The sequence below is a fragment of the Castor canadensis genome, chromosome 1, assembly GCF_047511655.1.
Source record: "Castor canadensis chromosome 1, mCasCan1.hap1v2, whole genome shotgun sequence".
NCBI lineage: Eukaryota > Metazoa > Chordata > Mammalia > Rodentia > Castoridae > Castor > Castor canadensis.
Genome location: NC_133386.1, coordinates 203,991,279 through 204,228,809, shown reverse-complemented (window position 1 = coordinate 204,228,809; position 237,531 = coordinate 203,991,279). Strand labels below are relative to the sequence as shown.

Below are 237,531 nucleotides of genomic sequence, written 5' to 3'. Positions count from 1 at the left end.
GGAGTTGATTTGCAGGGGGCGCTGAGGCCTGAGGGGTGGGAAGGCCCGAGGTCAGATTTGTCTCCTAGTTCAGGGCTCCTCTCACCTCTGCCAGGGCCAGGGAGATTTCCCCCAGTCCCCACCCCCGCCTGGGACCCTCTGTTCCCCTCATGGGCGGAGGGCCAGGCCCATTTGTCACACCTGCTTCAGCCGGTCCACCTGCTGGCGATTGCCTTGGAGGATCAGATAGAAAGACCCTCATTGTTTCCATCTTCAGCCTCTCTGGGGGGAGGGGGAGGGGAGGCTGGAACTGAGCTATGGGGTCACGTGGATTTATTCATTCATTCCTTTGCTCATTCAGACCTAAGAGCATCTCACTGCCTTCACTTGCAGACAGGCTGCTCAGCCCACCCGTGAAGTGCCTTAAGCAAAACATGTCCTATTACTGGGCCTCAATGCCCTCAGCTGTAAAATGGGGTTGATCCTGCCTCATAGGGCTGCCGTGTGTGACTGGAGCTGGGCATCGTGGTGCATGCCTGTACTCCTAGCACTCGGGAGGCTGAGGCAGGAGAATTTTGAGTTCAGGCAAGCTTAGGCTACAGAGCCAGGCCCTGCTTCAAAACACCAAAAAAAAAAGAGGGAGAAGGAGGGAGGAAAAAAAGTGTTTCTAGGAAGTACCTGATAGGTACCTGGTACACAACAGGTGCTCAATATGTGTGGATGGGTCCTGCCCCTTTCCCTGGTCTCCTGAGGAAGGGGATGTCTTGGACTTTGTCCTGGAGGCCCTGGACCTGCTCCTGGAGGTCAGTGTGACCTTCCCAGATGCGAAGAAGCCACAGGGCTGGGACATAGTCTGCACTCAGTGAGCAGCAGCAACACAGGTTCACTCCCTCAGCACCTTGCTAGGCTACCTACTGTGCGCCCGGCCCTTCGCACAGATTCTCATGCAATTCTTGGGTACTATCCATGTCCTACCGCCAAGAGGACAGGCCCAGAGAGGGGTGGTGACTGGCCAGGACACAAGGGGACTCATCTAGCCAGGCCTGAACCAGGCCGCAGCATTTCTGGGGTGCGGGAGTCCTGGAGTAGGAGCGCTAGATCTTTGGCCTGGGTGACCCCTCTTTCCCAGGATCTCAGTCTCAGCCGACAGCTGCAGCCACATTTTCTGGGCCAGTGCTGGGCAGGGTCCTTGGCTTACCTTGGCTCAGGGACCTCAAGGTCATTGTCTCCACTGAGTTTAATTACAGAATTGTTGCTCACAGCATCAGTGCCAGGGTCGTGGTGTCACATCAATGGAGCATCTGCCTGACATGCTGCTACATTGGAGCCCATATGGGGAGACATTTCCAGGCGTTCCAGGTGTTCCAACTGGGAGCCATATTTATTCACGCCCGCTTGCTCTTCTGTGAGGAAATTCATTGTCAAAATCAGAACAACAAAGGAACCCTTATAGAGAAAATTATTTGGACAGAGTGAGGAGGTCCAGCTGCTCATTACTGGGTGTCACTGTGAGCTGTCACAGCCTGGCTGTAGGTCGCAGGGGTCACTGGCCTGCAGGTCACACTGGGTGTTTATCTGGGTGACCCCATGGAGCTTTTCTGGTAGCCTCAGGTGTCCTGATGGCAGCTTCACAAGTCACATGAGAGCCGCCTTCTGGAAAGAGGAGGTGTCTCAGTCACGCCGCAGGGTTTTTTGAGCAGAGTCACCGAACATAGGGAGTTGGATAAAAGAGCTAGCAGAGACCAGTCAGCTGGGGATGGCACCAACAGCAAGGCCACCACCCCCAGGGCTGGAGAGACAAAGGGAGACCCAAGAGTCAGGGTCCCCCAGGGAAATCTTGAATCATGGTGAGCCACTCTTCAGATGCTGGGACCATGAAGGAGTCAAACCTTCCTTAAATGCCTCCAAAGTCCCACAATGGGGTGGGGACAATAGGATGGCTGTTGCCTTCTGCTAGCTCCTCAGACACCAAATCCAGAGCCAAAGGGTGAAAAACCCTGATGCCTAGAAGCTCTTGACCCCAAAGCCACCTCCCCACTGCCCCACAGATAGGTGTTCTTCCTGACCCACCATGTTCCCCAGATTAGTGGGTTTCAGGATGCACAGCATGTCTCTGTGTGTGACCATAACGGAACTGCCCCTTACTAAACCTGGACATATGTACCTGTCATCTCTTCCCTCCCCCACCCCCATTCCTCCCTCCTTCCCTCCCTCCTCCTTCCTTCCTTCCTTTTCTCCCTTCCTTACCTCCCTCCCTCCCTCTCTTCCTCCCTCCCTCCCTTCCTTCCTCCCTCCCTCCCTTCCTTCCTTTCTTACTTTCTTCCCTTCCTCCCACCTTCCCTCCCTCCCTCCCTCACTCCCTTCCTTCCTTCCTCCTTCCCTTCCTTCCTGTTTTTTTTGAGACAGGGTCTTGCTATGCATCCCAGGCTGATCTTGAAATCACTATATAGCCCAGGCTGACCTTGAACTCACAATCCTTTTGTTGCCGCCTCCCAAGTGCAGGGATTCCAGGCATGCCTCACCACACCTGGCTTGTACTTGTAATCTTTGTCAGTGTTTTTATTTAAAAAATGAAAGGAATTCATTTTAATATAGCAATTTAAAATTAAAAGTGATAAACAGACCATAGAGGGTGTCCACAAGTAACAAGGGTTTTAAATTTAAAAATTCTGAGATCAGGGCTGTGGCAGCATGGCTCAAGTGGTAGAGCACCTGCCTAGTAAGCACAAGGTCCTTAGTTCAAATCCCAGTACCACCAATAAATAAGTAAACAGATAACTACATAGGTCAGCCTGGGGTGCACAGTAAATCTGGGACCTTGAACTTTAGGGTAACATCACTTGTAGGCATGTGTCCATGCATTGCTGGTGATTTATATCACCAGATTTTGAGTAAAGCAAATGACCCTCCATAAGGTAGATGGGCCTTATCCAATTTGAAGGCCTTCATAGAAAAAAGGACCAAAAGAGTCAGGTGTGGTGGCTCATACCTGCAATCCCAGCTACTCAGGAGGTGGAGGTAGGAGGATACAAGTCCAAGACCAGTCTAGATAAAAGCTTAAGACCCTATCTGAAAAAAATCTAAAGCAAAAGGGTTGGAGGTATGGCACAACTGGTAGAATGCTTGCCTAACCTGCACAAGGCCCTGCGTTCAAATCCCAGGACCACAAAAAAATGGCCAAGAAGGAATTCTGCCTTTGGACACCCTCCAGACTGTAATCCTAACTCCTCACTGGGGGTCCAGGCTGCAGATTTGGGCCTTGCTAGCCTCCACAATTGCACAGGCAAGTTCCTTAAAATTAATCTGATTTACCACGTTCCCTAGATTAGCGGGTCTCAGGAGCAATGCATGTGAAACCACTAATGAAATGTCCTACTCTTCTGTTTCTCTGGGGACTCTGCCAGATACAGGGTCCTTTGTGGTGAGACATGCAAACCCCAGGGTTTCTGGGATTCCCCGAGTATCCGATGTTCAGCAAGCCCCCCTCCCCCCAGAGCTTCACCCTTCAGGTGGCCTTGGACCCGGGTTTGGGTTTCTGCCCTTCCAGTACCCTGCTTCCTCTACAGAAAGGTCATGAGTCCTACTCCATGAGATCTGGGATCTCACAGAGCACCCCTGTGCTCAGAGCATGGGAACACGTGACGGTCTCGAAACACACGCACTTTTCCTCTGGCTCACCCAGTGAAGCAGCCACCATTTGTGGCCCTGGCTCCACGTGCAGAGTCTAGGAGCTTCTTGGCCTCTGTGGAAGTCACTCTATGTCCCCTCTTCTACTCTGGCACTCTTGTGGACCTGCCTGCTGCCCTCTAGCCTGTCCCCTCACCCAAAACTCAGTGGGCAGAATCCTTTATGCTTCTCGCCATTCTGGAGGTGAGGGGATAACAGGGTGTGTGTAGGGAGGGGAGGCTTCCAAAGCTGATGCCCAAAGCTGATCCTCCCAGAGGATCCTGGCCCAACAGTTTCCTTCCTGGTATGAACCTGAACATATTCAATGATCGTATTTGGGAAGGTCATAAGTGTATTCAGGAAGTAAAGGAAAGTAAGGGCTTAACAGGTAAAACGGAGGATTGCATAAATTGCTTTAAAATAATAACCCTTGGTTGCTAGGGATCAATGGCGTCTACCCAAGGTTGAATAGGTGATGGCCAGGCAGATGTCTTCGTGCAAGGTTACATTTGCAGAGGGGCATATACAACAGCTTTATCATAGTGGTGTGTGCGTGTGCGCGTGTGTGTGCGTGCGCGCCCCTTTGTGGCCTCAGGCTCTGTTTTGTCAGGGTTTGCCAATGTGCGTGTATACACACACTATCTATGGCATGGCACAGTGTGTGACATCTATTAACTTGTCCATCCACCCCGTCACTTATTGACCACTTAGTATGCACCTCAACAATCCTCTCTGCATGAGGGATACAGGGCAAGCAATACACCTTATTCTGAGAGCTGGGGGTGGGGGGCACTCCAACCAGAAGGCAGGCAGGGGAACTGGATATTTCCAAAAGTTTCCCAGATGGCTCTATCCAGGTGGACAGCCAGGCTGGCGAGGGTTTCCTGGGCTCAGGGTGGCACAGGAGGCTCTGGACCCTTCAGCGGTAGTGGGTTCACAACGTCAGTGCTGTGTGCCACCATCTTGGCTTCCCAAGTGACCCTCCCAAGCTCCCATGCGTAGATGGCAAACAGAAGCTGGAGCGGGTGTGGGAGGCTGGCTCTGTGGAGTCTGTGGTGGGAGGTGTGGCCAGCGGGTGCCCTGTAAACATGGAGTGGGGTGTTGGTCGTGGAGCTGGGGGGGGTGACAAAGACGACACTGAGGGGGCTTTGTATCAACTCAGTAATTCTGCCTTAGCCCTGGGGAGTAGTGCCCAGTGTCCCCTCTTGTAGGTGAGGAAACAGGAGGCAGAGAGGAAAGTGGAACTCGTTCGTAAAGTTAGTCAGGAAGCGGCTGAGCGCACATCGCAGAGGCGGCACACGGACACCGTGCACGCGTTGGACACGCACACGTACGCGCGTCCGGGGGAGGCGCCCGCGGGGCGGGGCGGGGCGGGGCGGGGCGGGGCGGTCCCGGAGCGGGGCGGTCCCCGCGTGAGGAAGTCCCGGCCGGCTGCAGGGTGGCCGCGCCGCGAGTCCTCCATCGGGGTCTGGCCATGGAGGCAGAGCCGCCGCTGTACCCGGTGGCGGGGGCCGCAGGGCCGCAGGGCGATGAGGACGGGTTCGGGGCCCCCGACGGGCCCGACGCCCCGGTGAGCGGGAACCGGGATCGCGAGGGGGCCGGGTGTCCCCGCGGAGCGAGGGCGGGCGGGGATCGGGGCGGCTGGCCCCGGGGGTGGCGAGCGGGTGCGAGTGCGTGCGTGTCCACCGCAGCTGGACGAGCTGGTGGGCGCGTACCCCAACTACAACGAGGAGGAGGAGGAGCGCCGCTACTACCGCCGCAAGCGCCTCGGCGTCCTCAAGAACGTGCTGGCGGCCAGCGCGGGCGGCACGCTCACCTATGGCGTCTACCTGGGTACCGCCGGGAGGGACGGGCGACGCGCGGGCCCTGGCTGTCCCCGCGCCCGGGCCGGGAAAGAGAAACCTTGCGGCAGCCGGCCTCGTTCCCCTTTCACTTCCCGCCCTCGAGGCTGCAGCTGCAGCGGCCACCCCCCCCCTTCCATGGGGAAGGGAGGTGGGGGGATGCGGTAGACAGTGTCACCAGGTCCCAGCCTGAGCCTTCATGGGGATGGGTGGGGGTGGGCGCCCCGCTCCCCTGTCCTGAGGGACGCTGCAGTGGGTGACTTCTCCCTGTGAGGCTTGCGTCCTGCCTCTAGCTTGGTTGCACCCAGAGCCGGGCCGCTCCCTCCATGGCGCCCATGTCCCCAGGCCTCCTGCAAATGCAGCTGATCCTGCACTATGATGAGACCTACCGCGAGGTGAAGTACGGAAACATGGGACTGCCCGACATCGACAGCAAGATGCTCACGGGTATCAACGCGACTCCCATCGCCGCCCTGCTCTACACGCCTGTGCTCATCAGGTGCTAGCGGTGGGCCCCCAGGGCAGGGCTCTCACCTAACCTCCCGAGGATGCTGTCCTGGTGTTTTCAGGGGCGGAGGAGATTGCTGGGGAAGGACCTTGCCCTGCCTGGGAAAGTGAGAGTGAACAGGAGAAACCGGGTAGGGAGAGAAAAGGAAAGCTTGGGTCCCTGGCACACTTGGTTCCAAGCAAGAGACTCACACAGGCTCCTGTGCCCCATGACATCCTCCTGGTGGCCTCCCTGGCAGCCCAGACCCACTGTGACCTTCTGGGTTGGGACTCTGGAGCCCTGGGAGGGAATCTATCAGCCAGCAAAACCCAAGCAGCCACTCCTGGCCCAATCACTGTTGACCGGTGGTGTCCAGGGGTAATTTCTCACAGAAAGACACATGGCCGGGCAGGTTCTCAGGTGAAAGTGTCCACTCTAGACCTGCACCTCAGGACACTGGTCTGGACTCATAACCAGTGCAAAAATTCCCTCCCTCCTCCACATCCTCCTCCCTGATGGGATCCAGAGACTGGGGGACAAATTGGATGGGTTTTAGTTCCCACGATTTTTTTTTTTTTTTTTTTTTTGTGGTACTGGGGCTTCAACTCAGGGCCTACACCTTGAGCCACTCCACCAGCCTTATTTTTGTGAAGGGTTTTCTCGAGATAGGGTCTCACAAACTATTTGCCTGGGCTGGCTTTGAACCGAGATCCTTCTGATCTCTGCCTCCTGAGTAGCTAGGGTTACAGGTGTGAGCCACCAGCACCCGGCTTGTTCCTGCAATTTTTAAAAAATTTTCTTTATCATAGCTGCACATACAGCATTACATCATTATAACTAAAATCAGAAAAAAGAACTCCCCTAAGCCCTTCAGCAAAGGGACTTGATACACACATGTGGGTCAAGTCCATGCCTTTGCTCAGGAGCCATGTGTGCAAGGCTCACTTCTGCTTTCTTTCTTCTTTGCGGTGGATGTATCTTAGCTTCTTCTACAGTCTTTATGGTTAGACATTTTGTCAGGGTCACACCTTTAGCAGAGATGGGGGCACTGAACCAGGGCACCAAGTTGTCACTGCTTGTCTTTGCTTGCCACTCTTTGCTTCTTTTTATTTATCTAAACTTAAATTTTTTTTTTTTTTTGAGATGAAGTCTTACTATGTTGCCTAGGCTGGTCTCAAATTTCTGGGCTCATACCATTCTCCCACCTCAGTCTCCTGAATAGTTGGGACTACAGGTGTGAACCACTGTGCCTGGCTTTCCTTCCTTTTTAAAATTTAAAAAATGGGGCTGGTTCAGTGGTAGAGCACTTGCCTGAAATATTCAAGGCCCTGGGCTCCATCCTTACCAAAACCAAAAATATAAAGTTAAATTAAAAATAATTTTTTTTCCCTAGGATAATGGTGACCCACAAGCTCATGGCTGCCAAAACCACCAGGTTGCTTTTCCAAGGGTTCTGCCATTTGCATGACCACTGGCTATATGAGTCAGTATTTAAACCACATCCCCACCAGCAATGAATGAGCACTGGCAATTTTGCTTTTTTGCTCCATTGAAATGTGCGGTGCAATTTTTGTGACCTACCCTCCCCCAAATAGACCACAGGAGGCTGCCTACCTATTATTATATGACAAAATAAGGATAATAGAAGAACCAGGGCCCTGCAACAGAAGAGAAAGTATCAAAAAGCCAGTGCTGTTTAAGTTTCAAGTTTCCTAGAAGTCAAGAGAGAAAGGATCTAATGAGCACAGACACAGAACACCCAAAGATGCCAGGAGTGGTTTTTAGCCTGATTGGCCTCTAGGGTGTGATTGGTTCTTAATCCAGTCACTCATCAAGCCCCTTCCATTGTCACTTTGACTTGTTCCCAGACCCAGAGTAGTCAAGCCCCTTGGATGTGACCCTGGGCCCTTCAGTCACAGCACATAAGCTTGGAAGGAGATAAGCTTGGAGAGCCCGAGAGCCCAGGAGAGGAGTGAGGGCTGGGTGTGCCCCTGGTCAGTGACCTGTGGATTGGGCTTATGCCATGTTACAGTTGTGGAAAGTGAGGCCACTCAGTCAGTCTGCATCTCTGAATTGTATCTTCAGGCTCTCGTTCCCCGCCAGGACTCTCCCCAGTTCATACAGCCTTGGGATCTGGGAGCTGGGGTTGTAGCCAAGGCTGTCCGGTGGGCCTGTGGTGCCAGCATCCCTCCCACTGCTGCAGGTTTTTTGGCACCAAATGGATGATGTTCCTGGCTGTGGGTGTCTATGCCCTCTTTGTCTCCACCAACTACTGGGAGCGTTACTACACACTTGTGCCCTCTGCTGTGGCCCTGGGCCTGGCCATTGTGCCTCTTTGGGCCTCCCTGGGTAACTACATCACTAGGTAAGCCTAGTGGGCAGCAGGGTGGGAGGGTGGAGACCTGGTTGGGCCTCTGCTGCATTGCTAACCTCAGCTAGGGGACTTTGGGCCTCAGTTTTCCCACTGGGGTGGGCCAAGCCGTAGCTCTGGGTGCAGGAAGTTAGGAGTAGCAGAGGTGGACTGGGGAGAGCCTTCACTCCTCTGGTCCAGGATGGCACAGAAGTACTACGAGTATTCCCACTACAAGGAGCAGGATGAGCACGGGCCTCAGCAGCGCCCGCCACGGGGTTCGCACGCTCCCTATCTCCTGGTCTTCCAAGTCATCTTCTATAGCTTCTTCCATGTGAGTGCCAGGTGGGACATTGGGGTGGGGGTGTGCTCCAGCCCCACCTTCCTTTCCTGAGCCAATCACCTCTAGCCATCTCCCTGTCTACAGTGTTGCCCAGGAGGACCTCTCCTCACCTTGGGCATCCCCCCACACACCAGGCTGTCCCTAGAGATGGGAGGGCTCTTTGCCTCGGTCTCCTGCCTGACTCCATCTCTGAGTCTGGCCACAACTGCTCTCCTGTCCACAGTTGAGCTTCGCCTGTGCCCAGCTACCTATGATTTACTTCCTGAACTCCTACCTGTATGACCTGAACCACACGCTGTACAACGTGCAGAGCTGCGGTCAGTCCTCATTGGGGGCGGGGGGTCTCCAAACCTGCTTCTCTACCGCATTCAGGCATCCAGCAGACACTGGGCCCTCACTCACAGGGTTCAGTGCTGCATGCAAATCCAGCCTCCCGTGGCTCTAGTGGGAAAGGACCAGGGCCCAGGAGTACATAGCTAGACATCAGCATGGTGGTGGGGGGTGGGTAGGCACATGCGGGAGGTGCCATCTGGGTTCAGACTGCCCTGAGATCACCTTGGGGACAGGCATGCAGTCAGAGCTCAGTCGATACAGAGTGAGTATATGGAGGTGGGAGCTGGACTGGTCGTCCAGAGTCCCAGCCTGGGGCAATAGGGCTGGAAGGCAGAAGAGTGGCTTCTCTTCCCAGGCACCATGCAGCCCCTGTGGCTCTAACCTTCAAAACTATTCTCCAAAAGAACCCTCCTTTGCTGGCACTGTCCTCACCTGCCCCCTCCATTGCTGCATTTCTTTATGGTTGGGTTGTCAGTCCTACTCCCCACCTCATGACACTCCATCCATCCTTCCCAGGCACTGAAAGCCACGGCATCCTGAACGGCTTCAACAAGACGGTTCTGCGGACCCTACCGCGGAGCAGAAACCTCATTGTGGTGGAGAGCGTGCTCATGGCGGTGGCCTTCCTAGCCATGCTGCTGGTGCGGCCCGGACTTGGGTCGGGGGTGAGGGGGGTGGGCAGGGAGGGAGGCAGAGGCTGTGAGGTTGAGCGTGACGCAATCGGGAGCAAAGGGTACGTCCCGGTGAGCGGCCAGCAGCCTGGAGGGGTGGCCAGGGCAGGGTTGCGGCCTCGGAGTGGGCTCCAGGTTGGACGTTGTCTGAGACAGGAGTCAGGGCTGAGTTCAGGAAGCGTGGCTGATGCCTGTGGACCAAACTGGACTTGGGATTCCGGCAGACCACGGGAAGGGAGACCAAGAGAAGATGGGCCCTCGAGGCCTGGTGTGACCTGTAAGGGGACCAGAGACCCGACCCAGGGTTGTGGGTTGGAAGGTGTGGCTTAAACTCGTGGGCGGTGGAAGAAGGCAGAGCTAAAGTGCTGGGGGTGAGATCAGGGAAGGTGGCTGAGTTCAGGTCTAGGTGTGTGAGAGTGTGGAGGTGTGGCCTTGGGCCGAGAGGCAGCTAAGGGCACCGCGGAGAAGCAAAGCCCAGGCCTGTGGGTGTGTCTTGGGCGGGGCCTTGGGCTGAAGCTAAGCCTGGGGGCGGGGCCTTGAGCTACGACTGTGGGTGTGTCCGGGGGCGGGGCTTTGGGCTGTGGGTGTGTCTGGCGGGGCCTCTGGCTGAGCGTGGGTGTGTCTGGGGGCGGGGCTTCTGGCTGAGCGTGAGTGTGTCTGGGGGCGGGGCCTCTGGCGGAGCGTGTGGGTGTATCTGGGGGCGGGGCCTCTGGCGGAGCGTGTGGGTGTGTCTGGGGCGGGGCTTCTGGCTGAGCGTGGGTGTATCTGGGGGCGGGGCCTCTGGCGGAGCGTGTGGGTGTGTCTGGGGGCGGGGCCTCTGGCGGAGCGTGTGGCTGTGTCTGGGGGCGGGGCCTCTGGCGGAGCGTGTGGGTGTGTCTGGGGGCGGGGTCTCGGGCTGAGTTGCCGCTGAAGCCCGGGGGCGGAGTCCCTGTACCTGGCTGGTCAGCCCTGCATAGCGCTTGTCCTCAGGTGCTGGGCCTGTGCGGTGCGGCTTACCGACCCACGGAGGAGATCGACCTGCGCAGTGTGGGCTGGGGCAACATCTTCCAGCTGCCTTTCAAGCACGTGCGTGACTTCCGCCTGCGCCACCTCGTGCCCTTCTTTATCTACAGCGGCTTTGAGGTGCTGTTTGCCTGCACTGGTCTCGCCCTGGTAAGTACAGCCTGCATAGGGTTGCCAGTAAGACAGGACTTCCAGTTAAATCTGAATTTTAGATAGACAGAAAATACCCTTTAAGCGAACGTATGACTAGTACAAGTATGTACCAAATATTTCCCTCCCCCTTTCCGCTCTTGTCCCCATTGCCTTTTATCCCAGGCAAGTCATTTTAACCTCTCTGACGTCGAAAGCATTCAGTTTCACGTGGGCTATAGCCCTTAGGGTCTGGGGACATACTCCAAGGCTTATTAACATTGTCTTCTCCCCCTCTTCCTACCAGCCTTGGAGGGAGTTAGCACCCACCTGGTCCAGAGACAGCGAGGTGTGACCTAAAGTGACACCTCGTGGGAAGACCAGGCCATCTGATCTCTGGTGCTCTCCTTCTGTCTCCTCAGGGCTATGGCGTGTGCTCAGTGGGGCTGGAGCGGCTGGCTTACCTCCTCATAGCTTACGGCCTGGGTGCCTCTGCAGCCTCCATCCTGGGTCTGCTGGGGCTGTGGCTGCCACGTTCAGTGCCCCTGGTGGCTGGGGCAGGGTTGCACCTGCTGCTCACCCTCAGCCTCTTTTTCTGGGCCCCTGCACCTCGGGTCCTGCAGCACAGCTGGATCCTCTATGTAGCAGCTGCCCTCTGGGGTGTAGGCAGTGCCCTCAACAAAACCGGACTCAGCAGTGAGTACAGCCATGAGCACTGGGGTGCCTGGGAGGGGCCTGTGGCCTACTCTGGGTGGCTGGGGCATTGGCATCTCAGGGACAAAAATGGGATCCCATGGGCACCGGGTGATCTGTCATGGGGTTCTTGGGTCTGGTATAGAAAGGTGGGGATGTCTATAGACAGTCCAGGAGTGAAAGGAAGTCTCATGGGCTCTGTAGGGACGGATGGCTTCCCCACTTGGGAAGAATATATGAGAATTCCATGCTGTGGACATTTCCCGTATGTCCACAGGGCAGGTGTTGGATCCTATGGACACTGAGGGGGGTTGTTGTGGGATCTTGTGGATTAGATGGGGTGAGTTAGGGCTCTGTGCACAGTCCTTAGGGACAGTGTGAAAACACACGAGGGACACCTTTTTTAGGAGATAGGACATAGTTTCTATGACACTGGGAGCAGATGTGGGGGGTCTGTCCCAGGGATGGGCAAAACAGCAGGTGGCCTTGTCCATACCCTAGTGTATAGGTACATATTTTTCCCCCTCCCCTTTTTGGTGGGAAAAAAAGTGCACTTGCTAAGCAGGCACTTTACTACTTAAGCCACACCTCCAGTTCATTTTGCTTGAGTTATTTTGAAGATGGGATCTCATGAAATTCTTGTCTGGGCTGGCCTCCAACCACGATCCTCCTGATCTCAGCCTCCCAAGTAGGGAGTGAGCCACTAGCACCCAGCTGGGCCCTTTTCCTTTTCTTGTGCAGTACCGGGGGATTGAATAGGCAAGTGCTCTAACACTGAGCTACACTCTTGGACCCAGATCCAGGCTTTTTTGTGGAGAGGAGCCAGAAACAGGCATGAAGCCTCCACCCAGTCTGCCCAGCACCAGAGTCTAGGCCCTAAGTGTGGGCTGCTGGGCTGAGGCACTGGAGAGAAAGCCTAGTTGCAGAAGGCAGGGATGGGCCAGGGTTCAGCGTGTGATGCTTACAGTACTCAGGAAGACATGGGCCATAACATGCAGTTGATACACATCTACAATGGGCTATCCAGATGGCCACTGGCCTGTTAGTTTTGAATGTCACCCCTGGGCCCCAGGACATTATTGCTCATGTCCTGAGCCTGGCAAAGGTGTTGATAGCAAGTGGCTCCCACAGCCTGCCAGGTGCTGTGTGGGCTTTCTCACATTTGAATTTCCCAACTCAATGTATAACAGGTGTAAGCTCATTTCACAGCTGGGAAACAAAACTGGGGAATCAAGTAACCTGCACAGATCTCCCACAGAGTCAACATTTGGCAATTTTTTTTTTGGCAGCACTGGGACTTGAACTCAGGGTCTTACACTTGCTAAGCTGGTGCTCTACCACTTGAGCCACTCTGTCAGCCTCAGAGCCGACATTTGAATTCCCACCACTCTCCGAGACCTTCGTCCTGAGCACTCAAATCTGAGAACTCCCTTTCAGGGAGTCAGGACAGGACATACCTAAACATAGAGCTCGCTTCTTCTGAGGCCACAGGTGTCCTAAGTGGAGGCTTACCTGCATCTGCACTGAGGGCTCACCTGGGCAAGTGTGGTAACCAGGATTTCCACTAGGAGGCAGACAAAGACCAGTGTACTGCACTGCTTGGGCCCTCTAGGGTCCTGGGATGGGACCAGTACCGGGTCTAATAGAGCTGTAGGTGCCCCAGGTCCCAGGTGACACCTGCCCCTTGCCTGCCCTGTCCCGGCCCCCTGCAGCACTCCTAGGAATCCTATATGAAGACAAGGAGAGGCAGGACTTCATCTTCACCATCTACCACTGGTGGCAGGCCGTGGCCATCTTTGCTGTGTACCTGGGTTCCAGCCTGCCCATGAAGGTGAGGCTAGGTGGGGATTGGGGAGACCCATGCCCACCAGGCAACAAATACTTTCTGAGCACCCTGGCTTCACATCCTCCTAAAAGACTCCATGTCCCAAGGGCCAGGCCTTGGGCCAAGAACCCAGGAGGTAACTGCCTTCCCTCCTGCTAGCCTTGGTTTACCCACCTCTGAAGGGATCCATAGTTCACTCTTTCCTTGTGGGTGCATCTCAGATGCCCTGTGGGTTGTTTGTTCACTCTTTTCCAGCTGCTGGCCTGGATTCACAGGACAGGGGGCTCTTCTCTTGTTTTTGGTTTTGTTTTCTGTGGTGTTAAGGCTGGAACAGGACCTTGCTAGGCAAGTGCTCCACCACTGAGCCACTCCTCCAACCCAGGCCACTCCCCAACCATGGCAGGTCCTCACTAACACTTTATTTATTTTGGTGGGACTGGGGTTTGAACTTAGGATTTTATGCTTGCAAAGCAGGTGAGGTGCTCTACTGCTTGAGCCACACCTCCATCCATTTTGCTCTGGTTATTTTGGAGACGGGTCTCATGAACTATTTTCCTAGTCTGGCCTTGAACCATGATCCTCCTGATCTCAGCCTCCCAAGTAGCGAAGATTGCAGGTGTGAGACACAGGCACCCAACCTAACATTTTTAAGAAATGAAATAGAAAATAGCAGAGAATGCACATGCAAAACTAGCTAGTTAGCATGCACAGCTGTTTCTGACTGTAGGCTAAGGATTTCACCTCTGAAGCATTTATCACCTCCCCAGGGTTTAAATCTAAGCTGTGGTCCAGAGCCAGGCCTGTTTGCAGACCTGATCTTCGCCTTCACCCTAAGAGGCAAAGGAGCTAACAGTCTCTCCTCTTATGGTTAGGGAAACAGCCCCCAGGTCTAAATGACTGTAAGGGGCTGTGCTGGGATTTGAGCCCTAGAGGGACTGGGGGAATTGAGGGCGAGGAGGTGAAGAGGCTCCTGGAAAGGATAAGGATCCAGAAGAGGTGGTGTGGGGTGCAAATCTGAATGGGAATGGGCAAGGAAGGTGCAGAGCCTGCGGGTCCCCTCATCCCTGCCCTTGTGCTCAGGCGAAGCTGGTGGTGTTGATGGTGACTCTGGTGGCGGCGGCGGTCTCGTACCTGTGGATGGAGCAGAAGTTACGGCAGGGGGTGGCCCCTCGCCAGCCACGCATTCCACGGCCACAGCACAAAGTGCGTGGCTACCGCTACCTGGAAGAGGACAACTCGGACGAGAGCGATGCGGAGGGCGAGCGTCCCGGAGGCCGGGGGGACTGCGCGGAGGAGGCGCCACCCGCGGGACCTTGCCCGGGCCCAGAGCCAGCCGGCCCCTGCCGCAGGCCCTGCCCCTACGAACAAGCACAGGGCGGTGACGGGCCGGAGGAGCAGTGAGGGACCCCCCCATCCAGAGGCCGGCCTGCTTCCCTGCTTGCTGGCCATCTGCAGGAAGGACCCTGTGTCCCCTCCTCTTTGTTCGGGAACGCCCCTCTCAGAGACCAGGGTCACCTAGAACTCCGCAGCCCCCTCCGCGGAGAGGTGGAGCTCCATCCAGGACCCCTGCCCTTGCCCAAGGCCCAAACCCGGACAGAGACGACCCCTCCCTGCTCACCACACCCGCAGGGCCACCTCGGCCCTCTCGGTATGGCACCTACCGCTTATGATGCGGGGGGCCTTTGGCGCTTAGCACTTCCTACCCCCAGGACCCACCCAAAGGCACAACTTTTTATAGAAAATGAGCAATAAAGAGAGTTTTGTATTGTCCTGACTGGGAAGTCTCGGGCCCTGGGGGAGAAAGGGGTCGGGAAGCTCCTGGGGTGCGTCCCCGCTGACCCGCACTTGGGGCGCTGCGGTGGGAAGGCTTCACACCTCAGAACCTCTGGGTGTAGGGGTGCGGAGGGTGGAGGCCCGCCCCTCCCAGGTCGCACTCCAGGAGACAGGTCGCTGGAGCAGGTGATAAGGGGGGGTCCCCAGGGTCCCCCCCTTCAGGTAGCCTGAGCCCCCAGCCCTCCAGCTCAGCCCTTTCTGTCTCCTCTAGTATGTCTGCCCACAGCACTTCAGGGGATGCCTTCCAGGCAGGGTCCACTTCTGAGTCACTGGGGGTCACCTGTGCCTGTGTGGACCTGGGAAATAACAGTTGTTTCAGCCCAGATAAACCTGGTCACTGACCTGCCAGGCTACAGCCTCAGCTAACATTCCCAAGGGCTGAGGGAAGGACCCCTTTCTCCCTGCCCCACTTCCACCTACAGGGAGACTAAAACCCCACTGTTAAGAGCCCTGCATGGTTAGGTGCATCTCCACAGGCCCTCTGCTGGGGCCACCCACTCTCATTCTCACAGTCCCTTGCCCCTGGCTGAAGGGCAGAACTCTTGTCCCTTCCTGGATCAAGGCTCCCTTCTCTACTTCTCTCCTCTCTGCCCCTTCCCCCTCACTTTCACTTGAACCTCTATAGTGGTCCCTGGAGCCAGGCTCTGTGACCTTGCAAGGAATCAGTCCACCTGAGTCACAGGTTCCTTCTCTGAAGACTGTATGTCATGTTAGATCCTCAGCACGGTGACTCGGTGACTCAAGGTCTTCAGGCCCTGTTAGAAACTCCCAAGTGTGCAGCAGGAGATTTTAAGTTTTCTAAATTTGGGGATGGAGAAAGCAGCCTGCCTCACACTCAATGACAAGAAGACCCAGCAACAGTCACAGGGTGTGACAGCAGGCTCAGTGAGGCACTTGCACTCTGCCCTGTTTTTCAGGAGGAAATGCTGTCTGGAGGCAGGTGTGGTGACAGCCTCCTGGCAGGGTTCCAGCCACTCCAGCTAAAGATGGGGAACCAGGCCCTGGGCAATGAGCATCTGAACCAGGATGGACAGGTACTAATGGAAGGGTGTGCCAACCCCCCTCTGCCCACCCGCCGCGGGCTCACCAGGCAAACTGTGGGGAGGAGATGTCTGCCATCCTCACGGTTCAAAGTCATTTCTACACTGTGCTAAAGGCCAAAGGCTAAGGTGTGGGACTGACCTCAAGTGGCCCAGGCACACAGAGCAGCATGGAGAATGGTTTCCAGCGACCCCTTCTCTTACCAACACTTTTGCACGAGAACCCCATAGGCCACCTGGCTGCTGCAGGCACTTGGATAAGACCCACACACTCGCTTGTGACAGGCAACACCTAGGACAGTCACCAGCTGACACAACAGGCAACCCGTGTTTGTACAGTGATAGGCCCCACACCACAGGAAATATTCATGTGCAGAGCAGGTCCCAGGTCATAGCAGCAAGCCCAGCAGGCTGGCCCTTCCGAGCGGAGCTAACTGAACCATGAGGGCAGAATGAATAGTCCCAAAGCAGTCCCCAGGTGTCACTCCCCTGTCTCTGTCACTCCTGGACCCTGACTGAAAGGTGAGACTGTGGTAGCCTCTGCCCTGGGCACCACTGTTGCGTCAATGTCAATCAACTTGGTCAGTGTGCACTGTGGAGATCTAAAAACTGTGTGAGCCCATGAAACTCCAGTCTAAGATTTCAACTCTTTCCATTTTTCAAGAAGAGGGAAGATCACTTGAAAAAGGGTCTTCTTCCAAACGCCTAGAAACAAATTCCCTTTTAAACACATAGCTGAGCACTCAAGAAAATAAGCTAGCTCTCCTGGGCCAACAGGGAAGAGGGAACTGAAAACAAGGGTGGGGGAAAAAGGGGGGCTGCTGCTGCAGTTGCTGGGGAGTAGCTGCCTGGCCTTGAGTTTACAGCTGAAGGTTGACGGCCCTTACCAGGCAAGAGTCGGTGTTAAGACCACGCATAAAGTTGGATCACAGAAAAGCGCTTGTTCTTTCTTTTTCTTTTTGGGGTGCTGGGGATTCTTTTTGTGGTGTTACACAAGTGCTCCACCATGAGTTACACCCCGAGTCTTAAAAAAGAAAAAAACTTAAGCCAGACGCCAGTGGCTCATGCCTGTAATCTAGCTACTCAGGAGGCAGAGATCCGGAGGATTATGGTTCAAAGCCAGCCCGGGCAAATAGTTCACAAGACCCTATGTTAAAAAAAAAAAAAATCACAAATAAAGAGAACTGGTGGAATGGCTCAAGATGCAGACCCCGAGTTAAAACCCTGGTACCCAAAAAAAAAAAAAGAAATATTGGTACTTCAACCATAGTGAGTTAAACTCTACCAACACCAGAATGAACATGGAAGAGGATTTTTGAGCCCCAGCTTGGCCTACACTCTGTGGCCTTGTGAGGCCCTGAGTAGACAGCTGACTATACGGTGCTGGACTCCTGGCCATATCACCTGTGCAACAATAAATGGGGATTGCTTAAGTTTCTGAATTGGGATATTTTTAAACACAGAAATAGAAAGTTAAGCTAATGTCAAAGTCATGAGATGTCACTGCTGAGAGTGAGTTAGGAAAGATTTCATCACACTCTTTTTCACTAGTCTGCTAGTGAAACTGACTGCCACTTTGTGAGCTGTCCTGTGTCAAAGTCCATGTGGCAGGAAACTGAAAAATAACAAAAGCAAAAAGGGTGGGGGAGGGCACTTGACTCAAGTGACAAAGCATCGGCCTGGCAAGCTCAAAGCCCTGAGTTCAAACCCCAGTTCCACCTCAAAAGAAAACAGAGCAGATTTCCAAGAAATTGTTTAACTAGGTTTTAGTGAATTTGAAAACAGTAAGGTACGGCCATACCACCCTGAACGCGCCCGATCTCGTCTGAAAACAGTAAGGTGTCAGCTCAAAAATCCAAATAGCCCTGGCAAATGGGATTGGAAATTAATGAGCACCAATGGCATCCATGGAAAGAGCGTGACCAGTGCATACCCGGAAGGCCTGTCTGCACAATCTGAGTGCTGGCTGCATTGTGCAAGATGCTGGGTGCCCAGGGCACTGAGTGCACATGTTCTGTGCCTGTTCGGGAGTGGAAGTGAATTTTGGATGAGAGAAGGAGCTATTGAAAGATGCTCAGAACAGAACACGAGAGCAAGGCCTGTGGCAAAGCCTTATCCCGTGGCCAAGTGAACAGAATTGTTATTTTTGCAATGCTTGGAATTAGAGGCTTTTATGTTAATTAGGCTCACGCTTGCTAGGCAGGAGTTCTCCACCTGAGTCACACCCCCTGCCCTTTTTGCTTTAGTTTTTTTTCAGGTAGGTTCTAGTTTTTGCCCAAGCTGGCCTGGTCTGTGATCCTCCTACTTAACACCTACTTCATAGTTAAGAACCAGGCAGACACCATCATGCTCAGCTTTTTTTTGTTGTTGAGATAGAAATCTTGCTAACATTTTGCCCAGGCTGGCCTTGAACCTCAGTCCTCCCAATCTTTGCCTCCCAAGTAATTGGGATTACAAGCTTGCCTAATGACACCCAGCCTCTATTGTGGCTTAATGTAAGCCAAAATGAACCACTGCAGAAAACAATCACTGGACTATTGAATCCCTTCTTTGGGAGGTTTTATAGATGTGGTTCTATTCTGGTAACTTAGTTGACTCTGTGCAGGTGAGAGAAAATTTCTAGAGCCCAGTTGGTGAGGGTGTCATTAGGGCCTTGATATCATTCTGGGTAACCTGTTGTATCTGGCCAGGCTCTCAGATATAAAGCCAGCCATTCTCCTTCCCCTTTTTAATGTGACCTTGTGATAAACTGGTTTTTTGTTTTTTCTTTTTGAGGCAGGGTCTCACTGTGTTGCCCAGGTAGGCCTAGAATCAAGCGAATCTCCTGCTTCAGCTTCCCAAGTAGCTGTGACTATAGGTGTGCACTTTTGTACCCAGTAATAAACTGAATTTTACCCTAAATATTTTTATTTGGAAGGACTGGATTTGAGTCATAACAATTGTTTTCTTTACCTAAGTGATTTTTACCTTTACCTTTTTCTTTTCTCCCTCCCTTTCTTCCTTCCTTTCTTTTTTTGGGGGGATGGTCCTGGGAATTTGAACTCAAGGCTTTACACTTTCTAGCAGGCACTCTATCATTTGAGCCACATCCCTGGCCCCTTTTTTGCTTTAGTTTTTGTGTGTGTGTGTTTGGGGGGTACTGGGGCTTGAACTCAGGGCCTTCACTTTGAGCCACTCCACCAGCCCTTTTTTGTGATTTTTTTTTTTTTTTTTTTTTTAGATAGGATCTCTCAGTTTCCCCAGGGCTGGCTTTGAACTGCCATCCTCCTGATCTCTGCCTTGTGAGTAGCTAGGATTACAGGCGTGAGCCACGGTGCCCAGCAGAAAGTGTCCTTTTCTACTAAGCCTTACCGTCCCTTTCACTGCATTTCCATGTCTTGCCTGAATCCCCTTGCTGGACACCAGGACGGGGGTAAATAGCCGTGTGGCCTTTCCAGTCACAACCTCTACATCCCAACTTTTTCCTCACAGTTGCTGGAAAGGGGAGAGGAGAGGCAGTAAGGGGAGGGAAGGAAGTGCCCCTCTTTAGTTATTTTTGTCTTCATTTTTTTGAGACAGGATCTTACTAATGTAGCTCTGGCTTACTCGGAACTCACTGTGTAACCCAGGCTCACCTAGAACTCATGATCCTCCTGTCCCAGCCTCCCAAGCACTGGGATTACAGGTGTGTGCCACCATGCCTGGCTCCCTCCTTAGTTGTTAGTTCTATGCATCAAACTGACATGAAGCATGTAATGTGAGCTTTAGCTTGCAAAAAAAAAGTAATCTGTCAGTCCAAAAAGAACTATATGAGTTACCCCCAAGAGGTCCAGGTCTATTTCAATGTTCAAAAGAATAAAAAGGAGACACACACCCTGCGGGATGAAGACCCCACTCAGCACAAAGCCTCCTTCCCTGCTCTTCCTTTCCCTTCCTGTAAAAGCCCTTTGTGTCCCCGAGCTCCCTTAAGATGAAGCTTTGAGGTCACTAGCCTCTCCATCTTCTTTGGGGCCAGACCTTAATAAAACTGATTCCTTTCCACCAGCTCTTGGGTCCCGAGTATTGGCTTTTGCGTGGCAGGCAACCTGGACTTCTTCGTAGAGACTCAGAGTCATGCAGAGCACCTGGACCGCAGCTGTGAAGGACTAGTACTGTAGGATGCAGCCTGGCTGTAGCCAGACTCCTGACCCAGAGAGTGTTCAATGGCAGTTGCATCAGCCCACTCACCTTTGGTGCAAGTAGTTACACAACACCAAACTAACACAGATGTTGGCACCTGGATATGGGCTGCTGCCATAACAAATGACAAAGTGACTTTCAAATGGAAACGAAGAGGCCAGGTGTGCGGCTCACACTGGCAGTCCCAGCACTGGGGAAGTGGAAGCAGGAAGTTTGTGAGTTCTAGGCCAGCCTGGCTATATGATGAGACCCTGCCTCAAAAAAAGAAAAAACAAAAAGAAAAAACGGAAGGAAGGACAGGCTTCTGGGAGTGAAAGAAAGTAGGGCCATCCAGGCCGTGCTGCATGTGCACCGTGAACTTGGACATCTTTAGAAGGGCATTTCTGACAGAGTGCCAATGGTGGTGCCTGGTTTCTTCTTGCTACTTAGAGTAAAATGCAAGAAGAGAGATGACTTATTAAATAACAGCGTCAGGGCTTCATGGTATTAACAGTTACAGATAGCAAAGGATGCTTAAATTAAGAAATGGCTTTTGAGCACCATCAGGAAAAAATGGGGTTCAAGAGATGACATCCAAGTTGTAACCTTTAAACCATTGCCAAGGTGTCAGAAGGGCCTGCAGCCATCTGCAGGCAGCCTCAGTGTGATTACGGGTTGCCTCACAGATAATCCCATGGACCCTGGACCTTCGCATCGGCACCCAGGTAGAAAAGGGCTCACTTCAAAAAGATTTGTGGGTGTAATTTTCATCCCATGAGTTAACCCCAATGAGATATGCTGAATTCCCACAAAGCTTTTGAGAGAAGTTACCAGTTTGAACTGAAATGACACAGACAATACAAAGAGAAAAGTGGACACTAGGTCTCTCATTCCATCCTGGGTACAAGTAGGCCAGAAAGCTATTCAGCTGTGGCAAATACAGGGTGTTTTTTATAAAAAGAGAAGGATGGCTCAGAGGACAGAACCAAAACCCAGAGAGCAGAGTCCAGAACCAGAGGTCTAATCAAAGGACTTCCATGGTGTCCCTGGCTGGATTTCAGAATGGCTTTGGACCAGTGAGTCCAGTTGTCTCTCGTTCCTCCCTCTTGAACAGGAATGCCTGTCACAGTTAATGAGTACCGAGGTTATAAGGTCAGCTCAAGGCTCAAAGAGATGACCCATTTCTAAGCTTGCTCACATGGTTGCTGGCAGCACTCAGTTCCTCACCGGCTGTTGGGTCTTGGGCCTTGGTTCCCCACCAGGCCGGAGCTGGCCAGAGGTCACTTTTAGCTCTCTGCCACATTGCCTTTCCATAGACAAGGTGGTAGCTGGCTTCATCAGAGCACAGCAGCAAGAAGAAACAGAAAGACTATGAGTAACATGGAGTCACAGACTTTAATTGATTGATTTATTGATTGAGTGATTTGTGGTACTGGGGTTTGAACTCAGGGAGTACACCTTGAACCACTCCACCAGCCTTTTTTTTTGTGATGGTTTTTTTTGAGATTGGGTCTCTTGAAATATTTGCCGAGGGCTGGCTTCAAACTGCAATCCTCCTGATCTCTGCTTCCAAGTAGCTAGGATTACAGGCATGAGCGCCCAGTGCCCGGCTTAGTTTAGCTTATTTTTTTGAGACAGCATCTTGCTATGCTCCCCAAGCTTTTTTTTTTTTTTAACCTGTGATCCTCCCACCTCACCCTCCTGAGCGCTGGGATTCCAGACGTACACTACCACAGCGGAGAAGTCTCTTGTTTTTGTGGAAGTGAACCATTATCAGATTGAGGTTAGAATTCACCGGCACATAGTGCAGACATAACAACTGCAACTGCCACCACCTAGTTTGTTACCAAAGCACTGGTCCCCATTAAGCAATCCCCCCCATTCTTTCTCCCCATCCCTCCCTACTCCCAGGCAACTGTCCGTCTGCTTTTTGTCACCATGATTGCCCTACGCTAAATATGTTATATAAAAGGGCTCATATAATGTGTGACCTTCTGTGACTGGCTACTTTGTCTAGCATAATATTTTCAAGGTCCAAGATTTGCAGCATGAATCAGCACTTTATCAGTATTTTTAAATGGACTATTTTTAGCCAGGCACCGGTGGCTCATGCCTGTAATCCTAGCTACTCAGGAGGCAGAGATCCGGAGGATCGTGGTTCAAATATTCATGAGACCCTATCTTGGAAAAACCCATCATGAAAAAGGGCTGCTGGAGTGGTTCAAGGTGTAGGCCCTGAGTTCAAACCCCAGCACCATAAAAATAAAATAAATGTACTACTTTTTATGGCTGCTTTAGATTCACAGTAAAACTTCATTCCTTTTTATGGCTAACCAAAATTCCATTTAATGGGTATAGTGCATTTTTTTTACCCATTGCATTGGTGATACACATTTGGGGGTTCTCCACATTTGGTGTGAGCATTCGTGTGCAAATGAGGCAGGACAGATAGGTGAGGAGGCAGGGAAATTATATTATCTTATTAAATATTTAAAGGGCCAAACTCAGATATTGGAACAAGGAAGTAAAAAGCCAGAGCAGCTAGGCCCTCCCATCTCCTTTTCAAGAACAGAGAGAAAAGGGGCTGCCTGCACCTGCCTTCCTCTTGGAGATGTCCGCGAGCTGCCAGGATCCTTGGATGAGTAGAGGGACAGACAGAATGAAAGGCATGTCTGGCAAAGGGAAGTCCTAAAGCTCACCCAGTATCCTTGTGTTTGCAGTAGACCTAGATCTCATCTCCACCCATCGTTGGCACCAGGAATTGTTGTCTAATGACTGCAGTTGGTGGACTTAACTTGATGTGTCTTTCCCCAGCTCAGAGCATGCAGAAACTGAGTTTGTCCCCCATTCCTGCACTTCTAGCAGGAGGTGCTTTTTTGCTGCCTTTAAATTTGTCACTACTTCTATCTGTTAAACTAAAATAAATCCTTGCCTGATCTTTCATCCTGTGCGACATCTTGAACTCCTTTTCACATGTGGATCTCAAGTACCTGTGATTTTGCATGGAAACTAGGAAGCTGTGGGAACCCCCTCATCCCAACTCCGGTAACAACTGTTTTCAATTCTTCTGGGTATGCACCTAGAATTAGAGTTATTGTGTCACATGGTAATTTTATGGGGGTTTTTCTCTATGCTTAGCCACCAAAGCAGGCACACAATTGTACATTTCCATCACAGCGTACGAGGGTTCCATTGCGTTCCATGGCTTCCACAAGCTCACCAACACTTTTTTTTTCCTTCAAATTTTATCCATCTTAGTGGGTGTGAAACAGCATCTCATTGTGGTGCTTTTTTTTTGATGAGGTACTGGGGTTTGAACACAGGGCCTCACGCTCGCTAGGCAGGCGCTCTACTGTTTGAGCCATGCCTCTACTCCTTTTGCTGTTAGTTTTTCCAATAGGATCTTGCACTAACTTTGCTACAGCTAGCTTTGGACCATGGTCTTCCTACCTCCTTCTCCTAGCTGAGAGCACAGGCGTGCTTTTTTTTTTTTTTTTTCTTGTGGTACTGGAGTTTGAACCCAGGGCTCCCCACTTACAAGGCAGGAGCTCGACCACTTGAGCCACACTCCAGCTTCTTCCTTTCTGCTTTATTTTTTGCATAGAGTCTCACTTTCATGCCCAGGTCAGCTGGAACTGTGATCCTCCAATTTATGCCTCCCTTGTAGCTAAGATTACAGGTATGGACCAGCACACTCAGCCCAGAAAAATACTTCTTTATTTTATTTTGATTTATTTATTTATTTTTGCAGTACTGGGGTTTAAACTCAGGGCCTCACACTTGCTAGGCAGGTATTCCTACCATTTCAGCCACTCCACCAGCCCCTACCCCTTCTTTTTTTCTGATGGGTTTTTATGAGATAGGGTCTTGACAACTATTTGCCTTTGAACTGCGAACCTCCTGACCTCAGCCTCCTGAGTTGTTAGGATTATAGGAGTGAGCCACCAGTGTCCAGTTCAGAAAAGTACTTCTTAAACATGGTTTAAAAAGCACAAATCTCAAAAATCTGACTATATAATATCCTCCAACTAAAGACCACAGGGAGCACACTAACCTTTGAGCAAGTTGGGTTGTTGTTCACTGTGTGGGGGAGGATGCAGTCCATGGGGAACCTTGGGGTGTGTCAATGAGGAGTTAGTAGAGGCTTACAGCATTTGTGTTCCTGCAGGGGATTGGGGAGGGTTTAAGGAAACAGGGCATTGCTGTGGATTAGGCACCATCAGAACTGGAAGCATATCTGATTGGACCTCAGTAAGTGTCTAGGATGCTAACACTGCTGGAGGGGCAATAACAGCAGTCACAGTTGGCAGTACACAGTGTTCTGCGTCACAGTGGGGTGACCACGGCTCACAATAGCCAAGTATGTGTCTTATTAATAACTAGAAGAGGCACTCAGTGGCTCCAGACAAGGAACGACAAGGAGACAGCAATGTTAACTCCCTGATTTGATCAGTATGTGCCATATTCATGTATTGAAATGTCACCCTTACTGCACAAATAAGCACAATTACTAAGTGTCACTAGAATTTTAAAAAATGTTTAAGAGCAAGTATGAACTGCCCTGATTCGATCATTACCACTGTGTACATGTGGCAAATTGTGACCCCTCACCCCATGAGCGTGTACAACGGTTTAAAAAGAAGTGACGGTTACTCATATTAGCCAGGATGGAAGAACACTTAGTCTATGAGAACACACATATAAGAATCCTTACAAATAATAAGAGACAGAAGAATAATACAACAGGAAAATTGAGCAAAACACTGAGCCAATAAGAAGCTTGAGATGACTGACCTCAATAGTAATTGGTGAGATGTAAATTAAAGGATTGCGAGATACCTTTTTCTCCTCCTCCTATGAGTTCCTGGGGACACGGTAACAAACATCTATAAACTTGGGGTTTAAGACAATGCAAGTTTCTTCCCTCACACTTCTGGAGGCCAGAGGTCTGAAATCAAGGCATGGGGGGCCAGGTTCCCTCCAAAGGCTCTGGAAGGATCCATCGCTCACTTCTTTCTGCTTATGGGGCTCCAAGTGTTCCTAGCTTGTGCTTTGTATGTCTGCAACCTCATCTTCACCTACTTTGTCCTCGTCTGTCTCAAATCTCTCTTCCTTTATCTTTGAGACACTTATCACTACACTGAGGACCGGCCTGGACAATCCAGCATGACATCATTTCAAAACTTTTATTTTGTTCCCTTTGCAAAGACCCTTTCCTCCCAATAAGGTCACAGTCACAGATTCCAGGGGTCAGGACACAGGCACGCCTTTCTGGAGTACATATCTAACTCAGTGCACTTATAAAAAAAGTAGAAATGCCAGGCGCCTGTAACCCTAGCTACTCAGTAGGCAGAGATCAGGAGGGTCACAGTTCAAGGCCAGCCCAGGCAAAGACTTCATGAGAGCCCCATCTCCAAAATAACCAGGACAAAATGGACTGGAGGTATAGCTCACACAGTAGAGCATCTACTTTGCAAGTAGGAAGCCCTGAGTTCAAACCCCAGTCCCACCAAAAATAAAAATGAAAAAACACGAACCAAATAAACAATAAACCAATGGGTCACTTCCAAATACCATCACATTGGGGTTTAGGGCTTCAACATAGGGATGCAGGGGACACAATTCAGCCCATAGCCACCTGTTAGTTCTCACTGGGGGGGGGGGTCATAGCCAAACCTCAGCCAGAGCTGACTGCGCCCTGACATAACCTGCCACTGACCTCCCCAACCCCCAGGTAGTGGTTACTTCATGGAGAACATGAATGAAACCCCCCAGGGGAGAGCCACCTCACCCTCCCTCCCCACTCTGCAAGTCCTGCCTGTGTCTACACACTCAACCTACCACAACCTAGCATGACCCTCGGGTTTGTCCCCATCAGTGCCCAGACACACCCCGGACCACTCCGCCAGCCATCACACCACTGCCTGTGTCCATTTAGTCACAGAAGGCCTTGGAAGAGTCGTGGAGGTCAGTGACTCTCCGCCCCCGAAGAGATGGTGCCTTCCAGGGGACATCTGACAGTATCTGGAAATACGGTCCCTTCCCCGCTGACACCTCTCTCCAAACAGGACTCGGGGTTCTCCTCCTACAGCACAGAGCCTGTACCTCAGAAAGCAGCTTCCCTCCACCCACCCTTAGCTTCAGCGGAAACCTGAACAGCGCCCCCCGCCAGTGCTCCCTCTCCTTGACCCCCAATCCCAGCCCCGAGTCCAGGATAACCCTTGAGTTCTCCCAGGAAGGCTCTCTGCATGGGCCCGCGCCCACCCTCTGAACAGCCAACGCGCTTACCAGGGGCCATTCTCTGGCCTGGACAGACCCAGTGGGCTCCCCCATCTCCCTGCCCCTGCTTTCTGCTGGCCCCAGCAAGGTCATTCAAATGAGGTACTCAGATGGTGCCACCTGCTTGAGACCCCCTATGGCTTCCCTTTGTCATAAGGATAGAATTCCACTGCCTTGTCCCACGGACAAGGTTCTCCTGGCCTGTCCCCTACCGTATCCCGGCTTACTACAGGGCAGCCATACTGGCTTCCTCTTTCCCAAGGACCTTTGCTCTTAGCACGGGCCCTGTTCCCACAACTCTCTTCCTGCACCTGCAAGTGTCTGTTTCATTATCACCCCAAGGAACTCAGCTCAGAGCCTGCCTCAGCCTGTCTAGCTCCATTGCCAAGATGTGACCATCTTGTCTGGTTGTCACCTCCCCTCTGCACTGGGCACTCTGAGGAAGAGATAGGACCACTTAGCAGGTGCTTAGTGGATATTCGTGGACATCTGAATCCAAGGCTTTTGCTCCTAACCTCTGCGACCTGTGAACATGACTTTGTGTAGAAAAAGGGTGCTTGCAGGCATGATGAAGGTAAGGATCCTGACGAGATGGTCATTCATTCACAAGGGTCCTCGGAAAGAGAGGTGGGACACTAGTGGGGTGCCCAAATGTGCTCCCAGATGTAGTTTTGGTGACTGACTCGCCTTACTAGATCCTGCACTGCTCAGTTGCTCATTTCACTCCCATTTCCCCATGCACTTGGAATTCAAGATTAAAACTCCTCTGCCCCAAACTGTTATCTCACTGACCACAGGAACCAGGAAATTTTCAATCAGCAATACTGGCACTAGTATGGAAGCCTGGCACCAGTGAATCAAGAGGTACCTGTACTCAGGGATCCTAGACTTTCCTTTAAAAACCCTAAATTCCTCCCTGAAGGTGAGAAGTCAGCCTTCTGCTGTCCTCTTTTGCCTGTGAATCAATAAATGTTGCTTTCCTTTTCTTCAAAAATCCTGCTTTGTTATTTGGCGTTGGCGCCAAGTTCAGGGACTGAATTTTGGTAAGAGGAGTAGATGAGCCCTAAGATGAAGGCCACGTGCAGATGGAGGCAGAGATAAGAGTGATGTGGATACAAGCCAAGGGTGTCTGGGCAGCCACCTGGAAAAAGCAGGAAGGGCACCCCTGATCCCCACCCCTGCAACTTTCAGAGGGAGCAGGGCCCTGCCAACACCTTGGTTGTGGACTTCCATCTTCAGGATTGCGAGAGAATAAATTTGTTTTCAAGCCATGTCATTTGTGATCATTTGTTACAGCAGCCATGGGAAAACAATACAAAGGACAGGAATCGTTTTCTTGTGATGATTTTATTTTATATGTTAACAACTGATGGCTATGAGGTTGGTCAATATTTTATTTTATTTTATTTTACAGGCTATGCAGGCTTCTTGATTCAGTTTTCTTTAAAATACAGCTTTGCTGAGCTAGGATTCACAGACATGCAACCCACCTGTTGGAGGCCCAGCTCCACGCTGGGGAGCTCCTCGGTGGCTATGCCCCATCTGCTGCTCTTAGATGGGTCTGGTCAGCCCTGTGTCTCTCTGGCCTAGTCACTTAGTGGGCTCACATTGGAATTTACATCTGAAGCCACCAGAGGTTTGTTGTAGGCTGTGGTTTTCAATGGCGTAGTCCCAGTCACAGTCAAGTGTTGTCCCAGACATCCAGCTAGGCCCCTGGCTTGCATACTGTGCCAAGAAACTCTCTACAGCCTTCAGTGAGGAGGTGTTCTTAGTGTCTGGCTTAAGGAGGGAGAGAATAGGGTTAGGCCACCAGCGATGGACAGTGGCAGGGCCTGAGATCAGTCATCTTCCCAGAATGCAGAAAGTGCTCAATAAATACTCATGGAAATATTAGTAACCACCCTCATGGCAGCACTGGTTTTGTGTCAGGAGTTGTGATCCTCCTGTTCTCTCCTCACGAGATTCTCTGGAAACTCATGACATTACATGCTATTGTAACTTCAAACAGGTTCAGAGAGATTAAGCAGCTCTCCTGCAGTCACACAGTAATCAGGAGAATAAACAAACAAATGATGTTCTACCCAGGACACAGCCCCTTGCCCACAGCCTCTCAGCCCCTCCTCTGCCTCAAGTACGCCAAATGGTCACATGAACGTGAGAATGAAGGAGCCACAGTTGCTAATCTGGACAGGGACACCCTGACTGTGGTGGGGGACAGACATAAGGACTTAGTGCAGGGGCCTCCTTCTTCTGGAACACCCGCCTTCCAGAACTTTTCTTTTTGCCAGGTAAGTCCCTGCCAGCCGTTCCTGCAGGTACAGGCCCACAAAGCAAGCTAGCACATCCTGCCCGACCTGTTTCAGGCCAGCTATGCCAGGGAGACATTGGGAAAGGGGTAAGCCTGAGAACCGGGAGGCAGCGCCCCACCCAGCTGTCAGGTTGCCCCGGGCGGCATCACTCCATTGCCAGGCGTGGGCAAGGAAGTCTAGTGGGGTCTTGGAGCCACCTGGGAGGAGTGGCAGAGGCAGACGCAGGAGCGAGACGGAGGAGCAGAGTCCACATCTAGACGCGTAATGTCAGCCAAGGGTCCAGGCTCGGAGCCTACACTGGGGTACGTGGGGCTGCAGGGGCCAGGGGCAGAGAGGCCTTAGGACAACAGGCCCTGGGAGGGGGCCAGAGGTTGGGGTCACAGGAGAGGGGCAGGGCCAGCAGTCCAGGGGGCGAGACCACCAAGGGGCCTGGGACTGCAATGCAGCAGCCAGATGTGGGGGCTCAAGAGAGAGGCATGGCTTTGTCCTGCCCTGTCTGTGCTGCATGGCCTCAGATCGGTTGTCCTTCTGTGGCTCTCCTCCTTGTGACAGACAGCCTCCTGGGAAGCACCCTGGAAGCCAGGGGTGGGGACAGCCCAGATCCTCTCTGGAGTACCCGGGGCTAGGGGAGAAGGCAGCTCTGTTGGACAGATGAGAATGTGGCAGGGCTGTGATCAGGGAGTCAGGAAAGAGGGAACTTCCTGGGAGGTGAGGCCAATGCTGAGTCTCTGGTTTCACGTTTAAAAAGCCACATTCCCTGTTCATTGCTGGTTCTAAAAGTAGGATGTTCTCGAAGAAAGTCTGGAGGGTGTAGAAAGATGAGGAGGTAATAAAGTACTCCAGGCACAGGTGGGAGTGGGAGGGATGTGGGCCCTCAAGGGCCAGTACTGGACCCCTCGTTCAGCAGCTGTGAGGGGGCTGCTCAGCTGGCCTCTGTGCCTCAGTTGCCACATTCTTACAATGGGTGCTAATAGCACCCGAAAGGCTTAAATGAGATGATGAGGGCAAAGCACTCGCTGCTTTGTGCCAGCTTTGCCTTCTTTCCAGCCTTTGTGCCACAGTGTATTTTTTGCCCTTGGAATAAGGCACAGCCCTCTGTGTGACAGTTCCCATCAGGCTGTCAACTGGCCCAGCTGCATCTTGTTTCTGAAACTCTGCCCCACCAGGTCTTTGCACATGCTGGTCCCTCATCCAGAATCCCCACCGTCTGTCCGAGAGGCCCCTCTTGCATCTTCACTGCAGGTAGAGCTCCAGCCGGCCTCTGGAAGGAGCCTGCAGCACATTGGCCCTCTGTAATGAAAATTACTCGTGTACTGTGTGACTGACGTTTCAGTCAGTCAGTGACAGTAACAGTAACCCAATGAGATTATAGTATAGCTGAGTGCGTGTGTGTTTGGTGGGGGGGCTCTACTATCTGGCGTTGGAGAAGTACATTCTTTGATGCTCAGATGGGACCAAGTTGCCAAATGGCTCGTTTCTTGGAATGTATTTTATCATTAGGCAACACCAGAAGGGTCTGGTGTGGTTATCAGTGTGGTTCGGGTCCAGCCAGGGCCTGTGGGATAAATATCCAGCAGTCCTTAGCCAGCCCCACTCCCCCCAGCTCCACCAGCCCTGAGTGTCACTCACCTTCAGGGGTGGAGGAGGCAAAATCGCATGTTGTACGAGAGACAGAAACCAGCATTCCAGTCTTCCCCCCTCACCCCGACTCCCCAATCTGGGGATGCTCTGTGGCTTCATCCCCTGTCTGTCTTTTCATCTGTCAGGCAGACGCTGCTGGTCCTGGATTATTTCACCAGGTGTACACAGGGGTTCCCTGTGCCCCTGCATCACTGAGGAAAGACGTGACTATGCTGAGGCCAGGGTTCTGGGATGGACATCAGTAGATCATAGCCCATCCCAGACTCTGAGGTATTCAGCTCCATGAAGACACTAGGGAGCTGTGGAAGAAATTAGAGCAGGACTGATGTGACCAGGAGCTATTGAGCACCAGGCAGGGATGCTGGTGGGGGCTGCTGTTGGCACTCCAGGCAGGAGTCTGGGGCAGAGCCTTGGAACCTGGGGCCTGGGAATGCTGAAGGCCAACTGTGCCAGCTCCCAGATTGGGGGAGGAGACTACAATCAAGCAGCCCCACCAGGCCCAGCTGCTTCTTGGGCACGGGTCTACGTGGGGCCACCGCAACCCTGGTTGCGGGAAAGGTGGGCCTGGGTTCCCATCTAGCAAAGAGGGGAAGTGAGCTTCTTTGGGGGCAGACTTCACTGACACCTACCGTGTCCTCCTTCAGGTGACTGTGGAGGCCCCATGCCAGGAATGATGGTCATGCCATGATGGGGAAGGGGGTGTTTCTGGAACACGTCTAGCATCAGTTCCTGCCTCCCTGCATCCCCAGCTGGGACAGCTCCCCCAAGCCAGGCACTGGCTGCTCAACTTGCCCCTTGCACCCGAGAAGAGTGGTCATGACAGTCAGTGCACCAGGCTCTGTCCATAAGGACACTAACCACAGAGGACTGTGTCCACAGAGGTCGCAGTCCACAGTGGATGCTGAGGCTTCATTGACTCAAATGGTGACCTGCTGAGGCCCTGGGAGAGCTGTGTGCTAATGGGAGCACGGCCTCCAGGGCACCTGGTGGGGATTATTCCTGCTCACCAGTGTGGCTCTGAGGCAGGGCTCTTGGGAATGGCCGTGGTGCATGTGGCTTAAGTCCAAGGAAAATTCTCACACCCCCATAGACACACAGACACATCAAAGACACAAGGACACAAAGATGTCCACATAGACACACCCACAGACACCCACAGACACTCATGCACACACACACACACACACAGGTGCTCATACACACACAGGTGCTCATGCACGCACAGCTGCACACACACAAAAGCAGGCACCTGTACATTCAGATGCTCTCAGAAACACAGGATCCATGTAACATTTGCACCTGGCCCCACTGGGGCTTCTACAGGACCCAGGGTGGCTGGAGGGCATCCCCGAAAAACATGGGGACAACCCTGGCCACCCGGCTCACGCTGTCCTGTCCGGCAGGATGGACCCCGTCGAGGACACACTGCGGCGGCTGCGGGAGGCCTTCAACGCGGGGCGGACGAGGCCGGCCGAGTTCCGGGTTGAGCAGCTGAAGGGCCTGAGCCGCTTCCTGCAGGACAACAGGCAGCTGCTGAAGGACGCACTGGCCCAGGACCTGCACAAGGTGAGGGTAGAAAGGTCCAGCCTTGGGGCTGCTGCATCCTTCCTAGGTAGGGCTGCATCCTCTGTAGCATCCTTTTCCCCTAAGGAGGAGGGTCTTGACATCTGATCTGACCAGCTGTGTGCCCAACTTTTTCCTGTTTATTCAACAGATCCTTCCCTGGTATGTAGTGTGTGACAGGCACAGTGTGACACTGACTCAGAAACACACACAGCCACCCTGTGAGGCAGGTTTGATTGCTGTTGCCAGTTTATCAAGGGGGAAACAGAAGCACTCGTGTAAAGTCACTGGCCCGAGGTCAAAAGGCCAGGCAATGACAGACCATAGAATTGGAGCCCAGGTAGCCAGAGTTCAGAGTCTGGGCAACCAGCCTGTGTGCAGTTCCCACAGGACCACCATGCTGTCCTCTGATCATCTTCATATGCTTGTGGGGACACCCTCATGCCCTCCCTCAACAGACTCCTCAGCTTGGTCATGACTTTGAACTCCCCCACACCGCCTCCCCCACAGTCGGCCTTCGAATCAGAAATCTCCGAGCTCTTGCTGTGCCAGAACGAGGTGGACCTGGCCCTCAAGAGCCTGCAGGCCTGGATGAAAGACGAACCTGCGGGCAACAACTTGGTGAGCCCTGGTGGTGGGAGGGGGAGGGGGACTGGGCACGGGGCAGCCCTGGCCTGGACTCTTCCTGACCCTGAGACCAGGGAAAGCCAGTCTTCCCACTTAGGACGCCCTCTCCCAGGGAGCTGAGGACCCGGGCATACAGGTAGGGGCGTGGGGTTGGGGTGGTCTTCAACAGCGTCTCACTATCAGTCCTATGCCCCAGATTACACAGCTGGACTCGACCTTCATCCGGAAAGAGCCCTATGGCCTGGTGCTCATCATTGCCCCCTGGAACTACCCCGTGAACCTCATTCTGGTGCCCTTGGTGGGGGCCATCGCGGCAGGTGAATACAGAGTCCTGGTTCCCTGAACTCCCAGCCTACATCCCTTCCCGCAAGGACCTCCAGAGTCCTACGGGTGAGGACAGCGTCCCCTGAACCACTTCCCTCTCTGTCCTGCAGGGAACTGCGTGGTGCTGAAACCATCAGAAATAAGCAAGAGCACAGAGAAAGTGCTAGTCACACTGCTGCCACAATACCTGGACAAGGTGCGGAGGGCCCTGTCAATTAGCACCTGGCATTCTCACACCCCTGTCCCTACCACTGGGGAGGTTCCACTGTCCCCTGGCCTACCCCCTGAGTTGCCTGTCCCTCCTCGCAGAGCTGCTTTGCTGTGGTGCTGGGTGGGCCCCAAGAGACTGGACAGCTGCTGAAACACAAATTTGACTATATCTTCTTCACAGGTAAGGGCAGCCCTGGCCAGGATCTTAGGGACAGAGGACAGCAGAGAACATAGTGGAAAGGCAATGGAGGGGGCTACATTCAAGGGCAGGGATCAAATTGAAGCCAGAGTTGTCCCAATCAGCTGGGGCAGGCTGGCCAGGCCCCCTGGGAATCTCAGAGATTGGATCCTAGGGTGACCACAGTGAAGACAGACCCCTCTAGGTGGAGCAGGCCAACACTTGGACTGTGGAAAGAGATGCAGCCAAAGTCAGGCGTTTGGACCATCTGACCAAGGGCAAGTGAGGATGGGCTCTACGGGTCATGTCTCAGAAAGCCCTTGGGTAGGCAAGATCGCCATGGGTTCCACTACCAAGCACCTCACACCTGCTACCCTGGAGCTGGGCAGCAAGAACCCGTTATGTGGATGACAGCTGTGACCCCCAGACCATGGCTAATCCCGTGGCCTGGTTCCACTACTTTAACACCTGCCTTTCTGAGTCCCTTGGGGACTCTTGGGGACTGTTCTAGGTGGGGATGAACAGGGTCCCAGATTACATGGTGGCAGAGTGGCAAGGAGAGGTCAGGAAGGACTGGCTCTAGCTGACTCCACCGCCTGTTAAGGGAGGAGCAGGGCCCCCAGGTGAGGCCATCACCTGGACAGGATGACTGAAGAGCCACTCTAGTAACCTTCCATGCCCCCAGGAAGCCCTCATGTAGGCAAGATCGTCATGACCGCAGCCACCAAGCACCTCACACCTGTCACCCTGGAGCTGGGCGGCAAGAACCCATGCTATGTGGATGACAACTGTGACCCCCAGACTGTGGCCAACCGTGTGGCCTTCTTCCGCTATTTCAACACCGGCCAGACCTGCGTGGCCCCCGATTACATCCTGTGCAGCCCTGAGATGCAGGAGCGGCTGCTGCCCGCCCTGCAGAGCGCCATCACCCGTTTCTATGGAGACGACCCCCAGAGCTCCCCCAACCTGGGCCGCATCATCAACCAGAAACATTTCAAGCGACTCCAGGGACTGCTGGGCTGTGGCCGCGTGGCCATCGGTGGCCAGAGCGATGAGAGCGACCGCTACATCGGTGAGCTCCCTTCTTGCCTTTCACAGCCCATCTGGGCTGAGCCCCTTCTTGCCGAGGGGCCCTGGCCGGGTCCGTGACTCCCAGTGTCACGATTCCAGAGCACAAACGCTCCACGTCACTGTGGTTCTGAGCCAGTGATGCCTGGATTCTACACGCTGGTCCGGCTGAGGTCAGACCCCAGGTGGTTTAAAATTGTCCCACCTCTGCTGTCCCTTGAGGCCAGGACCCCAGACCCTCAGATCCTGAGTCCAGATTCCAGGAGGTCAGACCCCGGAACTCCTGGCCTGGAACCTGGGTCCTGGCCCTGTCAGAGCTCCTGCCCGCGGCATCCTGGCTACAGCTTGGGAACTGAGCTGTCCCCTGTGCCCACAGCGCCCACGGTGCTGGTGGACGTGCAGGAGACGGAACCAGTGATGCAGGAGGAGATTTTCGGGCCCATCCTGCCCCTGGTGACCGTGAGGAGCCTGGACGAGGCCATTGACTTCATCAACCGGCGGGAGAAGCCGCTGGCCCTGTACGCCTTCTCCAACTGCAGCCAGGTGGGCCTGCGAGGCTGGTGGTGACAGGGGTTGAAACTGGTGTGAAGTGGTCACATCCCCTGGGTGGGGTGGGGGTACTTAAGAGCAGCAGATGCTTTAAGGATGACTGACCCAAGCCACAGCATGCTGTACAAAGACACCTGGTAGAGGTGTCTTAAGCAGAGTCAACCCTGCCAGGCGTGTGGCTGGCCAGCTGTCTGTAACAGTCTGGCAGCCTCTACTTTCAGGGACAGGTGTGCTAGGAGTCCTGTTCCCCATGGTGAGCAGAGCCCCAGATGAGGTTGGGGGACAGCACAGGCCAGGTTGGTCACCATGGGACCTCCGTGCATTCCTACAATGTCCTAACCCTAACCCTGCCTCAGGGTCCCTGGGCTGCTGTTTGGTCCTAACTACCAGTGTCTTCCCTAACCATCCCTGAAAGCCGTCCAGTGCCCCCTAGTGGGCGCTCAGATGACATGATGAGAAGCAGAGGGAGAGCTGGGCAAGGCATGCAGATTCAGGAGCCCCTCTGCTCCTCAGTGGGGAGGTTGGGGCTCCAGCCCTTGTCCCAGACTACAGGAGCCCACCACCCTGCTGCTCTCCACCTCCCCCAGGTAGTGAACCAGGTGCTGGAGCGCACCAGCAGTGGCACCTTTGCAGGCAACGAAGGCTTCATCTACCTGACTTTACCATCCCTGCCACTGGGGGGAGTTGGTGAGTCCCTGCTCTCCCCCACCACTCAATCCACCACCCCAGGAAGGTTGGCTTGGTACCCCAGACCAGCAAGTGCTCAACTTTTTTTCTTTTTTTTTTTTTGGCTGTCCTAGAGTTTGAACTCAGAGCTTTGCACTTGCTAGATAAAAGCTCTACCACATGAGCTAAGTCCCCAGTCCTTTTAACTCTGGTTATTTTTGAGATAGGGTCTCACATTTATGCCCAGGCTGGCCTGGGCTGCGATCCTTCTTTTTTTTTTTTTTTTTTTTTGAGGGGGAATACTAAAGTTTGAACACAGGGCTTTACACTTGCTAGGCAAGTGCTCCACCTCTTGAGGCATGCCTCCAGTCCCATGATCCTCCTATTTATGCTCCCCATGTAGCTGGGATGACAGACCTGCCCCTTCATGCTCATTTCTTAATTGGTTGACATGAGTTCTTGAGAACTTTTTGCCTGGGATGGCCTTGAACTGTGAGCCTCCCAATCTCCAGAGTAGCTAGGGTTATAGATGTAAACCCCCTCATCCTTTGTCCAGTTCCTCTCAAGGCCTCTGTTTCCCTATCTGTAAAATGGTTCTTAGAATGGCTTGGCCCTTGCTGAGCTCCCTGCAAGCTGTGGGCTTCTGGCCCAACAGTGACTGCTCCTGGGTATGCAAAGGGGGATGGGGTGCAGGCTCAGACCCTCACTCTATTTGTCCATGCAGGCAACAGCGGGATGGGCAGGTACCACGGCAAGTTCTCCTTTGACACCTTCTCTCATCACCGCTCCTGTCTGCTCACCTACTCAGGCCTGGAGAAGTTAAAAGAAATCCGGTACCCACCCTATACTCCCTGGAGACAGCAGCTGATAAGCTGGGCCATGGGCTCCCAGAGCTGCACCATTCTGTGAATTCCCTGCAGCCTCCAACACCCACCCCAACTCCTCCATCCTGCTTCCCGTGGCTGCCCAGACCCTGAACTGTTGCTCACCTACTCGATGGTCCCCAAAAGGCAGGCGTCCAACCCAGAATGCAAAGATCCCACCCCTGGGGCCTTTTTGAGTAGACCTCCAGCTAGGAAGGACCTTTGGGTGGCTGTTCTAGTCCTTTTCCACACCAATTCCTCTCTGCAGGATTCTGACCTCTACTTAAATGGATCTGGTGACAGAGAGCCTTTCTCCCCAAGGTTGGGCAGATTTTGCAGCTAAATGGGGCTCCTTTTGCCAGATCTACAAATAGAACCTCCTCCAAACACCGCAATTGCCGCTCTACCTGAAGGATGGGTACGTCTGACCCGAAGTGATCTGATCTTGAACCTTGATCTGACTAATTGTTGGTAGATGCCTGAAGTATGTCGTCTATGAGGATTTGAACACTGTGTGAGAATCAGTACCAATGAGTGCATGGTTGGTTAATCATGTCTGCATGTGTGGGCCACAACCCAGAAGGTCAGGGCCAGCAGAATATCTGGTGACTTCATCTGACATATTAAAACTGAGGTCTGGGGCCCAGACTTGGATGCACTGAGTTCACATGGAAAAGCAGGAATGGACCTGAGGGATGGTGGGATTTACCAATAAATGTGGGGAACGGGTGGACGGCACGTCTACTCCCCTGGGACCAGCCTTCTGCTCCTTCGCCAGTCCTTACCCTAAGAGCCACTTGTTTCAGTGAGCTCCTTACCCCTGAGATCCATGGGAAAACTGAGTTAGTGGGAATTAAAGGAAGAATGGACTTCCAACTCCCTGGGGGGAATTGTTGAGATACATGGTGGACTCAGAGGGATGCTTAACGGGACTTGCTGATGAATAAAGATACAGAAGTGAGGATGGATGGGTCCTGGTAGCTGGTTTGAGATTGGTCCCAGGGTCCCAGGGGAATCAGGGGTCATATTCAGCCAGCAAAGCTGGCTGTAGTCATTGGCCACAGTCCAGAGTGGACAGTGAGAAAAATGACAACAGGGGTGAGTCCCCCTCTTGCCAGACCTCAGGACACCAAGCTGGAAGGAGTAGGCAAGGTGGCCCTGGGGTGGGAAATGGAGGGACAGGCTGCAGTGAGAGTGTGGAAAAGCAGAGAGGGCAGGGGACTTCAGACCTGGTGTGTAAACGGGCTTTGGGACACCAGATCTCGCTGTGGGGAAGGTACTAGAAGAGACATCTGAGTGGTGACAAGGGCAGCAGTCCCCTTGCCTTAGCACCCATCCTAGAGCTGATGCAGCCATGACAAAGATGGAGGTACTCGTGTCAAGCAGCACAGAGATCCAACTCTTGCCTGATATCATTCAGGAGACGGAGGGTGGGGAGTCCGTTTCTTGCAGCTCTGCACGTGGACCTTGGAGCCCCTTGTGAACAAATGCCACTCCCCTTGTGCCCGAGTGCCATGGACTGAAATCCGGCTCCCCCACAGCCAACAAAGGGTCTGTTCACTAGACAGATCAGGGGAAGTTGAAATAGGGTGTGGCTTGCTGAGGCATCCACAGTACCCAGATAAAGCAGGCACTCTCTGGCACCCTGGATGCCTGTGAATGAATCAATGACGCAGGTGTGCGGTATGTGTGAGGGACAGTGAGAGACAGCACTGTCTTGTCTTGCCACCTTGTCTTCCTGATCCTTCTCCTCAGCCAAGCCATAAGAGCTCTGAGGAAGGGGCCAAGCCATCCCCACCTCGGCATCCTCAAGACACGGTCCTGAGAATTAGCGATGCTGGTGGACTGTCAAAGCCTGACTTCGAGGGCTCCTAATCCAGCCCACCCAGCCACCTCAACATGCTCACATTAAACTCCCATCAGTGGACCCCTCTACCCCAGGCCAGTCCTTTCCCCATCTGCCACCCCACCCTCCAAGGACCTTTCCAGATGCCCCAATCATCAGCCCATTCTGTACCCTTCATCTACCTGCATAGGAGGCATGTCTTGAATCTCGTTACTTCTCACCCAAGGCAGGGCCATTGTCACCTGCCTGGACCCTGCCACATTCCCATTGGTCTGACCTGACTCATTCCTCGGGGCTGGCTTCCACACAGCGGCCAGAGTGCCCCTGAAGAAACACAGAACTGTTGAGCACCCCCCAACCCCTCAGCAGCCCCCGTAGACCAAACACACACCCTATACAACAGCCCCACAGTCTTCCCTGAGCTGGCTTTTGATGTGTTCGTGTGAGCTTCTGTCCTGGGGAGGAAGTCGGGTGAGCAGCTGTGCACACACTTGTATCTGGGTTGTGACTTTGGGAGTCACCGACAGGTAGATGGGGTGTCATTTGAGAGGGAGTGGACAGAGGTGGGACCCAGGACTGAGCCTCGGGCCTCCTGCAGCTAGAAGCTATCTAGAGACCCCAGTGGAGGAGTCTAACTGCTACTGCTTCTCTTAAGGACCTGGAGCTGTTGGGACCTTGACCAAGACAGCACCAAGGGCCTTGTGGTGTGAAAGACTGGCTGGAAGAGTGAGTCAGGGCCTTAGCAGCAGGGTGGACAGACAGGCAGGGCTCCAAAGCCACCGGGTCAGTGGCCCTCGGAAAGGGCTCCCAGACCACAAGGCCCTCCTGGATCAAGCACTATAAACTCATGGGTTGGTTGTGGCTCTGGGACTCAGTTTCCCTAACTGGAGCAAATTGATACCTACATTGGATCCATTGATACCCACGGTGCCACCGTCCTCACCCTCACTCATCCTGGGGTGCTCTGCGTGCACCCATTTTCCAGGCCAGATCTGCCCCTTGCTGTCTGCTCCTCATAGTTGCTCCAGGCTGGAAAAGGACCTCCCCACCATTTCCCACTTAGGAACTGAGGCCCAGAGAGGCCCCTGACTGTCTCCAGGTCACACAGCATGTCAGGGATAGGTAAGAGATAAAATCAGGGAGGCCACTCTCCCTGCTGGGGCTAAATTGTGTAGCTCAGCAGGCCTGCTTCCAGATTTTCCTTTCTGCTGTGCCTGGACACGCATTTGCACACACACACACACACACACACACACACACACACACACACTCTGCCTGGACTGGGGGACTGCTGTTTCTGAGGGCTTCTGCATCGGCTCCTAGCCCCCCTTCTAGTCTATAAACCCACAGATATGAGAAAGCTGGACCCCAGTCAAAGGAAGTGAAGCATTCCCTACCCTTCCCTCGCTAGAGTTGGGGATTCAGACCTCCTGGCAGGAAGTGCCCTGGTCCCCAGTCCCCACCAAAACAGCCAGGTTTGCTGAACAGGTCCTTTCTTCCCAAGGGGCCGTGCATGAGTCAATAGGACCCCAGCAGCCTGTGTGAGCCTTCAGAATGAAGATGAAGGCTTCAGACTCATACAGCAGGCCTGGAGACTCCTGGTTAGTGCAGAGTAGGGTCTGAGAGGGAGGCAGACAGGCTTGCCTGTAGGGGGACAGCCTTGCCAATTTACTCCAGCTCCTAGAGCCTCAGTCGGTTGCCCTCCAGGGCTCTTGCTAATGAAGGGTCCAGAGACCGTCAGCATGGGCCTCTTTCCTCCCTCTGCAGAGACCCCAGCCCCCAGAAAGGGGTGTCCCCTACAGGAAGCTTTTAAGAGCCTTTGGTGCCCAGCTTCACCCTCCACTCACCCCTCAGGCTACCCTCCAAGGAACAGTTGCCCTGATGGGGGCATGGTCCCACAAACCCCAGGAGGCCCTAGGGAGGAGGAAGGCAGGAAAGTGGAGAGCACCCCAGGCCACACGAATTTAGTGTGATCCAAGAGGATTTGAGGAAGACTAGCACAGAGGGGCCAGGACACCAGACCCTCCAGGCTGGCTCACCAAACTTTAAGGTCCCCACCCCTGGCATACAGTATGCAATGGGTAACCAGACCATTCACGGTTCAGTGGGTGGACCCTGCCTCTGTTCTCAGTGACCTCTGGACCCTCGTTGGCTCCTGCCAGCGGATAGCTGAACCCAGTGGGAGGGCCAGCCCCAAGGGTGGATGCAGAATTCACTTTTCTCTTTCTCGAGTCCCCCTGAAGAGACAGCAGGGACAGGAAGGGGTCAGATTGGATACTCTGGCTCTGCCTCCAACACTCAGGGTGCCCTTAGGTGTCTGCCTGAGTCTCGGTTTCCATATATATACAGTGGGTCCAAGGCAGGATAGATAAGGGGAAAGGAGGGATGGGAAGCAGGAGCCAGGAATTCCTAGTTAAACTTCATATTAGTAACAGTCTGATTTAAAACACATAGGCACTACTTTCTTTGCTGTAAGCTTCACCAACACCCCACCCCCTCCACTGAGCTATAACCTACAGTAAAAAAGTCAGCTTTCTCCCTCTGCCCTGGCCTGCAGGCCCACACGGTTACTGTGGTCACTATGCTCTGGGAACTGAGTAAGGATTACCTGAAAGAAAGACTCTGATCCAGTGACTCCTGTGATAAGAGACTTGGTTGCAAAGAAAGAAAAACTTATCTTAAGGCAGGATACCAGCTCAAAAGAAGCATCTGATGAAACCCCTCCTTTTATAAAAGGGTTGCTCAAGAAAAACAGACATTCACAACACAGTGACCCAAATTTACTAAATTGTCCAGACTTAGTATCTCTGGGTCCAACTGATAGTGTCAAAGCAGTGTAACAGCAGGAATGACTGGATGTACCAGGTGTCCAAAACAAAGGGAGCACTTATCCTAATGAAACCGGAGTCTTCTTGTGCGATCGGGGTCTGCTGTGTGGTGGCTAGGGTGCATGGATCGCATATGACTAACTTACTTTTTTCTTTGTGTGGCTCTCGGGACCATTCCTGCCTTTGTTCCCTACAGTCAGATATGGGCTCTTTGCTCTTTGTGGAATATTAACCTGAAGAAAAACAGCATATGCCCCTGAGTGCTGCTTACACAGGTCCCTTCCTTTCTGGAAATGAAGCTCAAGGGCTCCCTGCCCAACTGCCTAAAGTTAATACCACCTCCTGCACTCACTAAGGCAATTTAAACCAAGCCCCAGCTCACTTTTTCCCCACAGATCCCCTGATGTTAGAGCACTCAGTGCACCTCTCATCAGGTGTGCCCAAACAGGTGGTAGGAGCCCGCCTCTCCCTAGGGCACTGGGACAGAACACTGATAAACACTATTGAGTCACTGCTAATAATAAGCCTTTGTTGTAAGCCCCATTTTGAGAGTTTATTTTTCCTTTAAACGTGCTGGGATGTTGGGGGCTTGTGGACAGCTGCTAGACCCTTTCCTGGGGTCAGCTGCCTTGAGCAAAGGACTCCCAGCCAGATGGCCATATTGCCTTCATATCAGCCCTGGGCACTTTGAAACCAAATCAGTTCCAGAGGGAACTGCCCAGCAAGCAGCTTACACTGGACTTTTTTTTTTTTTTTTGCTGCCACAAGCCTTGGCAAGCTCTAGATAACCCTCTGGCCATTTCCACCCAGGCCAGAGGGGGAGCACTTCCTGATGGCCCAGCAGAAGACCTGTGACTGGTACAAATACAAGTCTTCAATGCCATTACTAGTGATGGAGACTGTGCTGTGACTAGTATGAACACAGACCTTCATTTGCATAAGGAATGCCATGACTGGTGATGGAGACTGCGCCATAATTGTGTAAACACAGGTCTTCATTTATATGAGGGGATTTCCATGACTGGTGTAGACATCCTTGTCACTTCCCCTCTGGCTACATAAGCAGGCTGTTCAGCTTGCTTTGTGAGCAGCCTGGAGACCTGGCCCTGGTATGGCAGCAGCAGGTGCAATAAAGACCTCTCCAGTGCTCTACCTTGCCTACACTTGATTCTTGTCATTAGTAGAGAGACCAAGTTGGTAACAGGAAGAAAAGGAGCCAGGCTACTTGGAAGGTTGAGATGGGGGGGGGGGCGACGATTTTGGTTCATTTGAGGCCAGCCCAGACAAATAGTTTGCAAGACCCCACCTCCAAAATAACCAGAGCAAAATGGAGTGGAGGTGTAATAGCTCAAGCTGTAGAGTGCAAGTGTGAGGCCATGGGTTCAAATCCCAGTCCCACCAAAAAGAAAGAAAGAAAAGAAAAGAAGGAGCATCAGAGACGCAAGGAAACCAGGAGGGCAGCTGAGGCTATCCTGGCAGAAATTAGCAGCAGAGCCTCTCCTGTGACAATAGTGGCTCTCAGCATAAGCACCGTTAGCCAATTGAAGCTGATCAGGCTCCTGGTGGCAGAGGAAGTTGTGGCAAAAGTGGCAGCAGAGTGGTTCCCATGATGGGATGGCACGTCAGCAGGAGCAGCATCAGTACAGCCCACCTGTAGCAGTGAGAACAGAACTAACATCAGTGACCATTGGCCTGCAATGATGGTAAACAGCACAGGAGCAGTGGCAGTGGTGGTGACAGTGACCAGAGTTGAAGCTGTTACATTTGCTTGTCACTACATGAGCTGATACTGCTGACTGGAACTGGGCTGCAAGAGAAGTAACTCATACCCCACTTCAGGTGGTCAGCATCCTGGGCTCCAACCCCATCCCTCCAGGCAGCCCAGTGCAGCTCCAGCTGTCAAAGAGCCTCCACCTGACCTAGGGTTGTTACACTAGAGAGTGCCACTTGCACTACTTACTAGAATTACAAATAGCCACCAAGGGCCCAGAATAACTGGAGGAGCTTCTCCTGCCCCCCCATCCCCACCCCATGTCTACACCAGAAGGACCCCAGCCAGCTGGTTTGTGGCAGATGGACATTGTGGAGACTGAGGTAGTAGAGGGAAGGGGACCTTCTCATCCAGGTGACCAACCCACTGCTGACCCACCTCTCAATCGCCCTAAGAAAGGGGCCTGTCCAGGAGGATTCAGCCCTTGGCGACCCAGGGGCTCCTGGGCTGGACTCCAGGCTCTGTCCACCCATGGCTAGGCACCTGTGCAGTGAACCACTGGTATTTGGCAGTGAGAAAAGCCAAAGCCTTTCATGGGACGGTCATTGTCCCAGGTCAAGGAATTTTCCAATGCCATGTGCAGCTCCCCAGCAGGAGTCCTTAGTGGTCCTGGGAGGTGGGGACAGAGGGTAAGAACAAGAGCCTGCCTGCAGCACCTGGACCATTAGATGGTGGCAGCATGGGGTGGATCTTGGCAAGGGGGGAGACCCCAGCACTGTGACCTTTGGCTGCATGGACCTCAGCCCGTTCCCCCCATCCCCGCCCTCTGCTCTCTGCCAACTCGGCACAAACACTTCCTGCTGAGGGCTCTCCAGGCCCATAAATACTGCCAGCCTAGGAAGCTGACACTATAGCCCCTGGTCCAGGCAGGTAAGATCCCACGCCAGCTCAGAGGAGCACACAGAGGGACAGGAGGACATAGGGGTCACAGAACCCAGACAGTCCACAGCTAACTGGTGCAACACTCTTCACTCCTTGTGCTGGACCTTGGCTTTCCTTCTGGAAAATGGAAGCACAGTCCTTCTCTTAGGAGAATGTGCCTGGGTGAGTCCCTGCCTCTGAAGGTCTGGACCCCTCTTCTCAGTACAGGAGAAAGAAACTTCCCCCAGAAGGAGAAAGAAAACCAGCTCCTTAAAGAAAGGCGGGAAGGGCAACGCTCACTCAGGAAGGTTCCAGAGAAGGGTTCAGGTACCATGTGGGACAAAGTTTAGGCCAGGGGTACCTTGATCTGGGCCTCCAGGGGTGTGGGACACAGTTGGTGCCACCATCCAACTTGACAAGCAGCCACCCTGCCAGCTTGGACTCCTGGGTTCCAGGGAGCTCACAGACACCACCCTGGCTCTGGGTACTGCTTCTGTGCCAGGTCTTCTGTGTGTGTCCATCTGCCAGGTACCACAGGCCTCACTGGAATGTACTCATCACCTATGTCCCAGAAGCCTCTGCGCCGTGTGGTTGTGACTGGGGGCACCCACGGCAATGAGATGTCTGGTGTCTACCTGGTCCAGCACTGGCTACAGGACCCAAGGGAGCTACAGAGACCCAGCTTCTCTGCCATGCCTGTCCTGGCCAACCCTGAAGCTGTAGCTACCTGTTGTCGCTACATTGACTATGACCTCAACCGCGCCTTCACCAGCACCATACTCAAGTGAGTGCCAGTTCACCCAGCCCATAGCAGGTGCTGTATCTTCACCAAAAGCCTCCCCTTTGCTCTCACTAACCTCTGCCCCTTAGAGAAATCCACATCAATGTCACCACCTCCAGGAAGCCCTTTCTGACTGCAAGCTGGACCAGGGGCCCTCTGGGTATCCCAGATCCAGAGCTTCCTTCAGATCAGCCTCACAGGCCAGGTTTACCTGTCCTGTGCCCCAACTACTGTTCATGCCTCTTTATCATGGGTGTTCACTGAGCCCCAGGCCAGGCTCTGGCCAGCTGGAGTGAGAGACTGGAAAATAAGACCAAGGTATAGTCTCAGCTTATTGGGACACAGAGGAAGAAACCAGCAGGCAAATGCAGGTGTGTAGGGTTACATAAAGCATCCAAACTGAGCTGGTGCGGATGGCTCACACCAGTAATCCTAGCTACTCAGGAGGCAGAGATCAGGAGGATTGCAATTCAAAGCCAGCCCCAGGCAAATAGTTCATGAGACCCTATCTCCAAAATACCCAACACACATACAAAAAGGTTGGTGGAGTGGCTCAAGTGGTAGAGCACTTGCTTGCAAGCAGGAAGCCCTGAGTTCAAACCCCAGTACCACCAAAAAAAAAAGGATCCAACCTGGCCAAGAGCAGTCAGGGAGGAGGTGGGTGCCTCAGCCAAGCCCCAAAAGATGAGTAGAAGTTAGCCAGGTGAGACAAGGAGAGAAGGGATTTCCAGTGCAAAGGCCTGACAGTGAGACCAGCATGGTGTCTGGGAAGTGTGTCTGGAATGACAGCAGGCAGGCAGGGTTGAGCTCAGGGCTGGGACCTTATGGGGAAGTGGGGAGCCAATGACCACGGTGCACAGAGCAGGCACAGCCACACGAGCTGAAGGAAGGGCCTCTCGCCAGCAGTGTGAGGCTGACCCTCCTACATTTAAACTACTGGAGACCCATTGACACACTGGGGGCTGGTGTCCCTTGTTCCTACCCCCACAGTTCCAAGGCCACCCCGGATGATCCATATGAGGTGAGAAGAGCCCGAGAGCTGAACCAGCTGGTGGGGCCCAAATCTTCAGACCAGGCCTTCGACTTTCTCCTCGACCTGCACAACACCACGGCCAACATGGGCGCCTGCCTCATCTTGGAAAGCTCCTATAGCATCTTTACCCTGCACTTGTGCCACTACCTAAAGGTGGCCGGGGTTCCCTGACACAGTTCCCAGAGGGTGGAGAGAGGAGTAGGGGAGGGGCAATGGCAGTGCTACCTCTGCCTGGCCTTCTGGAATTCCCATTAGAGAGGGGGCCAGAGTGGATGGCAACCTGGGCTTCCTGCACACTTCTCTTCCCTGCCTCAGTTTCCCCTTTAAAGTAGGCCTGGAGCACTGACCTGCCTGCCTCACCCGCAGCTGCAGAATCCTGACCTGTCCTGCTGCGTCTTTCAGTACCTGTTTTCCAGGAAGGAGTCTTTGGGCTTGGACTCAGTGGCCAAGAATGGACTGAGTGGGCCAAGAGCTCTGGAGAAGTGGGCGGGGCCAGCAGGGAAGAGGGGAGGGGCCGGATGAGGGGTGGGGTCGGGGGCGGAGTTAGGGGAGGGGCCTCCCAGAGAGCGGGTGGCAGGTGGGGAGGTTCTGAGGCCTGGTGCCCGCAACCCCCTGGAATGCCAGCTTGACCCTTCCCCTCCCTGTCCCCAGCCCTGGAGCTGGGCCCCCAGCCTCAGGGGGTGCTGCGGGCCGACATTTACTCCCAGATGAGAGCCCTGGTGATCTCTGCCATGGACTTTATCGAACTCTTCAACCAGGGTGAGACCCCGCAATGTTTGTGGGAAACAGGTCCAGAGGTGAGAGCTGGCACCAAGGAACTGGGAGTGAGGCACAGGCTCTGACACCCAGTCTCCGCCACAGGCACGGCCTTTCCTGCCTTTGACATGGAAATATACAAGACCTTGGACAGGGTAAACTTTCCCCTCACGGAGGATGGGGCCCTGGCTGGCACCATACATCCCCAGCTACAGGTTGGTGTTGGGTGGGGAAGTCTGAGGATACAAATTTGGGGGTGTCAGGTAAAACGGGCCCAGAGGGAGGGAAAAAGCCTCCCGCAGGGCTCCCAGCAAAATCAGGATCGGGAGCAGGACAGGAGGCTGGCTGCAGTCCCCAACTCCGCCCCTGCTGTCTTCCCTGGAGCCCCCTTACTCAGGCCTGGCACTGGGGACCACAGAGGTGCCTGTGGAGGGACTCCTCAACAGTGGCTGCCCAGGAAAAAGACCTTTCTCCCTAGTCCAGGGCAAAGGTCACAACCCCAGTAACCTTGACCTTGGCTCTTCCCAGGACCAAGACTTGGAGCCACTGAAGCCTGGTGCGCCCATCTTCAAATTATTCAATGGTGAGGACGTGCTCTATGAGGGAGACTCCACTGTTTTCCCCTTGTTCATTAATGAGGCTGCCTATTATGAGAAGCACTTGGCCTTCATGAAGTCTGAGAAAATCACGATCTCTGTGCCCGCCTTGTCTGCGCTGACCTCTGCCTCCACCCTGGCTCTTTAACCCAAGGCCCACCTCCCCTGCCGCAGCTCCCCATCTGAACAGTGGGTCCTGAGGCACAGTTCCGAGCCAGGATCCCTTTGCCTTCTCTGTGCACCATGTTCCTTGCCAGGCCCCAACCTCAGGTCTCAGTTTCCCATGCTATAAAATGGAAAATGCCCAGGGAGCCATGCTTCCTGTCCTTTGTCTCACGTGGCCTCTCTCTGATTAGGGAAGTGGATGGAAGAAGGGAGGGCTGAGCACAGGATCCAGGACAGGTTTGGCCTTTACATGCTGTGTGTTCAGTTGTCCACATGTGCCTGGGGGAAGATCCCACAGTATGGAGGAGGAACTAGAGAGGGGCTTCCAGAATAGCCCACAACCCAGAGAGGCCCCCAGTCACCCTACAGTCCTAGGCCAGAGGGTGAGTGTGGGGAGAGCAGAGACATGTAACCATGTATGTGCACACACATGTGCTCTTTGGGTTGTGTGTGTGTGTGTGTGTGTTTTCCCAAGTGCATCTTGGGCGTTCTAGATGGATCTGTATGCAGTTGGGCACATGGCCCAGATGTGCATTTCCAGGTGGCGTTACAGGTGGCGGCATAGGGGGAGTCAGGCTGGGGGGAAGGGTACACCCAGGACAGCTGTCCAGCTGTGGAGGTACTGGGAGAAGGCACCTTGGGGTGGGGCAGAGAGAAGTCCTAATAGGAAAGCTGAGGTTCCCTACAGCACCTCAAGACCTCTGCCACCACAGATCCCCCATGCTGGTGTCAGGGAGGGAGCCAGCAGGGGGCCCACTGCTGGGATCCCCTCAGTCTACAGCAGCACAAGGATGGAAAAATGGGGTCTGGCTGGAGCCCTACCTCCTCCTGCCCACACCCCCCTGAAATGAATCCCGCTCAGGCTTGGCTGGGCAGGCGGGGATGCTGGAGCCATCACTCTGTCTTCTTGTAGCCTTACTCCCTGGGCCTCTGCAGCCCCCACCTGGCCCATTCATCTCCCTGCGGCCAAGGCTGCCACACTGCCTCCTGGTATTGAGCGGTGAGATGAGAAGGTGTGAAGAAAACAGGGGCACCAGGGACAGGCTGGCAGGCAAGATGGATGAGGGGGCAGGGGGCCAGGAGGTGCCTCCGGCAGGAAGGGCAGGCTAACCAGGGTGGGAATGTACGTGCAGGAAGGTATGCTTGTGGGGTGTGTGTATGTGTGTGTGTGTGTGTGCGTGCGTGTGTGTGTGTGTGTGTCTGTGCACACCCTGTGTCTGTGTGGTGATTCTGTGTATACAGGAGATCAGATGTGTGCACCCCCCATGGTGGCCAGTCAATGGGCATGTGTGCTGGTGTATCAGTGTGCTCGTGTGGGTGTGGAGTTTTTTCCCCATCATCACACGGTTCAAAGGTGTGCACACACATGTCAGAAGCTAACAAAACCCCATGTGCGCTCTGCTCCTGGGAGTCATCTAGGATAGAGGAGCCCCCCCAAGTCTCCATCTCTCCTTTTCCCCATCTACCACACTGGGACAGGGTAGTATGGCCACACTTGACTGGTGACTGCTAGGACCCTCCATCTTGCACAGAGCACCCCTCATCTTGCCTGACCTCAAGCCCCAGAGTTGACGGCAGCACCATTCACACATCTGTGTGGGGGTCTGAAGGCACATGCCTTCCCTGCCCTCTAACTCTTCTTGCGGGGTCATACACACTGTCTCGAAACCCAACAACAACCAGTTCTGCAGGTGCAGGGGACTGAGCCAGTTGGCATCCCTGAGGGGCAGGTCTGAGGTCACACTAAGAGAGAAGCAGACCCTCCCCCTTAGCTCCTGCTCCTGCATGCCCCTGCCAGGAATCGTAGTCTCTATCAACCTGACATGCTGGCAGTAGACTCTGGGGGAATGCCTGGGGTTTTCCCTCTTGGGGTGGACTATAAACTAGGAGTCCAGCCAGGTGACCCACTCTGGGCCACTTGGCACAGACCCACTGGACAAAATGCACCCTCAGTCAAAGGACTGGCGCTGTCCTAGGGCAAACCCACTCCTCTGTCTTCCCGAATGGCGATGATGCTTCTGAGCCAAGACAGGTGGGGGAGGCCCAGAGAAGGTACTCACTCAGGCTGAGAAGGCACCTACCCAACTGTCTCTGAGGCAGGCCAACCCAAGTGTCTCCATTCACACCCTGATGAGGACCCCAGGGAAACCATGACCCTAGGGCACTGCCCCTGGCTCCAGACACAGAGAGCTTACTGCTCCAGACCAGGCAGGACCATCCCAGGCAGAAAGACTATGTACTGAGGTCAGTTAGGGAAACTGAGGCACAGGGACTTCCAGTGACCTTCTTGTATTGTCCAGCTCGTGGGGCTAAGCTGTCAGAGGACCGGAACTTCATCCCACCCAGTCTGGGGGTTCTTATGTGCCACACTCTCTGCTGCAGTCCCCTTATATTTCCTGCTTAAAGACCTCCCCTCACTGCCCTATAGCAGGCCAGGGGTCTGGGACCTGGAAGAGGGGGGAGTGCCGCCTCTGCCATTCAGCCCTCAGCTGCTGCTCCACTGTGGCCTCCCAATCTCCCCGAGGCCCCAGCCCCTCCAGCCAGCCAGGCCTGGGCCCCTGTGGACACACCAGCCTGTCTGCAAGATGGGCACCCCACCCCCACCTGCGCCTGGGCCCATTGATCAGGAATGGCTGGGGGGCTCTTAGCAGGGGAAGGGAGGGAGTTGGGGAGGGAGGACTGGGAGAGGACAGAGGGGGATTTGCAACGTCAGAACCTTCCCACCTGCCCCCTTCCTGAATGTGCCCGCCCCTGGAGCTGGACAAGCCCAGCTGGTGACCCAAACCCAGACACTATAGTCAGAAGGTGGCTTGGAAGAGCCCACACACACCCCAGATCCAGAGCCTTGCCCACGGAGACTAGGTGCTCAGCTTTGGGGGAGAACCTTAGCCAGGGGATGTGGACAGAGAGATATCCAGGAGGGGACAATCCTGCAGACGCTGGTGACCGTGCGTGCCCAAGAGCTGAGCCGTGGTGCTGAGTGGACTCACGATCAGGAGCGGCTGCGCATCCCTCCCTGCAGAGGGGGCACCTTGGGTGGCGGCTGCAACCTAGTCCCAGCTTTGAGGGTTTCTCCAGGAGCCAGGCATCCAGCCGTCCCCATGGCAGGTATGGTATGGGCATGGGAGGTGGCCTCATGGGTGAGCTCAGGCTCTAGGGTGAGTGGGGCAGGACAGGGACCAGGGCCTGGGTAAGAAGGTGGGAAGGGGGTGGATTCCTGAATACCCAGGCTGCGTCTTGGGTCCCACTGTACAGGGCTGATGGATGGACTCACAGCCTCTGAGGTGCAGTTATGGGGGTTAAGAGAGGCAGAGGGACCCAGCCACTTCTGGGAGATGAGAGCCTCTTCAGGCATGTATGACTTTGTGCCTGTCCCTTGTCCTCTCTGGGTAGCAGTCACTTGAGCATCAGTAGGGGCTGGACAAGGGACCTCTAACCTGGCTTCTAGAGTGACAGAGCAGAGGGTGGACTCTCCCCACCCCCCAGAGTTCCTATAACAGCAATACATGGACTAGAAAGAGCAGGGGCTGAGCTTCTAGAAGACCTGAGGCCAGTGACCACCTACAAAGTCCCAGATGCAGGGAGGCCAGAGTCCTTATCTCTTGGGACCCGTCTCCCCTGCCCCTGGGGACTGGTGAGGTCTCCCCACCCTGCAGGCAGCTGATTAAGGGGCAGATGCCCCTCTGATGAGCTGGCCCTAGGTAGTGGAGGAAATCAGCCCATCCAACCCTTCTGTCCCAGGCTCCTCACACTGGCGTCACCCCTCCCTCTCAGAGACCCTCCACCCTCCAGACTACAGCAAACCCAGGGGCCTTAGGGAAGAACCAGTCCTCATGGTGGGTCTCAGGGCTACTGGAGACATGGCGGAGCCCTGGGCCCCACACACGCTACAGGTTCCCACCAAGTGCCCGCCCCAGCGTTAGGGGCCTCCCTGGGATTCTTCCTTCACTCATCCGTCCATCTGTCCAACACCCAGCATTCCCCGCTGCTCAGGGGATCCCATGATCTTTCCATTGAGCATGTATCCCACAGACACTTGCCCGGGGACTGCTGGGAATGGAAACCTTGTCCCCTGACTCCTGGACCCCATGGCTATGGTTCCACCAGGTCCTCAGCCTTTTGTGGGGCTGCTACAAAGTTATCACTATGGTTTTCAGAGTTCTTTTCCATTTTAAAATTTTTAGTTGTAAATCACATTTAGCATAAATTATACCATTTTAACTGTTTTTTTTTTTTTTTGATACTGGGGTTTGAACTCAGGGTCTTGCATTTGCTAATCAGGCAAAGCCTTCCACTTGAGACACGCCCCCAGTTCATTTTTAACCATTGGACATTAGGTATAAAAGTTAGTACAGTCACATCCTGGGACACTCATCAACACCATCCTTCTCCAGAATCTTCTTGCATCTTGCAAAACTGAAACCATGCCCCGCTAAACCACGCCTCTATTCCTCTCCCAGCCCCGGCAACCACCATTCTACTTTCTGCTTCTATAGATTTGACCTCCCTAGGTACCGCTCATGAGTCCCAAGGTACAGCATTCATTTGTCCTTTTCTGCCTGGCTTATTTCTCTTAGCAAAATGTCCTCAGGGTTCCTTCATGTTTCAGCAAGTGTCAGAATGTCCTGCCTTTTGAAGAGTAAATAATATTCCATTGTGTATCTACTCCACATTTTACCTATGCACTTGTCTGTCAGTGAGCACTTATATTGCTTTGTACATTTTAGTTATTGCAAATAATGCCATGAACATGGGTGTAAAATATCTTTGTTTAGGATCCTGCTTTCAATTCTTGCTGGGTCATCTTGTAATTCTGTTTTGAGGATCTGCCAAACTGTTTCCATAGCTGCTGCACATTTTCCCTTCCCACCCACAGTACACAAGTGTTCCAGTTTCTCCCCATCCTCACCAGGGCTTTTCTGATCTCTGGTTTTCTTTCTTTTTTTTTTTTTCTCATACCCTCGTAATGGATATGAATGATATTTTATTGAGGTTAGCATTATTTTTTTAAATTGAGGGGTGACGATGGCCAAGCTTTTGGCCATTGCTTGTATTGCTGATGGAAAGACCCATGTCTGTAGGGAAAATGAGAGAAGAGCACAAGGGTTAGAATGGGTTTCCAGCGGCAGGATCTGGGCAGGTTTCAGGGTCTGGGTTGATGATTACTGTGGACTGGGGTCTCCCCTCAACCCTGCTCTATTTCAGCAGCCTCAGGTGGTGGTGGGGTCTCCTCAGAGCTTGGAAAGACCCCACCCTCTCCCTGAAACCTCACTTATAACAAACAGTTGTCACTTATGAAAGGCCTACTGTGCACCAGGCCTGTGTCGTTACCAATCCTCACACTAGTCCTATCGGGAGGATCTTAAGAACCCCTGTAACAGATGGGGAAACTGAGGCTCCAGGAAGTGAAACGATTTACCTAAGACCATAGTTGACTCAAAAATTCCTTGCTGAGGCCAGGCATGGTGGCTCACGCCTGTAATCCCAGCTCCTCAGGAGGTAGAGATAGGAGGATTGAGACCCCATCTCAACAAATAAGCTAGGTGTGGTGTTGTGTGCCTGTGATTCTAATTACATACATAGAATCACGGTCCAAGGCTGGCCCCAGGAAAAAATTCGAAACCCTGTCTGAAATGAACTAAACCATTAAAGGGCTGGGGTGTGGCTCAAGTGGTAGAGCACTTGCCTAGCAAGCTCAAGGCCCACAGTTCAAACCCCAGTACCGCCAAAAAAAAAAAAAAAAAGAAAAAAAGATGGGCCCTGTCTCCACCCTCCAGAAGTTTGCTGGGAAAAACTTTTTAAGTGGACATGGACCTCACAGAGTGATGCTGCCTGAGGGACAATGGGAGCACAGGCCTGCTGGGCAGGCAGGGATTCCTGGTGGAAGCAGCACATGGGTGCCTCATGCAGGGTGATGACTGGCTGGGTGATAAGCATGGGTGGGTGAGGCAACTGGGGCCCACACTTTCATCTTCTCTCCCCAGCGTTCCTGTCTGCTGGCCTCAGTGTACCTGCACCCTCGGAGACCTACTCCCTGCCCGTGCCCAGCTCCAGCTGGGAGCCCCAGCTGCAGACACCGTTCCCGTCAGGACTCTGCACCACCTCAGCAGAGGCCCAAGCTGTGGCCGAGCCCACTGGACAGGGCCCCAAGAACCCACGTGTGTCCGGCGTGACAGTTCAACTGGAGATGAAGCCTCTGTGGGAAGAATTCAACCAGCTGGGCACTGAGATGATTGTGACCAAGGCAGGCAGGTGTGGCCCTGGGCAGTGGAGCAGGGCGTGGGCCAGGTCCGGGGCCAGCGCAGATTGCTGAGAGCCTCTTCCCTCTTGCAGGAGAATGTTCCCCACCTTCCAGGTGAAGATTCTGGGCTTGGACACGCTGGCTGACTACGCCCTGCTCATGGACTTCATCCCACTGGATGACAAGAGATACAGGTCTGGGGCAGGCCAGGGGAGCAGGCTCACACCTGGGGTGCTGAGACCAGGAACTGGACCTCCCACTTCCAGGGCAATGCCAGGGAGGTCCATTCTGGGGCAATAACCTGATGGCAGGAGGGAGCCCAGCTTAGGCAAAAGGCTAGCCTGTGGCAGGCAGGGTGGTCTAGCTCAAGACAAGCCAGGTGCAGTCACAGGGAACCCAGGGCCCAACCAACGGTGTTCTCTCAGCCTCATTTTGCCATCTAAAAGATGCCCACCATGGGGCTGGGATGGAGCATGCATGAGTCCCTGACTTTGATCTCCAGCACCAAAACAAAAAACCCCAAAAGATGTGTACCAGACCAGTGATCAGTGATGGGTCAGTTGCAGCCTCTTCACCCACCAGCCTTGGTCAGGCTTGGCTCTGGGTGGGAGCAGCCCTGACACCTTCCTCTGCTTCCCAGGTATGCCTTCCACAGCTCGGCCTGGCTGGTAGCAGGCAAGGCTGACCCTGCTACACCTGGCCGTGTGCACTTCCACCCAGACTCACCGGCCAAGGGCGCCCAGTGGATGCGTCAGATCGTGTCCTTTGACAAGCTCAAGCTGACCAACAACTTGCTGGATGACAATGGCCACGTGAGTCCCCAGGCCACAGTGGGAGATGGACCAACCAGGCATAGGGGCCTGGACCTGACTCTGCTGAAGCCTGGAGCCAGGCCTGCAGTGCCCAATGGTCTTGGTGCCTGCTGCTGACAGCCAAGGCTGTGGGGGAGGTGGTGAACTCACTAAGCTGGGGGTTAGATAACACAAAGCACTGACCAGGTTGTGGGGAAGAGGGTTGTGGGCAGGATAAAGTTCCAGCAGATACGGTCCTCACTAGGGAGAGGATAAGTGTATGGAGTGTCTAGCACAGGCCGGGTCTGTCACAGTGCTGGAAAACAGTGCTGCTGACACTTCATGAAACAAACATCTCTGCCTGGTGGGGCTGGAGACAGATGGCAAAATAGGAATCCAGCAAACACTGGTATGTGGTCACAGACAGTGATAAATGGCAAGGAAAGGAACCAGGGAAGGGGCAGAGATGGACCCAATGAAGCCATATTTGAACAGAGATCAGAAAGAAGTGGATAGTGCATATGAGAGAGCCAGGGGACAGAAAGTGCAAAGGCCCTGAGGCCAGAGTGTGGGGTGAGTCAGGGGAACTACAAGGAGTCCTCATGTGGTTAGAGTGGAGCAAGGAGAGGATGGCGAAGAAGAAAGCCATGGCCAGGGCTGCTGGACGACACTGGCTTTTCCTCACGGTGGGGTGGGAGCCCAGGAGGGTCTGGAGCAGGAACTATGTGATGTGTCTTGCCAGGACTGCTGTGAGGAGAACAGGCAGAGGGCAGAGGGGTGAGCTGGAGGCAGCAGTAGCTGAGGACTCAGGTGAAAGATATGACTGGTGACTGGCTGGGTGGCAGTGAGGCAGTGGGTAGGACAGGTGGTCAGATTCTGGATAGGTTCTGGGAAGTATGGTGGTGTCTACATCCCCAGGAGCTCCAGCAATGGTAACGGTGGTGACACCGACAAATGACAGGATAGGTAAAGCTACGGGTGGGCTGTGGGGTGAGAACACAAGGATGCTCAGACTCAAGTTCAGCCCTGCTCTGCCATTCATGAGAGCGGAGGTGGGGGCTGGGGGCGTAGCCTGAGTGGAAGAGTGCCTGCCCAGCAAGCGCAAGGTCCTGAATGCAATCTCTGGAACCGCCAAAAAATACAAAAAGGAAGTCAGAGGAGGCGGGCTCAGGGGGGTCTCCTGACACGGGAGAAGGGCTTCAGGCTCAGGGAGGGTGCACTGTGGCCTCCCTCAACTGCTGCCCACCACTCCACACCCCGCCCCCAGATAATCCTCAACTCCATGCACCGCTACCAGCCCCGTTTCCACGTGGTCTTCGTGGACCCTCGCAAGGACAGCGCTCGCTACGCCCAGGAGAACTTCAAGTCCTTCGTCTTCGCGGAGACCCAGTTCACGGCTGTGACGGCCTATCAGAACCACCGGGTGGGTTGGTCAAGTTCACAGTGGCCAGTTGCCAGCCCATCTCACACGGATGGACATCCCCACAGGCTCTGGAGTTCCTGGGATAAGGGGACTGCTGACAGAGGGCTCAAGGGGGACAGGATGACTGAGTCTGCACCCCACAGACCTCGATGCCTCAGGTCAGTCCATAACTGCACTTTCTCTTCTGTAGATCACCCAGCTGAAAATCGCCAGCAACCCTTTTGCCAAGGGTTTTAGAGAGAGTGACCTGGACTCCTGGTACGGTCTGGCCCCTGCTGTCTACCGCTGCCCTAACCCCAGCCCTGCACCCTACCCCAGGCAGTTTCTAAGGCCTCCACTCTTGATGTTGTTTCAAGGTCACGCCCTCTGACTTGCCCTAGGGTCCCACCACCTGGCTGACCATGGTCTCAGGCCAGGGCTCCTCCCCTTGACCCCAGCCCCCATTCCTGCTTGCCCCATCTTCAGGCCGGTGGCCTCACGGCCCCTGCTCAGCATCCCAGCCCGAAGTCGCAGCAGTCTGGCTCCCTGCCTGCTGAGGGGCTCCACCAAGCGGGAGAAAGGTAAGGCCCAAGCCCAAATACAGAGGGTAGGGCTTCAGGGCCTCCAGGAAGGGGCTTCAGCCTGCTCAGCAAATCCACTGGGCATCTGTGGACACAAGGAGGCAGAGATTCCTACGACAAAAGGAGGCTCAGAACAGGGACGAGGTGTGAGAACAGAGGTTGCGTTGCCAGGTGAGCTTCCTGGAGGAGGTGGCTCCAGAGCCACCAGGAAGGACCAGGAAGGGTTTGAACAAATGGCAGGGGGACCAGGCAGAGAGAGGAAGCAAGAGTGAAGGCTCAGACAGGCCAAGACGAGACAACTTGGGATAGGAGGGGCAGGAAGGCATGGGGCAGCCTGGGATGGGGACTGAGGATGTAAGAACAAGCCTAGGGTTCACTCAGATCATTCCCTCTCAGACCCCAACAAAGCTTCAGCCTCCACCTCCAAGACCCCTGCCCGGCTCCATCATCAGCTGTTACCCTCTCCTGAAGCCCTGCTGGCCCCAGCCACCTACAGGCCCCTCACTTACCAGGGCCTTTACCCTGGAGCCCCAAGCCCTCTTGGAATTCCACGGGGCCGACCCACACCATACCCCCTCCCCAGCATCCGTGGTGATGGGGATCAGGGAGGCCTGACTCTCCCAGCTGGGCTGGGGCTCCTGTCCCCCACTGCCACATGCCTGGGACCTAGCCAGGACTCTCAGTGATGTCGGACGTGCTGTGGAAGACCTCCTACCCTGGACCCCTCACCCAGAATAGGAATCAGCCTCTGCCCCGACTCCTTCAGCCTCACCCCTACAGAGATCCCCTCTCACAAGGTCAACAGGCCAGCTGGTCCTTAAGAGGAAAGCTACCTGCTCTGTCCAGCAAGGCCAGGGCCATGCCAGGCTTGAAACCAGGCCTCCCACCTCCCACCCCAGCAACTGTGAATCCTACCCTGGGGTGGCTCCTCCAAACCTCGCTTCACCTGTCTCTTCCCCACCCCCAACATTAAACCATTTGGCATGGGTAGTCAGAGCACCTTCTGTCCTGGGGAAAGGGAGGGGTCCAAGAACTCCCAAAATCGACGGTAGGAGTAGGCATCCCAAAAGCTGGGTCAGGTGGCACCTCCATCCCCAAGAGCACACAGTGACGGTTTCCGTGGTGACGCCAGCCAAATGACAGAGCTGCACTTAACTCTGTGAAGGAGGCTGGGGTTCCGGTTCCCTGCTTTGTGAGCCCATCCATATGAGGGCCGAAAGTGCGGCTGAGAGGCGCGGACCCTGCTCAGTCACACAGCAAAGCACAGGGAACGGACAGCACCTGCCATTCCACCTTTAAGTTCTGTGCACGAGGCTGGCCGTCTGGTCCTCGAGGGGCCAGGATTCGGTGAAGGTTGCAGAACCACGGTTAGGAAGTGACCACAGAGGCCAGAGGAAGGGAAGCAGAGACTTGGGGATCCCATCAAGACCTCAGGAGGAGGGAAGAGCCCGGGCGCCCTGTGGCTGGACAGGTCTCAGGGAATAAGACTGCAGGCGGCGCGTGCCGCCCGGTCCTCGGCCCCCTGTAGACGGCGCCCCGGGGATCCGACTTGGCACATTCCGGAGCTCTTCCTGTGAGCCCCTCCAGGGAGGAACGGGCACCCAACCGGCAGACCCTGAACAGCCATGCACCCCAACTCCACAGCCCCGCGGTCAGGAGGACCCAGGCAGGCCATCCAGGTGTTCAGGCAAAACACTCCAGACTGCCAGCCGCGTTCTAGGGCCCTTCCTCGAAAGCCACGCCCCTAGCGGGCAGCTCCCCACCGGAAACCCAGTCTGTCTAACGACGCCCCTTCCGGAAACGCCCCCACGAGTTGGCCGCAAGGTCACGCCCCCATCCCGTGTTGTGAAGATTCAGCCTCAGACCACGCCCCTAACACAACCCTATTGCCTCTAAGGCCCCGCCCCCTGCCGTAATTCACTGTATCGCCGGCTTCCGGCTCCCGCGCAGGCCCCTCCCCGCCGCCCTCCGGCCCCGCCCAGTTCCGCCAGAGGCCCCGCCCTGCAGCAGCCCCTTTGCTTGCCCACGGGGCGGGGCGTCTCGGGCCGGCTTCTGTTTCGTCCGCCTGGGGGCGACAGACCCTGGCGCCAGCGCGCTGCCCTGCCTTCCTCGCCGGCCGGCGCCTTTCTGGTCCCTGCTGCCCGAGACATGCCGCCGGACTGCCTGTCCGCGGAGAGCGAGCGGCGCTGCCGGCGGCTGCTGGCAGAGTCCACCGCCCGGCTCCGCGCGCGGCCCGCGGCGGCCGCGGTGCTCGTGCCGCTGTGCCTAGTGCGCGGGGTTCCCGCGCTGCTCTACACCCTGCGCTCCAGCCGCTTGGCCGGGAGGCACAAGGGCGACGTCAGGTACAGCGGCCGGGAACTCCCCTCCGCGGGAGGCCCCAGGGAGGCAGGGACCAGGGGCAAGGCAAGCAGCCTCTCAGAGCCTCGGGTTCCGCTTCTGTGAAATGGGTCTGGGAAGAACCCGTTCGCCCGCGGCTGCGGCGAGGACTCAGCGACCCTTGTCCTTCCGCGCCGGCTCACCTCTCCGGGTGGCGTCCCGGCGCTCGCCACCTCGGACTAACCCTTCTCTCTGAACTTTTACCTTTCCAAAAAGGCATGGCTCCGCTCCCTACCGGCTTCTGCGGAGAATAGAGTCGGGTCCCGGAGCCCAGGACGGACGCTGGGCAGGGCTGCTCCCCTCCCACCTTGGCTCCTCCCCCAGAGAGAACTGAGGACACCCTGGGTCAATGTCATACCCCTGGGACACCATAGGCAGAACTGGGGTGTCTGAGCCCCAAGATCTTACCTCTGCTGCCAGATCCTTATGTCCTGTCCAGCACCTCCCACAGTCTCTCTCCCTTTCCCTTATTGCCCCCGGAGGTAAATGTTCTCCTGAGGTCCTGTGACTTGTCAGGCCTCATAGAAGCAGAAGCAAAGGACGCTTAAGTAGGTCACTAGCCTTTTACCACTGCTTATCACTCTATCTATCCACGACCCCAAGAGCCCAGGGACCAGACTCCCTGTACCCATTCAGTTTCCCAGGTGGCAAGTGTGACCCCACAGACCAGGACGTGGTACACACGGCTTTGCGGGAGACCCGGGAGGAGCTGGGCCTGATGGTGCCTGAGGATCAGGTGTGGGGTGTCCTGCAGCCTGTGCATGACCAGGTGAGTCATGGCACCCTAACCCCATCACTCACTCTGTGCCTGCCCTGGGCTGGGACTCCAGGAACAAAGAGAGTGTCACAGACTCCTGCAGTCTTAGAGTTTGGAGGAGTGACCTGGCAGCTGCCTATTCCCTCACAGCACCTGGGGGAGACAGGAGGCTCTGGAGCTGTGGTGACTGTGGCCCTGGCGTGAAGGGATGAGCCAAGGGTCAGGGAAGGCTTCACAAGGCGGGCAGGCATGGACTCTGGACTTGAATGACAAGTGGGTGAGTTTAGGGTAGTATAGGGGAAGGAAAAAAGCTCTAAGCAAAAACAACAGTTTGCTTAGAGGTGTGAACAACAGGTCTAGTGCATTTGGGGCGCTGAGCCAGGCCCTAAAGGCTGATTCACGAATTAGGCCAAGGGCAAGGGCTGGTGGGCCTGCCATGACTACTGAAGGCCTCTGGATCTCATGGTCTTCCTCTCAGACTCCCCATCTCACAGCCCACCAAGTCTGTGCCTCCCCTGACTGCCCACCCTGCTCTCACCCTAGAGAAAGACCACCGTGGTACCAGTGCTTGCCAACGTGGGCCCACTGGATCTACAGAGCCTCAGGCCCAGCCCCGAGGAGGTGAATGTGGGGGAGGGGGACACCCAGGGACTGGGTTGCCCCACTGAGAGAGGACACAGTGGCTGGTCCACAGTCCATCCTCTCTCTGCTTTCTGCCCATAGGTGGATGAGGTGTTTGTGCTGTCTCTGGATCACTTGCTGCAGACACAGAACCAGGGCTATACTCACTTCTGCCAGGATGGCCACTTCAGATACACACTACCGGTCTTCCTGCATGGACCACACCGGGTCTGGGGGCTCACAGCTGTTATAACCCAGTTCACCCTGCAGCTGCTGGCTCCTGGCACCTACCAGTCCTACCTTGTCAGTCCTAAGCTACCGAGTGGCTGAGACCTGGCCCTACACAGGCCCTGCCAAGCTACTCTGGGACTGAATAAAATCTTTGACAACTCTGGGCTTTAATATCTTCCATGTGGAGGCCCTGACCTAGGGCCACCCCTGAGGCCTCTGGCTGGGGCTCCACCATCCAGTTACACATTCCACACAACAGGGGCATTTCCTGTGTGCCAGTCATTTCGTTTCACCCTCAACAGCTCTGCCTCCATGCTCTCCCTGCCTGGTGAGATTGGAATTCAAGGTGGGAAAATTCCTTGCTCAAGAGTTTAAACTGGGGCTCTCTGACTGGAACCCAGACTTGTTGCTGTTAGGCTGTACGTATCTCAGCCTGAATCTCCCATTCTCTCTTCTGTTCCTGGCTTGACCCTGTGTTGGGCTTTGGGACTCAAGCCAAGAATATAGTGCATCCACCCCTGCTGTTACCACAACAACACACACAACTTCTGCTGTGTTCCAGGTGCTGTGGGGGAGGAGGCACAACTGTGGACCTGCTAGATGCTGCCCTGCTCTCTGGAGGAGTGGGTGTTCAGTCTGGAGGAGACCTTAAACCAGGTCACACTGAGAATGACTGTACATTAATCAATCACAGCAGTGGAATTATATATCAATCATGTAGACCCACAACGTGACAGAGTCTGGGAGAGGTTGAGGGCTGCTGGGTGGGTGTGGCAGGGGAGAGATGTTCTGACCTTGACAGGGTGATATGGGCAGACTTCTTGGGCAGTATCAGCCAGGTCAATGGTGGAAAACACTAACTTTTCCTAAGGAAGAGTGGTAATCACTCCAGCAATAACTAGCTTCAGGCATGGCTGGATCCAGGAGCTTTGGGGGTCTCCCTTTCTCTTTTCACTGTGCTGGCCCCACTCTTAGGGGGTTGTCTGTAGTCCAGAGATGCTAGAGATGAGAAGAGGACAACAACTCTAGGATGGCACACACCAGCATCCCATCAAAAAGTAAACTGCTTCTTTTTCCCAGCCAGTCTAACTCGGAATTGTACTTCATTAGCCCGCCTTGGTCACGGGTCCTTTCTGGATTCCATCACATGGCCTGCTGGATTTAGAATACATTGAATGACAGGGCCTGGGACAGGCAACAAAAGTAAAAATAGACCAATGGGATTGCATCAAACTAAAAAAACCCTGCACAGCAAAGGAGACAACAGTAAAGAGACAGCCACAGGTGGGGAGAAATAGTTGTTAAATCCTCATCTGATAAAGAGCTAATATCCATATCATGATTCGATAGCAAGAAAGCAAATAGCCCAATTTTAAAAACAGGCAAAGGACCTAAACAGACATTTCTCAAAAGAAGACATACAATGGCCAACAGAAATGAGAGAAAAGAAATGGTCATTAAGGAAATGCACAGCAGAACCACAGTGAGTTGTCACCTCACACCTGTTAGAATGGCTATTCCCAAAAAAATGAAAGAGGGCTGGGAATGTAGCTCAGTGTTAGAGCATTTGCCCAGCATGCACCAGGCCCTGAGTTCTATTTCCATTTCTAGCACACACACACACACACAAAAAGTCCTTACCTATTATCAGTGGGGATATAAATTCCATGTCTAAGAACATATCCAAAGGAATGTCGATGTGACATCTGCACACCATGGTCACTGAAGAAGTATTCTTAACATCCAAGATAGGGAGTCGACTTGTCTATCAACTGATAAACAGGTAAAGAAAATGTGAGATATATAGTTATATAGATAGATAAATAGATATGGAATATTATTAAGCCTTTAAAAAGAAGGGAATTTAGCCAAGTGTGGTGGTACACACCAGCAATCCCAGCACTTGGGAAGCTAAGGCAACAGTGAGACCTTGTTTCAAAAAAAAGAAAATTCTGTAATTTGCAACATAGCTGAAGCTGGAGGATATTATGCTAAGTGAAATAAGCCAGGCACAGAAAGACATACAGCACAAACTCACTTTTATGTGAAATCTGGGAAAGTTAAACTCATAGAAGCAGAGGCAGTAGTTACCAGAGGCTGCAGAGGGGAATGGGAAGGGGAGGTGTTGGTTAGTGGAGGGAGGAGCTTTAGTGACCTGGGCACAGTGCAGCCACCATAGTTAATGCATTGTTATAAGACTCAATTGTAGAGCCAGGGCACTGGTGGCTCACACCTGTAATCCTAGCTACTCAGGAGGCAGCCGCAGGGAAATGGTTCTTGAGATCCTATCTGGAAAATACCTTACACAAAAATAGGGCTGGCAGAGTGACTCAAGTGGTAGAGTGCCTGCCTGGCAAGCTCAAAAGTTGATTTTAAGTGTTCTTATCTCCCAAATATGATGTCATCAAAGTGATGGATATGTTCCCTAGCTTGATTGAGTCTTTATACAACGTAAGCTTATCTGTGAGGTACAATGGGATGTTTTGATATATCCACAATTATTATTTCTCAAAAGTTAAAAAATAACCATGGAGAAGAGGGAAGAGGATGGCAGTCTTTTAAAGTTAGTCCCTTGCAGAGGACCCAAGGCTGACAGGAATCTGGACAGAAGGTGCTGGGTGCTGCATAGGCAATGCCTGGTGTGGAGGGGGCTCAAAGGAAAGAAGGACAAGGTGGAGATGAGGCAAGGGTGAGGTCCCATACAGACCACTACACACTTCCTGGTAAGATGACAAGGGGCCCTGCCTCAAGGATGGGTTAGGATTGTATTCCAAGCTGGGAGGGGCGGGGAGTGTTGAGGTGGTCTTGAGCTGGCTTCCTCCTCCCCTACACCAGCTCCTCCTCCCAGCACAAGCCCGGCATCCCACTTCTCAGTGGCTGCCCCATCCCACTCCCCCATTCCCACGCGCTCTTCCTCCCCACTTTCCCTCCCTCCACACTCTCCACTCAACTCCTACCCTTCTCACCTACCTCCTCCTTCCCATGTGTCCCCCACTTCTCAGACACCCACGCCCCCCTTTTGTCACCTCTGGCCCTCCAGCCTCCTCACCTGGGAGCAGGACCACATGACAGTGGTAAAAATAACTCCCTTTTGACAATGTGTGAAGGGAGGGGCAGCGAGAGGAGGGCAAGCTGAGCCCCAGCACTAGGGAAGGACCCCTGGGGTTGACAGCCCCTCCCCCTGCCAGGTCACACTCTTGCTCACATGGGTCACTTCAGTCACAGTTTCTGTCGCCCCGGCGCCCGCCCGGCTGCAGCGACCAGAACTGGTATCCATTTGTCAGAGGACGCAAAGGGTAAGGAGACAGGTGGCTGTTTCCGCTCCAAGCCCTCCTGGCTGGAGCCCCCCAGCTCTGCCCCCCTTGACCCCAGGACCCTGCGCCCTGTGCTAGGACCTCTAGGAGGCTTCGGGATGCCTCTGCGTTCTGTGTGCAGGGTCGGGTGCGATCCCCACGCCCCGAGTCTGCGGGAGAGTCTCTGAGCCCCGCCCCCATGTCCGAGCCCCCATGGCGGGCACAGCGCCTGCGGGCGGGCGGCGGGCGCAGCGGGTGAGCATGCAGGAGCACATGGCCATCGACGTGAGCCCGGGTCCCATCCGGCCCATCCGCCTCATTTCCGACTACTTCCCGCACTTCTACCCCTTTGCCGAGCCCGTGCTGCGCACCCCGGACCCGCGCCCTGCCCTGGTCCCTGCCATCCGCTCCTCACCCCAGCTACAGCCCGACCCAGACCCAGAGGGAGACTCGGACGACAGCAGTGAGTAGGGGAGGGGAAGAGGGACACCCCCTAGGATGAAGTCTGGGATGTCCCTGGCATCCACCTTGGAGAGGCCATGCAGGAGGCACCTGCCATGGGGTACAGGTGAGTGGAAGTGAGGACTGACCCTGCCTGCCACCTGCCCTTAGCTGCCCTGGGCACCCTGGAGTTCACGCTTCTCTTTGACGCAGAGAACAGTGCTCTGCACTGCACAGCCCATTGTGCCAAGGTGAGGATGGGGGCGAGGGGAAGCTGAGATAGGGAGCAGAACCACAGGTTTACCCTTTATCCACTGTCTCTTCCCAGGGCCTCAAGCCACCAACCTCAGGTTCTGTGGACACCTATGTTAAAGCCAATTTGCTGCCAGAGTCCAGCAAGGTGAGGGGGAGACCTAGGTCTTTAGATGGTAGGTCCAGCCTGGGGCATTCACCTGGCCCTGCTTTGCCCCTACCCAAAGGACTAGATCCCAGTTGCTGCGATCAAGGAGGCGGGGGTGGGGGGGCAGGTGGATGGCCTGACCCATCTTCTGGTTCCCAGGCTAGCCAGCTCCGGACACGCACAGTTCGGGGCACCAGGGGACCCATCTGGGAGGAGACACTCACCTATCATGGCTTCACCGGCCAGGACGCTGGGCACAAGACCCTGAGGTGAGGATCCAGCTGGGCTACCAGGAAGGCAGGGCGGGCAGATGGGGCTTGTGTGGCTAGGTTTGACTGGGGCGGCCACCAGGCTATGTGTGTGTGAGGACCCACGGCTACGACGACGGCGGAGGGCACTCCCTCTGGGGGAGCTGCGGGTGCCCCTGAGGAAGCTGGCGCCCAACCGAGCCAGGAGCTTCAACATCTGCCTGGAGAAGCGGAGGCCGGTGAGTGGGGTTGGAGCACACGGTGGGGCTGCAGAGCCAGGTACAGAGAGGGGAGGAGACAAGCAGGGACCTGGCAGTGTCAGCCAAGGTGACCAGGTTCTCTGCCCTTTCAGACCAAGAGGCCAAAGAGCCTAGACACAGCCCGCGGAATGTCCTTGTATGAGGAGGTGGGTAGGACAGCTGAACCCGGCAGGGGTAGGGTGAGTGGGCCTGGGCAGCCCAAGCTTAAGAGAGTCAGGCAGGGTGATAGGTGGGCTGAGCTGGGGCCCAGGTGGCTTGGAGGAATTTGAGGCCAGCTCTCTCACAAGCTATGCGAGTTCTCAAAGCCCCAGGAGGCAGCCAGGGCCTCATGGCTGGGCAGGGTAAGGATGACTCTCTGGGCAGCCTGGCAGAGGTGGGGGGCCCTGGGACACCTCAGGAGCACTGCAGGTAGTGGGATTTGATTGTGGCCCAGGCTGAAGGGCTGGGCTTCCTGGCTGCTGGGTCTATCCCTGGGATCAATGTGGGTACCAATGCTGGGGCTGGTTGTCCTAGACAGGACCTTGTCAGGATGCAGTGAAGATGACTTCAGGGCTTTTCCAACCCCACCTGAAACCAAAAACCTGACCAGAATACCCATGGCCCATCAGGGGAGGGCCCCTCTGAGGCTGAGAGCAGGCTCTCCACTGCCCCTCTGCAAACAAAGGGCTGGTGCCCTGCCCCCTGGTGGAGCCACAGTTGTTGCAGCTGCTGCTAAACTAAGCCCAGGCAGATAAGGCTGCAAGGAGGTGGTGGACATCACTGATCATCTGGCAATGCGCACCTGTCCCAGGTGTACAGCAGCTGCTGTGCTGCTGAGAACTGCCTGCCGTAAGGTAGTTTGTATCTCTGGTTGAATTCTACACTGCATATGGGAGATGAAGCACACATTTCCTGAGCATCCTCTGAGACAAGGGGTCCCCAGGGCAGTGGGGGATGAGAGTGGGTTTTGCAGTTTGAGACCTGTTTCTCCTGGGTGGAGAGAAGCCCCCCCAGGGCTGCTGCCACAGTGAAGGGCTGGCTCTGGCAGAGAGTAGTTAGGAGCACATGCTGGAGGCCAGGCAGGAAGCCCTGGCATGTTCATGGCACTCAGAGCCCATCAGTTCCCTTCCTCCCCATGACAATGACATACTGGAGGGCTGGTCAGCAAGCCCATGCCCTTGTCAGGCCCTGGCGAGTTCAGCTGACCCCTAAAATCCCTTCCAGGACATAGGACAAGTGCCCATAGGGGAGACGAGATCAGAATTCAGCATTGGCCTGACTTCTCTTCAGCTGTCAGCTCTCATAGCCAGGACCGTGGCCACTGCTGCGGGTGGGCTCTGTGCTGGGTAGAGAATGACAGCCTGCACCTACAGGAGGTGGAGACAGTGCCTGGGGAGGAGCGTGGACGCATCCTGCTGTCCCTGTGCTACAGCTCCCAGCGTGGAGGCCTGCTGGTAGGCGTGCTGCGCTGTGCCCACCTGGCCCCCATGGATGCTAATGGCTACTCAGACCCCTTTGTCCGCCTGTGAGTGCACATGGGTGGGCAGGAAGGGGAAGGCGGTGGTTCCTCTCCAGGGCCACCCCCAAACCTTCCCATCTCCCCCACCAGTTTCCTGCACCCAAACTCGGGTAAGAAGTCTAAATATAAGACCAGTGTTCGGAGGAAGACCCTGAACCCTGAGTTCAATGAGGTGAGCCAGGGTGGGGCAGGTTCCAGCCAAGCCTAGCCTTTACCTGCTGAGCCATGCCCTGGTCTGACCCTCCCTCCTCCTTCCTGCTCCCTTCCCTACAGGAATTCTTCTATGCAGGCCCAAGGGAGGAGCTGGCCCAGAAGGTACTGCTGGTGTCTGTGTGGGATTACGACCTGGGCACAGCTGATGACTTCATCGGTGAGTGGGAATGTGGAGTGCTGGGGGTGCCCCACTGTGCCCGTTGGCTCCTGACCCATGCTGTCCTGTAGGTGGAGTACAGCTGAGCGGCCAGGCAAGTGGAGAATGCCTGCGCCACTGGCATGAGTGCCTGGGCCGCAGTGACCGCCGGCTGGAACTGTGGCACCCACTGGATGGCACGCCCCCCTATCTTGGTGACTAGCCAGCGCAAGACCCTGCTTGTGACCCCGCCTCACAGCAACCATCACATCTGACAGAGCTGCAAGGAGCTCCAGGGCTGCCTCACCTGCTGTACCCATTCCTGCCCTCCACTCTTCATAGTCACCCCCATCCCAAATCATGAAGCCAAAATAAACATTTGCTTCTGATCATGGGACCCCCTTCTCTGCCAACACCTTACAGGGCAGACTGGGCTGTGTTCTCTTGTCTCCCACCTTCCAGAGGCCTGAACTGGGCCAGACCCAGCCCTCGCAGTCTGGTCCACCCCGAGGTGGGAAGGTGGTGAGAGGGCATAACCCTCTCCAGGAGCAAGTTTCCTGAGAAGTGAGCAGGGGGTGGCAGGGTGAAGAGCGAAGTTATCGACAAGCTGTGATGGAAGAGTGGGCGGCACTTGCTTTATTGCCCACCATTGTAGATCGGGATGCAAGGCAGCAGGCCAGGGTTTGGGACTCAGGAAGCTGCCTGCCGGGCCTGGTGCTGCTGGGCGAATCGCTGCATCCGATCCTCGAGCTCTGGCCGGAAGTGCCGGATCAGACCCTGGATGGGGGAGGAGGCACCCTGTGAAGTTAGGTTCAAAAGTGTCCCGATGCCCTGGGCTCTCAGTGCCACCCACCCCAGTGCCACACAGCTAGGCGGAGAGTGTACCTGCACAGGCCAGGCAGCCCCATCACCCAGAGCACAAATGGTGTGGCCCTCTATCTGCTTGCTGATCTCCCACAAGGAGTCGATCTCAGCTGGCCGAGCATCCCCCTTCACAAAGCGGGCCATCACCTTGTTCATCCAGTCCACGCCTGCAGCCAAAGCAGAAAGAGGGGCCTACTGGTCTCCCCTGCCAGGGAGTGGGATGGTACTAGAGAGTGCAGGCCACATGGGGGTGGAGGCAACCCCAACCAACCCAATGCTCACCCTCGCGGCATGGGGTGCACTGGCCACAGCTCTCGTGCTTGTAGAACTCAATGAGGCGGGCGATAGCTTTCACAATGTCTGTCTGGGAAACAAGGGCGGTAAGCAGGTGCCTGGGCCTCAGATCTCCAGCAGCACCTGCTTCTGGGATCCAGCTGCCCTGGGCCCCCACATCAGCCAAATCTAGGGTATTCTCCTCTGGATCAGCCTTGCTCCCCACCTCCCCCCCCAAAGACATCTTAGGCTGCAGGAACTGGGAGCCAAGAGAGGCCCAGGAAGGGAGACAGCAACCAGGTTTGCATGAAGAGGAGGGGGTGGGACTCAAGGGCTGCCCTTACCGAGCGGTCCATGACAATCACCGCAGCGGTGCCCAGGCCCGTCTGTGCTTGCACCAGTGCATCAAAGTCCATCAGCACAGTCTCACACACAGACTTGGGGATCAGTGGGGTGGATGAGCCGCCAGGGATCACAGCAAGGAGGTTGTCCCAGCCACCTGTGACACCCCCTGGGGCCCCAAGTCAGTCCCCAAAAGGATGGATGATCAGGGCTGAGGCTGGTACACCAGCCTAGTGGTAAGCCAGGACCTTTGTCAGCCCGAGGTTCTAGCCTGGCTCTTGAGGCTCCCCTGCCACTTTCCACCCCCACCTGGCTGCCCTTGGCCTCACCAGCATGCTTCTCAATCAGCTCCTTCAGGGGCACAGACATCTCTTCCTCTACAGTACAAGGGTAGTTGACGTGGCCAGAGATGTTGAATAGTTTGGTACCCGAATTGCGTTCTCGGCCAAAGCTGGCAAACCAAGAGCCCCCCCGACGGCAGATGGTGGGGGACACAGCCACTGTCTCTACATTGGCCACGGTTGTGGGGCACCCAAACACTCCTGGAGGGAAATGAAAAAAAAGACTAGGGGATGCCAGGGAGTACAGGCAGGTTTCCTGAAGCAGAGTCTGTTTTAGGTTTTGCTACCGTGGCAGAAAGAACCTACTCTTTCACTCACTTATCACTCACTTATCACTACTGCCACCAGCTGGACCTCAGCTGTTTGCCATCACATCTCTAGCTCCCAGAATGGGCACTGCAAAGGCAGAGCAGAGCCCAGAGGGGCTCAGGTGTCTGATGTGGAGCTGGGGCAAGTTGAGGAACTGCAGGTGGTCTGGACTTTGTTACCACCCTTTTCTCTCCATTTGGCCCCCTGTCCACAAAACACTCAGAAATACCACAAAAACCACCCAGGGGGCATGTGGCCAGAACCAGGATTTCACAAGACCCATCCAAGACAAGATGCAGGGTCAGGTAAAGGGTCTTACCCACGTCCGCGGGGAAGGGGGGCTTCAGGCGAGGCTTGCCCTGCTTGCCCTCGATGGACTCGATGAGCGCAGTCTCCTCTCCACAAATGTAGGCCCCAGCTCCACGCACCACGAACACATCAAAATCGTAGCCAGAACCACAGGCATTCTTGCCAATCAGACCTGCCTCATAGGCCTCTCGGATGGCCACCTGCAGGACAAGGTATGAGTTCTCTAGCCCACCCCTCCTCAAGAGTCAGCCTGAAATTCCAGGGCCATGAGTTCTTAAAGGCTTCCTAAGTTGAAGTGCTGAAGCATAAAGGAAGACCCCAGAGATGGAGGCTTCAAGGCCAGGTTGTTTGGGATGCATGCAGGAGTGGCCACCCCTACTTCCCTCAGCTAGACCCCACAGACTAGCGCTACTTGACAACAGCTGTGCCAGGGGATGGAGCAGGAGAGATGGGAGTGCACACTGTGTCAGTGCCCTCCCCAGCCCACCTGCAGATTGGAGGCCTCATTGTAGAATTCCCCACGGATGTAGATGTAGGCAGCACGGGCACCCATGGCCCTGCCCCCCACCAGGCAGCCTTCAACCAGCTTGTGAGGATCGTGGCGCATGATCTCCCGGTCCTTGCAGGTGCCTGGCTCCCCCTCATCAGCGTTCACCACCAGATACTTGGGCCTGTGAAGGCCCGCAGGTCAGTCAGGCTGCACAGGCCCACAAGGACTAAGCCCTCAACCATATGCCATCCCTGCTCTACACAGGGAGGCTTCAACCATGCCTCTTCCAATAGTCAATTCCTCTCTGCCCTCCCAACATGTTCCCTGGGGCTCTGTTTGCTTGCCATCAATGATAGGGAGCCCAATGCCTATTCCATCTTTGGGCAGGGATGACCACAACAAAGGTCTCTGTTCTGCTCAGTCCCAATGTCTCTCTCCCTGGGTTTTCCCTTGAAAGCCAAATTCTGCTCGTGATCACACAAGCCGTCCTCAACCTCCACATCTCTAGGGCTAAAAGGAGGTAAAGCAGTTTGTATTATTTGTTCTCTGGGTGCCAAAGTATGGCCTGAAAACTAAACAAATTCCAGCATGATGTCGTAATACCCATGTGTAGAAAAGAAACTTGAAGTTTAAAAAGGTCAGATTTCTCAAAGCTCTACTGGAAGGCAGAGTTGGGATTTGAAAACTAAGAATCAAAAATTGATTCTGCTACACCTGGAGTCCCCAAGGATCCAGAGATGACTTAAGTCCTATTCACTTATGGTCTGGGGACATTTTCTCACCTCATTTGTGTAACAGTTTCCTTAATGTGCCCTAGACATGAAACAGCTTTGGCCACCAACCCAGGCATCAAGCTAGGATGAACAAAGGATTGTCATCTGCTCTGCCCCTGACTGATTTAAGAACAACACCAACAATGAGGTGTCTCTGTCCATTGCCAGGGAGTTGTGCTACCGTTTCTATGTAAACAGTGTCAAAGCCCAGGCAAGAACCAGCTATCCCTAGATCTCTCCTGCAACCCTATCTCATCTTCCCCGACACACCTGCCATCTGAGGGCTTGTTCATGAAGCTCCACTTGAGACCAGTGGGGAAACCAGCACCTCCGCGACCTCGCAAGCCTGATGTCTTGATCTCACCCAGGATCCAGTCCGGCCCCTTCAGCAAGATCTCCTTTGTCTTGTACCAGTCACCTCGACTCTGAGCACCTTTCAGCCTGGACAGAGTGAGGAAGGCAGTGAAGGAGAGCCCTGGTAAGATACCCAGCAAGCTAAGGGCACTCACTGCCTCACCTCCAGTCATGACGGCCATACAGGTTGGTGAAGATCCGGTCTTCATCCTTCAGTGAGCCAAATGAGGTTTTCTTGGGTGCTGTCTGAGGAGACAATGGGTTAGGAGGCCCTGAGAGCTTGGGTCAGAAGCTACATATTCTTGGGGTTCTCTGCTTAGGAAGGGCTAGACCAGAGAGAGAGCAGAAGCCTAAGCCCCAAACTCTTTGAAGCATCATAGGGACCACTACCACTTACTCAAGTACTTCCTGTTTAGCAGGTACACGGCTAACCATTTTGTCCCCAAATCTCAATTCATCCTCACAACAGTCCTGAGATAGGAATGACTTCCTGCATTTTACAGAGAAGGAAACTGAGCTCAGAGCAAAAGGAACTGATAGAAGGTCACACAGTCAAAAGAAGATTTATTTGTCTGGCTCTCAGAATGGACCAACACTTGACTAGGGCAGGGGGCTTTATCTTACTAAACCTACTAAAGAGGCAAAATGTATTTGCTGATGGAAGAGAAGTACGTCACTGGGGCTGGGACACGAAGGGGGTGCAGGGGGACCTCTTGGGATAAAATCAAGAGGTGGGGACTGGGACTCCCAGTGACCTAGTGGAGAGGACCTGACTTCCACTCCCGTATACTTAAAAGCGCTTCTCTGGCACTACAGGGAGCAGAGCACTGGAGGGGGAGGCAGGAGGTACTCATGCCTCTCCAAAGCTGCTTTCCGCATCTGCAAAACGGACCAGGGCACTTCCCAACCTGCCAAACTTCCCGCTAGGCCGAGGGGCTGTTAAATAAGGGAAGCCAGGGAGTCGGACGGGAGCGTTAGCTTCCCATTTGGGATCATTCCCCTTCTACAACCAGGCCAGAGCGGCAGCCTTCCTGCCGGGCTTGGGGACAAGGGGAGCACTCTGCAGAAAGCACTAGAGACCAGAGGAACAGCTCGTGGCGGCGAGACCCGGCCCGCGGACACCCCAGACCCAAGCCAGGCCGAGCCTCACCGAGTCGCCACTGAAACGCACAGATACCCGCACGGGGAGCGACCCGCCGAGCAGCCGCCGTGCCGCCAGCATCGCGGGGCCCAGGCCGGTCACCTCCCACTGTCACCTTCACGGCTCTGAGCTAAGAAACCGGTGCGACAGAGACGCTAGGCGGCGCACAGGAAAAGCGTCACGCGCCCGGGAGCGGGCGGTGCGCCCAGCAAGCCACACGCCTCTAGGCCCCGCCTACTATGGGGGCGGGCACATAGACCGGAAGTTGCCTGTTGCTGGGGCTTCTGGAAGTTGTAGTCGCTCCTGCCAGGGCCCGCCCTCCTCCGGCAGCGGGTTAGTATTTGCTAACAGGCTACCCCAACCTGCGTTAGCTCCCTTATCAGCCCGCTACGCTTCTCCCCGGCCTTCCTGCGCTCATCTTTAAACCCCCTAGTAAAACTTGCATGTGGCCTTCTGCTGGGTTTTGGTGTGTTCCACTCCCAACAGGTTCTGCGTTAAGGGTGCACCTGCTGTGTGCACGAGTTGGCGGGGAGGCGGGTTACAGCCCCATCCTTAAGACCCAGCTGTACTTATGCTGTTCCAATCCGAGCCCTGCCAGACGTGAGCTCCCCGCGGGCATCCGAGTGCCTCAAAGCTGGCGGACTCCGAGTTCTTGGCGTTGGTCTTCCCAAAGTGGGTGGTCTGACAGTGAGACCAGAGACGGTGAGTGGGCGGCACATCCTAGCCCACACCTTCTCGGGGGGGTCCAGCCCTTGACGCTCCTGCTCAAATTCCTGGCATGGTCCCTACTGTCCTAGGAATCGGGCCCTGGATTGGCATTTAATGGCTCCAACACCCCTTCCTCTGCCAGGTCGTCACACCCACTGCTGTGACACCCCAGGACCCTCCTGGCCTCATTAGGCTTTAGGGCTTTGACACTGTATCCCCTTCATCCTGTTTTCTCCTCTGTTCTCTTTTGTTTCAGAAAGTCTTGGGAGTCTGATGAGCTCTCTCTCCTCTTGTTCAGCTCTCGGAAGTGCCTTGGGTTAGGGACCTTGCTCTAGTCCTGGTTGTAAGTGTCCTTTTGTCTTCTGTCCCCAGCTCAGGCTTCCAGTCCCGGTGGGAAGAACTGTCTCTGTTCTCCTGGGCTGTAATCGTCCTTTATCTCTAGAAATGTGCTTTTATTTTTATTTATGTTTTTGAGACAAAGTCTTGTTATGTAGCCCAGGCTGGCCTCGAACTTGAAATCTTCCTGTCTCAGCCTTCCTAGTGTTGGATTTACTGGCACGAACCACCACCACCCGACTTAGAAATACACTCATTTGCCCCAGTTTTCTCATGTATTTCCCACAGCAATCCTGGATGGGGTTAAATCAGTGTTCACCTGTAATCCTCAGAAGGTGGAAGCAGGAGGATCTCGAGTTCAAGGCCAGCCTGAGCTACACGATGAGTTCCACGCAACCTGGGCTACATAGTGAGAATCTGTCTCAACAAAACGAAAAAGAAAAAAGAGAACATTGGAGTTCAGCCTCTTGAGCCCTGTGGTTTATGGGCAGGAAGCTACTGGACTTGAATCCAGGCCTCCCTTTCTACCTAGAGTGCTCTGCACACTCCAAACCCACAGCACAACTGATAAGTTTGTGATATCACTGGACCAAAAGAGGCACCAGGAGCATCCGAAGTCTGGCTGAAGTTTCACAGATGGGTAGGGCAGTGCCAGCCCTAAACCCCCGTCTTGGAGGCAGGGATAGAGATTACCCAGACAGAACTAGGGATTGCATAGCTAATCTGGGGCTCAGACATGAGTCTATGGGTCCCTCCCTTTGGGGTGGAAGAAGTGGGGAAGGATGGAGCCAGAAGGTGGATTCTTTCTCTCTCTCTCTCTCTCTCTAACTGGGTCAAGAGGACTCAGGCTGTAGGGGGAAGCAGCTGGGGTCAGGAGACACTAGGCCTGGGAGTGATGGGAAATGGATAAGGGCAGGATCCCCCTGCTTATCCAGTGCCAGGCTGGGTACCAAGCACTTGCCTTATGTTATCCCCTTAATCCTTCTACAACCTGGGGTGTAGGAACAATGAGTCCCTGTTTGTAGAATAGCCAAGTGGCCTGCAGCAGCCAGACCTCCATATCAGGCCTCCTGTAATCTGACCATAATCCCCCTCTGTCCTCACCCACCTAGAGCATCTGTTTGTCAGGCTCCCCAAGTAAAGAAGTAGGGCCACTCTGGTGTCACATTCTAGCAGTCTCTGAGGTTTTCTAGGACCTGGCTGTTACCTCTTTTTCAGCATCTATCTTATCTTGTGTCCCTGTCCCTGGATCTGCCTCCCCCACCAGCCTCTAGGCCAGAGGCCAGAAAACACTGAGGATACCTTCAGGTCCCAAAGCCACTGGACCCTTCAGTTATGCCTCCCAGGTGTTTATTCCATAAGGCTTTGCCTCATGGCTGTGGCCCTTCATCTGTCACCTGGAATTTATAAAACCTTCCTAGTGCTCCCAGCCTGCCTCTTGACCACTTTGATTCCTTCTCTGCAAACATGGAACCAGCAGAAATAGTGCAAATCTCAGACCCATTTTGCCCCTCTGCTGCCTAAAATCCATCATGGCTCCCCATGGCCTCAGGACACAATTTAAGGCTCCTTAAGTTGGCATTCAAATCTTCAGTCAACTCCTGTTGCTCCACCCACACAAGCCAGGTGCAACAGGGATCAGCCTCCCTCCCCTCTAGGCCCCTTCCTCCTGCTTTTCCTGAGGAGCCGTGTGGATGTCACTCTGCCCCCAGGAAGCTTTCGTCAACCACCCAGACCTGCCATCTTGAGTAACTTACTGTCACAGCCCTGGTGACTAGAGCATCGTAACATCTCTTTCCTCAGATGCCAGCCCAGAGCCTGCCGGAGATGCTTATTCAATACTGTAACTGATTCTTATACTTGAAAAATGAAAGGTATATATTATTTTTCTTTATTGGAAATATAAGGCCAAGCATGGTGGAACACGCCTGAAATTCCAACTATAAGGGAAGCATGGGTAGAAGGATGGAGGGCCAAGGCAAAAACATCAGACTCTATCCGAAAAATAAGGGAAGCACAGGATGGGGGGGCGTGGCTCAAGTGGCAGAGCACATGCCTCCCATGCAATCCCAGTACAAGGAAGGGAGGGAAGGAGGGAGGGAGGGAGGAAGGAAGGAGAAAGAAATTTAAGAATTAAAGAAAAAAGTGGTAACACATTTTTACCACCCAGACCTAATTTGTCATTTTTGCTTGTTTGCACTTATTTTCTGAATGATTTAAAAACACTTCATAGTAATGTATGAATAACTGATCCTTATAAATTTAGAGTATCGGGAGCCAGCATGGTGGCTGAGCACAAAGCCAAGTTGTCCAAGAAACAGCTAGGAGAGGAAGAGAAGAAGACCATTAGTGAGGAGCTCAAAGAGAAAGAGTTTCATAATAGAAGACCTTCTCCCCCTTCCCCTTTTCCCCCTTCCCCTTCTCTCCATTCCCCTTCCCCTTTCCCTTTCCCCTCTCTTCCTCCTCCTCCCCCCCCCTCATTCTGGGGATTGAACTCAGAGTCTCAGGCACACTGGGCAAACACTCTGCCATTTGAACTAATTCCCCAGCCCCAGAGTTTCATGTTCTGTAAAGATCTTCCCTATGAGTCAGCACTGTGGTTCATGCCTATAATCCTTGCCATGGGGGCAAAAGGGGGAAGTTTTCTAGACCCTAGCTCAATAAGTAATCCCAGCATGGTGGTGGGTTCCTTTGATCCCAGTTATTTGGGAGGTGTTGGTAGGAGGATCGCCATCTGAGGCCAGCCCCTGGCAAAAAGCCTAAGACTGTATCTGAAAAGTAACTAAAGCAAAAAGGGCTAGAAAGAAAGAAAGGAAGGAAGAGAAGGAGGGTGTGAGTGAGTGTGTGTGTGTGTGTGTGTGTGTGGAGAGAGAGAGAGAGAGAGAGAGAGAGAGAGAGGAGAGGCGAGAGAGGAGAGGGAACGAGGAAAGCTTATTTTGGAACTTATCCTGATGGTATTCCTATAGTTGTTAACACTGTAATTTTTTTAATGTAGAATCCTGGAAACAGATTGTTTTTGAAACAGATGTGTGATAGATAACTGCATCCTTTCCTGTGTTCATTGGTAGTGGAACTTTAGCCCTGAATCTTGAAATGCACATAGGCATAGGATTGCTTCCTAAAGAATTTTTGACCTCATTTTTTTTTTTTTTGTAGTACTACAGTTTGAACTCAGGGCCTCTGCTTGCCAGGTAGCTACTCTACCACTTGAGCCACTCCACCTGCCCTGTTTTGTGTTAGGTATTTTTGAAATAGGGTCTCTTGAACTATTTGCCCTGGCTGGCTTCAAACCATGATGCTCCTGATCTCTGCCTCCTGGGTAGCTAGGATTACAGTCGTGAGCCACTGGCAGCTGACTATTTTGTGTGTGGAGGGGTGGTACTGGGGTTTGAACTCAGGGCCTCATGATTGCTAGGTAGGTTCCCTACCAGTTGAGCCATTCCACCAATTTTTATAAAAAAAATAGAAGAAAAAATATATGTATAGTTTTTATAAAACAAAAACATATATAAACTATATGTGTATATATATATATATATATATATATATATATATATATGTTATTTAACATAAGGTCTGCAGTTATGTCTGGGGTTGCCTGGATTGTAACCCTCCCAGTTATGTTTCCTGCGATGATAGGCATGCACCACCATACCCAGATTTTTATTGGTTGAGATGGCTTCTCATGAACTTTTTGCATGGGGCTAGCCTCAAACCAAGATCCTCCCTATCTCCACCTCTGGAGTAGCTAGGATTAGAGGTGTGAGCCACAAAGGCTGGCTTTGATTTTCTTTTTAATCTGTGACTAATTATCTCAATCGTTTTTCTGATTTGTTGAACTATTGTTAACCTAAAGGGGAGGCAGTGTGAGGCTGCTGAGAGCAAAGATTGAAGCCAGTCAGGATTAAATCCTAGACTCTACTATTGACCAGTTGTGTGGCATTGAGCAAGTTCCTTGACCTCTCTGTGCCTCAAGGTGTAGTTGCAATGATGAAATGTTTTCATTTGTAAAGCTTTAGACTAAGACTTGGCACATGGCTGTGCTGTGTAAATGTTTACTGTTCTCATTTTACTATTCTGGGGAAAAAAGCCTTTTGTCCTGATATAACAGTCTTTCATTTTACTGCTAGATCTGTTTTATTTAGCTTTTACATCAACGCTCACATGTAAAGTGGTTTTGTTTCAATGTTATGTTAATCTGTTAACCATGACTCTCTTGATCTCTGCCTCTCCAGTAGCTAGGATCACAGGCATGAGCACTGCACCCAGCTTGTTTGTTTTGGAGACAGAGTCTCACTAGGTAGTTCAGGGTAGTCTGGAATCGTTGTGTAGCCCAGGCTGGCCTCAAAGTTGCAATCCTCTTGTCTTAGCCTTTTGAATGCTATGATTACAGATGTGTGACACCACATCTGGCTTGGCTTCCATCTTTTTCTATTTATTGGAAGCATTTGCTGAGGGCAAAAACTGTCCATTTCTTGAAGTGTGACTATTGTAAGCTAAGGCCACCTGGAGCTGGAACTACTGCTGCCACTATTTTTGTTTTGTTTTGTGATACTGGGGTTTGAACTCAGGGCCTTACACTTGCTCGGCAAGTGCTCTATCACCCAAACCACTCCACCAGCTCTATATTGTGTTGGGTACTTTGTGTGTGTGATACTGGGGTTTGAACTCAGGGCCTTCACCTTGAGCCACTTCACCAGCCATTTTTTTGTGATGAGTTTTTTCAAGATAGGGTCTTATGAACTATTTTGCCCAGGCTGGCTTCAAACCGAGATCCTCCTGATCGCTAACTCATGAGTAGCTAGGATTACAGGTGTGAGCCACCGGAGCCCAGCTCATGTTGGGTATTTTTGAAATAGGGTCTCGCTCTTTGTCCAGGTTGACCTCAAAACAAGATCCTCATGATCTCTGTTTACCTAGTAGCTATGATTATAGGCGTGAGCCATTGGCACTCAACCTGACCACTGTTTTCATCTCTCTTGTGATAGTTTGTCTATTTGCTTTGAGCCAGGTTTGACCAGAAGATTTTAAAGAACATTTTATTGTTTCAATATTCTTTTTAATATAAAATATTTCTCTGGGCCAGGAATGGTGGTGTACACCTGTAATCCTAGCACTCAGTAGGCCGAGGCAGAAAGATTTCAAGCTACAGGGCATCCTAGACTACATAGTAAGACCCTGTCTTAGTAACCCCAAATAAATAAATAAAATAGAAATATTTCTCTGCCTCTTTTAATGATTTTGCCTTGAGGAGTCAATGTTCTCTGACACTAATAACACTATGCACACTCTCTTTTAGTTAGTATTTGGTAGGCTTTTTTCAACCTCTTTATTTATAATAATTTCTCTTATTTTATAAGTATCTCTTAAAAACATCTAACTAAATTTCATTTGTTTTATTGTAATTTAATCAGTGTCTACCTTTTAATTTTTTTTGGTGCTGTTAGGAATCCTCCCCATCTTTCAAAAAGAGTTTGAGCCATTTATATTTATTGTTATTGCCACTGGCAAGCATGAAGCCCTGAGTTTAAATCCCAGCCCCCCCCCAAAAATAAGTAAATAAAAGGGTGCAATTGGTCCTCAACACCCAAAGATACGGGTTCTAGGACCCCCTGAGGGTACCACGTCCACGATGCTCACCTCCTCATGTCACCTGGTGCAGTATTTGTGTACATCCTCCTGTATGCTCTGCTCATCTCTAGACGGCCTATGATGCCTAACTATGAATGCTATGTGCAGTTAGTGCACTGCTTGCCCCAAATTCGTCCCCATGTCCTCCAGGTACCCCACCAGCCATGACCAACTGACTTTAACCCCTCAAGTCTCAATTTATGGAAAGAAAAATTCAGGAGATTTTCAGTTCAAAACAGCAGAGTACAGCTTGAAGTCCACTCTGTCCTTCTCACACACACCTGAACCAGAGAAGACAAAGACATTTGAATAATGAACACTCGGTCACACCGATGAGACTTGAAGTAAGCCTCTCTCCAAGGAGGAAAACAGGAAGAAACCTCCTGCCAGCAACAGGCCTGCACCCAGCCCCGGGTGTTCAGTCAGCTGTGACCCCGTCGTCCAGCTGTGGTCCAGTGTCCCTCTTTGACTTATGCTGCTCTGACACACTGAGTGTCGCCTGCATTTCCATCAGGTGAGGTCTCAGGAACAGGTCCTAGTACAAGGCCTTTAGGCCACTTCTCCTGCCACTTCCCCACAGCAGAGCTGGGCTCAGACACCCAGCACATCATGTTCCCTCTGCCCATCCTCCAGTCGTCCCTGATGCCCTGCCCACACCCTCTTGTCCCTCACACAAAAGCTCTGGTCTTCGTTTTCACCCACTGTAGTCCTTGATGGCTATTTGAGATGACAGACACCAAGACCAGCTACACACCCTTCCACTAATCCCAAGCTGTTAGATACACGAACCGCACCTTCCCCACTCCTCCAGGATCCAGTTTTTAGAAATGCCAGGCCCCGCCTTACAAATCAGCAAAAAGAAGAGAAAAACCCTGTGGAGCCTTTGTCGTCAGGCACTGGTTGGACTGCTCACCTGTTATTATATTTTCTTCCTCCTGTGACCGCTTCGTACCTTGCAAAGACAATGTCCTCCCATGATGAAAACCTCAGAGCCTCAAAGAACAAATGCACTGAGTCATGAGGCCCTGGCCGTATTTGTGGCTTCCTTTTTCCATTATGTGTTCCATGTCCCCTGTCCCTAGTCAGTGCCTCAGATGCTCAGGAGCTTTACTGGTACAGTGACTTAGTAGTATAAAGATTTCATGGTGGCTTATATCTGTAATCTCAGCAACTTGGGAGGCAGAGATCAGGAGGATCACAGTTTGAGGCCAACCTCAGCAAAATGTTAACAAAATTCCAGGAGGACGTGCCTCAAGTACCTGAGTGCATGTCTAGCAAGCACAGGGCCCTGAATTCAAACCTAGTGCCACCAAAAAAGTTTAAAAATCTAAAACTAGATCAAACAAAAATGCCACTTATTTTGGTTGCCAGGTGTGGTGGCTCATACCTGTAATCCCAGCTACTTGTGAGTTGGGGATCAGGAGGATTGCAGTTGGAGGTCAACCAAGGCAAAAAAGTTAGTGAGACTACATCTCAACCAATAAGTCTGCGTGGTGTGTGCACCTGTCATCCCATCTAGGAAGAAGGCCATAGGTAGGAGAATTGAGGGCTGAAGCTGACCTCCAGGCAAAAACTCAAGACCTTACTTGAAAAATAAGTAAAGCAAAAAAAAAAGGTCTGGGGGCAGGGTTCAAGTGGTAGAGAGCCTGTCTAGCAAGTGTGAGGCCATGAGTTAGAACCACAGTACCAGCAAAAAAAAAAAAAAAAAAAGTCATGGGTTTCCAAACTAATCTATAAACTCATTACAAATTCTGACCAAAGTCCCATCAGGGCTTTTGATGGACTAAAATTTGATACTAAGATGTATATGGCACTTACAAAGAACCAAGAATGGCCAAGCCTTTTTTATTTTTATTCTTTGGTACTAGGGCTTGAACTCAGGGCCTCACAATTGCTAGGCAGGTATCCTACCACTTAAGCCACTCCACCAGCCCTTTTTTGTGATGGGTTTTTTCAAGACAGGGTCTCGTGAACTATTTGCACCGACCAGCTTCAAACCATGATCTTCCTGACCTCTGCCTCCTGAGTATCTAGGATTACAGGTGTGCCAACAGCACCCAGCTTTATTCTTGTGGTGCTAGAGATTGAACCCAGAGCCTCAGGCACACTAGGCAAGCTACAACTCCAGTCCTGGCCAAGTCACTTCTGAAGAACAAGATGGAGTGCACAGGCCACCCTGCCAGAGAACAGCACTCACTCTACAGCTATATTCACCAAGACAGGTAGGCCAGTGAGGCTGATGGCAGTGCTTCTTTATCAGAATTAGGCAGATGCTCAGCAGTTTGGCTTTGTTTTCTTCTTTGGAGACTTTTTTTTTTTAGGTGGGGACTGGGGTTTGAACTCAGGGCTTCATGCTTGCAAGCAGACACTCTACCACTTGAGCCACACCTCCAGTGTGGTTTTTGCTCTGGTTATTTTGGAGATGGGATCTCACAAACTATTTGCCCAGGCTATCCTTGAACCTGGATCCTCCCCATCTCAGTCTCCCAAGTAGCTAGGATTACAGGCATGAGCCACTGATGCCTGGCTGTTGGAAGCCATTTTAAGAATCATTTTATAAATGTACAGGCATTAGGGTGTTTTTGTCTCCTGGTTTTGTTAGTTTTAGTTTCATTGCTTTATAATGAAAGATTGCTGTCTGTACTATTTTTCTCTCCGGAATGTTCTAAAACTTCTCTTGGAGGCGTGATATATGGTTTCCGTAGGGAATGTTCCAAGAGCAATTGAAAGGATGACATCTTCGGTGTTTGCTCTTGCAGAGTTTGAAGTCTGTGTTTAGAGCTGCCAAGGCCCTCTCTCCTCACGTGAGAGAGGTTTGTGAATGTCGGTTATGTAATTCTGTAGAGGTTCGTGACTGTAATTCTTTCACATTTTCCTGCTTTTGTGAGAGATAGAGGTGTGTTTTTCATTTCCATGGTCTTTGTGGCTTTGGGAGACGTCTGACAGATCAGTGGTAACAGTAACACCGACTCCACCACTGAAAACCACAGGGTGAAAATATTTTCTTTGAGTTGATTGTCTCTCTGATGATCTGATGAATAGCAGTGATCAGTGGTCACTGTACAAGGGAAATCCTCAGTTGTGACCGAGTTAAATTCTTTCATTTCTGGGTCCCGTTTAAACAACTCATCCCCAGCCTAAGTCCATTCATAAGGACTTGTTCTTTAATTTTCATTCTCTGTTACATCTTTTTGTTCTCTTTCACTCGTAGGTGAGTCCACTGCAGGCTTTCCCAGCCTTGACTCTGTGTATGGACATTTGAGGTCAGAGAATTCCTCGTTGTGAGTAGCTGTCTTGTGCAGGATATTCAGCAGCCTCCCAGGTGCCAGCACCAGCCACAGTTGTGGCAACAAAGATGCCTCCAGTCATCGTCAAATACCCTCTGGGGAACAAAGTTGCCCCTAGTCAAGAACCACGGATCTATTTGGAGTTTATTCATATGGTGTGAGGTAAGGACCAGATAACTTCCTTAATACAATGGACCTATTTTATTAACATTGTCTATTACATACCTCTTCTTTTAAAACTTACAGTAATGTACTGCTTAATGATGTTTGGTCAACAACAGACAGCATATATGACAACGGTCCCACAGACTGTACATCATAGCCATTTTAGTTTTTATGTAAGCACATTCTAGGATGTCTGCACAATGATGAAATCACCTAACGGTGTGTTTCTCAGAAAGCATATCAGTTGTTAAGTGATGCATGACTGTATTTATGAAGGCACTGCTATTACCTCCTGAGTTCCTGCACAGGCATGGATTTGTTGTTTGTGGTAGAGGCTGTCTAGATATCACAGACTTCTTTCTTCTTCTTGGGCTAGAGCTGAACTGTGTTTCTCAGGCACCTGGCATCCAAGTGGGGTAGAAGTGAAGTGTGTCACTTTCAGACCTGCGTATTTGGAAGCAAGTGTGTCTTCACCTCTTTCCTCTCTCCCTCCCTCCCTCCCCCTTTCCAAGAACACCTTGAAGGGTATGATCTGAACTCAATTAGGCAGTTCTCACTAGGGTCTCACATAGCTAATCAAATGACAGCTACCTGGAGGACTTCTTCCTCACCTGGCTGGCAACTGGCACTGGGCTGTGTGAACAACTGAAGACCAGAAAAGTTAAGGTTCATCCACTTTGCCTGGCCAGTGTTCTCTCCTCCTCTTCTCTCTCTCTTCCTCTCCTTTCTCCCTGTGGCAGCCTCAGAGTACCAGGTAGTCATTTTACACAGAATCTGAAAATGAGTGTCACAGAGAAACTGCAAAGTGGGGCTATCTTTTCTAACTTAGCCTGGGAGGCTTCATTGCATCACTTCCACTACATAGCACTTCAGTTGCATCGTGGTCACCGAGTCTGCCACACCCTCCTTCCACAGGGAAAAAAAAGTCCACCCCTGCCTTCCACAGGAAAGCACAGAGATGCTGGAAAGTCCAAGTACTGTGGACATGTTTTTAAATCACTCTGAAGAAATCTGACACATTCCCAACTCATGCCCTTGTGGCCTGTGACCTGTCTTTCTGTCTAGAAGGCTGCAGGGTCTTCATTTTATTGCTGGGGGCTCTGAAATTTCATTCTATGCTTTTGTATCAAACTTGGGTCCGTCTGTGAGCACCGTGTGCCTTTCACTCTGAAAGCTGTGCTCTTCTTCCTGGGAAACTGTGTTGTATTATTCATTTGACCATTTGCTTCCTAGTATTTGATTTTCTGCCCCTCCCCTCCCCTCTCCGTTTTTCTTCTTTCCATGCTTTCTGTTCTGTTTTTACATCAACTTTTTTCAACTTTTATCTCCTAAAATTTCTATCACATTTTAATTCCCAAGAACTTCCCTCCCCCAGCCCCCGAATGTTCTTTTTAATAGCTTCCCTTTTTTATATTTTGGATGCAATATCTTTTTTTCTTTTAATCTCTCCGAAGGTAGTGATTAATGTTCATTTGAATTTTTTTTTTTTGCGTGTGTGCAGCCTGCATGGTCTCTATCTTCTCTAAGTGCTTTTTTCCTCCCTGCTTATTATTCTCTCATTTTAGAAAGTCCTCTCGAATATCTGACAGTTGTTTGCTGTCGCATTGGGAGTACATAGGAAAGCTAAGATCTGCGGGAGACTGGCTAGAAACTCTAGAGCAGGCTTGCGGTGTCCGCACGGGGTCGCTAGATTGCACCCCCCCCTTGTCAGTTTCCTTCTCGCGAGAGGCCTCCTGCTCGCGCGCTGGGGGGGGGGGGAGTCTTCTGGGCCTGACTGCGCATGCGCATGAGGGCGGGGCCGGGGCTCAAGCCTGCTGCAGGCTTCCAGGGCTGCTCGGTGCTCTGCCCCTGCCTCGCGCCTCACAGGTGTGAGCAAATGAATGACGTTTGATGCCAACGAGTTTACTATGTGGCAATAGATGCCCGAAAACCATTGGCTAGGCTGGGTGGGCCAGGGAAGGGGGACACAGAAACAACCCCTTGGTAGGTTCATAGGGGCCACGATTGTTTGGAATCCTTTTCTAAAGCAGGGCCCTCTAGGCCAGCATTCCTACGGATGTGTGTTTGTGTGTATGGACCACTCCCAAACCCTCCTTTAACCCTTTCCCGACAACCCTAACGCCCATCTCCCAGTTTCGCCTCTTCCGAGTTCACTGGCCTCTGCTGGGTACTGTGGATGCTGACTTTGGACTTCTCACTTTGGCTCCCGGCAAGGGGGGCAGTAAGCGATGCCACTCAAAGGTCAGCCCTCAGTTTCTTTCTGTGAGGTCTTTCAGCGCTGCCCTTCTCGGCTGGGGCCAGCCTGCTGTCCTGTGTAGAGCCCTGGAAAGTTCAGGTCTTGGGCTGTCATCCCCTGGTCTGGTCACGGGGGACTGACACTAAGGTGTGGCAGATGAAGACGCACTGTGGCCTGAGTCCCCCAGGTTCCCAGATCCTGAGGACATGCTCAGGCAGGTGTCACTGTTGTCACCTGCCTGAAGGCAGTACTGCTGGCTCTCCATGTTTGTGTCTTTGTGTTCCAGTGTGCCAGTCATGGTGCTGTTCTGCCCCCACAGCACCGGAAATCAAGTGTCTAGTGTCCCCATAGTCCAGAGACCAGGCAGGGGCTGTTCCTCCCATGGACAGTCCATGGCTCCTGTGTTCTCACCCAAGCTAAAATGCCTGTGAAAAAGGCCATATGAGTTGGTGTGCCTGGGGTCATGTGTCTCCAGAGAAAAGAGACAGGAAAACACAAATGGACAATGGCCAGACCATATGTGAAAATAGAACTCAGGCCTGCAACCCTCGGCAAGCAGCCCAAGACACCAACCCCTTATCCACCACAGCCAGTCCTCTGAAAATCACATTAGGACTATCCTGGAAGCTTCCCTGATTTTTATTAGATTTTTAGATTCCAGCTTTTTAAAAATTTTCCCCTTTTACACACAACAAAATAGAAGAAATATAGAATTCAAACTGTATTCACAAAAAATTGCAGAGAGGAATTGTTTACAACAAAGAAACATGTAAAATTAAGGTAGTTATCATAGATACATTAAAAAACCAAATCAAACATACAGTATAATTGGCACCACTGTGTACAACAATATTGAAGGCAAGGAAACAGCAACTTTTCTTGGGCCCCAGGGCAGTCATGGTCTCCAATGAGAACCTGCAGTCACCGAAATACAGCCAGCATTACCACAAAATGACACTTACTCCTGAAGGCTTTTCCTGGAGTAACAAATTCAGTAGGTTATTTTATTTTGTACTACAATGAATCTTGACTGCACATAGGAAGACAAGGTCAAAGACATTCACCTTAGCCTACTGTGTACTTACAGTCAGCTGAAAATCTGAAATGCTAACAATTCTAAATACAATCTTTTAGAAGTATGCGACTCAAAATTCTTCAAGGATCAACTAACTTGAAGTAGGGAACAAGAGCTCCAAGCCTGTCAGATTCTCCCACATGGGACAAAGGATCCATGTTTCCTAGAAACTGCTAAGTTTTGCACAATAGAGAAAACTACACATGCCAGGGCATGGAATTAGTTTCATTTTATTCCATGGGAATTCTTCTGTGGTCACAAAGCAGAAAGAGGAATGAATCTTAGTTGGTCTCTCCATCAGAAGTAATAAACAGTCTCCACATTCTCGAAGCCAGGCTGTTTTTTAAGCAGACTGGGAATGGATACAACCAACTTCCTGTAGCCACAGACCACCACCTTGTATGTAGCAACCACCTCAAACAGTTATCCAAAGCCACTGTTAACTGTATTATTATAAAGGAAGTTGTCAAAAGTAAAATTCCAATTAACCCTGGGTGAGAAAAATCAAAACAAGTTGTCCAGTTAAGGCCAATTGATGAGAATGCATCCGGGCACACTTGACCTGAAGACGGCATGCACAAAGATCACGTGGCAAGTATGAATTTCTGTTAACTAAGAGCTGAGGGAGGGAGGGGGAGCAAGGAGCTGGGTAACGCTGGAGCATCCAGGTAGCACAGTAGCAACTGTTCCCCGGCAGTGGGTACTCCTTTAACCTCACTGAATCGAGCAGCTGCAGTATGCATTTTCCTTCTCTTTCTGTGTGGGAAGCATGTTCATTTCTGTCTTGACTGTACTTCAAAATGATTTCTTCCTTCCTTCCTCTCTCCCTCCCTTCCTTCCTTCCCCTCCCAAGCAAACCTAAGAAAGAGAAATGATCATGGATCTCTCTGTCTCTGTCTCTGTGTTTCTGTCTCTCTCTCTGTCTCTGTCTCTGTCTCTCTCTCACTCGCTCGCTCGCTCGCTCTCTCCCTCTCCCTCCCTCCTTTTTGAGCCGTACTGAGGTTGAACTCAAGGCTCTTCCCACCTGTATCTAAGATGACAAGGATGTGCCACCCCATCCAGATTTTTTTTTTTTTTCTATTGAGATGGGGTCTCTCGAACTTTTTGCCTGGGCTCACCTGGAACTGCAACTGCAGTCCTTCTGATCTCAGCCTCCCAAGTAGCTAGGATTACAGGTGTGAGCCACTGGCACATGGCTTTTCTTACCTTAGCAAAAGAGGTGTTGCCACCAGTTACAGCTGCACGTGGAGTTTTTATTAGATTGCTGCAAATTTCATGGAATCTTTACTGTTGTTCAGTGGTCCATTTACTGGAGCCAAAATTCTAGGTGCTAGAATGGGAACAAGGTAATCAGTCAAGCACAAAAACCTAACAAAACAGGAAAGAACACACACACACACACACACACACACACACACACACACACACACACACACACAAAACGGACAGTACAGATGGAGTTAGATAATGGATGATCAGAAACTCCAAGAAGGCTGGTGCAGTGGCTCAAGTGGTAGAGTGCCTGCCTAGCAAGCATGAAGCCCTGAGTTCAAACCCCAGTACCACCAAAAAAAAAAAAGAAAGAAAGAAGGAGGCCACACCACAGGGTGGGCAGATGGACACCACTTCTACATTTGCAGTTTCTGCAGCCAGCAGGTTGATTGGTACTGTGATCAACTCCCTCCACCGTGGTCCCCAAGGGGCAGTTTCAGCAGCCCTCCAACTCAGCTGCCCCATTACCTGTGCTGCAACCAGCTTTCACAAGTTTTTGTCTCACCTCTTGCAACTTAGGACCAACTGACTAGTGAAAGGCATGTACGTGCACGTGATGACTGCTTCTCATTACCCCCCTCCAGGTCCCTCCTGTCCCATCCTCGCCTCCACCAGGACACACTGAGCCTTCCCTTATGTTCACTCTGAAGCTATCTCATTCCGCTGTCTGCCTTTGAGTCTCTGCCAAATGCAAGTGACAGTGGCCGACTATGTGACATAGCCTCTATGTACTCTCATTTGTTTGTTTTGTTGTTGTTATTAGTTTGTTTTTGGAAGCACTGGGGTTTGAACTCAGGGCTCCATGGTTGCTAAGCAGGTGCTCTACCACTTGAGCTACTCTGCCAGCCCTAATTGGTCTTTTTATATACTTCAGAAGGGCAGATAGACATAGTTACTATGAGGGAACCGACGATATTTTCAGAGGAAAAATAAGGAAGCTATTGTTGGAAGGAGTTGGATGACAGATCAAAGTCCTTAGTAGTCAATGGGTGTGGGGATCTTTGGGATGTAGCAGCCAACGTGTATAACTGCAATATGCTTCTTGGATCACACATTAGTCCATTTTCCATTGCTATAACAAAATACCTGAGGCTGGGAAATTTGTAAAAAAAAAAAAGGGTAAATTTTTGCCTCCCTTAGTTTCTGGCAACAAGCAGGAAGCAAGAGTCCCATTCTGGGATACTGTTTGTGTGGCTTAGTGATCCTGAGGCATCTGACCAAGGCCAGCAGAAAGCCAGAAATCTCAGCACATCACACTCCCAGAGCTCTGGTTCTGGAATCTGGTGGGAGAATGGGAAAACCCTCTCCTTGTCTCCTTCCCCTTGTAAATCCGTATTGGCAGGAGAAAACATTGGGTGAACTCCATCTTTGTCATGATAACTCTTCTTACTATTGGTCCCTCTTCTCACAGAGATGGTCGTTGTTTTCCTTTGTGTCTGTCTTCTGTGTCATTGTCCTATGCGTCTGTGACTCGAGGCCCTCTCACAGACGGGAGGCTACAGTTCTTGCCATGCCTTGTGACTATAGACAAACTTTGCTGTGAGTCCTCCATTAAATAAATACAAACGAGTTTCTATTCATTCATTCATTCATTCATTCATTCTTGAGGATCAAACCCCAGGCCTTGTGCAAGCTGGGTTTCTTCATCTTTTTTTTTTTTTTGGTGGGAATGGAATTTTGAACTCAGGACTTTGCAGGCACTCTACCACTTATGCCACACTTCCAGTCCATTTTGCTCTGGTAATTTTGAAGATGGGGTCTCACAAGCTATTTGCCTGGGCTGGCCTTAAACTTTGACCCTCCCAATCTCAGCCTCCCAAGTGGCTAGGATTACAGGTGTGAGTCACTGAGGCCAGCTCTATTCGTCTTACTTCACATCCTGAGACCTTAGCTCCCAGCCAGGGAGACTCAAGTATTGGCGAGCGTCAGGTACCAGCTGAAGAGGCCAGGAATCCAAGAGGCAAAGTGACCAGCACAGCATTCTCTGTCTGACTGTGCCAACTCTCCAGAGCTGGCAGAGTAGCAGGCCCCAGTCGGAAGGGGCCTTTCTCATCCCAGCCTTAACTATCTTGTTGGTACTGAGAGCCCCCATCCTAGATAGCCCACCTGCTGGAGGATTAGCTGGTCTGAGCCTAGAAGTGCCTCGGGCTCCGTGGGAGACCCAGACACCACCCACAAACACTGTCCTTACCTCCTGTCACAGTGAGACCTTTATTTTCTTGTGCCACCTTTGGGAGTGAACTCTTGGGATCTGGGGGTCAGTATCTTCTTTTTTTTTTTGTGGTACTGGGGTTTGAACTCAGGGCCTCATGCTTGCTAGGCAGATGCTTTACCACTTGGGCCACTCCACCCTTTTTCGTGATAGGTTTTTTTGAGATAAGATTCGAAAACTATGTGCCCTGGTGGGCTTCGAACCATGATCCTCCTGATGTCTGATTCCCAAGTAGCTAGGATCACAGGTGTGGGAGTGGGGTGCTGTATCTTCTGCACCCACTTTGGAGATACCTTTTGCATCCAGTGTGAAGATCTACTCCAATACTGGAAAGTTACCTCCTGGTCTCTCTCTGACAAGGCCTATTGTGATTGGCTGTGTCAGCTGTCAGTTTCAGGTTGTCACAGTTTCACTTACTGGCTGCATTAGCTTTGTAGGAATTTTCGTAGGAATACACAGTGTCAGAGCTTCCCACTTTCCTCCTCCTCCATTCCCTCCGTCTGCCCCCGACCTGCTTCAAAGGTATCCAGGTTGGAACTTTTTACTCACCCAAGTTCATAAGACTTACACGATGAAGGCCATCTATGAACAGGTCCCACTGACCATCCCTCCATCATCTCACCCCATGTGACACTTAAGATCCAGCTACTATCCCCTCCCTGAGAGTGGAGAGCCTACCATGCCCTCTGTAACTGCTTTGAAACTCTGGACACAGCCTGGAAGCCATGCAGGACCATTTCGGTAACCCTGGGAACAACCCAGAGGTTTCCAGGGATACTTAGTATTCCCCTCCCTGAAACATGTCGGGGGGATGTTGGGGGTGGAGCCCAGGGCCGTAGCATGCAGTCAAGCACTGGATCACTGAGTGACACCCCTAGCCCTCTGTATCACTGAAGTCAAACTCTCTGCCCACTGTAAAGTCATCAGAATCTGTGAACTCAGCATGGCACACTGGATGAAGGAAAGTTGTCACTGCCTGCATTTACTCCAGATAAGAGTTTGGAGTCTGATTCTTGTCCTCCCTTTTCAATGGTCAAAACCATCCTGCTCTACTGCTAGAGGCTGACCACGTGGCCCAGAGTCATGTGTGGGAAACTTCACCCCCCATACACAGTAGTGGGATTTGGGGCCCAATGGGAGGTGCTGAGATCCAGAGGGTTCCATCCTCATGATTAGCATCACCTTAAATGGGTTCACGCCATCCTGCTCTTCTGCTACGTGATGACACAAAGTCCTCCTCCACAGCGGTAACATGGTGCCATCTTGGAAGCAGAGACCAAGCTTGCTGGTGCCTTAACCTGGACTCCCATCCTCCAGAACTATGAGAAATAAATTTATACCCTTTGTAGATTACCCGGCCCAGCACCAGGTATTCTGCCATAGTAACAGGAAGTGGACTAAGGCACAATCACTGCTGCTCCCCTGCTATGGTTTGGAGATGGTCTGAGTGTGACCCCAGAAGGCCATGTGTCAAAAGCTTGGTACTCAGTGTGCTGAGGGGTGGTTGGACCTTTCAAAAATGGGGCTTAATGACCCAATAAAGTCATTGGGGGTGCTACCCTCAAAGGGATTAGTGGACTCTTGGGGTGAGTAACTTCCAGAGAGAGCAGGTTATTATATAAAGCCCCCGAGCCCCTTGCTTCCTGTCTCGTCATTTGACTGCTTTCTTCCTCTTGCACGTATTGCTACCGTGTTGTGATGCAGCCGGGAGGGCTCTCACCAGAGGCTGAACAGGTGAAGCTACCCACTCTTTCTCTAAATAAGCTTTTTAACTTTGTAAAGTATCCAGCCTCAGCTATCATGTTATAGCAATAGAAAACGGACCAATATGGTTCAGTGCAGCATCTACTAAGGAGACTGACACTATGTCTCTAGGAAATGAGTGACAAGGCTGCCTAGATATGTGTCGGGTTGTGACCAGCACTTGAAGTGATGGATGAAGGATTACTTGAACACAGGAATCTGTGCAAGAGGAGCTAAGGGGAACTAGCTCAAGACCAGCTCCCTGCATCAGCATGCCTCATGGCTTTTATTGAGTACAGCAAGTGGTTAAAAAATATTTTTACAAGCAATCAATCATATTGTTGGTGTCAGCAGGAAAGGCATGTAGCATAACAGATAAGAATTAGAACGAGAGGAACAGGAACTACAATTACCCTTAAGCAAAGGTTCAGAGGTCAAGGAATAGGCATGTCTTATTGAGATCAAACATTGAATGGATGTCTTCATCCATCTTGGAGGAGGTGCCTTCACTTTCATCCTCCTTTTTACGATCTCTTTAGCCATGTCTGAACCCCAACAGAAATGCAGCCTTAAAAAAAAAATGCTGGGTTCTGGTGGCTCACACCTATAATCCTAGCTATTTGGGAAGCTGAGATCAGGAGGATCACAGTTTGAGAAAAGTTTGAGGGACCCCATCTCTAAAATAACCAGAACAAACTAGACTGAAGGTTAGGCTTAAGTGGCAGAGTGATTGCTTTGCAAGTGCTAAGCCCTGAGTTCAAACCCCAGTCCCACCAAAAGCACACAAACAAACCAAACCAAACTTTTCTTATGAGTCAGGTACAGTGGTGCAAAACTGTAATCCCAGGACTCAGCAGAAAGAAGGAAACAGGAGAATCGAAATTTCAAGGCAGAGCAAGATCCTGTCTCAAAAAACAAAACAAGCAACAATAACAATTCTTTTTTTCCCATCCAGTTATAATTTGCTATAAGCTTTATAAACTTATAAACCTGTTTTTATCTCTGGCTGACAGAACCGATTATCAGACAAACATCTCATGATCTAGAAAACATGAGTGGATACAAACAGGGGCTGCAGATGACTGTGGGTGGCTCACACACCGGGCCAAGGGGACTTCTGGTGGCCCCTTCCTTTGGCCCTTTTGGCTTGCATTACCTCTCACTGGATGGATCATCTGTGCAGATAGGAGGTAGATAAGGAGCCAAAAGACAACTGGCCCTGCCCTGGCATCCACAGAACTTCTGGTCAAATTATTTCCCAGTGTGCTTTTATATATATCACCAAATTTCTGAAAGAGACCAACATGTCTGAGGACCTCCCCCTGTGCCCCAGGGGAACTCCAAATGGACCTCCTCCATTTGCCTCCACCTGTGGCCTCTTGCCATGCTGGTTTATGTGGGTAGACTGAAGGTTGATGTCATAACACTGGTAACAAAATAACTGACTGTATTCCTCATCTTGCATTCCTTTATGGATTGAATCAGATGAAGGAACTCACTTTACAGCAGAAATAATCCCCTTGCTTGCAAAGACTCTGGAATGCTCATTAAAATTCAAACCCATTGTGAAATTTCAGTGGAACATAAAAATTTAGATGTAAAGGCCAGGCCTGGTGGTACACCCCTGTAATTCCAGAGGCAGAGATGGGAGGATTTGTGTTTTGAGGCCAGCATGGGCAGCAACAAAAAAGTTAGTGAGGCCCTATCTCAAAAAAAAAGGGCGGGGGGGCATGGTGGTACATTTCTATAATCCCTGCTGCTCGGGAGGCAGAGGCCAAGGCCATCAATACTTCACCTTCCATGCCGGCCAAATGATAAACGTGGGCTCCTTTGTTCATAAGGTGACGCCACATAGCGTACTAGATGTGACATTATAAAATGCCACTGTGTGTCACCGTTCTACATTTTTCTCGTTATTGATATCCTTTCCCCAGTGATGGGACAGGAGTTCAATGTCACCACCCAAACAGCGAGCCTCTCAAAGCGCTCACGCTGATAGGCCAACAAGGAAGGGCTCTGCAGCCATTGGTAGAGAGCCCACTTCTATGCAAATTGCCCCAAGCCAGCAAACAGCGTCTAATCTGCATGTTTTAAAGGGCAAGATGGACACTGTCCATCAGGTAAGAAAGGCTCAGTCCCCCGACTGACTGACTGACTGACCGGCCTACGCCCAGAGATGGGAGACTGGTTTAACCATGATGGGGAAACATTTTGTTTTCTCCTATTTATTCAATATCATGCTAATATTTGCTTTTCTTTTTCTTCCTCTGCAGCTGCTTAGCTGCTTCCTCTCCCCACAGCTACCAACTCAGATTTTAATATGTGAAATTTCTAGGGAGGTTTTGGATGGGAGAAATGAGGGTGCTTTGGATGTGCCACCCAAAACATGCCACTCTGACTTTTGGGCTAAGAACACTTGAAAAACAACAGGTACAATATCACTCTGACCTTTTTCCTTAAAAGCAGCTGATGAAATTCCCTTGTGAAAGATACTGCTATGGTTTCAAAGCAGTTTGTCACCATCAAAACTCAGGCTCAAGCCAGGAATCGGTGGCTCACTCTTGTAATCCTAGCTACTCAGAAGGCAGAGATCAGGAGGATCTTGGTTCGAAGCCAGCCCAGGCAAATAGACCATAAGACCCTATTTCGAAAAAAACCCTTCACAAAAAAGAGCTGGTGGAGTGGTTCAAGGTGAAGGCCCTGAGTTCAAATCCCAGTACCACAAAACAAACAAACAAAAAAACCAACTCAGGCTCAGAAGGGCACCAGCAGCTCACGCCTATAATACTAGCTACTCAGGAGGTAGAGATCAGGAAGATAACAATTTGAGGCCAGCCTGGGTAAATACTTTGAAAGACCTTATCTCGAAGATACCCAACACAAAATAGGGCTGTTGGAGTGACTCAAGTGGTAGAGCAACTGTCTAGCAAGTGTGAAGCCCCGAGTTCAAAACCCCAGTACTTCCAAAACAAACAAACAAACAAAAACCCCCAACTCATGCTCAACTTTACCTGCCAACATAACGGAGCGGAGGTAGCAGGGTCCTTAAGAAGTGTTGTGGTGGAGGTGGAAATTTCTCGAGGGACTGATGCTTCTCTTATGGGGATGACTTAGTCATCACTGGGACTCCTTTTCTGTTTAGCACACAGATTTCCTTTCTCATGGGAACTGCTTGCCCTCTTGCCATGAGGTCTTTCACAGAAGCTAAGCAGAGTCCAGTGCCATGTTTGTTCTTGGACTTTAGGACTATGAGTCAAAATAAATCTCTTCCCTTTATAAATTACCTAGTCTCAAGTGTTCTCTTACAGCAACAGAAAACAGACCAAGACAGAGGACAATGCTGTTCTTATTACCAAGGAACGAATACAACAGCTGAGGGAAATCTGTACAAACCTTCTTAATCTTTCCCACATCTTCCTAATCACTCTTTGTTATTGTTTGTTTGTTTTGCAGTACTGGGATTTGAACTCAGGGCTTCATGCTTGCTATGTGGGTTCTCTACCACTTGAGCCACTCTACCAGCCCTTTTTGTGTTGGGTATTTTGGAGATAGGGGTGGCTTTGAACCATCATCCTTTTGATCTCTGCCTCCTGAGTAGTTAGGATTACAGGCATGAGCCACCAGCTCCCAGATCCCTCATCACTTTTGGACTGGGTTAAATACCCGAGCCGAAGCCCCTTGGCCTGTCACATTTTCAGTTTCCCTAATCTCTGTCTCAGTGTACAGGTGTTCAACACCTGTGTCTTTATACCAGGTAAAATTTGCATTAAATAAATTTGAATGCTTTTTCCCCTTTCATTGGGGGGGCAGTTCTGGGTTTTGAACTCAGGGCCTCACACTTGCTAGGCAGGCACTCTACCACTTGAGCCACTCCCCGGCCCTTTTTGCTTTAGTTATTTTTCGAATAGGGTCTCTTGGAACTGTGATCCTATTTACACCTCCCTCTTAGCTAGGATGACAAATACTATGCCCAGCTTATTGCCTGGTCCGGCTTTGAACCTCAGTCATCCCAATCTCCATCTCCTGAGTAGCTGGGATTATAGACATGAGCCACTGTGCTCAGCCAGCTGATCTATCTTAATGGGATTTTCGGAACCCAAAAAAGCCCTAAAAGGATGGAGGTAAAGCATTGCCTCCCATATAGTACCTCACTGGTTCTGCTTCTCTGGAGAACACCAATACACCAGCATTGCTTGTGTGCCTAGGATGCACCAAAGTTCATGTTACCAAGCAGCCAGAACACCTTCTGAACAGGAGGGTGACCCTCCACCAGCCACTCTGGGGTCAGAACTCCTAAAAGTCCAAGGATGGGGAACCTCTGTCACGCCTGTCATCCCAGAGTCCTTTCAGCTCCCCTGGCCTAGAGCCGGTCACTCTGGCCAGCTGGGACTACAAAACACTTTGCCCCTCGCTAGACGTTGGAGTCCTCCAGGGCAGTGACTGTGACTATTTCTCTTCCTTCTTTCTTTCCTTCCTTCCTTTGTTTTTTTTCCAGTAAACAAAGACCCAGTAGAGGGCTCCAGGAAGGCACTCAGACTGAGTATTTGGGTGCTTCCCAGCCCTCTGCTCTGCCCCTTTCCCCAGCCTGACAAGTGAGTGTCCCAAAGCCTGCTCCCCAAGAAACACAATGTTCACAGCTCAGCTTCTTATCTTGGAAATTTTATTGATCCTGGGGAAAGGGAGGCAAGAAGTTCCTGATTCCCCGGAGGAACCCATAAGCCTTCACTGTTTGCCATTGGCATTGATGGGGCGGTTCACATGGTCAGGGGAGGCCAGGAAGGCTTTGACCTTGGGCCGGCCGCTGAGACGTGACACATAGGCTGAGAGCAGGGGAAAGGCATCCAGGCAGCTGGGGGCCAGGACCTTGTGGGTCAGCAGCAAATCCAGCAGGTTGTAGTCTGCAAAAGAGATCTGCAGGACAGGGGCCAGGTCTTGGTTAGTGGGAGCAGGGCAGAGGTAGGGGTGGGGGGCAGAGCCTCAGCCCACCCTTTAAGTCTGGTCCACTTTGCTATGCAAGTGGCTTCTGCCTGTTTTCATCCATAAGGAGAGGGTGCCCAGGAAGGGGCAGGACAGGTCCGGAAGCTCACCTGGTCGCCCACGATGAAGGCCTGGCCCCCCTTGTTCTGGGACAGCAGGGTCTCAAAGGGTTTCAGGTGCGTGGGCAGGGCCTTCACATAGTCATTCTTGCCCGCCTCCTGCCAGAAGGATGCCAAGGTTGTGTGCCACTCGCATGAAACTCCCTGTTCTGTCCCCAAGACAGGCCTCTTCTGCTGCCTGCCACACCCCTGCACAGGCTGGAGACAGGAGCCCTGCTGCTGCGCTCGCTCCACACCTGGGCAAGTCCTGTCCACTTCAGCTGCTAATTCTCTTCCGCTCCATTCTCCCTTTCTATCCGGCAGAGCTCTCTAACTATATTCTCTCTTCTTATTGCAAAACCCTCGTAGCTGGTCCTCTGAGGATCCTTCCAGATCTCACATTCAGGCCCCTCAGTGGTCCCCACTGCCTTCAGTGCCCCCCACTGCCTTCAGTGCCCATCTCCCTCTCTTCCTACTCCACCCCTGTGCACACAGCTGCATGCCCCTGCTCTGCCTCTGCTAAACGGATCCCAGGTCCCCAAATGTCCTCCAGACCTGCATCCTTTGCCTGTCTGAAACAACCAGCACCTCATTCCAGAAACTGGCTACAGAGCCTCCTCCTCAGGCCGCCCCAAGAAGCCTTGGTCAACTCAAGGCCACAGAGAGGACATCTCCTGTCCTTGCCCTCTTGTCACTACTGCTGTTACTTGATGGGCTTGTTCCTAGTCTAGGAGGGTGAGAGTTGTCTTGTCCAAAATGGCCCCTGACCCCAGCACTGAGTGTGACCCAGTCCTGGCACCCTGACACAGGAAGGTCAGTCAGAGCCACACAGGGGTGGCATTGAGGGTTCATTCAGTGCCCACCGGGTGCTCACATAGTTGGTGTAGATGAGGGCGATGTATTTGCTGCGGATGTCCTCCACTCCGTCATTCACCATATCCACCAGGGCTGCCTCTTGCTGGTCCTTCCCATAGAGCCCTGGAGTTAGGGGGAGCAGAGGGCATGACTGGCACCTGATCCATACAAAGCATGTGCTGATCCACCCCAGGGCATGTGGCTGTCTCGGGTCACAAGTCCGGGAGGAGGAGAAGGAGGCTTGGACATCAGTGGGTTAGCCAAATCATGGAGGTGCTCAGAACTCATGGTGGCAGGCTGGCACAGGACAAGGGTGGCAGGTGGACCCCCAAGGCAAGTAGTGCAACCTCCTCTGTGCCCTGCTCTGTCCACTCCAGACTGGATTGAAGTGGGAGAGGCCAGAGGGCACATGGTCAGGAACGATGGCTGACGCCTTCCTCTGCTCTGAGTTGGGCCACCTGAGGATCAGGACTCACCAAAAGAGCGGCCCAGGTGCCGCAGGATTGCATTGGACTGGTACAGGGTGAGGTCGCCATCCTGGAACTTGGGGAGCTGCCCATACAGCTGGAGGGTGGCACAGCTCTGTGAGGGGCACTGAGCCTGGCTGTCTCCCACCAGCTGCAGCCCCCTCAGAGCCAGTCTCTGCCCCCACCAAGGTGCAGTCACTCACACAGGAAGCCTTGAGAGGGCTCTGATACCAAGAATCCAACATCACCACCTCCTCCTTCCAGCTTTGGTCCTGGTCAGCCAGCAACATGCGCATGGCCTCACAGCGCCCTGGTGGGGGACAGGGGAGGGGCATGGGGACAGTGCAGAGATCCAGGCTCACTGGGGAGGGGTGGGGAGTGAAGGGAAGGAACTTGGGAACAGAGACTCCTGAAGTCTGGCAGAACACGGTGGGGGGAGAAGGCTGGGCACTTAGAAGGAGGCCCAGCCTTGTAATCACAGGAAGTCAGGGACACGGATAGCCTGGGGTCCCCCCCCCAGGTGAATGAGGGGTCGTGGGCTGCGGCCCTCAGCCCTTGTCTCCCCTCTTTGGCTCCTACCTTGAACGGGGAAGTAGACAATGGTGTAGGGCGGCACTAGAGAGAACAAGAGAAGGTTGTTAGATCTTGGGAGAAGGGGACTAGGGCTGAGGGTCGCCGCTGCCCCCCAGGGTCCCGTCCCTGCTCTGGGCCTCCAGCCCTCGCCCGTCCCTCATGCCCCCAACTCCCCAGCATCCAACTCCGCACTGGGTCCCCGCCCCGGGTGCTTGGAGCGGGCTGCAGCGTGCAGGGAGCTCCGTGTCCCCCGGGGAGCCCCGGGGCCCGTCGTGCAGGGACACCTGGGGCGCCAGGCGGTGCAGACTCACTGGCTGCTGAGTAGATGGCGACGCGGTCCCACGACTGCGCAGACGGAGGCGGCGGCGGCTGAGCTCCGGCCCAGGCCTAGCGGGCGCCAGGCTATTTATAAGGGGCGTCTGCTCCGCTCCGCCCCGAACGGGGAGTCACCGTGGCGGCCCGCCACCAGCTCCGTGCGGTGATTGGCAGCGCCGGCCTCCTGTCCCGCCCACGCCCCTGCCCCCCGCCCCCCCCCCGCCCTGGACCCCAGACAGCAACATGGGGGGGGCAGGGTTCTGCCTGTCGGGCCTGGTGTGTCCTGGCGCCTGTGGATGGGGTGTGGGGGGCAGTCCCCAGCAGTCAGAAGGAAAGCCCTGACGAGCCTGGGGGAGTCACATCCTCTTTGCCCCCACCCCCACCCAAAGCAGTGTTTGGGAGAGAAGGCGTCACCTTTGCAAAGCGTCATTAATAGATGATATAAGTGAACCTTGGAACAGTCATTTCCTTAGTGGCCGGTCACCAATTCCCTGCAGCACCTGTGGCTGGCACGTTTGACCCAGCGACCCCACCGGGCACTTCCTCAAGCTCTTAGGGACCTCAAAGAGCTGGCACAAGGACTGTGATCCAACTGTGATCAACTGCTGAGGGAAGGATAAAAAGGCAGGGTGTGGCCCTCTGGGTCTGGCTGCCAGAGGTGGTACAAGCAGGGACAGGCAGCACCTGATGGGACAGAGGTGAGGTTGTGCTCAGGGAGGGCTGGGCTCAGCATCTCTGTCCCCCAACTCCTGTACCCACTCACCAACCTCTGGTCCTGCAGATGCCCTCCTATCTTAACACACAGCTCTCTTTTCTTTTTTTTTCTGCCAAAAAAGTTTAGTCATCTGTCCTTTGTCAAAAACAACCTGAAATTTGCCCTTCCCTATCTTCAAGGCCAGCTGCCCAATGAGCTACAAAAAGTGAAGAAAAGTAAAGAAATGATGTTACAGTTTTAGATCAAAAACCTCCGGAGTGTTTCCTTTCTGCTACTTTGTGTCCCTGCAGTCAATTTTGCCAGCTTCAGAATTGACATCCCTTTCCCAAACAATGGCTATCATACACACTGACACAATTGCCACACTCAATGTCATAAACTGACAGCTCACATTCTCTCTCTTTTTCTTTCTCTCCTCTCCCCCCTTCTCTATCTCTCTCCCCCTGTCTGTCTCTGTGTCTCTTTGTCAGTCTCTCTCTCTCTTCCCTCTGTCTATTTCTATCTCTCTGTCTGTCTTTCCCCCCCACCCTATCTGTCTGGCTCTCTGTCTTTCTCTGTCTCTAGCTTTCCCCGCCCCCTCTCTCTCTCTCTCTCACACACACACACACACACACACACACACACACACACACATACACACACACACACACACACACTGATGGCATCTCAGGGCAGCCATGCGTCCTCTGGGTGGGGCTGCTGTTTGTTCTTTCCGGCTTCCTTCTGCCCTGCCCTTTCTGTCCTCTGAGTCCTGGTTAGGTTGAAGCCTGGATCAGTGCTGTTCAGGCCCAAGATGTAGGTAGCTGTGGCTGGTTCTCACCTGCCCCTCCTTTCCCCACCCCCATCCTGCCTGCCACTGCCCTAGCCTGGCTGGCTGTCCCCTTTTCCCTGCTGCCATTCTGCTCACTCCAAATGAGCCCAGCTTAGCTCTGTATCTGCACTGGAATGTACATTCCTCCTCCCACCCCTTATACACGTGGGCCTTACACACGTGGTCCATATACACGTGGTCCATATACACGTGGGCCTTATACACGTGGGCCTTATACACGTGGTCCATATACACGTGGTCCTTATACACGTGGGCCTTACACACGTGGTCCATATACACGTGGGCCTTATACACGTGGGCCTTATACACGTGGGCCTTACACACGTGGTCCATATACACGTGGGCCTTATACACGTGGTCCATATACACGTGGTCCATATACACGTGGGCCTTATACACGTGGTCCATATACACGTGGGCCTTATACACGTGGTCCTTATACACGTGGGCCTTACACACGTGGTCCATATACACGTGGGCCTTACACACGTGGTCCATATACACGTGGGCCTTATACACGTGGTCCATATACACGTGGTCCTTATACACGTGGGCCTTACACACGTGGGCCTTATACACGTGGGCCTTATACACGTGGTCCATATACACGTGGGCCTTATACACATGGGCCTTAACTATTTCTATGGGTCATTGAAACGTGTCCCTGCTCCCACCTCCTGCATCGCAGTCCAGGCGCCTCTACCTGCGTGTATTCTGGAACTCAGGGCTGTGTGTATGGGGGCGGGGGGGCTGTTAATACATACCTTGTCATTATCACCACTAGTCTGCACAGGGGCCCCTCTTATTTGCAAGATTCACTTATGTGTCCCTGTCACCCTAACACTCCACTCTCACTTCCTGCCAGTGTCAGCAGGTCTGAATGAAAGGTTTGATACTTGATTTGCATAAGACAAGCCAGGTGGCCTTCCTGAAGGGCTGCACCCATCACAGCACCCACAGCACAATATCAATGATTGCCGGCGCCCCCGGCCCCTTTTCTCATTCCTCAGCGTTCAGACGTCTCTGCATGTGTTTGTTAGATTTTGCTCTCCGCTTCTGGAAGTTGCCTGTGTGTGTTGTGTCCTTGGGCTATTTTATTTGAGGTTGCTGCCTGCTTTCAGTTGATTTGCATAAATGAAGATTAATATTGCCATTTATTCTAGATATTAATCACTTATTGACTTTAGACCTTACAAACACCTTCTGTTATTCCTGTCATCTCCCTTAACTACACTCAGGATGTCTTTCATTAAGAAAGACTCCTTAATTCTAGTAATCAAGTTCGTCAGTGTTGGTGGAGTGGCTCAAGTGGTGAAGCATCTGCCTAGCAAGCAAGAGGCCCTGAGTTCAAACCCCTGGACTGAAAAAAAAAAAGTCGTCAAAGTTCCTTTAAAAAAGTTTTTGTATTTTTTTTTCAGGAAATGGAGGTTGGTACTTATGTGTTGTGCTGTTGAAACTTCATTCCAGTCTCTGATTATGGCTCAGATCTGGTGTCTTCTGTAAGTTTTCTCTTTTTCTCCTCAGAGCTACAACACTAATCCATCTAGAGGCTACCCGGACATGTGTTGTTAGGTAGAATCCAGTTTTATTTTTCTCAGGGTCTCCAACACCATAATTTGGTTTTTCAGGTGTTAAGTTCCATGCCCAGCTCTGCTTGTTGGTTCTATGTTCTCGTTCATCTGTTTGTCTGTTCTTGTGCTAGTGCCACAACTTTTTTTTTTTTTTTTATTGCTCTGGTTTTATAAGTCTGAGAGGGAAAAGCACACCCTCCAGGCTTTTTTTTTTTAATTGGGTCTCACTTTTATACCCTGGCCAGCCTAGATCGAGATCCTCCCATCTATGCTCCCTGAGTAGCTGGAATGACAGGTGTGTGCTACCATGCCTGGATTTTTATTGGTTGAGATGGAGTCTCATGAACTTTTTGCTGGGCTGACCTCAAACCGTGATCCTCACAGTCTCTGCCTCCTAGTAGCTGTGATTATAGAAGTGAGCCACTGAGCCAGGCTCCAGGCTCTTTCAAGAAAAGCTAACTGGAACTTTGGTTAAGATCACATGGCATTTAAAAACTAATGTAGAGAGCATGTATTTTTATTTAGTTTGGGTGTTTTTTTGGTAGTTCTGGGGTTTGAACTCTGGGCCTCATGCTTTCTAGGCAGGCACTCTAGCACTTGAGCCATTCTTCCAGCCCTTCTCCTATCTTTATTTTTTCCATTATGTCTTCCAGTTTTCTGTCATTCTTTCCTACCTTTGTGATTTCAATTTGTTCATTTTCAGTCATTTTTATTTTCTGGTGAATATATTTAAAGCTGTACATTTTCCTCAGAGTACTACTCAACTATGTGATGTCACTTTAAACGTGGAGGGTTCCTGTTCATTTAATGACATCCTTCTTCCTTCCCTCGAGACATCACGCAAGGATTACCTAACGATCCATTGTTTCCTTTGTAAGTAAGGAATCTTAAAGAGACGTTGTACTTCTTAAATCAGTTATTAATTTTGTCTGACAAATCTTATCCCTTTGTTTTATGTCTACTTTTGTTATAGTATGACCACAGCACATTGTCAGTCTCATTTGTTGTCATTTTCAGAGGCTTTGTTTACGACGTAGTTCATGGCTTGTTTTTGTGACTGTTTAGGGGTACTGAAAAAGAAAATTTATTTTATTCTGGCTCTAGATAATTACTCATACCTTGACATTAGCGTTTATTCCTTTTGTATGTTTATGCTATCAATATAGAGAGGTCTAGTCATACTGCTGTTTTATTTTGCTTTATATTGTGGGAAGTTATGTTGTTAGGTGCATATGTGTTCTTTTGTGTTACTTGTATGAGTTTGTAACATCATTTATCCATCCTGAGTTTTACATTTAAATTATATTTTTTCATAAATTGAAATTCCTACCCTGGCTTTCACTGTTCTGTGTTCATTTGATATACATTTTCTACCCTTTTATTGCTAATATGTCTGCAGCATTTAAAAATCCAGGTGATGAACCAGGCATGGTGGCTCTCTCCTGGAATCTTAACTATTCAGAAGGTGCAGATTGGGAAGATCACATTTTGAGTTCAGCCTGGGCAAAAATTTCATGAGACCCTATCTCAACCAATAAAAGTAGACATGGTGGTGTATGCCTGTCGTCGCAGCTATGTGGGAGGCATAAATAAGCAGACAGCAGTCCAGGCTGGCCTGGGCATAAACTTGAGACCCTATTCAAAAAATAACTAAAAGAAAAAGGGCTGGGAGCATGGCTCAGGTGGTAGAGCACCTGCCTAGCAAGTACAAGGCCCAGAGTTCAAATCCCAGTATTTCCAAAAGAAAATAAATGAGATGACTTAAACTCAGTAAAATACACAGAGTGAACATAAGATTCATTTTAGTAAATGTGTGCACCAACAAGGGAAAACACAGAGCAAGTCAATAGCCTGGCTTTGTTTTCTCTTCATGAGTCTCTCATAAATGCAATCAAATAGTCAGTACTCTTGCGTCCAGCTAACTTCTTTCACGCAACGTGTTATCAACTTAAATCAAATTGAAGTATGATTTGTAGTTAGTAAAATTTGCCCTTTTTTGTGTGGAGGTTAACTATCATTAGAATCAAGCCAGAGAGCATTGTCCCCATCCTGGTACGCCCCCCGTGCCCATGTGTGGTCAGCCCCCGCCCCACTCCAGCCTCTGGCCCCCACCCATCTGCTTTCTCTCCTCATTTTCCTCCTTTTCTGAATGTTCTGGAAGTGAAGTCAGATAGCGTGCAGCACAGGACTCGCATTTTTGCTGAGTCACAGTGAATTGGCTGGACACTCTCCATTCACCGGCTGAAGGGATCTGAGCTCACAGCAGTGAGAGCCGAGCCACCCTAAGTGACTGCATCTGGTTGTGCAAGCCTAAGTCTTCATGGTCCTCATTGTCTTGGATTGCTGAAGTACCTTTAGCTTGTAAGGTGTTGCCAAAGAGGCCATTCCACTTTGCACTTCCACTTGTGCTCCATCTCAGCAGCTCTGTCTGGGCTGTCGTCTCCCCATTCCCAAAGGCCTGTGGGGTGGGTCTGGGCTCAGGAGACACCTGCCCCTCGTCCTAGCTTCTGTCCCCAGCACTGATTCTCTTGCAGTGCTTTGTCACCATGGTTTTAATTTTTGTTTCCCAAATCCCTGCTAATGCTGTTTGCATGGGTTTAATTGCTATCAAGCTATCTTCTTTTTTTTTTTTTTACAATTTTTTTGTTGGTGGTATGATGTTTGAACTCAGGGCCTTATACTTGCTAAGCACGTGCTGTACCACTTGAGCCATGTCTCCAGCTCCTCAACCTATCTTCTTTTGTTGAACCCTGAGTTCAAATCTGTGTTCCATTTGTAACTGGGCCGTTTGTTTTCTTATTATTCCTTTTTTTTTTTAATTTTTTTGGTGAGACTGGGATTTGAACTCAGAGCTCTGTGCTTGCAAAGCAGGTGCTCTACCACTTGAGCCACACCTCCAGTCCACTTTGCTCTGGTTATTTTGAAGATGGGGTCTCATGAACTATTTGTCTGAGCTGGCCTTGATCTTCAGTCCTCCTCAATCCCAAGTAGGCAGGATTACAGGCATGAGCCACAGGCTCCTGGCTCATCCTATTTTGAGAATTCTTCAGATACTCTGTGTCATGGCTTGGAGATGAAGTGTCCCACGAAAGGCTCTTGGGTTGCCAGTCGGCTTGGTTGCCAGCTGGGGGGCTTTTGAGAAGTGATTGGATGGTGAAAGTTCTGACCTCATCAATGGATCAAGCTGTTGATGGATTCTTAATTAAGGGTATTGGGAGGTGGTGGAAGTAGCTGCTGAGGTCTGGTTGGAGGAAGTGGGTCACTGAGGGCCTTTGAAGGGTATATGCTACCCCTGACCTATTCCTCTCTCCCTCCCTCTCTCTTCCCCTCCCTCTCTGCTTCCTGGCTGCCATGCAGTGAGCATCTCCGCTCTCCCACACCCTCACCGCAGGCCCAGAATCAGCAAAGCCAGCCATGGCTGAAACCTCTGAAACTCTTTCCTCCTTTCAAGTTGATTATGGCAGGTATTTTGTCACAGGGACTGATACTGACTGACGCATCCCGAGATCACTGTATCAGATACGACTTTTGCAAATATTCTCTCCGATCTATGGCTCCACTTTTCATTTTCCTAACAGATTTGTGTGTGCGTGCGTGTGCGTGTGTGCGTGTGTGTAGGCGTGTGCGTGCGTGTGTGTGGCGTGTGTGTGTGCGCGCGCGTGCATGCGTGTGTGCGTGTGTGGTGGGCGTGTGCGCGCGCGCGTGTGTGTGCGCGCGCGTGTGGCGTGTGTGCGTGTGCACGCGTGTGCGTGTGTGGCGTGCGCGCGTGCGTGTGCGCGTGTGCGTGCGTGCGCGCGTGTGCCGTGCGTGTGTGTACGCGCGCGTGTGTGTGCGGCACTTGGGGTGTGAAGTCAGCACCACTTGCTAGCCAGGCGCTCTACCGCTTGAGCAACAGACTTTTTTTTCAAGTGCAGAAAATTTGAATTTGATTAACAGCTGTGGTTTGAATGCAGCTTGAGTGTGTTTCCCAGTGCTGCAAAAATGTTCCCCAGTGTGGTGTTTTGGGGAGGTGGTGGAACCTTCAAGAGGAGGGGCTCCTGGGAGGTGGCAAGGTCTTTGGGGTACCCCTCTTAGGAGGAGTTAATGTACTTCTCATGGGAATCCACAGGCCAACTGTTATGAAAACAGCCAACCTGGCTGGAGTCTCTGGATTCCTGACTCGCCATGCGACAGCTTCCCCACACCCTGCCACCATTGTGATGCCATTCGCCAGCACCATAGCACTCTCACCAGACACCTCAGACTTTCAGACCAAAAATTGCACTAAGTAAACCCCTCTTCTTTATGTATTAACCACCTCCACGTATTTTGTTAAAGCAACAGAAAACAGACTACTACAATAAAGTAAAATGTATCCATTTAAAACTTTTATGCATCATATTTTTTTGCCATATCTAATAAATATTTCCCTAACCCAAACTTTATGAGCCAGGAATGATGGTACATACCTGTAGCGCCAGCTACACAAGATGCTGAGGCAGGAAGATTACCTTAAGTTTAAAAGTTCAAGACCAACCTGGTAACATAGTGAGATATCATCTCAGAAAAATTATTCTATGCTCGCTTCTAGAAAGTTTTACTTTGGAGTTTGCATTTATGTCTATGGTCACTTTGAATTCTATATGCTGCAGTTTGGACTTTGTTCCCCCGAAAGGCCCATGTGTTCAAGGTTTGCTCCACAGGGTGGCACTAGGAGGCAGAGCCTAGTGGGAGTTTCTTAAACTGCTGGGGGTTTGTCCTGGTGGTGAGATGAGTGATTTTGTTCTACAATAAGTGCCCCTGCCATGACGTCCTGCCTTGCTACAAGCCCAAAGCAATGGGGCCAATCTGTTACGAACTGGAACCTCCAGAATTGTGATCCAAAACGTCTCTTTTCTCTCTCTAAGCTGATTATCTCAGGTATTTTGTTACAATGACCAACATATGACACAAGATATGGACTGAGTTTTGTTCTTTTCTTCAGTGCTGGGGATCGAACCCAAGACCTCACAAACGCTAGGCAAGCGCTCTACCACTGAGCTGCTTCCCCAGCCCTCATTGCTTTTGTGTACGAATGTGCAGTTGTTTAGCATGACTGTCCAAAAGACTGTCCTTTCTTCACTGGCTTAACTTTGCAGCATGGTCAGAGATCAGTTGACCGGGGCCTATGGGTCCATATGCTGCCCATGGATCTGTGTGTCTATCCTCACAAACACATTACATTTAGTTCTGTGTTTTATGATGCCTTAAAATCTCGTCATGAGAGTCCTCTAACTTTATCCTTTTTAAAGTTTCTTCTGGCTAACCTAGGGTTATTTTCATATAAATTTTGGAATCAGTTCGCAGGGATTACGTTTAATCTCCCGTGCAATGCTGGGAAAGTTGACGTCATCACAATATTGATATACCTCTCCATTTATTGGGTTTGATTTTTCTCAGCAACATGGGTTTGATTTTTCTCAGCAACATTTTATACTTTTCCAGAGTAGACATCACACATATATTTCATAAGTGTATCTCTAAATACTTCATGGTTTCAATATTACTATAAATGATATATTTTTAGTTTCATTTTCCATTTTTATTGATAATCTGTACTTGTATGACTGATTTCTTAATATCAATTCTGTGTTACATGGCTTTCTGTAATGCACTTATTAACTCTAGCAACTATTTTTATTTTATTTTATTTGTGGCACTGGGGCTTGAATTCAGGACCTACACCTTTAGCCACTCAAACAGCCCTTTTTCTGTGAAGGATTTTTTTGAGATAGGGTCTCATGAACTATTTGCCTGGGCTGGCTTCGAACCACGATCCTCCTGATCTCTGCCTCTTGATTACAGGCGTGAGCCACTGGCACCCAACTCTAGTAACCCTTTTAAGTCTTCTTTAAAATTAGGAATTTAAAAAAATTTCCACTTCACAATCTTGCTTATTAGCATGTAGACTGGCTTCAGTACAACTCACTGTAATCTATGACTTCACGGTTTGCACTGATCCTAGTTGTTTTATGGATTCTGTAGGGTTTCCACAATGATGTCATCTGAGAATGAAGACAGTTTTACTTTTTATTTTAAATGCACGTGGAATAAATGGAACATATGTTCACCAATCTCACTGACATTTTCTGGGCATTCCAAAAAATATTTCCCAGACTCCCTTGCACTTAGGTTGAAGCCACACAACTGTGAGCAACAGTGGAACATAGGCAGGAGTGACAGATGCCACTTCTAGGCGTCCTCCTTGCTGCATGGCCCTCCTTATTCCTTGACTTGGACACTGGTCCCCATGAAGTTCCCAGAGGGCAGGGGAATCACAGAGGATAAATGCCTGGGACCTTGAGGCACTGCCTGGAGGACAAGCCCCAGGATGGCAACTCATTGCATGACATTGATGGGAACAAGAAACAAACTTGTATTTTGTTAAGCTGAGAACAGATCTGCCTGAGAACAGATCTGCTTACTTGACAACTAATGACAATGGCACCAGAAAAGAACATTCTAATTATTTTGTTTTTTCCACATAAATTTTATATTTATGTATTTGTTGTGTAACTGGGGTTTGAACTCAGGGCTTCACACTTGCAAAGCAGGTGCTCTACCTCTGGAGCCACTCTCCCAGCCTTTTATGCTTTAGTTATTTTTTGTATGGGGCCTGTGTTTCTGCCTGTGACAGGAAGCATGGCTTCACCTCCTACCTAAGCTTCCCTCATAGCTAGGATTGCAGTGGTACCCCACCCCACCCAGCTTGTTTGTTGAGATGGGGGTCTTGCTAACTTTGTGCCTTGGCTGGCCTCTAACCATGATCCTCCTGAGTATCGGGGTAACAGGCGTGGACCACCGTGTATTCTACTCTGTCACACGTGCTCTCAGCCTGTGCAGCACACCCAATCCACATCTGATGACGCGCTTGTTGCCTGAGACATCTTGCCCAGGACCTGAGAGCTCGTGCCCCCTGGTGGACTTGATTATTCCATCTAGTTTTACTTTGCCAAACATGCCAGCCTGCGGTTTTGAGGAGAGGGAAGGAGCTGAGCCCTGGGAACGAAGAGGGCAGAGCCAGCTTCCCCTCCCCCAATATCCAAGCATCCCCTGAGGTCAGAGTTTCCCATTCAGACCCTTGCAGGGCAGCACTGGGCAGGCTTCCAGGCTGTCTTGTGCCTCTCCTGGGGCACTGTGTGGGAAGGAAGCACTGGAGAGGGAAAGCCCAACCGTAGTCAGTCTCTCTTCTTCAGGGTTTCACTCCAGCAGAGTGCTCGTAGGCGTTAGTATGGAGCAATGACAGCCCCTCGATGACTCCCGTCCTGTCGGGGGTGAGAGCTGAGTGCAGGCTGTTTCCTTCTTACACCCCTTTACTGCCACCTCCAGCTCCTGTCAGCCCCCAACTACACACACGCACACACACACACACACACGCACACGCAAGTTCAAAACAGCCATCATTCTCCAAAACACGGTATGTCTCCCGTTTTTTTTATTTATATATTTATTTGCAGTACTGGGGTTTGAACTCAGGGCCTTCACCTTGAGCCACTCCACTGGCCCGCTTTAGTGAAAGATTTTTTTAAGATAGGGTCTCCCAAACTGTTTACCTGGGCTGGTTTCGAACCGCGATCCTCCTGATCTCTGCCTCCTGAGTAGCAGGATTACAGGCTTGAGCCATCAGCGCCAACCCATTTTTGTTTCTTGATCCTGCTTTTTCTTGAACTCCCAGTTTCACTCTGTAGCTCCTACAAGAAAGGGAGCAGACAGCGCACACTAGCTCACTACTTACACCAACGGCTGGCACACCATGCCCCTTAGCCCACGCCCCGCCTTTGTAAATATAGTTTTGTTGGAGCCTGGCCGTGCTGGTGCATTTATATGGTTGTCTGTGTTTGCTTTCGTGCTACAAAAGCAGGAATGGCTGATCCCAGCAGGGACTGTGTGCTTCTCAAGGTGAAACTGTTTGCTCCCTACCTTCTACAGAAATGAGGCTGACCCCTGAGCCAGCCTCGAGAGAAACTAGATTTCCAGTGTCATCCATCTCACTTTGCCTCGAGGCTTACTCTCTGCTGCTTCATAGCAATGCTCTTGACAGCAAAATGGTGTCCCCTGAACTGCCCAGCACCTCTAGCACCCTGGCACCAGGCCAGGGTGGGAGCCAGTGAGATGGTCCTGAAAATGCTCAGAGGGGACCAGGACAGCCTCAGTGCTCCCTTGCTACCCCAGAGCTGGAGGAGAGAGTTACTGAGCCCACGGCCACCTCTGTCACTGAGCATGCTCTCCCAGGGCAGATCCCATGGCTAACCAGTGCTCTGAGATCGTGGAATCCCTTCCAGCACTCAGAGAGCACAGCACTCAGGAACATCTTCAAAGTTCCGAACTTGTATCCAATGTGGAGCTACTCCCGCCACTAAGGGGTCAGACCCGGGTTCAGACACCCAGATTTAGAAAGGTTTGCCCTTTTCTACCATACTCTAGCTCCTTCATCAGCCATCTCCAAGGGCAAGGGGAAAAGGGAAGAATTGCATGGTTGCCAGAGTTGCCCACTGACAGCAATACACCCTGGAGGGGATGCGTGATTTCAACATGGAAAGACTTTTTGAGATCTTTGGAAACACACACTCAGAGACACACACAGACACACACACAAACACACACACTCATAGACACAAAGACATAGACACACAAGAACACACGCAGCTTCTTCTCTTGAAGCAGGCAATGTCTTTTCTTCCTACCTCGTGCTGAAAATTCTCCACTCAGCTCCTGGTTTTTGGGGTGTACTCCGTTAGGGTCACTCCAGGCAGTCAAAAGACAAAGACCCTTTGAAGAAACCCTGGGGCAGCTTTCTCCACATCTGTCACTTGAGAAACTTATCCTTTGTCTCTTCTTCAACTGATATGCACCCCCTCTCACTTTGCTGTCACACAGTACTTCTGGCAATCTGTCACATTCAGAACTCCCTTTACATTTAGGTACCAGTCCCAGTGCATCCGAAATAGTGTAAGTACTATGGGGACATTCCTGGACACTGCCATGTCAGAGGCCCAGAGAACAAGCAGTCTAGGTCAGCAGGAAGAAGACAATCCCAAAGACACAGGCAGGCATGAGAGAATATCTGATTGAATGAAAAGATCAAAACAAAATGAAGATACAATTACACATAAGTAAGGCAAGAAGAAAAAAAAGAAAGGCAATTGGAAACTTCTGAAAAAAATAAAAAGGCAGTGTAATAACATTTACCCTCTATGGTAAATGATACATGTTATCATTTATTGATTTTTCAACTTTTAACATCAATTTACAGACAAAGCATGCAAACATGCTTTTCATTGTGGTTGTAGACTAGATTACTGCTGTGATTAACCCTGACTATGTGAAGGAGTTAATGACACAAGTTGGGAAATGGAGAAGCAATGGCACAAAGATCCTCACCTTACAAAGTCAAGAATTATGGAACACCGTCTGCAGTTTATGATATGAGAAATAAAGTACTGGGGTTTGAACTCAGGGCCTTCACCTTGAACCACTCCACCAGCCCTATTTTTGTGAAGGGTGTTTGGATAGGATCTTGTGAACTCTGCCCAGGCTGGCTTTGAACCACTATCCTCCTGATCTCTACCTCCTGAGTACCTAGGATTACAGACATGAGCCATTGGCCCCCAGCAATCAGCCTTCTTCTTTTCTTTTCTTTTGGCGTCAGGAGTGGAATATTTATAGTCTTATTTTATATTCAGAATAATGGAGGAAAATTATGACTTACAGAACCTGCCTCCTGCCCCTTGCTGATTAGGAACATCCAGTCTGAACCCCAACTCCTAGTCTGGGTGGTGCAAGCCCCACTTCCCTCCCCCTACTTATTGCTCCCCTGGCCTGCTGGTCACTCCATCTTCAGACCCCACCATGAAAAACCTACTTCCTCACTAACACGAGCAATCTGGTCATCCTGGGAACTGAAGGACCCTCCTGTTACTGCAGGTGAGGGTAGGGGCTGGGAAGGGGCTGCATTAGGCACAGCCGGCCTCCATCTCCATCCACTCCTGCTGCCTGGTGCCAGGAACAGTCATCCATGGACATGCAAGCCCTGGACATAGAGGGCTTCTCTCTGGCCAAACCAGCCCTCAGCCTGACTTCAGGCTCCCCTCACAGATTTTTTAATGACTACATTTTCTTCACCACATTACTCACTGTTTTTGTGATATGCAGTGTGGGGGAAAGCTGGCCAGAGGAACAACCTCAGCAGGATGCAGATGGCACAGAAGCCATTGTTAGCCAGCATCCCTTGCCACTTCTGCTAACAGAACCCCTTGCGCTTGGGGGGAACCCAAATCATGTGATTAAAACAAAATTGAGGACTTCCACCAGAGGGATGGGCATGTGACCCAGGCCAGCCAGTCCAGAGCCACATCCTCACAGTCACAGTGATCCTTCAGGGATGAGCGCCCTCCAAGGGGTGCAACCCCGAATACCTGCTGTGCTGTCAGGAATCATTTGCTCTCTGTTGGCATCACTGGATCCAAGGAAGACTTAAAGTGATGTGGCCATATTTGCCCTTCTAAAGGAATGGGCTGCCCAATAGTGGAGGGAAAATAACAACAGCAGCCCATCTTTGGGGTACAGACATGAGTTTTAGAAGAATTGGGGGCAGGGGGAGAGAGATGTGTAATTATTAAACAGTTGTGGTCAAAGTGTGGCCTGGTCGATCGTTATTGAGGTGCTCCAGAGAAGTCGTCATCACTTGAGGGGAGCAATGAGGTCAGGATAAGCAAGTCACTGAATCCTGGTAGGTGGTCTGTCCTGTGGAGGCAGTTCTCCTTTCCTTCTTGTGAAGGTGATACAGACGAGTCCTGTCCCTCCTGGGTTCCAAGGTGACTGCAGAGAGAATAGCTCAGAGCAAAGACAGATGAAAAAATGGAGACAGAGCCAGGTGCCAGAGGCTCACGCCTCTAATCCTAGATACCCAGGAGACAGAGATCATGAGGATCAGGGTTCAAAGCCAGTCCAGGCAAATAGTTCACAAGACCCCATCCTGGTAAAACTTATCACAAAAAAAGGGATTGTGTAGTGGCTCAAAATATAGGCCCAGAGTTCAAATCCCAGTGTTACAACAGCAACAACAACAAAAAAATGGAGACAGAGGTGTCAAGCTTTTCTCCTGCTTTTAGATAATCCATGGGCCCAAGTAAGGAGTCAGTGCTCTGCAGCACAAGCAGTTTCTAAGCACCTGTTTTAAGAGGATAATTGAGCCAGGGACAGGCTCAAAAAAATGTTCAGGTAGCGAGGTTTCACTGTGGAAAGCATGACACAACCAGTGCCATGCCATTTTCCTCTTAGCTTTTAATCTCGGCCCTGAGACAGCAAATTGTCCATTTTTACAATATAGAATGTGATCCTTAATTTTTAAAGACCTGAGTGTGCTGCCCTCTGAGCACTGCTGCCCTTGACATGTGACAGGTCCCAGAGGCTAACAGTGATCACTAGCGATAACTTAGTGTTATGCAGACATGGTCTGGTACTTCCCACGTGATCAATGCTGACTGTAAGAAGTGGATTTAAAAATGCAGGCTCTCCAATTAGACCCACCCAGAAATACCTGCTGATGAACAGAAGCTTTTACAAAGATTTCAAAGAAATTTTTATTGCCTCTTTTATTTATTTTTTTAACAGGGTTGCAGATGGAACCCAGGGCCTCGTGCACACTGAGCAAGTAAGTGGTCTACCACTGAGCTACACCCCAGCTTTTTATTGCCTCTTTTAAAAACTCTATACAGCAAGTACAAGAAAAGCTTACTCAGCTAATGATGAAGAAAATCACTTCACATTGGTCGCGCACTCTCACTGCACCGCTCTTTCTCACTACCCTCCTACGCCTGCTTTGAATTTACTGGCTGTTGTTCTTACTTTCCCACCTCAAGGATGAAAAAAAAAAAGTTTCTAAGTGCTGAGGGCATAGCACAGAGATAGAGCACATAGAGCACTTACCTTACAGGCATGAGGCCCTGGGTTCCATCTCCAGGACCAAAAAATGTTTTGTTTTGGGTTTTTTTGCTGTTGCTTTTTTAGAAGTTAAGCTCACAAAGCTGAGTGCCAATGGCTCATGCCTGTAATCCTAGTTATTTGGAAGGCCAAGATCAGAGAGATTGTAGTTTATGGCCAGCTGGGACAGAGCATTCATGAGATCCCCATCTCAAACCAATAACTGGGCAATGTGATGCATACCTGCCATCCCAGTAATGGCAGGAAGGAAGATCATAATCCAAGCAAGTTCAGGCAAAAAGTGAGATACTATCTCCAAAATAACCCAAGCAAAAAGGGCTAGTGGTGTGGCTCAAAGGGTAGAATGCCTGCCTAGCAAGCAAAAGGCCCTGAGTTCAAACTCCAGTACTGTAAAAAAAAACAAAACAAAACACTTCTTTAAACGTTTGTGCCTTGGTAAAATCCAAACAATAATTAAAAGGCATAAATCTATACAGCAAGCCTCATCATCAACGTTGTACCTTGACTAGACTTCTTACTTCTGCCTTTCCTGTCTTGGTAGGCCATGAGGGTGTTTAGGTCTGAAATCTGATTACAGTGTGCAACTTCGTCCACGGTGGCTTGGGTCCCTTATCAGGCAGGTAGATCAAGCTTCCCTGGACTCAGCCTGCTGCTGGAATAGGTCCGAGGGTCAGGAGGTGGAGAAGATGGGCCCTAGGACAAACAGGTGATGGATGGCATGTGACCAGGCCAGGCTGACCGCACTGGGCTTGGCCTCCTGTCCCGAGGTCAGAGCCAGGCTTCGGGCTTTATGACAAAGGAGTTCATTTTATAGAATCTATCTTTAGGTAGATGGAAGGAAATTCAGACAACTCTACGCTTAGCTACATCCCAAGTGCCTCCAGCTCAAAGTAATCAGTATGCCAGAAATATACACAGCAATATGTATATTTGAGACAGCGTTTCCTGAACTCTTTCAGTGACTAACTTTGTTTCATGAAAAATTCAAGCATAATTGTTAAGAACAAGTAAATTAGGTGAATGTTTAGAAAGGAATGCCGTTTCAAAAATCTTTTTCGGTGATTTGAAATCAATAGATGGTCATTAAGACTAGTATAATAAGAGGGAAATACATTCCAAATATGAGGAAAGTAAGGCTTATTTTTGGTAAATGAAGCTTATGTGAAAGATGTGTGTGTTATGGGGAAAAAAAGACCAGCTTTCTCTAAAGTGAATGACAGTTGTTCCAAGGTCAGAGAGGAAAATCACTGAGGAAGGTAAGGTTGTGGAAGACTTTTTTTGTGGTCATGAGAATTGAACTAGGTCCTTGCTACCATTTGAGTTACACCTCCGGACCTCAAGAAAGGGATTTTATAAGTCATCAATTTGAGACAATTACTGAGTCAATCTGCTTTTTTTTTTCGTAGCACTGCGGTTTGAACTCAGGTGCTTTTACCACTTGAGCCACTCAGAGCCACTCCACCAGCCCTTTTCTGTGATGAGTTTTTTCAGGACAGGATGTCATGAACTATTTGCCTGGGCTGGCTTTGAACACTGATCCTCTTGATCTCTGCCTCCTGAGAAGCTAGGATTACAGGCATGAGCCTCTGTGTCTGGTTCTATAGCTTGTTTTTTGAGATAGGGTCTGGCTAACTTTTTTCACTGAGCTGGACTCAAACCATGATCTTCCCATCTCCACTTCTCATGGAGCTGTCGCCACCATGCCTGGCCAAGATTCTGTGTTCTATCAGGATAGTTTCCTATGTTTCATGTTGCCACGAGATTGGCAAATGCACACAAAGGCACATGCACGTGTGCACACGCACACACGCACACACATGCACACAATGCAGAAGAGGGTTGCTGCCAGTCTACTTCTCATAACTCCATCATGTCGTTCTTTATACATGGCCCATGTTATTAGATGCACACAAACTTAGAATATTTTCATAACTTTTTGAAAAATATTGAACCTTTTTCCACTAACAAATCTTCCTCTATATTTTTTTAAGTTTTTTAAAAATGTTATTGCCGGGCAAGCACCAGTGGCTCACGCCTGTAATCCTAGCCACTCAGAAGGGAGAGATCAGGAGGATCGAGGTGCAAAGCCAGCCTGGGAAACAGTTCTTCGAGACCCTTCCTCAGAAAAAAAATCCTTCACACACACAAAAAAGGGCTGGTGGAATAGCTCAAGATGTAGACCCTGAGTTCAAACCCCAGTACTGCAAAAAAATTTTAAAAGTTATTTACTTACTTATTTATTTAGCTTTAAAATCTGTACAGAGTTCAAGCCAATAGCTTTACCTCTGGCCAGGCCTGTGTAGCATTTCTTCCTGTCATTTATTTTCCTCCTTCCTAGGTCCATAAATTTTACTGTGTTCCCCGTAAACAGATTACAGTTTGGTTATCTTTTGTTTTTCCATTCCTTCACCCTTTGTCTTTTAACTAGAGCATTCGAGTCTAGCTACTTTTATGTTTTAAAATAAGATGACATCATGTTTACTGTCACAGCCAGGGTATGGATCTTGTTCAGGTTCCCCCAGTTTTAGTGAATGGGCTGCTATTTGAGTAAGCATCTGTGTGTGTGTGTTAGTCCTGTGTGCTTTTATCATCTGTGTAGGTGCATACATCCATCACCACAGCCAAGGTACTGATCAGCTTGTCACAGGGCCCTTATGTCACCTCTCAATAACCATACCCACTTCCCCCACCCCCTCCCATCCTTAATCTCTGGCAACCACTAATCTGTGCTCCATTTCTATAATCTTGTCATTTCAAGAATGTTATATAAATAGAATCAAACGTATGCATCATTTAAGGATTAGCGCTTTTTTTTTTTTTTACTCTGAATAATTCCCCAGCGGTTCATCCAGGCTGTCACTGTATCAGTATTGTGCTCCTTTTCATTACAGAGTAGTAATCCCTGGTGTTGGGTTGTTTAACCACTGCCCATTGGAGAAAATCTGGGTACTTCTGCTTTGGGGCTATCATTAAAAACAGCTGAAGGGCTGGGCTTTGGCTCAGTGGTAGAACATTTGCCTAGCATGAGGCCCTGGGTTCCATCCCCAGCACATATTAATAAACATGGCAAGCAGATAGTTAGCTTGGCATGGTGACATGTGACATGTGCCTGTCATCCAGCTGCTTGGGAAGCTGGTGCAGGAGGACATCTGAACACAAGAGTTTGAGACCAGCCTGGATGACAGAGAGACCTTGTCTTAAAAAGAGAGAGAAAGAAAAGAAGAAGAGGAAGAGGAAGAGAAGAAAAAGAAGAGGAGGAAGAGGAAAAGGAAAAGGAAAAAGAAAAAAGAAAAACAAAAGAAAAGAGCAGCCAGTCACCAGTGGCTCACACCTGTAATCCTAGCTACTAAGGAGGCAGAGATCAGGAAGATCATGGTTCAAAGCCAGCCTGGTCAAATAGTTCAAGAGACTCTATCTGAAAAAAACTGATCACAAAAAAGGGCTGGCAGAGTGGCTCAAGTGGTAGAGTGCCTGCCTAGCAAGCCTGAGGCCTTGAGTTCAAACCCCAGCATCACCAAAAAAAAGAACAAAAAGACTCTGGAATTGGAATGGTGCAAAGGCATGGTGACACTCAACTGTAATCCCAGCTCTCTGGAGGCTGAGACAGGAGGATCATGAGTTCAAGGCCAGTCTGGGTTATATATCGAGAACTCTATTTCAAAAAAGAAAGAGAGAGAGAACTTTTTTTTTTTGTGTGGTGCTTGGGATTGAACCCAGGTCCTCGTATGTGCCAGGCAAGCACTGTACCACTGAGTATCTCCAGCTCTCTCATAATTAAAATAAAATGCTACAAACATTCATCTACAAGTTTTTTTGTGTGTTTGAGCTCATAGCTTCTAATTCTTCAGCATAAATATCCAAGTATGCACTTGCAGAGCAGAACTGTAATTCCATGCTTGGTTTGATAGTAGTTGTCAAGTGTTTCCAGACTAAATGCTCCAGTTTCCTTCCTATCAGCAAAATCTAAGCACCCCGGGCCCTTGGAATTCTTCCCAGCATTCAGTATGGTCAGAATCTTCTTCAGCCATTCTGATAGGTGTGTGCTGATATCTCATGACACCGCATTTGCATTTTCTTAGTGGCTATTGAAGTGGCACATCTTTTCACGTGCTCATTTCACCTGTGGATCATCTTCAGTGAAGCACACCTCGTGTCTTTTATCTATTTTCAAATGGAATTGTTTGGGTGGGCTGTGTTGTGGATTTTTTTTTTTTTTTTTTTTGACAGTACTGGGAGTTTGAATTCTGTGCTTGCTAGGCAGGCACTCCTCAGCTTGAGCCAAGCCTCCAGCCCTTTTTGCTCTGGTTATTTTTGGAGATAGGGTCTTGCTTTTTGACGAGGTCGGCCTGGACTGCTATCCTGCTGCACTGGGGTGACAGCAGCTATTGGTTGAAATGGGTCTTGTAAACTTTTTTTGCCCAGGCTGATCCTCCTGATCTCTGCCTCCCAAGTAGCTGGGATTACAGGGGTGAACCATCGGCACCGGGCTTGCTGTGGAGTTTTGAGAAGTCTTCACATACAGTAATGCTCTCTACCCCTCATCCACAGGGGATACACTCCAAGACGCCAGTGGTGCCAGAAACTACAGATAACAGCAAACCCTATATAACTATGTTTTTGCCTACATTTATATATACACCCATGATAAACTTAATTTATAAATTAGAAACAGCAAGAGATTAACAACAGTAACTAATAGAAAAATAGAACAATTGTAGCAATGTATTGTAATAAAGGATTACTTAAAACTTCTGAATTATTTATTTCTGGAATTTTCCATGTATTATTTTTAGACCGTGGGAACCGAAACCAGGAGAAGCAAAACGGTGGGTGAGGGGAGAGCACTGTGTTCTAGATGTCAGTAGTCCTTCAGTGGACATAGCTTTTCTCCCACTCATAGCTCGTCTTTCGTCCTTTTAACAGGATGCTCTTACAGAACAAACGCTTTTCAGGGTTTTTTTCTTTTTTTTGGTGGGACTGGGGTTTGAACTCAGTGCTTCATGCTTGCAAAGCAAGTGCTCTATCTCTTGAACCACACCTCCAGTCCATTCTGCGCTGGCTATTTTTGGAGATGGGGGTCTCATGAACTATTTGCCCAGGCTGGCTGACCTTGATCCTCCCAATCTCAGCCTCTCGAGTAGCCAGGATTGCAGGAGTGAGCCACCAGCATCCAGCCATTTTCAGTTTTATACCGATGTAATTTATTCATTTTTCCTTTTATGGGTCTTGCTTTTAGTGTCAAGTCAAAGAATTCTTTGTCTGGTCCTTGATCCCCAGTATTATCTCCCATAGTTCCACTCAACATTACATAATTTTTATTTTGCATTTAAGTCCATGATGTGTTTTCAGTTGATTTTTGTGAAAGATGTGAGGTGCAGATGGACATTTCTCTATGAAACCAGCTCCCTGCTGTGAAAGGGCTGCCCTTCCTCCATTAAACTGTTTACATCTCTGTAAAAAGTCAGGTGGAAGGAAGCCCGACTCGAACTACAACAGCCACGAACCTTGAGAACATTGTGCTGAATGAAATAACCCAGTCAGAGAGACAATACCGTCACATTCCACTTCTTTGAGGTTCCCTGGAGCAGTCCAAATAGTAAAGACAGAAGGTGAGTAGAACAGAAGTGGCTGGATGCTGGGAGTAGGAGAGGATGAGGAGGTGTCTTTGTTTTTGTGTTTTGGGGGGAGGGGTATTTTAGGCGATGCTGGGGTTTGAATTCAGGACCTCAGGTGCTCTGCCACTTGACACCCCTCAGCGCTTTTCACTTGAGCCATTTTTTTAAATAGGATCTCATGGATTTTTGCCTGGGCCCACGTGGACCTCAATCCTCCTATAAGCTTCCCGAGTGGCTGGGATGACAGATGTGTGCCACCACACACAGCTTTTATTGGTTGAGATGAGTTCTCAAGAGTTTTTTGCCCATGCTGGCTTTGAACCTTGATCCTCCTGATCTCTACCTCCTGAGTAGGTAGGATTACAGGTGTGAGCCACTGTACCCAGCAATGGGGGGTTATTTGACAGGGACAAAGTTTCACACGCTGAAGAGCTCTTGTAATTCACTGAACACTGTCCTGTGAAAGTGCTGTGGGTATATGTTCCCATCACAGTAAAGTTGAAAATTTGTGAGTTGAATCATCCTAAGTCAGGAGCTGTCTACACGAGTTATCTGTTGCTGCTTAGCAAATTACAAAACTTAGACACAGCATTTTTTATCTCCATTTCTGAGTCAGAAGTTGGAGAGTGGTTTAGCTAGGTGGCTTTTGCTGGGGTATCTTACGAGGTAGCCATCACCAGACAGACTAGGACTGCCGTCATCCCAAAACTTGACAGGGGCTTGTATGATCCACTTGCAAGATGGCACACTCACGTGGATGGTGATTTAGTGTGGCTTTGGCAGGGAGCCTTGGTACTCATCACCTTGACTTCTCCACAGGACTCTTTGAGCATCTTCACAACATGGCGGCTGCCTTCTCAGAGCTTGGGATCCAAGAGAGAGCACAATGGGACCCACAGTGCTTTTTCTGATCTAGCTTTGGAGGCAGTGCTTCATCACTTCCATATACTTCATAGTAAAGGTGAGTCACTAAGTTTGGTCCCCACCTCAAGGGGATGGGAATTAGGTTCCACCTTTTGAAGGAATATTGTCAAAGACTTTGAGGACATATTTCAAACCTATCATTCTCTTTCAGCTGAATTCAGAAACTCAGCTCCAAAAGGGAAGCGTTTATGGACTCACATGACCAAACCAGGAGGATGGATGAAGCTGACTTCTCAGTGAGTAGGACCTAAACTGACATTCCTGCCACACACCACACACACACACAATGCAAGCACACACAAGCTTTTCTCTAGACATAGCTTTACTCTCTCTTCTACAGTCTGTTCTAAATCCACACTCCCAGTTTCTTTTTTGCTGTGTGTGAGGTGGTACTGGGGTTTGAACTCAAGGCATCATACTTGCTAGGCAGGCACTCTACCTCTTGAGTCACTTGATCAGACTGGAACTCAGGTCTCACAGGAATTGGGATGGGCCAGGAATGGACTCTGATTGGCCCAGCTCCATTCAGGCGGTCACCCCTTGAACCAATCACTGTGGCCAGAGCTGAGGCCCTGTGACTTGCTGGCCTTGGGTCACATGTCAATCCTGTGTCTGGAGGGGAATGCTGGGAGCTGGTGGGGTAAAGAAGAAACACACAGGTCACTGCAATGCCCGAGCTGGGCAGCCATCCCAATTGTGTGTGCATCTGTTGTCTTGGCTGGATTTGTGAGCCAAAGGTTGCAATTGCACTATTTTTGAAATAGCAACTGCTTTAAACTCTCGAAATGGTAACCTTCCACAGGAGTGGCCTAGCTGGTAGATGTATGTGAAAATTTAAACGTAGTGCACTGGGAACTCTGAGAGGCCACTGCTTTCTCCTCGACACACTTTTAAGCCAGAAGCCAGTTAGAGACACAGACTTTGAGTGGGCCCTGCCTGGATGCAACTCTGAGTGAAGGATAAATCTCGAGACAGTAAGTTTAAGGGAAAGCAAACAAAGCACATGCCGGTGGACCCAGGGTGCTGTTTCTGTCGTGTGGCAGAAAATTCCATCTGGAAATGCAGATGCTCCTCCTCAGGCCCCTCTCCAGGGAGGTGGGGACAATGAGCAGGAGAAGAAACAGGGCAAGACGGAGCCCAGACTCACAGCTTCCTGCCTGGGGGATGTCGCTGAGGAGAGAGACATGAAGGCTCAGCCCTGATCCCCATGCTGAGCCCTGATCCCTCTGCTGAAAGCAGCTTCAGTTCTACTCCAAGGTCTGGGTCACTCCCCCTCCCAACATCCCTGCTGGTACTCTAGGCCTCTCAGTTCTGAACTGCCAAAAAAGGGCAAATCCTTGAATCTGTGCTTCTGACCCATCCTGAACAGCAGCTGGTCCAGGGCTCCTGAAACCCACAGCTGGTTTTTTTTGTTTTTTTTTTTATAGTGGAAGGGTTGGTTTTTTGTAGACCAGGCTGGCCTCCTCAGTGCCGGGATTACAGGCATGCACTATACCTGGCAAACAGCAACTTTTTGCCTGCCATTATGGTTTATAACCAAACGATTGTCCCACCTCCCCAGCTAGGGAGTAAATGCAATCCACTAGTCCCCAAATGTTCCTGCCTTCAAATCAGAACCATCCCCACCCCCCTAAGTTGGAAGCCCAGCCTTTCTCTTGGGGTTCCCACCCATGTAGTTAGGGAGAGTGACCAGACTTCCTTAGTCACTCTGAACCAGGGTGTGAAAACTTTAAGCCATTGCAGATTGAGCCCTCATCCACGGCTCTGAATAGAGCCAGAGAGCCTTGGTTCAAGCCCTAGCATGACCTCTTTCCAGCTGTGTGATTTTGAGCAGAGTACTTCACAAATAGGCCCTTCTTGTGGTATTCCTACCCAGGAGGGGTCAAACCTCCTCCAGGAGCCAAAACTGCCAGTCAGCCCCCAAATTAATGCACATAAATGCCCTCTTCACAGAGCCCCTGCTGGACACCTCAGGACACCCCTGCCCTGGAAACTCAGACCCCGAACATTATCTTGGCCCAACTACCTACTTGTGCACAGACCTGGGAGGTCCATTCCCCTTTCTGGGCCTCAGTTTCCCTATCCAAAAGATGTTGGGTTGGGTGGCTCACAGTGTAAGATTTCTGGAAGTCCTTTCATGCCACCTTCCGTGCTCGGAAGCCTGCTGTGACTCCCCAGTGTCCCAGGAATCTACTCCAAGTCCTTATTCTGGCAGGCAGACACTAGTGTTTGTACCCCCATACCTCATGGCTGAAGGTGAGTCAGTCACCTCCAGGGGGAGACAGAAAGGAACCTTGCCTGGTTTCTGACCTGGTGGGGAGGATGTGGTTCGGGTCAGTCCCCCAAGGGGAGCTGTGGAGAGGCAGATGACCCAAGGGACCAGGAGAGACAAGGAAGTGCACTGCAGCATGCTGGACCAATGACATCACAGGGACAGAGGCTGGGAGGGTGGCACTTGGCCATCCGGAGAGTTGAGAAGAGCAGTGACAGTGAGGGGTGAAGATTGTTCTAGAGACCACGCGTTCATATCAGGAAGCCTGGGACAGCAGGGGATGGTCTTCACCCTGAGGGCAGCAGATTTGTACTAGGGATGACGGACATTGTCCACGATGGTGGAAGTGTCTGACTCCAGGCAGGAAGTGCCAGGCTGGCTCAGGGACCCTGACAGGAAGCAGCTATAGCATTCAGGAGAGAGGGGACAGGGCTGGGGCTGGGCAGGAGGCGGGGACCCTCATGGTGGGGGAGAGCCCAACTTGCATAGACAGAGGCCTCCTGAAGCTGAAGGGCCTGCCCTTGGCTCTTCACCCTGGGGCATGCTAACCGCCTGCCACATGGACAGGAGGTATCTAAGTGTCTGTAACCACGGGTAACACATTAACACAGGCAAAATGGACACACACACAAAACATCCAAGAGTGTGTGTCACTCCGTAATGCGCCTGTGTGCATCAGGTACAAGTCTGCAAACACCATCTTGACCAGGAGCCCCAGGACGAATTCACCACACAGGGCAGCAACTGTCCGACGTTTTATGACTGTCAGCTGTCTTTTATTTGGATAGGGGACACTCGCTATAATCGTCCCCCCTGGGGCATCAGCCCCCTCCTGCAGGAGGTCTTCAGGGTGGACCTAAGGGTCTGGAGCCTTTAAGTCCTCTTTGGCTCTTGGCAACTCCCCACCCTTTGCTATTGCAGGATGGCCCACATATAAGCTCTGCCCTCATGCTCCCAGAGTCAGCCTGAGAAAGGGCAGAGGCTCCCCCATGACCAGCTGGCCCCTGATGACCACAGCACAGATTTCCTCTCATTGTTTTTACGGATTCCCAAGGGCAGCCCTTCTCCCAGAGGTAAGCCAAGCGGGCTCCTATCTTGAAGTCTGTGGAGATGGGATGTTCACATAGAGGCCAGGAAGGCCTTGATCTTGGGCCAAGCACTGAGGAGTGCTGCATAGGCAGAAAGCAGAGGGAAGGCATCCAGGTAGTCAGGCACCAGAACCTGGAGGCTCAACAGCAAGTCCAGCAGGTGGCAGTCAGTGAAGGAGATCTGCAGAGCATGAGAAAGAGGGAGCTTGAGCCGGGGCAGGAGGTACAGAGGCACCAGAGCTGAACATGGGCTGCTCCCTGACTCTGTGTCTATTCTAGTAAACTGACCCACTCTGAGCCTCAGCTTGCCCTTCTGAAAAATGTACCTACAGTGGGCTGGGGAGGGACCAGATCTAGTGCTCACCTGGTCACTCATAACGAAGGCCTGGTCCCTGTGGTTCTGGGCCAAAAGGGTTTCAAAAAGCTTCAGGTGCCCTGGAAGCTCCTGTAAATACTGGGCCTTGCCCTCCTCCTGGGAACGGGAGTGATCCCAGTCAGACTGAGCAAGGTGACTTCCCTGCCCGTTCACCCTGGTCCCAACCAGCAGCCTGCACACAGTTATGCTCACACAGTTATGGTGAAACAGATGAACATGGCGGCTGATGAGGTCTGCCACCCTGTCATTCACCATGTCCGGTAGTGCTGCCTCTCACTGGTCTTTGCCATAAAGCCCTGGGTCAGTAGCCAGGCAGCAGGACTCAGGTTCTATCCTCTCCTCCAAAGCCCACAGGCCACAGCCTGGGCCTGCAGGACCCCTTGCTGGTGCCTTGCTTTCGAGAGCTTTCTCTCCCCACCTTAGCTGCTCCCATCTCCACAGGTGAGTCTGCAGGCCCACGGGATCACATCCAGCCAAAGCCTATGCCTGTCTTCTGGGTCTGTCCTCCCAAGGGAGGGTCAGGACCCTGATGTGTGCTTCCCTAGTCCCAAGGCTAGCCACTTGTGTGGGCCTAGACAGACATGGCGTGAAGGCTGTGTCCACATGCATTTCAGGAGAGCATGGAGCTCCAGAAGAAGGAAGAGATAGGAGGCCCCAGCCAGAGGCCTCTGCCCTCTCCCTGGATCCTTCAGAAGTTGGGGTAGGCCTGGACTGCTCCCTCTGTTCCTCTGCGCACCCCCTCCCCCACCCAGTCCTCGCACTCTCCTGAAACCCTAAGCTCTTCTGGACAGTCCTTCCCTAACCTGGGCAAAGGGAGCAGCCCTCTCCCTAAGCCATGCTCCTGCCATCCTGAAAACAAGGCCCAGGCCTACCATCTTAAACCTGGATTCTCCAGGTTCATAAAGCAAAGGGGTGGGAGGTCTAGTGGGCAGCTCCTGGCGCCTGCTGCGTCCTCACACACGGGGGCAGGTGGTCTGCTCTGAACCGTCATTGAGGGATGGAGTGCAGCAAATCCATTAGAACTGCATAGCGCCTGCCTGGGGCCATGTGCAGCCCAGCACTGCACTCTGTCTTCTGGAGCCCAGGTCCTGTACCTTCCTCTGGGGCATCCAGTCTACCCGTCCCTACCAGACATGACATCCTGCCAGGCACCTGCCAGGGGCCTTTCAGGACTGGATCACCAAGGCTCAGGACTCACTGAGGAAACGGCCCAGGTGCCGCAGGATTGCACTGGACTGGCACAGAGTGAGGTCTCCATTCTGGAACTTGGGGAGCTGCCCATACAGTTGGAGAGTAGTACACCCCTGTGAGGAGCCTGAGCCTGGCTGCCTACCCCCCACCCCACCAGCTGCAGCCTCCTAAGGCCCAGTCCCTGGTCCCACTAAGGCACAGTCACTCACACAGGAGGACTTGAGTGGACCCTGCCCCCAGGTCTCCAAGGTCACTACCTCCTCCTTCCAGCTCTGGCCCTGGTCAGCCAGCAACCTACGAATGGCCTCACAGCGCCCTGGGTGGGAGTACAGGACAGGGTGTGGGAACAATGCAGCCTGGTGAGCTGTCAGGAGGGTTGGGAGGGGACATACAGCCAGAACTGAAACCCCGGTTTGGGAGGCTTCTGCGGAGAAAGGGGAAGTGTGGAGAGAAGTAGAGGTCACGGTCTCAGTAATGCCTTGGAGGGGGAGACGGACGAGGCCCCCAGCCCCACAATGCCCAGGAAGAGAACAGCGACAGAGAGCAACCGCCTGAGATCCCTGGAGCCCGATCCCCGCAGGCGAGCCCCGCCCCTCCTCATCTCGCCCCGCCCCCTCCGACTGGAGGCCAGACTGGGGCTCTGCGCGAGCAGCCCAGACGGGTCCTGCTTGTGCCCTTTGTCCTCCTGAAAGAACTGGGGACCGCACCTTGAGAAGGGAAGTAGATGATGGTGTAGGGCGGCACCAGGAGAGGCAGACAGATGCACAGCGAAGGACCCGCACTCAGGCCGCAGGGACCAGGGGCAGGTAGGCTGGGTAGGGATCAGACTCCCGGGACCACCGTCCAGAGCCTACTCATTGTTTCGCATTGCGTGGAAGAGCAGCAGAAAGAGGAGAAAGGGAGGTGACCAGAGGCCCCTTATATGTACTGTTCTGCTCCAACCCCTCACACCTCCACCCACCCCAGGAATATGCCAAATCATGAAGCTGGATGTGGCAGACCCGGGCAAAGAGGCACAAGTGTGGTGCCCATGTCCGCGGGTGTGCCCTACCTGCCCACCACTGGCTTTGCAAGAGGCAACCGCGCATAACCTCACAGTCTTAACAGGCCCAAAACACACAGCGCCTAGTCCGGCAGGAAACCAGGAGTGACTGACACCTCCCACATGGCTAGCTCCCTAGCACCAGCACACAGTGGATGCTCTATTGAGCTCTTTCTTTTGTGAATGAATGTGATGGCAACAAATAAACATAACCATTTTACACACCCCGTCTACCTGGTGACAGTAACAGCAAACCCTTAAGAGCCAAAGAAGACTGTTGAGGGCTTTCCATGTACTACAGCCCCAAAACCGGCACTGTTCTCACCCTGTCTTACAGATAAGGAAACCCAAACACAGAGAGATTAAGTGATATGCCCAAGGTCACACAGCTAGTAAACAGGATTTAAACTAGTCTGGTCTGGCTTGCTCCAGGAACCTCACTTTTAACCCTCCTTCTCTTCTCTTTGAGGTCTTTGTAGTGGAAGGAAACTAGAATGTCACTCACAATGTCTCTTTGACATAAAATTATTGTTGAACTGCAGACAATTGAAAAGCAGTGAAGAAATGCTGTCTATCCATCCCCTTTCTGCCTAGATTCATCAGCCCAGAATAATCGGCAACAAACCTCACCTCATTAGCTTCCTGCCGTGTATTTGCCTTTCCAGTGCCCACTCCCTGTTACACGTTTGATTTTCCTGCGAACCCGTTGTTCTTTGTTGAGTGGAGTTCTGAGCTGCTGCCTGTGGTTTCTTTGCATTGAGGTTCTCTCTTGTGGCTGTTTCTCTCCGCTGTCTTTTGTGACTTTCATCTTCTGTGACTCTTTCTTTCTGCATGTTCTACACCTTCTCATACTGACTCGGGTGAATGGAAAGCCACTCAGTCTGGAGCGCCAGTGCCAGTCCTGCCTTCCTGCAGGCCCCTGCATCCCAGCCTAATTCTCCTCCTGGCTGCCCCTTGCCAGGGGCCTCTCAGTGGACTTCCTGTCAGGGACATAAGGAAAAAGAGGAGGTATCCTTCTCTGGTGCAGAGCTTGGGGGAACCAGATGCCCAGGGCTCAGGCTTAGGGAGCACTGTCCACTCCTTTGCCTCCCTTGAGCCCACAGCTTCGTGGGGCTGGGAGGGGTGGAGGAGGTAGTGCCAGAACTGGGCTCTCAGCTCTGACTCACAGCTGGAGGAACATCTGCCCGGCACGGAGCTGCTTACAAAGAGCTTTCAGATAAATGATCTCATTTCATCTCCAGGACAACCCTGGGAGGGTGTAAGTCTTGTTCCCATTACACAGCCAGGACAGCAAGGCTGAGAGGGTCATTCACCTACTCTGACCTGGAACGCGTGTGCCCTCCCATTGTGTAGACACATCAGAGACCTGGAGAACAGGGGCTATGGTTTGGATAAGTGGCCCTCAAAAGCCCATGTGCCCATGTGTCAAAGGCTTGGTCACCAGGTGGTGGCTGGGAGGGAGATGGAGGAAACTTTAGAGGCAAAGCCTAGTTGGGAGGAAGTTAGGTCACTGGGGCATGCCTAGGAAGGAGATATGGGGACCTTCCTTCTCTCTCCCTCTCTTCCCCACCCTCTCTCTCCCTTTCTCCCTCTCCCTTCCTCTCCCTCCCTCTCCTCTGCCTTCTCCCTTCCTCTTCCTCTGCCCCCCTCTCCCCCTCTCCCCATGCCTCCTCTCTCTCTCTCTCTCCCTCTCCCCTGAGGAGAGCGGTTTCCTCAGCATGATGCACTTAGCTCACCACAAGCCCCAAAGGCAACGGAGCCAGGTGACCATGGGCTGAAACCTCTGAAATTGTGAGCCAAAATAAACCTTTCCTCTTTCAAAGTTGACTCATGTCAGCTATCTGTTGTGGTAAGGGAAAGCTGACTAATGCATCAGCAGACTGCTGTGACTGCATGGGCTGTCACATGGGGATGACTTGACGCTCACTCTGCTGAGGTGTTCCAGATGGCTGCCTTTACCCACAGTCCTCTGGCTCCACAGGCCCAGCTGGTGGTCTGACTCTATGGCCAAACCAGAATCTCCTCCTCCGGGTCCCAGAAGCACAGCTATACCAGGTCAATGGACTAAACAGCTCTCTCTGCCCATCACCAACCCCCAGTCCATGTGTCCATCAGCACCTGGCTTTAGGAGAGTTTAAAAACATATAAACAGCCTTATTTTTCACCCTTATACAATGTACATCCTGTGGATTTTAGTATTCCGTGTTGTGCACTCATCACCACCAAACCCGTACCCATTAGCAGTTACTCCTTGCCTCCTCCTCTCACCCCCTGGCAACTGCTAATCTCCTTCCTGTCTCCCTGGATTTGCCTACTGTGAATGTGTCATGTGAACATGTATTTGTCTTTTTGTGCCTGGCTTCTTAGCATAACTTTTTAAAGTTCATCCATCTTGTGGCATGAGTCAGAGCTTCATTTTTTTTTTCATAGCTGAACAAGATACCATTGTATGGATATAGCACTTTTTTTTTTTTAAAGACAGGTCTTGTTGTGTAGCCCAGGCTGGCCTGGAACTCATGATCCCCCCGCCTCTGGAGTTGTGGGATTACAGATATACACCACACCACCCCACTTGATTTGTATCTGCTCGTTCATCAGTGAATGGACATTTGGGTTGTTTCACCCTTCGGCTGTTACAAATAATGCTTCTAGGAACATTTATGTAGACGCTTTTGTGTGAACTTATGTTTTCATTTCCCTTTAGGGCATACCTCGTGGACTTGCTGGGTCACATGGCCAGAGGAACTGCTAGATTCTTTCTCACAATGGGCACACCAATCAGAGTCCACCCTCAGCGCTGGAGGTCCAGTTTCTCCACAGCCTCACCGACCCTTGTTATTGTCTGTCGTCTTTAGTTTGGCTTTCCTAGCGGATATGAAGTGACAGCTCAACCTGGTTCTTCGTATTGTGGTTACCGGTGCTGAGCTCTGGGGAACGCAGTGGAGAAGGAGGGCAATCTTTGCCATCAGAGGAGTCATTGTTGAGAATGGAGAGACAGACAGACAGTCTTCCAACATGCATTGATTAGTAAGGATCGGGCAATGAATGGACTGGACTGGACACCACTAGAGATATTAAAAATTCAGAGAGACTATAAGACCTCAGGCTGGGGGTGTGGGCCAACCAGTAGAGCACCTGCCTACCAAGCACAAAGCCCTGAGTTCAAATCCCAGTACTGCAAAAAAAAAAAAATACAGGTCTTTTACTTGTAGTTCATCCACTCAGCCATCTATCCACTTCCATCCATTTGTCTGTTTATCTACCCAACTGTCCATCCACCCAACAATGAAACACTCAGTCACCAGTTTGTCAAAATGTCCACTTACCCATTTACCCATCCAGTCATCCTTCACCTGCTTATCCATCCATCTTTCACCTGTCCACCCATTCATCCAACTAACCATCTACCATCCATCTACCAAGCATTTAGTCCATCAAATCATCTGTCCATCCATTCATCTATCCATTTTTCCATACATCGAACCAAATTCTCCTCTACCCAGCCAACTACTCATCCACTTGTCCATCCATCTAACCATCTGTCCACCCATCTACCCATCTATCCACTTTTCCATCCATCTATCCAAGCTCCCTTTCATCCACTTAACTATCCACCCATCTAAACATTTGTCCATCCATTCATCCCTCCACCCATCTATTTGATCATCCAGAGCTGGTGGAGTGACTCAAGTGGTAAGATCACATGCCTAACAAGTGTGAGGCCCTGAGTTCAAAGCCCCAGTGCCGCAGAAAAGGGGGGGCAGGGTTAGACACATGTAATCCAAGCTATACTCAGATATAAGTAAACAGGAGAATACAAACATCTATTTGATCATCCACCAACCATTCAAAGTCCAGTCCATTGGGTCACACCCCCATCCATCCAACAACTCATTCCACCCAGCCAACCATTCTTCCAAACTCATCCATCCATCACCCAACTGTCTGCCCATCAGTCTACTAACTCACCTATCCAGGACACCAGAGCTATGACCTCAGCTTGGCTAAGTCATGCTGGGCAAATTTAGGTTACCAAAATGAGTGCTCCATGTCACTGCTCATTGAACACAAACCAGGAGAGATGTCCAAGCCAGGCTTTCATGTCCAAGCCTTTGCTTCATAACTGAAAACTCTTACCCATTGTTCTCTGACCAGCTATAGCCCTAACTGCCTTGGGTTGTACTTTGGGACACATCTTTCTCACCATTTCCCACCTTGTTAGAGGCAAATACAAGGCCAACTCCCATTTTTCAGACAGAGAAACTGAGACCGAAAGAGATGAAGTAAATACTTTTCCCAGGTCCACACAGAGTTCTGGAGTGGGTAGAGGGGGAGATCAAGCCCTGCAGGCCCTTTCTACAACCTTGCAGAAAACAGAATTTTGTCTCAGGGGAATGTTTTCAGGGATGTCACTGCCTGGGAGACCAATGCGCTCCTAGTCTACAGGTGGAGTCAGTGAGAGTGATCACAAACAGCCCTTCTCACCCTTGGCCACCTGGTTAGCATCCACTTACCTCTCAGTCCTTGGCCTGTCCCCAGATCTTGGGCCCACCTCTGGGCTTGTGAAGGCTGCTCCCTCTGCCCACATAGCCACCCTCTCCTCTACCCAGTCACCCATGGTCCTCTTCACAAGCTTCCTTGCACTCATCTACTGAAATCCTGTAAAGCTGAGTGTGAAGCTCTGATCAGGTGGAAGGTTTCAGGAGCAGGTCCTGGTCCCCAGCACCCAAGAAGGCTTAGAGCAAGTGCTCAACAAATTCCAGCCCCTCTGGAATATTCTCTGACCTCATGCCACCCATTCCCTCTTCAGAGGCCACTAGCCCCTCCCTCCCTCCTGACATCCATCACCCAACATCACCTGTGAATTCCAGCACTGAGACACTGCAAATCCATAGCTGATCCCTACTGGGGACTCAGCCCTGGCCCAGGGCCAGGCATGGGTTAACATGGTAGGCTAGCATATAGCCCCTTCCCTCACCTCCCTCCAGATGCCTTCCTTGTTCCTGGGTCAGTGCCAAGCACACGTGGACTGCCTGGTGGCCCTTCTGAGCTAGATGTGTCTGACAGCAGGGTCCTCAGAGGAGGTGGCGGGGGGAGTCTGTCATGTGGCTGCTGCTGCTGGGCTGAGGTTGGGTCCCAGCCAACCTCAGATGTTGAGGGAATATGTGAATGATGGCAGAACCACCAGCTCAGATGGCAGACACCTGGTGGGATCTGGTTCCCTTGGACAAAGGCTGGTGCAGGGGGCAGGTAAATAAATCATGAGGGGCCCAAGTGGGGACAGCCAGGACAACTGACCTCATTCTAGGAGTCGAAGAGCAGGCGGCTGGGTGGTGAGTGGCCTGGGGCATGGTGAGGGGGCATGGGAAGTCGGGGCGTGGGGCAGTGGGAGGCTGTCTGGTCCACTTCTGTCCTTTTTCCTTGAGAAGCAAGAGGTCGCAGATCAGATCAGGTGGAAGTTCTGGCAGGAGGTGGGAGGTGAGGAGCACAGCACAGATGTACCCATGGGGCTCTGGGTAGGGGGAGGAGCAGGCAGTGACCTGTCTTCCCAAAATCCTAGAACTGTTCTTGGCAGGGGAGCAGGAATAGAAAGATGAAGGATAGCCAGACAGACAAAAGTCACAAAGAGCCTTCAGACAACAGAGGGAGGGAGCCACTAAAGAGAGCTGCAAGTGGGTAGGAGGCCCACAGAAATACTGCTGAACAGATAGAGGTGATGGCAGTGGCTGGGGGGAATGGAGAATGTGTCAGACATGGGGAAGGGGATGGTAGAATGTGGGAAAGAAAGAGATGACAACTAGAGGGAGGGCACTAGAGAGCACAAGGAGCTCCAGAGTGGAGCCCAGGGTACAGCTGCTGTGAACTTGAGAGCTGGAGCATGGCAACATGGGAGAAAGGTGAGGAAGTCAGATGGGATTGTGTCAGACTGGCAGAGTCATAGGAGGGGCGGTGGGGGAAGGCAGGGGACTCTGAAGACTCCACTAGCCCACAGAGCAAGGGTCCTGGGGGAGGGACTACACCCGTAACTGCCCACTGAACCACCTGCCCACAGGATGAGGGGACACAGAAGGACCAGAAGAAGGTGTTGAGCCCCCCGTGTCCATGGCCCTGCCCCAGGGCCCAGCAGATGGCAGCATCCCTTCGGGGGACCCCAGCCCCTCTACAGGCACCCCAGGGCCCAGCCAGCCCCCAGCCAGCCCAGCAGCCCGCAGGCGGGCGCTCCTCCAAGAGCTGGAGGCCCAGGTGCAAGCAGCCTATGGACAGGTAAGGAGTGACTGTTCCTGACTAAGGGGACCATGAGAGCATAGCAAAGACCCCACACCCCAGCTGAGACCCTATAGGACACACCCAGGACCAAGACCAAGTACACATAGGTGAAGGGGTCAGTCAGACGATCAGTAGAGGTCAGAGGAAGATAGTTTGCCACCTCTCGCCTCACTGAGGACACACACAGCACCCAGTCAGCCCCTCCAGCTCCTCACACAAGAGCTGGAGCTGATCCAGGTTTGGGGTGCCAAGGATGAAAATGCTGGGATGTGCTCGGATGGGGAGCCAAGGTGCTGGCAGGGGGGCCCAGGGACTTCAGGCCTGGTGAAGGTGGCCCCCTTTCAGAGAGTGTGTGGAGTTCATTTTCCCCAGGACTTTGCTGCCACTTTGAGAGTGAGCTGGCCCTGGCTCAGATGTGCTCCCTCCTCCTGGACCCAAGCCTGCTTCTGAAGATGTGAAATCTCTCCTGATTGGGAGAGACTAGGGGCAAGGGTGAGGGGAGATGGGTACCTAGAAGACCCTCAAGAGGAAGCAGGGGGAGGCTGTGCCTTCCAGGGGGCCTTGGCTCCAAGTGATCCCCCTCCCCTCCCAGAGATGCTCAGAGATAATCCAGGATTAGGACCCAAGCCCCGGGCCCAGGGCCCCCCGCCTGCCCACCCGCCCCTGATCTTGCCCACAAAACCCTAGGAAAATCCCCAGCAGTACTCCCAGGCTGTCACTGGGAGCAGCTGGGGGCTGGCAGGATCTGCAGCATCTGCCCCGGGACTCCAAGCCTGGCATGGTTCAGGGGGCCATGGGGAACTGTGCCAAGCGGCCCCGGCGCCAGGGGCCTAAGGTAGGAGGACTAAGGGGAGAAGCCGAGCCTGGGTGACCCTGTGGGTCAGGCAGGTAGGCAGAATGCTGGATGGACTGGGCTGGCTTAGAGACAGGGAATGGCCCTGGGATGGAGGGATTCATGACTCACTGTTCTAAAGGACATTTCTCCCGTGATGCCCCTTGCTGGTCTTAGCGCACACAGACTGCTGAGACTCCCTTCTTAGGCTGCCCGTCCCTCTGTTGCCACTACTCGTGCTAGCAGTCTTGGCCAGGGCACTGTGGTGCTGGAGCACAGGTCTTGCTCTGCCACAGGCTCCTCAGTGATCCTGCCCAAGTCCTTGCCATTTCAGGGCCTAAGTTTGCCCCACTGAATTGTTGGGGAAGGACCTGTGCTGGTTCCCAAAAGAGAAGTGGCTAGCAAAGGGGCTGGGGAAGGGTAGTCAGGCCACTGCCCCAGCTCATGGCTGGCTCTGCCGCAGGACGCCTGGCAGTGGCCTGGCTCCACTCTGGGGGGCTGCCGCCCCCGCCCCCGCCCCAACCCTGGCCCTGAGGAGCAGGGGGGTGTCCAGGGCTACTCGGTGCTCGGCAGCCTGGTGGGGCCGGCCTGCATCTTCCTACGGCCCAGCATCGCAGCCACCCAACTTGTATGTACGGTCGCCTACCTCCCCTGTCCCTTCGCTTTGCTGCTCACTGAACAGAAGGGAGAAGGAGGGGACATCAGAGCAAGGGCACATAGCTCCAGAGGTGGGACAGAGCAGGCAGAGAACCATAGATAAGAGCTCAGGGAGCCACACCAAGAAAGTGGGGGGAGGGGAAGCAGAGACCCAGAAAAGATCAAGAAACAGCCACCAGGGAATGGGCCAGAGAGGTGGCAGGTCCATTCAGAGAGGGACAAAAGGATATACAGTGACTCTGAGGCCAGCACAGTCATGTCTGGGGCTTTTCCTGATCCCAGATTCACCTCTGGCCAAAGGAGCTACCTGCGGGGAAGGGGGTGGAGGGAGAGGAAACCCTACTGGGTGACAGGAAAGGGGGCACCCAAGATCTCCAGCCAGTGAGCATGACACAGGGAGGTGTCAGGCCCAGGCCCTGTGCTGTGGTGGGGCTTGGGGAACCTAGGGGACCTCTTCACTTTTCTGTGCCCCCCAGGACCGGGAGCTGCGACCTGAGGAGATCGAAGGTAAAAGGTCTGAGAAGGAAATAGTTCTGAGTGGCCTAGGGTGGGGACATGGAATGGGGGCATTGGGAGGGACCTTTCAGTTCCAGTCTCTTGCTCCAGAAGAAGGAGCAAGAAGGCCACTGGGGATGGGTTTGAGAAATTGGACAAGACTGATCAGGGAGAAATGATAGACCTTCCAGTTGCCAGTCCCTTGGTGTCACTTACCAGGCAGGTCAAGAGCCTGTTTTATGAGCCTGTTTTATATCTGCCCATCCAGCCAATACTTCCTGGGTACATACTGTGGACCTGGCCCAGTTCTGAGCAGTGGGAAGCATGACAAACTAGACAGATATGTGCATGTTGCCCTTTGGGGACAGGCATTAATGCTTCAGCTACAAGTACAAAGATGCCAAGTGCTCTTCAAGAAACAAGTGAATGGGCTGGTAGGAACAAATGTGGAGGGGAGCTTCCTTGAGTGAGTGACACAGAACTAGAGGAGGGGACAGTCTTCCAGAATGCAACACCCATGAGGTCAGGGATCAGTCTCTTCCTTCCTTCCTTCCTTCCTCCCTTCCTCCCTCCCTCCCTCCCTTCCTCCCTCCCTTCCTCCCTCTCTCCATCCCACCCTTCCTTCCTTCCTCCCTCCCTCCCTCCCTCCTTCCCTCCCTTCCTCCCTCTCTCCATCCCACCCTTTCTTCCTTCCTTCCATCATTTTTAATTCCCAGTACCTAGAACAGAGTCTGGCACGTGGCAGATGATTCTTAAATATTTGCTGAAAGAACCATTTAAAAAAGAGAGCAAGAAAGAAACATGTACAAAAGCCCTGAGACAGCAAACAGGAACTGATATTTAGGAAGGGATGATTGGACCAAGGGGAGAATGGGCTGATCCAGGCCAGCATGCAGGTTGTGTGAGGGAAGGACTGACCCCACCCTGCCTGGCAGAGCTGCAGGTCGCCTTCCAGGAGTTTGACCGAGACCGGGATGGCTACATCGGCTACCGGGAGCTGGGTTCCTGCATGAGGACCCTGGGTTACATGCCCACAGAGATGGAGCTCATCGAGATCTCACAGCAAATCAGTATGTGCCTCAGACCTCCCCATCCTCTAGCTCTCCAGATGTCCTGGCCAGGACCAGGAGCCCTGGCAGCTAGGCCCAGAGGTGGCTACAAAAGTTGTCCCCAGAGCCCAGGGCCTAGTGGTCCTCAGGGTGAAATCTCTGCCTCTAGAGAATGTCACATCCACTAGAAAAGGCAGGGTGGGGTCATGATCCCTTTTCACAGGCAAGGCAAATGAGTCTTGCTGGGAAGGGCAAAGTGACTTGTCCAAGGTCACACAGCAAGTTAATTGAAGTCAGGATTTGAACCCAACCCAACTCTTGGGGGGGGGGCGGGAAACCAAGGGGCGTTCCAAGGCGTTTTAAAAATCGTTTTCCCTTCACCTGGGCCAAATCGTGCCCTGCTGGAGGCCGATGGATTTCCATCACAAAATACAAACGGCACAGCCCTGGGCCCGGGGACAGGGGCAGAGGGCCGGGTGCTAGGCTGGGGGTCTCTAACCTACAAGATGTGACCACCAGGTGGCGGGAAGGTGGACTTCGAAGATTTTGTAGAGTTGATGGGTCCCAAGCTGCTAGCAGAGACCGCAGACATGATTGGCGTCCGGGAGCTGCGGGATGCCTTCCGGGAGGTGCGTGGGTGGAGGGTGGGCGGGGCCGCCGCGAGCGAGGGGCTGGGTGGATGCACCTGCCCGCTCATCAGGCGACTCCTGCCACAGTTTGACACCAACGGGGACGGCTGCATCAGCTTGGGAGAGCTCAGGGCGGCCCTCAGGGCTCTGCTGGGGGAGCGCCTCAGCCAGCGCGAGGTGGATGAGATCCTCCAGGACATCGACCTCAACGGAGATGGCCTGGTTGACTTTGAAGGTACCACCTGCCGCCACACTTAGCCTCCCACGCCCTGGAAGGTGCTTAACCGATGAAAGACAAAGGGAGCTCTAGCACTGTGTGCCAGACCCTTGTGCTTTCCTAGTTAATCACACACCAGGAGAATCTAGGAGGAATCCGCACAGGCAGGAGAAGTCAGTGCTCAAGAAAGTTTAGGTGTTTAGCAAAAGGAATGTGCACAGCTGTTTTGGAACATGATTCTTTCCCCCATAAAGGAAAGATGAAGATTCACTAATAGTAAGTTAAAGAAAATTACTATGTAGAAGTGCACTCCCCAAAGTAGGTCCCAAAGTTGCTGCTGAGCTTCCAAGTAGCCAAAGCGAAAATTACAAGAATTGTTTTGTCCATAAGATGAAGGGCCCTGTTCTGGCCCTGAGGCCAGGGGATGCCCTTAAAGGCCCTCTTCTCAACCACACTGCACCTCACCCCCAGGCTGAGGCCAGGCCTCACCCCTACTGAGGTCAGGAGGGCAGACCCCAAACCTTGGCTTTCTCGTGGCAGAGTTTGTTCGAATGATGTCTCGCTGAGCCGGTGTGGAAGCTGGAGGCAGCAGAGAGGACCACACCTTCTTGAACATTCCTTGAACCCGTGGTGTACAGCTGGGACGCTCTGCCTCCTCCCCAGCCCTGCCTAGCACAGGGCCCTTTCCTGCCTTCACCCACACCCCACCTGCTTCTCTGACAATAAAGCATCCTGAGGCTGTAGAGATGGAGCTTGCCTCTCACTTGCTTATCCTGGAAGCCCAGTATTTGGTCCTCAAGAGAAAAGTCCTGGGTTTGCCCTTTGTGACCAAAAACCCCTGGACTGTGAGCTCCAGAGCAGTGGGGATCCCCTCTTCTTCCACTCTGGTTCCTCTACCCGACCTAGAGCAAGCGTCAGGTTTTACCTGGAGGAGTAAAACCTAAGCAGCTTTCAGAGCCCTGATGTTTGTTGGTCTCTATGTTCTTCTGCTTATCCCAAGAGCGACTCTGGCCTGTTCCGTAATGGCAGGCCTCACCCTGGAAGGTGAGGAGGCTCCGTGACAGACGAGGGCTTTGCCCAACCTTGATTCTATTTATTCCTGCTGCAGCCTGGGAGGGGCACTGTGCAAAGCAACCTTCCAGAATTTGCCCTTGAGTTTCAAGGAGTGAGTTTGTTGGCAAAAGGGCTCAGCTGCCCCCTTCAGGAGGCACTTTGGGGCTAACACCCCACTCTGGGAGCCCCCAGCACTGAATCCCTAACCTCATCTCAAGAGGCAGGCAGGCCCTGTCTGGTGACAGACTGATCTCTTCCAACATGGCATCTGGAACGCTTCTTCTCCCAGAAGGTGAACCCTATGTCCCCACATGGAGGAAGGGCAGAAAAGGTAAAATACCTACCTTGTCCACTCCAGACCTTTTATAAGGACAGAGCCCTTGTGGCCTAGTCACCTCCTAAAGGGCCCTGCTCCTAACACTGTTCCACTGAGGACTGGGTTTGAACAGGAGTTTTGGAGACACAAGCATTCAACCACAGCATGGAGGCCACGCACCCCACTAGCCTCTCTCTCTCCACACAGTGACAATTGTTCTTCCAAAAATGAGACTTGCATTGTGTCCTTTAGGAGCTGGGCTGACTTCCCATCGCCTCCAGGTTGACCCAGCTAACTTTACGTGGACCAGAAGACTAAAGGAGGGTGAGGAACTGGCATGAAGTTACATACAATTATGATGAAGGAGACTCGAACTCAGACCCAGGGACTCTGAAACTTCAGTGCCTCCCAGGGAGGGTGCCTCAGGGTCAAGGTGGACCTGGGAGAGGTCTCAGCTTCTTCTAGTTACAGCAAAGACGTGTTGTGCTGCTACTGCCTGCTGGGTGAGAGCACAAACCCCAACCATCCCTGGTAAAAAGGGTTCCCTAGTCCTCCTGGTCCCTGGGACAGCAGGCAAGCAGGGGCAGGCACACTGCCCAGCTCAACCCTAGATGACGAGGTGCAAAGACTGGCTGCAGTTGCCTGGGTGCCACCCGCCTGGCAGAGTCCAATTAATCCTAAACCTCAATTAGGTTATCCCTCCTGCCAAGCTGGCAGCCTGGGGACAGGGATGAGTTGCCCCAACCCAGCGGCTACTTGGGGAGCCTGACAGCTGGCACAGATGGCATCGCTGCCTGAGAAGATGTCTCTGCAGGGACTGGGGGCAGTGATGGCAAGACCCCGGAAAATCAGAACCCACTCAGGATCAGCTTCTCACTTCTTCCCAGCCCTCAGCTCAGGGGCTCTATGGTTGGGATAGTGGAGGTGACTTGGGTGGTCTTAATCAGCTGCAATGTGTCTGCCCACTGCTCCCTCAAATCTCATACGTACCACCCACCCTAAAAAAGCTTCTAGTCCAGAAGATTCCAACAGGTCACAGCTGAGGCAGGGGTCAGGTCCAGGCAAGGAACAACAGGCAGGCCAAGACCATGGCAATCCCAGAGCCCCTTCCCCAGCTACCCTGCTCTGCCACTATTAGGTCCAAGCTGCCAGATCTTCTGAGTTTCTGTGAATTCAGTTTTACATTAAATTTACCACAAGTATTTTGAATACAGCATGCATTTGCTAGGTGTGTAACTCTTAAAGTGTTCAGCTCAATGAGGTTTTTTTGTTGTTGTTGTTTTGCTGTACTGGGGCTTGAACTCAGGGCCTTCACCTTGAGCCACTCTACCAGCCCTTTTTTGGGATGGGTTTTTTCAAGATAGGGTCTTGACAACTATTTGTCCGGTGCCCCGCTCAATGAGTTTTTTACATGTATGTGGATCCACGTAACCACCACCTGGGCAGAATATTACATTCTTATTTTATTTTATTAGTGGTACTGAGATTTGAACTAAGGGCCTCATGCTTGCTAGGCAGTCAGGCCGTCCCCCAGTCCCCACTTATTTTACTTTTAGGCTTACAGAATTATTGTGAAGATAGTACAAAGAATATCCTGTATATTCCACGCACAGCACCCTCTATGTCTTAGCATTCTCCACAGGAACAGAACCAATAGGAGATAGATACATAGATACCAGTCAGATGGGTCAACGGATAAATAAGAAGATAGATATCCGGCAGGGAAGAAGGGATAGAGGTCAGTCGCATCATAACTACCAAAACAAAGGTAGACAGAAGGAAGAAGTTTGCGTGCTCTGCAGCATGCTGGGGTGACTACAGTTCATGATAAGCCATAATATAGTCTATGACATCTAGCAGACAGGATCTGAAAGGCTCCAAAAGTAAAGAAATAATAGCAATAGCACAAGGCCCTAAGTTCAAACCCCAGTACTGCGCAAAAAGAGAGAGAGAGAGAGAGAGAAGAAAGAATTGCCATCCCATACTCCGGGGAAACACCTTTCTCATGTAGACCCAGGGTTTAGGTGCAATTTCTTTTGCCTTCAGCCTCACAGGGTCCACACGCTGCCAGGTCAGCTCCTATCTCCACCCCTGCACTGAGGTTCTCTCACACACCTGTGATAGGACATTCTTTAGCCATTCTCTGTGCTCCATCCTGGAATCCACTGACCCCTAATTTTTTTTAATTTGCATACATTGAAATTTACATACACTGACAAATACTTAATGTCTTCTATTCACCATTACTGTATCATATGGGAGAGTTTCACTCCCCTGAAAACATACCAAATGCTTCACCTATTCAATCTACACCTGCCTGCACCCTGCAACCAGTAATCTGTTAACCTTCTGGACATTTTCCAGGATCTTGTTCAATTGGAACCATATAGGATGTGGCTTTTTCATACTGCCTTCTTTCACTTAGCAATATGCATTTGAGATTTATCTAGCTCACTGTATTGCTAGATAGGTGATTTCATTGCTGAATAATATGTCATACAGCTCATTTACCTATTCACCTATGAAGGGTAGCTGTAGTTGGGGCCCTTTTTTTAGATAGGGTTTGGGTGTAGCCCAAACTGGTCTCGAACTCAAAATCCTCAGCTTCCCAAATGCTGGGATTACAGGTATGTACCCCCATACCCAGCTCTATAGATTGGATGTTGAATGAACCTCAAAAATCCATGTGTTGAAGGCTTGGTCTCTAGCCCCTAGTGCTATTGTGAATGGTAGAAACTTTAGGAGATGGGCTCCCCTAAAGTTAGGTTATTGGGGGTGTGCCCTTGGAGGAATATCAGAAGCCTGGCCCCTCTTCTTCCTCTTTGTTTTCACTCCTCAGACCTGTTTACTGAGGTAAACACTCCTGTGTCATGTGATTTACCACTGGCCCAAAGCAACAGGGGCAAGCAACCATGAGCTGAAGACCATGATATGAAATAAACCTTTCCTCTTTTTTTTTTTTTTTTTCAGTACTGGGGCTTGAATTCGGGGCCTCCCACTTGCTAGGCAGGCGCTCTTACTGCTTGAGCCACTCCATCAGCCCTGTGGTCAGTTTTTGAATTTTAGCCATTCTAACCAGTGTGCAGTGGGATCGCCTTGTTCATTCATATTCAACATTTTACTGTTAAAAAATTCCAAACACACAGTGAAGTGGAAAGGATTGTACAAAAATACAATGTTAGCCCCTGCTAAAATGTCTGAAATCACTGAACATGGCCAACAAACTTGCCTGTAGCTGAATTGAACCTGTGGGCCTCAATTTCAACTTCTGATTTTGAGGTTATTAGGTTGAAAGGCACCAAAAATACAGATGAGCTCCAGGCCCAGGGGCTGAAAGGAGAGGGTATCCCCTGCAACACTGCACCATCTTCCTCCTAGGGGAGCAGGGTTCTCTACTTGGGGTAGACCACAGTTGTCAACTCTTACCTCCCTCAAGGAACTCAGTGCTCCTGTGCCATTGCCCACTCTCCAAGGAGAAGGGACAGCTAAAACCTTTTTGCTTTAGAACAAAGTTCAGCCCCACTGTCACCTCCCAAGCATACTCTGTCTTCCAAACATGAATGTTTGTATCCTTCCAAATTTGTATACTGAAGCCTTGATCTCCAGTGTGGCTATATTTGGAGATGGGCCTCTGAGGAAGTTATCAGGATTAAATAAGATCTCAGGGTGGGACACTTATGTGTTAGGAATGTCCTTAAATGGAGACACACCAGATAGCACCTGCTTTCTCCCTGCAACATTGAAAGGCCATCTGAGAACAGGAACAGGCCCCCACCAGAAATCAACCGGCTGAAACCTTGACCTCAGACTTCCAGCCCCCAGAACTGGGGAAAAATATTTTTGTGTGTGTGGTTGAAGTCACCCAGTCTTTTTTTCCTTGATGGTATTAGGGTTTGAACGCAGAGCTTTCACACTTGCTAGGAAGGCATTCTACCACTTGAGCTACTCCACCAGCCCTTTTTTGTGCTGGGTATTTTTGAGATACAGTCTCAAAAACTATTTGCCCAGGCTGGCTTCAAACCCCAATCCTCCTGATCTCTGCCTCCTGAGTAGCTAGGATTACAGGCGTCAGCCACTGCTGCCCAACTACCTGAAATATTTTAAAAGTGAGATGAAACCCAAGCATGGTGTTTCACAGCTGCCAGCTACTTGGGAGGCAGAGATCAGGAGAACCAAGGTTGGAGATCAGACCCAGCAAAAAGTTAGCAATACCTTCTCAATCAATAAGCCCAGCATGGTGGCACATGGTTGTCATCCCAGCTACTTGGGAGGCTGTGGGTAGGAGGATCGCAGTCCCAGGGAGGAATAAGCTAAAGCAAGGAAGGGCTTGCAGGCATGGATCAAGTAGCAGAGCACCTGTCTAGCGAATGCAAGGTTCTGAGTACAGTACTACCAAAAATGAAAACAAAACAACCAAGTTGATTTAAAGGAAATATTAACTAGATGGTGAGGTCCATGAGGGAGTTTCAGGATCTGACATTAGGCAAATGCTGATATGGTGACACCTTCCTCCCTTACAAGTTGTGATCTCTACCGCCCACCTCCCAGTCACCCCTTCAAGAGAAAGAGTGACTGTTCTCCAATCACCTGTTCTCTCACACTTCCAGGCTTCACACAGCCTGCCAATCCCTGTCCTTGGAGTGCTCCCACCTCCACCAATTCAAATGCCACCAGCACTGGGAAGATTTCTTTGATGTCACCAGGCTGGCCCTTCCCTCTAAGATTCAATGCACCCTGCCCAGGTCTCTACTTTGGCAACCTTGCTGCAGTGTGTGCCTTTCCTCCCCTCTGTCCCCCAAGGCTAGGCCCTCCCAGAGGTCAGAGGCCATGGCCAATTCACTTCCTTATCTTTGATCAGCACAAGACGCGATGGAGGAGAAAGTCAGGCAATGTTTGTAGGACCGCTGAATGTCCTGAGGATGAAAATCTGCAGAGATAGGACATGAAGGCTATGCGAAGTCAGAGAGGTTTAGGAGGAGGCCGAGGTCAGGAGGATTGGGGTTTGAAGCCTAAGAGAAAGGGCTCCAGTTGGAGGAGGGTCTGAGGCTTGTGAGAAATGATATAAGGGGAAGGTGCTAGAATGGGAAAGAGAGGAATGAAACAAGCACTTTATGAATATCCATCTAATTCACACTACGCTGAAATCGTTATTTTCTCCATTTTTCAGGTGGGAAAACTGAGGCATAATGAAACGAGCGACTTGCCTAAGGGGGAATTGCTAGTGGAGATTCCAGTCCAGCCGGTTAACGCCAGTCGAGGCTCTTGTTCTTGCTCCGTTGGTCCAGGGCCCGGTACACAGTAGGAGTGCCATTAAGGTTAACAGCTACACTTTGCCATCTGGGGCGGAGGCGCGGGCCTCGGGGGAGCAGGTGGAGGGGTCTATGAAGCCGCCCTTGGACCTAACACTAGCCTAGACCTGAAGACCAGCCAATCCCGAGGAAGAGCCACGGGTGGTGGCGTTGGTGAGGGACCCGTTGTCATGGAAACAGATGAGGCCTCAGGCGGGCGCATGCGCAGACCGGGGAAAGGGTGTTGAACCGGTGAAAGGTGACGTAAAAACGCTCGGGGTGGGGCGGAGGGCTCAGAACGTCAAAGCCCCGCGTCCTTCGGCACCCGAAGCGGAGGGGAGGCGCGCGCGGCGGCGACCGCAGTCCCAGCTGGGACGAGACTGAGCGGCGCCGAGCGGAGAAGCAAGGCAGCGTGAGTGGGGTGGGAGGACAGTGGCACCCGAGCCCAGGAAGATCCCGTCGGTGCGAACCTCCGCGGCCGAACCCAGGTCCGAGCTTCCGAGACCCCGCCTCTCGGGTCTTGGGACTAATCGGATCGAGAGCGCGCCGGCCCGGGCCGCGAACTCGCCAATTGTGGAGGGCGACAGCCACCGCCCAATCCGGAGCAGACAGGTGCGAGGTCCGGAAGGCGGAGGCCAATCGGCAGCGGTTGCGGCCTGCGGGGGCAGGCCTGGGCCAATAAGGAGGCTCGAATGACAGCTTTACGCACCAATCGGGAGTGAAGAACGTTCGTGTCCGCCCGCCCTTCCGGCCGGAGCTCTATTTACCAGGGGCGTGCAGCCCGCTTGCCAATCAGAGCGCAGCTGAGCTGCCGGGCAGCCAACCCCCGAGGAGCGGCCGGCTGGCGTTCGCCGCACCCAGGAGTTGGGGATGTCCTACAAACCCATCGCACCCGCCCCCAGCAGCACCCCCGGCTCCAGCACCCCTGGGCCAGGCACCCCTATCCCTACAGGTGAGAATCTAACTCCACTCCTACTGTCCTGTCTCGGCGATCAAGGTTTTGATGAGAAGACGGCCTGAGTTGTGCAATACTAGGCCTGCCACCTAGCCTCACTCAGCCTCAGTTTGCTGGCCTGTGAAGTGGGCGTGGTCACGTAAGGGCCTGTAGGTGCAGGGGGAGGAGTGTGTTTTTCAAGTCGATCGGCTTTGAAGCAAGCATCCTTTTAAAGGGAATTGGGCGAACCGGGCGAAAGCGGTCGGGGGCTTTGGAAAGCTGGGAGGAGGCGTCTTTGCACGAGCTGACCTCTTATTCGCGCCTGTTGCAGCCGGTAGTGTTCCATCGCCGTCGGGCTCAGTGCCAGGAGCCGCTGCCCCTTTCAGACCACTGTTTAACGACTTTGGTCCCCCATCTATGGGCTATGTGCAGGTGAGTGTGACCAAGAGCTTGCTTGTGGATGGAGACAGCAGGCCCCCCTGGAGCTTAAGCTCACTTTCCTATTCTCTTTTGACACAGGCGATGAAGCCACCAGGTTCTCAGGGCTCACAGAGCACCTACACGGACCTGCTGTCAGTCATAGAGGAGATGGGCAAAGAGATCCGGCCCACCTATGCTGGTAGCAAGAGTGCCATGGAGCGCCTGAAGAGAGGTAAGGGAAGCCAGGCCCACCCTCCCCTGCCCAGGAGACAGACACTAGACAACCCTTATTCATTAGAGAAGAAACGACATCTGAAGTCAGTGCAGGACACCTGAGCCAGCCTAGAATAGGGCCCATATCACTACTGAGAGGTACTTCTAATTGAATTGAAATTGAGTCCGTTTCCAGAAAAATGCCCGGGAATTTATGTTTCAGCATGGTGGAATTGAAGACTAACCAAACCCCTAATTTCATCCAGCCCCTCGTTAGATGTGAGCTTCTATTGCTGAAACAAAGGGGATGAGGAGGGAGGTGTCTCCTTTGGAGGGTGGGAGTGGGCTGGTGAAGGGTTGCCGAGACCCTGTATCTTACTTCCCTGTCCTCAACCTGCTCCCACCCCAGGCATCATCCATGCCCGGGCACTAGTCAGAGAGTGCCTGGCAGAGACAGAGCGAAACGCCCGCACGTAACAGGAAGCACCTTGGCCTCAACGTCTGGACCTTTCCGGCCACTGCAGAGCACCTGCTTCTCCCTGGCCTTCGCCCCGAGTTGCACTTCCTATTCTGGGCTTCCTGTCCTGTGTCCCTTGGTGGGTGCCCTCCAGGAACCAGGGAGTGGCTCTCACTCCAGTTGGCAACAGAAACTGGGCCCCTCCCTTTGCAAGAGTTAGCAGAGGGACCACCGTGAGTCCCACCCATGACCTGCCAACAGAGTTAATCCACTGGAGTGTTCTCCTTTCTATGGCCCCACACTTGGCACTTCACACCACTTTGTCCCAGGCCTCCTCTTCCCCCATCAGAGGTTCAGAAGGCCTGTCACCTCCCTGTCTCCAGGGCCATAGTGACTCTTTTCTCAGTATGTCTTTTGCTAAATCTGCCCTTTTTATATAAATAAATGATGATTTGGAATTGTTCTTCTGGGTCTGGTTCCTCTGGTAAACCTGAGTGGGCCAGGCGAGAGGGGGCAAAGGGGCCGTGAAGGGAGGGAAAGTCTCCTTTGCCTTGTTGCTGCTGTCCGTTGACCTTGGGAGGGATCCTGCGCCTTTCAGGCCCTCCGCCTTCCCAGCTGTGAATAGCGGGAAAGTCAGAGCTCCGGTAGCAGAGGCCTGTGTGCCTTCGCATGGGGCCACCAGGGGGCAGCGCAGACCCTTGCTGCCTGCACAGCTAGAGGCACTGTTGGCTAGCCTGGGCCTGGAGGGCCCTTCCTCTGGGTTGGCGGTGATGCCTGGCAGAGTGCAAATGCCAGTTAACTTAAGCAACTCCCTCGAAAGCCTTAATGCTCTGCAAGCACCCTCCACGCTGAACTGGCTCCTGGAGAGGCAGCATGACACCCCTCCTCCAGCTCCTTGCCTAGGTGCTGCCATCACTGTCACAGCGCCTTCTACCTGGTGGGGTGTAGTTCCATGAGCCACCCTCTGTCTTGGCCTTCACCTAGGGTCTGGGCACCTGGGTGGCCGAACGTGGACCCAGCAGGCATAGAAGGCGAAGGCCCTGGGTGCCATCAAGGGTCTGGCCCAACCGTTCAGAGTGTCAGGGCCTCTGCCTGAGTGTGCATCTGAATGACCCAGGGGGCCTGGAGCCCAGGAACCCCAGCCCCAGGTGGAGACAACCAAAGCTACCAGCTTCTGGCCAGACATCGTGGGAGGAGCGGGAGAAACATTTCCTCTGCCGTGTCCCAGACTCCAGGGGTACAGAGGGTGAGGAGCTGGGGAGGATGGCCTTGGACCCAGCCATATCAAACTCCACCCTTTCCTTGCACATAGGAGGGCTGGGTCAGGGTGGAAACAGCAACCAAGAGTCTTTGGGTTACCAGACACCAGAGCTGGAGAAAAAGCGCCAGCATTTAGGGAACGGCCTCTGCCCCAGCTGCCTTGGGGAAGGAAGGTGGGGGCCTGCCCTCCGCCGCCGCGGGCGGGGCCGTTGGACCCTGCAGAGGTGGGGAGGGCCCGCCGGGCCCAGGAAGGGGGCGGGGCGGCCGCAGTGACGCGGCGGGGAGGGACCGCAGGGGCGCCCGCGGGCTGACCGGGAAAAAGGTCGGGGCCATGGGCCGACGCTTCGCCTCCAGAAGGTCCGGCCCCTGCCGGAATCCGAGGCCGGGGCTGGGGGCACTCCAGGCTCCTATCCTACCCTCGTGCCGGCCGCTCCTGCCCGGGCCGGGGGAGGGGCGCCCGCTGTAGAGGTGAGCGAGGACGTCGGCGGGCGGGCGGGCGCAGCAGAGGACTGGGACGCTGGGGAGCAGAGGGAAGTGAGGACAACGGGGCCTTGCCCGCGCGTTGGGTGCGAAGTGGGGGGTGGGAGGGGTATCCGCAACGGAACTGTGGCGCCGGGCTGGGGCGCTGGTGGGCGGAGCGGATCTCCCGGGGCGGGGTCCCGTGGGATACCAATGGACCACTCTTACCCCAGCGCCAGCAAGGGGTCAGCCTCGGGGGACGTGGCGGGGTGGCTGCAAAGAGCAGAGGAGAGTTGGCGGGGACCCCAGGGTTCAAGAAGGATGCCGTGTAGGGCAAGTTGAGGACCCTGCTGACTGCTAGGGTGGTAAAGGCAGGTTTGGGGGGCAGAAGGGTTATCTGGCCCTGAAATGTAAGTTCAGGTGCGGGGGTTGGGGAGGAGCACGGGCAAGGATGCTGGGGCGCACGGGGCTTCCCCGCGGAGAGATAGTCTGAGAGACAAGGTCCTAGCTGGACTGCGGTGGTGGGGAACGTGCGACCCCGCTGACTCCGGGAAAGGGATGAAGGGGGCGGGTCCCCAAGGGGCGGGCCCGGAAGGGAGGGCCGGGGGCTCCTAGGGGTGCGGCCCGGTGGGATGCTGTTTCCAGGGGGCTCAGGACGTGACCGCCGTGGAAACACAAGGCTGGCCCTGCCGCGCGTCCACCGGCGCCCGCCACTTCGGGGGGCCCGCGTCAGCGCGCGGTTGTCATGGCGACTGGCGGGCGGGGGGCGGGGGCTGCGAGGAAAAGAGGTCAGCGCTCAGCCTCGCTGCGACTCCGGGCCCGGGCGGCGCGGGCGAGAGCGCTGGGCTCGCCTCTGCCTCCCCGGTGGGGGGGCCCGGGCATGGGGTCCCGCAGCCCGAGCCCCTCGGCGGGCGCACAGGGCTCGGGGCCGCGCACCGCAGCCCCGCACTGACGGCCGCGGCGTGCCCTGCGCTAGGCGGAGCGGAGGCCGCGCGCGGCCCGCGGAGCACCTTCAGGATGCTCATCAAGGAATACCACATCCTGCTGCCCATGAGTCTGGACGAGTACCAGGTGGCCCAGCTCTACATGATCCAGGTGAGCACGGTGGGGAGGACGATACGGGGGGCCATACTTCATGATGTGGTAACGGCAGGAGTACGCAGGCCGCACCGCACCGCACCCTGGACAAGGGTCTAGCCCAGCTGGATCCCTGCCAGTCCTGCTCCAGGATTCTGGAGCCCAGAGGATGTACAAGCGGGAGGGGGCAACCAGAGGGGCACAAGGGCTGTGGGAAAGGGGCAGAAGGGTCAAGTGGTGCCTCCCACCCCTAAGTGCCCAGCCTGCTCAGCCCATGATCTCCTTTAATCCCTCCTCAGAATCTGTAATCCATGGGGGAAGGGAAAGGAGCATATGAGGAGGCAAGGGGTTGGAAGGAGCTAGGTAGAAGAGGCAGGAAGGGGGTCTGGAAAAGGTGCTCCCCAGTCCTGACAACCCCAGGATGTCAGGGAGGTGGGATGAGGTCAAGCCCCAAAACTGACAGGGACCTGAAGGCAGGGATCTGAGGGTGAGAGATAGTGTCTGGGCTCGGGCTGTGAGAGGGGTGGACCAGGACAAGCTCTCAGAGCCTCAGGGGACCTGTCCCAGATCTGCTCCTCAGTACTGTAGGGTCAGTCTAAGGAAGGAGGACCAGGATTTCAACCTCAGGTGGTCGAGTGGGTAGTTTGGGCTCCAGATCTACAAAAGGGTCGCTGGGGGCTCTCAAACAATGAAAGGTGTGATGGAGTTGGGATGGGGGGGTCCCAGAGAGGTAATGGACGAGAGTCAGGTCCTCTGAGAGGTAGAAGCCCCTTTTCAGCCCCTCTGGCCTTGTTGCCATACCTTGAACCCATTTAGCATGCTCCTACCTCAAGGGGCTCGCCCTGGAATCTTCCTCCCACCCCACATCTGTTGGGGTCCCTCCCTTACCTGAAGTCATGTTCAACTCAGGATCATGCTGTCTTCTCAGTGAGGCCTTCCTTGATCAACACTGCAGCCCCAAACTCATGATCCTTTGCGCTTCCTTTTTCCCATTACACTTACCGCCTTCAGACCTACCATATAGTTCCTTTTTCCTGTTTCCTGTCTTTCTTCACTGCAACAGAAGTTCCATACTGGCAGGATCTCTGTTCTGTTCATCAGTAGACCCTAATTAATATATTGCAAAAAATGAATGGCTAAATTGAGTGATAGGTTGCAGAGCCCCATGGGGAACAGGGTAGTGCCTGTGATCCTGATCCCAGGGACCTGCAGGGGGCCAAGGTCAGGCTGCCAGGACCTGAAAAGGCTATGCAGGGGACCCAGATCAAGCTTTGGACCCCAGGAGCTGAGCTGTGGCTGAACTCTCTGTTCTGCTCTACCCTGGGCTGCAGAAAAAAAGCCGGGAGGAGTCTAGTGGTGAGGGCAGCGGCGTGGAGATCCTGGCCAACCGGCCCTACACGGATGGGCCTGGAGGCAGTGGGCAGTACACACACAAGGTGTACCACGTGGGCTCCCACATTCCAGGCTGGTTCCGGGCACTGCTGCCCAAGGCTGCTCTGCAGGTAGAGGAGGAATCATGGAATGCTTACCCCTACACCCGAACCCGGTGAGTGTGTGAGGTGGGCACGGGCTTGGGGCCATCAGGGAAGCAGCCTGGTAGACACAATGGTGACTCTCACTTGATCCTCTGCCCAGGTACACCTGCCCCTTTGTGGAGAAATTCTCCATTGAAATAGAGACCTATTATCTGCCTGATGGGGGGCAGCAGCCCAATGTCTTCAACCTGAGCGGGGCAGAGAGGAGACAGCGTATCCTAGGTGAGGCCTGGAGCTGCTAGGAGAACCCTGGAGCACCTCTTGGGCCCCCTGCCGCCTCAGTCTGCAGGCTCTGGCGAGCCCTAACTCTCTCAGGCCTTGACTTTCTATCTATAAAAAGCTGTCCTCTTAATCCCTGGAGAGGGCTAGGGAGGGGCAGCTTGAAGGGGCTGCCATTGCTCAGTGCTTGCTCAAACTCCCTCAGACACCATCGACATCGTGCGGGATGCAGTGGCTCCAGGCGAGTACAAAGCAGAAGAGGACCCCCGGCTGTACCGCTCAGTCAAGACTGGCCGAGGGCCACTGGCTGATGACTGGGCTCGGACAGCGGCCCAGACGGGACCCCTCATGTGTGCATATAAGCTATGCAAGGTTGAGTTCCGCTACTGGGGCATGCAGGCCAAGATTGAGCAATTCATCCATGATGTCGGTGAGCACCCAGCTGGGGGACGTTTCACATACCCAGCATGCACCAGGCCTCATGTTTGGTCACAGGAAGCTCTTATCTACTGGGGGCACAGAAGCATGAAACCATCATTTGCAATTGGAGTGGAACACGGAGGTAGAGGGGACGGTGCAGCCCGGCTGGGGATCAGGAGAGGCTTGCCTTGAGGTATCAGAAAGAGTCAGTGGGGAAGAAGCTTAGAACATGATCTCTGAAACCCAGGCCGGAACGGATATTCAGAGATGTGGCTTCTTTCAGGAAGATTCCAAGATTTTTCCATCATCTAAGTTGAGCAAGACTTAAAGGATTGCAGGAGGGTCACTGCAGCAGGCCAAGCAGTAGAGGCTAAGAAGCTGTCATTCCTTCCAAGGTGCCCTCCCACCTACAGAGCCAAGAGTCCCACCCCTGGCCTTTGTGTCCAGGGGACACCCTGTTCTATACCTTCCCAAACCTATCCCCCAACTCGTGCAACTCAGCCCTACCTCGCCTTCCAGGTCTGGGGGGTGGGCCACCTGCACATAGGAGGACCACCCCTCAGGGGGAGTGTTCAGCGGCCTGGGTTCTGCTCCACTGTTGACCCCCCCACTACCAACCAAGGCCCCCCAGCAAGCAAAGGGCCATCTCAGCACCTTGACTCTCCCTTCTGTAAGTGAGGAAGAGGTTGGGCCAACTGATCACACCATAGAACCTTTTGAGTCACTTCTCTTTTTGTTGTTGTTGTACTGGGATTTGAACGCAGGGCCTTACACTTGCTAGGCAAGCGCTCTACCAGTTGAGGCACTCCGCCAGCCCTGCAAATCGCTTTTCTTGCAGGGTCTTCTTTAATACCCAGAACTCCCCTACTTGGGGAGGGCTATTGTTAGTCCCATTTTACAGATAAGGAAATTTAGCTTAGAGAGACTATTTGTGGTGCATTTGGGAAAACACCAAAAGCACAAATAAGAAAATTCAAATCATCCACATGCACATGTAACCTCTGTTACGATTCTGATGTATTTCCTTCCAAAAATTTATAGTTCAGCCATTATTTTATTTCCTAGACATTTAAGAGTTTCTAACTTTATTCCTCTGCTCATGATGAAAAAATCCCAGAATAGGTAGCATCTTTTGCTACAGCCTTTATAGAGTGCCAACACTTCAATTAACTATTAACACCTTCATTAACCATCAACAATTTCTTTAACTGTTAACACCTTAATTAACTGTTAACTTCTCAAAAGAAGTTAGCAGGAAGCTAGCTAAACACAAACAAAAGGATTGGTCCCAACTGTTGGAGCCTTGGGGTGATGTCAGTACTCAGAGTTAGGTTGTCCAGAGACAGAGACAGACACACCAGTTCCCACTCCTATTGCCTGGATAGCACTGCCCTGCCCTACTTTGTGGTTGTTGGTGGTGTCCCCAGGGGAGCCATTACCCAACCTCAAGGGCTGGGTGTTTGGTTGTAATGGCAGGGAAATGGGGGAGGAGGCATGGTTCTGATGTCTGGGGCACCTACAGGTCTGCGTCGGGTGATGCTTCGGGCCCACCGCCAGGCCTGGTGCTGGCAGGACGAGTGGACAGAGTTGAGCATGGCTGACATCCGGACACTGGAGGAGGAGACTGCCCGCATGTTGGCCCAGCGCATGGCCAAGTGTAACACAGGCAATGAGGGACCCGAGGCCCAGACCCCTGGGAAACCCAGCACTGAGGCCCGACCTGGGGCCAGCAATGCTGGCACCCCTGATGGGCCTGAGGTCCCCCCTGGTCCTGATGCCTCGCCCGATGCCAGCTTTGGGAAGCAGTGGTCCTCATCCTCCCGTTCCTCCTACTCATCCCAACATGGAGGTGAGGCAGGGGCTCCTGGACCAGGGATGGGAGGGTACCACTGCCTCCTGCTGGGCTCCCAGACTGAGATGCTGGTGGCCCTGCAGGCGGTGTGTCTCCACAGAGCTTGTCTGAGTGGCGCATGCAGAACATCGCGAGAGACTCTGAGAACAGCTCGGAGGAGGAGTTCTTTGATGCCCATGGTCAGCATGGGGAGTCCTGTTGGGGGCAGGGGAGCTAAACACCTCCTCCCACCCCATGATACAGCCTTCTGTCTCCTCAGAAGGCTTCTCAGACAGTGACGAGGTCTTCCCCAAGGAGATGACCAAGTGGAATTCCAATGACTTTATTGATGCCTTTGCCTCCCCAACTGAGGCAGAGGGGGTGCCAGGTAAAGACCCTGCCAGCCACCAGAACCCCATATGCAACAAGGACTTTGAACAGATCAGGCCTAAGTTTAATGGCGAGGTCCCCACAACACAGAGTGGGGATTTCCCTGGAAGTTCCAAGAGCCTCCCTATGGGGGCCAATGTCTATGGTAGGTTCTGAAGGATTGGACCAGACTATCCAACAGAAATGTCTGTGACAGTGGAATAGTCTAGATCAGTACTGCCTCATGAGACAGCCACTAGGCATACCAGGCTATCAAGCATTTAAAACACGGCCAGCGTGACTGAGGGACTGAGTTTCTTGTACTACATGTTAATACCCCTGTGGCTGGCAGCCACCATGTTGGACAGAGCAGGATTAGAAGAAGTTTTCTAGAGCTGCAGACATTGTGTGGAAAGTCATCTCTGAACGCAACAGGACTGGCACGAGGAAAAGTCTAGAAAACAGAATGGCCTAGGCGAGTGGGATGAGAGGAAGATGGAGGTTGGGGGAGCCTCAGGCAGTTGCCAGAACTAAGGTACCCAAAGTGCAGACGAGCGAACCTCAGTGGTCCCCTTGTCCCCTTCATTGGCTTTCCCCTTTCCCTGTAGACCCGGGACCCGAAGCTACTAAAGGCATCGAAGATGGGTCCCGCGGCCCCAGGGACTCAGAGGTAAGAATGGTCAGCCAGCCCACGCCAGCGCTCTTTCCATTTGCCGCCTTGCCACTGCTCTGACGGCCTGCACCCCCTTGTGCCCCTCAGGGGCCTGATGGAGCAGGAGAGCTCGGGGCCGACCCGTGTGCAGTGCACGCCCTGTTCCTCATCCTGCACAGCGGCAGCATCCTGGACTCAGGCCCTGGAGATGCCAACTCCAAGCAGGCAGATGTGCAGACTCTGAGCTCGGCCTTCGAAGCCGTCACCCGCATCCACTTCCCTGAGGCCCTGGGCCACGTGGCGCTGCGACTGGTGCCCTGCCCACCCATCTGTGCTGCTGCCTATGCTCTTGTCTCCAAGTACTGGCCAGGGGTGAAAGGGTGGGGCACACACAGAGTGCTGATGGCTATTTGGGGGCTCCTAGATTAGGGAGGTCCCACTGGGGGAAGGGAGCCGCACACCTGGTTCAATCCTGGTCGTGGAGGCAACTATTTCTACCAGCAGTTCTATCTCAGATACCTCTTGGGTCTGACACTCACAGAAAACAAGGGTGCCAGGGCTAGTCAACAGGCCCAGAGGACTTGGGTGGCAGTGGTAGAGTTGGAGCCCCCTACCCACCTGCCACACCCCCTGCAGCCTGAGCCCCTACAGCCATGACGGCGACAGCCTGTCCCGCTCCCAGGACCACATTCCACTGGCTGCCCTGCCGCTCTTGGCCACCTCATCCTCCCGCTACCAGGGCGCCGTGGCCACCGTCATCGCTCGCACCAACCAAGCCTATGCAGCTTTCCTGCGCTCATCAGAGGGCACCGGCTTCTGTGGGCAGGTCAGGGAAGCGCTCCACTGCGGCCCTGGTTGTGGCCCTGCCTGGGTGGTGACAAGCCTCTCAATGGTATCTGCCCTCACTCAGGTGGTGCTGATTGGAGACGGCGTCGGTGGTATCCTGGGCTTCGATGCGCTCTGTCACAGTGCCAGTACGGGCACAGGGAGCCGGGGCAGCAGCCGCCGTGGGAGCATGGTCAGTGTGGCCAAACCCAGCCTCCTCAGGAGGGGGGTTGTGTCTCCATCTCTAGGTCTCTGCCCTTGGAATATGGCCTCTCTGCATGCAGGCAGGTCCCAGGCCTCCTCTGGGACTCTGCCCCACTAGACTGTTTCTTCACTTCCAAATTAAGTAGAAATTGGATGACCTCAGACCTAAGAATATTTCTGTCCTGTGTTCCATCTAGAACAACGAGCTGCTCTCCCCGGAGGTGGGCCCAGTTCGGGACCCACTGGCAGATGGGGCAGAGGCACTGGGTCGGGCTAGCCCAGAACCCTCAGCCCTGCCTGCCCAGCGCACCCCCAGTGACATGGCCAGTCCTGAGCCTGAAGGCTGTCAGAACAGGTGACATCCCTGACCCATCACCAAAGCTGTGGGCACAGGCTGGACTTGAAAGGCAGCAGCACTGAGATCCCCCTCCCATGTAGCCTGCAGGCAGCCCCCACAACCACATCCTCTGGGGAGCCCCGGCGGGCAAGCACGGCCTCCTGCCCACCTGCTGCCAGTTCTGAGGTTCCTGATGGCCCTACCAACGCTGCCCCTGCCCGCCTAGACTTCAAGGTCTCTGGCTTCTTCCTCTTCGGCTCCCCACTGGGTTTGGTGCTGGCTCTGCGCAAAACTGTGATGCCCACCTTGGAGGGTAAGCCCTCACACTCGTCTTTTGTCTGCTCCTTGCCCACCTCCTCTAGCCTTTTGTCTCATCTGAGACAGTGGCATTATTATTTTCATTCTGTAGATTTAATGGCCTGGCTAGAAAAGGGAAAGCAGGTGCCCAGAAAGAAGGGACTTGCCAAGGCTCTTTCCCGAGTGCCCTTGACCAGGGAAGGCTCTGCATAAGAAAGGGTTCCACAAGGCAGGGTTCATCCAAGAGACCTGTGTCACTTTACACTGGACCCTAGTGACTTCCCAGAGAGTGTAGTTTGGGAAGTGCCTGGCTCAGTCAGGGTCACATAGCATGGTAGGACACTGGTTCACACCCCCTGCCTCCTAGCATACCAGCTGAACTCCCTCCCCGCCTTCTCTGTCTTCTGGGTTCCCAGTGGCCCAGATGCGCCCAGCCTGTGAGCAGATCTATAACCTCTTCCATGCGGCTGACCCCTGCGCCTCCCGCCTGGAGCCCCTGCTGGCCCCTAAGTTCCAGGCCATCGCCCCACTTGCTGTGCCCCGCTACCAGAAATTCCCTCTGGGAGACGGCTCATCCCTGCTGCTGGGTATGTCCCCAACCAAAATAAAGGAGAGAAAGGGACAACAACAACAAAAAGACAAATTAGTACTCGCATCATGGGTAACCTCCCCAGACACTGCATCTAGGACCAGGGAATCTTCCCCTGGCCCCCAGGACCTTCTGGCCTGTGCTGAGTAGGTGTCAATGACCAACCTAGAGAGAGGAGGCCGAGGGTCACTGGCTTGTCAGTGTCTGCCAGCAGCCTGTGTATATGTGATTGCTGTGTCCGCATGTAGGGCATTGTGGCTCTTGTGCACGTGGGGGCATGTACAAGTCTGCATGCACTTGGGTACCCATTGGTCCCATGAGACAGGGTCATGGGCACAGGTAGGTGTGCACGTGTTTGGTGTGGGGGGGTGACAGGCATGCTGGCAGGAATGTAGCTGGCTGCTAGGGACAGCTAGAGACGATGCTCCTGCCCCTGCATTTCCCTTCCACCCTGAAACGGGACAGTGCAGCCTCAGTCAATACCTCAGCAGGTAGGCTGGCAGGAAAGACCATGGAGGGGCAGGGATTTCACTGTCCTGAGACCCCTAAGTGAGGAGACTGGAGGGCAGCTCCCGCCCCGCCTACTGCTGAGAACGGCCTTCCTCCCTAGCCGACACTCTGCAGACCCACTCCGGCCTCTTTTTGGAGGAGCTGGAGATGATGGTGCCCTCAACACCCACCTCGGCTAGCGGTGCCTTCTGGAAGGGCAGTGAGTTAGGCACTGAACCAACGGCTCCCAGCACCACCAGCGAGGTGGTTAAGAGTAAGTCAGCCAGCCACTGGCCTGAGCAGTTCCGACTGCTGCACCTCCTCCCCCAGCACCCAGACCTGATTTGGAAAAGAGCAGGCTTAGCGGAGAGGAGGGGAGGGAGGGAAGAGCACCCCAGGGTCAGGCAGATGGGCACTGGGCAGCAGGCCACCCTGACTCACTGCCCGCCGTGGCCGTGCAGTCCTGGAGCGCTGGTGGGGAACCAAGCGGATCGACTACTCGCTGTACTGCCCCGAGGCGCTCACCGCCTTTCCCACAGTCACGCTGCCCCACCTCTTCCACGCCAGCTACTGGGAGTCAGCAGACGTGGTGGCCTTCATTCTGCGCCAGGTGAGGGGATGCAGAGATGTAGGATGGGAAATGGGAACAGGGAGGGGAGGGAGGATAGGGAGCCTTGCCTAGGAGAGGGCTAGCCCTTCCCTGCTCCATTCACATGGCTTTGCTCTCGTGTGCTGCACAGGTGATTGAGAAAGAGCGGCCACAGCTGGCAGAGTGCGAGGAACCCTCCATCTACAGCCCTGCCTTCCCCAGGGAGAAATGGCAGCGAAAACGCACTCAGGTCAAGATCCGGGTATGTTCCCTCCCCTACGCAGCCCCACCCCCTCCTTGCCAAGCTCCGCCCCCTATGGTCCGGGCCACACCTCCTCTTTGCCTCATCCTGGCCCTGGGAACCAGTGCTCTGGCTAGCTCTCCCACTCCCTCACTAAGTTGGTCTGGATCTACACTCATTCCCCCCCCCCTTCTTCTGCATCCCGTCCTGTCACAGCTCTGCCCTTCGGAACTACAGTCCACACACAGGCACTCACTACCTCTTGTCGGGGTTCACAGACGTGCACGCCCTCCTGGTCTGTGTGTCTCCCACAGTGGCTCCCCTTCCGCCGGGCCCCATCCCCCGTGTGAATACGCACCCCCACACTACCTCCCCCGTCCCATATTCCCTTCCTTCCCTTGCAATGGCTTACACCATCTCCTCCCCCTAGAACGTCACTTCCAACCATCGGGCAAACGACACGGTGGTGTGTGAGGGTCGTCCCCAGGTGCTGAACGGGCGCTTCATGTATGGGCCCTTGGATGTGGTCACACTTACGGGAGAGAAGGTCAGGACCCAGAGGCCCAGGCCCGTGGTATTTCCACCCCCTCCTCCTATTCCTCAGTAGTTCTAACAGGCGTAGGTTGAGCCTCCCCCACCGTGTCCCACCCACCCATAAGGCCAAGCCAGCCTCTGCTCTCCTCCCCTCTGGATCAGGGAGTGCCCGGGAGCTTTGCTCCCATGGTCCTCCCTACCCCGTTTCCCCACCAGGTGGACATCTATATCATGACACAGCCGCTATCAGGCAAGTGGATCCACTTTGGCACCGAGGTCACCAACAGCTCGGGCCGCCTCACCTTCCCAGTGTCTTCTGAGCGCGTGCTAGGCATCGGTGTCTACCCAGTGCGTATGGTGGTTAGGTGAGCAGCAGGCAGTGGGGCCTCTGTGGGGTGGGGCTCCACCATGTCTCGACCCACTCTGCTCACACCTCCCTGGGCTGCAGGGGTGACCACACCTATGCCGAGTGCTGTCTGACTGTGGTGGCCCGTGGCACGGAGGCTGTGGTCTTCAGCATCGATGGCTCTTTCACTGCCAGTGTCTCAATCATGGGGAGTGACCCTAAGGTGCGCGCTGGTGCTGTGGATGTGGTCAGGTAGGAGCCACCGTCCTGTTCAACAGTGACTAGACCCCACCTTGGCCTGTGCAGCTGACTGGCCCCCATCCCACAGGCACTGGCAGGACGCTGGCTACCTGATCGTGTATGTAACAGGCCGGCCTGATATGCAGAAGCACCGCGTGGTGGCCTGGCTGTCACAGCACAACTTTCCCCACGGTGTCGTCTCCTTCTGCGATGGCCTCACCCACGACCCCCTGCGCCAGAAGGCGATGTTTCTGCAGAGCCTGGTGCAAGAGGTGCAGCAGCTGGGGAAGGTTCCAACCACACCCTCACCCTGTACCTTAGGACAGCAGAGGCCTATCTGATCTCACCTCATTTGGCCCAGGGCAGAGTGACTGGAAGCCCCTGTAGTCCTATGTTCCTGATCCTAGGGGTCCTTTGTCCTTAGGGCCAACCCCCCCATCCCTCCTGTGATTAGGAGTGTGCCCCCGCCTCTGCCCATATAGCCCCGCCCCCGAGACATCCTGATTGGGGTATGCCCACAAGCCTTGTCCTAAGGCTCCGCCCCCTTGGCTGTTGACTGGCCTCTCCTGACACAGGTGGAACTGAACATCGTGGCTGGCTATGGGTCCCCCAAAGATGTTGCTGTGTATGCAGCACTGGGCTTGTCCCCGACCCAGACTTACATCGTGGGCCGTGCTGTGCGGAAGCTGCAGGCGCAGTGCCAGGTGAGGGCTAAGGGAAGGCAGGGAACAGGAACCTGCCAGGGAACAGGAGCCAGGGACGACCACCCACTGTGTTAAGACTCACAGATGCCTGGCCGCTGTGAGAGGGCTTCAGCGGCCTTAGGGAACCTGAGTTCCTCCTAGGACAGGGGTCATGAGCAGCCTGAAACTACCTACCTAGATGCAAGACAGACCAGAGATGATAACCCAGGCTCGTGTATGCTCAAGACCTCAGATGCTGGCTCCTCTCATCATGGCCTTGACCTTTCTGAGCCTCCATTTCCTGTCTGAGGTTGGAAATGTGGCACTGGCCTCATCAGCTCATCACGAAGATCACATCACTTACTGTACATCAAAGGCCCCGGGCTGAGCACTGAGCAAGGGGTTGCTAAATGTTAGCCATTTTTTTCCCTTGCAGATGAGATAGACCCAGAGAGGGGAAGAAGAGGGAGTAAGTCAGGGGGCCCTGGCTCACAGCCTGGGGATCCTATCTATTGGAAGGTTCCAGGTCAGGCTGAGCCTGGCCTGTCATCTGTAGCACTGCCCAGTTCCCCCGCACCCTGCCGCAGGGTCCTGTGGACAAGAGAGGGTGGGGAGGGGGGCCAAGACTGGTTGTCTCCTCATCCCTACCCACTTCTGTCTACAGTTCCTGTCAGATGGCTACGTGGCCCACTTGGGCCAGCTGGAGGCGGGCTCCCACGCTCATGCCTCCTCAGGACCCCCAAGGGCTGCCCTAGCCAAGAGCAGCTACGGTGTGGCTGCCCCTGTGGACTTCCTCCGCAAGCAGAGCCAGTTGCTTCGCTCCAGGGGCCCCAGCCAGGCAGAGCGTGAGGGCCCAGGAACACCCCCCACCACACTGGCTCGGGGCAAGGCCCGAAGCATCAGCCTCAAGTTGGACAGCGAAGAGTGAGCCTGGCTTTGGCTGGACCTGTGTTATTTATTGACACTGGAGGGACCCCAGTGGCTGTGTGTGGGAGACTGGGGGGCCTAGACCTTTGGCCCCAGCCCTGGCTCCCCCAGCCCCACACCCTGCATCTGTCTGTCCCTCAGTGTTCCTTCCCTTTCGTGGAGGGACCCAGCCCCAGGGGGAGGGAGGGAGTAAGCTAGGGTCCAGTGGCATTTCCAGTGTGTGTGAACCCATGAAAATAAACTCCTGCATCTACTTGGTTGCCTACCGGCCTAGCAGTGCAAGGCAGTGAGCTCAGCCTTCAGTTCAGTGAGACACTGAAATGTAGAGAAGGGCCAGGACCTGACCAGGGTCATGAGGCAAGGCCAGGCTGGGGCTAGGCCTCAACAGCTTCACAAAGGGCCTTGGCCACTCCTCTTATCAAAGCCATTTCCTGGACACTAAGCCCATCCTCCTCCTCCCCCGCAGCCAGTGTTCAAGTCTGCAGGAGTCACATGGCTTCTTACTCCAGAGGCCAAAGCAAGACGACTATGGGACGAAAGGCTGGAGAGGAGAGGACTGCACCAGATTTCACCTGAGCACCAAACTGCTCCTGGGGCTCACTGGTCCAGGCATGCAAAAAAATTATCTCATTTCTCTGTCATGGACACTCTAAGCCCAGAGGTCTTAGAGCTGACCACTGGGGAGCTAGGATGAGAACCTCGATCCTTTGCCTCCTGAGGGCCATCTGAGAACTACGAAATGCCAGGTGATAACTGGCCTTCCCAATGGATAGGCTTAGCAGACCCAGAGCAAGATAAATAAGGCCTTTATATACACAGAAGCATGATGTGGAAGTGGTGAGTAGGCTGGTGGAGGCAACAGTGGGCTTGGCAGGGTGGAGCAGGACAGAGGCCCAGTCACTGGGAGAAGATGCCCCGGAAGCGGGCCTTGTCTTCCTCATCCTTCTGCCGGATCCGGGTCTCCAGGGCCCGAAGCTCACGGCTCACGACAGGCGCCAGGGCGGGGTCCAGCTCCAGCACCTTGGCAAAGTCAGCCTGGGCTTCCTGGGCATTCCACACTGCGGCGTGGGCCTTGCCCCGCTTAAAGTAGGCCTTGACATTGTCTGCAGAGACATCAGTGGGTAGCAGGCACACAGAGCCATGAGGGGACCAGCCAGCCACCTGGCCTCATCTCCTGGCACCCAAGCCCATGAAGAGTGCGCCCTCCCTGACTTTAGAGGCCACCCCTTCCCATTGTACCATTCATTATACCGCTCACACCTCATGGGAGTGACAGAGCAATGCCCTCTCAGTGGAACTAAAAATAGGGGATCTCAAAGCCAGGACTTGGCTGAGGGTGTGGCGCAAGTGCTTTCCTAGAAAGCATAAGGTCCTGAGATCAAACCCCAATACTTCCAAAAAAGAAAAAAACAAAACCTAAGCCCCAGCACCCAGTGGTGACAGAGGAGCAAGCTGTTCCTGCCTGTTCCAGTGCCCAGTGCTCACCGTCATACTTGTTGAGGATGGAAGAGCAATGGTCCAGCACTTCGTAATACTCTTTGGCCACCAGCTTGCATTGGCAATAGTTAAGCAGCAGTGGTGTGATCTGCTGGTCTAGCTGGATCCAATCAGGGGACCCAGGCTGCTCCTGGGGGCGTGGGGGCAGGGAAAGGGTACATGCTGAGACCTGAGCCCCAGCTCTGTCCCTATCCTTCACCCACCACCACCTCCAGGCGCACCTTCATCTGCAAGTTCTTGAGGCAGGCAATGGCATCATAGTACTTGGCAGCAGCCTCCTTCACGTACCCCTCGCGGTACAATCGGTTGCCCTCCTGGTGGATGAGTGGCACTGCCTTGGCCTTCTCCTCATCTGTCATTGCCCATGGGTCCTGCTGGTATGTACCAGGGCTTTCCACCTGCCAGGGCACGAGTCATATCAAGACAGAGCCCAGGGGCACCCAATGTCCTCAGCGGCAGACCTGACCAGCATGTAGGCCAGGCAGACCTCTGGACATCAGATGCCCGAAGCAGTCACTCGTTCATTCATTGACCACTCGGCACACATGCATTAGCATCTCCTCTGTGCCCAGAACTAAGAACACAATGGTGAACAAGATGGGAACATCCCCGCCCTGGCAGATACGTTCCATGGGAAGATTGCAGGTGGACGAGGAAATACATAAACTCCTATTGCTTTCAAAGTACAGCAGGTAAAAACAGAAAAAAAGTGCAGCAGGTGGGGAGGAAATACGGGGCTGCGGATACAGGAGAGGAAGCCTGGTGGGTAGGGAAGGCCTCCTGCAGAAGGCGATCACTGAGGCCTGAGAGGTGCAGGGATCCCGGGATCCACAGTGCTCTTGTCCCTCACCATCACAGACCTTCCTCCCCTCACATACCACCCACTGTTCCCACCCCTGGTGCCCACTGTAAGACTGAGCAGCAAAGGCCAGGCAAGTTGCCTGGGGCTCCAGGGCCTTACCTTCAACATCTCAACGTGGAAGATGAGAGGCTGGGGGCTCTGCTGCAGGGCATCCAGGTCTGCATGGCCCAGGGAGTTGTGCTCATGCATCTGTGCGATGCCACAGCAGTGCCGCTGGCCCTCCAGGGGGTCCTTGCCCGCAGCAATGTTGCGGAGACTCTTGGCCACCAGTGGATATAAGACCACATGCTGTAGGAAGGCAGGTGGGCACCAGGAGCTCCATCAGTGTGGCTGGTGCTCGCTCGGCTCAAAGCCCCTCCCCATCACCATCCAAACAGGACATCTGGCCCCAGCCCCTACCCCGTGCAGAAAGTACAGGAGGGCTTGTGTCTGTAGGTTCCTCTGGCCTCTTGGCCCTCCCTCCAAGCTCAACCACACTCTCCAGCCACCTAACCCAGCACCCACCCCACCCACAAACACACATCCATTCCTGTCTCCCCAGCCTTCTTGGTCCGATGGAACTCTTACCTCCTCCTCTGCCTCCTCTCCTTCACAAGCTGGCCTCCTCACCGCATTATGTTTCCAGCACCAAGTCCTTCTCCTCCCACCCCACCCCACCTAGGTCCAGGCCCATCTTAAAGCTGGGCCCAGGGCAGCAATTTCAAAACCCCTGAGGAGCAGCCTGGCACAATGGTGGGCACCGGGAGTCCCAGCTCAGGAAGCTGAGGCAGGGGAATCACTTGAAACCCAGGAGTCCAAGACATAGAGAGACCCCATCTCAAAAGAAACAAAACAAAAACAAAAACGCCCTGGAGGAGATGGGTACAGGGAACTTAGCCTCTATCCCTTGACTTGGAGCGGTTGCAGGGATGGTGGGAATCCACCTAGCTGACTCCCTACTGCCCCCTGCTGTTCGCACAGGGCGGACTACTGGATTAACATTCAAGCATGAAGGGTCCCAGCTCTGGGTTCTGGGCTGGCTCCAGTCAGAAGCAAGAGGAAAACAGGTTGGACACCAGTCCTACATAGCCTAGGACCAGGCAGAAGGACAGATCCTCATCCAGGGTCTGAGGGTCAGAGAGGCCCTCCCAGGATTGGTGACCCAAGAATTGGCTATCAATATGAGAGAGGGTCTTGGCCATAGGGAATGAAAAGGAAGGGGGAGAGGGTGCATAGGAGGAGGGCACACCTGCAGACAGACCCCGGCCGTGATCAGGAGCCACAGAGGTGTAAGCAGAGGGTCTTATGGACCATTTGCTTTTTGAAAAAGAGTCCCCTGGCTAGTCTGGCTTGTGGAATAGTGGCCAGAATTCCGGTCAGGAGACTGGTGTGGACAGGGGCCCTGGGGATGGGGAATAGGTATGGCTGGACAGACACTGCAGACTGCAGGACAGGCACCTTGATGTCACAGAGGAACTGGGCGATCTCGCCCTCGCGCATGGTGCACGCAATGGTCTCCCACACAGGCAGCTTGAACTTCTTGCCAATGATGAGCTCCATGGGCTTGCCACGCACCCGGCTGTCATCCAACACGGAACCCTCGGCATCACTGTGTAGTGTCCGGTAGTGGAATGTGGCCTGAGGGCCATATGGGAGATCAGACAAGGGCAACAAACCTTCACCAGACCTAAAAGTCAAGTCCAGCCCACCTTCTACAGACAGCACAAGGAATGAAGCTCACCCAGAGGTAACCATCTGAGCTTAAATCTGGCTATTTCAGTGAGGAAGCTAAGTCACCCTGAAGAAAGTGAAGGGGCCTGAGTCACATGACTAGCGGATGGCTGGCCTGGGACAAGAGCCCAGGCAGTCTGGCTTCAATGATGCCTTCAACAAATATTTACGGAGGCCTGGCAGAGAGGCTCAAGTGGTATAGTACCTGCCTAGCAAGTATGAGGCCCTGAGTTCAAACCCCAGGATAACCAAAAACAAAACACAAGTATTTACTGAGCACCTCTATGCTAGACACCAGAACACAGTAGTGAACAGAACAGACAAAAGCTCCAACCCCATAGAGTCCCCAAGGAACTTCTAGAGGAAGGAAACAGGCCCTAGGCAACAATGTGCTATGTTAGCTGAAGCTAAGTGCTTTGGATCAGAAAAAATACAGCAGGGTAAGGGGTGAGGGCCTCTACGAAGAGTCAGCATCTAAGCAGTGATCTGAAAGGAGCAAGGGAGAAAGCAAGCTAAGCAGGTACTGGGGTCGGAACTTTCTAGGCCAAAAGAACAGGTGCGAAAGCCTTGCAGGGGGACAGCATGTGATGAAGACTTTGGGTTTCACTCAGGTGGGAGCCAATGGCTGGCTCCAAGCAGAAGTGGTGTATGATCTCATGTAGGTTCTGATACAGAGAGACAAATACTTATTGAAGGGTAAGGACAAGCAGGGAGGAGAGCTGGGGCTACTGTAATGACCCAGGGGAGACACAACTTGACCTGGATCACAGTGACTGGAGAAGGCTCAGGTGGCGCAGGTGAAGACTGAAGTGCCACCCAGACATTCATGAAGGTAGGGATGGAAAGAAGGCGCTTAAGGGAGAGGCAAAAACCAGAGAGCTGCACTTAGGAATAATCTGGGCACGATGACCTTTTAAAGAGATGACACTGGATAAGATCATCTCGGGTCGAGAGCAGACAGAAGAGAGCTGAAGATGGAACCCTCGACAGGATATGGTTAGAGGAGCCCACGCTCTTAACTGCTGTACCACTCCTCTGAACTGTTTCCACATCAGTAAAATTGAATCAACAATAATACTTATCTCACGTAATGGAAAACAAAGGAAATAAACTCATGTGGCACAAGGCTCTCAAACAAATGCTATTGATTAAGGATTTGGGGACTTCTTGTGATGGTGGTTTTATTTTGGGCAGTGCTGGGCCTCCCACATGCTAGGCAAACACTGCGCTGAGCTACATCCCCAGCCCTGGCCACAGTTTTTTTCATACTGCCAGTTCCTGTTAGTTGGGTGTCATCGTTCACAGATCTTCTCTACCTTTATAATCACTTTCTCCTGGCTCTTTTCCATGGCCAGGCCTTCTTCCCAGGTCACCAACCCCCCCAAACCCTCAGGGGCATCACTCATCAGAAGATCTCTGTTAACATAGCTGATCACTAGAACCGCACAGCTCCCCTCTACTCTCAGAGCACTCATGCTGCACCAGGCTAGATCTACCTGCCCAACTTGGCACATTGCTGGCCAGGAGGCATTTACTCATTCACAGAACTCTCACTTTTATTTATTTATTTTTTTTTATGGTAAGGGGGTTTGAAACCAGGGCCTCACACTTGCTAGACAGGCACTCTACCACTTGAGCCACTCTGCCATCCCCAGAACTCTTACTTTTGACTTCCCTGGTGCCAGCCAGGATCTTTACTCACTTAGTCTGCATGTCATGCATGATCGACTACTCTGCTGGGCACAGGAGCTGCCCCTCTTGGGAAGCGCCCTACTCTAGAGAATTCTGGGAAGGAACTGCAGGAGGAGAAGCTGGGAAGCCTGGAAACGTGGGTTGTCTCAACGAGGGGGCCCAGTTGCTAGAGCTGGAGGCCCGGATGTAAGAAGCAGGACAGTGGGTGGGCTCTTTGCTTCCCAGCCCTCATTTAGAGTGGTCGAAAAGATGACAAGGAGTTAAGGAGTTCTGGTGTGGGAGACCTGACCTTTGGGCCTCTTCTCCGGAGGTGCACATCCAGAACCTCAATTTTGCCGTCTTAACAATGAGAACAGGTCTAAATGATTCAGAAGACTCTTCCAACTCTTGATTTCGAGACCATGAGTCTCGAAACCCAGAAGCACCAGGACCCACACCACGGTCACACCACCACAACGTGCTTTGAGATGACTGACAGCCTTCCCAACCAATGCAGCCACAAGGACAAGCCAGGAGGTGGAGCAGACTCATCGAAATCTACCCCCTACTTAAATCCAGACCAATCAGCGTCGAGCTCCGCATGTGCGCGGTAGGGTCATTTGCTTGCTCTCTGGGCGTGCGCAACCTCTCGCCTAAGGCCTCCTCCCGCCTGGCATGCGCACCGCGCTGCAGAGAAGAGGGGAAAGAGGAAGGACTCAATACGAACCTTGGTTCCATCCTGAAAGTCAGGGAGCTCTCCTCGGCCCTCCTGTATCACACGCTTTTGGATCCCGTCCTCTCGGAGTCTTGCGATGATATCCGCCATCCTCCTTCCCCGGTGCTGTCTTTCGGCAACTTCCGGACTATCTCGGTAACTTCCGGATCTGCTTCGGCAGATACTAGAACCTCGGCAGCTTCGGAGCTGGCGCCATTTTGACTAAGGGCAGAAGCCAAAAAGGGCGTGAACGTGGAAACGGATTGTGATTGGCGGGGTGTCTCCTGGGGCAGGGCCTGAGACTGTCTAGGGGCGGGGCCCCGTCTACCAGGAGGGCGCGGCGGGGATGTCCCTAGTAATTGTGTCATTGACTTTGCTGGAACTGCGATCCTCCCTCCTGGTCGCGTGCTACTCCCTTTAAATTTGTAGATGAAATTAAAAAAAAAAATTAAAAAGGAAAAGAAAAAAAGTCGTAGTGCATTATGACAAAGGAAAAGGAAAAAAAATTCACTCATGGTGCCATACACTAAAACTACTGTTATTTTTGTATATTCCCTTCTGGGTTTTCTTTTTCTTTTGCATACTTAGTATAATTGTGACTTTTACAACCTGGATTTTTCTTTTCAGGGAATGTGACAGGGTGAGGGAGGGATGGGGGTGTAGCTCAGTGGTAGGGTGAGAAGCAGCACTCAGGATACCTTGGGTTCCATCCCCAGCCCCAAAAAAGAAAGGAAGGGAGGGAGGGAGGAAGGAAAAGAGAAGAAATGAAGAAGAAAGGAAGGAGGGAGGGAAGGAAGAGAATGAAGGAAGGAGGTAGGGAAACAAGGAAGGGAAACAAGGAGGGAGGAAGGAAGACAATGAAGGGGAGCGTTTCACTACCCCTGTGGGAACTATTAGCACCCCTAGAGACTGAAAGAGCCCCTGCAGGGTTGGGGAGAGACTGGTCACCTCTGAGTCCAGAGGGCCTGGCACATAGTTGGTCCCAGTAACTAGCAGGGGATGGATAGATGATAGAAATAAGGTCCGTTGTGCACTGAAAGCGATCCTCTTGGCATGGGGAAAGTAGCTGTAAACAACAGCTGTGGGTTTTCTGCTCCCACTTTCAAGGTTTAAGAAAGGGAGTGGGGGAGTGTCCTGGGCCTCTGAGGGGTCTTCATCCCATCATCTAACTGTGAAGGATTATCATCTTTCCCATGAGCCTCAGGTGATAAGTGCTTCGAGTATTCCTACTGGTTCATTTCCCAGCAAGAAGTCGTGAGAGAGGGGCAGGACTTCTGAGGGAAGAGAAGAGGAAACCTACTTGAGTTTGTGATGGTTGTTTTAAGCACAAAATTTACAGGCGAGTTCTACCAAATTTTGAACAAAAGGTAGTCTGTGTCTCATGCAAATTGTTCCAGAAAATAGAAAAAGAGGAAAAGCCAATCAACATATCAACATGAGAGTGGTTTAATCTTGATGTTTGAACCAGATGAACACACCACAAGGCAAGATAATTATAGTCCTATTTTACTGATACACAGAGCTATAAAATAAAACATGAAGCTAAAGCTGGGTGCCACTGGCTCAGGCCTGTAATCCTAGCTACTCAGGAGCCTGTGATCAGGAGGATCGAAGTTTGAAGCCAACCCGGGCAAATAGTTCCATAGACCCTATCTCGAAAAAAACCCTTCAAAAAATAGGGCTGGTGTAGTGGCTCAAGGTGAAGGTCCTGAGTTCACAGCCCAGTATTGCAAAAAAAAAAAAAAATCAATTGATAAATATGTACTGATATGAAAGTCATCAGGGAAAAGACCAGTCACCCAACAGGGAAAAAATAAAAAGATATGAATAGGCAATTCACAGAAGAGGGAACCTTAATACTAAGTTCATGGATGAAAACAAAGCACACCTCGCCTCTGCCCCCCCCCCCCCACTCTGCCAGATGCCAGTGGTTCACACCTGTAATCCTAGCTACTTAGGAGGCTGAGATGGGGAGGATGTTGAGATGGGGAGGATCACAGTTCCAGGCCAGCCTAGGAAAAAAATAATTTGTGAGACCCCACCTCAACAGAAAAAACCTGGGCATGGTGATCCACACCTGTTATCCCTGCTATATCTACAAGTGTAAAAATTGGAAGATTGTGCTCTAAGCCCAGCTGGGAAAAAAGCCGAGACCCTGCCTTAAAAATAACCAGAACAAAAAAGGCCTGGAGGCATGGCTCAAGTGGTAGAGCACACGCCTAGCAAGTGCAAAGCCCAGAGTTCAAACCCCATTATTTCCAGAAGAAGGAGAGAGGGAGAGAAAGAAGGAAGGGACAGATGGAGGAAGGAAGAAAAGAAGAAGAAAGGAAAGGGGGGAGAAAGGGAGGAGAGAAGGAAGGAGGAATAAAGGAAGAGACCAATAAGGTACCAAGTTTGATTCACCAGGTTGGCCAGCCCTTAGGAAGCTAGGTGACACCAGGTGCAAAGAGAATTCATAAGCCTGGGGGAGGGTGTCAATTGACAGCCACTCAGAAGAGCACCTGTGTGCACCCTGTGCCTGGAAGTCCTGCTCTGGGGCCAGTTCTCCCACAGTCCATAGGGGACAGAAGGAAGATTCAGAGTGGTGATGTGTATCAATGGGGGCATTAGGCCAACCTTAGTGAGATCACTGTGGGGGTGAGTGCTGGAAGGCCAACGTGGTGCTATAGAAGCAGCAAAGGAGAGGCATGCAGAAAACAGTGTTGAATGGGAAAATGTAAGAATGTAAACAACAGAATGAGTTTGCTACATGACACCATGTTTATAAATTGCAAACACATCTGAATAGAGGACAATGCCATGTGTGGTACAAACCAGGCAGGATCCACCAAAACATGCTGAGTTCAAACTCCAGTCCCACAAAAAAAAAAAAAAGAACCCACAAAAGCTGGGTGTGGTGGTACACATCTGTAATCTCAGCACTTTGGAGACTGAATGAGAACTGGCCAGGCCTGCTCTGGGTTACTCTTATGTTTTACAGCACAGAAGCTTTCAGGCTATGCCTAGCCTTAAGTTACTCCATTTTATACAACAACAGTTTTGATCTAAGTTACTTCATTTTGAGTGTAAGTGCCAAAATAGATTGACTCTGCACGTCATTTGTACAAACACCATCTATCAGCACACCATGAGGCACACGCTGATCATTTATTTGTGCCAATGAATAATTGATACAAATGTCATATCAGAAACATTGGACGCATGAACTTATGAATTACACCAGATGTAACCCCCTCACCTGGGACTATAAAAGAAGGACTGCCCCAAGACTGGGATGTGGAAAGCACACTAACCCATCACCTGTTCACAGGTCACAGAAGTCAGGTAGGAGAATTGCCACAGTGAAAGACCTCTGTCTCTGTGCCCAGGCTCCAGCTAGAGCGCAGTTTCTCCTGCCTGTGACCCCAGGCCACTCGAACTTACATTTGACAAACCTGCACTTCTTATCAGGTCCCCTGCAGAGACTTTTCCTTGCATCTGCCTGTGCCCTCAGAAAAGTCCTCTGAACTCTGCAGCTTTGTTCAGTCTTTCATAGTCCCTTTATAACACACAACTGTGTGAAGTGTAATGTGTAATCTGAGAGGTAATGTCAGTAACTAAGATTGGAGTGCTTGCTTCGGCAGCACATATACTAAAATTGGAACGAGATTAGCATGGCCCCTGCTCAAGGATGACACACAAATTCGTGAAGTATTCCTTTTTTTTTTTTTTGGCACCGGTGGGGGTGGAGAGGTGACGAGGAAAGGGGTAGGAGGATGAATACGGTGAAAATAATGTATGCACATGTGTGTAAAAACAATACCTGTTGAAAATGTTCCAGGAATCAGGGGAGGGGGGATGAAAGAGAGCAGTGGAGGGGGTGAATTCAAGTCTGATATATTTGATACATTTTAAGAACCTTTGTAAATGCTACAATGTACCCCACCTGGCACAACAATAGAAAATAAAATAAAAAAGATTGGAATAAGCGAGGCGGCCCCGGTAGCTCAAGCCGGTCATCCTAGCTACTCAGGAGGCAGAGATCATGAGGATCACGGTTCGAAGCCAGCTCAGGCAAATGGCTCGCGAGACCTAACACAAAAAGAGCTGGTGGATTGGCTCAAGGTGTAGGCCCTGAGTTCAAGCCCCGGTACAGAAAATAATAATAATAATTAATAATACTAACAGAGAAAAAATACGAAGATGTGCTTTAAAAAAAAAAAATCACTTTGGCTGTTGCATGGAGACTGGATTGAAGCCTCCAGTGTCCACATCTGCAGAATGGCAAGAACATCCTTCCACGTGGGGCCTTGGTGAGCAAGGTGAGGAAAACCGCTCCATATGTCGGGATGCAAAAGGCCGCCTCTGGGGTCTAGGCGGCTGGTGTGAAGACCCTCCCAGCCCATGCAGGGCCCTGGGATTCCGCTGGAGCCGGGAACCAGCTGTCTCTCTCCGAGGCGGCCAGTAGACGGCGCTGCGGGCTTGGCCTGCTCTGGGCAAGACGCGGCCCCGGCTCCAATCAAGCTCTACTCTCTGCAGCTCTGGCCTGTGGAGGTCGGGAGGGGGCGGTGCCGTTGCGTGGGGCGGGGCCTCAGCCGAAGCGCGGGCCAGTCACGCTCCTAGACGGCGGGAGGGGCGGAGCTTGAGTGCGGGGGCGGGATCTGTGCGGTGGGCGGGGCGTCGTCATCTCTGGGCGGCGGGCGCAGATGGCGGCGGCCCTGGGCGCCTGAGCGGGCGGGGGCCATGAGCGCCGCCCAGCCCCAGTTCAGCATCGATGACGCTTTCGAGCTGACCCTGGAGGACACCGGGCCTGGGCCGGAGTCCAGCGGGGTCGCCCGCTTCGGGCCGCTGCACTTCGAGCGCCGGGCCCGGTTCGAGGTGGCCGACGAGGACAAGCAGTCCCGGCTGCGCTACCAGGTGAACGGCCCGGCCCACCTCACCCCCAGTTCCAGATAGGGCGGGACTCCAGGCCGGACCCTGGACAATCCTAACTTAGGGGAGAATCTGCCTAGAGGTCACAGCGGAGCCGGTGACTGCCCCCCCCCGGACATGTCCCCTATTCCAGAGCCCTGTCCGTACCCTCTCGGTTCTGATTGAGGAGTAGTACTCAAGAGCCGGGAGCCGGTACCAGCTACAGTGGAGAGTCCACCCGGAGTCAACCCACACTGGGGACTGACATCCCCTTCTGGTTTTGGGAAGCCCTTATGTATTGAACCAGACCTTGCCCATCCGTGGAGCATCCCCTGACCCCCAAGCCATAGTCTTTGCCCGCCCCTTGACTGCCAACTAAACCGGAAATCCTCATTTTCCCAGACAACCTCCACCAAGCCTAGGATCCTTTTCTTCCGGACTTGGACCAGATTTCTGTGTCCCAAACCTGGGAACCCTGCGCCTGTCCTTCCCTGCTTCCCCAAATCCAGAGCCTCCATTCTGGGCTCCTGAAATATATTGAGAGCTCTATCCTGACTCCTAAACTTGAGAGATCACCTGCTCCTGGGATCCTGCTGGCTCCTGCTCCCCAGGGCCCCTAGCATCCACCTTCTTCCTACCTGGGTTTCGGTTTCTGTGAATCATCAAACCCGTTCTGCTGGGAGGGTGGAGGGCCAAGTGAACAGCTGCCAGGCGGCCAGGCAAGCCGCTGTGTGGGCTGCTCTTCAACTCTCCCGAGAGGGGAGAACGGAAGCGGCTCAGCCCAGCAACCCCACTGAACCCCGTGTTCTGGAACAGAACCTGGAGAATGATGAGGATGGAGCCCAGGCCTCTCCAGAACTGGAAGGGGGAGTCAGCACCAGGTCAGGTTCAGGTGGGGACCCACCTTGTACCCTGAGCCCCCTGCCTTTGGGAACCTGGCCAGTCCCTCCAATCCCACTACACATCTCTCTCATGTTCTCTCCTATAAAGATTCCTAGCCCCCACTCCCCTGGTGGGGTCTCCTGTCCAGCAGGGTGACCTTATCTTAGTGCCCATTCTCACCCACCTATCCCACCCAAGCTTCTCATCCTGCGGGAACCCCGGTGTAGTCTGACTCCTACCGTCCCACAAGTCACCTGTCCTGCAGAGCTCCCAGCCCTTGAGTTCATCCTCATCCCGTTTTCTCCCAGAGCCCTCTATTCTGCAGGAGCCAGCACTAGTTCCTGTACCCCACACCCACACTTGATCACTACTCCTGTTCTTCCTTGCCTTTTCCTCACTGGGCCATGTCCTGCAGGGATTCCGGGCGAACATCCATCCGCAGCTCCCAGTGGTCCTTTAGCACAGTCAGCAGCAATACCCAGCGCACCTATAATGCCTGCTGCAGGTGAGACCCCCCTCACTTCAGCCCCTGGCAGCCAGCCAGCTAGCCCTGTCTCCCAGCCTTCTTCACCTCTTTCACACTCATCCTGCTCTCCTTCCACCCAGCTGGACCCAACATCCTTTGATCCAGAAGAACTGCAAGGTAGTGCTGGCCTCCTTCCTGCTTCTGCTGCTGGGGCTGGGTGAGTGCCCCCAGGGCCCTACCTCCCCTGTCTTCCTCCCCACCCCCACTGCCCCTTATGCAGGCTCCACATCCCCTTGGCACACTGGGCCTCACAGGTCTTGTTCCCCATCTTACGTGCTACAGGTGATGAACCAGGGTCTTAAGAGGAACAAGCCCAGGAGCCTGGTCTCCCAGCCAGGAAATCACAGACTGAAAATGGAACCTTTTTTTTTTTTTACTTAGCCTGTTTAACTGAAGAGTAACAGCTGCCATTTATTCTGTGTCAACATCAGGCAGGTTTATTTTTCCACTTACAGAGGTCACACAGCAAGTGAGAGGCAGAGTCCAAAACCTGAGGTGAGGGCAGCTACTCAGGAATACAGACATCCCTATGACCAGGGATGCTGAGTGCCAGCCAGCCTGATCCAGAGGTCCCTGTCACTTCCTCTTCTCTGGAGTCTGAAAGCTGACCAGGACCTCTCCACTCCCATTGCTCAGATGTCAGATGGAGGAAACTGAGGCCTGGAGCAGACAGATCTCACAGTCAGATGTTTCTGACTCCCACACTCCTTCCTCATTCTAAAGGGCTGAGGAGGCAGGGTTCCCAGAAGGGATCCAGGGTTGGGATCAAGAAGCGTCCATAAGGAGGGACCAGCTGTAGCTGCCCTGCTGCTCCCTCCCCCCAAGGTCAAAGGCCCCAGCTCCTGATGCTGGGGAGGGAGTTTCCATTTCCCAACACTGCTTTATGTCAGGCACTAGCACTGGCTGCTCAAGGCAAGCATTGTTAGCATCATGGCTTCTGAAATAAGGGCACAAGCACAGGCTGGTGGAGGGGCTCAGGTGGCAGCTGGGAAGCAGATGAGCTGGGTTTTCAACCCACATCTGGAGTCCACCAGAAGCCCATAAAAGAGCTCTTGGGAAATTAGAAGAAGATGGCTCCTCTGGAAGGGAGTGGCCACAGCACTAAGCCAGGGGGCGGTGAGGGAGTTTGGGCCCTGTTTGAGATGCTCTGTGCAGTACATGAAACACACAACAGTCCATGGTAGCCACTAAGTTCCCAGGATGTACCACCTGCCCTCTTGCTGCACCTCACCCCATAGCTCCTCTAACTGGGGACCTAGGACTCTGGGTCTGACAAGTGGATCCAACATGACCTCTCCACCTTCCCCATTAACCACTGCTCATCAAAGTCCACATCCCTACCTAGCCTAGGGCCACAGGCCCCACCAGACACCTCCAGCCTTCACTTTTCCTGTCTGGTCTTGTCAAATGCTACAAGCGCTTAGAGCCCCAGTTTCCCCCAGGCTCTGTGCTGTTCCCTCTGTCTGGAATTCTTTCGCTGCCTGGATGATGCCCATAGCAAAGCCTCTAGAGCCAAACAGCCTCCACCTTTTGGCTGCAGCCATTGGCAGGTGACTTCTCTATATCAAATTCAGTTAAGGTGACAAATAAGGTAATACATGTAATATACTTAGCCCGGTGCCTGGCAGCACCTTGTAAGTGGTCAATAGGTACCAGCTGTTACTGCAATTGCTGCTGTCACCTCTGTACAGCTCAGATGTCTCTGCCTCCAGGACATGTCTCCCTGGTCCCACAGGCTGACTGAGCGTGGCTGTTCCCACACTGCCCTATACTTCCTCCACTGTATCCTGATCACTTGGGTCATAGCTTTCAGGTTCTGGTTGGTCCCTCCACTAAGGAAGGACCATGAGGACAGGAACCTTATCTGCCTTTTACCACGGAATTCCCGGTGCCAGGCATGCAGGAGGTGTTCCTTAAGTGTTGTTGAATGAGTGAAAGGCCACAAGGAGCACACAAAAATCTCATTTCACAGACGTTTTCCAGGGCCTGTCAAGTGCCCTGCTTTGAAAACACAGAGCTTGGTGAACTTCTTGGGGAGGGTCCCTACCCAGGCAGCATCCAGCTTAGGTATGGGGGGCTCATTCCCCAGGCCTAAGCCTGGCTGGGGGTTGGGGATGGAAGGCCCTGCCCTCATCCCCTCCCGTTCCCACCCTCGCGACTCCATCTGTGTGCAGTGCTGATCCTGGTCGGCGTGGGACTGGAGGTGGCTCCCTCTCCAGGTGAGCACCCCTCCTATTTCCAGAAACCTCCGCCTCCCTCCTGTGCCCAAGGGTCCTTGCAAGCCCTCCCGACTCCCAGCAGGAACCGGCCCCCTTTTCAGCGGAAAGGGAGGCTTGCCCAGGCAGTCAGCGGCCCCGAGGCCCTGAGCTGCTCGCCTCTCCCTCCGGCAGGTGTCTCTAGCGCCATCTTCTTCGTGCCCGGCGTCCTGTTGCTGGTCCCGGGAGGTGAGCGCGGGCCCAGGGCGGGGCGGAGGCGGGGAGGGGCGGAGCCTCGCGCTGACTGGCCCCGCCCCGCAGTCTACCACGTGATCTTCATCTACTGCGCGGTCAAGGGCCACCGGGGCTTCCAGTTCTTCTACCTGCCCTACTTCGAGAAGTGAGCCGCCATGGGACGGCGATCCGACGCTCAGGGCCACTTCCTCGCATCCACCGGGGCGCTCCTCCGACCCGCGCCCGGTTGCGCTCTCATCATCTCAAGGAAAAAGGCCCTCCGGGACCCTCGGAAGTGATTGCTCAGGAAGTTTGGGGCACGCAAGTCTGGCCTGGGAATGTTGCCCCTTGCCTGTTCCATGTCTTAACTTATTCTTGGGCCCTGGGGCTGCTGGGTTGCTGTTATTTCTAATAAAAGACTAATTAAGTATAGAGTAGGGACAGTTGTATTTTCCTGTCCCTCCACCCCTGGCCTAACCCACCACCTTCCACAAAGACTGAGAAAAGGCCTGACCCTGGGGCTTGGAGGCTCACCATCACCATGGTATCCAGAACAACCATGATGCTCCAGGGCTTGCCCAGGGTCATGATATGTTGAGGGCAGAGCTGGGCCTGGAAGAAATGGTCCCAGCCTGTCTGCCCCCAGCCCTGAGGGGACTCAGCCCACCACTGTCTGCAGCCACTGTCAGGCAGCACTAGCACCTGTCCTGGTGGCCTGGACAAGAGCACTGAGAGATGACGCAGGCCTGGGGCCACAAGGCTGGTATCCTGGATCCAGCCTGGCTCTGGGGCCCTCGGCTGCCCTGAATGTGGGCCATCCCCCTCCACTCACTGCCCTACTTCCCAGCCCAGAGGTTAGGAGAACCACCAGGCAGAGGAAGCAGGGTTTCATGACAAAGCTAGGGATCAAGACCCTTAGAGCCACAGGACATTAGAAACGCCATTTCAGAGAGACTGTTTCAGAACTTTGGAAAATCAGAGCATCTTAGAATCTTAGGAACTAAGAAACAGAATCTTTGAGAACACTGAAATCTGAGCTCATAATAGCCGCTATTTATCAAGCTCTTAGAAGGCTAAGACACCAGGCCCTGCTGAGCCCTGAACCCAGGTTAGGTCATGGAATCCTTATTGCCTCAGCCCCATTTTACAGATAGGCCTGGCCCACCCAAGGATAGCCAGTGGGTTGCCAACAGAGAAACATAACCCAGGGCTCCAGTCCTCTGACCCAGGGTCCTTTCCATGACTCAGGGAGAAGGGAAACCAGGCTGCCAGCAGCCAAAGGACCAGCTGAATGAGGGTTGTGTCTCCCTAATGAAAATGTGAATATCCTTGGGAGGGGACTGCCCCCCAACTCCACAGCACTAGGACGCTGGGCATATTAGAGTCCCTGCCTTTTCAGGAACTCCTTAACCAGTGCCCCCTCTCCCAACTAGCTTTATGCTTAGAATCTATAAGGGACCAATATTTCTGTAAGGTACAATGAACTAGAAGAATGAAATAAAAAGACACAAAATCCAAGCCCACAGTTTGTATTATCAGATCAAGCACATAAAAATTACATTTCAGCCAGACGCCAGTGGCTCCTTACTGTAATCCTAGCTACTTGGGAGGCAGAGATCAGGAGGATTGAGATTTGAAGCCAGATAGGTTCTTGAGACCCTATCTCGAAAATACTCAACACAAAACAGGCCTGGCAGAGTGGCTCAAATGGTAGAGCACCTATGTGGCAAGTTGAGGCCCTGAGTTCAAACCCCAATACCTCCAAAAAAAAATTACATTTCAATAAATATAATCAGAACAAATAGGAAAAAGGGAAAATTACAAAAACTTCATTGAAAAGTGAGAATATAGGTAATTATTAAAAGTATCACTACTAAGAACCTTTTCTCATTCCACAGCCTTTTGTGATCAAGGCTGGGGGCCCTGTACATGCTAGGTAAGTGCTCTGCCACTGAGCAACACCTCCAACTCTCATTTCACAGTTTCAACTGAACTGAAAGTTATTCCAGAAGTGATGATTCCCCTTATTATAAATTTATTTAGGAGATAGCAAGTATGGGCCACAGAGTGGCTTTTCTACTTTGGAATGGTTGGGCAAAAGTCAAAGAACAAGATAACAAGAGGGCTGGAGGCATGGCTCAATTAGTAGAAAGCCTGCCTAGCAAGTGCAAAGCCTTGAGTTCAAACCCCAGTACCTCCAAAAAAAAAAAAAGAGAACATAATTAGGGTAAATGACATGTAAACTCACATGAGATTCAAATTTCAGTGTCAGTGAAATTTTATCAACTATTACGTATTACCTCTCCAACACCACCACACCTATTTGTTCATATATTGACTGACCACTTTGCTCTATAAACAGCAGGGTTGAATGAGCCTTTGCAGCAGAGACCATGTGGCCCTCAAAGCCTAAAGTATTTAGTATTCGCTCTCTGTCCCTTTGCTGCAAAAGTTTGCCCACTGTGGGTATCAACGCTTAAAGTTTCAGTATGACCAGTGAACTCTGGAGCAAAACCAGGGCCTCACACATGCTGGGCAAGCAGTTTCCCATGGAACCACATCCCCAGCCCTGGCTAATTTATCTACCCAGATTGCATTGACAGCTACACTTCTCAGAGAATAATGGAGACCTAACCTCCAAATAAATACTGCATGTAATGTATTTCTTTGAACACATAGTAATAGGCGCATACAGAGTTCCTTAGTGAATTGTGACTCAATTTACCCCTCCATACTGTGCCTCTTGGCCCATTTTTGCCCAATTCCCGTAGTTATACTAGCTTTTTTCCAACCTATCACTTTCAGTCTTCCAGTTGTCAGTATTCTGTGACTATATCTCCTATATGCACTATATAGACTGGACTCACCTATGGAGAAGAGTCTGATTATCTGTCCTTCTGTTTTGAATCTGCTCTCTGTCCTTGTACACGAACCCCTGGTTTTTAGCTGGGCCCATGATCACCCAAGTAAAGACTACATTTCCCAGCATCCTTTGCATCATGTGATAAATTCTGCCGAATGGGATATAAGTGATTCTCACTCTACCCATTTCTTCTTTTAATCTGCCTCCATCCTGCCACTGGGAAAAACAAATAAGGGCAAACCCTAGGGATGGGTTAATGTGTACAGCTGGACTCCACCTATAGATTTTTTTTTTAGAGAAGTCAATTTGTATCCAGGTTAAAGCATTGTTATTTTCAGTGTCTGTTACAAAGTATCTTTTGGGAGGGGGCTCTGACTTTAACGAATTTAATCTGGCTATATTTATTGTAACTTGATTCTTAAAGGATTGTTTCTACCTTCTGTTTTAATATTTTCTATGAATTGTGTTTTTCTTTGCTTTTTTTTATCTTTTTCAGCCTTCCACTAGTTTAATCCAGAATTCCTCATCTGAGGGGAGAGATGGTGGGGGTGAACCTAACCAATGTACAGCATAAGCATATTCAGAAATGCCACAATGGCTTCCCTCTGCACAATTAAGGTATGCTAATAAAAATGCTTTGAGGGGGAGAAAAAATAATTCTTCATCTACTCCTCCTCTTTTTTTTTTTTTTTTTCTTGGTGGTGGTGGTGGTGGTGGTTTTTGGGTTTTGATGGTACTGGGGTTTGAACTCAGGGCTTCCACCACTTGAGCCACTCCATCAATCCCTTTTTGGGGGGGAGGATATTAGGGATTGAACTCAAGACCTTGCGCTTGCTAGGCAAGCACTGTCACTTGAGCTATGCTCCCAGTCCTTCCTCCTCGGTTGATTTCACTACTGAATGAAACATTCTGTCTCTGTTATATTAAGGTTACCTTTAAATGAAGTCTAAAGTTAATCAGTATATTTATCCTTCTCTAAGACAATCATAACAAGCCTAAATCATTCCTTCCCTTCTTCCTTTTTTTTTTTTAATATTGTGCTACTGGGGCTTGAACTCAGGGCCTTCACCTTGAGCCACTCCACCAGCCCTTTTTTTATGGTGGGATTTTTTTGAGATAGGGTCTTGTGAACTATTTGCCCAGGCTGGCTTCTAACCCCGATCCTCCTGATCTCTGCCTTCTGAGTAGCTAGGATTACAGGCATGAGCCTCTGGCGCCTGGCTTCTTCTTCTGTTTTATTTTTGTCTCTGGGATAACTTTTTTCTACTCAAGGTCCTAAACATCTACACCCTTGCCACTTTCTCAGGCTAACTGGTGGAGACATGTTACTCCCCTTTTCAGGGTAGTCCCTTGAGGCTCTGGAGTTTATTTCAGACCATTCATTTCTTGCCCACCACATTTGTGCAGGTCTCTGTTACTTCTGAATGTTAGATGCCAGCCCCCAAGCCTCTATCCAGCCCTTCTAAAGCACAACTTTGATCTCTCTTTGCCTTTGAGACAAGTTCATTCTTTTAGGAGTTGCAGAGTTCAAATGGTAGAGTGCCTGCCTAGCAAGTATAAGGTCCTGGGTTCAATCCCCAGTACCACAAAAACAAACAAACAAACAAACAAACAAACAAAACACTTCAAAAATATTTTAGCCAGGCGCCAGTGGCTCATGTTTATAATCCTAGCTACTCAGGAGGCAGAGATTAGGAGGGCTATTGGAGTGGCTCAAAGTGAAGGCCCTGAGTTCAAGCACCACTACTGCCAAAAAAAACAAACAAAAAAAAATTACATGCATAAGTAGTGGGAGGGGTTCAGCCACCTTCTCAAGTTACTAGGGATTCCCCCAACACTGCCCCTTACTTGAAAGCTGCCAGAGCCAGGGAACTCCCTACCTCCCTAGGGTATGGAAGGTTCCAAGTCTTGCTCACAGTGGGGAATGGAAGCCAGTTGAGGGCAGGTTTCCTCCCAGCAGCTGGAGGAGATGGAGGTGGGGAAGGGAGTAGGTGGGTGACATCACAGACAGACTCTGAAGCCAGGTGTGTTCAGGGGTAGAAGCAGAGTCTCTTCCATCCTGGAGCCTCTTCAGGTAGGGTGTGCAGTCTGGGTCTGCTGGGGTCTGGGCCCCAGGTGCAACAGGTTCTCCCATCTGGCATCTCAGTGTGTGGACAACATCATCACAAACTCTGAGAAACACAAGGCCTTGGGGCTTGGACTGGTCTGAGTCAGGGATCCCAGGAAGTGCTGGCTCTGTTGCCTGAGTGTTGAAGGGATGGGATGGGGATCTGGGACCCCCAGAAGGGATCTGACTCACCATCAAAGTCTATGGTGCCATCCCCATTCAGGTCCATTTCTTGGAGCATCTCATCCAGCTCAGTCCCCTCTAGCGGTTCCCCAAGCAGAGATGGTGCCGCCTGCCGCAGCTCTGCCACTGTGATTCGTCCATCCCTGTCCCTGTCAAACTAGGGTCCAGGCAGGGCTCAACCCCTCCAGCCCCACGCTGCCTCTGCACCTGCCTCCACTCTTGCCACTGCCTGGGGGCAAGATGCTCCCCACACACCAAACTGGCTTGCTTGGCCCAAACCTTCCCCATCCTCCTGTGCCAAGCTGGAGCCTCTGGCTCCAGAAGTCTCCTGGTTGGCACCCCCAGCTGGAGTAAGCCAAACCCTCTCCGAAGGTCTCTTGGCACTAGTCCTGCCACCTGCAGGGCTCTGGACCTCCTGAAGGCTGAAATACAACCCCACCCAACCTCCCAACAAGGATGTACCCACTGCATCTGCTGCCCACCCACACCATGCTTTGCACCTCTCGAAAGGCGATACGCAGCTCTCGCACCCCCAGCATGTGTGCCGTCTCCTCCCGCAGCTTTGGGCCTATCAGCTCCACGAACTCCTCGAAGTCCACAAAGCCACCCACTGTGTGCCCAAGCAGAGTGTCACAGTCTGGCCTAAGGGTGATGTCACAAGAGGAGATACCCACCTCCTCCCCAGGGCACCACAGCCAGGAAAATGGACCCCATCCATACTCCATACTCACAGAGGGGTGGAAGGCAGGAGTTCCCTTCCCTGAACTGCTGGGGAACAGGGCTACTGATGCTGTCAGTGCACATCTGCAGAGCAGGCAGCCCAAGTTCAATTCCTAGCTCTCCACTGTTGTGCATGACCTTAGTGGCTTACCAACCCTCTAGTCCTCATCCAAGGAGGGGCCTGGGAAAACCTACTGCTCTGGTGCCATCAGAGTTAGAGTTCATGGCTATAGAGTGCTGGAGCCCAGCAGGCAGTAATTAATAAATGCCCCTTCCAAAGCTCCCCCATGTCCACAGCCCCTCGATTCTAGGATGTTGTCCCGTGTAAGACACCAGTAGCTAACAGCTTTGGGGGAAAGAAGAGGAGCACAACGCTGATGTGCCATGAATCACAAGTCACACTCGTGCCAAGGGATCCACAGAGAGGGTTTGGCTTACTCCAGCTGGGCGTGCCAACCGGGAGACTTCTGGAGCAGAAGGCTCCAGCATGGCACAGGAGGATGAGGGAGGTTGTAAAAGCACTTAGCCACAAGGGGCAGCCAGAGTTTCTGGCATGCCAGGTCACATTGAGACTGAATTCCTGGTGACCCCAATTCAGTTGCCACCAGGGCATAGGAGTGGGGCAGGAGGGAAGGGGGGAGAGAGAGAGAGAGAGAGAGAGAGAATATGAGAATATGAGATCCCTGCTGCAGGTAGCTAATACCTGCAGAACTACACCTGGCTGGCCAGGGAGGTAGGACAGGCTCAGGTGGAAGGGCAAAAGTGTGCACAGGTCACACTGGTATCCCAAGGCCGGGTTCCTTAATCCAAGCCACAAAGGCCTTTCCTGGATCACCAGACTGCTACCCTGGCCCACCTCACTACACCTAGAGACTGGGAGCTTGGACCCTATGTCTCCACATCTGATGGGGCAATGTTGTCTGGATACTCCCCTTACCACTTTGACAGACTCCCAGAAGTCACCTCCTGCCCTGAGCCAGGCACTGAAAAACCCAGCCCTCCCCCAAGCATATCCAGGCCACTTCTACCACGGCCACATGCAGAGGCTCAGTCACTGACTGCGCATCTTCACGTGCTGTGAGATCTCGATGAGCTCCATCTCTGTGGGCATGTAACCCAGGGTCCTCATGCAGTCACCCAGCTCCCGGTAGCCGATGCAGCCATCCTGGTCAGTGTCAAACTCCTCGAAGGCAGCCTGGAGCTCTGTGGGGCAGGCACATCAGGCCAGGCAGCCAGGCTCAGGATCACCTCCTGACCCCCCCAACCCCCACCCTGGCCTGGGCAGTAACAAGAGCCACTCACCTTCCAGCTCCTCAGGGCCCAGCTCACGGTCCTACAGAGGGATAGTCCAGCATGTCACCAGGGCCAGCCCCTGCCTGTACTGGCCTGGACAGGGCCAACCCCACCAAGGTAGGTGAAGGCAGCTAAAGCCCTGTAAGTCTCAGGGACAGAGAACCCCCTTCCTGCTCCTGGGGTCTCAAACGGGCTCCCACAGAAGACAATGTCTGGTCTGCCTCTACCTGTGTCACTGAGGCCCAACCTGCCCTGACCTTCAGAAGCCATACTCCACAGCCTGAGCTCCCTCAGGCTGGGGCAGAAGTGGCAAGGAACCTGGGTACTTAGGGGCAGGGAAGGCTTAAACCAGGGGTGGGAGCTGCCACCCCCACCCCAGGCTCCCCAGTCCTGCCCAGGTCCCCCGGACCTTCCCGAAGATGCGGTTGAGCAGGGGTCCGTATGTCCTCTGTGCAGCATCCTGCTGGGTGGCAGGACGATGCCGGTGGGACTGGCGGCGAGAGGCTGGCGCAGGGGGCGCTGGGGGAGGCTCGTGCCCCTCTCTTGTCTTGGAGGGGTTCCTGCTGCTTCCTGGGGCCTCGGAGCCCTGAACAGGGGTCTGCTTCCCAGAACTGCCCTTCTGGGACCCTCGGAGCCCCCTCTCCCTCTTGCTCCTCCTCCAAGTCAAAGGGGGAGCTTCAGCGCCACTTCTGGGACGCACAACTCCTGAAGGGGCTTTCTGAAGGCTAGGGGCCAGATCTGGGCTGTGTTTTGTGGCCATGTGGGGAAGAATGACAGGGCTCAGGGATGTCATTCCCCTAAGTGCCCTTGGCTCTTAGGCCTCCTGAAACTGCTTATGCCTCCCCAGTCTTAGGCTGATCACCTGAGATCAGACAGTGATGGGGATTAGGATAAGCGAGGGAGGCAGCCCAGGGCCCTAATCCCTGCCCTCTGCCCTGGGGTGGCCAGGCAGAGCCAGATGGGTCCCTAGAGCTGTCCTAGGCAGCCAGGGTGTCAGAATATAGTAGCTGCCATGAGTGATGCAGTCAATATATCACTCCAAGTCTTAGTTTCCTCATCTGGAAAATGGGGGCTACTGCTGTAGAGTCGAACACTCAACCCAGTGTATGATGGGGCACGACTTAGTGAAGCAGAGAGAACCAGGGAGGGTACCTAAGGTGGGAGGAAGAGTGTGGGAAAATGATAGGACGAGTTGCTGTTTGGGGCCCCCAGTGGGTGACATATTGGCTGGGGCAGAGAGTATGTGAAACTGGGAACAGAGGCCTTGAGTGCTGAATGAAGGGAGGGGAGGATATTAGAGGAGGTAGACCCTGGACCTGGGACCCTACGTACGGCCTGCTAGGACCTGACAGTTCTTGCTCCCTATGGGACCTCAGAGCCCTGGACGTGCGTCTATCCCCCAGAACTGCCCAGGGTAAGGGGTTCCACTGTCTACCCCTGTTGGAATGGGGGGCCCTGACTGGTCACTTGGCTCTCCTAGGCCAGGGTTAGGGTTTCCCAGAGAGCAGCTACCATGAATCATTGATGCCCTCTCAGCTTGGGTTTCCTGCCTGCCGCCTTTGTGTCTCCGGGTGCCATGCAGCCGGCCCCGGTGTGGGGCTGGCAGGCGGCGGGGCCGCAGGCAGGCACACGGCCTACACCTCCCAGGTAAGCCAGGCACTCTGGGCCGGGCTCTGGGGGAAGGGTGCCCAGGTCTCTGGTACAGTAAGGGGCTGTAGGAGGGGTCTGCAGGGAGGGGTCTACAGGAGGAAGAGCAGAGCCCCAAGGTGTAGAGGACAGGGCTGGAGGCCATGGGCCTAAAGGCCAAGTGGCTGCACCCATGGACCCCAAGCAGGATCCAGCCCTGCTGGGGCATCCAGTTCGTCCCCTAACTGCATCTCCAGGGCAGTCATGATAGTCAGAGGGACGGTTTCTCCCTCCCCTCTGCCAGCTGGGTTTGGTAGGGTAGGGACATCGGGCTTCTTGGAGGCCAGGCCTAGATGTCTCTCAGCCCACCTGAGTCATCACCCCTTCTGTATTAAGTAGCTCCAGGGGGCAAGAGGGGCCATCTGTCCCTACACTCTGGGATGTAGGAAAGGACCACAAGTGGGAAGACAATGAAGGGGCATAAGTGTTCTCAGGACAGCCCTCCTGGCCACAGCTTGCCAGGGCCCTAGGCTCAGACCTCACCCCAAATTCCAGAGCAGTACTCCCTGGGGGAGGGACCTCCTACTGTCTTGAGAGCATGAGACTCAGAGACTGTCCTTCATGGAGTTTTAAATACTTGATACCCAGAATTTCAGGTATAAGGGGGACTTGGGAATTGCTGACCAAGGGTTTTCAAACTATTCCCTGGAATCCTAGGGGGTGAACTTCATCTTTAATCTGAGCTCTACCTTTTAGATTACATAGGAGTTCTGCTATACAACTTCATTTAGCTGGGCGCCAATGGCTCACGCCTGTCATACTAGCTACTCAGGAGACAGAGATCAGGAAGATCGCGGTTTGAAGCCAACCCAGACAAATAGTTCCAGAGACCCTATCTTAAAAAACCCATCACAAAAACAACAACAACAACAAAAAACCAGGCTGGTGGAGTGGCTTAAGGTGTAGAACCTGAGTTCAAGCCCCAATATTGCAAAAACAAAAAAGAGTAGACTGAGGCCAAGCCCCTGTGGCTCACGCCTGTAGTCCCAGCTACTCAGGAGGAAGAGATCAAGAAGATCAAGGTTCAAAGTCAGCCCCCGGCAAATAGTTTTCAAGACCCTATCTCGAAAAAACCCATCACAAAAATGGGCTAGTGGAGTAGCTCAACTCAAATGCTAGAGCACCTGCCTAGCAAGCATGAGGCCTTGAGTTCAAACCCCATCACTGCAAAAAAAGAAAAAAAAAAAAAAAGCTTCATTTAAATAAGATTGAACAGCTCTCTGACTCACCTCTCTTAACCTGTAAAACAATGGAAGACTATACCAGGGTCATCTATTTAAAGTTTCTGGCACAAGCTAGCTTCCCCAAAAGTGACAATAGTGGCCCAGAGAGGGACAGCAATTCGCCTGGAGACACAGGCAGCCTCTTTCTCCTATTCACCCCTTCATATAATCATTGATTCAGCAGGGACGAAGTCCGTGTACAGTGGGGACCCCAAATGGACACTGCCATGGAAGCCAACCTGGACAACACTGGCCATAGGCCCCGCACAGAACTCGATGATGAGGACTACTATCCCCAGGGTGGCTGGGACACAGTCTTCCTGGTGGCACTGCTGCTCCTGGGGCTGCCAGCCAATGGACTGATGGCGTGGCTGGCTGGCTCACAGGCCCGACATGGGGCAGGCACGAGGCTGGCCCTGCTTCTTCTCAGCCTGGCCCTCTCTGACTTTTTGTTCCTGGTGGCAGCAGCCTTCCAGATCCTAGAGATCCAGCACGGAGGGCACTGGCCACTGGGTACTGCCACCTGCCGCTTCTACTACTTCCTGTGGAGTGTGTCCTACTCCTCCGGCCTCTTCCTGCTGGCAGCCCTCAGCCTGGACCGCTGCCTGCTGGCACTGTGCCCACAATGGTACCCTGGTCACCGCCCAGCCCGCCTGCCCCTGTGGGTCTGTGCTGGGGTCTGGGTGCTGGCCACACTCTTCAGCGTGCCCTGGCTGGTCTTCCCTGAGGCTGCCGTCTGGTGGTACGACTTGGTCATCTGTCTGGACTTCTGGGACAATGAGGAGCTGCCTCTGCGGATGCTCGAGATCCTGGGGGGCTTCCTGCCGTTCCTCCTGCTGCTCATCTGCCATGTGCTTACCCAGGCCGTTGCCTGCCGGACCTGCTGCCGCCACCAGCCCCAGCCCGTGGTCTGCCATGGCTTTGCCCGTGTGGCCAAAACTATTTTGTCAGCTTACGTGGTCCTGCGGCTGCCGTACCAGCTGGCACAGCTGCTCTACCTGGCCTTCCTCTGGGACATCTACCCTGGCTACCTGCTCTGGGAGGCTCTGGTCTACTCCGACTACCTGATCCTGTTCAACAGCTGCCTGAGTCCCTTCCTCTGCCTCATGGCCAGTGCCGACCTCCGGGCACTGCTGCGGACAGTTCTTTCTTCCTTTGCGGCGGCTCTCTGTGAGGAGCGGCCAGGCAGCTTCGCGCCAGCCGAGCCACAGACTCAGGTGGACTCTGAGGGTCCAACTCTGCAGGGGCCAACTCTTGAGACCCAGCCACAGTCAGATCCCATGGCCCAGCCTCAGGTGAACCACCCTGCCCAGCCACAGTCAGATCCCATGGCCCAACCTCAGGTGAAACCCCAGGTCCAGCCACAGTCAGATCCTATGGTGCAGCCGCAGTCAAGAGCTGAGTCCCAGACCCCTGCCTGTGCTGCTGGGTTGGCCCCCAGCCTCTGTGAGGAGGCCTCCCCTAGCCCATTACCAGATCCCTCCCCTGGAGCCCCTGAGAACCCAGTCACACCTGCTGCCCCGGAGGGAGAAAGTCCTGGCAGCGCCCCACCTGAGGAGGCCCCCAGTGCAGGCCCCACATGAGGGTCCAGGGAAGCCCAGGCCAACCAGGGCAGCAGAACAGCCAGAGGAATCAGCCAATCTGAGAGGTGGGAATATGGAAAACCCCACTGAGTCCCCGTCCCTGGGCCTGCAAAGAGGACTGAGGGGAAGTGAAATAGCAGCCGAAAGTCCCAGACAGTTGGTTGTAAGTGTCCCTTCCCCCACCCCCACCGTCCCATCAAGCTTAGTCTCTGTCAACCCGAGCCACAGCCCATACCATTCTGCTGGGTTCTGTCCTCCAACATCCCCAGATGTCTGTGCCCCCTGCCCTGTACCTTGTCCTGCTGGAGGAAGACAGTAGGTGACATTTGCCCTGAGCTTGACCTAAGCCCCCTTTTATCCTTCCCTTCCCCCCCCCCATCTGGTCTTCTGGCCTGGACACAAGGACGCCAAACAGAAAAGTCCCTACTGAGCTTCCAGAAACCCACAGCCCAGAACAGGAGGCTGAGGCCCTAATGGTCCACCAGCCATCTCCACGTGGCAGTCACCTTCCCCCAGCAAGCTGTGAGGCTGGGGCAGGACCTCCCCAGCAAGGCAGGCAGATAAGAAGCAGGAGTGATGACGCCTGTGTTCAAACGCTGCTCTGCCTTGCTCCGGCTGGGTAATTCCGGACAAACTATTCTATCTGAGCTCCTTTTCCATGAGTTGTTGGAGGATTAAATGAAAAAGCACTTGAAGCACACATGGGAGCCTGGCACACAGCAAGGGCTCAGTGAACAGGTGTCCTCTCCTTCACTGCCATGCAAGGATGGACCTTCTGGCACTGGGATGGATGGGGCAGGCAGGTGGGTGAGCCATAACTCCTGGTCAGAGCACCTTTGATGCTGTGACCAACCTGAACTGCAGACACCCAGTTTGCCTGAGAGAGCATGGAGCCACCTCTGCACCTTGAGAGGGGGGAGCTACAGAGAGTCCTCAATGTCTGACGCCACTCAACTAACATTCACCTGCAACCTCATCCCCTAGAGGGGCTGCACAGTCTGCCCTCACCCCACTTCCCCTCATCCCAGCCCATTGGCACAGACAGGAGGCAGCCCAAGCACAGAGTGACCTAGGCACCTATGGTCCCAAAAAGGGCAAAGGCTCCCCGGAAGTCACCCGGCCTGTCTAAGACAAAACCAGTGCTTCCTCCCCAGCAGCAGACGCTGCAGGAAAAACCAGGAAATGCTGAAGGGGTGTTTTGTACTTCCTTCCACACCACTCTCCTCTTCACCCCATGCTGCTTTCTCTCAACCCCCCGTCCCCCCACCGCCCTCTCCCAGCAGCTAAGTGATGCCCTCCCCAGCAGGCAGTTACGCTTCACATGCTACTCTTCCAGGGTGCTTGCATTATAAAGGGACCAGGCAGCTGGCTGTGAAGACAGATTGGAGGAATGCAGTGAGATCTTGGTTCCAGTTAACTTGCTCTTAGCCTCAGTTTCCTTCTCTGTAAAATGGGGTGGTGTCCCCCTTGCAGGGCTGCCAGTAGTGGTCACAGGTGTGGGAAGGACACAGGTTGGTCATAGTGGCAGTTTCTAGTGATGGAATTGGTAGGCACCAAGGCAGGCGGGAGAGAGGTTTCTGAACAGGTGTGAACTTGCTGAATTGATCCATCTGCCAGATGTCCTTCTGGCCAGCCTTTCATTTTGGAAACACATGGGCAGGGCTCAGGGTGTGCCCCTGGTGCTGCTCAGAGGTTGTTTGACAAACAGCTCCACCACTGGTCAAGTGTGATCTTCAGCAAAGCGCTTGGCTTCTCTGGGACTCGGTTTGCCCATCTGTAAAATGGGAATCATAATAACAATTGACCTCTATGAAGTGCTTGGATCCTTTGCCTGATATCAAGGAAGTGCTCAGTAATTGTTAGCCACAAGTTTAATGATACCAGTGGGCACCCCCAGGCCTCAGCCACACCTGAGACCAAACAGAGATGCAGGCCAGGAGCCACGTGACATGTAGCCTGCCCAGTAGATATTGTCCTCTTCACCCTGCCACCCTGCCTCCTCCACAGGATGTGTTCACCACCCCACCCCACCCCACCTCACCCCACCCTACTCCACCACATTCCTCTGCCTATTTGTTGGAGTGCACAGTCCTAAGGGCAGGGCCAAGACTTCTGTTCCCCTTAGCACTCTGCAGTGTCTCTTTCCCTTTTCCTGGCAGGGACCCCAAAACCTCTTCAACATGGTGGCAGATCAGTGAATAAAACCTCAGTATCTTCAACCGTGATCCACACTTAAGGCTGAGCCATAGCGGGTAATTGCTATTCAGGAGAAAGAGCACTTCCCTGGAGGGTTTTGCAGGATAAAGAGGAGTTCTCCTAGTAACTCAGAGGAATTTTGTGTTGGAAGAAACAGAGCCACGAAGGGAAAACTCACTCCCAAGCTCATTCCATGACTCCTCACCTCACCCCAACACTCCATGCGGCCAGGCTCCTGCTGCCTTCTGGGGGACTCACTCCTTCTCTAGGTGAGAGACGTGCCTCCCTCTCCTGCAGAGGGACAAGACCTTGATTCTGAGTGCTGTGAATATGAACATTTTTCAATTCTGCATTCAGGGCTGCTGATCCATTCACTCGACATGCATTCAGCGGTCTCTGTGCTGGGTCTCTTTCTGGGTGCTGGGGGTCTGTGGGAAGTGAGCCAAACTGCCTGCCCCAATTTGCTGGCATCCTGGTGGGTGAAGCTGACATAAAGCAGATGTACAAACAGTTACATAATGTAGCGTCTGGGAGAGATTAAGAGCAATCAGTGGGAGCCAGCCAGACAGTGACCAGTGACAGGGAAGGTGACACTTGAGCAGAGGCCTGGGGTAATGAGGGGTGGAGCCTCTCAAGATCTGAGGGAGGGGCTTTCCAATGGAGGCAAGGAACCGTATCTACCCGCAGCCAACCTGGGTGGGGTGGAGTGGGGAGGAAGGCCATGCCGCTTTAGGGACAGGAAGTGCAATGTCATTAGGCCACAAGTATAGTGGTGGGGGGAGGAGTGGAGGGTGGGCAGGAGTCAGACAGGTAACACGTGTGCGGGGGGACACAGCATTCAAGTGGGGTGGTGAGGGGTTAGACAGGGTCTTGAGAACTGAAGCCACCCAGGCCTTGGGGTGGGCTTTGGACGGGGTTAAGCTGTGGTCCTGTGGTCCTGCTTCCCAGTCCTCAAGTCCTGCCCACCAGCTTGGGAAACTTGACCCATGAGGACTAAATCCAGGCTGGGTGACCTTAGGCAAGCACCTGGGCCTCTCTGAGGGGAAGGAGATGAGGTACAAGCCCTAGTCCACCCTCCAACGCTCCGTGGGGGCTTCGTGCAGCACAAGGCTCCTTTTGACTTCTGCTCTTCCCTCCCCTCCCCCGTCCTCCTTCTCTTTCTGTGAAAGGGACCCTGCCATCACCCCTTGGTCAATCAGGGTGATGAACACATAGGAAGGAGGGAGGTCCCAGTGCCCAGGAACACCGGCCTGGGGGGAGGCAAGTGGGAATCAACATGGGATGGGGGGGGCGGATCTGGAGAGGTCAGTCTGGGCTCCATGTCACAGGAGGGCTGACCTCCGGCCTCCTCCGAGATGGGGGAGGAAAGAAAGGAAGGAGGAGGGATCTGCGAATCATGGAGCTCTATTTCCAATTTTAACGAGAAGCTCCGGCAGGACCCGCGAGCGTTATGGGGAAGAATGGGACCGCTGGCCTTCCCTTCGCTCTTCAAACACTGTTTTCGTTGTTAACCAGGAGCACGAACTCTTTCAAAACAGCCTCGAGGAACTGTCCGTGTAGACGCTGTTTGGAGGCGTTGCGGGGGGCTGCGCACTCGGGTTGGGGATCCGAGACGCCCGCGATGCACCTGCCGCCCCTCGGCCGGGTCCACCCCACCTCCGCCCGCCGCGGGGCGCAGGGGCTGCAGGGGCACTTGTGCCCCTTTGGGTGGGGAAGCTGCCCGGTCCCGTCCTCCTACGGGGCGGGGCTTCCAGACGCCGCGCCCCGCCTCCAAGCCCCCGCCCCGCCCTCCGCGCGTGACCTCGCCCCGCCCCTGCGAGCCCCCGCCCCGCCCCCGCCCCGCTCCTCTGTCACTTCCTGATTCCCGCTTCCTGCTTCCCAGAGGCCGGGATCCGGAGCCGCCCGAGGCCGCCACCGCAGCCCCCCCGGCGCCCCCGGCGAGCGGTGAGCGGTAAGCGGTGAGCGCGGCGGGGTCGGGCTGGGGGCGCGGACGGGGGCGGGGCCGCGGGCCCGGGGCGGGGGCGCGAGTCGGAGGAGCCGGTCCTGTGCGCTGCGCCCCACCCTCAGTCCCTCGGCCGCCCAAGCCTCTTGCCTCCTGGGCCGGGGTCTCTGGAAGTTGGGTCCCTGGTTCACCTTGGACCGCGCTCCACGGCCACAGTGGGATGCTCCGCGACTGGCAGCGCCATCGCTACCCCGCTCGGTCCTCGCCGGGTCCTGCAAGGGTCTCTGGGCCGGGCTTCCTGCAACTCTCTGCACATTCTCTGGGACTCAGAACGGGAGCCTACTGGGGAGACCTTTCCAGCCTCCTCTGTGCCTCTTCCCCATCAGCCAGAACGAATGATTGCCCAGAAATGCTAGGATCTATAGGAAAGCTAAGCTCTCTCGGTTTCGCACCTCACCCCCCCAATACCAAAAGAACCATCGAGGGATGGGGAGAGTCCTCCAAAGCGCCTCAGGTCTCAGCTGTGGACAGGGCCAGCAGTCGGTGCATTTGTCCCCCTCAGGCCACCCACCTGGGGGAGACAGTGTGGTCCGCACCTCTGTAACTGGGGAAACTGAGACCAGGTCGGTTGTAATGATCTGGCCCTGCTTGCATCCTCCCCTGTGTCCCTCCCCTGTGCCCCTTCATGCAGCTGTGGGAGGGCTGGGGATTTCAGGGCTGGGCTGGGCTGGGCTGGGCTGGGCTGATCTGATCCAGACTGTCTGCCCTGCAGAAATGTCCTTCCGCAAAGTGGTGCGGCAGAGCAAATTTCGGCATGTGTTTGGGCAGCCGGTCAAGAATGACCAGTGCTATGAAGACATCCGAGTGTCCCGTGTTACCTGGGACAGCACTTTCTGCGCAGTCAACCCTAAGTTCCTGGCAGTGATTGTGGAGGCCAGCGGTGGGGGCGCCTTCCTGGTGCTTCCCCTAAGCAAGGTGGGCCCATCAGGGTGGGCAGCAGGGCTGGAGGAGCCTGGGCCACACCTGTGTGCAGCTGCACTGACCAGTCTGATCCATCCCCAGGCTGGGCAGGTGTCATAATCCAGATTTATTGCCTAGGGAGGTGTTAGTTCAGGTGGTGAAAGTGTTTACTGCCATCAGCTCAGTGTCAGAGACTATAGACATTTCCTGCTCACCTGGGGGATTGAGCACACATCTGGGTCACCTGTGAGCCAGGTTAGGCATATCACTCCCACTCATGGAGCCCAGAGAGTCTTGGTTCTCTTTTGACTGTCTTCATGCCTGTAGACGGGCCGCATTGACAAAGCCTACCCCACAGTATGTGGGCACACTGGACCTGTCCTGGACATTGACTGGTGTCCCCACAATGACGAAGTCATCGCCAGTGGCTCAGAGGACTGCACAGTCATGGTGAGCACACTCTTCAGGCAAGGGTCTCTGCACAGCTCAAGGCTTCTGGTAGCAGAGGCCTCAGCCCAGTGTCTCCATCTGTAACATAGGTATGGCAGATCCCAGAAAACGGGCTGACATCCCCACTGACAGAGCCAGTAGTGGTGCTAGAGGGACACACCAAACGCGTGGGCATCGTTACCTGGCACCCTACGGCCCGAAACGTGCTGCTCAGTGCAGGTCTACACCTCTCCCAATCCCCACCCACACCCTCTCCATAGGTGGTTCTGGAACATCCCAGCAACCTCTCCTAGGCCCATCTGACAGAAGGGGAAACTAAGACCTACCCAGATCCCAGGGGAGTAGGCAAAGTGGGCCTGATGGGTTGATGTACCCCACCCCCCCTTCTGCACACCTGGGCCTCAGCTGATGGCCTTCAACCTGCCAGGCTGTGACAATGTGGTGCTCATCTGGAATGTGGGCACCGCAGAGGAGCTGTATCGCCTGGACAGCTTGCACCCCGACCTCATCTACAACGTCAGCTGGAACCACAATGGCAGCCTCTTCTGCTCCGCGTGCAAGGACAAGAACGTGCGCATCGTCGACCCCCGCCGGGGCACTCTGGTTGCAGTAGGTGACCCTGGAGGGAAAGAATGGCCGTGGACAGGCCTGGGGGCTTGGTGGGCGCTGCATTGACCACCTGTCACTCCCACAGGAGCGAGAGAAGGCTCACGAGGGGGCCCGGCCCATGCGGGCCATCTTCCTTGCAGATGGCAAGGTGTTCACCACAGGCTTCAGCCGAATGAGCGAGAGGCAGCTGGCACTCTGGGACCCAGTGAGTGGCGTGGTCAGCCCATGGGAGCAGGCTTGATACTGGGAACCCGCCCTGAGGAGCTCTACCCTGGGCCAGGGGGCAGGGGTTGCTCTGGAGTAGGCCTCAGCTTCCTAGGTCTTCAGTCTGGCCCTTGAAGCCCCCAAACCCCAGGACACTGACAGTCTTCCTCTGAGGGCCCCCTGCTCTCCAGTACTCCCCAGGCACCTCTCACTGCTTCCCTGTCTTTGCTACATTGTTCTTGCCAACAGAAAGGACCTTCCCTCTGCTGCCTGTTCCACTAGCTGGTGGCCCAGTCCTTGCCCTCAGCCCTTTCCCTGCAGCACTCTGTCCCACAGCCATGTGCTTTTGCATAGTGATCTCCAGGGCCCCTCTGAGAAAGCAGCTGGTGCTGCCTCACCCTCCCTCTACCCCCGGCTCTCTACGTGGGGACTTTCTTAGCACTTGCTCAGTGGCATAGAAGTAGTCTTGGGTCTGGAAGAAGCTGGAAAAATGGGGCCCTGGGAACAGAGAGAACTGCAGCATTTTGGGGCAGTGCACACTGACATGGGAGGCCAGCTAAGGCCAGTCCTGGCAGAGTGCTTGGGATGGGGGAGTTCTGGCTTGGCCTGACTGCCCCCATGTTCCAGGAAAACCTTAAGGAGCCCATGGCCCTGCAGGAGTTAGATTCAAGCAATGGAGCCTTACTGCCCTTCTATGACCCTGACACCAGTGTGGTCTACGTCTGCGGCAAGGTGGGGCTGGGCAGGGCTGGTGGGGGTAGGGAAGGGGCATGGTTGAGGGCTGAACCCCCTGCTCCCACAGGGTGACTCCAGCATCCGGTACTTTGAGATCACTGACGAGCCCCCCTATATCCACTTCCTGAACACATTCACCAGCAAGGAGCCCCAGAGGGGCATGGGCAGCATGCCCAAGAGGGGCCTGGAGGTCAGCAAGTGTGAGATCGCCCGGTAAGAGGGGCCACCAAGGCAGCCATCTACAGGCAGGTCTTACTCAGGGACCCAGCATGAAGATGGGTCCACCTGGGAGCAGGGGCCTGACCAACCAAGGTGAGGTCAGAACACAGGAGGCTGCTCAGGTCCAGGAATGCACCTCAGGGGCCCAGAAGTTAGGGGCAGCCTGTAGGGATCCTTGAGGCAGAGAGGCAGGGTATACCATGAGAGAGTCACAAGGCAACGGGTGTGTGTGTGTGTGTGTGCGTGTATGTGGCCTTGGGTCATCTTATGGGAAGGCCTGGGTGAAGACTAGACATGGAGGGTGGAGGGAGCCAGGAGAACTAATGGGATGGGGGCCTTGGCCCATGGCTCCTCCCCTCCCTTTCCCAGGTTCTACAAACTGCACGAGCGCAAGTGTGAGCCTATTGTCATGACTGTGCCAAGAAAGGTAAGGCCACCTGGTTCCCTTGCTCACTTGCTTCCTTCTGTAGCAGGAGACCCACACAGGGTGGCAGGTGTGTGGCTTGTGAATGGGTATGGTTGGTGTGCTGCACAGATGCCAGTATGCCCTGGGACCTCACCAGGTGTTCCATGGATGGCACAGGGTAAGCTGAGGCCCTACAGGAGCCATAGGACAGAAGAGGCCAAGTAGCCAGGGCAGAGCAGCAGCCACAGAAGGCCTCCTATAAGAGACAGGACACACAGCAGTGCTGTTGTGGTGCCATGGTGGGGGAGGGGCAGTCCAGGCAAGGACATGTGGCTAGGAATGGAGAGAGTAACCCGGGCTCTGGTTGCTGTGGAGCGTCCTGTGAGGAGGGGACAGGCCACATGTGACTTGGTCTCAGATGCATCCAGGAGCCTGGGACACACTTCCACTGTTCTCCAGCCGGCGTTCACTGAGTGCTGCATTTAATGTGCCAGGCACATCTCAGAGCCAAGCTGGAGCCAGGCTGAAAGCCTGCGCCAGGAGCTCAGTAAGCCCACAAAGCCTCTCTGGTTTGCAGGGGAGGGTGGTGACAAGGACATTCCCAGGAAGGCTGGGGAAGGCCTCAGAGGGAGCCATGGGTAGCAGGCATTCAGAAGGGAAGTGTCAAAAGACAGGGATTTTTGTTGTTTGTTTGTGGTAGTACTGGGATTTTGAACTCAAGTTTCCTGAGCCATACCCCCAGAAAAAGCAGGTTTAAACTCTGAAAGGTCACTCAGGACAAGAACGTTGGAGGACAGAATGACAGTGCACTAGAGGCCAGGAGAGTGGTGAGGAGGTTACCACCCAGAGACCAGCTGTAAAGTCCCTGATGGGGAAGAAAGGGAGGACTCTCAACTGCTCCTGATCTCCCCCATCCGCCTTGCAGTCTGACCTCTTCCAGGATGATCTGTACCCTGACACAGCTGGCCCTGAGGCGGCCCTGGAGGCAGAGGAGTGGGTGAGCGGCCGAGACGCTGACCCCATCCTGATTTCACTGCGGGAGGCCTATGTGCCCAGCAAACAGCGAGACCTGAAGGTCAGCCGGCGCAATGTGCTATCCGACAGCCGACCAGCCAGCTGCACCCGCCCCGGGACAGCCACATCCACAGTCGTCACCGGTGATGCTGCACCCAGCGGCAGCCTCACTGGGACTGGGGTACATATCTCAAGCAGGGGTGTGGTGGTGGGGAGCCCTGGGTGTTGGCCCCATCTGCTGTGTACCTAAACAGTTTGCTGCCCCTCTCTGGGCCTCAGACCACTGCCTGGTGGGGGTGGGTCTGGGGAAGGTTGTAGATGATGCTCCTGACTCCTTGACATCCCCCACAGGAAGCTGGAAAGCTGGAAGAGGTGATGCAGGAGCTTCGGGCACTGCGGGCACTGGTCAAGGAGCAGGGGGAGCGCATTGGGCGCCTGGAAGAGCAGCTGGGCCGCCTGGAGAATGGGGACACCTAGGACCACCACCCAGACCTGCTCCCCACACTGCCACCTCCTTCACCCCCTTCTCACTTAGCTTCTGCTGGCAGGCCACACAAGGCTTTGACTGCCCAGGACCTCTGGGGCACCACTTGGCTTTTGTCATTATTACCATGGAGGAATTTTGTACCAAGGCAAGCTCGCTTGTACTCTAAGGGACCATCTCCCCTGCCTGCCCAGCCGTCTGCCTGCTCTCCAGAGGAAGTGGCAGGGATGGGCTCTATATTTTCATTCCAAATAAAATTTTCTTTCTAAGAGCCAGGTTTGACCTGCTGATGCTGGAGGAGGTGGTGTCTGAAAAGTTGGGACAGGTGAGGGAATCACAGATGTGAGAATGATCCAGGAGCCATGAGCAGCCCCACAGTTAGTGCTCCCCTAAATCCTGCCAGGCAGAGAAACTGAGGCAGAAGACCTAGTGACGATTCCATGACAGTGTCCTGCTTTGTTTATGGTGGTACTGAAGTTCGAACTCGGGCACTCTACCCCTTGAGCTACTTCACCAGCCTCCCGTGTGTCCTGTTTTAAACTGGACACCTACTTCCTTCCTGTGGAGGCTTGGTTACAGCCTCATTCAGTGAGGCCTGGAGGATTTGGTGTGGGTCTGGTGGTCCTAAGAGGTTGAGGCCCCACCAGGGTCCTGGGACAGGAGTGGGTGGGGTATTGTGAGCAGGAAGCGGAAGCGTCAAGTAACTCCTCGCTGCAGTTGAGAGCTCTGGAGCTCACTTGCTCAACACAGCCAGAGTGAGAGACAGGCACCGGGTGCAGAGGCCAGCGAACCAATGGTGAGCATTGGAGCTTGCTGGGCTTGGGGGGCATAGATGGTTAGGGCTGTAATAATAATAATGTAATAATAATACCAGGCCCTGGGAGTTAAGGACGGACCCTCCCCCGCCCCCCCCCCCACACACAGGAGCTCAGGGCAGAGGCAGAAGCTGGTCCTCACTCACCTCAGAGCTGGGCTCCCTGGGTCTCACGGTATGATCCCCAGCGTCCCACTCTAGGCCTAGACCCCCCAAGACCCCTGAGATAGACCCTACCTGGTCTTCTCAAGAGCTGAGCTTGGGCACAGCTCCTGCTTGCGTTCCTGCAGCCTGGGGGAGGGGAGCAAGGGAAGGCTCACAGCCAGCAACCCTCCCTGCCACCACACTCCCCACCTGCCTTGTTCCAACCGCAGGCTTCCTCTGACAGCTGCACCCACCGCCCCCAGCCCGGCCCTGTGTGCCTGAGGCCCTTGGGGACCTCGGGGCGCTGAACGGAAACCATGCAGCTGGGGCTGCCCCATGGCTGGGAGGAAGAGGGGCCTCAGGGACCCCCATCCTGGGATTGAGTCAAGCAGAGGGTGAACAGTTGCCTCTGGGTTAGTCCAGGCCCCTCATCCTGGTCTCTGGAAACTCAACCTGATGCCAGCCTTGCAGGCCCCTTCCCTCCCATCAGCCTCCTCCCCAGGCAGTTTTCACATAGCCAATAATACTCATTTGAACACCTAGCAGGTGCCAGGTATGGCTTTAGGGGCTCAGTCCCCCCAAATTTTCTGCAAGGCAACAAATTATCTTCTGTGTGGGGTGTGGTGGGAGAAGGTAGGGCGGGTTAAGGGGCATGAAGGGGCTGAGTGCTGGGCTTCCATTGTAAACAGCAAGTTGGTGGCTCAGGTCAGGTTGGGCCTCACTGAGGTGAGGCCTAGGCCCAGGTGAGCAGGCAGCCATGTGTCTCTCGGGTGCAGCGTTGGGGCACAGAGAACAGTCACTGCAAAGGCATCAGGTCGCAGTGGAAGGTTGGGTTTAGGGTTAGGGGCTGGGCACATTGGGCCAGGGCCTTGACTAAATAAGGACTCAGGCTTTTCTGCTTGACTGTCCTCACTTTGCCTGAGAGTTAAGTGAGACCTTCTCAGGGAGGAACGGAAAGTGGTCTTGGCTACCCAGCCAGCCCCACCCCAAGGTGACAAGCCCCCATTGTCTCCCACAGGCTCTGCCCTGTGCTCTTGGGCTTGGGATGCTGCTGGCCCTGCCAGGGAGCCTGGGCTCCGGGGGTGGTGCAGAGGACAGCACAGGCTCCAGCTCTGTCACCATCGTCCTGCTGCTGCTGCTGCTCTTGCTGCTGGTCACTGGCCTGGCCCTGGCCTGGCGTCGCCTCAGCCGTGATTCCGGAGGCTACTACCACCCAGCCCGCCTAGGTTCTGCACTATGGGGCCGCACCCGCCGCCTGCTCTGGGCAAGCCCGCCAGGCCGCTGGCTTCAGGCCCACACTGAGCTGGGGTCCCCAGATGATCCAGAGCAGCAGGAGGAGGAGCCCGATGTAGATGAAGATATCATAGATGGTGGCCTGGAGGAGGCTACATGCCAGGAAGATAAGCAGCAGTGTGGAGCACAACCCCACCCAGAGCAGGCCCTGGAGCAGGTCGAGGAAGCACATGACAGTGACACCGATGGGGGCCTGGGCCTTGGCTCCCAGGGGCCAGTGGGCTCCGGGGGCAGTGCCGAGGCTCTGCTGAGTGACCTGCATGCCTTTTCAGGCAGCGCAGCTTGGGACGACAGTGCTGGGGGAGTGGGGGGCCAGGGACTCCATGTCACAGCACTATAGGAGTCAGCCTTTGTATCCCATCGCTGTTACGGCCTTGCTATGCCCCTCTTCCCAAGCTGCCACATTGGAATACAGCCTGTCCTGGACTTGTCACCCCACCCCTTGTATAGCATACAGACTGTCATCTCCACAGTTCCCAAGCCCAACTCCTCTGAAAGGCCATCGACAACACAGGCACTGAATAGCCATTTGAAATAAAACACCTCCAGCCTTGTGGTTCTGTGGTCCTATAATGTCCTCTCCTCTCTCTAAACAGGGGCTTCTTTCACACCCTGGAGCCCAGCAAAGCCAGTCAGTGCCATGATTCAGTTCTTTAATTTGGCAAGGGCACAGCTAAGTGAGGAGTCCCTCCTGGTGGGTCACCCCCCTTGCCAGCGATTGTAGTCTGCAGCCCTCCATGTGCATGATTCTGGGGCTTAGCCGCTTCCTGCCAGACACACACAGTCCCATCCCCGGACACACCCAGGCCTCTGAAGCCAGCCGGGGTCCTCACGGCCTACAGGAAAGGTCCTCAATGCTGTCCTCTCCCCACTTATCCTCCTAGCGCCTGGGGCGCCCACGGCCCTTCTTGGATTTCTTGGTCCCTGAGAGGGGACGGATGGGGAGAGGGGCAGTGCTTGAGGGTGGTGGTGGTGATGGTGGTGGCAGGAGTGGAGGTAGAGGTGGCTCCATGGGCTCTGGTGGGCCAGGGCTGGGCCGGAAGCCTTCAAAGGGAGAGAACTTGAGGGGGCTGCAGGGGAAAACAAGGCAGAGTCAGATCCTCTGAGGCCTGGTCAGGGATGTGGCACTGGGTGAGGGAAGGCAGCCCCTGTCCCAAGTGTGCAAGGACTGGGATCCCGTGGTAGATGGGGAGACTGAGTGTGGCCCTGGTTAAGACCCTTAGCCAGAGCAGAGCAAAGCTACCACCTCCTGTCAGCTAGAGCTCCCTGCTCTTCACCCTGCCCTTCATACCTGATGGGGGTGCGAGGGCTGCTGTTGAGGCGCCGCGGGGAACGCAGCTTGGGCTGGAAGGAGAAGCCCTCCTTGATGCTATCCAGGACGGAGGGTGCCACATATGTGAAGCCCTGAGGGGGAAGAGACCAGGCTAGGTGACACTCAGGTCCCCACTCAGCTACAGTTCCTGTCAGTCCTGGTCCCCACGTCCCCCAGGACCTCACCAGGAAGGCCTGGTCAGCACTTTCACTGAGGGCCGTGTCATCTGGACTATCCACTGGCGTCTGGCGTGTGAAGCGGGTATCAAACTGGCTTACATCCTCCTCTGACTGCTGTGGGCAGGTCCACATGGGAAAGGTCAGAGGGCCCAAGGGAAAGGGTCTCCTGTGTGCCCCCTCTCTTGGGGTCCACATAACTTGCACTCACCAGACTTGGCCTGAAAGGAGGGTCCACACGGCGGGCCAGAAGATCATCCCAATTGATGTGGCGGAAGAAGGGGTGTCTCTGAGGGTAGAGAGTGTCCCCAAACATGCCAACAGTTCACCCTGCCTGGCTCCTGTGGTAACTCTGTCTTTGGGCCCTGCCCCCTTGTGGCGGCCCCAGACTCACCTGCACCTCTGCGGCATCTCCTGGGCCACCCCCTATCCGTTGGATGGGATTCCGCTTCAGAAACTGCAGGACCAGGGCAGAAGGTGAGGACCAGGGGAAGCTACTGTTGGGTGAACCCAGCTCCCAGGCTGGCTGGGGGAGGGGAGAGGCCTACTGAGCCCTTCAGGACATTCAGAATTGGTTCCAGTGGTGCCTTCTCCACAAAGCCTTCACAAAGGCTCCTGGTCACTGGTGTCACCACTGATGGCTTAATAAGGATCCATCGCCAAATCTGGATGAGCCCCCTTCCTTCACACCCGCTGGCTGCTGGCCTTTTGGATGGAAAGGGGGTGAGAGAGCTCACCAGGACAACTTACTGATTAGGACTTAGACCCAAGACTGTAGCTGAGGCCGGGGCTCAGGGTCTTGAATCCCAAAGTGTGGATCCTTTCACTCCCAAGCACACCACACAGGCAGGGGTGGCAATGGGCTCCCCCATGACCCAGGGATACTCGGGAACACATACAAAGTGGCCAACAGGGCCTGGGAGAAGAGATAGGGAGCATGACCCTCGGCAAGAGGGAGCCCCACCTTTTTAGCAAGGTCCCGGGCATCTGGAGTGAGGTAGGGGGGCAGCACGAGCTTTCCCTTGATGATTTTATCCATGGTCTTCTTCCGGTTCTCTGCAGTGAAGGGTGGCTAGAGGAGACAGAAGGTGAGGACAGCCTGTGGGCCTCCCACCAGGCCTTGGCCAGGCCCAGGAAAGGGATATCCCCCTCCCCTGCCCTCCTCCCAAGGAGGCTGGACTTGCCGATCCAGTGAGCATGTCGTACATCAGGGCCCCCAGGCTCCACCAGTCCACTGCCCGGTTGTGGCCACTGCGCACCAGGATCTCAGGGGCCCTGGGGGCCCGGTGGAACTGTCAGTCAGGCCAGGCCCTCTCTGGCTGTCCTCATTCCCCCCTGAGCCAGCTAGGTACTACTTACATGTACTCAATAGTTCCACAGAAGGTGTGTGTGACAGCGCCCTCATGAATGGACTCCTTGCAGAGGCCAAAGTCTGTCAGTTTGATGTGGCCTGAGGAAAAATGTTGGAGAGGTCCCATTCACCCTCAGACTCCTCAGCCCTGCTCTGTAGACCCATGCTACGCAGCTGCATGTACATGTGTACACACATGCTCACCCTGGTTGTTGAGCATGATGTTCTCAGGCTTGAGGTCTCGGTAGATGATGCCTTGGGAATGGAGGTGACCCAGGGCCAGTGTGATCTCCGCCAGATAGAAGCTGCAGAGACAAGACAGGGTGAAGGTGGGCGAGGATGAGAATGGGCTGGGGTCAGGCACCCAGGAGAGGGGCAGGCATCACACTCACCAGGTGGTGTCTTCTAAGAAGATGCCCTCTCGTTCCAGATGTGTGAAGAGCTCGCCACCTGTAACACAAAACACATCAGCAGCTATGTGCTAGGATCCAGCCCTGTCATTCTCTCTGAGTCTCTGTTGCTTCTTGGGAAAAGTGGGGCTTGTAAATCCAGCCCTACCTGCCTCCCAGAGCTGCTGTGGGGACTCAATTCAACTCAGCAAACATCTACCGACACCTACTCGGTGCCTGGCCCTGTGCTGGGTGAAGCTGGGAGTAGAGATGAGGAGACCCAGCCACTGCCCTCAGGATGCTCAGTCTAATGGGGAGATAGACATGCGCACACTGCTCTAGGACACCAGGCCAAGGTGACAGCTCTAAGAGCTTCCCTACAGAACCTCATGGTGGAAACAGGGCAGACAAAGTTAATCCTAACACTAAAGAAAGAAAGGGTGGTGGCAGCAGGCTTTACAGGGGGAGGGAGGTGAACTGAGATAACAAGAGGAATGCAGAGCGTGCAGGGAGAAGCATGCAGGGCTCAGCTGACACTGGTGAGGCAAGAGGAAAGGGCAGGCCTGCACCACCTCATGGTGAGCAGGGGTGATGGGCTGGGAGGCCAAGGCTTTGTCTAGGCTAGAGACTGGGGATTTTAGGAACAGTCTGGCTTTAGGAATATGACTCTGGCAGCTAGTGGAGGAGACACCAGAAAATGTGAACTGGGACCTCAAACCCAGTTAAGGAACAACAGTGACCCCTGCCTGAACTCCAAGACAGTAGAGAGGATGGGGGACAATACTGCAGAAGATGCAACTAGATGGGGACTTGGCCAGATGAAGGGCACACAGGGGAAAAGGCAGGTGAGAAGTAGCAGAAATGGATGAAACCATCCTCTGGACTTCTATACAAGTTTCCACCACCCCAAAACAGGGGAGGCACACATGAGGCTCTGGACAGATGTTTGCTGAATGAATGAATGAATGAATGGACAGATGGACACATGGGTAGGTGGTAGGTGTAGGGGGCGCCCCTTAGCCATCCTCTCAGAGTTCCTCAAATTCCCCAGTACTTCTGGTGCTAGCTTCCAACTGCTCCCAACCATCCCCATCCACCCTCAGCCTGCCCTGGCCCGCTTGCCTACCACTGAGGCACTCCAGGATGAGGTAGAGCTTGCCGCCTGTCTGGAAAGCATAGGCCAGTTCCACAATGAAGGGGTGCTTCACAGACTCCAGAATGTTCCGCTCAGCCCTTGTGTGTGCTGTGTCCTTGGCATTGCGCACGATTTTGGCCTAGAGATTCAGATTGGTTAGAAGATGAGGCACCCAGATCTCCAGTTCCTCTAGCCATTAGCCTTCTCTTTTGCTCCATACCCTGTTTTGTTGTTTGTTAGTCAAATGCTCAACACAGAACATAACTGCAAATATTTAGCTGTGAAAAAGGAGCTAATGCTTCAGTATAAATGGGAGACGTGGTTCTTTTCTTCCAAATAAATACTTAAACACAACTTTGTCAGACAAGCGTCTAGACTCTATATCTGGGTAGCCCATGGACCTGAAGTAACATCATGATTGTCCCCTCAGTCATCAATACATGAGAGTGCCTTCCTAGAGCTTTCTCCAACCCTCTACAGTTATGATCTTTGTCAGGACAAAGATGGCTGGAATTTCTCAAAAGTCTATAACCATAGAATAACCTGATTCTACATGATTCTCTTGGTTCACAGCCATGATCCTTCTTCTATCTTCTGTCACTCCATTGAATTTCTAATTCTGCCACTGTCAGCTGTTAGCCTTTTCAGGGACTGGTTTATCCTCTAACACTAGGTTTTTCAACCATGATACTATTTTTGTTTTTGAGACAGGGTCTCACCATACTGAATACCAACAGCACTCCCCTTACCAGTCCTGACAAACACATGTCCAAGCATGTACTGTCCCCTGGGAGACAAACTGCCCCAATTTGGGAATTACTGCAAAACTGTATACATCACAATAGGTAATAAACTAGCAAATGCCAAAGACAGGGACTGTCTCTGTCATGTTCAATGTTGTATTCCCAAAGCCTGTCATCGTGAGTTGGGGGTGACAGCCACTTAGTATTTGCTGGCTGAGCAAATGACTCACCTTCCTCAGGACTTTCATGGCATATATTTTGCCCAAGTTGGTGCCTTGCACCTTTCGTACCTGGAACACCTGTAAGGCAGGGGAGACAAGATCAACTTCCCTCTCCACATCCCATTTTCAATGAGCCCCACCCTTGAAGTTCTAGCATTGGGACCAAGAGGCCTAGGTTCAGGCAAGGGTGGGGCAGTAAAAGATCTCTATCTGATTCTGAAAGAATCTGCCCTTCCCTCCTTTATGTTTCTAGTTCTGAATCCCATCAGAGGCTCTTCTGACTTACAAGCCTACTTTGTGTTGAGAACTGTGTGCTGAAGCCATGAGGAGGGGATTCCAGTACCTTGCCATAGCCCCCCTTGCCCAGCACACGCAGTAGCTCAAAGCAGTGGGGCCCGATGCGCTCAGGGCCCAGGTTCACATTGGTCTCGGAGAGCTCCACCTCCTCATAGTGTCCCACAGGCCTAAGGACACAAGAAGTTAATGGGGGCAAGGCTCCACTGCTCCCTAGGTCCCCTTACCTACTCCAGTCCTCCATCCCCCAACAAGACCCTCACTCACTCCTGGCCAGCAGTTCTCAACTCAGCAAGGGGACACACGTCCTGTAAGAAACACAGGGGTAAGAAGATAACAGGATACCTCCTCCCATCCCCAGCTGGATGGCTTGGCCCGGGAGAAGGGGAACAAGGGGTAGATGGCAGGTGATGGGCAAAGGCTGGAGAGGAGAGGCCGAGGGCAGAAAAGGGAGAATCAGAACCAATGGCTGGGGATGGGCTGAGTGTGGATCCGAGTTTAAGAGAGGCCAAATCTGAGCAGGATCTGTGTTTGCAGGGGTCGGAGCCCACTCCGGGTAGGCAAAGCCGCGGTCCGGCTTGGGTGGGTGACAGGTTGGGCTCCTGGGTGCAGTCGCGCTAGGAGGGGCACTCACCGCGGAGCTGAAATCTGGGTCGCCCTCACCCTCGCTGCCTTCCTCTGTCTCCAAGTCTAAATCAAACACGGCAGCCATGGCCGCGCGGGCCTCGCCGGCCCCTCGACTGGGACTTAGCAGAACTCTGACTGACAGCCCCAAATTCCAACCCAAACATTATCATTTCGCGACCGCGGCCGCGCGCTCGGATGACGCAAGGTAGCTTCGCCCTCCCTTGGGCCAGCCGCTTAGCCTGGCGGGAAGAAAAGATGGCGACCGTCGCAAGCCCTCTCGGGAGTTGTAGTTCAGGAGGTTCAGATCGCCAATCCCTTAGCCTACGGAACGCGCTTTTCTGGACTGTCTCTCTAGCACTGTTCCCCCGGGTCGGCACCAGAGAGGAGCGGCCCAAAGGCGCCAACTTTGGCTCTGGGTAAAGTTTGAGGATGGATGGGCAGAGCAACAAGTGCACGCAGGTGTGATTGTAAATGTAATCCTTAGCCCTACTGGAGCCAAGCTTTGCCATACTGGGTGAACAGAGGCAGGTCGCGTCCCTGTTTGAGTTCTCTCCTTGAAGGGGAAGCAGCCGCATTAGGGTCTCCCTAATATGCTTGCGACTCATGGTCTCTGTAGGTCAGATATTTATTGAGTGATCAGTTCACTGCCAGTTTCTGTTACCAGGCTCCTGCCCTAAAGAGCACCTAAATATGGGCTTTTGTCAATTTAAGCCCATTTAGTAATTTAGCTGCCTGGTGTAGAATAAGCACTTCATAGAACATGGTTGGAAGGATGAATGAACTAACACACTAAACCTGGTAGAGGACTTCAAATTGGGCATGGATTCCTGCTAATGGGACTGGGGTGGGAGGAGTGGATTTGGGCTAGACCAGGCCTTGGTATGAGCTCTGATTGTTGGGATCTGTCTGGTTGTGCCCTTCCATTGCACAGAAGAGGCTGAGTGTGAACTCTGGTAGACAGAAGTTAGGGTCTGTAGGCAGGCATAAGGTTATCTGTTTGAACATGACCTTGGGTTGTAATCTCAATAAAGGAAGTCCTCAGGTTTTGGCTCTGATGTGGGTGTAGGGCAGGCCCAACCTGTGGGGTTTCCCTCAGCCCTGGATGAGTCAGGACCCACACACACCTAGTGGATCCTGGGAGGCGCTGTCCAGTCAAGAGAGCCTTTCCCACAGTCCAGACACTTTGCTAGTTCACAAGCCTTTATTTGGGGAGGGTGATTACGGAGCTGCCCACAGTTTCTGTGCTGGACAGAGGCAGAGTTCTTGAAATAGCTTCCCTGAGCAAGGAAGGGAACATAGATGCCCTCTGCCAGCGGTAGGTAGTATGCCAGAGCCAAAGCACTGAAGTATAGTGGAGAAGGTGCATGCAAGGGGGTATTCACAATTCCTGGGGCCACTTATGAAGAAGGGCAGAGAGGTGAAGGGGCCTGGAAAGCGAGTAGGCTCTTGCGTTCTATCCACATCCATTATGGTAGGCCTTTGTGGGCAGTCATTTTTCCTCTCTGAGCCTGCTTCCTCCTCTGTAGACTGGGGGCAATAGAGTCTTCCTGGAGGTATGAGGGAGGTGATTATGATGACCACAGGCCACCTGTTTCTACCGCTCAGGCCAGCTGTCACAGGTGGGAAGCACTGTGGGAGTTTTCAGTAGGTTCTAGAACTATCCTGGAATTTGCATAAGACAAAGAAAGGGGCTTTAATCTCAAGTTGTCCTGGGATTTGTCCAAGACCAGGGGCCTAGCCAGGTTCTCTCCTGTAGGTGACAGGAAGAGAGATACACCTGGAAGGATGGAGAGGAGGGTCTGGGCTTGGGCCACTCCCATTTGGGGTGGCGGTGGCTGTGTGTGTGTGTGTGTGTGTGTGTGTGTGTGTGTATGTGTGTGCATGTGTGTGCAGCTGCTGTTGCTTCTTGAGAGCTAACATCCCAGGGCAGCTGTGGGCTGGATAGAGACCTTTGAGAGGACAAAAACACCAGCAGCCCTCAGATACTTGTTTATGTTCCTTAGCCCAGGAGTCTTTGATATCAAAATGGCCCTGCTGCTCTGAAACAAACCTGAGACATGGGGGTGAGGAGGAGGCTGGGGTGGGACAATATGGAAAGAGGCAGGGAAGAGTCCAGGGAGTGGAGGGCACCTCTGCCCCTCCCCCTAGCACTTCATCCCTGCCCCCTGACCCAGTGCTATTTGAAATGAGACAGGAAGTGGGCAACTGGGTAGTTGGGCCTGTCGATGCCCAGGCCCTGGCAGAGGCCCAGCAGGCGGTGGCAGGCCTCGGCATGGGTGTGCCCAGTACAGGCCACATTGCAGAAGGGCTCCTCATACTTGTCAGGCTCCAGATTCTCCTCCAGCAGATTGAGGCGAAGCAGGCCCTGATCATGCAGGCCCTGCAGGGTCTCTCGGGTGGTGGTGGAACTCAGCACCTGCAGGTGTTGAGACAACACACACATGATGCCAACCAGGTGGCCACGAGCCCGAGGGTGGGTGGGCAGGGCAGGCCGCAGGCCACAGGCCACCATCGCAGAAGCCAGCAGTATGTCCACACCATAGAGCTCCAGGATCCAGTTGCGCAGGTAGAAACCGCCCATGCGGGGGTTGATCTCAATTAGCCGGGGTCCAGCCCCTGTCAACTTGAGCTCCACATTGAAGACCCCATCAAGCAGGCCGCAGCCCAGGCAACAACGAAACGCTGCCTGCACCATCTGAGCCTCCTGCTCTGGTGCCAGCACAGTGGGCATGCAGGCTGCCGTCTCTGTGAAACCAGGCAGCTTCGTGGGGCCATTGTCGGAGACAAAGGCAGCCAGCAGTCGGCCGCCAAATAGTACCAAGTCCACATCATGCTCGGTGCCCTCGACAAACTCCATCAGCAGCATGGCATTACCCCAGCCCAGCCCAATGCCTGGGTGGTCAGCCTCACCCTGCAAGTCACGGGCGATCCGGGAAAAGTGCTCATGGCACTGTGGCCCATCCTTCACTAGCTGCACGCCCACTGCTCCTGACCCGAACTCCAGCTTCATCACACCTGGCAGAGGTACCTGATGGACAGCTCTTTCCACATCAGCCTCACTCTCCAGTGGGCAGCAAGGCACGGCATGGAGGGAGGGTGCAGGCCAGGGTGGGCCCTGGTGGCGCAACAGGTGCAGCTGGGTGCGGCTCTTTTGCTTGGCCAGGCACATGGCAGTTGGGGTGTTGCAGGGCAAACCCAGCTCCTGGCAGAGCAGGGCTGTGAGCACCAGGCAGTCATCCCAGAAGGAGAAGCAACCATCTAGCTGCAGGCCTCGTGCCCGCACCTGCTCAGCCAGCAGCCGTGCATTCTCCTCATCCCTCCGATGCTCCGTCACATCAAAGTGGATGAAGGTCTGCACCAGCTGCGATGCAAAGTGGTTGGGGTGTGAATCTACCACGTGCAGCTGCAGAAACCACAAGAGGATGGCATGCCCAGGTCAGCAGGTTCTGGGTGTGGAAGAGACAGGATGGGGCCTAAGATAGGTCCCTAGCCTGCAGGGGAGACGGGTTGTAAAGACTAGGTGATCAATAAATGTTTGTTAATTGAATAAGAGACAGCAGCATCCTAAAAGAGACAGTGCTGGGCTAGTGAAGTGGCTCAAGTGGTAGAGCACCTGCCTAGCAAGCACGAGGCCCTGAGTTCAAACCCCAGTACCGCCAAAAAAGAAAGAAAGAAAAACAAAAAAACATAGTGCTAAGCTGAAGAACAGGTATCAGCCAGAGGAAAGAGAGGAGAAGGCTGCTGGAAGGAAGGACAAAGTCTGGGTGGGAGAGGTGGAGTGCAGGGAGAGTGTGCAAGAGGGTATATAGTGGCACATTCCCACAAGCAGCCTCCTGCAGGCTTGGAAAAAAGCCACCAGGATGAGGGTAGGGACAGGTAGTTTGCCTGTCATTCACTCCACATATTCTGACACTAGAAGTTGCCACACAGAAATTCTGTGGGGCCCTGTGTCCCCAAAGGTTATGGCTCAGTGGGGCAACACAGATCCAAAGCAGCTGATACATAGAGCAGAGCAGCCACTGACAAGGGAGGGGAGGTGGCTGTGTGCTTTGTAACACTTGGCATCAGGAGTGGGGTCATAGTCTAGCTGGACAACACACTCCGAGGCAGGGAGCAAAGAGTCTGGGATGGCTGGAGGGTGGTTCCCTGGGGAGTGTCACTGTGGGAGAGGGGAGAGGAAGCCTCTGTGGTTGACTGAGAAGGCCTGTTTTCTTATCTGGTCATTGGAACTAAGACTGTCTACAGGAAGCCTGAATCCTAGCTAAGAGATCAGGAGGATTGAGCCTTGAAGCCAGCTTGGGCAAACAGTTCACGAGACTATCTTGAAAAAACCCCAACACACACAAATAAAAGGGTTGGCGGAGTGGCTTAAGTGGTCGAGTGCCTGTCTAGCAAGTGTGAGGCCCTGAGTTCAAACTCCAGTACCGTCAAAGAAAAAAAAAAAAAAAAAGAATTATCTACACGTCTGCCTGGCTTGTTGTAATGGGAGGCCACTGCTATAAACTTGAGATCTGTAAACTGCACCTCCTGCAGGCCTTGGGTGCCAAGTATCAGGAATTCAACCTCAACCGCCCGCCCTTTTCCCAGGACAGAGCCAAATCTGCTAACCTTGAAGGTGTCCCCTGTCCCCTGCCATCCCATCCCATCTATTCCAGCCTCTTATTTCTGTGGAGGGCTCGCTGCCCTTCCCAGGGGCCTTTCACACTTGGCGAGGACAGAAGGACCTCTAACAGCGGTAGAACAGCGGGTTGTTCCCGGGCGCCTGGAGGACGCCCCGCGCAGGCCCCGCCCCAAGGGCTAGCTCCGCCCCTAAACCCCAGTCCCGCCCCTAGGCCCCGCCTCCACCACTCAGGCAGCAACTCCGGGCGGGGCCCCGCCCACCTTGAGCCCGTAGTCGCGCGCAGCCTCCCACACGAACTTCTTGCTGACACCGCCGGCTCCGATCACCAGCAGCTGCTTGCCCTCCATGAGGCAGTGCGCCGAGCGCCGGAGCATGGTCTCCACCAGCAGCGCGGCCGCCGTCTCCTCGGCCGCAGGTCCAAGGCGCGGCGCGGCCCACAGCCCCTCGAGCGCACCGCACGCCTCCAGGCACAGGCCGCAGTTCAGCTTTAGGGCCACCGGGGTCAGCGCGCGGCCGACCACTGTCAGAGCGAAGTCCACGCCTGTGCCGGTCGAGGAGCGCGGGCTCAGAGCCGTGGCCCTCGGCCCTCGATCTCCCCATCCCCCGGCACCCAGCTCGTGTTGTCCGCAACTCACCAAGGAAGTCAGTGCGGGCCTGGCGCCCGCCGCGCTGCTCTGCGCTCAAGCCGGCCTCCAGGGCCAGCACCGCGGCCAGCGCGGCCTCAGCTGCCTCCTTGACGCGCTGCCGCACCACCGCCACCTGCGCCGCCTCGCCCAGGCCGCACTGGGCCAGCGCCACATCCAGCGTCCTTGGCAAGGTGTTCTGATGTCGCAGAAGTCGGTCTCCACGACCTACACCGCACACCACCTGGGCAGGGTATGGCTCAAAGGGCTGGCCCAGGAGGAGGCGTTCTCCCAAGACTGACTCCTCTAAGTCCTCCCTCCTATCTTGCTGCAAGTGCACCTTCTGGGCAAGATCCAGTCCAGACCCTTAGCTGGGCATTCAAGAAGTCTTACCCCCTCCAAAATGGCTTAAACTGCACAAACCACCCATCCTCCCCTGCCATGCCCATCTGGTCTCCAGACTGCCAGGGACTTTACCCAGGTTTCCAGTCCAGGCTGGGATCTCTGCTCCCTGACAGCATCAAGCATGCTTTTGTTCCTAGCTCCTGCAGCCACCCTAGTGTGTCCAAGCCCTAGCCTATCCCCTGGAAGCCCCTTCTCTTCCCCATTGGAGCTCTGCCCTGAGGGTAGAATGTCTCCTTCATAGCTTGGCTCAGAGCTGGGTACCCAGAGGTTCCCCAAGTGTTTCTAAGCTCCCCAGCTTGGAGGCCAATTCTGTAGGGCCAGAGGTTTAGAGAGACCCTAGATTAGTTTCCTCTGTAAGCAAGAATGCTTGGGGAAATGAATCAGCCCCCTGTGTACTAGCACCAGCATGGACTGAGCACAGGAGCAGGGTCTCCTGATTTAGGAGAGGCTCAAGAGGGCTGGAGGAGAAAGGAAAAGTTATCAGGCCCAGGAGTTCCCCTGAGATAACAAAAATCCCCTCAAAGATTTTGTTCTGACTGCCCACAGACTGTCCAGGGCCACCTTCATCAGCTTAGTGGAGCTGGGCCGGGGTGTGGTAGATAGGATCATGACCTGGATCTAGGCCACTCTCACCTTGCTCAGCAGGGGCCTGTCACCCTGAATCCTACACACCACGGCACAGATACGTACAGCCAGCTCAGGGCCAGGTGAGGGGCCGTCTGAGGGAAAATGGGGAGGTCTAAGCCCAGCACAGATGATCCAGGAGGCTGAGCCACGCTCCCACCCCTGGCTGGCACAGGTGGCTCTCACCTGAGAAGGGCAGCTGGGCAGGTGGGCACATAGCCTCCACCAGGACACCCTCTTCCTCCTCTAGCTTCTCCAGCAGTGTCAGCACTGTGTCCACCACTGTGTCTAGCTCTGTCCGGGGGTGGAGACACAATGTTTGCCGCCCCTGCCAGCGCCAGCCGCTGAGCTTCACAGCCACCTGCAACAGAGAGGGGAAAGGGACCTCCTTGCCACCACCCCATGTACCTGAAAGGTTGAATGCTCATGTACAGGTGCCAATGAGTAAACTGAGGTAAGAGGGCAGGGCATTGCTCCAGAGAGATGGCTCAGTGTCAGGGCTACGAGCTGGGGACAGCTCCCCAGTAGGACTTGGTAAGGATGTGTTGGTTCCCTCCTGCTGGTATCTGCACAGAGCCTCCGTGTGGGCAGGGGCTTGTTACCTGCAAGGCATCACCCAGTGCCTCGGAGTGCAGAAAGTCTCCTACTTCCTCTTTCACTAGTGTTTCCTGGCCTTCTTTGCCACTCAGCTCCACCAGCCGTAGTCCCGGGCTGGCATCCCCTCCCCGCAGCAACCCTGGAGGCTTGTAGGTGAAAGCCAGGGTGGCTGGCACGACCACACCACCCTGTTGGGACAGCAACCGCCTCATCAGCAGCCGGTCCTCCAACAGCCGAGCCAGCTCCACAGAAGCTCCTGTAGGGCAAGTCAGGTTGCGAGCCAGCTCTGCTGCCTCCCGGCCCCCACCAGGTCCTGGCCCCAGGCTGGCCAGGAAGTAGGTGGCACGCCGAGGAGGGACAAAGTCATCCAGGAATGTCAGGCCCCCTGGGTGGAAGCTCACAGCCTTGGAGACCAGCAGAGTGGCCTCACCCGGCTGTCCCAGTGCTGGCACTTTTGTCAGCCAAGCAGGGGACAGGCAAAGGAGCATGTTTCCTGTAAGCAGACAGAGACAGGTGGTTAGTCAGGGAAGGCTCTATTCCACCAGCAGTCCCCACCTCCAGCTGGGGCTTCTGTGTCATGGGGGGCAGGCGTTCCCAGAACCCACCCCTATTCCGAGTATGGCAGCTGGCCCCATGGAATGCTGGCTGTTGCCAAGCTTGGTGGGGTATTTTGGGATATGGCTGGACCAGGGCGGGGCTGCCCTTTCTGTAGGAGGGGGCGGGGTACTTGGGCACACACTCACCAGGGCTCTGGACCCCACCCTCCAGCAGCACAGACAGAAAGGTGCTGGGGGATCCCAGAATGCACAAGGTCACCTCTGCCCCAGGGCAACCTCAAGGGAAGAAGAACATTGCAAAGCTCACCAAGGGCTCCCCTTGCTGCCCTCTGCCCACCGTCCCCCGCCCCCACCCCTTCCCCCACCTCTGGGCCCCAGGCTCTTCTTGGGGAGCAGATGAGAAGGGTGCAGGGGACAGAAGGGAGCTGGATTGGGAAGAGGGAGTGCCCACCCATCCACACATCTTGCTGGTGGTTCTGAAGGCACTGAAGAGCTGGTACTACCCTGAAAAGCCAGTGTTCCAAGGTAGTACCTTGGAAAAGCCACTGTTTCTCTGCACCTGTTTTCCAGTCTATACAATGGGACCAAGTCTGTGATTCTCACATATTCTAGTTGTGGAAACTTCAGATCACACAAAATTATTGTGGCCACCTGACTTATATATAAAACATATAAAGCAGGGGAGGAATCTTGGGATCTCAGCAGCTCAGCTATCTCCACAGCCCTCCCAAGTCACTTCTCTAGAAGTTTCAGCTCCACAGAATGTAATTTGCAAATCCCAGGCCTGGATTTCTGGGGAACAGGGTGGGGGGGTGGGACAGTAGAGAGCCCTGATCTGACTTCACTGATGCCAGATGCTCTTGCAAATGATGCCTGTCTTCCCTAAGCAACCTGGCTTTGCCTCCTTACCTTTAGATGGAACCAGAGCCTGGGAGAAGGGGCCAACCTCCATAAGGATAGGGAATCAACTGGCTGGGGGCCCTTCCCTGCCCCCAGGGGTGCACTCCTCCATGGAGCCCTCAGGCACCTGTGCGGGGCACCTGGCTGCGGTCCTGGGTCTCTGGAAGGCCAGCTTGCTGCAGACAGCTCTGCAGGAGACTGTAATAGTAGACAGTCCAGGCTTGCGCCTCAGCCCCCTCCGGGGAGCCCTTGCAGTCCAGGCCTACATCCTGCCGCCAGGGGCCAGGGAAGCAGCCTGTGGGTGGCAGGCCAGAGTCCCCTCTCCATGGGCCCTCCTCTTCTTCTAGGTCCTTGGAGCCTAGCGGGCAGTCCCACTTGGAACTCGATGGATCCAGGGAGAGCTGAGGGGGGCAGAAGTGACAGGTCTTGGGCAGGATGAGCACAGATCACCCATGACATTAGGTCACCCAATAGTGTAAGTCCTCCCATCTCTCCCAACCTGGGTCACATTCAGGGAATCAGGAGAAGGACTTGGGGGAAAGATGCAGTTAGCAGAACAGAAAGTATAGGTGTGGTGCTTCCGCCAGAGAGCAGGAAGCAATGTCCCCATTGGCAGGGCCACTGACCCCCATTCCATGCCAGTGTCTGCCCTAGCTGGGTTCACGGGGCAGTGTTCTTTGTTTTGTTCATCAAGGCCAGGTAGCACCCCAACAATGCCTGGTACACACTAACTGCAGCATAAATGTTTGCCAACTGAAGAACTGATGAGGAATGAGCCCAGTGTCACTTTACCAGGGTCTTGATATTTGCCCAGCCCTGCCTTGAACTCTTGATTCTCTTGCTTTGGCTTCCCCCATGCTGGGGTTACCAGCTTGGCTCTTCCTTCTTTTCAGGTGTGTGGAGTCCTGGCATGCTTTCTTTGAAGGAAATCTGGCACCCCTGACCCCTCTTTGAGGCTGGTTGACTGGAGGAGGGGGAGCTGCTGCTGGGAGGTTCAATGTGACCTTAGGTAGGGACACTTATTCCTTGCAGTCCTCTGTTCTGGACAAGCCTGCCATCTAGACCTGTCTTCCAGTGAATGAGCTAGTCCACTTTGGGCAGGTTGTGGGGTTTCTCTGGGCCTGGTGTGTGGCCGGTGCCTGCTCTGTGCCCCCTCAGGGGTGCTGAGGAGGTGTGGACTGGGAGGATCACTTAGTGGCTGAGAGACACTGCAATGGGGCTGGGATGGCAGAGGTTTGGGCCCCAGAGCTGGGCTTTGGTCTCGGGTGTCTTCTCCACTAGAAGGAGAGAGCCCTGATGGCTGGGTCAGTGTCTCCCTGTTATGAACCAAACCTAGAATGGTGCTGGGGACACAGGTGGTACTTAACAGAGGCTGTGGAACAAGTGACTGTCAAGGGTTGGCTGCACCCACCTCTGGGGGCTGACCAGGGACAGATGAGTGTCTGACCCAGGGGTGGGATCAAGGACATGGAGCTGTCCACACCAGGTAAGTCCTCAGGGTAGGTCTCTGGGTGCCTGCTGTTGCCCCCTGGGCCCTCCCTCAGTCCAGGGACTTGGGCCTTTGTGGGGAAGAACCACAGGAGACTCACCATCTTGAGGGTGGAGAGGCTGAAAGACTGAGGGACAGACAGAGAAACAAAGCCGGGAATCAGGACAGCCAGTCCCTACCACACCTTCCAGCCCCTAAGGTTTTAGGACCTGAGATACCCTCTGTCCCTGTCCCTTCTAGGAGATGGCCAAGGTTGCCCCACCCCCACCCCGAGGAGGAGGAGGGACTTCGGTCCCACGGACCCCAAGGGTCCTGTACCCCTGAGCTTGTCCATCCCGGATTGCCCCAGCTGCTCTGAGAGGCAGGGGGCGCCGGGAGTCCCGGTGAGTGTGCGGAGTGAGTGTTGAGGGTCCCCGACCCGCAGCCCCCCTTCCTGGCTCCCCCGGGGTGGGGCCGGGGACCGCAGGGGTACCTGCGGGTGGTGACGGCTCGGCGGGGCTTGGCGAGCAGGCGCGGAGAGAGCGGGTGCAGCGGTGGCGGCGGCACAGCGCGGGGCTGCGGGCGGCGGTGTCGCTTTATATAGCACTCCGCTGCATGCCCAGAGCCGGGCGGGGACAAGGGCGGCCCTAACCCACACGCCCGGGCCCCGCCCCGCCCCCCACGTCCCAGGTCTGGGACACGCGGGCTACGGGGCACTGGGACCGACCAGGGAAAGAGATAATCCTCGTGACAACAGGCGATCTTCAGTCCTGACAGAGGGCCAAAAGCAAATGGACAGGCACTGACCAGACACAGAGCTGCAGTGAAGAGACAGACAGAGATCCATCACGGAGAAGAGATGGAAAGACAGATGGAAACAGAAGAGGGGATGGGGTGGGGGACAGTGACAGCAGAGTGGGCAGAGCCTGGTACTGGAGTGTGGTGGGGGGGTGTTGGGCAACGGGCACGCAGCCTGCCCTTAGATGGAGTTCAACGCCTAGCACACCTGCAGCTGTCCATCCCAGACAGGAGTGCCATGCCTTAGTGCAGACTCCCCAAAAGGTCCTCCAGGGCCAGGGCCTCTGCACATGCATGGAATCCTGGCCTCACCTCCTGGGGACCATCCAGTAGAATGGCTCCTGAGAGCAATCCCAATTCCCAGGGCTACCTCGCCCCTACCCTGGCAGAGACTGGACAGAGGCGCAGGGATTCCAGTGACCTGCACACCCACCAGAAGGGGCTATCTATAAAATCTGCTCTGCTCTTCGACGCCCAGGTTCACACACACACACGGTTACACCTACAATCTTCAAAGACCCACACACTCACACCCAGGTGCACCCGTGGTACCCCCACAGGCTCACACCATCTCCTGGTGTATTTCACATCAATGAGTTTCAATCCTAGTTCTGGCCGTAGAACCTGGGCACCTCCTTTGTGTCCCGAAATTCACTTTCCTTCTGCCCAGATGGAGTCAGTTCCTGTCCTGTAGGGTTTCTCCACCTCACACCCCACACTCAGCCCCTCCCCCTGCCTGTGTTCACACCTCCTGTTATCCCAAAGAACATCCTGGGCTGGGAGAATGCTGAAGGCCAGCAGCACTTGTGGGGACAGAAGTGGCAGCTTGTGGACCCTTCCCATAATTCATGCACAACAACCTAGAAGGACCCACCCCTGTCTGCTACTGGGATACCCCAGCCCACACGAGCTTTCTAGAACTGCTGTGGGCTCTCCCAGCTCCGGGTCTACACATGGCCCTCCCTGTTGCCACCCAGGTCCTGCAGTGAGATGTAGCCATCCCAGAAGACCTATCCCCTTGCTGTGTGCACAACCTCAGTTCCCTTCCAAGAGATCCTGCTGTGGGGCAGGGTGGGGCGTGAATGTCATCCAAAGAGTGTGCTCTTTCCCATTTAATGGGCTCTGCAGCCTCCAGGGACTCAGTTTCTCATCTTTGAATGGGAATGGCTGTGTGTCCTCAGCCCAGGTTTGGCTGGTAAGGGGTACCTGTGCTAGGTGAGCTCTGAGTGGTTGGTCAGCAAGTGTTTCTGACCTTACATCAGGCATTGTGCAGAGTCTCACTTAACACTTGACACTATGAACTAGCAGCTATGATTCTCTGCCTTTGTGCACAGGAAAGTGAGGTTCAGAGAGATGGTATAATTTGTCCAGGGTCACACAGTTTGTGAGAGGCCAACTGTGATCTTTTCCCTGCCAGAATGAGGGCATACCTACCCAGAGAACAGTGTGGTGCTGTCCCTTTCCCCACAGCCAGCCTGGCAGGGCACCAAGACAGTTTGCCTTGTAGGTGATAAGAGAACAATTCTAAGATGTCCTAAATTTAATTATGAAAGTGGGAAGGTGGAGGGAAGGAAAAATAACAGAAGTGAATGTGCTAACAGCTTCAGGTCAAACCCACAAATAAAACTGGTCCACATTCCTAAATACATGTTGAAACCTTGACTCCATGCCCTGGGAGATGGGTGATAAGAGTGACATCACATTTTGACAACCCAGTCAATCAAGAAGCAATGCTAAACTGGATGTGGTGGTGCATGCCTGTAATCCCAACAACTTGGGAGGCAAGAAGATCACAAGTGTGAGACCAGCCCGGGAAAAGTTAGTGAGACTCCATCCCAAAAACAAAATACAAGCCAGGCCCCGGCGGCTCACACCTATAATCCTAGCTACTCAGGAGGTAGAGATCAGGAGGAATGCAGTCTGAAGCCAGCCTGGGCAAATGGTTTCTTGAGCAGCTATCCCGAAAATACCCATCACAAAAAGGGCTGGAGTAGTGGCTCAAGGTATAGGCCCTGAGTTCAAACCCCAATACCACAAAAAACAAACAAACAAACAAACATACATACAAAAGAACTGGGGGCACGGCATACTTGCATACAAGAGGACTTGTTTCAGCCCTAGGAGGCTGAAACAGGAGTATCAAGTTTGAAGCCAGCCTGGGCTACGTAGCGAGACCCTCAAAAAAGCCCAAATGAAAAAACAAGGGATGCTACTTCTCACTGACAGGCCTCCAGCCTCAAACTTTGACCCCTTCAAGTTGTCCTGCCTCTCTTATCTATAGCCAATGGACAGCCAATGTAAGCAAGCTACACTTTCTTTTCCCCAAGTTTTCATTATAAAACAGTCTGACTTTGTAGACGCGATGGACATTTTCCCAACTGTTACGCAGCCTTGTGTCTGGGGGCTGCAGAAACTTGTCCAAGCTCCAATTTTTCTTCTGGCTAGCTTTGTAATGGCTCAGTAAACACTCTTATTTCAGGCAGATATCTGTCACAAGAGTTACGCAAAGGGAGGACAATCAAAGTTGAGCAACTGCAGCCCAGACCAGGACAGGCAGGTGGGCAAGTCCTGTCACTGCTGGGGAAGTGGGGACAGGGCTGAGGTGGGCCAGGTAGGGGTAGGATGAGGTGAGACAGCTCCTGCCCGGCTAGACCGAATAACACTCATAGAACAATGAGTGCCACTGGAAGGGGTGTGAGTTCTTATCATCCCATTATCTGCAAAAGGAAACTGAGGCCCAGAAGGTTCAGAGCCCTTCCCGTCAGGAAATTCACAGGGGATCCAAGTCTGGCCTCTGAGTGTTTGGGACAGTATGGTGGGATGTGGGGAGAGTATCTCCGTAGCTGATAGCAGTGCAAGATGGAGACCTTGTATCCTCTCCCCCATCCCAGGTGGTGAGCCAATGTCTTTCCACTCTTGTGTGCCTCTCATTCATATCCTGGGGTGGATGTAGACTGACAGACACCCCCAAGTGCCATCCCAGCTTTAGTCTCCATAGATGGAGGGCTCTTCGGTGTGTTGTTTTCCTACTCTGAGCCTTCCCTGGCAGCTCTGCTGCTGGGTTTGCTCAGTATGGAGGTGCAGGTTGCATACTGTGTAAAGGCACCTGGCTGAATAGTCACTCTACACACTGCCACACCTGCACTCTAAGAAGAATGCATGTCACTTAAAGGAGGGGCATCCTTTCTCAACCAGTGTAAAGGCTGGCACAGCCTTGTGGAGGAAGGCCTATGAGAACAAGTGTTCACATGAGGAAGGAGCCTGTTCTCCTCCTGTCTGACCTTTCATTTCTGTTTCTGTGTATATGGTTGATCACGGGACCTGCAGAAGGGCTTCCCAGAAAATGCTTCCCTGAGTAGGAAGGCAGTGACTCAGCTCCAGCTAGAAGGGCCCTGCTGGAGACCACCTGTTGCTCTGGTCTGTGTGCAGCACCAGCCACTGCTACATGCCCCTCCCAGCTCATGGCTGAGGTGGCAGCTCCTGTTCTCCTATTTCCCCAGCCAAACAGCTGAACTATGGAGGGCAGGAATCACACTGGCAGACTCCCTGCTACCTGCCACCGTGCCTGAGATGCCCCCCTCTCCACCCCTTCTCCTGGGCAAAGGCATTTTCTGGCAAAGTAATGCAACCCAGAGGAAGAGTTTTGTGAACTTCAGGTGAAGCTATTACTTTAACTGCAGGCGCTCCTGTAGGTAGAGGGGAGAAGGAGGGACAGCTCTGGAAACTCCTCTAGGTCTATTTTTTCTTTTGGAGACAGGGCTGGCTTTGAACTTGTGATCCTTCTGCCTCATCCTCCCAAGTTTCCTCTAGATCTTTTAACACAGGACCCCTCAGGAGGATGCCCAGTGACAGGGCTGGTTTATAGGCTGCTAAGGCTGGAAGCAGGGGTAAATCTTGGGTCTGCCACAGGCAAGTTCCTTCCTCTCCTGAGCCTCAGTTTCCCCAGGAAGACTATGGATACAGGATTCTGTCTTCCAGGTCCATGGCAGGCTCCATGGGAGTGAGAGAGATCCACCTGGACCCTGGTAGGTGCCACATGGAGCACATTTCTGAAGTCTGTGGCCTTGTCATCAGAACATTCCAGACCCAGGCTCTGACAGGGGCCATGGCAGTGTTCTAGCACAGCTTAGACAGTCAGCGACCACCATAGAACCAATAAACTACCCATAACCTGTGAACCAAAGTACACATGCCTGCTATGAGATTTTTCCTGCCCTCGCACTCTTTCACCACCTTATTGCATACCAGGTAGGCTGCAACAACCAGGATAGTGAATAAATTTCCAAGGCTAAACTGATGATAGACACAGAGAAGAAATGTCAAGAACACCACACTTGTGACCAGTGGGAAATTTCCAGACCCTAGCCCACTCTAGCCAACCCATGAAAGCTTGCCTCTTTCTTTTTGAGGGGGGCAACCTGGTTTCTCTCTCAATCAGTGCCATCTCTGTTCTCCTTAAGCTGAAACCCCCACATACACCCCAATTAAACCCTCTGCTCAGTCTCATTTCTATTGTTTTGGTGCCAAAAGACCCCGTCTCCAGCATCATGGTCAATGGGATGGGTAGATTGAACACTACCTTACGTTCCTCCAGATCTTTCTCCAGAACTCCTGCCTTGTTCCCCACCTGCAGTGTGCTGGGAAGCTGCCCAGAGAGGCAGGGCAGCTGGGAATGGGCACTGTGGGGACACAGCCTGCACCGGAACCAGCCCTGTTGTCTTGACGATGGCTCGTGTCTCAGGCACCCCAGGCACCCATGGGGGCAATCAGTGGGTGTGGGAGGGCGTTTCCATGGTGGCAGTCCCGAGAGGGTGCACCAGGGCTCAGGGAGGACAAGGGCCTGTGGGACCTTTCTCCTTTGTCCTGGGCACACTAGGCCTTTGTTCTTGCCTGGCTCCCTTTGGCAGATGGAAGCAGGAGCATGGGTGGGGAGACAGACTTGGGTTAGCGTCCCCCCGCCCCAGGGAGTACAGAATCAGCCTGGTGGTGGGATGGGGGAACAGAGTAGGGGTCAGAGCCCCACTCCTGAGCCCAGCTTCCATTGGGGAGCCCTCCTCCCACAGGTGACTAAGCCTTACCTGCCATCCAGAGGCTGGGACAAGGTCACTTATAATTGGTTCCTGTTGCTGGTAAACACCTTCCCCAGCAGCCAATGGGAAGCCTCAGTGTGTCCTCTGGTGGGAACAGGGCTTGGAGGACCAGAGGAGAAAGGGCACATGTCCAGCGTGAATGGTGAAGGGCATTTGATCCAACTCTATCTAGGTGTCTGCTCAAGTCAAATTTTATTCCAGCCATCCCAGCTGCCCTTGGGGGGGGGTCCCTTAATCCAGCCAGCTCCCTCACTCCCGTGCTTCGTCAGTGTTGGCTTTGATGCTGGCCAGGGCCAGGGCACCAGGATTGCTCCATGGGTGGATGGCCTGCCCAGCTCCCCACAACCCCCTCTCTGTGAACTTCCTTTATCTTTGTGCCTGACACAGTCAGTCAAGTGAGGAGACTCGCCCCTCCCCTGCTGCATGTCCTTGCTAGGAATGGAGCTGAGTCACCAAATCCCAGCAATGATGTGCAGACCCTGTGTGAGGAGGAGCTGGTATTCGCCTCTTGGATGATTTGGATTGGGGGGAGGGCAGTGAGTCCATTACACTCAGAAGCGGGTGTCCAGAAAGGAGGCAGAGCCTCGATGGGACCTGGGGGCACCTTCAATAGGGGGTCCCCGGGCCCGAGTCAAGAGCCCATGGAAAGTCTTGCCACGTGTCTGGGGTTTGCGCCGTGGTGGCCTGGGCTCTTCTGGAGGCTGCACCACTATCTGGGGTAGCTCAGGCTTGGCACTTCCTTGTGCCCCAGCCAGCTGCTGGAATTCAAAGATGGCTTGGGCTCCAGAAAGGCGGGCCTGTGGCTGAGGGGGTGGCCCAGGCAACGACTTGGGCAGCTGAGTCAGCTGGACCCTGAGTTCCCGCTGCAGGTCCCGCTCAGATAGGGTAACACTGTGCACCTGTGGAGGACAGTTGGTGTTGATTTTGCCCGGGCTGAAGGAGGGGCAGGAAACCCTGAGGTCCCCACGGGGTGGGGCAGGCAGCACACAGCCCCAGGAAGTGGCTGAGGGCTGAGGGACTTGAAGACAGTGTCACTGGGGGAGCCACAGAAAGGCGCTGAGGCCCGGGGTTTTCACATTCTTTGCAGCTCAGAGGACAGGGACAGGAACTGAACCTGGTTCTCACTTTGGCTCCACTCCCCCAGTTGTGAAGCAGGGGACGGGTCACTGAGGAAGGTAGGCAGGAACATTCACCTGCAACATGAAGACATCCTCCTGCAGCTGGGCAGGGGGGATGGCTCGAAGGGCCCCAAGCGTCTCCAGGAGCCCTGGGCAGGCCGTGCGCTGCTCTGCAGTGCCCAGTGCCAGGCGCACCAGTGTTAACCCCACGCGGAACAGCACCCTGACACCTGCAGGCGGTGGGGGTGGGGGATGGGAGGCTCACTCACTGGGAGGCCTTTCTCAGTTCTACACCTGAGCCTGAACCTGCCCTCAGACATACTCCTTCTACCTTCTTGCAGCTCCACCCCCACCCCACCTCAAGCCAAGAGCAATAACAGAGGGAAGATTACAATTCGGGGGGTGTAGGCCCCTGCAGTGGCCAAGTCAGTTTCAGAAGTCCAGATACTTCTAGATGGGGCAGCCAGCCAGGAGCCAGGGGCTACTTACTACCTGATGCCAAGCTTTTTCTGGGCCTCCTCATTAAAACCTTCAGAGCATAGTGTTCATGAGTGCTCTCTCTCTCTCTCTCTCTCTCTCTCTCTCTCTCCACACACACACACACACACACACACACACACACACTATAACCTTGGACCGGTCCTGGAGTCTCACAGTTCCTTCCTGGCAGCCTCTGAACTGCTGAGAAAAGCAGCCAGAGGGCCACTGAGGCCTAGTGACAAGTGTGACTTGTAAAGGAACAATCTCCACTGCTGTCATCATGTCTATTACAGGGAGCCTACGAAGTGCTTGTCCTCAGGTGGAGGGAGCAGGAATCAGCTTGGCCGCCATGATTGGCCCTGCCCTTGAGGTCTGAGGCTGGGTGGGAGGTGACACATGGATAGCAACTTGGATACCTGTGGCCAGAGTTCTAAGTCAACTAGTGGTGCTCCCCTGTGTGGACAATCTAAATCTGTCTGGGCATACAGCAGGTGCTCAATAGATGAACTGATTGATTTCTACTATATTTTATATGCAACCTCTGGACATTGCATACAGAATAGAATGCAGATGGGTTACTGATGTGGGGTATTGAGGCCCAAAGAGTCCAGCTTGGCTTTACCTCAATGGCCCTCCAGCTGTATGAACCCAGCATCCTCCACTCTGGCTTTACCTCTCCATGCTCTCTTCCCTGAGTCTGCTGTAGCCTGGGCCCTGCCTTCAGTGGCCTTTCTAGTCCCCAGCCTCCACCTGTGCCCCTTCAAGTTCACCTCCTCCATAGAGCAGCCTGAAGCATCTTTTAAAACAGCAACCACCTCCTGCCACTCTTCTGCCACTCACTGTCACATCCCGTGTTTTATTTTCTCCATGGCACTTATGACATTCTATAAATATCTTGTTAATTTGGTTACTGTCACCTCCCATCCCCCGCCCCATCAGAATGAAGGTCTCACATAGTCACGTATTCCTGGCTGCCACAGGCATCCTTGCCTGGTGCCTGGAGGCCTTCAACCATCAGAGGCCATCCTGCTGTCAGCCATGCCCCAGCCACTCAGAGGCCACACCACACATAGTGACTGCTCCAGCTCTTGCCCCATGGGACCCCCCCCCCCCACTGGAGGCCTCCCTGGCCTCTATCCTGCCCCATGCAGCACCTGGCCTCCTTGGTGGCCCTCATCATGAGCTGTGGGCTCCAGTTCATTACACTGGTGCTATGCCACCCAACTATTTTCTCCAGAGATACACCCTAGCCCCCTGGTACAAGGCCCTAAAAGGGCAGACAGTGGCAGTAACTGAGCAGAACGAACTCAGAGAAGTGAGTTACCTAAGTGTACCCAGTGTACCCTCGCTGGCCCTGGCCATCCAGCTGCCCCACTCACCCTCGCTGAGAAAGGCATCCCAAATGCGGAGCACAGTGGGGAAGGGCAGGGAGCGGGTGAAGAGACACAGGAACCATTCAGGTAGGTAGAGCAGGGGCCCGACGCCCACCTGCTGTAGGTGCTTGTGCACACGTGGGAGCAGTCGCCGCAGCAGGGCCATGAACACCTCTGCATCCAGCCGCACAGCCTCCTGCAGACCTGTCCATCAGTCTGGCCGACAAATGCTGCCGGCACCTATACTCCCAAAACCCAGGCTTCTGCCCTGCTCTGTCCCCAGGCCCCCTCTGTCTCCAGCCCCCATGCCAGCCTCTCACCATATGGGGCCCGTAGTAGCCAGGGAGGTAGACCTCACAGATCTGCACCAGGCACCAGAAGGCCTCCTAGGGACAGGACACAGACCTATGAGTACCCACTCACAAAAGGACCATGGAGGGGGAGGCAGGATGGGGAATGGGGCTCAGTGCTGCTCCTACCCTGCTTAGTGCCTGCGGGAACCTTATAGAAAGAGTCTGACCTGCTAAGGGGCTGAGGGGGCAGAAGTACCAGCACTTAGGGTGCTGGGTTTAAAGGTCACAGGGTTGGAGCTCACGGGGCAAAGGAGAGTTCCAAAGTTCAACTCCTGGGTTCCTGGGGTCATTGGAGTCAGGAGGAATTGTCAGTGTTCAGAATCAGAAGTCATAAGGCCAAGATGAAATTTTCCAGACACCTAGGTCAGTGGGGTAAGGGCTGGGAGGAAAGGTCCCAGGTTCCTGGAGTCAAGGTCATTAGACTTGAAGGCCACTAAGACCGACTGGTCATCAGTCCCTGGATTACTATGACAGGGTTTGGGAGTAAAGGATCCCATGACCCTGAGGCCAGAGTTCCTGGGGTTAGGGGACATGGGTCCTACAATTGGGATCACTAGGTCACTAGGGACTGAGGGTCAGGTTGAAGGTCACTCACCTCTGGGGGCAGGTGCATGAGCAGCACAGCAGCCACAGGGCCCTGGGCCTGGCAGTAGCCCTGTTCCGGCCGATACAGGGTGTAAGCCTTGAGTACCTGCAGGAGCCCCTGCTGCCTGTGCCAGAAGACCCTATTAGGGTTAGCCCTCCAGGCAACCCTTACCCACCCTCTTTGACCTCTGCCCAGGTCATAGTGTTCCTGGCCCTTGCTGGGTCACCTGAGACACAAAGACATAAAGCTGGAGTGGGGAACTGGGCTGAAGCATCCAGGGATAGGGCTGGGGTCCCTGGGGCATTGATGGCCTCGTACCCATGACCCTGGGGTGACACAAACATCTCATGCAGAGGGAACTGGCGGTGCAGGTCCCTGCCAATGGTCTCCATCCACTGCGGGTCTCCAGGGGCCTCTGCCAGCTCCTGTGGGTGGCAGGAAGGCAATGTGAGTGTGGCAGAGAGCTCTGAGAAGGGGAGGTGAGACCCCCCCCCCCCCGACAACTCCCTCACCTGATAGGTGCGAGGACTGTTGTTCTGACACACTTGGGCCCCACACAGCAGGGGCCAGCACCGGGCCCGCAGGGATGAGGGGATACCCTTCCGGCACTGTATCTTTACCTGTCGGGGAGGCCAAGGGGCTCCATTAGGCCAGCCTCACTTGCTCCTATTGGCAGACCCCAAGCAAACCTCCCATTGATCAGGGGCCACTTGGGTGGTGGGGAGCAAAGGCAGGAGGTTCTGGGTAATAGGACAGGTACATTTTGCCAATAGGGGGCAAAGCTGGGAGAGGGGAGCCAAGGGTGCTGGTGCAAGGCCACTTTTCCCTCACCTTTTTGTACCTCCGTGACATGGTTTTCTCCCAGTGTGAGGTCATCTCCACCCACTTCATCTCCCGCTGGCGGATGAGGTCCGCAGGGGGGTGACCTGGCCTGGGGGTACATGGCACAGGTATTTCTTGACAGCTGTTTCCTAGAGCCCATACCTACCCCCTTCCTCCAGGCTACCTGGTAGACCCTGGAGAGCTCTGTGGGGACCCTGGGGGGTGACCTGGTGACCAGAAGCTGCCAGTGATTGCCATAGGTAAAGGAATGTGTCATAGGTAAAGTGTGTGTTGAGGGAGGGGCTGACTGACTGGCACTCATGACTGGGACACAGACCATGATTCATAGAGAAAGCTGCTTGGACAGAGACTTGGGACTGAGGAATATTGAGTTTGAGTCAGGAGTGCTGAGTTTGAATCAGGGGTACTGACCTCGAGTCAGGAGTACTGAGTTTGAGTCTGTTTCTGTCTCTGATCTGCTGTGTGACCTGGGGCAACTTTCTGTCTTTTTTTCTGTGTGTGTGTGTGTGTGTGTGTGCGCGCGGCACTGGGGTTTGAACTCAGGGCCTTATGTTTGTTAGGCAGGTGCTCTATCACTTGAGCCAAGTTTCTGTCTCTTGACCCGTTTATCTGTCTATAGATTGGGGAATTGAATGGGAAGATGTGTGGATTCTATGATTTAGATATGGGGTTCCTGGCCAGAGATTCAAAGGGCAAAGACAGCACCAGGGATGGGTGCGGGCCCTTAGAAATTGTGTAAAAGAAACATACAGGGTCTCTAGCTCTGTCTTTCCCTCGTTAGAATTCTACCTGGAGCCTGAAGAGAGGTATTGGCTGAGTCCCCAGCCCAGTCCCTACTACAAGACGCTCCTCAGATCCCTGAGGTTGGGCCTCACTCCAGAATTCCCTCAGTCCCTGCACACCACCATCCCCCATCCCAGCCCCACTTACCCCGGCTCTGCTGAACTGCCACCAATGAATCCATAGCGGTCTGCCTGGCGATATGGACCCGGCCCACTCAGTTCTGAGTCGGACCCCAAGGAGCTGGAGTCATCCTGCAACTCGGCTGGCTGCACCAGGTCCTCCCCCAGGGCCCGGGCCATGACACCCTACACTGCGTTGCCACAGGCTGCAAGATGTGGGTAGAGCCAGGGTAAGAGGACAATCTTGGCCAGCCTGGGGCCTGGGTTCCCAACCCACAGTCCTCAGCCCCTGGCTTGGTGGTGGGGCCAGAAGGTTAGGTTTCAGGGTATCTTACCAGGCCCCCTATGTGCCCTCTTTTATGGAGAGTGGCCTAGGCCCTGAAATGACAGAAAGGCAAGGCCTCTGTACAGATACCGGGCTCCAGGCCCAGCCCCTGTCCCCACCAGCACAGCTCACCTCCCTGCTGCACCTCACCTCCTCCTCTCACTTCCTCCTCAGACTCAGCTTCAGCAGCAAGTTGGGGGCCCCTCCCAAGAGTTGGGGGGGGGTTACCCCTTCCTCTGTGATGCTCTTCCTGCTTGCCCTAGTGCCCTTGAGCCACGGGCTCCTCCCTCCCTCCTCCTGTGCTGGGTGCGATGTGGCCTGGGCCTATCAGAGATAGAGAGAGCAGGACACCTTATTTTGAGGTTACCGGCACAAAAACCACTTAATGCAGGATTCCAATAAGAATTGTGGTTTATTTAATGTTTGCTGTTTACAAAGTAACACTTTTTTTTGGAGTGTCGGATTGAACCCCGGACCTTGCACGCAGTAGTCAAGTGCTTTGCCTGAGATACACTCCCAGCCCACTTTTAGCATGCACACAATGCAATATTAGGCTACTCAAAAAGTAATTATGAGACTTATAAAAATATTGGCTTAGCAGGTACCAGCTAATGTGAACCAAAACATGCTACGAGTTCGATAGCAGGTGTCTGGTCAGTTAGTTGCCTGGGGATCATAGATAAATGTCTCGAAGCAGTCCCTTGATTATCTCTGAACCTCAGTTTCCTTTTCTGTACTTCGAGGACTTACTCCGCAGCGTTTGAGGAGTGATTACTGTACTCACACTGCACTCCCACCCAGCGCTAGTGTGGAAAGGGATGTTTAGGCTCTGAAAGAGAAAAACAACTTTCACAGTACTTCCGGTCCCAAATCCTCTGAACGTGGCTTGGTGGCTCCTCAGGGACGGAACAAACTGAATCCCGCCCCTCCAGCCCCCAGCAGGCCCCGCCCCCGGCAGCCAGGCCCCGCCCCCGGCAGCCAGGCCCCGCCCCCGGCAGCCAGGCCCCGCCCCTTCACCCAAGGCCCGCCCCCCGGGCCGCCTCGGCCGCTGCGCTTCACTTCCAGCAGAGGCGCTAGAGCGCGAGGGAACGGCGGGGCGCGGCGGGGCGCGGCGGGGCGGGCGGGCGGCCGAGGAGGCGGGGCGGCGGGCCGGGGGCGGCGGAAGGAGAGCCTGGCCGGAAGGAGGCTGCGGGAGGGCGGGAGGCAGGAGCGGGCCCGGAGCTGCTGGGCCGGAGCGGCGGCGCCGCCATGTCCGACAGCGAGAAGCTCAACCTGGACTCTATCATCGGGCGCCTGCTGGAAGGTGGGCTGGAAGGGGGAGGAAGGGCGGTGCCCGCCGTACCCCCCGAGCCCTGGCCCCCTGCCCGGCCCGGAAGTGGCGCGCGCGCGGGCCCTGACCCTCCCGGGGCCAGCTTCGACTGGGCGGGGACGAGCCGCGAGGTCCCACGGCCACAGACCCCCGCTTCCCGCGGGCGCGCCTTGGAGTCTGGGTTGAGGAGCAGCCCTCTCTCCTGGGTCTGGGGCGCAGGGGTAGTCTGGGGTCTTGGGGTGTAGCTCGGAAGGGCTAGGCTATGAGATTTGGGATGACAGGCCCCTGCGCGCACAGACCCCTCTCTTGGGCCTCCAGGGTGACAGGAGTCTTGCCTTGGGAGGCCTGAGGCGGAGGTCCCAAGAGGCACCCGCAACAGCCGCTGCCCGCGGGCAAGTAGAGGCCTAGGCGCCCCCAAAGATGCCGAAGGGTCCATCCTCTTGTCTGAGCGGCTAGGGTCCTAACACTCCGTTCCACTCCCAGTGCAGGGCTCGCGGCCTGGAAAGAATGTGCAGCTGACAGAGAATGAGATCCGTGGTCTGTGCCTCAAATCCCGGGAGATTTTCCTCAGCCAGCCCATTCTTCTGGAGCTGGAGGCCCCCCTCAAGATCTGTGGTGAGCCCCTACTTCCCCAACACCTTTTGGCTTCCTGAAAGTGACAGCATCGCTCCTCTCCCAGAGTTCCTGGATCCCTCCTCCCTTGAGCCCATTCCTGGCCCTGGGTTCAAGTTCAGATCTTACGCCTGGCTTTCCTGGTTCCCTGGGTTACAGGTGACATCCACGGCCAGTACTATGACCTTCTGCGGCTGTTCGAGTATGGCGGTTTCCCTCCAGAGAGCAACTACCTTTTCCTGGGTGACTACGTGGACCGGGGCAAGCAGTCTTTGGAGACTATCTGCCTGCTGCTGGCCTATAAGATCAAGTATCCTGAGAATTTCTTCCTGCTCCGTGGGAACCACGAGTGTGCCAGCATTAACCGCATCTATGGCTTCTACGATGAGTGTGAGTGGTTTGACCCCACCACCCAGGGTAGAAACTGCCTACCCTGCTCTTCATGGGGCCCTCACGTTGGTCTAGCAGACATCCCTGATGACTGGTTGCTCCATCATTTCATGCCTGTCTGCCCTTCCCTCCCTGGTCTGGAGCCTGACACCCACCAGGGTTTTAGTGCATGGATGCACCTGGAGGGCTGCCCATTTGCTGATGCTTCCGCCATACACACCCCCACCTCAGGGGCCTGCCTGGTGTCACTCCCCTCCAGTGCTCATGGGCTTCAACCCTGAGGTTGGGCCAGAGTGGAATTTGGGTTCCTATGAACCTTGGAATTACTCCTGGTAGGGAGGGGGCGGGGTGAGGTAGGTGTGGAGGGCTTGAGCCTTCCTTGCCTTCTAGTCTCTTCTCCTAGCTGTGCCAGAACAGCCCACAAAGTGCCCAAGAGGGCTGAGGGTGGAGTGGCATGGACAGGCCTCCCTGTGAACCATGCCCTACCCCTCGGCAGGTAAGAGACGCTACAACATCAAACTGTGGAAAACTTTCACTGACTGCTTCAACTGCCTGCCCATTGCGGCCATTGTAGATGAGAAGATCTTCTGCTGCCACGGAGGTGAGGGTGGCTGTGGGGTGTGTGCTGAGGGAGGCCTGGGAAAGATCAGCTCAGGCCACAGCCCTGTAGGCCTTGGAACAAAGCTGTTAGCAGGTGTGGCTGGGGGTATGGCTCAAGTGGCAGAGCACCTTCCTAGCAGGTGCAAGGCCCTGGGTTCAAATCCCAGTACCAAAAAAAGAAAAACAAAACAGATGTCTACAATCGCTCTCTTTGGGGCTTATCTTGGATGAGGCTTTTTGTAGGAGCTCCTCCCAGGCCCCACTGTTAGGCTGCACTCTTTCCTGTTGTGGCATTCAGCATCCTGCAGGGAGCTCACTTGTCTCCAGGCATTCTACTTGGGTGCGGGGTGTCTTTGAGCTTGTGTTCGGGACTTGAGAAGACTGAGGGTGGTGAGTTGTGCCTGTCTCGGCCTCAGGAGTCTGGGAGGCCCGGATGGTGGTAGGAAGAGTGAGGCTGATTCCCAAGGCTGCCTGGAGGAGCAGCTTTGGGACTTGTCTGAGGAAGTGCCGTCCTGTCCCCAGGCCTGTCCCCGGACCTGCAGTCCATGGAGCAGATCCGGCGTATCATGCGGCCCACTGACGTGCCTGACCAGGGCCTGCTGTGTGACCTGCTGTGGTCCGACCCCGACAAGGATGTGCAGGGCTGGGGCGAGAACGACCGTGGGGTCTCCTTCACCTTTGGGGCCGAGGTGGTGGCCAAGTTTCTTCACAAGCACGACTTGGACCTCATCTGCCGGGCACACCAGGTGGGCTGGTGGCCCTGAGTCACGGCAGGAAGGGGAATGGGTGGGCCAGCCCTGTGGACCCAACTCTCCCATCCTCATACAGGTGGTAGAAGATGGCTATGAGTTCTTTGCCAAGCGGCAACTGGTGACACTTTTCTCAGCTCCCAACTACTGTGGCGAGTTTGACAATGCTGGTGCCATGATGAGTGTGGATGAAACCCTCATGTGTTCCTTCCAGGTGGGTATCAGGAAGGGGCCAGGAGGTCCTGGGGCTCCGCACAGGAGCCTGACCAGCTTTGTTTCTCTTAGATCCTCAAGCCCGCGGACAAAAACAAGGGGAAGTATGGGCAGTTCAGTGGCCTGAACCCTGGAGGCCGCCCTATCACTCCACCCCGCAACTCCGCCAAAGCCAAGAAATAGCTTCTGTGTGCCACCTGCCCCTCTGCCCCAGATGATGGATTGTACAGAAATCATGCTGCCCTGGGGCGGGGTCACACAGGCCCCTCAGGCCCACCCGTCATGGGGAACACAGAGCATTAGTGTCTTTTTCTTTTTTAATGAAATCAATAGCAGCGTCCAATCCCCAAGGGCTCCCTCCCACCTGCACCTGCGGTGGCTGCAAGTGGAATCCTGGGGCTGAGGCTGCAGCTCAGGGCAATGGCAGGCCAGATTGTGGGTCTCCAGCCTGGCTTGGCCACAGGGCTGGCAGCCGGATCCTGGGGTAACCCATCTGGTCTCTTGAATAAAGGTCAAAGCTGGATTCTCGCCATGGCCTCTGTCTCCTTGTCAAAAACACGGCCTGGCAACCCTTCCATACAAAGCCACTTGAGAGGCAGGCTTACTGGGCACAGGCCCAGCCAGGGCAACCCCAGCCATACACTCAGATCCAGAGGCACTTAGAATTCCTAACCAGGGCCAAAGTGTAGGAAAACAGGAGAAATGACCTGTGCCAGCCAAGTCGAAGGGGGGTGGGGGGAGTGTCCCAAAGGTGTGCCCAGTGTTTGAGGGAGAGCAGTTCATGATTGGCAGAGGGGGTGGATCAGCACTGTGATTTTTTTCTTAGAGGTGAGCCTGAACAAGGCAGGCTTTCAGCCCTGGCCAGATGGCTGGAGCCTGGCCTGAGGCTTCATGGTAAATAAGAGGTGAGGCCCCTCCTGTCTGGTGGCAGGTCTGCACCAGGCCTCAGAAAGAGGTTGGGGGAAGTCAGGTCAGACATGGTCAGCACAGCAGCTCTACAGCAGCCTGCCAGGTGGAGCAGGCTGCCAGCATAGCCCCTATACCACACCTGGGGCTGAGCCCCTGCCCTGCTCTGGCTGGGGCTCTTTCTAGTCCACAGCTTTTAGACAGCCTTCAGGTTGTCAGTTCAGCCTTCACCATCACTGTCTTCAGCCAGCACGGGGCTGGGGCCCTGAGGGGAGTGGGCCGGGGCTAGGATGGAGCCAAAAAACAGTGAGCGGAACTGGAAAGAGAACAGAAGACGACAAGTGAGTCCTGGAGGCTGCTCCCTTCCTAACCTTCCAGCACTTGCCCCCACCTCCATCCCCTACCTTCTTGGGTGGGGGAGTCCCAGGCACAGTACTGGGCTCAGCTTCGTCATCCTCTGAGTGGGGGTCAGGGTCATGGGAAGTCTGGAGGCCAGGTGAAAGGCAAACGGAAGGCTGTGCCCTACAGCCTGTGCTGCCTACGGTGGTTTCCATGGCAATCATGTAAGAGTCAATGTCATCACTGGCAAAGTCATCCAGCTGGGGTGTGCTGTAGGTAGAAACAGTATCAGAAACGGAGAGAAGAGGGGTACGCAGAGGCAGGCTCCACCTTGGAGGGCTCAGAGGGGGCCCTGGGGCTTCAAGACTGCTGGTAAGCTTTTGGTTTTATTACTTCCTGATTTGGCTGGAGAGGAAAGGATGCAGGGGTTAAGAGGGGCTTCCTGGAGGGAGTAGGCCTGGAACCCTTTGATCAGAGTTCAGGTAGGGCCACAGGGAAGCATCCTGGGGTCTAATTTAGCTCAGCTGGGGGAGGGGAAAAGCAAGTCCTGTGAGTGGGGCCACAGGGGCGCAAACCCCCACCTTCCCAGGGGACAGGAGCTGGAGTGCAGTGGAGCCTAGGGACATGCTGGGCGGGGGGCCAGACCAAACTTCCTCTGCTTCAACTACCCTGGGCCTATCCTCCCCACCCCACCTGCCCTTCCAGCCACCTGCTTCCCCCACCCCAGGCAGCTCCTGCCTCCCAGCAGCCCCTTCCCTCCTTAGCTTGGGAGGAGGCTCAGAGGGGAGGCCTCAGCCAGAGAAGGAAGCCAGTGGGACCTTGGGGACCCTTCCGTGGGTGGGAGGGGTCTTTGAATTCAGCTGACCAAGAAGGCTGCCTGGCTGACAGGAAGCTTGTGTGCTGGGGGGGAGGTGCGGAAGCTGGAAGCAGCAGGCTCAGGCTGGGGTGTATAGAGATGGAGGAGAAGAGTGAGTGGGCTGGTGACCTCACCTGTGAGCCTGCAGCTGAGGCACTGGCCTGTGGAGCTCTGGAGAGCCCTGGTACTGGGAGTGTGGTTCCAGCTCTGAGAGTGTGGCCAAGACAAAGTGGCCATCCAGCAGAGTGTCTTTGATAGTAAAGATGGCTGGCCTGGGCAAGGGACAGAGCCCAAGCTAGGTCATTCCCTTCTGCTCCTGAGATTGTAGAGCCCCTTCTTCCCCACTCCCCACCCCCCCTAGTTCAGAGACTGGGAATTACCTGCCTGGAGCATCAAAGTAAACGGTAAGAGGCAAGTTCGCCGACTCTGCAAAGTTCAGGAGCCCCTGGGAGGGAAGAATCAGCTGTTAGGGCCTGGACTGGGCAAGAGGACAGGGTGGTAATTGGGGCAGCAGGGGGAAGCTCACCCGGAATTCCTTGAGGCAGAAAGTGATAGCCACCCCTTCTGGGGCCTGCAACTGCTGGAAATCTTGCTCCCCAATGCTCATCTCAGTCACCATGGCTTTGATGGTGTTGTCTGTGGGGGCAGGCACAGAAAGAACCTGGGTCCCTGGGTCCCACTCCTCTCCCGTCCCCAGGCTGTCTCAGTCCCAGAGCTTGTCCCACTCCCTCACCTGACTCCTCCTCCTGATAGCTACGCAGAATAACTCGGCGGCCTCGGCCAATGCCCAGCGTCACTTCAGCCAGTGCAGGGGGGAAGGGCAGAACGGCCTCTCCCAGTACTCTGTGAGCAGGACAAAGCATCACACCCATGGCTTGGCCCTTCTCTCAGAGGACCTGAGGCAGGGCTGTGACATACACACATGCATAGTGTACAGGAATAGCACACTCTGGCAAGATGAAGACAGGATGATCAAGATTTGTTCCTTGCCGGGTCAAAAGCTTCCAAGGTGACAGGACAAACAAAAGTAGAGCTCAGAGAAGGCAGCAGGAAGGTTAGGGAGGCAGCACCTAAGTGTGAAGTGCTGGAAACCTAGACTCAGAGTCCTTAGGGCTGGAGGTGTAGCTCAATGGTAGAGTGCTTGCCTAGGATGTGCAATGCCTTAGGTTCCATCCCCAGCACTGCAAACAAAACAAAACAGGACTGGGGCATGTAGTTCAAAAGGTAGAGTGTTTGCACAGCAGGCACAAGGCCCTCAGTTGAATCCCCAGTACCAGGGAAGAGAACAAAATAAAAAACTCAGGCATGGTAGTGCACATCTATAGTCCCAGCTACTACCCTTCAGACCAGGACTTCAAGACTAGCCTGGGCAATATATTAAACCTTGTCAAAAAAAAAAAGCCAGAGGTGTGGCTCAAGCAGTAAAGCACCTGTGAAGTCAAATTCAAACTCCTGTACTACCAAAAGAAAAAAATGGGCTGGGGGCATGGCTCAAGTGGTAGAGTGCCTGCCTAGCCAATGCAAAACCTGAGTTCAAACTCTAATACCTTGCTTAAAAAAAAAAAAAAGCAGCAGCAAGTCCTTAAATCCTTGTCTTCTAAGGATACTTGTTGCCAAATATTTACATAAAAATAACATCTGGACTTTGCCTTAAAGCAACTGGAAGGCTGAGGGTGTAGCTCAGAGGTGTAGCACTTGTCTAGCATGCTGGAGGCCCTGGGTTCCATCCCTAGTGGTGGCTCTAGTACCACCAAAAAAAGAAAAAGACAATTGGTGATAGGAACTGACACCTACTTCTATATGATATGTATTTGAACCTACATGAGAGGGCCAGGTGTAACTCAGGTGGCAGGGCTCTTGCTTACCTAGCAGGCACGATCAGTTCAATCTACTACCACAAAGCCCCAAAGGTAGGTCAAGGTGACAGCCTTTCCTCTTTCTCAGGATTGTTTTTTGATGGCACTGGGGCTTGAACTCAGGGACTCATGCTTGCTAGGCAGGCATGCTACCACTTCAGCCACTCCTCCAACCCCCTTTCCTCTTTCTCTACCTAAGAGTACTGTTCACTGCTACTTCAAGAGACCCTGCCTGGTCAAAAGCTTCTAAGCAAACAATCAGGACCCAAAGGGACTTTCAGTCACTGTGAGAAATGAATGGGTCTTTGGACTACTTGAATTTGAGCAGTGTTCAGCATGGAACAAGGAAGAATCCACTCCTTTTTGAGCTGGTCCTCAGGGACCTTCACCTTGCTGGAGCCCGGTTCTCCAGGCTTTGCACAGCTCCTCAGAGCTGAACAATCTGGATGGAAGTTGAATCTCAACTTCCCCACCCAATCTCCAGGTTTAGCCTGGACACTCCCCAAGACTAGAGCCCATGCAGTTAGGAAAAGAGGCTGCCCTTGAATGGGGATACCCTCCAGAAGGAAGACCAGGCCAGAACATTAAGGCCAGACCTTCAAGGTTACTCAGGTCAGATGAGATCTGCCCTCAGGCCACAGATACAAGCTCACAAAGTAGAATCAGAGCATTGCACAGGTGGCTCATGCCTGTAATCCTAGCTACTCAGGAGCTATCAGGAGGATCTCAGTTGGGAAGCCAGTTCAAGCAAATAATTCGAAAGATTCTATCTCAAAAATAACCAACAACAACAACAAAAAACAGCTGTCAGAGTGGCTCAAGTGGTAGAGTGCCTGCCTAGCAAGTGTGAGGCCCTGAGTTCAAACCGCACTACCACCACCACCAAAACAAAAAGAGGAATCAGAATGGGCCTATGGGGTGCTAAGCCAGACCTCTGGGCTGGAGAAGGCAGGCTCCTAGAGACAGTGAGGATAATGGGGAAAGGCCTCTCTGCCCCCTCTCCATACCAGCCTCTGTTTTTAACAGCCAAGACCTTAGTGCACACTGGGCTAGGTGAAGTCTTTAGGAATCACAGTAACCCTGAAATGCCTCATTAAATTGACCCTTGGAGATCCAAAGAGAGAAGAGACCGTGGGCTGAGCTTTCGGCAGAAGTATGCTCACCGTGCTGGAGCCCGTAGCACATGAGGACACGAGGCTGGGTTGAAGACTGCCTGTAGGGATTCGCAATCCTGGAAGGACAGGTTGTGAGTCTTCTTCACCCCTGGATGGGCATAGGCAGACAGGGTATCAGTAGCCTTCACCAACCTCCCCAGGACCCCAGGCTGGCCAGCTGCCTACTCACCATACTTGCAGTGCAGCTGGACCACCAGGCGGGTACTCCGCCCATTCAGGGAGATGCAGCACTGCTCCACAGTCTTTTCCAGCGTGGCCAGAGAGCGGAAGACCGACAGGAAGGACTGAGTGGGGTAGGACACATCAGCCTGGCACTGTGCCTCCACCGACCAGCTCTCAAGTCCCATGAAGGCCCCGGCCCATCTCACTGGCCCACGTGTGACCCCCCACGACATGCAGAACACTTGCATACTTCCAGACTTTGTTCATACTGTTCCCTCTGACTGGGAAGCCTTTAAGACCTGCTTACTCTACTTGACTAACTCGAATGTCACCCCCCCATAACAGCTCCCTCTGTGGATGTCTTCACTGTGCCCCCCACTGTATTTTGCATGGGCTCTCTCTGGCTCACTCCCCAGTTAACATCTACCGAGTACCCCAGTGCAGGGAACAGCAGTGACATGCTCAGGGTGAGGTAAAGACCCTTACCTTCATCAGAATCTTACAGCGCAGCAGGTCCTGACCAGGGCTTGCCACCTGGTACTGCTGGAAGAAGAGTGGGGCAAAGAGGAAGCAGGCATAGGCAGAGCGGGAAGAGTTCACGGTCCGGAGGGACAGCTGAACCACAAAAGGCCAGGAAGGGCACATGGTTAGGGGTAGCCGCAGGCTCAGCCCTCTGTTCAGCATTGCCCACTCTAGCCCTATGGTGCACTTTCCATATAGTCGTATCTCTCCACCATCATCGGCTGAAACCCCCTTCCCCTTGGGAGGTAGCTGTAGCTCCTCCTGAAGGTAGGCTGCCCGCAGCTATCCCACTGCTCCCACAGCCCTTCCCCTTCCCGAATTACCTCTAAGTCTACCTCATCCCCACCCACCCTACCACTGGGCGCTCCAGGGAGGGCAAGCGCTCTTGGTACACACGCCGGCCTGGGAAGAAGACAGGATCCAAACTGACGCCCCTCCAACCGAGGAGGAAACTGGAACTCTGCAGGCACATCTGCCCACGGTCATCTGCCTAGCCCAGTGAGCATTGAGTCCAGGTTATGGGCTCCCTATTGGAACACTCCCGCCCCATACCCTATCCCCTCACCCCATCCTCCAAGGGTTCCAGGTAGAGCTCGTCCCCGATTCGGGACAGGGAGTGGACGGCCTTGCCGAGCACTGCGGGGAGGAGAGCAGAGAGGAGGTTAGGCTGGCGCCTCGGCTCACGTGCCCCGCAGCCAGGCCGGCCAAACTCACCCTTCACGTTGCCGCCCGTGACCAGGCACTTCATTGTTGCCCCAGCACTGATCCCCGGCCTAGCCTGCTAGTCAGCTGAGGCTGGGGACCGGCCCACCCCGAATCCCCGAACTGGATCCCAGCGGCCGCTGTAGAAGCCCTGGGTTCCCTTCCCGCGCACCGCCCCCGGCCAGCCCCGCCCCCGCCTCCTTATTGGGCCCGACGCAGGAGCCTCCGTCACGTGAGAAAAACGCGCAAAGGCTCTGCGGTCACGTGACGGAGTTCGTTCTTGGGGCGGGGCGGGGAGGGGTGAAGGTCTCTGTCACGTGACCGAGAACCTGCGCTTCTCCTTGGTCCCAGCGTCTCCCTTTCCTCGCCCTACCCGGGTGGCTCGGCGCCTGCTGAGAGCCGGAGTCAGCCTGCTCGGCCAGCTGCGCACTGCAACGCGAGGGGCTCGGGAGGACGCAGCTCCAGGGCTCGATGTGCCTGTGCCACGGACCCAGGTGGAGGCGAGCCCTCTAGGGTCACTAACTTGTAACAGGTTTCCAGGACGACTGTCAGGGGATACCGAGCGGAAGGAAGATAATACCTACCGGGGACTCGGACACTGTAGCAACCACCAGCAACAAAAAAGGTTAAAGTAAAAAAAGTAGTTACTTCTGGAGCCAGGAGAGGGAAGGAGCTGTTCACTCTGGCTTCCGGATCCTTCATTGATTCTCTTCTTCGATACATGGCGAATGAACAAATTTTTCTGGTAGAACGTGTATCTGGACTGAGGAGTAAGAGCAGAGGCTCTGCCCGGTGTAGAGGGAAGCGGGTCTGTGAGCCTTGCAGAGGGGTGGGGGCCGCCAGAAGGCGAGGGACACGATGAAAAGGTGGTGTTTTTGTTTTGTTTGTTTGTTGCGGTACTGGGGCTTGAACCCAGGGCCTTCACCTTGAGCCACTCCTCCAGCACTTTTTTGTGATGGGTGTTTTTGAGATAGGGTTTTGAGACCTATTTGCCAGGGCTGGCTTCCAACCGTGATCCTCCTAATTTCTGCCTCCTGAGTAGCTAGGATTACGGGCGTGAGCCCCCAGCGCCCAGCGATGGAAAAGGTTTAAGAGGAATCTTGAGAGATCAGGAGGATCAAGGTTCGCGGCCAGCCGGGGCAAATAGTTCTGGAGACCTTATATCAAAAATACCCAACACAAAAAAACGAGCTAGTGGAGTGGCTCAAGTGGTACAGCACCTGCCTAGCAAGCATGAGGTCTTGAGTTTAAACCCTAGTGCTGCCAAAAGAAAAAAATAAATGTAGTCCCCCTACCTAGGTGTTGTAGTCTTGGAGTTGTCCTTGACCACATCGCCCTCTCCCTCTGCAGTCCTTCAACAGATCCTGACTGCTTAATCTCCCGAACAGATACCATGTTTTTTGGGGGTTAGTACTGGGTTTGAACTTGGGGCTTCACACTTGCTTGGTAGGTGCTCTACCACTTGAGCCACTCTGCCAGCAATAAATGGCATCTTGACCCTCCTTCTATAACCATGGCCACCACCTGGTTTAGGCCACCATCCTCTCACCTGGGCAACTACAACAGCTTCTTCCACCCTGTCCTCAACAGCTTATCCTCCACATAGGAACAAACATGACCTTCCTAAAATGGTTTACAAGTAGTTGCCATAAAATCCAGATCCTCCATCTCTCCACCAATCTTCTCCCCTTGATCATCTCCAAAGCCTAGTCCATTCCCTGGACCTTCCACTTCCTCCCGTGCCTGGGGATCCTTGCAAGTGGTGTTCGCACCACTCACTGTGGCCCTCCACTTCTCCTCTGTTGGCTCCTTTTTCCTCACTCAGCTACAGCCATTCCTCCTTTCACCCTGTAACTCTCTGGCTAAGCCTTCTGCCATGCTGTAGTCATGGTGTTTATCATCTCAACATTATTTTGTATGTGTTTAACGTCTGTGTATTCTGCTGCCTCGTCAGCCTCACACTGTGCCTTGTTTTCGTTTGTTGCTATGTCTCTGAGCCTCACACACGACCTGGCCCGAGTAGATGACCAGCAATAGGTGTTAAATTAATAAATGTGTGCATGTATGAAGTGAAGCTGCCTCCATGTCACTCAGCATAATGGTGAAAGAAAGAAATCCAGCCCACAGCGCCATCCTTCCTGGTTGTCCCCACACACTCTCAGTTAATCTCCCTCTCTTGATCCTCCGGCTTCCAGGGAAAGCATGGCCTTCCCAGCTTCATCTGTTTCATGCCCACTGCCTGAGCAATGGACTAGAACAGGAGACAGATGCCAATGCCCCCTGAAGGCAAACGAAGGGAAGGCTTGAATAGTTACAGTCCTGTTTTTGTCCCTTACACCTGTGAGACTGTGGGTCCTGTCACCCAAAGGTCTTTGGCCCTAGGGAGAAGAGAAGGAAGATAGAAGTGCTTTGGTGCCCCTCCTCAGTCCTCAATCACTCTCTCACCCCCTTGCCCAAAGCCAGAAACCATCTGACCATTCTGCTAGGCTTAGAAATAAGAAAGG

The 237,531-nt window shown here is 53.4% G+C and overlaps 23 protein-coding genes, 2 long non-coding RNA genes and 2 pseudogenes across 50 annotated transcripts; 16 read left to right on the top strand and 11 right to left on the bottom strand.

Moving 5' to 3' along the window:
- The first annotated feature begins 5,031 nt into the window (after window positions 1-5,031).
- Unc93b1 (unc-93 homolog B1, TLR signaling regulator) lies at window positions 5,032-15,089 on the top strand. Its single transcript, XM_020172458.2, has 11 exons — window positions 5,032-5,215; window positions 5,337-5,478; window positions 5,832-5,985; window positions 8,177-8,338; window positions 8,525-8,657; window positions 8,890-8,983; window positions 9,516-9,640; window positions 10,640-10,822; window positions 11,224-11,497; window positions 13,207-13,325; window positions 14,400-15,089. The coding sequence occupies exons 1-11, from the start codon at window positions 5,120-5,122 to the stop codon at window positions 14,718-14,720; spliced, it is 1,803 nt and encodes a 600-aa protein (XP_020028047.1). The 5' UTR covers window positions 5,032-5,119; the 3' UTR covers window positions 14,721-15,089.
- A 13,886-nt stretch (window positions 15,090-28,975) lies between these two features.
- On the top strand, window positions 28,976-37,366 carry LOC109692072 (aldehyde dehydrogenase family 3 member B2-like). The gene is made up of 10 exons (XM_074050255.1): window positions 28,976-29,219; window positions 31,962-32,124; window positions 32,632-32,742; window positions 32,945-33,065; window positions 33,183-33,268; window positions 33,382-33,463; window positions 34,146-34,532; window positions 34,905-35,071; window positions 35,665-35,764; window positions 36,468-37,366. Exons 1-10 carry the CDS (start codon window positions 29,182-29,184, stop codon window positions 36,650-36,652), a joined length of 1,440 nt encoding a protein of 479 aa, XP_073906356.1. The 5' UTR covers window positions 28,976-29,181; the 3' UTR covers window positions 36,653-37,366.
- A 5,247-nt stretch (window positions 37,367-42,613) lies between these two features.
- On the bottom strand, window positions 42,614-59,123 carry LOC141414876 (uncharacterized). Its single transcript, XR_012439830.1, has 2 exons — window positions 58,839-59,123; window positions 42,614-42,931 (listed from the first exon to the last, which is right to left on the bottom strand). It is a non-coding gene; the product is annotated as an uncharacterized lncRNA (long non-coding RNA).
- Window positions 43,887-47,389, top strand: Acy3 (aminoacylase 3). 6 transcript variants are annotated; one of them, XM_074050330.1, is made up of 7 exons: window positions 43,887-44,095; window positions 44,557-44,696; window positions 45,684-45,879; window positions 46,093-46,186; window positions 46,378-46,485; window positions 46,588-46,697; window positions 47,011-47,389. In XM_074050330.1, the coding sequence occupies exons 2-7, from the start codon at window positions 44,605-44,607 to the stop codon at window positions 47,224-47,226; spliced, it is 816 nt and encodes a 271-aa protein (XP_073906431.1). In that variant the 5' UTR covers window positions 43,887-44,095; window positions 44,557-44,604; the 3' UTR covers window positions 47,227-47,389. The 6 variants fall into 6 exon arrangements, with proteins under 6 accessions (XP_073906431.1, XP_073906413.1, XP_073906395.1 ...); XM_074050312.1 differs by having other exon boundaries at window positions 44,441-44,696; window positions 46,588-46,637; XM_074050294.1 differs by having other exon boundaries at window positions 44,441-44,696.
- Window positions 49,893-57,261, top strand: Tbx10 (T-box transcription factor 10). Its single transcript, XM_074050289.1, has 8 exons — window positions 49,893-50,351; window positions 53,228-53,495; window positions 53,577-53,678; window positions 54,125-54,296; window positions 55,543-55,698; window positions 55,889-55,956; window positions 56,164-56,258; window positions 56,655-57,261. The coding sequence occupies exons 1-8, from the start codon at window positions 50,345-50,347 to the stop codon at window positions 56,942-56,944; spliced, it is 1,158 nt and encodes a 385-aa protein (XP_073906390.1). The 5' UTR covers window positions 49,893-50,344; the 3' UTR covers window positions 56,945-57,261.
- On the top strand, window positions 58,326-60,403 carry Nudt8 (nudix hydrolase 8). The gene is made up of 4 exons (XM_020172865.2): window positions 58,326-58,600; window positions 59,271-59,403; window positions 59,935-60,012; window positions 60,115-60,403. Exons 1-4 carry the CDS (start codon window positions 58,407-58,409, stop codon window positions 60,340-60,342), a joined length of 633 nt encoding a protein of 210 aa, XP_020028454.2. The 5' UTR covers window positions 58,326-58,406; the 3' UTR covers window positions 60,343-60,403.
- A 2,092-nt stretch (window positions 60,404-62,495) lies between these two features.
- On the top strand, window positions 62,496-67,095 carry LOC109692323 (double C2-like domain-containing protein gamma). Of its 2 annotated transcripts, XM_020172867.2 has the most exons (10): window positions 62,496-63,999; window positions 64,149-64,228; window positions 64,306-64,377; window positions 64,537-64,646; window positions 64,729-64,864; window positions 64,978-65,031; window positions 66,238-66,389; window positions 66,474-66,555; window positions 66,657-66,753; window positions 66,825-67,095. In XM_020172867.2, the coding sequence occupies exons 1-10, from the start codon at window positions 63,750-63,752 to the stop codon at window positions 66,953-66,955; spliced, it is 1,164 nt and encodes a 387-aa protein (XP_020028456.2). In that variant the 5' UTR covers window positions 62,496-63,749; the 3' UTR covers window positions 66,956-67,095. The 2 variants fall into 2 exon arrangements, with proteins under 2 accessions (XP_020028456.2, XP_073906374.1); XM_074050273.1 differs by lacking the exon at window positions 64,978-65,031.
- A 247-nt stretch (window positions 67,096-67,342) lies between these two features.
- Ndufv1 (NADH:ubiquinone oxidoreductase core subunit V1) lies at window positions 67,343-72,099 on the bottom strand. Its single transcript, XM_020172866.2, has 10 exons — window positions 71,938-72,099; window positions 70,951-71,033; window positions 70,704-70,874; window positions 69,658-69,841; window positions 69,181-69,370; window positions 68,541-68,753; window positions 68,214-68,380; window positions 67,879-67,960; window positions 67,618-67,763; window positions 67,343-67,509 (listed from the first exon to the last, which is right to left on the bottom strand). The coding sequence occupies exons 1-10, from the start codon at window positions 72,007-72,009 to the stop codon at window positions 67,423-67,425; spliced, it is 1,395 nt and encodes a 464-aa protein (XP_020028455.1). The 5' UTR covers window positions 72,010-72,099; the 3' UTR covers window positions 67,343-67,422.
- Window positions 70,465-70,606, bottom strand: LOC141416722 (small nucleolar RNA SNORA48; annotated as a pseudogene).
- A 130-nt stretch (window positions 72,100-72,229) lies between the features above and the next one.
- Window positions 72,230-129,335, top strand: LOC141414868 (uncharacterized). Its single transcript, XR_012439813.1, has 8 exons — window positions 72,230-72,261; window positions 72,893-72,979; window positions 81,815-82,052; window positions 112,628-112,667; window positions 118,419-118,566; window positions 119,392-119,533; window positions 119,648-119,732; window positions 128,170-129,335. It is a non-coding gene; the product is annotated as an uncharacterized lncRNA (long non-coding RNA).
- LOC109692070 (glutathione S-transferase P) lies at window positions 95,237-97,997 on the bottom strand. 3 transcript variants are annotated; one of them, XM_074050231.1, is made up of 7 exons: window positions 97,875-97,997; window positions 97,570-97,605; window positions 97,194-97,300; window positions 97,000-97,087; window positions 96,543-96,646; window positions 95,681-95,887; window positions 95,237-95,504 (listed from the first exon to the last, which is right to left on the bottom strand). In XM_074050231.1, coding segments are annotated over exons 1-7 (732 nt in total). In that variant the 5' UTR covers window positions 97,876-97,997; the 3' UTR covers window positions 95,237-95,315. The 3 variants fall into 3 exon arrangements, with proteins under 3 accessions (XP_073906332.1, XP_020028045.2, XP_073906337.1); XM_020172456.2 differs by having other exon boundaries at window positions 95,681-95,788; XM_074050236.1 differs by having other exon boundaries at window positions 97,848-97,953.
- On the bottom strand, window positions 121,800-125,291 carry LOC109676038 (glutathione S-transferase P). The gene is given in 7 exon segments (XM_074052763.1): window positions 121,800-123,037; window positions 123,221-123,328; window positions 123,425-123,528; window positions 124,431-124,536; window positions 124,633-124,739; window positions 125,131-125,234; window positions 125,278-125,291. Coding segments are annotated over 7 exon segments (693 nt in total). The 3' UTR covers window positions 121,800-122,887.
- Window positions 129,336-131,522: 2,187 nt separating the features above from the next.
- Cabp2 (calcium binding protein 2) lies at window positions 131,523-136,341 on the top strand. Of its 4 annotated transcripts, XM_020152575.2 has the most exons (7): window positions 132,511-132,567; window positions 133,028-133,192; window positions 133,698-133,728; window positions 134,652-134,786; window positions 135,285-135,394; window positions 135,482-135,629; window positions 136,152-136,341. In XM_020152575.2, the coding sequence occupies exons 1-7, from the start codon at window positions 132,511-132,513 to the stop codon at window positions 136,175-136,177; spliced, it is 672 nt and encodes a 223-aa protein (XP_020008164.1). In that variant the 3' UTR covers window positions 136,178-136,341. The 4 variants fall into 4 exon arrangements, with proteins under 4 accessions (XP_020008165.1, XP_073925743.1, XP_020008164.1 ...); XM_020152576.2 differs by lacking the exons at window positions 132,511-132,567; window positions 133,028-133,192 and adding an exon at window positions 131,523-131,729; XM_074069642.1 differs by lacking the exons at window positions 132,511-132,567; window positions 133,028-133,192 and adding an exon at window positions 131,523-131,729 and having other exon boundaries at window positions 134,652-134,792.
- A 6,199-nt stretch (window positions 136,342-142,540) lies between these two features.
- Window positions 142,541-144,755, top strand: Cdk2ap2 (cyclin dependent kinase 2 associated protein 2). The gene is made up of 4 exons (XM_020167089.2): window positions 142,541-143,220; window positions 143,534-143,634; window positions 143,722-143,854; window positions 144,245-144,755. Exons 1-4 carry the CDS (start codon window positions 143,139-143,141, stop codon window positions 144,310-144,312), a joined length of 384 nt encoding a protein of 127 aa, XP_020022678.1. The 5' UTR covers window positions 142,541-143,138; the 3' UTR covers window positions 144,313-144,755.
- Window positions 144,756-145,840: 1,085 nt separating this feature from the next.
- Window positions 145,841-158,668, top strand: Pitpnm1 (phosphatidylinositol transfer protein membrane associated 1). 5 transcript variants are annotated; one of them, XM_020167107.2, is made up of 24 exons: window positions 145,841-146,020; window positions 146,988-147,106; window positions 148,420-148,634; window positions 148,724-148,845; window positions 149,048-149,272; window positions 150,785-151,111; window positions 151,198-151,293; window positions 151,374-151,481; window positions 152,071-152,132; window positions 152,223-152,473; window positions 152,751-152,940; window positions 153,025-153,132; window positions 153,341-153,498; window positions 153,582-153,793; window positions 154,194-154,364; window positions 154,977-155,129; window positions 155,317-155,465; window positions 155,596-155,706; window positions 156,116-156,232; window positions 156,436-156,584; window positions 156,668-156,817; window positions 156,894-157,077; window positions 157,381-157,509; window positions 158,153-158,668. In XM_020167107.2, the coding sequence occupies exons 2-24, from the start codon at window positions 147,029-147,031 to the stop codon at window positions 158,414-158,416; spliced, it is 3,729 nt and encodes a 1,242-aa protein (XP_020022696.1). In that variant the 5' UTR covers window positions 145,841-146,020; window positions 146,988-147,028; the 3' UTR covers window positions 158,417-158,668. The 5 variants fall into 5 exon arrangements, with proteins under 5 accessions (XP_020022696.1, XP_073906271.1, XP_020022695.1 ...); XM_074050170.1 differs by lacking the exon at window positions 145,841-146,020 and having other exon boundaries at window positions 146,629-147,106; window positions 148,553-148,634; window positions 151,377-151,481; XM_020167106.2 differs by lacking the exon at window positions 145,841-146,020 and having other exon boundaries at window positions 146,629-147,106; window positions 148,553-148,634.
- A 536-nt stretch (window positions 158,669-159,204) lies between these two features.
- On the bottom strand, window positions 159,205-165,108 carry Aip (AHR interacting HSP90 co-chaperone). Its single transcript, XM_020167110.2, has 6 exons — window positions 164,883-165,108; window positions 162,212-162,391; window positions 160,874-161,062; window positions 160,134-160,310; window positions 159,901-160,042; window positions 159,205-159,518 (listed from the first exon to the last, which is right to left on the bottom strand). The coding sequence occupies exons 1-6, from the start codon at window positions 164,979-164,981 to the stop codon at window positions 159,313-159,315; spliced, it is 993 nt and encodes a 330-aa protein (XP_020022699.1). The 5' UTR covers window positions 164,982-165,108; the 3' UTR covers window positions 159,205-159,312.
- A 3,369-nt stretch (window positions 165,109-168,477) lies between these two features.
- Window positions 168,478-168,575, top strand: LOC141416206 (U6 spliceosomal RNA; annotated as a pseudogene).
- Window positions 168,576-169,515: 940 nt separating this feature from the next.
- Window positions 169,516-173,901, top strand: Tmem134 (transmembrane protein 134). Of its 3 annotated transcripts, XM_074050220.1 has the most exons (8): window positions 169,516-169,766; window positions 170,577-170,641; window positions 171,058-171,147; window positions 171,249-171,285; window positions 173,141-173,235; window positions 173,343-173,387; window positions 173,559-173,612; window positions 173,685-173,780. In XM_074050220.1, the coding sequence occupies exons 1-7, from the start codon at window positions 169,593-169,595 to the stop codon at window positions 173,566-173,568; spliced, it is 516 nt and encodes a 171-aa protein (XP_073906321.1). In that variant the 5' UTR covers window positions 169,516-169,592; the 3' UTR covers window positions 173,569-173,612; window positions 173,685-173,780. The 3 variants fall into 3 exon arrangements, with proteins under 3 accessions (XP_073906321.1, XP_020022679.1, XP_020022680.1); XM_020167090.2 differs by lacking the exon at window positions 173,141-173,235 and having other exon boundaries at window positions 171,249-171,325; window positions 173,685-173,901; XM_020167091.2 differs by lacking the exons at window positions 173,141-173,235; window positions 173,343-173,387 and having other exon boundaries at window positions 171,249-171,325; window positions 173,685-173,901.
- A 4,240-nt stretch (window positions 173,902-178,141) lies between these two features.
- On the bottom strand, window positions 178,142-183,583 carry Cabp4 (calcium binding protein 4). The gene is made up of 6 exons (XM_020167129.2): window positions 181,173-183,583; window positions 180,773-180,803; window positions 180,530-180,673; window positions 179,251-179,360; window positions 178,760-178,907; window positions 178,142-178,631 (listed from the first exon to the last, which is right to left on the bottom strand). The coding sequence occupies exons 1-6, from the start codon at window positions 181,554-181,556 to the stop codon at window positions 178,603-178,605; spliced, it is 846 nt and encodes a 281-aa protein (XP_020022718.2). The 5' UTR covers window positions 181,557-183,583; the 3' UTR covers window positions 178,142-178,602.
- Window positions 183,584-183,857: 274 nt separating this feature from the next.
- On the top strand, window positions 183,858-185,314 carry Gpr152 (G protein-coupled receptor 152). The gene has a single exon (XM_020167092.2). It carries the CDS (start codon window positions 183,888-183,890, stop codon window positions 185,253-185,255), a length of 1,368 nt encoding a protein of 455 aa, XP_020022681.2. The 5' UTR covers window positions 183,858-183,887; the 3' UTR covers window positions 185,256-185,314.
- A 3,979-nt stretch (window positions 185,315-189,293) lies between these two features.
- Window positions 189,294-194,745, top strand: Coro1b (coronin 1B). 3 transcript variants are annotated; one of them, XM_020167112.2, is made up of 11 exons: window positions 189,294-189,402; window positions 190,166-190,368; window positions 190,681-190,803; window positions 190,893-191,022; window positions 191,231-191,412; window positions 191,498-191,617; window positions 192,244-192,348; window positions 192,419-192,564; window positions 192,940-192,997; window positions 193,902-194,171; window positions 194,342-194,745. In XM_020167112.2, exons 2-11 carry the CDS (start codon window positions 190,168-190,170, stop codon window positions 194,465-194,467), a joined length of 1,461 nt encoding a protein of 486 aa, XP_020022701.1. In that variant the 5' UTR covers window positions 189,294-189,402; window positions 190,166-190,167; the 3' UTR covers window positions 194,468-194,745. The 3 variants fall into 3 exon arrangements, with proteins under 3 accessions (XP_020022701.1, XP_020022700.1, XP_073906249.1); XM_020167111.2 differs by having other exon boundaries at window positions 189,295-189,409; XM_074050148.1 differs by having other exon boundaries at window positions 189,322-189,395.
- Window positions 194,746-194,892: 147 nt separating this feature from the next.
- Ptprcap (protein tyrosine phosphatase receptor type C associated protein) lies at window positions 194,893-197,281 on the top strand. The gene is made up of 2 exons (XM_020167116.2): window positions 194,893-195,270; window positions 196,451-197,281. Exons 1-2 carry the CDS (start codon window positions 195,268-195,270, stop codon window positions 197,063-197,065), a joined length of 618 nt encoding a protein of 205 aa, XP_020022705.1. The 5' UTR covers window positions 194,893-195,267; the 3' UTR covers window positions 197,066-197,281.
- Window positions 197,282-197,364: 83 nt separating this feature from the next.
- Window positions 197,365-203,198, bottom strand: Rps6kb2 (ribosomal protein S6 kinase B2). The gene is made up of 15 exons (XM_020167114.2): window positions 202,981-203,198; window positions 202,614-202,654; window positions 202,396-202,516; window positions 202,062-202,130; window positions 201,080-201,227; window positions 199,957-200,014; window positions 199,769-199,869; window positions 199,573-199,663; window positions 199,398-199,488; window positions 199,178-199,285; window positions 198,608-198,670; window positions 198,425-198,502; window positions 198,223-198,330; window positions 198,017-198,129; window positions 197,365-197,795 (listed from the first exon to the last, which is right to left on the bottom strand). Exons 1-15 carry the CDS (start codon window positions 203,056-203,058, stop codon window positions 197,606-197,608), a joined length of 1,458 nt encoding a protein of 485 aa, XP_020022703.2. The 5' UTR covers window positions 203,059-203,198; the 3' UTR covers window positions 197,365-197,605.
- A 957-nt stretch (window positions 203,199-204,155) lies between these two features.
- On the bottom strand, window positions 204,156-213,319 carry Carns1 (carnosine synthase 1). Its single transcript, XM_074050108.1, has 10 exons — window positions 213,262-213,319; window positions 212,890-212,916; window positions 211,428-211,725; window positions 210,587-210,676; window positions 209,849-210,336; window positions 209,433-209,607; window positions 209,256-209,341; window positions 208,230-208,461; window positions 207,855-208,135; window positions 204,156-206,376 (listed from the first exon to the last, which is right to left on the bottom strand). Exons 2-10 carry the CDS (start codon window positions 212,890-212,892, stop codon window positions 205,150-205,152), a joined length of 2,880 nt encoding a protein of 959 aa, XP_073906209.1. The 5' UTR covers window positions 212,893-212,916; window positions 213,262-213,319; the 3' UTR covers window positions 204,156-205,149.
- A 5,888-nt stretch (window positions 213,320-219,207) lies between these two features.
- Tbc1d10c (TBC1 domain family member 10C) lies at window positions 219,208-224,921 on the bottom strand. Of its 4 annotated transcripts, none has more exons than XM_020167094.2 (11): window positions 224,787-224,921; window positions 224,647-224,689; window positions 224,340-224,517; window positions 223,398-223,497; window positions 223,079-223,186; window positions 222,885-222,991; window positions 222,576-222,690; window positions 221,948-222,013; window positions 221,634-221,823; window positions 219,850-220,004; window positions 219,208-219,555 (listed from the first exon to the last, which is right to left on the bottom strand). In XM_020167094.2, the coding sequence occupies exons 3-11, from the start codon at window positions 224,489-224,491 to the stop codon at window positions 219,208-219,210; spliced, it is 1,341 nt and encodes a 446-aa protein (XP_020022683.1). In that variant the 5' UTR covers window positions 224,492-224,517; window positions 224,647-224,689; window positions 224,787-224,921. The 4 variants fall into 4 exon arrangements, with proteins under 4 accessions (XP_020022683.1, XP_020022682.1, XP_073906219.1 ...); XM_020167093.2 differs by having other exon boundaries at window positions 224,769-224,799; XM_074050118.1 differs by having other exon boundaries at window positions 224,647-224,787.
- An 859-nt stretch (window positions 224,922-225,780) lies between these two features.
- Window positions 225,781-229,037, top strand: Ppp1ca (protein phosphatase 1 catalytic subunit alpha). The gene is made up of 7 exons (XM_020167126.2): window positions 225,781-225,939; window positions 226,429-226,560; window positions 226,717-226,947; window positions 227,444-227,548; window positions 228,070-228,293; window positions 228,376-228,510; window positions 228,582-229,037. Exons 1-7 carry the CDS (start codon window positions 225,885-225,887, stop codon window positions 228,690-228,692), a joined length of 993 nt encoding a protein of 330 aa, XP_020022715.1. The 5' UTR covers window positions 225,781-225,884; the 3' UTR covers window positions 228,693-229,037.
- A 101-nt stretch (window positions 229,038-229,138) lies between these two features.
- On the bottom strand, window positions 229,139-235,187 carry Rad9a (RAD9 checkpoint clamp component A). Of its 4 annotated transcripts, XM_020167123.2 has the most exons (11): window positions 235,040-235,187; window positions 234,891-234,961; window positions 234,290-234,418; window positions 233,811-233,925; window positions 233,630-233,729; window positions 231,344-231,453; window positions 231,137-231,246; window positions 230,991-231,055; window positions 230,745-230,882; window positions 229,820-230,024; window positions 229,139-229,731 (listed from the first exon to the last, which is right to left on the bottom strand). In XM_020167123.2, the coding sequence occupies exons 1-11, from the start codon at window positions 235,071-235,073 to the stop codon at window positions 229,636-229,638; spliced, it is 1,173 nt and encodes a 390-aa protein (XP_020022712.1). In that variant the 5' UTR covers window positions 235,074-235,187; the 3' UTR covers window positions 229,139-229,635. The 4 variants fall into 4 exon arrangements, with proteins under 4 accessions (XP_020022712.1, XP_073906184.1, XP_073906172.1 ...); XM_074050083.1 differs by lacking the exon at window positions 234,891-234,961 and having other exon boundaries at window positions 235,040-235,182; XM_074050071.1 differs by lacking the exons at window positions 234,891-234,961; window positions 235,040-235,187 and adding an exon at window positions 234,681-234,883.
- Window positions 235,188-237,531: the final 2,344 nt, after the last annotated feature.

Bases quoted from the DNA above. Each gene is read 5' to 3' on its own strand.
- Unc93b1 (XM_020172458.2), top strand. From the start codon at position 5,120: ATGGAGGCAGAGCCGCCGCTGTACCCGGTGGCGGGGGCCGCAGGGCCG. The intron at 5,479-5,831 runs GTACCGCCGGGA...CCATGTCCCCAG, and splicing joins CACCTATGGCGTCTACCTGG to GCCTCCTGCAAATGCAGCTG. The intron at 9,641-10,639 runs GTGCGGCCCGGA...GCTTGTCCTCAG, and splicing joins CCTTCCTAGCCATGCTGCTG to GTGCTGGGCCTGTGCGGTGC.
- LOC109692072 (XM_074050255.1), top strand. From the start codon at position 29,182: ATGTCAGCCAAGGGTCCAGGCTCGGAGCCTACACTGGG. The intron at 32,743-32,944 runs GTGAGCCCTGGT...CCTATGCCCCAG, and splicing joins AACCTGCGGGCAACAACTTG to ATTACACAGCTGGACTCGAC. The intron at 35,765-36,467 runs GTGAGTCCCTGC...TTGTCCATGCAG, and splicing joins CCTGCCACTGGGGGGAGTTG to GCAACAGCGGGATGGGCAGG.
- Acy3 (XM_074050294.1), top strand. The intron at 46,187-46,377 runs GTGGGCCAAGAG...CCCTGTCCCCAG, and splicing joins AGTGGCCAAGAATGGACTGA to CCCTGGAGCTGGGCCCCCAG. The intron at 46,698-47,010 runs GTTGGTGTTGGG...GGCTCTTCCCAG, and splicing joins CCATACATCCCCAGCTACAG to GACCAAGACTTGGAGCCACT.
- Tbx10 (XM_074050289.1), top strand. The intron at 53,496-53,576 runs GTGTGGCCCTGG...TCCCTCTTGCAG, and splicing joins ATTGTGACCAAGGCAGGCAG to GAGAATGTTCCCCACCTTCC. The intron at 55,699-55,888 runs GTGGGTTGGTCA...TCTCTTCTGTAG, and splicing joins CGGCCTATCAGAACCACCGG to ATCACCCAGCTGAAAATCGC.
- Nudt8 (XM_020172865.2), top strand. From the start codon at position 58,407: ATGCCGCCGGACTGCCTGTCCGCGGAGAGCGAGCGGCGCTGCCGGCGG. The intron at 58,601-59,270 runs GTACAGCGGCCG...GTACCCATTCAG, and splicing joins AGGCACAAGGGCGACGTCAG to TTTCCCAGGTGGCAAGTGTG. The intron at 60,013-60,114 runs GTGAATGTGGGG...TTCTGCCCATAG, and splicing joins TCAGGCCCAGCCCCGAGGAG to GTGGATGAGGTGTTTGTGCT.
- LOC109692323 (XM_020172867.2), top strand. From the start codon at position 63,750: ATGGCGGGCACAGCGCCTGCGGGCGGGCGGCGGGCGCAGCGGGTGAGC. The intron at 66,556-66,656 runs GTGAGCCAGGGT...CCTTCCCTACAG, and splicing joins TGAACCCTGAGTTCAATGAG to GAATTCTTCTATGCAGGCCC. The intron at 66,754-66,824 runs GTGAGTGGGAAT...GCTGTCCTGTAG, and splicing joins CACAGCTGATGACTTCATCG to GTGGAGTACAGCTGAGCGGC.
- Ndufv1 (XM_020172866.2), bottom strand. From the start codon at position 72,009: ATGCTGGCGGCACGGCGGCTGCTCGGCGGGTCGCTCCCCGTGCGGGTA. The intron at 71,034-71,937 runs GTGAGGCTCGGC...TTGTCTCCTCAG, and splicing joins TGCGTTTCAGTGGCGACTCG to ACAGCACCCAAGAAAACCTC. The intron at 68,381-68,540 runs GTGAGGCCAAGG...TTGGGGCCCCAG, and splicing joins GCTGATTGAGAAGCATGCTG to GGGGTGTCACAGGTGGCTGG.
- LOC109692070 (XM_074050231.1), bottom strand. The intron at 97,301-97,569 runs GTAGGAGCCAAA...GTCCCCCACCAG, and splicing joins TGTCTACTTCCCCGTTCAAG to GGCGCTGTGAGGCCATGCGC. The intron at 95,888-96,542 runs GTGAGCACCCGG...TCCTGTCTCCAG, and splicing joins CCCTCATCTACACCAACTAT to CCTGTGCAGGGGTGTGGCAG.
- Cabp2 (XM_020152575.2), top strand. From the start codon at position 132,511: ATGGTTCAGGGGGCCATGGGGAACTGTGCCAAGCGGCCCCGGCGCCAG. The intron at 132,568-133,027 runs GTAGGAGGACTA...GCTCTGCCGCAG, and splicing joins CCCGGCGCCAGGGGCCTAAG to GACGCCTGGCAGTGGCCTGG. The intron at 133,729-134,651 runs GTAAAAGGTCTG...CCTGCCTGGCAG, and splicing joins GCGACCTGAGGAGATCGAAG to AGCTGCAGGTCGCCTTCCAG.
- Cdk2ap2 (XM_020167089.2), top strand. From the start codon at position 143,139: ATGTCCTACAAACCCATCGCACCCGCCCCCAGCAGCACCCCCGGCTCC. The intron at 143,221-143,533 runs GTGAGAATCTAA...CGCCTGTTGCAG, and splicing joins AGGCACCCCTATCCCTACAG to CCGGTAGTGTTCCATCGCCG. The intron at 143,635-143,721 runs GTGAGTGTGACC...CTTTTGACACAG, and splicing joins CATCTATGGGCTATGTGCAG to GCGATGAAGCCACCAGGTTC.
- Pitpnm1 (XM_020167106.2), top strand. From the start codon at position 146,644: ATGCTGTTTCCAGGGGGCTCAGGACGTGACCGCCGTGGAAACACAAGG. The intron at 149,273-150,784 runs GTGAGCACCCAG...GGGCACCTACAG, and splicing joins GCAATTCATCCATGATGTCG to GTCTGCGTCGGGTGATGCTT. The intron at 152,133-152,222 runs GTAAGAATGGTC...TGTGCCCCTCAG, and splicing joins GCGGCCCCAGGGACTCAGAG to GGGCCTGATGGAGCAGGAGA.
- Aip (XM_020167110.2), bottom strand. From the start codon at position 164,981: ATGGCGGATATCATCGCAAGACTCCGAGAGGACGGGATCCAAAAGCGT. The intron at 160,311-160,873 runs GTAAGGCCCTGG...GTGCCCTGGCAG, and splicing joins TCCACGTTGAGATGTTGAAG to GTGGAAAGCCCTGGTACATA. The intron at 160,043-160,133 runs GTGCGCCTGGAG...CCACGCCCCCAG, and splicing joins TCAAGAACTTGCAGATGAAG to GAGCAGCCTGGGTCCCCTGA.
- Tmem134 (XM_020167090.2), top strand. From the start codon at position 169,593: ATGAGCGCCGCCCAGCCCCAGTTCAGCATCGATGACGCTTTCGAGCTG. The intron at 170,642-171,057 runs GTCAGGTTCAGG...CATGTCCTGCAG, and splicing joins GAAGGGGGAGTCAGCACCAG to GGATTCCGGGCGAACATCCA. The intron at 171,326-173,342 runs GTGAGTGCCCCC...ATCTGTGTGCAG, and splicing joins GCTTCTGCTGCTGGGGCTGG to TGCTGATCCTGGTCGGCGTG.
- Cabp4 (XM_020167129.2), bottom strand. From the start codon at position 181,556: ATGACATCCCTGAGCCCTGTCATTCTTCCCCACATGGCCACAAAACAC. The intron at 180,674-180,772 runs GTGAGTGGCTCT...CCTGCCCCACAG, and splicing joins GGGCCCTGAGGAGCTGGAAG to AGCTCCAGGCTGCCTTCGAG. The intron at 179,361-180,529 runs GTCAGTGACTGA...TTGGGCACACAG, and splicing joins ACAGCACGTGAAGATGCGCA to TGGGTGGCTTTGTGGACTTC.
- Gpr152 (XM_020167092.2), top strand. From the start codon at position 183,888: ATGGACACTGCCATGGAAGCCAACCTGGACAACACTGGCCATAGGCCC.
- Coro1b (XM_020167112.2), top strand. From the start codon at position 190,168: ATGTCCTTCCGCAAAGTGGTGCGGCAGAGCAAATTTCGGCATGTGTTT. The intron at 190,369-190,680 runs GTGGGCCCATCA...TCATGCCTGTAG, and splicing joins TGGTGCTTCCCCTAAGCAAG to ACGGGCCGCATTGACAAAGC. The intron at 192,349-192,418 runs GTGGGGCTGGGC...CTGCTCCCACAG, and splicing joins TGGTCTACGTCTGCGGCAAG to GGTGACTCCAGCATCCGGTA.
- Rps6kb2 (XM_020167114.2), bottom strand. From the start codon at position 203,058: ATGGCTGCCGTGTTTGATTTAGACTTGGAGACAGAGGAAGGCAGCGAG. The intron at 202,131-202,395 runs GTACTGGAATCC...CCTGCCTTACAG, and splicing joins GCAAGGGGGGCTATGGCAAG to GTGTTCCAGGTACGAAAGGT. The intron at 199,489-199,572 runs GTAAGTAGTACC...CCGGGCCCCCAG, and splicing joins TGTGGAACTATTGAGTACAT to GGCCCCTGAGATCCTGGTGC.
- Carns1 (XM_074050108.1), bottom strand. The intron at 208,136-208,229 runs GTGAGTTGCGGA...CGACCGGCACAG, and splicing joins GGCCCGCACTGACTTCCTTG to GCGTGGACTTCGCTCTGACA. The intron at 206,377-207,854 runs GTGGGCGGGGCC...TGGTTTCTGCAG, and splicing joins CGCGCGACTACGGGCTCAAG to CTGCACGTGGTAGATTCACA.
- Tbc1d10c (XM_020167094.2), bottom strand. From the start codon at position 224,491: ATGGCCCGGGCCCTGGGGGAGGACCTGGTGCAGCCAGCCGAGTTGCAG. The intron at 222,992-223,078 runs GTGAGGGAGTTG...TGCCACCCACAG, and splicing joins ACAGTCCTCGCACCTATCAG to GAGCTGGCAGAGGCCCCTGG. The intron at 220,005-221,633 runs GTGAGTGGGGCA...CACCGCCTGCAG, and splicing joins GGATGCCTTTCTCAGCGAGG to GTGTCAGGGTGCTGTTCCGC.
- Ppp1ca (XM_020167126.2), top strand. From the start codon at position 225,885: ATGTCCGACAGCGAGAAGCTCAACCTGGACTCTATCATCGGGCGCCTG. The intron at 227,549-228,069 runs GTGAGGGTGGCT...TCCTGTCCCCAG, and splicing joins GATCTTCTGCTGCCACGGAG to GCCTGTCCCCGGACCTGCAG. The intron at 228,511-228,581 runs GTGGGTATCAGG...TGTTTCTCTTAG, and splicing joins CCCTCATGTGTTCCTTCCAG to ATCCTCAAGCCCGCGGACAA.
- Rad9a (XM_074050071.1), bottom strand. From the start codon at position 234,797: ATGTGCCTGCAGAGTTCCAGTTTCCTCCTCGGTTGGAGGGGCGTCAGT. The intron at 231,454-233,629 runs GTGAGCATACTT...TCCTGCTCACAG, and splicing joins GTGCTACGGGCTCCAGCACG to AGTACTGGGAGAGGCCGTTC. The intron at 231,056-231,136 runs GTGAGCTTCCCC...CTTCCCTCCCAG, and splicing joins TCTGCCTCAAGGAATTCCGG to GGGCTCCTGAACTTTGCAGA.